We start from the raw sequence: 288,358 nt of genomic DNA on the forward strand, positions 1-288,358 counted from the left end.
AATCGTACTCAGTACTCTACAAGTGGCCTCACCAACATCCTGTACAACCTCAACATGATGTCCCAACCCCTATACTCAATGGGGTGAACAATGAAGGCAAGCATGCTAAATGCCTTCTTGACCACCCTGTATAGCAGCGATGCAACTTTCAAAGAACTGTGTACCTGAACCCCACCATGTCTCTCTTTTGCAGCACGACACAGGGCCCTAGCATTATCTGTACAAGTCCTGCCCTTCCTTGTTTTAGCAAAACACAAGCCCTCGCTTTTAATAGCTCACTCTAAGACACCCACACATACACGCCCCCAACACTCTCACAGGCTCATACTCCATCACACAGTCACTTTACCAAACATGCACACACTTTACGTGCACTCTCATGCACAAACTCACATGCACGCATTCACACATCACTTTTTGGGCAAACTTGTATTGGCAGAATTATGTTTGCAGATACATTCTACTTTGCTCAAAAAGTGCAGAAACTGTAGGCAGTCAATCTGTGTAATATTTTATAATTTCCTACTTGGGAACTAGAACCAGTCTGATTCAAGATTGGGATACTGACAGACTCGAACCTCACACTTTTAATGCATTGGCTGGGCTGAGATGTCACTTTTTTAAAAAAAACCTTAAGTCATCTCGAGAATGTGAATTAATAGTAGTTCTGGGATTTACAGATTAATGAACTGAAACCTGCAACTCATTCTAAAAGGTGAAAGACTTAACAGCAATCATGGTTTGTTCAATATGTCATTTCAGTTGCATGACACTGTGATCTTTTGCTATAAAATCTGTGTCTTATGATCCTGTTCCACAGTTACCCGATGAAGGAGCAGTGCTCCAAAAGCTCATACTTCCAAGTAAACCTGTTAGACTATAACCTGGTGTTGTGTGATTTTTAACTTTATCCAGCCCAGTCCAACATCGGCTCCTCCATATAATTTCTCGCGAACGCAGCCCACACCTCCTGATGCTGCCAGGAAACTTTACAACGCCGATAAAATGACACACTCTGCACTCCTGAAAATTTGACAAGTTCTCATGATACTGGCTGCTCATTCACGACTCCATCTGATACGCGACATTGGAAGGTTAGTGCAGGAGGCTGAAAGAAATGACAGCTTTAAAACAAAAACTCTTGGAGCTCAAAACTTTCAATGAGAGTCTGAGCCCGGCAGCAAGTCCAAGTAACCTTTATTGCGACCCAACTTTGTTACAGCTTCAGATCTGCTCAGCAAAATGGCAGAGAAAAAAGTAGCTGCTTTTTAAACAGCTCAAAGTCAAAGCGCACACACTCCCCCCAACCCCCCATCACTTTCTTTACTATTGGTCAGCACCAAGATGTCCCTTTGTAATTGGATCCTTGGTACAGCCTTAACCTGGAGGAAGTATTGACTCACTCAGCAATTTCAACCCATACCCTGTATAGCGCCATCTGCTGCAGTGGGATTCAAACCCGGGACCCCCTGGAACTGGGTTAATAGTCCAGTCGATAATGGCACTCAGCCGTCATTCCTTCAATCACCCTATGTGAACTCGCTGGTGCCTCTGGAGGAGGGAGGAGCGCGTGAAGTCCTTTCCGCACTCGGGGCAGCTGAAGGGCCTCTCCCCTGTGTGGACCCGCCGGTGGGTCAGCAGGTTGAAGGAATTGCTGAAGGCCTTCCCACACTTGGGGCAGCTGAAGGGCCTCTCCCCCGTGTGCACCCGCCGGTGCCTCAGCAGGTTGGGGGAACTGCTGAAGGCCTTCCCGCACTCAGGGCAGCTGAAAGGCTTCTCTCCATTGTGGACTCGACGGTGCCTCAGCAGGTTGGGGGAATGGCGGAAGGCCTTCCCACACTCGGGGCAGCTGAAGGGCCTCTCCCCCGTGTGGATCCGCTGGTGAATCAGCAGAGAAGAGGAATTGTTGAAGGCCTTCCCACACTCGGGGCAGCTGAAGGGCCTCTCCCCAGTGTGGACCCGCCGATGGGTCAGCAGGGAAGAGAAATCGCTGAAGGCCTTCCCACACTCAGAGCAGCTGAAGGGCCTCTCCCCCGTGTGCACCCGCCGGTGCCTCAGCAGGTTGGGGGAACTGCTGAAGGCCTTCCCACACTCTGGGCAGCTGAAGGGCCTCTCCCCGGTGTGGGTCCGGCGGTGGGTCAGCAGGTTGGAGGCCTGGGCAAATCTCTTCCCACACTCAGGGCAGGAGAACGGCCTCTCCCCTGTGTGGGCCCGCAGGTGCCTCAGCAGGTGGGAGGCCCGGGTAAATCTCTTCCCGCACTTGGGGCAGTTGAAGGGCCTCTCCCCGTGTGGGACCGCTGGTGCCTCAGCAGGTCGGAGCATTTGCTGAAGGCCTTCCCACACTCTGGACAGGAGAATGGCCTCTCCCCTGTGTGGATGCGCCGATGAGTCTCCAGGGCAGACGGGAAATGGAAGCTTTTTCCGCCATCACCACACTTCCACCATTTCTCTACGGGGTGGGATTCCTCAGGTTTCTCCATGGCCGAAGCTTCAGCTGCACACACACACACACTTCCAGCCCCTCCCTGTCATCAATTCCCCTTTCCAGGCTGTAGATGCTGCTACACGCCCCACACTCAATGCGCTGCAACAGTAGGGTCTCTCATCCAGTCCCACTGATGCTGAAAACGTACTCAAACAGGAACCAAAATGCTTTGCTCCTTCTCACAGAATCATAGTTGAAAATTGTTTCCGGTCCCGAAGGATTGAGTGACTGTCAGACATTGTCATCAAAGTGAGGACTGCAGACGCTGGAGAGTCAGTGTCGAAATGTGTGGTACTGGAAAAGCGCAGCAGGTCAGGCAGCATCCGAGGAGCAGGAGAGTCAATGTTTCGGGCATAAGAACTTCATGCGTTGATTTTGAAGCTTCTATCTTCAAATCCACTGTTTAAAAGAGATTACAAAAGTCATCACTGTCAGTGCAGGGTAAAAATTCAAAACAAGCAATTCTACTTTCTGCGGAATATTCTGGTCTTTTGTTACTCCACAAAATTGAAAGCACCATCCCACTCTGTTCTCACTCTGATATAACTAATTCCCCTGAAGGTGCTGATTCAGGATCTTACAGGGGCAGAAAAGAAAAAACATCAAGACTAATGTCAAGATAAATCCACCTGAAAGTGAATATCTTTCACAACACTGGGATACTGCTGAGAGTGAGCAGGTCTGCTTTTGGGAAGCAAACAAAAAAGTGCAAATTCACCCTGAACCTATGACCCTCCAGTTCGGGACTCCCCCATCCCAAGGGAAAGACCTTGTCCATTTATCCTATCCATGCTCATGATTTTATAAAAGTCTATAATGTCACCTCTCAGGCTGTGGCGCAATGGGGAAAACAGCCCCTCCCCACACGGGTAATTAAGACACATACCTGAGTTTGCAGCGTCTGCTCCCTCCCTGGATTCACTCCAGTTGCCACAAGTGAATAGATTTCCCCCCTCCCCTCTCTGTCCCTCCCAGGATGAAGAGTTGCCCAAAGAGAAGGAGCTTCACTCAAACTGACAGGGCCACTGCTGCATTGTGATGCCATCAATGGGAGGGGGAGGGAAAAGGGATGAAACAAAAGGGGAGGGGCGAGGTGCACAGTTTTCAGGAATCCCTTCCCTTCAAATAACCCCCACAGCGTGGAAGCAGGCCACTTGGCCGAACGAGTCCAAACCAACCCTCGAAGGGTAACCCACCCACACCCATTCCCCTCGACCAGTTGCTCTACTCCCTGACTATCACACCTAATCTGCACGTCCCTGGGTACAATGGATAACTTAGCATAGCCAATCCCCCCTAAATTGGACAAAGTTAAAAATCACAACACCATATTATAGCCCAACAGGTTTATTTAGAAGCTCTAGCTTTTGGAACGCGGTTCCTTCATCAGGTGATTGTGGAGAATAAGATCATACGACACAGAATTTATAGAAAAACATGACAGTGTCCTGCCACTGAAATGATACATTTAACAAACCTGGATTGTTAAGTCTTTCATCTTTTCAAGTGGGTTGCAGGTATCATTAATATGCACACCCCAGTCTTCCTGGAAGGCACCTTCTCCATATAATTTTAATAACAAAGTGACATTTCTGCTCAGCTCTGCAAATATAATTCTGCAAATATACACTCACTCCTGTGGACTTGTGTGTGTGCACACATGAGAGAGAAAATGTCTATTTCCATCCTGTTTATCTCTGTCTATTTGAGAACAGATGCCTTACTTCTGTTGGTGTAAATATTGTTGTAAATCATAGCTGGGTTCTCATAGATAGATGTAAGAGAGAGAGAATTCCTCAAGTAGGACAGAATCAGAATCCTGGGAGACCCCCATTTCTGGTTTACTTCCGAATGAACAAACATTAAACACGAGCACCTATTTGTTTCAAATTTGGTTTCATTTTTCGTGTGATTCCCTGCTATGTGTCTGGATGGTTGACAGGCTGGGAAATTGTGGATTGGGGCTTGATTGGCTGAATGCTGTATTGTTCCGGAAAGTGAAAAAAAGAAGCGGCGGGGAGGGGAAATCTTCAGCAAAAATCCAGCAAAACGGAGAACAGACCGACATCTTACGCTGTGGGAACTGGGAGATCAGCACAGGACCAAGAAATCAGGACCTGAAATCCGAGCTGACACCCTGTGATCAGTGCTTTCATTAGCAGCACCAACCCTCTACCTTTACCTCGCTTCCCATTTGACCAAACCCTCGATATTCAGGATCCAATCCTTGCCATCCTGAAGCCATGTCTCTGTAAGGAGTCTCGGATCATAATTATTCTCTTCAATGTGTGCAGTCAACTCATTCACTTTTGTTACAATGCAGCACACATTCAAATACCGTTTCTGGTTTCAATTTTTGTGATCTTTAGAATCCAGTTTTGATTGCTGGTATATTTACTCTCCTTGTCCCCATTATTCTCTAAAGTTCATTTCCCACATCACTAGACTGCTCACTGGCCTTGATTTGGATTGTTCATGCTAAATTGCCCATAATGTCGAGGTTAGGTGGGTTAGCCATGGGAAATGCAGGGTTGTAGTTTCATATCCAGCCTGCTCTGCCATTCATTAAGATCATGGCTGATCTATCCATTGTCTCAGATCCTCCCCTCCCTGCATTGTCCCAACTACCCTTAATTCCCCTATCATTGCAAAAACCCATCCAACTGCGTCTTGAACATACTTAACGAAGCTGCCTCTACTGCTTCCTTGGGCAGAGAATTCCATAGATTCACTACACTCCAGGAAAAGCAGTTCCTCCTCATCTGTGTCCTGAATCTCCTCCTAATCTTGAGACCTGGTTTCATTCACCAGCAGAAATGACTCAATAGGTAGGGCTTCATCCCCACAGTGCAATGAATTCCCACTTTCCACCAAAATCCCGGATGTACTCACTCACTCAGTTGCTGTCTCACAAATGCAGGATTTCATTGTAACTTATTCTGCTCCCATTAAGGGCAAAGTATCTTTGAAAGCTGCTCTGAAACTCCAGCCTTCACAATCACACTTCTGCTTTCACCAAAGAAAATTAGAGTCATACAGCATGGAAATAGACCCTTTGGTCCAAATTGCCCAGCCAAACAAATATCCTAAATTAATCTAGTCCAATTTGCCTGCAGGTGGCCCATATCCCTCTAAACCCTTCCTATTCATGTACCCATCCAGATGCCTTTAAAAATTCTCAAACATATGCCTTCTAGTTTTGAACTCTCCTACCTTGGGGAAAAGACCTTGGATATTCACCCTATCCATGCCTCTTATGAACGTCTATAAGGTCACCCCTCAGCCTCCAATGCTCTCGGGAAAATATCCCCGGCCGAATGAGCCTCTCCCTGTAGCTCGAACCCTCCAACTCTGACAGCACCCTTGTAAATCTTTTCCGACACCTTTCAAAGTTTCACAACATCTTTCCCGTAAAAGGGTGACCAGAAATGAATGCAGTCTTCCAAACGTGGACTAACAAATGTCCTACACAGCCATAACATGACCTCCCAACTCCTATACTCAATGCACTGACCAATAAAGGAAATGCCTCCTTCACTATCCTGTCTACTGGTAACTCCACTTTCAAGGAACTATGAACCTGCATTCCAAGGTCTCTTTGTTCTGCAACACTCCCCTTAACGGTGTCAGTCCTGCCTGGATTGCTTGACCAAAATGCAAACCACATATTTCTCTGAATTAAACTCCATCTACCACACTTTGGCCAATCAGCCCACCTGATCAGTTCTAATTTATAGTGAACTCTCTTTCCTTGCTTATTCTTTAGAAGTTGAAAATCTCTATCCCACACACTCTCCCTCCATTCTCAGTTTGCTGAACCTAATCCCTGCTGTAACTCATCCTGAAGGATGCAGTTGATGCTGGTTAATAGGCCCACAAGCAGGGGGGTTCTAACTGAAACAAAGAATACTGAACGGCCTGGAAAGAGTGGAAGTTAGGAAGATGTTTCCATTGGTTGGAGGGATTAGAACCAGTGGGCACAGCCTTAGAGTAAAGGGAAGACCTTTCAGAATGGAGGTAAGGAGAAACTTCTTCAGCCAGAGAGTGGTGAATCTATGGAATTCACTGCCACAGAACGCTGTGGAGGCCAGGTCACTGAGGATAATTAGAATGTAGAACAGTACAGCACAGCACAGAACAGGCCCTTCAGCCCACAATGTTGTGCCGACCATTGATCCTCATGTGAGGTAAACCTAATATACAAACCCTCAAATTTCTGTGACCATATGCATGTCCAGCAGTCTCTTAAATATCCCCAATGACCTTGCTTCCACAACTGCTGCTGGCAATGCATTCCAAGCTCTCAACTCTCTGCGTAAAGAACCCACCTCGGACATCCCCTCTATACTTTCCACCAAACAGCTTAAAACTATGACGCCTCGTGTTAACAATTTCTGCCCTGGGAAAAAGATTATGGCTATCAACTCTATCTATGCCTCTCATTATCCTGTACACCTCAATTAGGTCCCCTCCCTTCCTTCCCTTTTCCAATGAAAAAGGTCCGAGCTCAGTCAATCTCTCTTCGTAAGATAAGCCCTCCATTCCAGGCAGCATCCTGGTAAACCTCCTCTGAACCCTCTCCAAAGCATCCACATCTTTCCTATAATAGGGCGACCAGACCTGGACACAGTATTCCAAGTGCTGTCTAACCAAAGTTTTATAGAGCTGCAACAAGATCTCACGGCTCTTAAACTCAATCCCCCTGTTAATGGGAGCCAAAACACCATATGCTTTCTTAACAACCCTGTCCACCTGGGTGGCAATTTTAAGGGATCTACGTACCTGCACACCAAGATCCCACTGTTCCTCCACACTGCCAAGAATCCTGTCTTTAATCCTGTACTCAACTTTCAAGTTCGACCTTCCAAAATGCATCACTTCGCATTTATCCAGGTTGAACCCCATCTCCCACCTCTCAGCCCATCTCTGCATCCTGTCAATGTCACGCTGCAGCCTACAACAGTCCTCTATACTGTCAACGACACCTCCAACCGTTGTGTCGTCTGCAAACTTGCGAACCCATCCTTCAATCTCCTCATCCAAGTCATTAATAAAAATTACAACGAGTAGAGGCCCAAGAACAGAGCCCTGTGGAACACCACTCACCACTGACGTCCAGGTAGAATATTTTCCTTCCGCTACCACTCGCTGTCTTCGTCGACCAGCCAATTCTGTATCCAGACAGCTAAATTTCCCTGTATCCCATTCCTCCTGACCTGCTGAACGAGCCTACCATGGGGAACCTTATCAAGTGCCTTACTGAAGTCCATATACACCACATCCACCGCTCGACCCTCATCAACTTGTCAAGTAACATCCTCAAAGAACTCAATAAGATTTGTGAGGCATGACCTGCCCCTCACAAAGTCGTGCTGACTGCCTTTAATCAAGCCATGCTCTTCCAGATGGTCATAAATCCTATCCCTCAGAATCCTTTCTAACACCTTGCAGACAACAGACGGGAGACTGACTGGTCTGTAATTGCCAGGGATTTTCCTATTTCCTTTCTTGAAGAGAGGAATTACATTTGCCTCCCCCAGTCCTCAGGTATGACTCCGGTGGAGAGCGAGGATGCAAAGATCTTCGCAAGCGGTGAAGCAATCACATTTCTCGCTTCCCAAAGCAGCAGAGGACAAATCTGGTCTGGCCCTGGCGACTTGTCAATCTTAATGTTTGTCAAAATTTTCAATACATCGGCTTCCTCAATCTCTATCTGTTCCAGCATGCTTAACTGCTCCTCAATGGTTTCATTCACTACAAGGTCCTTTCCTTTAGTAAAGACAGAAGCAAAAAACTCATTTAGGGCTTCCCCTACCTCCTCAGACTCTATACACAAGTTCCCTATGCTATCCCTGATCGACTCTACTCTTTCTTTGATCATTCTGAGATAGAGACGTTCTTGAGCATCAAGGGGATCGAGGATTATGGGGACAAAGTGGGAGAACAGGTTTGAGAAACTTATCAGCCATAATTGAATGGCGGAGCAGACCCGATGGGCTAAATGGCCTTAATTTCTGCTCCTGTGTCTTACGGTCTCTTGCTATCCTGGACAGAGGGGGCGAGAATTGGAAGCAGGAGTAGGCCATCTGGCTGGTCAAGCCTGCACCAGCATTCAAAAAGATCATATATGCTGTTATGTGCTGTATAACTCTACAACTGTTCCGTACTGGTCTTAAAATCATTTTCATGCCAACCCCCATAAACATCCACTTCATTGTTGTTCAAAAATCAGATGAACTCAGCCTTGAATATATTCAATGACCCCCTAACCGCAGGAAGGCATCCCCACTTCTGAGCTCAATTCCAAATATACCACTTGTCTTGCTAATTGCTGGCTGCACCTGTCTGACAACTGGCAGTGACTGGTGTAGAAGGATGCTGAGACCCCTTCCTACATCCACCATCATTCGAGATGAAACGTCAACTCTCCTGCTCCTCGGATGCTGCCTAACCTGGTGCTTTTCCAGTGCCAGAGAGAGTGAGAGAGCCCGAGAGAGAGCGAGATACAGGGCTCCCTATTGGTCTATCAAAATAAAGTTGCGCGCCTTTTCTACGGAATGATTTGGAGATGCTGGTGTTGGACTGGGATGTACAAAGTTAAAAATCACAACACCAGGTTACAGCCCAACAGGTTTAATTGGAAGCACTAGCTAGTGCTATAACCTGATTCTGGATTAGTGGTGCTGGAAGAGCACAACAGTTCAGGCAGCATCCAAGGAGCTTCGAAATCAATGTTTCAGGCAAAAGCCCTTCATCAGGAATAAAGGCAGTGAGCCTGAAGCGTGGAGAGATAAGCTAGGGAAGGGTGGGGGAGTTGAAATGCTGGCCTACGGGGCAGTGATCCACACGGGCCCCCGATCCACACCCACTCCCCTATCCCCATTGCTCTACATTTAACCCTGAGTCATGCACCTTACCTGCACACCATGAGGAATTTAGCATAGCCAATCCACCCTAACCTGCACATCCCTGGGCACTATAGGGAATTTAGCATAGCCAATCCACCTTAACTTGGATAAAGGTTAAAATTACAACTCCAGGTTGTAGTCCAACAGGCTTCTCTGGAAGCAGTAACCTTTGGAGTGATATGAGACATAAGCATGGAAACAGACCCTTCGGTCCAACCTGTCCATGCCGAACAGATATCCCAACCCAATCCCACCTGCCAGCACCCGGCCCATATCCCTCCAAACCCTTCCTATTCATATACTCGTCCAAATGCCTCTTAAGTGTTGCAATTGTACCAGCCTCCGCCACTTCCTCTGGTAGCTCATTCCATACACGTACCACCCTCTGCATGAAAAAGTTGCCCCTTAAGTCTCTTTTATATCTTTCCCCTCTCACCCTAAACCTATGCCCTCTAGTTCTGGACTCCCCGATCCCAGGGAAAAGACTTTGTCTATTGTTGGAAGCAGTAACTTTTGGAGTGATTTGGGTCAATCCCCGCTTCGGACAACTGTCTGTGTGGCATTTGCACATTCTCCCAGTGTCTGAGCGGGTTTCCTCCCACAGTCCAAAGATGTGTAGGTTAGGTGAATGTGCCATGCTTAATTGCCCCATAGTGTTAGGTGCATTCGTCAGGGGTGAATATAGGGGAATGGGTCTGGGTGGGTTGCTCTTTGCAGCGTCGGTGTGGACTTTTTGGGCTGAAGGGCCCGTTTCCGCACCGGAGGGAATAATTATTTATATAAAATGCCCCCGATCCATTAGAGTGCCCAACATTAGTTTTAATTGGGTAGTAGAAATCTGAAGTATAATTGCTCGCTTCAGGACATCCAGACGTGAATGAATTTGACACAGGACACATTGGGCAACCATTAAAGAATCCGTTGTATTTCACCGGGTTGTGGACTCATGCAGAGACACGAACAACTTACTTTGATAACAGTGTTTGATTTGCAAATGGAACGGCTGACAGATATTGACAGTTTGCACACTTGGTTAAGCAGCTACATGACATAGCCAGAATTTAGGAGGCTCAAATCCCTAATTTGGACTGTTCTGGAAAGTGTGTGCTTCGTTAGCCTTGGAAGGAAGGAAGGAATAAACAAAAGCTGACAAACAGATATGAGGAAAGTTGGAAAATGTTACAGAGAGATACACACAGGCAGAAGTTTGCAGGAAAGTTAACACTTCATAATCTGGTTTCAATGCACATTAGCCTGGGTATGGTACTGATATCACAGGGGCCTCAAAAAGGGTACTCCCTCAATACTCAAACCAAAATGTGGGTGACCCCTGCTGGACTGATTTGTGTTCATTCTTTGTTGCTGCCTATTTCAGTTGCTAATGTACATTATTGTTAACACTCAAATCTGGTGGCACCCAGATTTTGGGAAAGCAGCTAGGAAAAGATCTGAAGCGTGTTTAATTTGTAAACAAACAAGATGCATACTCGAAGAGGGATGCCCTGTGTTTGTTAACCACTTCCTTGCCTGGTCGGCCTTTTTTACTGGTTTACAACTTGCGTATATAGTATCACCTCGCGTACTTCGTCATGAATATTGTCTAATAAGAGTAGATGTATTTAGTAGATGAATCAAAACCATCTCAATGACTGAAACAGCTGACACTGGATTGTTGGACAAGTGGGAAATATTTGCATCAGTTAACCAAAACCCTTCAAAGTTTACAGTCATGGGTACGGCAAGCTGAAGAATTAGGACCGGGGCATTTTGCAGCCTGCTTCCTTGGGCAGAGAATTCCACAGATACACTACTCTCTGGGAAAACCAGCAGCCCTCACTTCCTCCTCCTCAACTCTGTCCTAAACCTACTCCCCCAAAGCTTGAGGCCTAGTCTCATCCACCAGCAGAAATGTCTGGATAGGGTAGGGCTTCATCTGCAAATTGCAACAAATTCCCACTTTCTCCCAAATTCCCAGATGTACTCACTTAATTGCTTGCTGTCTCACAAATGAAAGATTTCATTGTACCTTCTTCCGGTCCCAGTAAGGGCAAAACATCTTTGAAAGCTGCTCTGAAAGCCCTGTCTTTGCAACCACACTTCTGCTTTCACCGAAAACAGTTAGTCATACACCACAGAAACAGATCCTTCCGCCAACACGTCTATGCCAACCATATATCCAAAATCAATCTATTCCATTTGCCAGCATGTAGCCCATAGTCCTCAAAACCTTTCCTATTCATGTACCCATCCAGATGTTGTAATTGTACCAGCCTCCACCACTTCCTGTCAGCTCGTTCCATACATGCAGTACCCTCTGAGAAAAAGTGGCCCCTCAGGTCCCTTTTAAATCTTTGCCCTCTCAGCTCAAACCACTGCCTTCTAATTTTGGACTCCCCTACCCAGAGGAAAAGACCTTGGCTATTCAACCTATCCATGCCCCTTATAAACTTCTATAATGTCACCCCTCAGTGTCCGACACTACAGGGAAAACAGCCTTAGCCTATTCAGCCTCTCCCTCTCACTCAAACCTTCCAACTCTGACACCAGCCTTATAAACCTTTTCCAAACCCTTTCAAGTTTCACAACATCCTTCCATAGGATGGAGACCAGAATTACACACAATATTCCAAAAGTGGCCTAACCATTGTCCAGTGCAGCCGCAACATGACCTCCCAACTCCTTCACTCAATGCTCTGACCAATAGAGAAAAGCATACCAAACATCATCTTCACTATCCTGTCTACCTGCGACTCCACTTACAAGGAACTATGAACATGCACTCCAAGGTCTCTTTCTTCTGCAACACTCCCCCTGTGTAAGTCCTGCCTGCATTGCTGGACCAAAATGCAACACATCACATTTCTCCAAGTTCAACTCCATCTGCCCCTCCTTAGCCTATCACCCCATCCAATCAATTCTAATTTATAGTGAACTCTCTTTCCTCTCTTATTCCTTAGAAGCTGAAGATCTCCATCCCACACTCTCTCCATTTTCAATTTGCTGAACCTAATCCCTGCTGTACCTCATCCTGAAGGGTCTGGTTCATGCTGATTAGCAGGGCCATACTCAGGGGAGATCTAATTGAAACATACAGAATACGGAATGGCCTGGACAGAGTGGATGTTGGGAAGATGTTTCCATTGACCCGAGGGCACAGCTTTAGAGTAAAGGGAAGACATTCTAGAATGGAGATAAGGAGAAACCTCTTCAGTCAGAGTGGTGAATCTATGGAATACATTGGCATAGAAGACTGCAGAGGCCAGGTCCCTGAGGATATTTAGACTTAGATAGCTCGGTTCTTGAGTATTGAGGGGGTCGAGGGTGACAGGGAGAAAGCAGCAGAATGGCGCTCAGAAACTGATCAGCCATGATTGAATGGTATGAGCAGACCTAATGGGCTGAATAGCCTACTTTCTGCTCCGATGTCTTATAGCCTCTTGCTGTCCAGGACACTGAGAATTGGGAGCAGGAGTCGGCCATTTGGTCTTTTAAGTCTGCACCAGCATTGAACAGATCACAAATGGATATGGATCTCCCTACATCGAGATGCAGAGGCTGGGACTTTTTTCACTGGAGCATCGGAGGTTAAGAGGTGTCCTTAGAGAGGTTTAAAAAATCATGAGGGGTATAGGTGAGGTGAATGGCAGGTGTCATTTCAAGATTAGGGAGCAAACTTTTAAAGCGAGAGTAGAACGAGTCTAAAGACATGAGGAGCACACGTTTTTTTTTAAACAAAAGAGTGGTTTGTGTGTGGAATGAATGTCTAGAGGAAGTGGTGGGTGCAGGTACAGTTACAATGCTTAAAATATATTTTGATAAGTACGTGAATAGGAAAGGTTCGGAGGGATTATGGGCCAAACACAGGCAGATGGGATTAGTTTGTGAATATAGTCAGCATGGATTAGTTGACCTGAAGGATGTGTTTCTACGCTGTATGACTGTCACTGTTCTGTACTAGCCTTAAAACTATTTTCTTGCCTTCCCCAAGAACCATCCACTTCTCTGTTCAAAAATGATATGAACTCAGGGGGTCATGGAATATATTCAAGGCTAACTGCAGGAAGGCATTCCTACTTCTTAACTCAATTCCTCTTGCTCATATACCACTTGCCTTGCTGATCGCTTGCTGCACCTGTCTGACAACTGGCATTGACTGGTGTAGGAGGACGCTGAGGCTCCTTTGTCAATCCACACATCATTCCTGATGAAGGGCTCTTACCAGAAACGTCAACTTTCCTACTCCTCGGATGCTGTCTGACCTACTGTGCTTTTCCAGCGCCACACATTTTGACTCTGATCTCCAGCATCTGCAGTCCTCACTTTCTCCACTTCCCAATATATCACCATTTAAACAATACACCTCATTTCTGCTTTTTTTTTCCCCACAGCAAAATTTACAACCCAGGAACCCTGTGGTACTGCATTTGCCATGTGTTTTAGGCACAGACCTGGACCAGCTTTTCCAGAGTCTGTCCTCTTTCTGGATTCACTCCCTTTCTTTTCAGTTGCTGCAAGTCAACAATTGGATCCCAGCATGAAAATAAAAGAAATAGAAAAGGGAGTGAGAGAAGAGACTGCTGTTGGACAGAGGAAGGAAATTACAGTCTTGGATGAATCTCAATCTTCATTCAGAGAGAGAGAGAGAGAGAGAGAGAGAAGCAGCAGCAGCTTCAGAAGCTCATGGGTCAAGATTAGAAAAGCACACGTCAGGCAGCATCAGAGGAGCAGGAAAATCGACGTCTCCGATTCAGACAATAGGGCTGTTCTGAATGGTAGGAGGACCAGGCTCCTCATTGGGCCGGCAAATGTAAGTCATGCACCATTTTTACAGACAGATAGAAGCATGTGCAGTTTTTTTGCAGACACCGGCGAACATGCGCAGTGCTTGCTGACACCGAGGAGCACGCGCAGTAGGCTCTGTAGATATGCTGGTGTAACTGACAGATTCAACTGGCCAAATGTCAATAGGAGGAAAAAAGATAGAGCCACAATTTTGTTTCACCTTCCCAGCCCCGGCTCTACATAACCGCGCGTGTTCCTTGCTTTTCTCCTTACCCTCACCCCTCATGATTTTTCAAATCTCAATAAGGTCATTCCTCAACCTCCTCCATTCCAGTGAAAAAGTCCCAGCCTCTCCCTATAACTCAAACCCTCCAGTCCTGGCAAAGTCCAAGTAAATCCCTCTCTAATAGTATTCTTCCTATTACAGGATGACCAGAACTGTACTCCGTACTCTAAACAAAATGGCCTCACCAACATCCTGTACAACCTCAACATAGAACAAAAAAAATTTACAACCCAGGAACAGGCCCTTCAAGCCTAAGCCAATCCAAATCCCCTGTCTAAACCTATCGCGTAATTCCTGAATCTGTATCCCTCTGCTCTCCCCCTACTCATGCATCTGTACAGATGCTGAAAATGTGTTGCTGGAACAGCGCAGCAGTTCAGGCAGCATCCAGGGAACAGGAGAATCGACGTTTCGGGCACAAGCCCTTCTTCAGGCCCGAAACGTCGATTCTCCTGTTCCCTGGATGCTGCCTGACCTGCTGCGCTGTTCCAGCATGAACCAAGGACAAACACTAATATACAATTAAATCTTAAATAAATAGCCAAAACCTGTCAAACAAAAAGAGAAGAAAAAGACAAAACTCAACTACTAATCTAACCTATAACTAACCAGAGTGTATGATCAAATATCTTACATTATTCAAAAGAAAAAAGGATAACATAGTAATGAAGTAGTGAAGTACATGCTCGGAATGAATTAACATCAAGTTGTAATAAAGCCCGAGCCAGAACTGTTACCTCAACTAGATGAAAACCCTTGAAAGAATGGCCGAAATATCTGTATCTATGAAATTCAAAAAGGGCTGCCATATTTTATAGAATAATTCAGTTTTTTGGTGCACCATATTTGTAAGGAAGTCAAGGGGAATACACTTCATGATTAATCTGTGCCAATTCAGATGTCCTAGAGGGCCCTCAGCCACCCAGTTTACTAAGATATTTCTCCTTGCAGAGAAGGAGAGAATGGAAAATAATTTCCTCCCGTGCACATCCAGAGAAGGTAAGCTCGAGAAGCCCAGAAGAGGAGATACTGGATCTACTGTAATTTCCGTTCCCAAGATGTCTGTCAGGGCGTTTACTACTTTGCTCCAGTATTTGAGGATCTTATGGCATGTCCATAAGCGGTGTGTAGGAATGCCCACCTCTGTTTTACATTTGGGACACATTGCAGATGCTCCTGCCCTAAATTTTGCCAATCTTTCCGGTGCCATATGGGCCCTATGAAGTATCTTTAACTGAATGGTCTGGGTTCTGTTACAAATGGAGATTTTATTTGGCATTTTCCCAGATGTAATTCCACATTTCTGTAGAAATTTCCAGCCCCAAATCCTGATCCTATGTTCTAAGCAGACGGTCCATATCTTCCGACGCTTCATCACGTAATAAATGATAAAGAGTGCTGACTGAGGGTACACCCACTGGCCACAACACTCTACGTTCTCTATCTGATTTATAGAGAACATCTAAGAACGCAGTGGTCTTCTGTATGTAGTCTCGAATGTAGAATTATCGAAAGAGGTCTCCATTAGGTAATCCAAATTCCTGATGCATTTGTTCAAAAGTCATCAGGACCCCCTTCTCAAACAGATCCCCTAAACAGGAGATACCCTTGGATCTCCAGGATTTGAATGTGGCATCTGTAAGCCCCGGCTGAAAACCCCATGCCCCCACTATAGGAGTATAGGGGGATGTTTTATGTGAATTACCCTCGTTTTGCCGCATTATATTCCAAGCTTTAATTGTGTTTAGTACTATAGGGTTTCTATAGTGGTCCGTAATGATTTTCATTTTATCGAAAAATAAGAGGTTAATCAGAGGGCACTGTACTTGAGAAGTCTCGATGTCCATCCAGATCGATTGCGGGCCTGACGTGACCCAATCGGCTATGTAGCTTAACTGATACTTCCTAAAGTCTGGAAAATCCAGTCCTCCCCTTGCCAGTGGAACTTGTAGCTTCCTTAGCTTAATGAGGAGCTGTCTATGGTTCCAGATGAAAGAACCCAGCCAACCATACAATTTGCACAGTGCCAGCCTCGGCAGCATCACCGGAAGCATTCTCATAGAGTATAAGAGACGGGGCAAGACATTCATTTTAATTAGGGCTATTCTACCTAGTCAGGAAATTGGAAGGTCTCCCCAGCGTGAAGGTCCTGTCTTACCCTTTCCAATAGATGCACAAAATTGGCCTTGTATAGCTGGCCAAATACTGGGGTGATAAAAATGCCTAAGTATAGGAAACCCTCCAGAGACCACCGAAAGGGGAAGTGGGACATACTAGTGAGGCCACCCATCTGCATGGCCTCCGATGTAGCCTGAAAATGCACTACAAATGCATTAATAGCTTGGATTAAGCGAGGCACGGACATCAGAGGATTACTAAGAAAAAGGAGATCATCATCTACTTATAGGGTAATTTTATGTTTACCTGTACCAACCCTCGGGGCTGTTATATTAGAGTCAGCCCATATAGCTTCCGCCATTTGCTCAATTATTCGCGTGAATAGCAACGGTGAGAGACGACATCCCTGACGGCAGCCCCTACCCACACTGAAGCTATCCAAACCTAATTCATTGGTGATCACAACTGCTTTGGGATCATTATACAGTGTTGAGACCCATTTGGCAAATACGTTTCCAACGCCAAACCTTTCCAATGTATAGAACAGGTATGACCATTCAACCCTGTCAAATGCCTTCTCCGCATCCAATGAGACTACTATTTCTGGTATTTTTTCCTGATGACAGACTTGATTCACATTCAAGACCCTTCTAATATTATCAGATGATCTACGGCCCCTAATAAACCCAGTCTGCTCCTCTTTTATGATATATGGCAGTATCCCCTCTAGCCTCAATGCTAATGTTTTACAGAGAATGTTAAAATCTACAGTTAGCAAGGATATTGGTCTGTATGATGCACAATCTTCTGGATCCTTTCCTTGTTTGAGAATTCAGTGAAGGTGGGAAGCAGCCCTGACTTATATGAGTGGTTGTACATGTCCATAAGTGGGCCAGCTAATACTCCTGTGAACTCTTTGTAAAATTAAACCTGAAAGCCCTCTTGGCCAGGTGCCTCACTGCTCTGAAGTTGCCTGATTACGTCAAGTATTTCCTGCGTTGTTGGTGGAGCATTCAGGAATGATACCTGTACTGGGATTAAGTCCGGAAAGGCCAGGCTTTTAAAAAAGGACTGCATCCTCCTGGCTCTATCTTCACAATCCTGCGATCAGAATAGAACTTTCTGAAGATTGTGTTGATCCTTTTAGGATCGTGAGTCAGAGTACCAGCACTTTCCCTGATAGCTTGAGGGGCCCCGTTTTATCCTTGCGAGAAATGCGAAGCATCTACGAAGTTTATCGCCAAATTCATATAATCTTTGTTTTGCAAATAATATTTCCCCCTTTGCCGTTAGGTGAAGGCGGTATTCAGAGCAGTCCAAAGGGTCATAATCCTTTAGTAATTTGGCAATAGAAGGTCTGTCAGCGTATGCTATTTCAGCTGCTTTTGAGCGAACCTCAAGTAGACTCTGTTGTTTTCCCTTTAATTTTTTCTGGGTCACCGAGTATGAAATGATCACAACTCTCGCATAAGCTTCAATAGTCTCCCACATCATTGACGGGTTACTAGCCGTACCTGAATTAATTTCCAAGAAAGCTTTAAATTCTTGAGCAAAATATTTTGTAAATTTACTATCCTTCATTAAGAAGGAATCCATACGCCAATGTCAGGGGGATGCCTCATTGTTCCTAGACTTGATTTCCATGTACACAGCAGCGTGTTCAGAAATTATTATATCTATTTTACAGGATGATAAGGAATTTTAAAAAGTCGAGGGGGCAAAAAACATGTCAATTCTAGTGTGACATTTATGTGGATTAGAGTAAAAAGAGAAATCTCTGCCTTGTGGGTGGAGGCACCTCCACACATGTATTAATCCTAATTCTTGATTCAAATCCGACAATTGTCTAGATCTGGGGGATACACCCGCAGTACTCTTGGGTATCCTGTCTATTTCCGGCTCCATAATGCAATTCGAGTCTCTCCCTATAATTGTATGACGAGCACCGAGAGCCATCAGTTTGGAGAAGGCTTCCGTTATAAATTTGAAAGGATGCACCGGGGGACAATACTGGTTTAAAATCCCATATTCCTCTCCATTTATAAGGGCTTTAATTAGTATATATTGTCCAGATTCATCTTTTATCTGACTTAGGATTTTGAAAGGGAGATTCTTCCAAATAAGAATGACTACCCCCCTACTTTGAGCTGGAGGAAGAAAAGAAGGCCTGATCAAAGCCACCCTGTTGTAATTTCAAATATCCTTTATCCAATAAATGCGTCTCCTGCAGAAGAGCTATATCAATCCATTCTTTCGAGGTTTGATAATATTTTCTTCGTAGGTTTGATAATATTTTCTTCCTTCTGATTGGAGAATTACTCCCCTTGATATTCCAGGTGCACCATTTAATCGAATGACTAACCATAACCATCCAGGCAAGTCCGAGACCCCCTGGGAGGAGAAACACCATCCAAAACACCTCGAGCATAGACCATAGTAAATTCACAAAAAGTGATTCTTTATTACACTCACACTATTATAATAAAAAACTATTTCTAAATAAAAAAAACAAAAAGATATTTAAACTGAGATTTTCCCCCTGGTTTCCAGGGGAATCACTTCCTTTCCGAAAACCCATCATATCCTCTCCCGACCAGTGCCCCACCCTTGACCCAGGCACCCCATAAGAGTGAATAAAATTCAAGTGTACGACCAAGCTAAAGTTAACAGTGAGTACCCTCCCTCCTCCCCACCCACCCCAACACCTAGATATATTTGGTGATGTTAATACACACTTATAACAGCACACAAACCAATAGCCACTCTCAGACAACAACTCACCAAAACGAAGGACCCGATACCCAGCATGAGCAAAACTAACATAGTGTACAAAATCCCATGCAAGGACTGCACAAAACACTATATAGGACAAACAGGAAGACAACTAACGATCCGCATCCACGAACATCAACTAGCCACGAAATGACACGACCAGCTATCCCTAGTAGCCACACACGCAGACGACAAGCAACATGAATTTGACTGGGACAACACTACCATTATAGGGCAAGCGAAACAAAGAACAGCCAGGGAATTCCTAGAAGTTTGGCACTCATCCACAAACTCCATCAACAAACACATAGACCTGGACCCAATATACCGGCCACTACAGCGGACAGCTGAAACTGACAACCGGAAGCGGCAGGGACAGGCCACTATAAATGTCGGAGGAAACACCACAGAAGCGCTTCACAGGAAGCTCCCAAGCACGGAGGATGTCACCTCGACAGGGGACGAAATGTTTGCAACAAAAACTTCCAGCTCGGCGAACAGAACCACAGCAGAGCACTACAGACTCAGACTTGCTGGGTTGCCGCCATCTTGGATTTCCCCCGCCCAGATGCACCTTCAATAAATCTACCGTCCCTGCCTCTACTTCTGCTGGCAATGCATTCCAGACATCTATCACCCTCTGAGTAAAGTACTTTCTGTGTGCATCTCCAACATGATGTCCCAACTCCTGTACTCAGTATGTGAACAATGAAGGCAAGCGTGCAAAACACCTTCGTCACCCCCGTCTACCAGTGATGGAACTTTCAAGAACAATGAACCCGAACACCCCCAGGTCTCTGTTCTACAACACGACCCTGGCCCAAATATTACCTGTACAAGTCTTGCCCTCTAATTTAGCAAAATGCAACCCCGCACATATCCATACCTCTCTCATACACACGCTCTCTCTCAGACACACACATACACCACTCTCTCAACACACACACCCTCGCGCAGGCTCATTCTCCATCACAATCACACTTTATCAAGCATGCACACATGCAAATACACACTCACCGACGCACACAGTCTTATACACAAACACACTACACACACTTTCCTGATGAAGGGCTTTTCCCCGAAACGTTGATTTTCCTGCTCCGCGGATGCTGCCTGACTTGCTGCAATACCACATTCTTGATCCTAAACTTGTTACCCTCTAGTTCTGGGCTCCCCCATCCAAAGGAAAATACCATGTCTATTTACCTTATCCATGTCCCTCATGACGATATAAAAGCGTATAAGGTCACTCATCAGACTCTGGCACGCTACGGAAAACAGTCCCAGCCTGTCCTTATGTCTCTCCTCACCCGGGTAACCAAGACGCATACCTGAGGTCACAAAGTCTGCTCCCTCCCTGGATTCACTCCAGTTGCTACAAGTGAGCCTGCTCCACAATCATTAAGATCATGGCTGATCTATCCATCGTCTCATCTCCTCCTCCCTGCACTGTCACGAGGAACCCCTTCATTCCCCTATCAGGCAAAAACCCACCTAACTGTGTCTTGAAAAAACTTAATGAAGCTGCCTCTATTGCTTCCTTGGCCAGAGAGTATTCCATAGATTTTGATGAAGGCCTTTTGCCCAAAACATCTATTTTCCTGCTCCTCGGATGCTGCATGACTAGCTGTGCTTTTCCAGCACCACTCTAATCTAGACTATTCCATAGATTCACGACTCTCTGGGAAAAGCAGTTCCTCCTCAACTCTGTCTGAAAGCTACTCCCTCTAACCTTGAGGCCCAGTCTCACCTACCAGCAGAAATTACTGGACAGGGTAGGGCTTCATCCCCAATTGCAATGACATTGGAAAGATGTTTCCATTGGTAGGAGACTAGGACCACAGGGGAAAGCTTTAAGAATAAAGGGAAGATCTCTAGGAACAGAGATAAGCGATGTCGCTTTTTCTGCTGACAGTGAGGAGCATGGATAATGTGTTGGTGACACCAGCGAGCAGGTGCACTGTTGTTCACACCACAGAACAGACAATGTGCTCTGTGGCGATGCTGGTGTTATTGACAGATTTTAAGTGTTCAAATGCCAAGAGGAGAAACAAAGGGTAGAGCCACAGTTCTTTTTACCCATGTGGCTCAACATTTTATAGCTTTTGCATTTTGTCTGGCTGCTCACTTTTTTTTTAAATGTCTTTTCATCAGTATAGGGATGAGGTTCACAACAAGAGGGCATAGGTTTAGGGTGAGAGGAGAAAGATATTAAAGGTACCTAAGGGGCAACTTTTCCATGCAGAGGGTGGTGCACATATGAAATGAACTGCCAGAGGAAGTAGTGGAGGCCGGTACAATTACAGCATTTAAAACACATCTGAATGGATATATGAACAGGAAGGGATTAGTAGGATATGAGCCAAGTGCTGGCAAATGGGACTAGATTAATTTAGGATATCTGGTTGGCATGGACAGGTTGGACCGAATGGGTCTGTTTCCGTACTGCACATCTATGACTCTAAATAAAAAGTATATTTTTCCAAATAACAAACTATATCCATGTTAACAAGGCTTAGTGCACCATATGCTTTACTAACCATTCTCAACAGGTCCTGCCCTCTGAATGACTGAGGAACATATACATGCTGGTGCATAGTATCCTTCACTAGTATTTACACACTACCCTCAGCAATTGCACAAGTAACAGCAAAGAGCAAACAGCACAAGGATTAAAAAACAGTGAGGGGAAACAGGACAAGGATGAAACAAACAGAGGGGTAAACAGCACAAGGATTAAACACACAGTGAGGGGGAAACAGCACAAGGATTAAACAAACAGTGAGGGGTAAACAGCACAGGCGCCAGTAAAAGCAGCTGGAAAGTGAGTGTAAAATGTCACTATGACAGGACAGGCCCCACATTCCTTCCCCTCCATCCCCTCCCCAACCTGCCTCACCTTTCACCTCCCGGGCCCAGTACCTTCCAGGTGGCCCCATAGTTGACACAGGGGCCGTCCCACGACCAGTAGAACTCCACCACCCAGGCGGCCGACGAGTTCCCAAGCAGGCCCTTAACCCCATCCGCCTCCAGAATGCTCACCGGCTCCTGCCTGCTGTACAGCCGGCCGGTGTGGCCGTGACACAGCAGCTGCGCCAGGAAGGCAGCGGTGCCCAGTGACGGGTGTCTGCCCCGGGCCGCGCGGCGCCATTTTCCTAACGGCCGCCCTCCCGCCGCTTCCCCGCTCGAGCGCCTTCTCCTCCCAACCGCCTTCGCCCCCGCGTGACGTCTGCACGGGGGATGGGCGGGGCCGGGGGAGCCTCACCGTCACCAAGCAACAGCCACCTCGCGCTACAACTGCTCATTCACAAAAACAAACTCTCCTGTCTCGCTCTGCAGCTGCAGGGGGGACACTGCCACGTTTCCAGGAGTCCTGTCTACATTGGGAAAGCTCACGGCTCAATTTAAACAGATATTCCGACATCTAACGGAACGGCGTCATATCTAAAGGGGGAAATCTGCATTTTAAAGGGACATGGACATTTTAACGGGCTATTTCTGCAAATAAAGAGATGTAGATGGACGAGATTATATTTCAAAGGGATGTGGTCACATTCAAAGGGAAATCTTAATATGTAAAGTGACGCAGTTATATCTAAATGAATCTACATTTCGAAGAGACGTTGCCCTATTTATAAGTAGAGACAATAGGTGTGAATTCTGTCTGCGTCCCAATGTTGAGTCAGACTGACATTTTTCTTAGGAGAAAGTGAGGACTGCAGATGCTGGAGATCAGAGCTGAACACGTGTTGCTGGAAAAGCGCAGGTCAGGCAGCATCCAGGGAACAGGAGAATCGACAACCCTTCTTCGCTCGTGCCCGAAACGTCGATTCTCCTGCTCCTTGGATGCTGCTTGACCTGCTGCACTTTTCCAGCAACACATTTTCAGCAGCTGACATTTTTCTTAGAAAAGCTCTGCATTTAAATTACATTCTTGAGAAGGTAAGTTATAGATTCGGGTGTAGGTTAGGGAGAATTGGCCGTGCTAAGTTACCCATAGTAACCAGGGATGTACAGGTTGTATTGGGAAATACGGAGGAAGGGGTTGGGTATGGATGGGATACTGTTCAGAGGGCCAGAGTGAAATCGATGGGCTGAATGGTCTGCTTCCACATTGTCGGACTTCGATGACCCTCCCCACAAAGGAGCATTTTATCTGCATCTATCCTGTCAAGCCCCTTTCAGAATTCTACTGGTTTCAATAGAGGTATACAGCACAGAAACAGACCATTCGGTCCAATTCGTCCATGCCGACCAGGATTCCAAACTAAACCAGTCCCACTTGCCTGCATTTGGCCCATATCCCTCTAAACCTTTCTATTCATGTACCCATCCAAATGCTGTTTCAATGTTGTCACTGTACCTGCATCTACCACATCCTCAGCAAGGTCATTCCACATGCAAATCACCCTCTTTCAAAATGCCCCTCCGGTTCCTTTTAAATCTCTCTCCTTACATTTACAAAAAAATGCCCCCCTAGTTTTGAGTTCCCCTATGCTAAGCAAGAGCTATTTGCTATTCACCTTACCTCCAATCCTCATGATTTTATCAATCGCAATGAGGTCACCCCCCCCCAACCTCCTGTGCTCCAGTGAATAAAGTCTCAGTCCTTACAATATCCTGGTAAATCTTTATAAAACCCTCTCTAATAGTATTCTTCCAATTACAGGGCCACCAGAACTGTACTCCATACTCTGAAAGTGGCCTCACCAACATCCTGTACAACCTCAACATGATGTCCCAACCCCTATACTCAATGGTGTGAACAATGAAGGGAATGTTGCGAAATGCCACCTTAACCACCCTGTTTACCAGTGACGCAACGTCCAAAGAACTATTTTCTATAACACGAGTCATGGCCCGACCATCATCTGTACAACCCCTTGCTTTTATTAAGACACACGCACGCACGCACACACACACACACTTTTCCAAGCATGCACACACACACTTCTGCGCACTCTCACGCACAAACTCTCACTCTCTCATGCACACACACACACGCACACAACTCTATAGGGTGAAATTGTATTGGCAGAATTATATTTGCAGATACATTCAATTTTGTTCAAAAAGTACACAATCTGCAGGCAGTCAATGCATCTAATATTTTACAAATTACGACTTTGGAAACAGAACCAGTCTGATTCAAGATTGGAATACCAACAGACTCAAATCTCACACCTTTAATGCATTGTCTGAGTGGAGATCTTTTTTATATAAAACTTTAAGTCATCTCAAGAACATTGTTACATATTAATGAACCAAAGCCCGCACCCATTCTAAGAGATGAAGACTAAGTTTGTTCAATATATTCTAATCAGTTGCATGACACTGATCTTTTGATATAAAATTTCTGTGTCTTATGATGCTGTTCCATGAGGCTTATGTATTGATGAGGCAAGATGGTACAGATGAGGCGATGGAGAATTACAGATCACCTCGGAAGGATTTAAAGAGGGAGTCAAGAAGAACAAAGAGAGGACACGAGCAGTCTTTAGCAAATAGAATAAAGGAGAACCCTAAAGCTTTCTGTAGGTATGTGAGGAATAAAGGATGATTAGGGTAGGAATAGAGCCAGACATGCGAGTTGTGCAAGGTTACTTTATGAACTCTCCAATTAGCTCAGACTGGTATCTCTTTATGATAGGAGTTTATCTCGCTAGCAAGCTGGGTAGGTTTTTACCACCTGATGGATAGTTCAAAGTCTGTAGGAGCGATCAGTCAAGCGCACACAGATCTATCAATTAACCTTTCTTCCTTACAAATTATTGTCTTTCACTGTTATCTGTCTAATTAAAAATATGCAATGTTTTTGCAAACTTTTGTATGAAGGGAGCCACTTTGTATCAGTACATCAGAGTAGCCTGCTGGGGCACTGGAAGAGCTGGTACTCGATTCTCCGAGTTATTAGAACCTGGTTAGTTCAGCTTATAGGTGTCAGTGTTATGCTGCAACAGTGGTGCTATCAGTAAATAAAGGGGATGACTAAAATTAAACTAAACTGTAAGAGGGTTTTATTCCAGGCTTCCAAAGAGTACGATCTCCAGGACAAACCAAGAGAGAGGCTTTACAGGTCTGAATCCATGAGGGATTCCCTGGGCCGCCTCAAATCTCCACTTTTACATGAGAGGTAGGACAAAATGGCTTCTGCTTGGCTAACTCGGTCGGAACTGAGTCAGGCAGATACTTGTGACTCAAAACAAACAAGGATCCACAGACTGACATAAATCCGGTGAAAAAAATTGCAAATGCAGAAGTAACAATGTGAACCTAACCATTGATCACAGAAGTAACAGTTTGACCCTAACCACCAGACAGGACAAATACGATTCCAAGAACAGGTTGTCTACAAGAAATTATGATAGACTAAGTCAAAAATGCACGAGGACCTTGCGGGATCTGATTGGTTGTTACTATGTGATCTTGCTCAATGTCTGACTCTAAACAATGTACATAAGTTCTATCCAAACTCTGTATAAGTCGGTGGATTCTTTTGGTACTCTAGGAGTACTCATCAGTGGCCCAGTGGTTTGCACTGCTGCCTCACAGCACCAGGGGTCCCAGGTTCGATTCCAGCCTCCGGGGGCTGTCTGTGTGGAGTTTGCATATTCTCCCCGTGTCTGTGTGGGTTTTCTCCCACAATCCAAAGATGTGCAGGTTTGGTGTATTGGACATGCTAAACTGCCCATAATATTAGGTGCATTAGTTAGAGGGAGATGGGTCTGGGTGGGCTACTATTCAGAAGAGAAAGTGAGGTCTGCAGATGCTGGAGATCAGAGCTGAAAATGTGTTGCTGGAAAAGCGCAGCAGGTCAGGCAGCATCCAGGGAACAGGAGAATCGACGTTTCGGGCATAGGCCCTTCTTCAGGAATCAACTTCAGAGGATCGGTGTGGACTGGTTGGGCCGAAGGGCCCATTTCCACATTGTTGGGAATCTAATCGAATCGAATCCTTCTGGGCTGATCAGAGTCTAGCGACCCGGCTGTATCAAAGAATAAACTATTGCTTGTGTGATTGACAAAGAGTCAATTCCAGGTGTGATTATTGACCAATCCTAGAAATCCGAAGATCCGGACTCCGAAATGGTTAATGTCCCCAGGATGTGGGGAGCAAATAAGACACCAAGGCATTAACACCAAGGCATTTACCAGGGAGAAACTGAACATACAGACGTGACAAACATTAGTGGCAAGCCAGAATCACAGATGTACAGCACAGAAACAGTCCCTTCAGTCCAAGCTGACCAGATATCCTAAATCAATCTAGTCCCATTTGCCAGCACTTGGCCCATGTCCCTCTAAATGCTTCCCAACATATACCCATCCAGATACCTTTTAAAGGTTGTAATTGTACCAGCAGCCACCACTTCCTCTGGCAGCTCATTCTTTACACACACCACCCTCTGTATATAGGAGTTGCCCCTTAGATTTCTTTAAAATCTCACCCTCACCATAAGCCTATGAGCAGTCCCAGATCAAAGATCTTGTCTGTTTACCCTCGCCATGCCCCACATTATTTTATACAAGGTTGTAGGGTCACCCCTGTGGGATATCGGTAAAGCAGTGTTACTTCTGCAACCATAATTGCTACTGCAAGGTAAATGAACGCCAGTGTATAATTGTTTCAGCCAAGAGTGGAGTTAACAAGAATGAAAGCTATGTGAAGGAAATATATAATTGCTTTTGTATTAGCTAAAATGTGCATCCATTGTTTGCAGGCACATTTCATGTAAGATGTTACAGACAAACAGATAAGGTGCTGTGAGGGGAGGGGGTGTGGGTTAAGCTAGATATGCTCGTACAAACAGTTATAAGCATCTGTTTCCTGCTTCTGCAAAAACAAAAAAAAAACACAATCAAGGAGTTCAGAAGGCTCAGTGTCGGCGAAAAAATGGGAGGAAATGTTGCTTTCGCAAACACGGAAGCAGCTTGCAGTGAAAGGGGACATACGCTAACACTTTGTTCACGCACATGGCCGGATAAGGCAAGAGTAATGGGCGCCACCGGGAAAGAATGGAGGGACAAACCGATCTTTTGAGGGTCAGCTTGGAACATCAGGGCGGGGGATGTGAATGAGGGTAAGAAGCTGAATGTGCTGGAGCCAAAGTGGAGGAAGAACAGAGGATGCAAAACCCGTTTGAAGCTGCAATGAGGAATATTGCATGTGCTGTACTTGTACCTGTGGCAGTTAATGGTGGGAATCGGGTGCATTTTAAACATCAAAACAGAAAAGATAACCAGCCCTCCCCCTTCCCAATCTCTATCCTTCAGTCCCTCCTCACCCGGCTAACTAAGACACATACCTGAGTTTGCGGAGGCTGCTCCCTCCCTGCATTCACTCCAGTTGCTACAAGTGACCAATTTCCCCTCCTCCCATCTCTGTCTCCCTCACAGGATGAAGAGTCGTCCAGAGGGCGGGAGATTCACTTTGAAACTGACAGGGCCACTTCCGCGTTGTGGCGTCACAAAGGAACCACGGGCGGGGCGAGGAAAAGTGACGGTACAGAGCACGGGGCGTGTCCATCAGCGGGCCGCATGCGCTGCCCCAGCAGCAGACGGGGAGGACAACTCACTTTCCAAAACCCCTCCCTTCAGAGAATCCTCAGAGTGTGGAAGCAGGCCACTCGGCCTCACCGACCCTCCCAAGGGTCACCCACCCCCCTACATTTAACCCTGAGTAATGCACCTTACCTGCATATTATGCCTAATTTAGCATGGCCGATCCACCCTAACCTGCACATCCCTGGGCACTATGGGTAGTTTAGCATGGCCAATTCACCCTAACCTGCACATCCGTGGACACTATGGGTAATTCAGCATGGCCAATCGACTTTAGATTAGGTACTGGAAAAGCACAGCAGTTCAGGCAGCATCCGAGGAGCAGGAAAATCGACGTTTCGGGCAAAAGCCCTTCATCAGCAATAGAGACAGTGTGCCTGCAGGGTGGTGAGATAAATGAGAGGGAGAGGGGGGTGGGGAGAAAGTAATATAGAGTACAATAGGTGAATAGGGGTGGGGATGAAGGTGATAGGTCAGACAGGAGGGTGGAGTGGCTTGTTCGGATCCGAACTCCGCTTGGTTAAAGGTGGTCCGGAATCCGTGTAGGATGAGTTGGTTACGGAGGCAGGCACTGAGGAAGCAAATGTGGCTGTGGTAGCGAGTCTGTTTCTGGTCATGGTTGAAAAGCTTCAGGGCAGAGGAAATGACCTGGGAGTTGCAGTGGGAGAGGGACTCCCTGAGATTCCTGTAGAGAGAGGATGAAAACTTCTTCAAGGCAGGCATCCTTGCAAGAGGATTCGCAGTAGGGTTAAAATCAACTCGGTAAAAACAAGGACTGCAGATACTAGAAACCAGATTCTAGAATCACACAACTCCAGGTTGTAGTCCAACAAGCTTCTTTGGAAGCAGTAACTTTTGGAGTGCTGCCTCTTCATCAGGTGGTTGTGGAGGATAAGATCCTAAGACACAATTTAGAGCAAAACATTCCAGCGTCCTGCCACTGAAATGGTATATTGAACAAACCTGGATTGTTAAGTCTTCCACCTTTTCAAATAGGTTGCAGGTCTCATTACAATGTAAATCCCAGAATTTCTTGTTGTCACCTTTGAGATAACAAGGTTTTATAGCAAAAGCTCACATCTCAGCTCAGACAATGCATTAAAGGTGTGAGGTCAGAGTCTGCCTGTATCCCAAACTTGAGTCAGACTGGTTCTAATTCCAAAGTCAAATTTACAAACTATTACATGTATTGACTGCCTGCAGATTTTTGCTTTAAAAAATGCACATAGAATGTATCTGCAAATATACATCCACACACACACACAAACAAGTTTGTTGGTGAATTTGTCCATGCAGAATTATCTTACTTTGCTCAAAAACTGCATGAATCCATGTAAGATTCTGTAAATCAGTTTAACCATTGTGGCACAGACAGTCTCACACAGGGGAGCTCACACCAATTGGTAAAGTTCACTTGAGGATTTAACTATTTTAAAAGGTTTTGTGATTTACATTTGAAAGAACTGAAACTATCATGGTCATTCGAACAGATGAGAGACTTAACAAACAATCCAGGTCTTTTTCAATGTATAGTTTCAGTTACATCAACTATAAACTGTTGCTATAAATTCTGTGTCTTACAATCTTATATTCCACAATCCCCTGATGAAGGAGCTGCACTCTGAAAGTTAGTGCTTCCAATTAAACTTGTTGGACAGACTTCCTCAAGTAGGGCACCATAAGAATCATGGGAGACCCCTATTTCTTGTTTACTTCATAATGAACAAACATTAAGCACGATCCCCTATTTATTTCTAATTTTGTTTCATTTTTCTTGTTTAATTCCCTGCGATGATGTGGGAAAATTGTTAGATTTGGGTCAGCCATTTTGTCACATATTAAAGCCTGGAAACCATTTTGAATCTCAGCTTAGTGCCTGCTTGCTAAAGCTTGTGTTTCCCAGGCTCAGCGGCGACGGTTGGCCTTGCAGCTGTGCTGCTTCCCGATAAACAAATTCTTTCCTGACATGGGGCTTTATTTCCATCCCCCACAGTTGGCGAGTCAGGCAGTTAATTCCCTGGTCCTCTCAGGTCACCGGCCAATATCCTTTGAGAGATGAAATATAGAGGGTGGTTGCTGCTTTTGTTGTGTCCAAAATAAAGAGGAAAGCTGGCCAGGGACAAAAGTGCTATTAGAAATGTTGATACAATTCTCCCTACTCAGCCACAAGATACTAGTGAGAGACTCAACAGGGTCCTGGCGTCTGGATGTAATACTGCTGAGAGCACTTGTGCTTTACAAAGTTAATAAAAATCAATTTGCTTACCCCAGGGTTTTGAGAGGTGAAACCCTATTTGATAAGCCCTGGACCCACACTGAGGTCCGTGGCATGCTTCAAGATGCCCCCAATCTGTTCGAGTGCCCAACATTAGTTTTAATTGGCGAGTAGAAATCTGAAGTATAATTGCTCGCTTCAGGATGTCCAGACTTGAGTGAATTCGACATACAGGACACATTGGGCAACCATTAAAGACTCCGTTGTATTTCCCCGGGTTGTGGACTCATGCAGAGACACAAACAACTTGTGTTGAAAACAGTGTTTGATTTGCAAATGGAACAGCTGAGAGGGATTTAGAGTTTGCACACTTGGTTAAGCAGCAATGTGTCACAGCCAGGATTTATGAGGCTCAACTCCCGAACTTGGGCTGCTCTGGAATGTGAGTGCCTCATTAGCCTTGGAAGGAAGGAAGGAATAAACAAAAGCTGACAAACTGAGATATGAAGAAAGTTGGAAAATGTCACAGAGAGACACACACAGGCAGAAGTTTGCAGGAAAGTTAACACTTCATAATCTGGTTTCAATGCACATTAGCCTGGGTATGGTACTGATATCACAGGGGCCTCAAAAAGGGTACTCCCTCAATACTCAAACCAAAATGTGGGTGACCCCTGCTGGACTGGTTTGTGTTCATTCTTGCTGCTGCCTATTTCAGTTGATGATGGTCATTATTGTTAACACTCACAAATCTGGTGGCACCCAGATTTTCAGAAAGCAGCTAGGAAAAGATCTGAAGCGTGTTTAATTTGTAAACAAACAAGATGCATACTCTCAGAGGGATGCCCTGTGTTTGTTCACCACCTCCTTGCTTGAACGGCCTTTTTAAATTGTCTATAGAATCACCTCGTGTACATTGTTATGAATATTGTCTAATAAGAGTAGATGTATTTAATAGATGAATCAAAACCATCTCAATGACTGAAACAGCTGACACTGGATTGTTGGACAAGTGGGAAATATTTGCATCAGTTCACCAAAACACTTCAAAGTTTACAGTCACGGGTACGGCAAGTCGAAGAATTCAGAGCGGGGCATATTGGAGCCTGCTTCCTCGGGCAGAGAATTCCACAGATACACTACTCTCTGGGAAAAGCAGCAGCCCTCACTTCCTCCTCCTCATCTCTGTCCTGAACCTACTCCCCCAAAGCTTGAGGCCTAGTCTCAGCCACCAGCAGAAATGACTGGATAGGGTAGGGCTTCATCCTCTCAGTGCAATGATTTCCCACTTTCCACCAAAATCCCGGATGTACTCACTTAGTTGCTTGCTGTCTCACAAATGAAAGATTTCATTGTAACTTCTTCCGGTCCCAGTAAGGGCAAAACATCTTTGAAAGCTGCTCTGAAAACCCAGTCTTCACAACCACATTTCTGTTTTCACCGAAGACAGTTAGAGTCATACACCACACAAACAGATCCTACAGCCCAACTCGTCTATGCCAACCACATATCTGAAATCAATCTATTCCATTTGCCAGCATGTGGCCCATATTCCTTAAAACCCTTCCTATTCATATACCCATCTAGATGCAGAGGGATGTGGGCCAAATGTTAGCAAATGGGACAAGATTAATTTTGAATTTCTGGTCGGCATGGACGAGTTGTACCAAAGGGTCTGTTTCCGTGCTATATGACTCTAATCTTCTTCGGTGAAAGCAGAGGTGTGATTGTGAAGGCTGGAGTTTCAGAGCAGCTTTCAAAGATGTTTTGCCCTTAATGGGAGCAGAAGAAGTTACAATGAAGTATTGCATTTGTGAGAAAGCAACTGAGTGAGTAACTACATCCGGGATTTTGATGGAAGGTGGGAATTTGTTGCACAGTGGGGATGAAGCCCTACCCTATTCAGTCATTTCTGCTGCTGGATGAGACCAGGCCTCAAGATTAGGAGGAGCAGATTTAGGACCGAGATGAGGAGGAACTGCTTTTCCCAGAGAGTAGTGAATTTATGGAATTCTCTGCCCATAGAAGCAGTAGAGGCATTTTCACTCAGAGAGACCTTGGAGTGCAGGTTCATAGCTCCTTGAAAGTGTAGTCACATGTCAATAGGATAGTGAAGATGGCGTTTGGTATGCTTTCTTTTATTGGTCAGAGTATTGAGTACAGGAGTCATGTTGTGGCTGCACAGGACATTGGTTAGGCCACTGTTGGAATACTGCGTGCAATTCTGGTCTCCTTCATATCGGAAAGATGTTGTGAAACTTGAAAGGGTTCAGAAAAGATCTATAAGGATGTTGCCAGGGTTGGAAGATTTGAGCTATAAGGAGACACTGAACACGCTGGGGCTGTTTTCCCTGGAGTGTCAGAGGCTGAAGGGTGACCGTATAGTGGTTTATAAAATCATAAAGGGGCATGGATAGTATAAATAGACAAAATCTTTTCCCTGGGGTGGGGGAGTCCAGAACTAGAGGGCATAGGTTTAGGGTGAGAAAGGAAAGGTATGTAAGAGACCAAAGGGGCAACTTTTTCACAGAGGCTGGTGTGTATATGGAATGACCTGCCAGAGGAAGTTGTGGAGATTGGTGCAATTGCAACATTTAAGAGGCATTTGGATGGGTATATGAATAGGAAGGGTTTGGAGAAATATCATTTGGGTGCTGGCAAGTGGGACAAGATTGGGTTGGGATATCTGGTCGGTATGGGACGGGTTGGACCAAAGGGTCTGTTTCCATGCTGTACATCGCTATGACTCTAAACTCAAATACACAGTTGAATGGGTATTTGCAATGGTAGGGGAATGAAGGGTAGTTGGGACAATGCAGGGAGGAGGAGCTGAGTTGATGGATAGATCAGCCATGATCTTAATGAATGGTGGAGCAGGCTGGAAGGGCCAAATGGCCGACTCCTGCTTCTATTACTGTGAAACTATAACCCTGCATTTCCCATGGCTAACCCACCTAACCTGCACATCACTGGACATTCTGGGCAATTTAGCCTGGCCAATCCAAATCAAGGCCAGTGAGTAACGTAGTGCTGTGGAAAATGAACATCAGAGAATGATAGAAAGGGACAAGGGGAGTAAATATACCAGCAATCAAAACTGGATTTTAACGGTCACAAAAATTGAAACTAAAAACAGTGTGTCTGAATGTGTGCTGCATTGTAACAAAAGTGAATGAATTGACTGCACACATTGAAGAGAATAATTATGATCTGAGACTCCTTACAGAGACATGGCTTCAGGATGACAAGGATTGGATCCTGAATATGGAGGGGATAGTCAGATGGGAAGCGAGGTAAAGGTAGAGGGTTGGCACTGCTCATCAAAGCACTGATCACACGGTAGTCTGGTGTCAGGTCGGGTTTCAGGTCCTGATTCCTCTGTCCTCTGTTGATCTCCCTGTTCCCTATTACACCTTCTGGAACAATAAAACATTCAGTAATCAAGCTCCAACCCACAATCTCCCAGCCGGTCAACCATCCAGGCACAGAGTGTAGTCATAACAGGGAATTAAACAAGAAAAATGAAACAAAATTAGAAATAAATAGGTGCTTATGCTTAATGTTTGTTCATTCGGAAGTAAACCAGAAATAGGGCTCTCCCAGGATTCTCGTGGTGCCCTACTTGGGGAATTTTGTCTCCCTTCCAACTAACTATTAGCACCCAGCTATGATTTACAACAATATTTACACCAACAGAAATAAAGCATCTGTTATCAAATAGGCAGAGGGATACTGATGTAGATTTTTTATTCTCTTTCATGCAAATACACACACACGTCCATGGGAGTGAATTTGTATGTGCAGGTTCGGGGGGGGGGGGGGGGGTTGGCTAGGCCAAATTACCCATAGTGCCCAGGGATGTGCAGGTTGTGGAGGGGGGAGGGGGGGGGAGGGTTAGCCTTGCCAAATTACCCATAGTGCCCTGGGATGTGCAGGTTAGTCGGGGTAAATGTACAGCAACAGGGTGTAGGGGAATGGGTGTGGGTGGGTTAACCTTCAGAGGGTCGGTATGGAGTCTTTGGGCCCAGTGGCCTGCTTCCACACTGTGAGGATTCTCTGAAGGGAAGGGGTTTTGCAAACTGTGACACGCCTCTTGATATGTTGATGTCACAGCAGGGAAGTGGCCCTGTCCGTTTGAGTGAATCTCACTGTCTGGGCAACTCTTCATCCTGGGAGGGAGACAGAGATGGGAGGAGGGGAAATCTATTCACTTGTAGCAACTGGAATGAATCCAGGGAGGGAGCAGACTCCGCAAACTCAGGTATGCGTCTTAGTTACCCGGGTGAGAAGGGACGGAAGGATCGACGTTGGGAAGGCGGGAAGAATAGATATCTTTTCTGTTTTGATGTTTAAAATGCACCCAATTCCCACAAGTAAGTGCAACAGGTACAAGTACAGCACATTCAATATTCCTCATTGCAGCTTCAAGCCGGTTATGCATCCTCTGTTCTTCCTGCGCCTTGGCTCCAGCACATTCAGCTTCCTTCCCTCATTCCCATACCCCCACCCTGATGTTCCAAGCTGACCCGCAAAAGTTCGGTTTGTACCTCCATTCTTTCGCGGTTGTCTTTTGTGGGTTTTGAAAACTTTCCCAGTTCTCTGAGTATTGGAGCTGGAAGGTTACGTTGTGCACTCTCCAGGACATTTGTTTGGCTACTTTTGGAGTATCGTGTGCAGTTTTTGTCTCTCTGCTAGAGGAAGGATATTGTAAAACCTGAAAGGATTCAGATAAGATTGACAAGGATGTTGTCAGGGTTTGAGCTGAACAGAGTGGAGCTGTTTTCTGTCGAGCGCCAAAGGCTGAGGGTGACCCTACAAATGTTTATAAAATCATGAGAGGCATGGATAGGGTAAATAGACAAGGTCTTTTCTCTGGCTGGGTTATAGGTTCAGGGTGAGGGTGAGATTTAAAAGGAACCTAAGGGGCAACTCCTATATTCAGAGAGTGCTGTATGTAAGGAATGAGCTGCCAGAGGAAATGGTGATGGATGGTACAATTACAGCAATTAAATGGCATCTGGATGGGTATATGAATAGAAAGGGTTTAGAGGACATAGGCCAAGTGCTGACAAATGGGACTGGATTAATTTAGAATACCTGGTTGGTACTGATGAGTTGGACCAAAGGGTCTGTTTCTGTGCTGTACATCTCTATGACTCTGGCTTTCCACTAATATTTGCCACGTCAATAGGTTCACTTTCTCTCTAATGTCGGTGTGAATGCCTTGATGTCTCATTTTGCTCGCACCTTCCTGGGGACGTTAACCATCTCGTGTCTGGTTCTTCCTCAAGAAGCTGCATTCCCGATTCACCCTGAATTGACACACTTTTTTTTGCTTCCCAAAATCAGACCTGCTCACTCTCAGCAGTATCCCAGTGTTGTGAAAGACATTCACTTCCAGGTGGAATTATCCAAAATGCAGAGAGATGTCAGTCTTGATGTTTTTGCTTTTCTGCCCCTGTAAGATCCTGAATCAGCACCTCCAGGAGAATTAGTTAGAGCGGAGTGAGAACAGAGGGGGAAGAGAATGTGGGAGTGCTTTCAATTTTGTGGAATAACAGAACACAAGAATATTCCATAGAAAGTAAAATTGCCTATTCAGAATTTCTACCCTGCACTGACAGTGATGAGCTTTGTAATCTGTCTTCACAGGGTATTTGAAGATCCGAAGACGGAAGTTTCAAAATCAACAGATAAAGGCCTTATGCCTGAAACGTTGACTCTCCTGCTCCTCGGATGCTGCCTGACCTGCTGTGCTTTTCCAGCGCCACACTTTTCGACTCTGACTCTCCAGCGTCTGCAGTCCTTATTTTGACGTCAATGCCTGACAGTCACTCAATCTATTGGGACCGCAACAATTTTCAACTACGAGTCTGTGAGAAGGAGCAAAGCTTTTTGGTTCCTGTTCGAGTATGTTTTCGCATCAGTGGGACTGGATGAGAGACCCTACTGTTGCAGCGCACTGAGTGTGGAGCCTGAAACAGTTATATGGACTGGGAAGAGGAATTCAGGGTGGGGAGGGGCTCCACACGCGTTTGTGAGCGGCTGAAGCTTCAGCCATGGAGAAACCCGTGGAATCCCGCCCCGTGGAGAAACCATGGAAGTGTGGCACCTGTAGGAAAGGCTTCCGTTTCCTATCTGCCTCGGGCGGATTCCTCGGATTGGGATTTTTGCAAATGGTGCAGGGACTGCATGCGGCTTGGCCCCACCCCATTACCCAGACACCTTACCCCACCCCCTCGTTCCATTGTTGATGTCACTGCGCAGAACTGGTCTTGTGAGGTTCAGAGTGAAACCTCCTGCCTCTGGGCAACTCTTTATCCTGGGGGGGGGGGGGGGGGGGGGGGGGAGTAAATGAACTTTTGTATCTCTTTTCCCCAGGTTTGGGGTTCGGGGGGAGTCCAGAACTAGAGGGCATAGATTTAGGGTGGGGGGGAGTGGAAGATTTGTGAGGGACCTAAGGGGCAACCTTTTCACGCAGAGGGTGGTGAGTTCATGGAATGAGCTGCCAGAGGAAGTGGTGAAGGCCGATATTATTACAGCATTTAAAAGGCATCTGGATGGGGAATATGAATAGGAAGGGTTTAGAGGGACATTGGCCAAATTCTGGCAAATGGGTCACTAGGTTAAGTTAGAATATCTGGTTGGCGTGGACTGAAGGGTTTGTTTCCATGCTGTACAACTCTATGACTTCATTTCTACATAGTCAGAACCAATTTCACAAGACTATGAACAGGCCATTCACCCTTTCCAACCTGTCCTGAGCTGTGGTTAAACTGCATATAATTCAGTGCAAGTTTCAGAAAGGTTTCAACAGCTCTTTTAAAAAATTTAACATGCTTTCAGACTTCAACTATGTTTCTGAATATATCATTTTAGGTATTCTTAATTGTAAAGATACACGTATCTAGTGAACACAACCCACACCTCCGGGTGCTGCCAGTAAACTTTACAATGCTGATGAAACGATGCAGTACCTGCACTCACGGAAAATTTACAATTTCTAACGATACTAGTTCCTCATTCACTGCTCCATCTGATACACGACATTGGAAACTCAGTGCAGGAGGCTGCAAAAAATGCAGGAGGCTGCTTTAAAACAAAAACCTCTTGGAGCTCAAAACTTTCAATGAGAGTCTGAGCCTGGCAGTAAGTAAGTTCAGGTAACCTTTATTGTGACCCAACTTTGTTACAGCTTCAGATTCCACCCCCGCACCCCCCTCACCAAAAAGGGGTCGAAAAAGTTGCTGTTTTTTTTTAAATAAGCAGCTCAAGGTCAAAACGCACACACTGCCACCCCCCCTCCACCTCTCTCCTTTACTATTGGTCAGCACAGAGTTATCCCTTTGTAATTGGGTCCTTGCTACAGCCGTAACCCATAGGAAATACTGCCACACTCACCAATTTCAACCCATACCTTGTCTCCAAGTAAGTTTCTCTCCACGCATTTGCCAGTGGGGGGAGGGGGGGGTGGGGGGAGGGGGAGGGCAGTGGAGAGTCAACCACACTGTTGTGGGTCTGGAGTCACGTGTAGGCCAGACCGGGTAAAAGGAGATAGCTGGAACGACTGAGTGAATCCTCTCCCACAACGACAGTTTCCTTCCCTAAAAAGGATGTGAGTCAATCAGATGGGGGTTTCACCACCCCCAACCCCCGAAAATGGTTTCACCGTTAGATTCTGAACTCCAGATTTCTGACCAAATTCCAATTCCACCATCTGTCGCGGTGGAATTCAAACCCGGGAGCCCCCGGAACTGGGTTGATAGTCCAGTCGATAATGGCACTTGGCCGTCACTCCTTCAATCCCCCTGCGGTGGCACGTGAACTCGCTGGTGCCTCCGCAGGTGGGAGGAGCAGATGAAGCCTTTCCAGCACTCGGGGCAGCTGAAGGGCCTTTCGTCTGTGTGGACTCGCTGGTGAGTCAGCAAGTTGGAGGCCTGGGTAAATCTCTTCCCACACTCAGGACAGCTGAAGGGCTTCTGCCCCGTGTGGACCCGCTGGTGGGTCAGGAGGTGGGAGGCCCGGACAAAGGCCTTCCCGCACTCGGGGCAGCTGAAGGGCCTTTCCCCAGTGTGGAGCCGCTGGTGCCTGAGCAGGTTCGAGGAATTCCTGAAGGCTTTCCCACACTCGGGGCAGTTGAATGGCCGCTCCCCTGTGTGGATACGCCAGTGGGTCAGCATGGTAGAGTCCTGGCTAAAGCCCTTACCGCATTCGGGGCAGGAGAACGGCCTCTCCCCCGTATGGATGTGCCGATGAACCTCCAGGGCAGACGGAGCACGGAAGCTTTTCCCGCAGTCGCCACACTTCCACCGTTTCTCCACAGGGCGGGATTCCTTGGGTTTCTCCATGGCCGAAGCTTTAGCTGCACATGTGTGGAGACTGTCCCCAACTTGAATTCCTCTTCCCAGGCCGTATAGCTATTACACGCTCCTCACTGAGTGCACTGCAACGGTAGGGTCTCTCATCCAGTCCCACTGATGCTGAAAACGTACTCAAACAGAAACCAAAACGCTTTGCTCCTTCTCACAGAATCAGAGTTGAAAACCGTTGCGTTCCCGATGGATTGAGTGACTGTCAGACATTGATGTCAAAGTGAGGACTGCAGACACTGGAGAGTCAGTGTTGAAAAGTGCAGCGCTGGAAAAGCGCAGAGGTCAGGCAGCATCCGAGGAGCAGGAGAGTCAACGTTTTGGGCATAAGCCCTTCATTTGTTGATTTTGAAACTTCCGTCTTCAGATCCTCAAATGTAAAAAGAGATTACAAAAGCCATCACTGTCAGTGCAGGTTAAAAATTCTGAACAAGGAATTCTACTTTCTGTGGAATATTCTTTTCTTTTGTTATTCCACAAAATTGAAAGCACCATCCCACTCTCCCTCCCCCTCTGTTTTCACTCCACTCTAATTTTCCTGAAGGTACTGATTCAGGATCTTACAGGGGCAGAAAAGCAAAAACGTCAAAACCGACATCTCTCTGAATTTTGGATACCTCCACCTGAAAGTTAATATCTGTGGGATACTGCTAAGAGTGAGTAGGTCTGATTTGGGAAGAGTGTCAATTCAGTGTGAACCTGCAATGCAGCTTCTTGAAGAAGAACTAGACACAAAATGGTTTACGTCCCCGGGAAGCGGGGGAGCAAAGTGAGACATCAAGGTATTAACATAGACACCAGAGAGAAACTGAATGTAAAGATGTGGCAAATGTTTGTGGAAAGCCAGAGTCACAGATATACAGCACAGAAACAGACACTTGGATCAAACTCTTTGGTGCTGACCAGATATCCGAAATTAATCTAGTCCCATTTGCCAGCACTTGGCCCATATCCCTCTGAGCCCTTTCTATTCATATCCCCAACCAGATGACTTTTAAAATACTGCAATTGTACCAGCCTGAGCCACTTCCTCTGGCAGCTCATTCCATACATGCACCACCCTCTGCATGAAAACAATACCCCTTTAGGTTGCTTAAATCACCACCGCCCCCACTCCCGTCCTCAACCTTAACTTATTAACCTCCAGTTCTGGACTCCCCCATCCCAAGGAAAAGACCTTGTCTAATTACCCTCTCTCCCCTCACCTCACCTCTTCATTTTATAAAAGTCTTTCAGGTCACCCCCCCTCGCCCCATCTATCCGTCTCTCCTCACCTTGAGTTTGCAGAGTCTGCTCCCTCCCTGGATTCACTTTAGTTGCTACAAGTGAACATATTCCCCTCCTCCCTGGATGAAGGGTTCCCCTGACATGGCACGTCCGCGTTGTGACGTCACCAACGGAGCGAGGCCGGCAGCGGGGACCCCCACACTGCGCCTGCTCCGGACAGCGGCCGTCTGGTCCGCAGTGCGCCTGCGCCGTTTGCAAAACAGCTTTCCTTCGGAGAAGCTCCATAGTGTGGAAGCAGGCCACTCGGCCCAGGGAGTCCACACCGACCCTCCGAAGGGTAACCCACCCACACCCATTCCCCCCCGCCATTGCTCTGCATTTAACCCTTACGAATGCACCTAACCTGCACATCCTATGGCTAATCCACCCTAACCTAGACAGACATCCTAAATTAATGTAGTTCCATTTGCCAGATGCCTTTTATATTGTGTCATTATTCCAGCCTCCACGACTTCCTCTGGCAGCAGGTTCCATATATCCACCACCCTCTGCGTGAAAAAGTTTCTACTCACTTCCCTTTCCCCATTCGCCTTAAACCTATGTTCTTCTAGTTCTGGACTCCCCTACCCTGGGGAAAAGACCTTGCTCTGATCCATGCCCCTTATATACTTTTATAAGGTCACCCCTCAGCCTCTGATGCTCCAGGGAAAATATCCCTGGCCTATCAGCCTCTCCCTGTACCTCAAATATTCCAACTCTACCAACAAGCCTTATAAAAGTTTTCCCACCCCTTTCAAAGTTTCACAACATCTTTCCTATTGCAGGGAGACCAGAACTGAATGTAGTATTCCAAAAGTGGACTAACCACATGTCCTGCACAGCCACAACAGTACTTGCCAAATCCTGTACTCAATGCTCTGACCAATAAAGGAAAGCATACCAAGGTCTCTTTGTTCTGCAACACTCCCCTTAACTGTTTAGGTCCTGCCTGGATTGCTTGACCAAAATGCAAACCTCACATTTCTCTAAATTAAACTCCACCTGCCACTCTTTGGCCGATCAGCCCATCCGATCAATTCTGATTTATATCTCTTTCCTCCCTTATTCCAGAGAAGCTGAAAATCTCCACCCCACACACTCTCCCTCCATTCTCAGTTTGCTGAACCTAATCCCTGCTGTACCTCATCCTAAAGGTCTGGTTCATGCTGATTAACAGGCCCACACTCACCGGGGGGGGGAGAGAGATCTAATTGAAACATACATAATACAGAACGACCTGGACATTGGGAAGATGTTTCAATTGGGAAGAGAGACTAGGAACAGAGGACCTTTTAGAATGGAGAAAAGGAAAAACTTCAGCCAGAGAGTGGTGAATCTATGGAATTCCTTGACACAGAAGGCTGTGGAGGCCAGGTCACTGAGGATATTTAAAACTGAAATAGATAGGTTCTTGAGTATCAAGGGGATCGAGAGGTATTGGGAGAAAGCAGGTGAATGGGGTTGACAAACTGATCAGCCACAATTGAATGGTATGAACAGACCTGATGTGTGAATGGCCAAATGTCTGCTCCTGTCTTATGGTCTCTTACTGTCCTGGACATAGTGAGAGTTGGGAGCAGGAGTAGGTCAGTTGGTCTTTCGAGCCTGCACCAGCTTTGAACAGATCATAACTGGATATTAATCTACCTAGGCTGGGATGTTTTCAACGGAACACAGGAGGTTGAGATGCGACATTATAGAGAATTATAAAATCATGAGGGGCATAGATGAGGTGAATGGCAGGTGTTGTTTCAAGATTAGGAGCAAATTTTTAAGGTGCGAGGAGAAAGATTTTAAAAAAGATATGAGGAGCACCTTTTTCCTTTGAGAGAGTGGTTTGTGTGTGGAATGAATGTCCAGAGGAAATGGTGGATGCAGGTACAGTAACAACGTTTAAAAGATGTTTGGATAAGGACATGAATAGGAAAGGTTCTAAGAGATATGGGCCAAACACAGGCAGGTGGAATGAGTTTAGTTTGTGAACATAGTCAGCACGGACTAGTTGGGCTGAAGGGTCTGTTTCTTGCCTTCCCCCAGAAACATCCACCTCTTTGTTGTTCAAAAATCAGATGAACTCAGCCTTGAATATATTCAATGACCCCCTAACTGCAGGAAGGCATCCCCACTTCTGAACTCAATTCCTCTAGCTTCGACTCTCCTGCTCCTTGGAAGCTGCCTGACTTGCTGTGCTTTTCCAGTGCCATACTTTTTGACTCTGATCTTCAACACCTGCAGTCCTCACTTTCCCCACATCCCAATATATCACCATTTAAACAATGCACTTCCTTTCTGCTGTTTTTTCCCCCCACAGCAAAGGCTATAACTTCACACTGTGGGACTGTTTTTGCCAATTGAGACACCGATCTGGATCAACATTTCCTGAGTCTGCTCCTCCCTGGATTCAGTCTTTACATTCAGTTACTGCGAGTCAACAATTAAAGCCCACAATGAAATAAAGAAATGGAAAAGAGAGTGCCGTACTCACAATGTCAAACAGAGGAAGGAAGTTGCATCATGGAGTGAAGCTCAATCTTCATTCAGAGAGAGAGAGGTGCAGGATCAGCTTCAGAAGCTCATGGGACAACTTCCGCATTCAGACAATAGTGGATGTTCTCATTGGCAGGAGGACTTCCTACTTCCGGTCCTCCAAGGCTCCCCATTAGCTTCTAAAGAAGATCGCGCCCCATTGCAGCGGACAGCTAGGAGCATGCGCTGTTCTTGCTGACACCGAGGAGCATGCGCTGTACACTCTGTGGCAATATTGCGATTACTGACAAATTTAAGTGTCCAAATGCCAATAGGAGAAAAAGAAACGGTTGAGCCAATATTTATTTTTCCCCGTGACTCGACATAACCAAACATACTCCTCACTATTTTTGCTAGTCACCTTGCCTACACCCCTCATGATTTTACAAATCTCAATAAGATCACCCCTCAACCTCCACTCCAGTGAATAAAGTCTCAGCCTCTCCTTATAACTCAAACCCTTCAGTCCCGACAACATCCTGGTAAATCTTTACCGAACCTTCTCTAATAGTATTCTTCCTATAACAGGGCGACCAGAACTGTACTCAATGTTCTAAAAGTGGCCTCACCAACATCCTGTACAATTTCAAAATGATGTCCCAACTCCAACATTCAACAGTGTGAACAATGAAGGCAAGTGGGCTAAACAACTCTTAACCACTTTGACTACCAGTGATGCAAATTTCAAAGACCTATGTACCTGAACCACACCCCCATGTCTCTGTCCTACAACATAACCCAGGGCCCTGCCAGTAACTGCTACAAGTCCTCCCCTTTTTTTAAGCAAAATGCAATTCCTCACTTTTATCTATACCTCTCTCGTACACACGCTCTGTCTCAGACACAGATACACACCACCCAACACTCTCACAGGCTTATACTCCATCACACTCATACATTACCAAGCATGCACACAGGCAAACATATACTCTTAGGCAAACTCTCACGCACGCGCGCGCGCGCGCACACACACACACACACAGGTTTATGGGGTGAATTTGCATTTGCAGATACATTCAATTTTGATCAAAAAAGCACACAATCAGCAGACAGTCAATCCATGTAATATTTTATAAATTCCTACTTTGGAAATGGAACCAGTCTGATTCAAGATTGGGATACAGACAGAGTCAAACCTCACATCCTTCATGTACTGAGCTGAGATGTCACTGATTTCTATAAAACCTTAAGTCATCTCAAGAATGCGACTCAAAAGTACTTCTGAGCTTTACATATTAATGAACCAAAACCCGCAACCCATTCTAGAAGATGAAAGACTAAACCACAATCTTGATTTGTTCTATATATCCTATCAGTAGTATGACACTTTGATCGGTTGCTATATGTTCCTGCTCCATAGCTACCCGATGAAGGAGCAGCACTCCGAAAGCTAGTGCTTCCAAATAAATCTGTTGGATGATAACCTGGTGCTGTGATTTTTTTCACTTTATCCATTCCAGTCCAACACCGGCACTTCCACATCGTTTCCAGTGAACACAGCCCACAGCTCCTGGTGCTGCCAGGAAACTTTACAATGCCGATGACATGGCGCACTCTGCACTCCTGAAAAAATTCTAACGATACTAGCTACTCATTCACTGCTCCATCTGATACACGACATTGGAAACTTAGTGCAGAAGGCTGAAAGAAATGAGCAGCTTTAAACAAAAACCTCTTGGAGCTCAAAGCCTTCAATGAGAGTCTGAGCCGGGGGTAAGTTTAAGTAACCTTTATTGTGACCCAACTTTGTTACTGCTTCAGATTCTCCCCAGCAAACAAGCAGAGAAAACATAGCAGATTTTTTTAAAAAACACCTCAAGGTCAAAGTGCACACAGACACCACATCCCCCGCCCCCCTTCTTTAATATTGGTCAGCACGGAGTCATCTCTTTGTAATTGGATCCTTGGTACAACCGTAACCCAGAGGGAGTATTGCCTCACTCAGCAATTTCAACCCGTACTCTGTATCCAAGTAAGTTCCTCCTCACCCATTTGGCAGGGGCTTTTTGAGTGGGGGGGGGGGGGGGGATGGAAATCAGCCACACTGCTGTGCGTCTGGAGTCACGTACAGGCCAGACCGGATAAAGGATGCAGCTGGGACGACTGAGTGAATCAAATGGGGGTTTCTTCCACCCCCACACCCCTAAAATGGTTTCACCGTTAGATTCTGAACTCCAGATTTCTGACCAAATTCAAATTCCACCATCCGTCGCGGAGGGAAATGAACCCGGGACTCCCTGCAACTCCGTTGATAGTCCAGTCGATAATGGCACTCGGCCGTCACTCCTTCAATTCCCCCTGAGATGGCACGTGAACTCGCTGGTGGCTCAGGAGGTGGGAGGAGTGGGTGAAGCCCTTCGCGCATTCGGGGCAGCTGAAGGGCCTCTCCCCCTTGTGGGCTCGTCGGTGCTTCACCAGGGCAGAGGGATCGCTGAAGGCCTTCCCACACTCGGGGCAGCTGAAGGGCCTCTCCCCGGTGTGGACCCGCTGATGCTTCAGCAGGTTGGAGGAATTGCTGAAGGCCTTCCCGCACTCGGGGCAGCTGAAGGGCCTCTCCCCGGTGTGGACCCGCTGATGCTTCAGCAGGTCCGAGGAATAGCTGAAGGCCTTCCCACATTCAGGGCAGCTGAAGGGCTTCTCCCCCGTGTGGACCCGCCGGTGGGTCAGCAGGATGGAGGAATTGCTAAAGATCTTCCCGCACTCAGTGCAGGGGAACGGCCTATCCCCTGTGTGGACCTGCTGGTGGGCCTGCAGGGCGGAGAAATTGCTGAAGGCCTTCCTGCACTCAGGGCAGGAGAACGGCCTCTCTCCGGTGTGACTGCGCCGATGAATCTCCAGGGCAGATGGAGCACGGAAGCCTTTCCCACAGTCACCACACTTCCATGGTTTCTCCACGGGGCAGGATTCCTCGGCTTTCTCCATGGCCGAAGCTTCAGTCGCGCACAAACACGTGTAGACGCTCTCCACGTCGTGAATTCCTCTTTCCAGGCTGTATAGCTGCTACACGCTCCTCATTCAGTGCGCTGCAACAGTTGGGTCTCTCATCCAGTCCCACTGATGCTGAAAATGTTCTCAAACGGGAACCAAAAAGCTTTCCTCCTTCTCATAGACTCATAGTTGAAAACTGTTGCGTTCCCGATGGACTGAGTTACTGTCAGACATTGACATCAAAGTGAAGACTGTAGACGCTGGAGAGTCAGAATCGAGAAGTGCGGCGCTGAAAAAGCACAGCAGGTCAGGCAGCATCCGAGGTACAGGAAAGTCAACGTTTTGGGCATAAGCCCTTCATCTGTTGATCTTGAAACTTCCGTCTTCAGATCTTCAAATACTCTGTAAAAAGAGATTACAAAGGTCATCACTGTCAGTCCAGGGTGGAAATTCTGAACAAGGAATGCTACTTTCTACGGAATACTTTTCTTTATTCCATAAAACTAAAAGCACCATCTCACTCCGCTCTAACTAATTCTCCTGAAGGATCTTCCAGGGGCTGAAAAACATCAAGACTGACATCTCTGTGCATTTTGGATAATTCCACCTGGAAGTGAATAGCTTTCACAACACTGGGATCCTGCTGAGAGTGAGCAGGTCTGATTTTGGGAAGCAAAAAAAGAAAAGTGCCAATTCAGGGTGAACCTGCAATCAGCTTCTTGAGGAAGAACCAGACGCAAAATGGTTAACGACCCGGGAAGGGGGGAGCAAAATGAGACATCGAGGCATTAACACCGACACCAGAGAAAAACTGAACATACAGACATGGCAAACATCGTTGGAAAGCCAGGGTCATAGAGACATACAGCACAGAAACACCCTTTGGTCCAACACGCTTGTACCAAACAGTACAAAGAGATCTTGGTGTTCTTGTACACCAGCTAATGAAGGTAAGCATGCAGGTACAGCAGGTAGTGAAGAATGCTAATAGCATGCTGGCCTTCATAACAAGAGGGATTGAGTATAGACGCAAAGAGGTCCTTTTGCAGCTGAAAAGGGCCCTGGTGAGACCACACCTGGAGTATTGTGTGCAGTTCTGGTCTCCAAATTTGAGAAAAGACATTCTGGCTATTGAGGGCGTGCAGCGTAGGTTCATGAGGTCAATTCCTGGAATGTCAGGACTACCTTACGCTGAAAGACTGGAGCGACTGGGCTTGTATACCCTTGAGTTTAGAAGACTGAGAGGGGATCTGATTGAGACATAAGATTATTAAAGGATTGGACACTCTGGAAGCAGGAAACATGTTTCCGCTGATGGATGAGTGCCGAACCAGAGGACACAGCTTAAAAATACGGGTAGACCATTTAGGACAGAGATGAGGAGAAACTTCTTCACCAAGAGAGTGGTGGCTGTGTGGAATGCTCTGCCCCAGAGGGCAGTGGAGGTCCAGTCTCTGGATTCATTTAAGTAAGAGTTGGATAGAGCTCTCAGTGACAGTGGAATCAAGGGTTATGGAGATAAGGCAGGAACAGGATACTGATTAAGGATGATCAGCAATGATCATAATGAATGGCGGTGCAGGCTCGAAGGGCAGAATGGCCTACTCCTGCACCTATTGTCGATATTCCAATCAAATCCCATTTGCCAGCATTAGCCCATATTCTTTTAAACCCTTCCTATTCATATATATCCATTCAGATGCCTTTTTAAATGTTGTAATTGTACCAGCCTCCACCACTTCCTCTGGAAGCTAATTCCTTACACGTACCATCCTCTGGGTGAATACATTGCCCTTTTGGTCAGTTTTACACCTGCCCCTCTCCCCCACCCTGAACCAATTACCCACCCATTCTGGACTTCCCCACCCCAGGGAAAAGACCTTGCCTATTTACCCTATCCATGCTCTTCATGATTTTATAAACCTCTATAAGGTCACACTTCAGCCTCCGATTCTCCGCGGAAAACAGCCCCAGCCTGTTCAGCCTCTTTCTATAGCAGTGGATCCAAAGAAGTGGCGTACAAATTGACTAAAACTAAAGCAGCAGATCTGAAGACTGGGAGCAGTTCAGGTTTCAACAAAAGGATTGATGAAAAGGGGAAATGGGGTATGTGAAGAGGCAAAAAAAGCATTAGTGAAAACAATTACACTTAGAAACAGGCAAAGGTCTCATGTGGAAAAAAGAGATGGCAGACCAATTCACCACATACGTTGCTTTGATCCTCACAAAGGAGGACACAAGAAACATCCCCAAAATGTTGGGGAACACATGGTCCATTCAGGACAGAACTGAAGGAAATGAGCAGTTGTGTAGAAATGATGTTGGCGAAATTGATGGGATGAAAAGTTTACAAATCCCCAGCACCTGGTGATCCAAACCCCAGCCCAAGTCATCCAATTGTCAAATCTTGAGCTGACCTTAGCAGGACTTATACAGTTAATGGTAAGGTCCCAGGGAGTGTTGCTGAACAAAGTGACCTTGGAGTGCAGGTGCATAGCTCGTTGAAAGTGATGTTACAGGTAGATAGGACAGTGAAGGTGTTTGGTATGCTTTCCTTTATTAGTCGGAGTATTAATTAATGGAGTTAGGACGTCATGTTGTGGCTGTACAGGACATTGGTTAGGCCACTTTTGGAATATTGCATGCAATTCTGGTCTCCTTCCTATCGGAAGGATGTTGTGAAACTTGAAAGGGTTCAGAAAAGATTTACAAGGATGTTGCCAGGGTTGGAGGATTTGAGCTATAGGGAGAAGTTGAATAGGCTGGGGCTGTTTTCCCTGAAGCGTTGGAGGCTGACCTTATAGAGATTTATAAAATCATAATCATGGATAGGATAAATAGACAAAAGTCTTTTCCCTGGGCTGGGGGACATCCAGAACTGAAGGGCATAGGCTTAGGGTGAGAGGGGAAAGATATAAAAGAGACCCAAAGAACAACTTTTTCACTCAAAGGATGGTGCGTGTGTGGAATGAGCTGCCAGAGAAAGTGGTACAGGCTAGTACAATTGCAACATGTAAAAGGCATCTGGATGGGCATATGAATAGGAAGGGTTCAGAGGGATATGGGCTAGCTGCTGGCAAGTGGATTTAGATTTGGTTGGGATATCTGGTCAGCATGGATGAGTTGGACTGAAGGGTCTGTTTCCATGCTATGATGTTTGTCTTGAGTTTCCCATCTGAAACTTGCATCATCCTGAAAAGAAACGTTCAAAAGACATCACTGTGAGCACAGATTTTAAAAAATTAGGGGACAGTTCGACTTTCTACAGAACACTTTTCCTATCTACTCGCTGAATGTATTAAGTTTGAATCCTACACATGATCCCTCCCCCTGCATTGAAGTTCAAATCCATCCTCATGTCTTTCCTCCACTCCTGGTGTTCGCCCTTTTCTCTTGTCTACAAACTGAAACTAACATCAACACGTCAATGCTTTCCTGGTCACTGCCATCTTGGAAGCACCCACATTCTGTTCCAGTGCCACAGATTATCACATTATTTCATCTCAAATTCACAGCCCATCTAAGTGTTTTTTTTTCTGGACCTCTCTCCCATTCCCTTTTCCTGTTTTAAGGCCACACAGACCAAGCTCAGGGCCAGGTCTCTCAGAGTGAAATGAGGAAATTCTAATTGACACAAAGGCTGCCCCGAAGTTGGAATTCTCTCCCGGAAATGACAGCGGACGGTGCCTTCACCAAGATGGCCGCCCGCGATGACGGCCCAAAGACAACCTCCGCCCGATCTTCACAAAGATGGCCGCCGGGCGCTCCAGGCCCAAAGACAACTTCCGCCTGACCCTCACAAAGATGGCCGCCGGTTGCCCGGGCAACCCGAATGCTCCTTCGCCGGTGAAGTAAGCACTGAGCCTGCGGGGCTTCTATTGGAGGCCTGAGGCCTCCCCCTAGGAGTTTATAAACTCCCAGTCTCCCTCCTCCCGCGGTTCCCAATCCTACCCTGTCTCACTGTCTCCTCTCCCCGGGGGCAGGTGCCAGGTCTTGGCGATCGGGGCTGGCGACCTCCTCCGGGATGTTTCTGAGACCTGTCCGTGTTCGGAAGAAGGATCCCCGGAGCCGAAACGCGCTGCTGGACCTGCTCAGCCTTTCCCAGCGGTTTTTGTCCTGGTCCCTTAGGCCCCTGGCGCCATCAGCAACACTGCCGCCGTCCCGCTGCGGGAGCTACACTGCGCACGCGCCAGCTCGTATAGGGGCGGGGACATGATGAGTGATGTCATCCTCCGTTCAGGGGGCGTGGTTGGGAGAGTCCTCCGCGAATTCGGAAACAATGGGGGCGGGGCGATAGTTTTGCTCGCCCCAGCCCCCTGAAGGTTGGGTTTCTTTTGGGTTCGAACGTAGTTTTTTTATTCAATGTTCAGAAGTGAGCTGAATGGGTTCTTTCTTGATTATAATGTTTTATTAAAATGTCTCTTGATTAAATTTTAAAAGTATAAGTGATAAATGCTAACTTAGCCTGGAGCACTTCTTTTTAAGAGCAAAAAGACATTGTTATCTTCTGGGTGTGTAGATTTTGGATGAGTAAAGATGGCCTTTAGTATAGTGATATGCCCTTCCTGTCGGAAATGGGAGATTAGGGAGAATTTCCACGTTACTGACGATTGCCTGCAGCAAGTGTCCTTGGTCACGAATCCTATCAGATCGACTGGATCTGTTGGAGCGACAGTTCGAGGCAATGAGGAATTTACAAGAGCTAGGGGGAGTGATAGATAGTTATAGGAAGGGAGAAAAGCTGCAGATACAGTCAGATAGATGAAGTAACACCAGGAAAGGTAGGAGAGGTAAACAGATAGTGCAGAAATCTTCTGTGGCTATCCCCGTTTCAAACAAATATGCAGTTTTGGAAAATTTAGGGGGTAATGGACTGGGGAATGTAGCATGAACAGCCAAGTTTCTGGTACTGAGACAGGGTCTAATGAAATGAGGGGTATGCTGGGGTCCAAGCGATGATTGTGACAGGGGACATCATCACAGAGAGACATTTCTGCAGCCAGCAGCGAATAATCAGAATGATGTGTTGCCTCCCTGGTGCCAGGATCAAGGATGTCTCAGAGAGGGTGGAGAATGTTCTGAAAGGGGAGGGGGACAAGCAGATGGTCATTGTACACACTGGAACCAATGACAGCGGAAGGGAAAAGGATGAGATTCTGAAGGGTCAAAGAAAATTAGGCAGGAATTTAAATAAGAAGGTCCTAGAGGGTCGTAATATCTGGGTTACTCTCAGTGCTATGAGCTAGTGAGGGTAGGAATAGGAGGATAGAAAAGATGAATGTATGAGTGAGGAGCTTGTGCAGGGGAGAAGGGCTCACATTTTTGGATTGTTGGAATCTCTTCTGGGGTAGAAGTGACCTGTACAAGAAGGACGGATTGCACCTAAATTGGAAGGGGACTAATATACTGACAGGGAGATTTGCGAGAGCTGCTCAGGAGGCTTTAAACTAGTAAGGTGGGAATAGTGAGGAAAGAGATCAATCTGAGACTGGTACAATTGGGAAAAGGAGTGAGTCAAGCAGTCAGGGTAGGCAAGGACAAAGCAGAGAACAAGTTAGGATTGATAAATTAAATTGTATTTACTTCAATGCAAGAGGCCTAACATGGAATGCAGATGAAGTCAGGGCATGGGATATCATAGTAATCACAGAAACGTGGCTCAGGGATGGACAGGACTGGCAGCTTAATGTTCCACACTACAAATGCTATAGGAAGGATAGAAAAGGGGGCAAGCGAGGTGGGGAGTGGTTTTTGATAAGGGTTGGTATTACAGCTGTATTTAAGTAGGATATTCTTGGGAATACATCCAGGAAAGTTATTTGGGTGGAACTGAGAAATAAGAAAGGGATAATCACCCCCCTCCCAAGAGGCAGCAGGAAATTGAGAAACAGATTTGTAAGGAGATTTCAGTTATCAGTAAGAATAATATGGTGGTTATGGTGGGGGACTTTACATCTTTGCCCCCTCACACTAAACTAATGTCCTCTAGTTCTCGACTCCCCCGCCCCAGGAAAAGACTTTGTCTAATTTACCCTGTCCATGATTTTATAAACTTCTACAAAGTTACCCCTTAGCCTCTGATGCTCCAGAGAAGACAGCTCTATCCTCTTCAGCCTCTCCCTATAACTCAAACTCTCCAACTCTGGCAACATCCTTGTTCATCTTTTCTGAACCCTTTCATGTTTCACAACATCCTTCCAAAAGGAAGGAGACCAGAATTGCACGCAATATTCCACAAGTGTGATACAGCTGAAACATGACCTCCCAACTCCTGTACTCAATGCTCTGACCAATAAAGGAAAGGATACCTTCTTCACTATCCTATCTACCTGCAACTCCACTTTTAAAGGAGCTATGAACCTGCACTCCAAGGTCTCTTTGTTCAGCAACACTCCCCTGGACCTTACCATTAAATCTATAAATCCTGCTCTGATTTGCTTTTCCAGAATGCAGCCCCTCACATTTATCTAAATTGAACTCCATCTGCCACTCCTCAGCCATTGGCCCATCTGATCAAGATCCCGTTGTAAATCTGAGGTAACCTTGCTCGCTGTCCACTACACCTCCAATTTGGTGTCATCTGCAAACTCACTAACTATACCTCCTATGTTCACATCAAAATAATTTACATAAATTATGAAAAGTAGTGAACCCAGCACCGATCCTTGTGGCACTCCACTGGTCACAGTCCTCAAGTCTGAAAATCTACCTTCCACCACCATCTATCTTTGAGCAAGTCCTCCTTGTGTTCCATGAGATCTAAACTCGAACACCTTACTGAAGTCCACATAAATCACGCCCACTGCTCTATCCTCATCAATCCTCTTTGTTACTTCTTCAAAAAACTCAATCAAGTTTGTGAGACATGATTTCCCATGCGCAAAGCCATGTTGACTATCCCTAATCAGTCCTTGCCTTTCCAAATGTATAAATACTGTCCCTCAGGATTCCTTCCAACAACTTGCCCACCACCGACATCAGGTCTATAGTTCCCTGGCTTGTCCTTACTGCCCTTCTTAAACAGTGGCACCACGTTAGCCAACCTCAGTCACAGGTGAGGTGCCAGAAGACTATCAATGATACAAGTATCTCAGCAACTTCCCTCGCTTCCCACAGAGTTCTAGGGTACACATGATCAGGTCCTGGGGATTTATGCATTTCAAGACATCCAGCACCACATTCTCTGTAATATGAACATTTTTCAAGATGTCACCATCTATTTGACTACATTCTATATCTTCCATGTCCTTCTCCATAGTAAACACGGATGCAAAATACTTGTTTAGTATCTCCCCCATCTCCTGCGGATCCACAGAAAGGCCACCTTGCTCATCTTGGAGGGGCCCTATTCTCCCCCTAGTTACCGTTTTGCCCTTAATGTATTTGTAAAAACCCTTTGGATTCTCCTTAACTCTAGTCGCCAAAGCCATGTCTTTTTGCCCTCCAGGAGTACAGGAGTTGGGAGGTTGTGTTTCTGCTCCTCCATCTGATGGTCTCTTGCTGTCCTGGACACAGAGTGAGAATTGGGAGCAGGAGTAGACTATTTGGTCTTTCGTGCCTGCACCAGCATTGAACAGATCATAAATGGATATGGTTCTCCCTACATAGCGATGCAGAGGCTGGGACTACTTTCATTTGAGCACGGGTGACCTTACAGAGGTTTATAAAATCATGAGGGGTATAGGTGAGGTGAAGATTTAAAATACATTTGGAGATGTACATGAATAGGAAAGGTTTGGAGGGATACGGGCCAAACACAGGCAGGTGGGACTAGTTTAGTTTGCAAACATAGTCAGCATGGACTAGTTGGGCTGAAGGGTCTGTTTCTGTGCTCGGCGAAAGTGAGAACTGCAGATGCTGGAGATCAGAGCCACGATTAGTGTGGTGCTGGAAAAGCACAGCAGGTCAGGCAGCATCCAAGGAGCAGGAAAATCAACATTTCGGGCAGGAGGGGCTCCTGCCCAAAGCGTCGATTTTCCTGCTCCTCGGATGCTGCTTGACCTGCTGTGCTTTTCCAGCACCACTCTAATCGTGTTCCTGTGCTGTCTGACTTGAACAGTTCTGTTCTCGTCTTAAAACCATTTTCTTGCCTTCCCCCATAACCATCCACTTCAGAGACCCGGGTTCAATTCCCGCCTCAGGTGACTCTGTGTGGAGTTTGCATGTTCTCCCGGTGTCTGCGTGGGTTTCCTCCCACAATCCAAAAATGTGCTGGTTAGGTGAATTGGCCATGCTAAATTGCCCATAGTGTTAGGTGAAGGGGTAAATGTAGGGGAATGGGTCTGGGTGGGTTGCGCTTCAGCGGGTCAGTGTGGACTTATTGGGCTGAAGGGCCTGTTTCCACACTGTAAGTAATCTAATCTAACTGCAGGAAGGCATCCCCACTTCTGAACTCAATTCCACTTGCTAATATACCACGATTCATTCATTCCTGAAGAAGGGCTTATGCCCGAAACGTCGATTCTCCTGTTCCCTGGATGCTGCCTGACCTGCTGCACTTTTCCAGCAACACATTTCCAGCTCTGATCTCCAGCATCTGCAGACCTCACTTTCTCCTCCTAATATACCACTTGCCTTGCTGATCGCTTGCTGCACCCGTCTGACAACTGGCAGTGACTGGTGTAGAAGGACGCTGAGACCCATTTGTCCATCCACACATCATTCTTGAAGAAGGGCTCGTGCCTGAAACATCAACTCTCTTGCTCCTCAGATGCTGCCTGACCTGCTGTGCTTTTCCAGCACCACACTTTTCGACTGATCTGCAGTCCTCACTTTCTCCACATTCCAATGTATCACCATTTAAATAATGCACCTCCTTTGGGCATTTTTTTGTATCACAACAAAGGCTATAACTTCACACGGTGGTACTGCAGTTGCCATATGTTTGCCAATTGAGACACAGACCAACATTGCACAAGTATCCCCTCTCTGAATTCGCTCTTTCCTTTCAGTTTCTGCAAGTCAACAATTGAACCCCAGCATGAAAAAGAAATGGAAGCATTGGGCGAGAAAAAAGGGCCATACTCACAGATATTGAATGGAGGAAAAATGTTGCAGTCTGGGAGTAAAGTTCAATCTTCATTCAGAGAGAGAGAGAGAGGAGCAGAAGCAGAAGCTCAAGGTCCAACTTCCGCATTCAGACAATACGGCGGCTCTGATTGGCAGGAGGACCCGCCCCCTTTCGGTCCTCCAGGGCATCCTATTGGTTCTTCAAAAAAAGGTCGCGTGCCCTTTCAAGCACGTGCAGTGCTTGCTGACACCGAAGGTCATGCTCAGTATTCCCTGTGGAGATGCTACTGTTCCTGACAGATTTTAAGTGTCCAAATGCCAATAGGAGTTCAAAAGTCAATTTTTTATTCCCCCTGTGGTTCAACATTGTATTCTTTTTGCATTTTAATGGCTATTCAACTTTTGTATGTCTTTTCCCCAGGGTAGGGAGAGTTCAGAACTAGAGGGCATAGATTTAGGGTGAGACCAGAAAGATTTATGAGGGACCTCAGGGGCAACCTTTTAACACAGAGAGTGGTGTGTGTATGGAATGAGCTGCCAAAGGAAGTGGTGATGACTGGTACAATTACAACATTTAAAAGGCATCGGGATGGGTATATGAAAAGAAGAATTTATGGGGTATGGGGCAAATGCATCACTACATTAATTTAGGATATCTGGTCGGCATGAACTGAAGGGTTTGTTTCCCGCTCTGTGACTATTTTTACATAGTTGGAACCAATTTCACAAAACAAGGAATAAGCCATACACCCCTTCCAGCCTGTCCTGAGCTGTGGCCTCACTGCACATTTTTTAGTTCAAGTTTCAGAAAGATTTCAGCAGCTCTTGTAAAAAAAATTGAACATGCTTTCAGACTTCAACTATGTTTCTGAATATATCATTGTAGCTATTCTCAAATGTTTAAAATCAGCCCTTTCAGAACGTCATTTAAATACAGAGGTTTTCTGACAATAGGTGTGAATTCTGTCTGGGTCCCAATGTCGAATCAGACTGACACGCTTGTTAGAAAAGCTCTGCAGTTAAATTACATTCTGGGATTAACATATCAAAGAACAGAAGCCAATTCTAAACGATGAAATATTTAATCTAAAATTGTTTAATGAATCACATCTCCATGACACTCGACTGCTTTGACTATAAATTCTATGATCATGATCTTATTCTCCACAACCACCGAATGAAGGAGCAGCACTCTGAAAAACTTGTGCTTCCAAACAAACCTGTTGGACTATAACCTGGTGTTGAAAGATTTTTAACTTTATTCACCCCAGTCCAACACCAGCACTTCCACATCGTTTCTAGTGAACACAGCCCACACCTCCTGGTGCTGTCAGGAAACTTTACAATGCTAATGAAATAATGCAGTACCTGTACTCACAAAAAAATTACCATTTCTAACAATAATAGCTTCTCATTCACTGCTCCGTCTGATACACTACACTGGAAACTTAGTGCAGGAGGCTATAAGAAGTAAGCAGCTTTAAAACAAAAACCTCCTGGAGCTCAATAAGAGTCTTTCATTAAGAGTCTGAGCCCAGCGGTAAGTTACAGCTTCAGATCCCCCCAGCAAAAAGGTGTAGAAAAAGTAGGTTATATTTTTTAAACAGCTCAAGCTCAAAGTGCACACACTCCCTCCTTTACTATTAGTCACCACCAAGTTGTCCCTTTGTAATTGGATCCTTGGTACAGCCTTAACCTGTGGGAAGTGCTGCCTCACTCACCAATTTCAACCCATACCCTGTTTCCAAGTAATTTTCTCCCCACTCATTCTCCAGGAGGTGGGAGTGTTGAGTCAACCAGACTGCTGTGGGTCTGGAGTCATGTGTGGGCCAGACCTGCTCAAGGATGCAGCTGGGATGACTGAGTGAATTCTTTCCCACAATGACAGTTTCCTTCCCAAAAAAAAGGACGTGACTGAATCAGATGGGGGTTTCTCCACCCCCCACCTCCCGAAAGTGGTTTCATTGTTAGATTCTGAATTCCAGATTTCTGACCGAATTCCAATTCCACCATCTGCCACAGCGGGATTCAAACCCGGTAGTCCCTGGAACCGGTTTGATAGTCCAATCCAATATTGCACTCAACCGTTGTTCCTTCAATCACCCTGCGATGGCACGTGAAGCTCTTCCCTCACTCAGGGCAGCTGAAGGGCTTCTCTCTGGTGCAGACCCGCTGGTTTTTCCGCAAGTTGCCCATCTGACTGAATGCTTCCCACATACGGGGCAGGTGAATGGCCTCTCCCCAGTGTGAACCTGCTGCTATGTCAGCAGGTGGGAGGAATTGATGAAGCCCTTCCCGCACTCAGGGCAGGGGAACAGCCTCTCCCCGGTGTGATTGCACCTATGAGTCTCCAGGGCAGATGGGAAACAGAAGCCTTTCCTGCAGTCGCCACACTTCCATGGTTTTTCTACGGGGCGTGATTCCTCGGGTTTCTTCATGGTGGAAGCTTCAGCCACACACAAACATGTGGAGCCCCTCCCCACCCTGACTTCCTCTTCCCAGGCCGTATAACTGTTTCAGGCTCCACTCTCAGTGCACTGCAACGACAGGGTCTATCATCCAGTCCCACTGATGCTGAAAACATACTCAAACAGGAACCAAAAAGCTTTGCTCCTTCTCACAGAATCAGAGTTGAAAACCGTTGCGGTCCCGATGGATTGAGTGACTGTCACATTGACGTCAAAGTGAGAACTTCAGACGCTGGAGAGTCAGAGTCGGAACGTGCAGTGATGGTAAAGCACAGCAGGTCAGGAGCAGGAGAGTCGACGTTTTGGGCAAAAGCCCTTCATCTGTTGATTTTGAAACTTCAGTCTTCAGATCTTCAAATACCCTGTAAAAAGGGATTTTAAAGGTCACCACTATCAGTCCAGGGTAGAAAAGAAAAGATAAAGTAAAACATAAAAGATATCTATCCCACCCATTTCCCAATCTCTATCTTTCCCCCCCCAACCTCACCCGAGTAACTAAGACACAAACCTGAGTTTGCAGAGTCTCCTCCCTCCCTGGATTCACTCCAGTTGCTACAAGTGAACAGATTTCCCCCCCCTTCCCCATCCCTCTCAGGGTGAAGAGCTGCCCAGAGGGAGGGAGTTCCACTCAAACCTGACAGGGACACTTCCCCGTCATGACGTTAAAGGCGCGAGGGGGTGGAGCAAGTCACGGGGGCGTGCAAAGGGGCGGGGCGTGTCAAGGAGGCGTGCGAAGGGGCGGAGCGGGTCAAGGGGGCGTGCAAAGGGGCGGAGCGGGTCAAGGGGGCGTGCGAAGGGGCGGAGCGAAGTCGACAACAGGTCACACCACACTGCGCCTGCTTCGGCCGGCTCTCAGGCCCGCCCGACGCTGCGCCTGCGCTGCACTGCATTGTACAGTTTGGACAAACCCGTTCTCTTCAGAGAATCCCCCAAAGTGTGGAAGCAGGCCACTCGGCCCAACGAGTCCACACCGATCCTCCGAAGGGTAACCCACCCAAACCCATTCCCCTATTGCTCTACATTTAACCCTGAGTAATGCACTTTACCTGCACATTCCTGGGCACTATGGGTAATTTAGCACGGCCAATCCACCCTAACCTGCACATTCCTGGGCACTATGGGTAATTTAGCACGGCCAATCCACCCTAACCTGCACATCCCTGGGCACTATGGGTAATTTAGCACGGCCAATCCACCCTAACCTGCACATCCCTGGGCACTATGGGTAATTTAGCATGGTCAGTCCACCCTAACCTGGACAAAGTTAAACACCACATAACACCAGGTTATAGTCCAACAGATTGATTTGCAAGTACTTGCTTTCGGAGCACTGCTCCATCATCAGGTGATTGCGGAGTATAAGATCAGAACACACAGAATTTATGGAAAAACATGACAATGTCCTGCCACTGAAATGATATATTGAACTAACCTGGCTTGTTAAGGCTTTCATCTTTCAGAATGGGTTGCAGGTATCATTAATATGCAAATCCCAGAACTTCTTGTAAGGCACCTTCTCGAGAGAACTTAAAAGTTTTATAACAAAAGGTGACATCTCCGCTCAGACAATGCATTAAAGGTGTGAGGTCAGGGTCTGTCTGTATCCTAATCTTTAGTCAGACTGGTTCTATTATCAAAGTGGAATTTACAAAATATTACATGGATTGACTGCCTGCAGATTGTGCATTTTTTGAGCAAAATAGAATGTATTTGCAAATATAAATCTGCAAATACAAATTCATCCCCATGGACTCGTTTGTGCATGAGAGAGAGAAAAAGTCTATTTCCATGCTGTATATTTCTATAACTATTTTGTAACAGATGGTTTATTTCTGTTGATGTAAATATTGTTGTAAATCTTAGCTGGGTACTAATAGTTAGATGGAAGGGAGAGAGAATTCCTCAAGTAGGGCACCATAAGAATCCTGGGAGAGTCCTATTTCTGGTTTACTTCCTCATGAACAAACATTAAACACGAGCACCTATTTATTTTGAATTTTGTTTCATTTTTCTTGTTTGATTCCCTGCTATGACTACACTCTGTGTCTGGGTAGTTGACAGGCTGGGAGATTGTGGGTTGGGTAAAACTGAATGTTTTACTCTTCCGGAAGGTGTAAAAGGGGGGTCAAAACTTCAGCAGAGCTGAGAACAGACTGACATCACACTCCGGGGGAACAGGGAGATCAACAGAGGACAGAGAAATCAGGACCTGAAACCTGAGCTGACACCAGACTACCCTATGATTAGTGTTTGGATTAGCAGGGCCAACCCTCTACCTTTACCTAGCTTCCCATTTGATTACCCCCTCGCTATTGAGGATCCAATCCTTGCCATCCTGAAGCCATGTCTCTGTAAGGAGTCTCAGGTCATAATTATTCCCTTCAATGTGTGCAGTCAATTCATTCACTTTTGCTACAATGCAGCAAACATTGAGAAACAATGTTTTTAGTTTCAATTTTTGTGATCTTTAAAATCCAGTTTTGATCGCTGGTATATTTACTCTCCTTGTCCCTTTCTATCATTCTCTAATGTTCATTTTCCACATCACCTCACCGCTCAGCAGGCCTGATTTGGATTGGCCATGCTAAATTGACCAGAGCGTCCAGGGATGTGCAGGTTAGGTGGGTTAGCCATGGGAAATGCAGGGTTATAGTTTCATAGTAATAGAAGCAGGAATAGGCCATTTGGCCCTTCCAGCCTGCTCCACCATTCATTAAGATCATGGTTGATCTATCCATTGTCTGAGCTCCTCCTCCCTGCATTGTCCCAACTACCCTTCATTCCCGTACCATGCAAACACCCATCCAACTGTGTCTTGAATATATTTAATGAAGCTGCCTCTACTGCTTCCTTGACCAGAGAATTCCATAGATTCACTACTCTCCGGGATAAGCAATTTGTTCTCATCTCTGTCCGAAATCCACTCCCCCTAACCTTGAGGCCTAGTCTCACCCACCAGCAGAAATGACTGAATACGGTAGGGCTTCATCCCAACAGTGCAATCAATTCCCACTTTCCAACAAAATCCCAGATGTCCTCACTCACTCAGTTGCTGGGTCACAAATGAAAGATTTCATTTTAACTTCTTCTGATCCCATTAAGGGCAAAATATCCTTGAAAGCTGCTCTGCAAGTCCAGTCTTCACAACCACATTTCTGCTTTCACCGAAGACGATTAGAGTCTTACAGCACAGAAACAGACCAGTCATCTCAACTTGACCAGATATCCTAAATTAATCGCGTCCCATTTGCCAGCATTTGGCCCACATCCCTCTCAACCCTTCCTATTCATGGACCCAGCCAGGTGCCTTTTAAATGATGTCACTGCACCAGCCTCCACCACTTCCTCTGGCAGCTTGTTCCATACATTCACCACCCTTTGTGTGAAGAAGTTGCCCCTCACTTCCCTTTCCCCATTCACCTTAAACCTATGCCCCTCTTAGTTCTGGACTCCCATACCCTGGGGAAAAGACCTTGGGTATTCACCCTATGCATGCCCCTTATAAACATGTTAGGTCACCACTCAGCCTCCGATGCGCCAAGAATATATCCTGGTCTATTCAGACTCTCCCTGTAGCTCAAACCCTCCTACTCTGGCAACACTTCACAAATCTTTACCAATCCTTTTCAAAGTTTGTGGTGAAAGGGTTAAAATTGTGTCCCAATACATGTGTGAATCTAACCGAAAATGGAAGGTGTCGCTTAGTCCCGTGTGAATCTTGTTATACACCTTCCCGTGTGAATCTTCTTATCTGTATGTAACCAGAATGGAATGTGTTTTTTAGCCTTGCTCTGCTGTTCACATGAATGTTTATATCTGGAAAAGGGTATATCAGCTGGAGAAGTCTCCAGTTCGGTAGAGTCTGCTCCGGGGTTACGTTTAACCGCCGAGCGTGGGTTGTTGGCAACCGCTCTACGAGAACTGACGGCTCCCAGTTTTGGTAACATGTAGAGTGAGTATAAGCCAGACCCGTTGTAAGTACGAGACTGGTTGTGGGGACACTGCGGGGAATAAAACTATATTCTAGCAGACTCGCCTCTTGGCTGTTTGTTCTGTGTCAGACTACTTTCCTGCGAGCCTGGTCCTTGACCTTGAGAATTTTTTAAAACATTTTGGCGTAGCCAGCAGGATCAATCGCAATTGAGGAAAGATTTTGATACAGAACAATGTTTTGGAAAAAGGCTAAGAAACCAGAGGAACAAACTGTGGAGGTCCTGACCGTCTCGGGATGGCATGGGCCGTGGCATGGCGTGGCAGTTTGTTTGAGAAATGGTGGGGGGCGACCAGAGGACTGGGAGGCCGAGGGCGTAGGAACCCCAGGGTCGCTGCTGTCCACCCTTGAGAGGATCCCAGTCCTGCCGAAGAACCCATTGCCTGGGGTACAGCGGAGGATGTGGGCCTGTGCGGCGGCTTGTAGACAACAGTCAGACAAGCGCCAAAAAGCTGAAGCAGAATTAGCCCTCCTGAAACATGAGCAGGGACTCAGTTCGGGAGATGCCTCTATGTTGAGGCAGGAAATTATGAAGTTAAAAGCTGAATTGACAGCATTAACTGAACTAGCAGGACGAACTATTATGTATTTGTCTGCTAAGAAACGGAAAGAGAAAAGGAAGGTCCCTCGAACCCCGGACCCGGTACAAGTACGGGCGTTTGTAGCCCAGTTAAATAACGGGGATCGGTGGGATATCGATCATTGGGATGGGAACATTTGGGGAGATTTAGATGATCAGTACGAAGAGGACCCACCCGTACTCCAAGCTAAACCAGTGGTTAGGAGAAAGCAGGTTCAGAGACGTCTCCCAGTGCAACGGGAGGTAATGTTAGATGAGAAAGGAAACCCTATACGGAATGAACAAGGGGAGGCAATTATGCATGAATTACCGCGGGCTCAGCCTCCCGCAGAATTCTCTGAATTAATGGAAGACTTCACTACCGATGAGGTGCTGTTTATCACCCAGAAAACCCGACGTAATCCTGGGGAGCCGTTAGAGCTATGGCTAATTCGGCTCCTCGAGGAAGGGGGGCAACAAGTGCAGGTAGACTATCAGGATGCTCCCAAGTTTGGTGGATTAGCAAAGGATGCTGCCATAGACCTGGGGTACCGCAACCAAGCCAAGGATATGGTAATAGATCGCAGTATGGGGACCCTGTTTGGGATGTATGCCAGGGCAGTGGCCGAACAGTATCCCTTCCCGTCCGATTGGCCCCCCTTGGAAGGAACTTGGACAACGATTAAGGAAGGGGTTCAGAGGCTAACCCGTTTGTGTGTGCGGGATGCCCTGTTGCTGGGAGTGCTGGACGAGGTAGATAACACAAATGTTAGTAGACAGACTAGAGACCATCTAGTGAAGACTGCCCCCCCCCATTATAAACCACTGTTATTAACCATAATGTTGAGTGGACGGGGAGAAACCCTAGGAGATGCCCGTAGTATGATGAGGGAGATGGGTGGTTTGGGGGATTGGGGACCCACAACCCGTGCTTCTCAGGGGGGCACGGAGGGGCGTCGCCCTGAGGCTCGAGCAGGGGGAAAAGTAAACCCTAATCAAGGAAGTAACCAAGGCCCCTCACGGCGTGCTTTGTGGCAAGCTTTGATACGGGCGCAGGTCCCAGCATCGGAGATTGATGGCCTACCTACACCGGAATTAAAAGACTTATGCAGACGAAAGGGACTGAAGGTGTCCCGGGTAGAGACGGAGTCCCGACCCACTATGGAAGACCTAGTGGAATTACTAACACAAAAATGTCAGACACGGGGTCCGGTTGTTAATGAGCCTCGAAGGGGTAGAACTTCCACTTCCCAGCGGTGGGAATCCTCGGAGGACGAGGAGGAGGAGGAGGAGGTACGGCCTCCCCTCCGAGAGTGTTATAAAGTGGATAGGCGTGGCCGGAAACCTAGTAAGAAAGGCAAGAACAAAGAAGGGCGAGGCAAACGTCTTTACCCAGTGCTGTCTGGGGAAGATGAATGGGAGGAACAATAGGAATCGGGCCAAGCCCCAAGGGTTTGCCCACCAACGAGCCAATGGTCAGCAGACGACATTCGACCTCATGTATCATTGACTATCTATTGGCGCAAATCCGTCCAAACCGTTATGGCTCTAGTGGACACAGGGGCGGAGGCCACCTTAATCTATGGGACGCCCCATAAGTTTAAAGGAACCCCAGTCACGCTGGTTGGGCTGGGAGGTAATCTGATTGAAGGAAGAACAGTACAATTGCCCCTAAAGATAGGTACAATGCCCATTAAAACTTATTCAATTATCATTACACCGGTTAGAGAATGGATCCTGGGAATGGACATTCTGGCCGGTTTAACACTTCACCTCCAACAGGGGAAGTTTGAATTTGGAATCACGAAAATGGCTTTGCGCTGTAGGACGGTGTTAGTGGGAAAGGTTAAGATGGACCCCTTCCCCATCCCGATCGCCGATCGCGTAATAAGTCTTAGACAGTATAGGATTCCCGGCGGACATAAAGAAATATCCGCCACAATTAAGGATTATTTGGAAGCGGGAGTGCTTAGGACATGCACCACGGCGTGGAATAACCCCTTATGGCCCGTACATAAAGCCGATGGGTCATGGCGGATGACGGTAGATTATCGGCAACTAAACCGTCACACTCCGGCCTTGACGGCAGCGGTCCCGGATGCCGTCACTATTATAGGACGAATCCAACATCATCCAGGGGTGTGGTACGGGGTAATTGATTTGGCTAATGCCTTCTTCACAATTCCTATTCCCGAAGATAGGCAGGAACAGTTCGCATTCACTTGGGAGGGTAGACAATTCACGTTCACACGACTGCCCCAAGGATATCTGCATAGCCCTACTATCTGCCACCGGATAGTTGCAGAACACTTGGCTGCCTTTAAAGTGCCTGACGAAGTGATGATCTCGCACTATATTGACGATATGATGATACAGGGGACAAGTCAGAAGCAGGTTCAGGAATTGCTGGACCAACTGGTTCAACATATGCGAGGATATGGGTGGGAGATCAACCCAGCCAAAATCCAGGGTCCCTCACAAACGGTAAAATTCTTAGGAATCGTGTGGAACAAGGGGGAAAGGGAAATCACTGCGAAAGCTAAAAATAAGATTCAGGTCTTTGCCGTCCCTCACACCCAGAAGGACGTGCAGCAATTTATTGGGTTATTCGGATTCTGGAGACAGCATATTCCCCATTTAGGACAAATTTTAAAACCTTTGTATCGAGTTACGAGGAAAAAGGCAGCGTTCGAATGGACGGAGGTCCATCAAACTGCATTTGAAATGGCCAAGCAAGCGATACAGCAAGCTGTATCCTTGGGAAAGATACAGTCAGGACCTGTAGAACTGCAAGTCTCAGCACAGGGGGATTATGCCAATTGGAGCTTATGGCAAAAACAGGAAAGGACCCGTAAGCCACTGGGATTTTGGTCCCGAAAATTACCCCCGGCAGGGGAACGGTATACCCCCTTTGAGAAACAGTTATTAGCATGCTACTGGGGCTTGGTGGAAACCGAAGCCCTGACCATTGGACATGAAGTGATCATGAGAACAGCTATCCCTATTCTTCCGTGGGTACTTAGTGACCCCACTACCCACCGAATAGGAACTGCCCAAGAGAGCAGCATCATTAAATGGAAATGGTATGTGTCGGAGAGAGTGCGGACTGGACAGAAAGGAGTGTCAGTCCTACATGAGCAAGTGGCGGAGGCCCCTGAGGAAGGGGAAAAGCGGTTTGAGGTGATTGAATACAAGGAATCACCCGTTAAGATGGGAAAACGGTATGATGAACTGACCCCGGATGAACAAGCCACGGCTTGGTTCGTAGATGGGTCAGCCCAATGGAAAGCGGGACAGCGTAGATGGAAAGCTGCCGCCTTTAACCCAAAACAAGGCACTACCCTAGAAGAATTAGGGGAGGGAAAAAGTAGTCAGTGGGCAGAATTAAAAGCAGTGCATATGGTAGTCATGCAAGCAGGGGTCATGGGAGTTTGTTTGTTCTCTGACTCGTGGTCAGTGGTTAACGGCATGACACAATGGATGCCAACTTGGCAGGCCAATCAGTGGATGATCCAGAATAGGGAAGTGTGGGGTAAACAGTTATGGGAGGATATATGGGAGAAAGCTCAATACCTGGTCATATACATCACCCACGTAGATGCCCATACCTCTCGAAATGATGTGGAAGCTCTACATAACCGATATGTGGATGGTATCGTCCGAACCATGATGGTGCAAAGGGGCACCTCAGTGGACCTAGCTAGATGGGCACACCTTAAGGCTGGGCACTGGGGAGTGCAAGGAACCTTGCACTGGGCTCGAGACCGAGGAATAGATCTTATGGTAGATGATGTTAAGACTGCAGTAAACCAGTGTGAGCAGTGTCAACATCAGCGGCAGGGAGTGCCCCAACACATGATGGGACATATCCATCGGGGGGATGGTCCGGGACAGAGCTGGCAAATGGACTTTGTGGGTCCCTTACCCTCCTCACAAGGATGTAACCACATATGTACAGCTGTGGACACTATGTCTGGGGTTTTGGTAGCCCATCCCTGTCGTCACAACAATCAACAGGCTACCTTGCGATGTTTAGATTTGATTGAACAATTTTATGGATTGCCCATACAGGTCCAGAGTGACAATGGCTCCCATTTCACAGGAAGGGCGGTAAAGCAGTGGTGTCACGATAACCACGTGGAATGGGTTTATCATGTACCCTATCACCCACAAGCTGCAGGACTTATAGAACGAATGAATGGGCTTCTGAAGTCCTCACTATGAAAAGCAGGAGGTTGCAATGACTTAACGGGTTGGAGGAAGCAACTAATTCGGGTGGTGAAACAAATTAATAACCGCCCATTAGGAAATGGGGTAACACCCTTGAATAGGATGATACAAGTATGTGATACCCCAAAGACTCAGCCTATTAAAATGTGGAAGTTCGCTGAGGAAGCTGATATTCCCGTAAGGGCCACGCCGGCTTCGGCTGGACTGGACCTACGAGCACTAACTGCCCAGACTTTGATCCAACAGAAACCTACGGTGATTAAGACCGGGTTAGGGTTGATTTGTCCCCCTGGAACCTATGGGCATATCCTCCCGCGGTCGGGACTGTCACTAAAGGGGATTGATGTGATGGCAGGCGTAATTGACGCAGACTACCAAGGGGAGTTGGGGGTGATCCTGGTCAACATCACCGCTGAACCTTACGTGATACAGAAGGGGGACAGAATAGCGCAATTGGTCATTAAGCCATGTAACCTTACAACGGTGGAAGAGATGGGAGCTCCCGTTACGGTTACTGCGCGTGGGACGGGGGGATTTGGGTCTACTGACACTAAGGGGGCCAAGGTATGGGTGCGCCAGACGACCGGCCCCCCCAGGCCGGCCGAAATCATAGCACAGGGGAAGGACAGTCTGGTCACCATTATGTACCCCGGAGACCCGACCTGGGCAAACGTCCCGGCGAACCAGTGCTACTTACGTGAGACCTAAATAATGTTGTAATTGCTATGCACCCGCAGGCTGACCCTCCGCCTTGAACATGGGGTGGTCATGGGGATTGCGACTCCTATTGGCGATGTTCGCGATCGGATGGCCACTCCAGGGCATCGGTATCACGGCCTGGACGCTGGTACCGGTCGCCCGCCATGAGGTGCGGTGGGAGGCCAGTAGCCAGCGACGGACGCAGGACGACTTTACATGTGAACCCGGTCAGCAGTGCGTTGTTCTGACTCTCACCAGCAACTGTCAATTGTACACGTGTGCACAGTGCTACATGCGCCGGGATGGGGAAAAATATGACATATCGTTCATACCGCCTAATTGCACCCTGGTGGTAAATGCCCAAGTCAAGACGTGTTTGTGGGACCGACGCACCCAGACATGCGGGACAACGGGGACTCATTGGAGCGTCACAGCTCGGGGGGAAGATCTGTGGCTGCGCAATGCCACCGATATTCGGAATCGTCATCGATTCATGTGGTTAATAATGGTACTGCCCTCGACGAACGCCCCGTCTGAGGCGTTATTAAACCCCACGCGGGGCGGGCCAGCACCGAAGAGGGGTGCCACGGGGGGCGTGCGGTCGCATCGAACACAGTTGGCCCCTATTATGTCAACTTGTCAACAGATGGCCCGGGCGGTACTGCACACTGATGTTCATTGGCGGGTACAGTTGCCCCTCATACCCGAGTGTCATACCAAGAGGCGGCGACGAGCGTGGTACGACACCCTGCTGGGAGGCGCAGGAACTGTTATGGGTATCTCGAATGCCATTGACTCTGAGGTAACCCGTACTAAATTATCTAACACGGGACAGGCCACCTCACAAGGACTACATACTATTGGAAGGTGGATGCCATCCGTAATGATGACTCAAGGAGAGACAGCTGAAATAATGATACGATCTCTGCAATGGGAACTGGATGTCTGGGGCGCCACTCAGGAACTGTTTGAGAACATTACGGCTCAGTTAAATTGGACTGCCTGTCATATTCAAATGTTGCATGCTCAAATACAGAAAGAACGCTTTTTGCGTGTGGTAACATCCCCCAATGTACAGGCGTGGAGGGGACTATGGAATGTATCTGAGAAATTGTGGATGATAACCCATCCAGAGTGAACATGGTGTAACGCAACTATGTGTAACGGATACTTTGTTACCATGAATGTAACCCACACTGTTACGGTCTGTCGATATTATGTATTACCAGTGATTACATCTTCTGGATATTATTTTCTGAAGACAAGGGGACAGTGGTTTAGCCCAGATACCAATATTACCTATGATCTGTCCGCTTGTGAACAGACTGATCAGGGGAAAACTTGCCTACTGATGGACAGGTATCGGGACCCTTGCTTGACTAAGGGAACGGCCCTGTGCGAATGGACTGTTGAGACTCCAAGGGACATGATGTGGCAGATTGGGCCACACACGCTCTGTGTGGCTACCAATAATCCACATCCTATGCTTCCCTCAGCACCGTTCTCGGGATGTCTCTCAAATGTCTATCAGTGGCACTGGCAGAATCACACCTATTTGTTGACCACTTATAGCAGTGCTCGCCACTTTACCAAGGTGCAGTGGAAAGTGCTGAGGAATCCCTGGATCGGTTTAAGCGGGCATTGGACCGATCCGAGGAGCTTAAGCAGATATTACGAAAGCATCAAACCAATGTCACCAAGGTTACGGTGTCTACCTTTATACATGGACAGGAGGTAGTACATGCTGCCCGTGTAGTGGACGTGGAGTCAGCTCATCATTGGTGGGACATATTGAGTGGTATGTCCTCCACTGCGGGGACATTCCTGTTCCCACCCTTGTCGATCCTGGTAGCGGTCCTGGTGATTTTAACATGCTGTAATGTCCTGACTTGCTTGTATATTTGGCGTGTACGTAGGCGCTTGTTAGAAAGAATACATATGGGCATAATGTAACACATGTATTGGGTCAAGCAGTGGAATGTGGTGTAAAATTATGTCCCAATACATGTGTGAATCATTATGCAACACATGTATTGGGCCAAGCAGTGGAATGTGGTGAAAGGGTTAAAATTGTGTCCCAATACATGTGTGAATCTAACCGAAAATGGAAGGTGTCGCTTAGTCCCGTGTGAATCTTGTTATACACCTTCCCGTGTGAATCTTCTTATCTGTATGTAACCAGAATGGAATGTGTTTTTTAGCCTTGCTCTGCTGTTCACATGAATGTTTATATCTGGAAAAGGGTATATCAGCTGGAGAAGTCTCCAGTTCGGTAGAGTCTGCTCCGGGGTTACGTTTAACCGCCGAGCGTGGGTTGTTGGCAACCGCTCTACGAGAACTGACGGCTCCCAGTTTTGGTAACATGTAGAGTGAGTATAAGCCAGACCCGTTGTAAGTACGAGACTGGTTGTGGGGACACTGCGGGGAATAAAACTATATTCTAGCAGACTCGCCTCTTGGCTGTTTGTTCTGTGTCAGACTACTTTCCTGCGAGCCTGGTCCTTGACCTTGAGAATTTTTTAAAACAAAGTTTCACAACACATTTCCTGTAGCAGGGTGACCAGAACTGAACGCAGTATTCTAAAGATGGTCCAAACAATGTCCAGTACAGCCGCAACATAACCTCCCAACTCATCTACTCAATGCTTTGACCAATAAAAGAAAGCATCCCAAATGCCTTCTTCATTATCCTGTCTACCTGTGACTCCACTCTCAAGGAACTATGAACCTGCACTCCAAGGTCTCTTTGTTCTGCAACACTTCCCTTAACTATGTCAGTCCTGCCTGGATTACTTGACCAAAATGCAAACCTAACATTTCTCCAAATTCAACTCCATCTGTCATGCATTGGCCCATCAGCCCATCCGGTCAATTCTAATTTATAGTGAATTTTGTTTCCTCTCTTATTCCCTAGATGCTGAAAATCTCCATCCCACACACACTCCGTCTATTCTCACTTTGCTGATCCTAATCCCTGCTGTACCTCATCCTGAAGGGTCTGGTTCATGCTGATTAACAGGCCCATACTCGGGAGGGGGGAGGGTCTAATTGAAACATACAGAATACTGAACAGCCTGAACAGAGTGGACGTTGGGAATGTGTTTCCATTGGTTGGAGGGACTAGAACCAGTGGGAACAGCCTTAGAGTAAAGGGAAGACCTTTCAGAATGGAGGTAAGGAGAAACTTCTTCAGCCAGAGAGTGGTGAAACTTATCAGTCACGATTGAATGATGGAGCAGACCTGATGGGCTGAATGGCCTAAATTTCTGCTCTGATGTCTTATGTTCTCTTGCTGTCCTGGACAGTGAGAGAGAATTGGAAGCAGTAGGCCACCTGGTCTTACAAACCTGCACCAACATTCAATGGATTGGTTGTGATTCTGCTGACATCTAGATGAATAGGTTGGGACTTGTTCAATGGACCACAGGAGGTTGAAAGGTGACCATACAGAGGTTTATAAAATCATGAGGGGGATAGATGAGGTGACTGCCAGGTATTGGTTCAAGATTAGGCAGCAAATTTGAAGGCGAGAGGAGAAAGATTTCAAAAAGGCAGGAGGGGCACCTTTTTTTCAAACACAGAGTAGTTTGTGTGTGGAATAAATGTCCAAAGGAAGTGATGGATGCAGGTACAGTAACAATATTTAAAAGACATTTTGATAAGTACATGAATAGGAAAAGTTCAGACGGAATTGGGCCAATCTAGGTGGGACTAGTTTAGTTTGCGAATATGGTCAGCATGGACTAGTTGGGCTGAAGGGTCTGTTTCTGTGCTGTATGACCCTGTAACTGTTCTGTACTGATCTTAAAATCATTTTCTTGCCTTCCTCCATAAACATCCACTTCTTTGTTGTTCTAAAATCAGATGAGCTCAGCCTTGAACATATTCAATGATCCCCTAACTACAGAGAGACATTCTCAATTCTGAACTCAATTCCTTTTGCTAATATAACACTTGCCTTGCTGATTGCTTGCTGCACCTGTCTGACAACTGGCAGTGACTGGTGTAGGAGGACGCTGAGGCCCCTTAGGATGTTCACACATCATTCCTAATAAAGGGCTCGTGCCCAAAATGTCAACTCTGCCGCTCCTTGAATGCTACCTGACCTACTGTGCTTTTCCAGTACCACACTTTGACTCTGATCTCCACCATCTGCAGTTCTCACTTTCTTCACATCCCAATCCATCGCCATTTAAACAACACACCTCCTTTCTGCTTTTATTGCCACAGAAAGGCTCTAACTTCACATTGTGGTACTGCATTTGCCATGTGTTTACCAATGGTGGTCTTCTCTACATTGGGGAGACCGAGCATAAACTTGGGGAACGGTTCGCCGAGCATCGCAGCTGGGTCCACAGAGGTCAACCGGACCCTCCCAGTCACCATCCATTTTAATTCCCCTTCCCACTCCATTCCTGACATGACCATCTTTGGCCTCCTCCGTTGCCATGCCACACCAAACCACAACTTGGAGGAACAACACCTCATCTCCCGCCTGTGCAGCCTACGGCTCGGAGAACTCAACATTGAGTTCTCCAATTTCAAATAACCTCACTTCCCATCCCCAACTCCCTTCCCAGCCCCGACCCCTCATTTCCACTCCTCCCTGCCACCAACCAGTTTCCTTCCTCCCCTTGACCAACCAGGTCGTACCCTCAGCTTGCCTTCACCTATCCCCACTTCACCACACTGCCCCTTGCACCCCCTTTATCTGCATCTCCCCCTACACTCATTCCCAGTCCTGCAGAAGGGTTACACCCGAAACGTCGACTTCTCCACCTCCTGATGCTGCCTGGCTTGCTGTGTTCTTCCAGCCTCCTGCCTGTCTATTTCGCCAGTTGAGACACAGACTCAGACCAACGTTTCCAGAGTCTGTCTCCTCCCTGGATTCACTCCCTTTGCTTTCAGTTGCTGCAAGTCAACAATTGAACACCAGAGTGAAAAAGAAATGGAAAAGGGGGCAAGAAAAAAAAAGAGTGCCGTACTCACAGATCTTGGACAGAGGAAGGAATTTACCGTCTGGGTGAAGCTCATGGTCCAACTTCCGCATTTAGACAATAGAGTAGCTCTGATTGGTAGGAGGACCTATCTCTTTCCGGTCCTCCAGGTCTCCCTATTGGGCCATCAGGAGAACGGCTTGCGCCTTTTTCTGGCGGACGGATGAACATGCGCAATGTTTTGCTGACACCGACGGGCATGCGCGCTGCGTTGCTGACACCGGCACACATGTGCAATATGCTCTTTGGGGATGTTGGTGTCAGTGACAAATTAAAAATCCAAATGCCAATAGGGGAGAAAAAAGATAAAGGCACAATTTTTTTTCCCCGTGGGTCGACATTTCATTGCTTTTGCATTTTGTCTGCTGCTCAACTTTTGTATGTATTTTCTCCTTGTTGGGAGAGAGTGTGCCCCAATGAGCTGTCTGTGGGAAGGAGCTGTAACCAGTTACACAGATGAAAAAACATTACACTATTCGCAGTAGGGAGTGACTGTCCATGTTTTCCGAATGTGATCACACTTTCAATTGTTCATCAGAAACAGGGAGCCAAAAGGACACCAGAACTGCAGAGAAGTCGTGGAAAAGTGGGGAATGTGGGAAGGGATTCCATTCCCTATCGGTACATGAGATTCATCAGCTCAGTCGCAGTGGGGAGAGGCCGTTCTTCAAAACATTATTTCCTATTGACAAAAACACATCCACGCTGCCTGATTACCTTGAACTTATACAAGTGCCCTGTCATAACATCTTTAATCATAGCTTTGAACATTTTCCCTATGACATATGTTAAGGTAAATGGTCTGCAGTTTCCTGTTCTCAGTCACCCTTTTTGAAGAAAGGAGTTTTCCAATCTAAAGAAATCTTCCCTGAAACTAGTGAGGTTTGGAAAATTAAAACCAATGCATTAACTATTTCACGAGCTAGTTTTTCTTTAAGAGTCCATGATGAAATCTTTTGGGCACCTGAGACTTGTGAACTCATAGTTCCAACAGTTTACTCAGTACGACTTCCCTGGTAATTGTAATTGTCTTCAGTTCCTCCTTCCCTTTCAATTCCTGATTTCCAGCTAAAGTGTTACTTTTATCCTCTCTACTGAAGACAGATTCAAGCTCTTTTCAATTCTCCGACCATCTCTTTATCCTCTGTTATTGAATCCCCAGACTCATTTTCTACAGAACCAACACTTACTTTGTTAACTTTAAAAAAAAAAGCTGATAAAACATTCCAATCTTTTTTTAAAATATTTTTGGCTTACTTTCTAACTCTAATTGCTGTGCTTCTGCCTGTATTATTTCTGATAATTTTCCCCAGCTCTTAACTCTCGCATCAACCTGTCTGCGTATTCTAAAGAACTAACCTTGGTTAAGTGTTGCAAAACAAACAGGGGCAAATTTTTCATCTCCAGAAAGTCTTAGTACTTAACACGATAACATTCACTTTGAAATATTGTTCTTCCAAACTTTATCAAGCACATCTTCCAGATTCAAAATCCCACAATGACACCCAGTTTTGTTATGATCATTAATTTTGAAGAGAAATTTGAATATCCAGTGATTGACTGGAAGAACTGTTCACGAGGTTTCCACATTTCTAAACAAAAAAAATCAACTGGATTAATTTAGCAGAATAGCACGTATGGCTTTAAATTGCAAATCCAGTTTTCTTTTGAGTGACGGATCCACACCAGATGAGGATCTAATACCTGGATTTAGGCTGTTGTCAGGACCTTTTATTAAACACAAAATGGCATCTCAATATAAAGTAATAGAACAACATGGCTTCAGGCTACACATTAACACTGTGTTTAAAATGGCTAAAAGCTGCATTTCTGCATTCCTGAGCTAACTGAATTACAGATTAAGCAAACAATGCCTTCTTCATAGTATGGATCTAATTAAGCTAGATAGGACATTACTGACCATCCTAGCTAACCTTGAAGCACAAGTATGAGGAGATAATGCATGTGAAACAACATTGTTTCCCAGGGTTAACCTGTTGTCCATTATGTAATTTCATGCTGTACTGTCTCCTAAGAAACATATGAAAATTGCTTTTTGTTCCAAGTTAATCACGCAATTTCTCCAAGGAACACAGAATATTTTAATATCTGTGTTGCTGGACAAATCTTTGCCCGGCTGTTACTAATTAAAGTGTGAAACCTTGCTGAACCTCCTAGAGTTCAGTTGATCGATCGCGGAACTGAGACACCCCCTCCTGGGGGTTGAGGTCTTCAACTCTCACTGTGCTTTTGGTGTGACCCATGATTACACAGACTTGTGGGAACATAGAGGATTTTTAACCCCCACGGGGCAGACTAATAGTAATGCCATTTTGTCCCATCAATCTGGCAGCTATCAAGATATTCAGCTCACGCTGAGGCAATGGATACAGTCTCCAAAGGAATGAGCAGATGGATGCTGCTGCCGAGCAGGCAGCCTTCCACCCCAAACTTCTGGTCCCATTGGGTCCCCAGCAAAACCCAGATAGAGACAATATGGGGATAGGAATGCCAGGCCTGGGTATGGGACTGAAATCACAGGGGAGGCCCCCTGCTGAACAGCACAAACTATGGCCTCAAATAGGGTACTCGTTTGATACTCAAACCGAAATGTGGGTGATCCCTGATGGATTGGTTTGTGTTCCTTCTTTGCTGCTGCTTCCTTCAGTTGATTATGTGCATTATTGTACACACTTGGGCAAGAAGGAAATGGTAATACTTATTACAAACTTGGTGACACCCAGATTTCCAGAAAACAGCGAGGAAAAGAGCTGAAGCGTGTTTAATTTGTAAACAAACAAGATGCATGCTGTAAGAGGGATGCCCTGAGGTTGTTAACTACCTCCTTGCCTCGTCAGCCTTTTTACTTGTCTACAACTTGCTTTCATAGAATTATGTCGCGTACATTGTTAACGATATTGTCTAATAATAGCAGATGTATTTTGTAGGTGAATCAAAACCATCCCAATGACTGAAACAGCTGACTGTTGCCCTTCAACTAGTGTTGGACAACTGGGAAATATTTGCATCAGTTAACCAAAACTCTTCAGAGTTTACATTCATGGGTACGCCAAGCCTCAGCATTAGGACCGGGACATATTGGAGCTGAGATGGAAAGGCCTGTTCCTAGTCCTGCTGGGTTACCCGGTCAGCAGTCAAGGTCATGGGGAGGCCGCATGGACACACACAACACAATGCAAACAAGCGCCACCCCCTGGAGGAACATCAGACGTCCCGTCAGAAACACATCTTCAGCCTTCATCCGTGAATGGCTCAGCCTGATCATTCTGCCTTTTACTGAACTCTTTCTTATCTTTCTTTCACTGACTATGTTTGATTGGGACACAATGGATAGCCTGATAATCTGTAGTAAACAGGAATTACAGTGTAATACTTTTCATTACAGGACATTACCTTTATGCAGAAAAGCACAGCCGCTCTAGCTGCTGGGTTTGTGCCCATATTCCCATCCACTCCAAGGGAGGGATCCCCCTGAGATCCATACCTTTTAATGACCCTGCCGAATGGGGGCTGCATCAGGGTCATTCTGCTGCTGTCACAACTTTTCACATCCCCCTGGTTTCCGAAATGGGTGAGCACCCCAAACTCTGACGGGGATAATACCCACCTCCACTGGCAAGTAGTGGGATATACAATGGATACATTCAAGGGTTGGTTCCAGCCTCAATATTACCTCTCCTGTGATCTTCGGGCACCCGGTGCGAAGTGGGGAGGACAGGTCACAGGACCTCCTCATGGGTCTGCTCCTGGGGCTGGCCAAACTGGCTATAAACAGGTCCAGGCAGCAGGCCATGGAGGGGATCATTAGGGCCGACTGCCTGCCCCTCCTCTGTAGGTATGTCAGAGCCGGGGTGTCTCTGGAGAAGGAGCACGCGGTGCCCACCAACACCTTTGTGTATTATTTCCCCCTCCAACTCTATTTTGATTTGATCGCTGCCCTCCCCCTCACTATTTGATCATGCAGCATTGTCCTCTGAGAAGGGCACTGCTTGTCACTGGCCACTCAGGTGTTTCCTTTCTTCCTGGTGGTGGAAGTTGAATAAAGATTTGTGCACTTGTTGTCTTTCACTGTGTCGCACACCTGCACACACAACATAGGTGCAGGGGGAAATATAAGCACTCCTGCAGTAAGGTGGTAGTGTGGGGGTAGAGAAGAGAAAAAAAATACAAACCTGCCCGAACACCCCCGTCCCTGTTCCTCACCAATCTCACAGCCACGACTCCACCTCTAGGAAGTATTTGCATCAAGAATAAGCATCCCTCAGGATGGCAGGCTGGTTTCAGTAAGTGTCTGCACTCCCTACTCCTTACTTCAACTGCTTACCAGCCCACTGCAGACAGGAGCATACTTAACCTCAGGGTTCCCAACAAGACCACCATCAATTCCTCACTTCCCACCTTTTGGATTGGAACCTAATTTGTTGCCCTTCAACGGTTCCGATTTCATTTGTGGCCATACGGCCTACTCCTGGCTGCCTACCTCCTGGACTGGCAGCTGGTATTTAGGTTATGCTGTCTCTTTCCTTTACCACTCCCACACTTTGCCTTTTGAGAATTCCAAACCACACATCGAGAGCATTCACAACTTTTCAGCACCTTTTCTCTACCTTCTCCCCTCCCTATGCTGCCCTGCACCTTGAGGTTGAGGGTTAGTGAATTGCTACCACTCTGGAAGAGATTGCCAATGCCACATCTTCAGCCTTTGATCTGCTCAATGCAGGGATGGTCACTGTCCACACCATTGCTCTCCAAAGTCACATGGCCCTCGACTCCCTGTTAGCCGAGAAAGGAGGCATTTGTGCCCTTATCGGCTCTGACTGCTGTATATACATACCTGACTCCAGTGAGAACATTACTAACATTACCGCCCACATTGGGTAAGGCGGCCTCCTCCCTCCATAACACTACTCCCCATTGGGTGGCTGGCTTGGCTTTTGGGCTTCTGCTCTCTTCCAGGGCCTTGTGCTTCTCATTGCTGATTTTGTTCTGCGAGCACATAGCATTATTTTCCAGAAACAGTTCTGTGCCCATTTCAGCTGCCTTCTGATGCCGAATATCCCAGCATCTTCTCAACTTGTGCCGCTTCTCATTTCTGACATTTCCGCACCAATAGATGGTTTCACTGACACTCTCTCTCCTGATCCTGGTGACCTGGACTATGACAGTTACCTTGGCGACTCTAAACCCCCATCACCAACAAACCCCACTGGGTCCACTACATCCCTCCTTTTGCCGGTTCCTCTGAACTGACCTCCTGATTTGGTAAAAGGAAAGAAGAAAGGAATTGTGGGAGAATTAATATATTCTCGTCTGCCATTTTGCCACGTATTAAAAACCTGGAAACCACTTTCAATCTCAGCTTAGTGCCTGCTTGCCAAAGCTTATGTTTCCCAGACTAACATTGTGTTTCCCAGGCTCAACAGAGACAGTCGGCCTTGCAGCTGTACTGCGACCTGATAAACAAATTATTTTCTTGCATGGGAATATCCTTCTCTTTGCAAGGACCTATTGTATACTTATCAGATTCTAAACAAAACTGTCCAGACACTATGTGACTGGGTAAAGTGCCTCAGTTTGCTCATTATCCTGCAATTAACAGATTGCTAATTGTTATTTGATTGTAACCTATATTATCACACAACTTTTGTTTGTCGTCGGAGTGACTTCTGATTATTAGGTCGTCTTGGCTCTCACTGTGAACTCCCAAATAAACAGTCAATAACTCAAGGTTTGTGTGTCATGATTACTTATCCAATACTTATTGGACTACTACGAGCAAGTCACCCACAGCATAATCCACTGCCATCACCAACATGGATCAAGAGGCCATCCTTTTTTGCCAGACAAGTGAATGTATCAAGCTCAGGAAACAAAGCCTGTCAAACATTAATAGACACAGATCGAAACCAACCTTTTCCAGAGTCTGTCCCTTCACCTCGATTGACTTTCTTTTTCCCTCAGCTCCTACAAACCAACAGCTGAACCCAAAGATGTGAAAAGAAATGGGAAAGAGGGCGAGAAAAGAGAGTGCTGTACTCACACATGTTAAACAGAGGAAAGAAGTTGCAACCTGGGATAAAGGTCAACCTTCATTCAGAGAGAGGTGTAGTAGCAGCTTCAGAAGCTCATGGTCAAAACCATCCGCATTCAGACAATACGAGGGCTCTGATTGGCAGTAGGACCAGGCTCCTTCCGGTCCTTCAGGGTTTCCCAAAGGTTCGTCTCCCCGTCCATCAGAGCGATGAGGGGCGGCCCCAAATCGATTTCACACATGCGCACCATCAGCACTGCTCACGGCCGATAGAACGGTTTATTGATCGCATGGGATTGTGGGTTCTGCAACAGCCATTAAAGAGATGAAATCCAGTGTTCCATATGCTTTCTTAACCGTCTTTTTTTGTATGTTGGTGACGTTTACGTCAGGAACTAATCTTTAATCGATATTAGATTGATACACTGAGTGAAACACTGCAGGCATTCAACTCTAAACACTATTTCCAATTCAGTGTCAGTACATCACTCTTTATTTGTCCTCACATCAGGACAGAATCAAAGCCCGATGTCCGTTCCAACTGAACCTCGATTTTTGTTTAGTTTGCGGGTTCCAGCCCTCTGTTTCAATTATTTATTAAAAATTACTCATGGTACATGTGCAGCATTTAGTTCCCCTTGAGAAAGTGATGGTGACCCGCCTTCTTCAACTTCTGTGATCCATAATGGTACGGTGACCCACAATGTCCTTTGGGTGGGAATTCCAGGATTTAGACCCAGGGACACTGAAGGAACAGCAATATGTTTCCAAGTCAAGATGGGCAGTGGATTGGAGGGGTACTTGCAAGAGGTTGTGTTCCCAAGTATCTGTTGCCCTGGTCCTTCTAAACGGAAGTGGTTTTCTAAGGTATTTTCTAAGGATCTTTGGTGAATTTCTGTGGTACATCTTGTACACCACACACATTCCTGCTTCTTAACAGTGGGCAGAGGAAGTGGATGTATGTGGAGATGGTGCCAATCAAGCAGGCGACTTTGTCCTGGATGGTATCAAGCTTTTTGAATGTTGTTGAAGCTGCACCCATTCAAGCTGGTGGGAGAGTATTCCATTACACTGCTGACCTGTGCCTTGTCGAAGATGGACAGGGTTTGGGGAGTCAGAAGGTGAGTCACTCGCCACAGTATTCCTGACCTGTTGCCTGCTGTTGTTGCCATTGTGTCTGTGATTAGTCTCGTTGAGTTTCTGGTCAATGGTAAACCCCAATGATGTTGATAGTGGGGTGTTTAGTGACAGTAACAATATTGAATATCACGAGGCAGTGGTCAGATTATCTCTTTTGGGGATGAGTCATTGTTTGGCATTGGCATGGCATACATGTTACTTGCCACTCATCAGCCCATTGAATATTGTTAATATCTTGTTGCATTTCAAACTGAACTGCTTCAGTTTATGAGGAGTTGTGAATCGTGCTGAACATTGTGCAATTATTGGTGAATATCACCACCTCTGACCTTATGATGGAGGAAGGTCACTGATGAAGATGGTTGAGCCTAAGACACTACCCTATGAATTCGTGTAGAGTTGTCCTAGAACTGAGATAACTGACCTCCAACAACCATAGCCATCTCTCTATGTGCCAGGTATACCTTCTCACTTAAGATACACAATAATATTTCAAAACTAATTGAAGGAATACATACGAGACACCCCTCTTCTGGGAGCCTCCAGTGCAAGTTTTTCTGTTCCAGGAACAATCTGATAAGTGTTGACTGTCATTAACCCCTTTGATCTTGGCCATACAGAGCACCTCCTGTCCATTTCTCCCCTGCCACCCACAGCACCCCCATCCATTCTCCCCCGCCACTCAAGCGCCCCCTATCCATTATCCCCCGTTACCCCGAGTGCCCCCTGTCCTTTAGCCCCCGCCACTCAAAGTGCCCCCTGTCCATTCACCCCCGCCACTCCAGCACCCTCTATCCATTCTCCCCGCCACTCACAGTGCCCCCTATCCATTCTCCACCGCACTCACAGCCCCCGTCTATTCTGCCCGCCGCCCTGAGCGCTCACTGTCCATTGTCCCTGCCAAGTGCAGCGCCCCCTGTCCATTCTCTCTCCAGTCCCAGCTTCTTGTCCATTCTCTCTCTTTCCTCTGGACACCCTGTCTATTCTCTCTCATGCAACCCTCTGCATCCCTGACGTTTCTTTCCCCGTCCTCTGTCCCCTCCATCTATTCTCTCCCCACCGTCTGCCCCCCACTATTCTCTCTCACCACACCCTCTGTCCCATGTCCATTCTCCCCCATTCTCTGTCTCCCCATTCTCTCTCTCTCCCCATTCTCTCTCCCCTCCCCATTCTCTCCCTCTCCCCATTCTCTCTCCCCTCCCCCATTCTCTCCCCTCCCCATTCTCTCTCCCCTCCCCCATTCTCTCCCCCTCCCCATTCTCTCCCCCTCCCCATTCTCTCTCCCCTCCTCCATTCTCTCTCCCATCCGCCATTCTCTCTCCCCTTTCCCCCATTCTCTCTCTCCACTTCCCCCATTCTCTCTCCCCTTCCCCATTCTCTCTCCCCTTCCCCATTCTCTCTCCCCTCCCCATTCTCTCTCCCCTTCCTCCAATCTCTCTCCCCTTTCTCTCATTCTCTCTCCCCTCCCCATTCTCTCTCACCCACACCCCATTCTCTCTCCCCTCCCCTACACCCCATTCTCTCTCCCCTCCCCAATCCCTCTCCCCCTCCCCCTCCCTCCATTCTCTCTCCCCCACCCCATTCTCTCTCCCCCACCCCCATTCTCTCCCCACCCCCATTTTCTCCCCCCACCCCCATTCTCTCCCCCCACCCCCATTCTCTCCCCCACCTCATTCTCTCCCCCAACCCCATTCTCTCCCCCACCCCCATTCTCTCCCCCACCCCATTCTCTCCCCACCCCCATTCTCTCCCCACCCCCATTCTCTCCCCACCCCCATTCTCTCCCCCACCCCATTCTCTCTCCCCCACCCCCATTCTCTCTCCCCCACCCCATTCTCTCTCTCCCCCACCCCATTCTCTCTCCCCTTCCCCATTCTCTCTCCCCTCCCCATTCTCTCTCCCCTTCCTCCAATCTCTCTCCCCTTTCCCTCATTCTCTCTCCCCTCCCCATTCTCTCTCCCCCACACCCCATTCTCTCTCCCCTCCCCTACACCCCATTCTCTCTCCCCTCCCCAATCCCTCTCCCCCTCCCCCTCCCTCCATTCTCTCTCCCCCACCCCATTCTCTCTCCCCCACCCCCATTCTCTCCCCACCCCCATTTTCTCCCCCCACCCCCATTCTCTCCCCCCACCCCCATTCTCTCCCCCACCCCATTCTCTCCCCCAACCCCATTCTCTCCCCCACCCCCATTCTCTCCCCCACCCCATTCTCTCCCCACCCCCATTCTCTCCCCACCCCCATTCTCTCCCCACCCCCATTCTCTCCCCCACCCCATTCTCTCTCCCCCACCCCCATTCTCTCTCCCCCACCCCATTCTCTCTCCCCCACCCCATTCTCTCTCCCCCACCCCATTCTCTCTCCCCATCCCATTCTCTCTCCCCTCCCCATTCTCTCTCCCCTTTCCCCATTCTCTCTCCCCTTTCCCCCATTCTCTCTCTCCTTTCCCCCTCCCCTTTCCCCCATTCTCTCTCCCCTTTCCCCCATTCTCTCTCCCCCAACCCCCCATTCTCTCTCCCCCAACCCCCCCATTTTCTCTACCCAACCCCCATTCTTTGTTAATTTCCGCACAGTCGTTGTCAGTTTCAGTGCAGACATTGTCCATTTCAATGTCTGCATGGAAATCCATTGTTGTAGTAATGGGCGCTAATTGCTCTTCCTGAGAAGGGGGATTCCTGCAGCCCTTGCTATTAGCATTTGGTATTGAGTCTGTATCAAGCTGTTAGCACTTCTATAATGGGTGTTGGCTGGAGCCAGACACTTCGGCGGGCAGTGTTCATTACTCATGTGTATTCTCTCCCCCACCTTTTTTTATTATTTCAAAATATACTTTATTCATAGAAATAAATCTTTGGTACTTATACAATTCGTCATGTCGTTCATAGATATATACATTGCATGTCTTAACATTACAAAGAACAGATTGAATTAATCGAATTTACAGTTATCCTATTTACAGTTCCCTTCATTAACCATCCAGTCTCTTGGTATTTAGCTGTGGCTTCAGTAGAACCCACCTACTGAGTGGGTGCCCTGTTATACGATAGTAAATGAACCTTCTATAACCCCCAGTTTATGGGGTTACCATTGTCCATTTGACTGTCCTGACTCTGGGGTAGCTGTCTGCATCCCCATGGTGAGCATGAACTGCTGGACCCTCGCTGGGCTGAGGTAGCTATCCAGGCCCTCACTGGGGTCATTTACCTGCTCTGGAGTCATTGAGCCAAGGCAAGGGTCCGCACCGTCCAGTTCTGTGTCTGACAATGGGACTGTCAGAGGATCAAGCTCTCAGTTGCCTGCAGTTTTGGGGCAGTGGGTACCCCTTGGGTCTCACTGGGTGGAGGGTGGACTTCGAGGGGTCCGTTGTTTCCTGGTTGGGAGGAAATGCCCTCCTCTTTATCTACGGCGCTCTCCCCACCCGCCTTAAACTAATCAACTGGGTTGTGAGTCCATTGTGCTGGCATTCTGGTGGCCCAGGCAGTGTCTGTATCAGCTCTGCTGTTTCTCCCCGTATTGAGATCCGGCGGCCATCTTGTATGTCAAGTTGGCCAACTGATGGCTCAGTGACCATCTTGTGTATCTGTGTGCCTAGTGTTACCCTGCCCTGTGCCATCTCCCACTTCTCCGCCACCCCATTCTCTCTCCCCCGCTCAATCTCTCTATCAACCCCACTCATTCTCTGTCTCTTCACCCACCCTCTGACCGCCATTTTCTCTCTCTCTGTCCCCCATCCATTCTGCCTCTTTTCTCCCCAGCCCCCACCACACCGTCCTTTCTCGAGCCTCGAACCAGCTTTGACCGCTGTATCAAACCCTTCAAAGGACAGAGAGAGAAAGATAATGGATAGTAATGACTCTACTTGGGAGTCGGGAGGGGTGAGAAATGGCTGATCTTCAAAATTGAGAATACCGAAAATGATATCTTCGGAAACATCGTTAACGCCAGAAAGCACGTTGACGTTTTTTAAAAGAGCTGCTGAAACCTTTCTGAAACTTTCACTGAAATAAGCGCAGTCAGGCCGTAGCTCAGGAGAGGCTGGGAGGTGTGAATGGGCGTAAGTGAGGATGCTGGAAATTAGATTCAAGATTAGAGTGGTGCTGGAAAAGCACAGCCGCGGGAGGCTGGAAGAACACAGCAAGCCAGGCAGTGTCAGGGGGTGGAGAAGTCAATGTTTCCAGTGTAACCCTTTTTCAGGATTGGGGATGAGCGTAGGGGGCGATGCAAATAAAGGGTGTGCTGGGTGGTGAAGTGGGCATAGGGTTAGACAGGTAGAGGGTTCGACCTAGGCAAAAGTGAGGACTGCAGATGCTGGAAACCAGAGTTTAGATCAGAGTGGTACTGGAAAAGCACAGCAGGTCAGGCAGCATCCGAGGAGCATGAATATCGACGTTTCGGGCAAAAGCCCTTCATCAGGAATTTCCCCAGATTAGGGGAGTCCAAAGCTGGAGGGCGTATGTTTGAGGTGAGAGGGGAATGATTTAAAAGAGACGTGAAGGACAACTTTTTCACATAGACGGTTGTGCATGTATGAAACGAACTGCTAGAAGAGTTGGTGGAGGCTGGTACGATTATGTTTAAAATGCATCTGGCTGGGTACATGAAACGGGATGGTTTGGAGTCGTGTGGGTCACGTGCTGGCAAACGGGACTAGATTCATTTCAGATATGTGGTCGGCACAGACAAGTTGGGCCGTAAAGTCTGTTTCCATGCTGTGAAAGCAGAAGTGTGGCTGTGAAGACTGGACATTCTGAGCAGCTTTCAAAGATGTAAAAACAATGACTACAGATGCTGGAAACCAGATTCTGGATTAGTGGTGCTGGAAGAGCACAGCAGTTCAGGCAGCATCCAAGGAGCAGCGAAATCAACGTTTTGGGCAAAAGCTCTTCAGGAATAAAGGCAGAGAGCCTGAAGCGTGGAGAGATAAGCTAGAGGTGGGTGGGGGTGGGGAGAAAGTAGCATGGAGTACAATGGGTGAGTGGGTGAGTGGGGGAGGGGATGAAGGTGATAGGTCAGGGAGAAGAGGGTGGAGTGGATAGGTGGAAAAGGAGATAGGCAGGTAGGACAAGTCCGGACAAGTCATGGAGACAGTGCTGAGCTGGAAGTTTGGAACTAGGGTGAGGTGGGGGAAGGGGAAATGAGGAAACTGTTGAAGTCCACATTGATGCCCTGGGGTTGAAATGTTCCGAGGCGGAAGATGAGGCGTTCTTCCTCCAGGCGTCTGGTGGTGAGGGAGCGGCGGTGGAGGAGGCCCAGGACCTCCATGTCCTCGGCAGAGTGGGAGGGGGAGTTGAAATGTTGGGCCACGGGGCGGTGTGGTTGATTGGTGCGGGTGTCCCGGAGATGTTCCCTAAAGCGCTCTGCTAGGAGGCGCCCAGTGTTTTGCCCTTACTGGGAGCAGAAGAATACAATGAAGTCTTGCATTTGTGAGAGAGCAACTGAGTAAGGGAGTACATCTGGGATTTTGGTGGAAAATGGGAATTCTTTGCACTGTGGGATGAAGCTCAATCCTATCCAGTTATTTCAGCTCATGGGTGAGACTCGGCAGTTCATGCAGGCAGTCAATCCAGGTAATATTTTATAAATTCCTGCTTTGGAAATAGAACCAGTCTTATTCCAGATTGGGATACAGACAGACTGATCTCACACCTTTAATGCATGGTCTGAGCTGAGATGATACCTTTTGTTATAAAACCTTAAGTTATTTCAATAAAGTGTCTTTCAGGAAGTTCTGGGATTTAAATATTAATGATACCTGCAGACCACTCTTAAAGCTGAAAGGCTTAACGATCCAAGTTTGTTCAATATATCATTTCAGTGGCAGGACACTAATGTTTTTCTATAAATTCTATGCCTTATGATGTTATTCTCCACAACCACCTGATGAAGGAGCAGCACTCCAAATGCTGGTCCTTCCAAATAAACCTGTTGGACGATAACCTGGATGTGTGTAATTTTTTTTTAACTTTGTACAGGTTAGGGTGGATTGACCATGCTAAAGTGCTCACTGTGACCAGGGAGGTGCGGGTTTGTGTGAATTGGCTGTGCTAAATTACACATCGTGTCCAGGAATGGATTGGTCATGCTAAATTACCTGTCGTGCCCAGGAATGTGCAGGTTAGGGTTAATTGGCCAGGCTAACTTATCCAGAGTGACGATCTAGACCCCTCTTAAGGGGCCTTTTGTTTCGAGATTGGTCTAAAGAATCAATGGAATGCGGTCTGTACAAAGCAAGGTTATCAGTTTAATAAGGCAGCTTGACACAATTCTGTCCAGCAACACAGCGGTTAAAGCTTCTGTGTTCCATGGTGAAGTTGTACAAGTACATTCAAAAATTACACATTATTTATTTAAGTTTTTTAAGACACAGTACAGCCTTAATAACAAGAAAATACCAATCAAATATAATAAGGTGACATGATTTACAGCAGGTTAATCCAATGATATTTCCTGGGAAAGGAGTCTTAATTATGTAAATCATCATGCCATGGTAGCAGCTCAAGGTTAGTTCAAATGGTCAATTAATGTGTCAGTATTCATTTTAAGCAGACTCCATTGTCCTCTTATCTTTGGATTTTAGCTTAATTCTGCAAAACAGCAGGACAAGTTCAGAGTTCAATCATTATTCTCAGCCATTTTGTTGTATTGTTTTAAATTGAAAAGACATTTTGTGGTTAGTAAAAATCTGCATATACTTGTTGTCTGACAACCTAAATTCAAATTTTCGATCTTCACCTGAAGCATCAGAGTCTGAGGGGTGACCTTATAGACGTTTGTAAGAGGCATGGATATGGTGAAGACCCAAGGTCTTTTCCCCAGGGTAGGGGAGTCCTACCCTGTTTGAGGTGAGAGGGGAATGATTTCAAAGGGATCTGAGGGGCAACTTCATGCAGAGAGTGATGCATGTATGGAATGAGCTGCCAGAGGGAGTGGTTGTGGCTGGTACAATTACAACATTTTAAAAAGCATCTGGATGGGAATATGAATGGGAAGGGTTCAGAGGGATATGGGCCATATGCAGACAAATGAGGCTAGATTAGTTTTGGAGATCTGATCAGATGAATTGGACCAAAGGGTCTGTTTCTGTGCTGTATGACACTAATCATCTTTGGTGAAAGCAGAAGTGTAGTTGTGAAGACTGGACTTTCAGAGCAGCTTTCAAAGATGCTTTGTCCTTACTGGGAGCAGAAGTTGTAACAATGAAATCTTGCATTTGTGAGACAGCGACTGAGTAAAGGAAGTACATCTGCGATTTTGGCAAAAAATGGGACTTCATTGCACTGTGGGGATGAAGCCGAACCCTATCCAGTCACTTCTGCTGGTGGGTGAGACCAGACCTCAAGACTAGGGGGAGTAGATTTAGGACAGAGATGAGGAGGAGACAGTGAGGACTACTGCTTTTCCTGGAGTGTAGTGAATCTATGGAATTCTCTTCATTAAGTATATTCAAAATGGGTTTTTGCATGGTTGGGGAATTAAGGGTAGTTGGGGCAATGCTGCTAGAAGGAGCTGAGACGATGGATAGATCGGCCGTGATCGCAATGAAGAATGGGGCAGGCTAGATAGGCAAAATGGCTGACTCCTGCTTTTATTACTGTGAAACTATTTCCCATAGCTAACCCACCTCATCTGCACATCACTGAGCACTGTGGGTAATTTAGCATAGCGAATCCACTCTAACCTGCACCTACCTGCACACCATGGGTAATTTAGCACAGCCAATCCAACCGAAATTACGCAACACTGAACACTGGGTAATTTAACATGGTCAATCCACCCGAACCTGGACAAAGTTAAACATCACAACACCAGATTATAGCCCAATGGGTTTATTTGGAAGTACTAGCTTTCGGAGCACTGCTCCATCATCAGGTGGTTGTGGCGTATAAGGTCATAAGGCACAGAATTTATGGAAGAAGATTAAAGTGTCCTGCCACTGAAATGATATATTGAACAAACCTGGATTGTTACCTCTTTCATCTTTTACAGTGGGTTGCAACTATCATTCATATGTAAATCTCGATAACATAAGGTTTTATAACAAAAGGTAACAACATCTGGGTGGCATGGTGGCTCAGTGGTTCTTAATTCTGCCTCACAGCGCTTGGGACCCAGGTTCAATTCCAGCCACTGGCCACAGTCAGTGTGGAGTTTGCACATTCTCCCCGTGTCTGCATGAGATTTCTCCAGGTGCTCCGGTTTCCTCCCACAATCCAAAAGTATGCAGATTAGGTGAATTGGCCGTGCTTAAATTGCCCAGTGTGTTATATGCACTGGTCAGGGGTAAATATGGGGAATGGGGCCTGGTGGGTTACTGTTTGGAGGGTTGGTGTGGACCTGTTGGGCCTGTTTCCGTACTGTAGGGAATTGAATCCAATCTCAGCTCAGACATTGCGTTAAAAGTCAGAATCTGTCTTTATCCCCACTTGAATCTGACTAGTTCTGTTTCTAAAGTAGGAATTTATAAAATACAACGTTCTGACAGCTTGCAGATTGTGCATTTTTGAGCAAAATAGAATTTATCTGAAAATATAATTCTGCAAATGCAAATTCACCCCCATGGACTTGTGTGCTTACAGCTAAAAAGTTTATTTCCGTGCTGTGTATCTTTGTCTATTTGGTAACAGATGCTTTATTTCTGTTGGCATAAATATTGTTGTAAGTCATAGTTGGGTACTAATAGTTAGATATAAAGCAAAGAGAATTCCTCAAATAGGGCACTATCAGAATCCTGGGAGACCCCTATTTCTGGTTTACTTCCTATTGACAAACATTAAGCATGAGCACCTATTTATTTCTATTTTTTTGTTTCACCTTTTCTTGTTTGATTCCCTGGTACGACTGTACTCTGTGTCTGGTCGGTTGTCAGGCTGGGAGATAGTGGATAGGGTTTCGATTGACTGAATGTTGTATTGTTCTGGAAGGTGTGGGGGGGGGGGGAGTGTTGGGGAATCAAAACTTCAGCAGAGCTGAGAACAGATCAACATCTTACTCTGTGGGAACAGGGAGATCAACAGAGGACAGAGAAACCAGGACCTGAAATCCGACCTGACACCGGATTACTGTGATCAGTGTTTTCATTAGCAATGCCAATCCTCTACCTTCACCTAGCTTCCCGTTTGACTATCCCCTCGATATTCAAGATCCAATCCTTGTCGTCCTGAAGCCATGTCTCGGTAGGGAGTCTCAGAATATAATTATTCTCTTCAATGTGTGCAGTCAGTTCATTCACTTTTGTAACAGTGCAGCACACATGCAGACACACTGTTTTCGGTTTACATTTTTTATGATCTTTGCAATCCAGTTTTAATTGCTGGTACATTTACTCTCCTTGTCTCCATCATTCTGTGAGGTTCATTTCCCACATCACTACATTGCTCACTGGCCTTGATTGGGATTGGCCATAGTGCCCAGGGATGTGCAGGTTAGGTGTATTTGTCAGGGTAATGTAGAGCGGTAGGGGAATGGGTCTGGGTGGGTTCCCCTTCAGAGGGTCGGTGTGGACTCGTTGGGCCGAGTGGCCTGCTCCCACACTGTGGGGATTCTCTGAAGCGATGGAATATTTACAAACGGTGCAGGACAGCGCAGGCGCAGTGCGTGCGCCCGCTTGGCCCCGCCCATCCGCTCCTTTCGTGACGTCACAACGCGGAAGTGACACTGAATGAATGAAAATCCCTCCGTCTGGGCTAATCCTGGGGCGGGAAAATCTGTTCACTTGTAGCAACGGGAGTGATTCCAGGGAGGGAGCAGACCCTGTCAACTCAGGTATGGGAGTTAGTTACCAGGTGAGGAGGACAGAGATTGGGAGGAGTAGATATCTTTTCTGTTTTCCTTTTCAAAATGCACCCGATTTCCACAAGTAAATGCAACAGGTAAAAGTACAGCACATGCAGCTTCAAGCCGGCTGTGCATCCTCTGTTCTTCCTCTGCCTTGGCTCCAGCACTTTTTTGGCTTTCTATCCCTCCCCCCTCCCCCCCCCTCCACCTGCCCGGTGTTCATACCTCAATGTTTTCCCGGTTGTCTTTTGTGGGCTTTGAAAACTTTCCCAATCGTCTGGGTACAGGATTTGGGAGATTGTGTTGTAGCTGTCCAGGACATTGGTTAGGCCACATTTGGAATATTGTGTGCAGTACTGGTCTCTCTGCTGTAGGAAGGATGTCATAGAGTCATGGATGTTGTGAAACTTGAAAGGGTTCAGAAAAGATTGGCAAGGATGTTGTCAGGGTTTGAGCTGAACAGGATGGGGCTGTTTTCCCTTGAGTACCAGAGGCTGAGGGGTGACCCTACAGATTTCTATAAAATCATGAGGGGCAGAGATAGGATAAATAGACAAGGTGTTTCCCTGGAATGGGAATCCAGAACTAGAGGGTAATAGGTTTAGGGTTGGGGGGAGATTTAAAAGGGCCCTAAGGGGCTACTCTTATATTCAGAGGGCGGTGCATTTAAGGAATGAGCTGCCGGAGGAAGTGGTGAAGGCTGGTACAATTCCAGCATTTAAAAGGCATCTCGCTGAGTATATGAATAGAAAGGGTTTGAAGGGATATGGGCCAAGTGCTGTCAAATGGGACTAGTGATTGAGGATATCTGATCGGCATGGATGAGTTGGACCGAAGGGACTATTTCTGTGCTGTACATCTGGTAGACAATGGTCCTCAGAATTCTGTTCCCATTAGGCTCACTCTTAACTCTATTGCACATGGTCTTGGCGACAGTATCACATTCTGAAATGAGAAAAGACCTATAAATGCGCAAGGGAATAGTTCCGTTCTGGGTGTGTACATGGAGATGAGTATAGTTACTGAAGTGTGTCGGTGTTAATGCCTTGATGTCTCATTTTGCTCCCACCTTCCCGGGGTCGTTAACCATTTTGTGTCTGGTCCTACCTCAAGAAGCTGCGTTGCAGGTTCGCCCTGAATTGACACACTTTTTTTTGCTTCCCAAAATCAGATCTGCTCACTCTCAGCAGGATCCCAGTGTTGTGAAAGATATTAACTTTCAGGTGGAGGTATCCAAAATTCAGAGAGATGTCAGTCTTGATGTTTTTGCTCATCTGCCCCTGTAAGATCCTGAATCAGCACCTTCAGGGGAATTAGTTAGAGCAGAGGGGGAGAGAAAGTGGGATGGTACTTTCAATTTTGTGGAACAACAAAAGAATATTCCACAGAAAGTAGAATTGCTTGTTCTAAATTTCTACCATGCGCTGATAATCCCTTTTGTAATCCCTTTTTGCAGAGTATTTGAAAATCTGAAGACTGAGGTTTCAAAATCAACGAATGAAGGGCTTACGCCCAAAACATTGACTCTCCTGCTCCCCGGATGCTGCCTGACCTGCTGTGCTTTTCGACTGTCTGTCCAGCGTCTGCAGTCCTTACTTTGCTGTCAATGTCTGACAGTCACTCAATCCATCGGGACCACAACCTTGTTTGACTGTGATTTCTGTGAGAGGGATCAACGCTTTTTCGTTCCTGTTTGAGGACGTTTTCAGCATCAGTGGGACTGGATGAGAGACCCAATTGTGACAGCGCCCTGTGTGTGGAGCCTGAAACAGTTATACGGCCTGGAAAGGGGATTTCACAGCAGGGAGGGGCTCCCCACGCGTTTGTGAGCAGCTGAAGCTGTGGCCATGGAGAAACCTGAGGAATCCCACCCCGTGGAGAAACCGTGGAAGTGTGGCGACTGTGGGAAAGGCTTCTGTGTCCCGTCTGCCCTGGAGACCCATCGGCGCAGTCACACCGGGGAGAGGCTATTCCCTTGCACCGACTGCGGGAAGGCCTTCAAACATTCCTCGCATCTGCTGAGACACCAGCGTGTCCACACAGGGCAGAGGCCCTTCAGCTGCCCAGATTGTGGGAACGCCTACAGGTATTCCTCCACCCTGCTGAGACACCAGCATGTCCACACAGGGCAGAGGCCCTTCAGCTGCCCCGAGTGCGGGAAGGCCTTTGCCGACGTCTCCTCCCTGATGAGACACCAGCGGATCCACACGGGGGAGAGGCCCTTCAGCTGCCCCGAGTGCGGGAAGGCTTTTACCGATGTCTCCACCCTGATGAGACACCAGCGGATCCACACCGGGGAGAGGCCGTTCATCTGCTCTCAGTGCGGGAAGGGCTTCTCCCGCTCCTCCCACCTGCGGAGCCACCAGCGAGTTCACGTGCCATCGCAGGGGGATTGAAGGAGTGACGGCTGAGTGCCAATATCAATTGGGCCATCAACCCACTTCCAGGGACTCCCTGGTTCGAATTCCACCACGACAGATGGCAGAATTGGTATTCGGTCAGAAATGTGGAGTTCGGAATCTAACGATGAGACCGTTTCAGGGAGGGGGTGGTGCAGGGGAGAAAGTCCCCATCTGATTCACTCTCTCCCTTGTTAGGGAAGGGAACCGCCATTGTGGGAAAGGATTCACTCAGTCGTTCCAGCTGCACCCTTTACCCGGTCTGGCCTACACATGACTCCAGACCCACAGCAGTCTGGTTGACTCGACACTGCCCCTTCCTGACAAATGAGCGGGGAGAAACTTACTTGGAGACAGGGTCTGGGTTAAAATTGCTGAGTGAGGCAATACTTCCTCCGGGTTATGGCTGTACCAAGGATCCGATTACAAAGGGACAACTTGCTGCTGGCCAACAGTAAAGACAGTGAAGGGGGTGGGACAGGGGGTGTGTGGTGTGTGCACTTTGACCTTGAGGTGCTCACAAAGCAACTGCTTTTTCTCTGCCTTTTTGCTGGGGGGATCTGAAGCTGTAACAAAGTTGTGTTGCAATAAAGGTTACCTGAACTTACTACCGGGCTCAGACTTTCATTGAAAGCTTTGAGCTCCAAGAGGTTTTTGTTTTAAAGCTGCTCATTTCTTTCAGCCTCCTGCACTAAGTTTAGAACATAGAACAATCCAGCGCAGAACAGGCCGTTCGGCCCTCGATGTTGCGTCGACCTGTGAACTATTCTCAGCTCGTTCCCTGATACTATCCCAAAATCATCCATGCACTTATCTAAGGATTGTTTAAATCTCCCTAATGTGGCTGAGTTGACTACCTTAGCAGGTAGGGCATTCCGCTCCCTTACCACTCTGTGTAAAGAACTTGTCTCTGACATCTGTCTTAAAGCTGTCACCCCTCAATTTGTAGTTATGCCCCCTCGTACACGTTGACGTGATCATCCTAGGAAAAAGTCTTTCTCTGTCTACCCTATCTAATCCTCTGATCATCTTGTATGTCCCTATCAAATCCTCCCCCCTTAGCCACCTTCTTTCCAATGAGAAAAGGCCCAAGTCTCTCAGCCTTTCATCATAAGACCTTCCCTCCAGACCAGGCAACATACTGGTAAATCTCCTCTGCTTTTCCAATGCTTCCACATCCTTTCTGTAATTGGGTGACCAGAACTGTACACAATATTCCAAGTGTGGCTGCACCAGCGTTTTGTATAGTTGCAGCATGATATTGCGGTTCCGGAACTCGATCCCTCTACCAATGAAACCTAACACACTGTATGCCTTCTTCACAGCACTATCCACCTGGGTGGCAACTTTCAGGGATCTACGCACATGGACTCCAAGATCCCTCTGTACATCCACACTACCAAGAATCTTTACATTGACCAAGTACTCTGCCATCCTGTTATTCTTCCCAAAGTGCTTCACCTCGCATTTAGCTGTATTGAACTCCATTTGCCACCTCTCAGCCCAATTCTGCAGTTTATCCAAATCCCCCTGCAACCTGTAACATTCTTCCAAACTGTCCAGTACTCCACCGACTTTAGTGTCGTCTGCAAATTTACTAATCCATCCACCTATGCCTGTGTCTAAGTCAGTTATAAAAATGACTAACAGTAGTGGTCCCGAAACTAGTAATCGGACTCCAGGCTGAGTATTTTCCATCAACCACCACTCGCTGCCTTCTTCCAGTTTCTAATCCAAACTACTAAATCACCCTCAATTCAATGCCTCTGCATTTTCTCCATCAGCCTCCCATGTGGAACCTTTTCAAAGGCTTTACTGAAGTCCAAGTATACCATATCAACTGTCCTACCCTCATCTACATGCTTGGTCACCTTCTCAAAGAACTCAATGAGGTTTGTGAGACGCGACCTGCCCTGGACGAAACCATGTTGACTATCTGAAATCAAATTGTTGCTTACTAGATGATTTTAAATCTTCTCTTATAATCCTTTCCAAAATCTGTTCTACAATAGATGTAAGGCTCACTGGTCTATAATTACCTGGGTCATCTCTGCTGCCCTACTTGAACAAGGGCACAATATTTGCAATCCTCCAGTCCTCGGGTATTAAACCCGTAGACAATGACGACTCAAAGATCAAAGCCAAAGGCTCTGCTATCTCCTCCCTAGCTTCCCAGAGAATCCTCGGATAAATCCCATCCTGCCCAGGGGACTTGTCTACTTTCACTCCTTCTCAAATTGATAACACCTGTGTGTAACTAACCTCGATCCTTTCGAGTCTAATATCTCGTACCTCATTCTTTTCTTGAGTGAACTCCGATAAGAAATGTTAATTTTGCACCTCTCCGAACTCTACAGGGTCCATGCTCAACTTCTCACTTCTGTCTTTGACTGGCCCTATTCCTACCCTAATCATCCTTTTATTCCTCACATACCTATAGAAAGCTTGAGCGTTCTCCTTTATTCTATTTGCTAAAGACTGCTCGTGTCCTCTCTTTGCTCTTCTTAACTCTCTCTTTAAATCCTTCCTCGGTGATCTGTAATTCTCCATCGCCTCATCTGTACCATCTTGCCTCATCAACACATAAGCCTCATGGAACAGCATCATAAGACACAGAACTTATATCAAAAGATCAGTGTCATGCAACTGATAGAATATATTGATCAAACTTAGATAGTCTTCATCTCTTAGAATGGGTGCGGGCTTTGGTTCAGTAATACGTAACAATGTTCTTGAGATGACTGAAGGTTTTATTAAAAAAAGACACCTCTGCTCATACAATGAATTAAAGGTGTGAGATTTGAGTCTGTTGGTATTCCAATCTTGAATCAGACAGGTTCTGTTTCCAAAGTCGGAATTTGTAAAATATTAGATGCATTGACTGCCTGTAGATTGTGTGCTTTTTGAACAAAATTGAATGTATCTGCAAATATAATTCTGCCAATACAATTTCACCCCAAAGAGTTGTGTGTGTGTATCTGTGTGCATGTGAGTTTGTGCATGTGTGTGTGTGTGCATGCTTGGGAAAGTGAGAGTGTGATGGAGTATGAGCCTGTGAGTGTGATAGAGTGTTGAGGGGTGTGTCTGAGAGATCGAGTATGTGTGAGAGAGAGAGGCTTAATAAAAGCAAGGGGTTGTACAAATAATGGTCGGGCCATGAGTCGTGCTATAGAACAGGCAGACATGGGGGAGGTGGTGTTCAGGTACATAGTTCTTTGGAAGTTGCATCACTGCTAGACAGGGTGGTTAAGGTGGCATTTCGCAACATTGCCTTCATTGTTCACACCATTGAGTAAAGGGGTTGGGACATCATGTTGAGGTTGTACAGGATGTTGGTGAGGCCACTTTCAGAGTACTCAGTACAGTTCTGTTGGCCCTGTAATAGGAAGAATACTATTAGAGAGAGTTTAATAAAGATTTACCAGGATGTTGTAAGGACTGGAGGGTTTGAGTTATAAGGAGAGGCTGGGTCTTTATTCACTGGAGCACAGGACGTTGGGGGGGGGGGTGACCTCATTGAGATTGATAAAATCATGAGGATTGGAGGTAAGGTGAATAACAAAGGGCTCTTGCTTAGCATCGGCGTGCTCAAAACTAGGGGCCATTTTGTTTTAATGTGAGGAGAGAGATTTAAAAGGAACCGGAGGGGCAAAAGTTTGAAAGAGGGTGATTTGCATGTGGAATGAACTTGCTGAGGATATGGTAGCTGCAGGTACAGTGACAACATTGAAAAAGCATTTGGATGGGTACATGAATAGAAAGGTTTAGAGGGATATGGGCCAAATGTAGGCAAGTGGGACTGGTTTAGTTTGGAATCCTGGTCGGCATGGACGAATTGGACCGAAGTGTCTGTTTCTGTGCTGTATACCTTTATTGAAACCAGTAGAATTCTGAAAGGGGCTTGACAGGATAGATGCAGATAAAATGCTCCTTTGGTGGGCAGGGTCATCGAATTCCGACAATGTGGAAGCAGACCGTTCAGCCCATCTGTTTCACTCTGGCCCTCTGAACAGTACCCCAACCATACCCAACCCCTTACTGCGTATTTCCCATGACCAAGCCACCCTAACCGGTACATCCCTGGTCACTATGGGTAACTTAGCACGGCCAATTCTCCCTAACCTCTACACCCTAATCTATAACTTACCTTCTCAAGAATGTAATTTAAATGCAGAGCTTTTCTAAGAAAAATGTCAGTCTGACTCAACATTGGGACACAGACAGAATTCACACCTATTGTCTCTACTTATAAATAGGGCAACGTCTCTTCGAAATGTAGATTCACTTCGATATAACTGCGTCACTTTACATATTAAGGTATCCCTTTGAATGTGCCCACATCCCTTTGAAATGTAATCTTGTCAATTTAAACCTCTTTATTTGCAGAAATACCCGTTAAAATGTCCACGTCCCTTTTAAAATGCAGATTGCCCCTTTAGATATGACGCCGTTCCGTTAGATGTCGGAATATCTGTTTAAATTGAGCCGTGAGCTTTCCCAATGTAGACAGGGCTCCTGGAAACGTGGCAGTGTCCCCCCTGCAGCTGCAGAGCGAGACAGGAGAGTTTGTTTTTGTGAATGAGCAGTTGTAGCGCGAGGTGTCTGTTGCTTGGTGACGGTGAGGCTCCCCCGGCCCCGCCCATCCCCCCGTGCAGACGTCACGCGGGGGCGAAGGCGGTTGGGAGGAGAAGGCGCTCGAGCGGGGAAGCGGCGGGAGGGCGGCCGTTAGGAAAATGGCGCCGTGCGGCCCGGGGCAGACACCCGTCACTGGGCACCGCCGCCTTCCTGGCGCAGCTGCTGTGTCACGGCCACACCGGCCGGCTGTACAGCAGGCAGGAGCCGGTGAGCATTCTGGAGGCGGATGGGGTTAAGGGCCTGCTTGGGAACTCGTCGGCCGCCTGGGTGGTGGAGTTCTACTGGTCGTGGGGCGGCCCCTGTGTCAACTATGGGGCCACCTGGAAGGTACTGGGCCCGGGAGGTGAAAGGTGAGGCAGGTTGTGGGGGGGACGGAGGGGAAGGAATGTGGGGCCTGTCCTGTCATAGTGACATTTTACACTCACTTTCCATCTGCTTTTACTGGCGCTTGTGCTGTTTCCCCCTCACTCTTTGTTTAATCCTTGTGCTGTTTCCCCCTCACTGAAGGGGCAGGACCTGTTGAGAATGGTTAATAAAGTATGTGGTGCACTAAGCCTTGTTAACATGGAGATAGTTTGTTATTTGGAAAAATATACTTTTTAATATTTAGAGTCATAGAGATGTACAGCACGGAAACAGACCCATTCGGTCCAACCTGTCTATGCCAACTAGATATCCTAAATTAATCTAGTCCCATTTGTCAGCACTTGGTTCATATCCCACGAAACCCTTCCTATTCATATTCCCATCCAGATGCCTTTTAAATGCTGTAATTATACCAGCCTCCACTACTTCCTCTCGCAGCTCATTCCATACGTGCACCACCCTCTGCATGGAAAAGTTGCCCCTTCGGTACCTTTTATATCTTTCTGCTCTCACCCTAAACCTATGCCCTCTTGTTGTGAACCTCACCCCTATTCTGGGGAAAAGACACTTAAAAAAAAAAGTTGAGCAACCAGACAAAATGCGAAAGCTATAAAATGTTGAGCCTCATGGGGGGAGGGAGAAAAAAATGTGGCTCGACTCCATATTTCTTTTCTTGGCATTTGAACACTTAACATCTGTCAATAACACCAGCATCGCCACAGAGCATATTGTGTCTGCTCCTCGGTGTGAACAACAGCACGCCTGCTCGCTGGTGTCACCAACACATTGTCCATGCTCCTCACTGTCGGTAGAAAAGGACACATCGCTTATCTCTGTTCCTAAAGGTCTTCCCTTTATTCTTAAAGCTATGTCCTCTGCTCCTAGTCTCTCCTACCAATGGAAACATCTTCCCAATGTCATTGCACTGTGGGGATGAAGCCCTACCCTATCCGGTCATTTCTGGTGGTCGGTGAGACGAGGCCTCAAGGTTAGAGGAAGTAGCTTTTAGACCGAGATGAGGAGGAACTGCTTTTCCCAGAGGGTCGTGAATGTATGGAATAGTCTAGATTACAGTGGTGCTGGAAAAGCACAGCAGGTCAGGCAGCATCCGGAGAGCAGGAAAATCGATGTTTTGGGCAAAAGCCATTCATGAAAATCTGTGGAATACTCTGGCCAAGGAAGCAATAGAGGCAACTTCATTAAGTATATTCAAGACACAGTTAGGTGGGATTTGGCCTGATTGGGGAATTAAGGGGTTGCTTGTGACCGTGCAGGGAGGAGGAGATGAGACAATGGATAGATCAGCCATGATCTTAATGAATGACGGAACAGGCTCACTTGTAGCAACTGGAGTGAATCCAGAGAGGGAGCAGACTTTACGACCTCAGGTATGTGTCTTGGTGAGGAAAGACAGAAGTTCTGGTTGCGACTGTTTTCCATAGCTTGCCAGAGTCTGAGGAGTGACCTTATACACTTTTATATCATCATGAGGGGCATGGATAGGATAAATAGACATGGTATTTTCCTTTGGATGGAGCAGTCCAGAACTAGAGGGTAATAGGTTTAGGATCGAGAATGTGGTGCTGCAGCAAGTCAGGCAGCATCCGAGGAGCAGGAAAATCGACGTTTCGGGGAAAGGCCCTTCATCAGAGAAGTGTGTCTGAGAGTTTGTGTGTAAGACTGCACGTAGGAGAGTGTGTATTTGCATGAGTGCCTGCTTGATAAAGTGTGATTGTGATGGAGTATGAGCCTGCGAGAGGGTGAGAGTTTTGAGGGGGTGGTGTATGAATATGTCTGAGAGAGGTATGGATATAAGTGAGGGTTTGCATTTTGCTAAAATAGAGGGCAGCAAGACTTGAACAGGTAATGGTAGGGCCCTGGGTCGTGTTGTAGAACAGAGACCTGGTGGTGTTCAGGTTCATTGTTCTTGAAAACTACATCACTGGTAAATAGGGGAGTGAAGAAGATGTTCAGCACACTTGCCTTCATTGTTCACTTGCTGAGTACAGGAGTTGGGACATCATGTTGGAGATGCACACAGAAAGTACTTTACTCAGAGGGTGATAGGTGCCTGGAACACATTACCAGTAGAGGCAGGGACGGTAGATTCATTTAAAGTGCACCTGGACAGATGCATGTGTCGTTGGAGAACTGAGGGATACAGATTCAGGAATTGGGCGATTAGGTTTAGACAGGGGATTTGGATCAGCTTAGACTTGGAGGGCTGTCGGGCCTGTTCCTGGGTTGTAAATTTTCTTTGTTCTACATTGAGGTTGTACAGGTTGTTGGTGAGGCCATTTTTCTGGAGTACTGAGTACAGTTCTGGTCGCCCTGTAATAGGAAGAAGACTATTAGAGGCTGGACCAATGAGGAGCACTGGAACTCCGGAAGGAGTCTGGTCCTCTTGCCATTGAGAGCAGCCCTATTGTCTGAATCCGAGACATCGATTTTCCTGCTCCTCGGATGCTGCCTGACCTGCTGTGCTTTTCTAATCTTGACCCATGAACTTCTGAAGCTGCTGTTGCTCTTCTCTCTCTGAATGAAGACTGAGATTCATCCAAGACTGTAATTTCCTTCCTCTGTCCAACAGCGCACTCTTCTCTCACTTCCTTTTCTATTTCTTTTATTTTCATGCTGGGATCCAATTGTTGACTTGCAGCAACTGAAAAGAAACGGAGTGAATCCAGAAAGAGGACAGACTCGGGAAAAGCTAGTCCAGGTCTGTGCCTCAAACACATGGCAAGTGCAATATCACAGTGTGAAGTTATAGTCTTTGCTGTGAAAAACAAAGCAGAAATGAGGTGTATTGTTTAAATGGTGATATATTGGGAAGTAGAGAAAGCGAGGACTGCAAATGCTGGAGATCAGAGTCAAAAAGTGCCGTGCTAGAAAAGCACAGCAAGTCAGGCAGCATCCAAGGAGTAGGAAAGTTGACGTATCGGGCACAAGCCCTTCATCTGGAATGATGTGGTTTAGGGTGAGAGGGGAAAGATATAAAAGAGACCTAAGGGGCAACCTTTTCATGCAGAGGGAGCTGCCAGAGGAAGTGGTGGAGGCTGGTACAATTGCAACATTTAAGAGGCATTTGGATGGGTATATGAATAGGAAGGGTTTGGAGGGATATGGGCTGGGTGGTGGCAGGTGGGACTAGATTGGGTTGGGATATCTAGTCGACATGGACGGGTTGGACTGAAGGGTCTGTTTCCATGCTGTACATCTCTATGACTCGAAGACTCTGTGGATGTCCAAAGGGGCCTCAGTGTCTTCCTACACCAGTCACTGCCAGTTGTCAGACAGGTGCAGCAAGCAATCAGCAAGGCAAGTGGAATATTAGCAAGAGGAATTGAGTTCAGAAGTGGGGATTTCTTCCTTCAGTTCGGGGGTCATTGAATATATTCAAGGCTGAGTTCATCTGAGTTTTGACCAACAGAGAAGTGGATGGTTAGTGGGGAAGGCAAGAAAATAGTTTTAACACCAGTATAGAACAGTGACAGTCATACAGCATAGAAACAGACCCTTCAGTCCAACTAGTCCATGCTGACTATATTCACAAATTAAACTAATTGGATCAGCTTAGGCTTGAAGGGTCGAAGGGCCTGTTCCTGGGTTGTAAATTTTCTTTGTTCTATGTTGAGGTTGTACAGGATGTTGGTGAGGCCATTTTGTTTTTGGAGTACTGAGTACAGTTCTGTTCCCCCTGTAATAGGAAGAATACTATTGGAGAGGGTTCAGCAAAGATTTACCTGGATGTTGCCAGGACTGGAGGGTTTGAGTTATAGGGAGAGGACGGGACTTTTTCACTGGAGTGGAGGAGGTTGAGGGATGACCTTATTGAGATTTGAAAAATCATAAGGGGTGAGGAGAATAGCGAGGAGCATGTGTGGTTATGTCGAGCCAGGGATGGGGAGGTGAAACAAAATTGTGGCTCTACCCTTTTTTCCTTCTATTGACATTTGGACAGTTGAATCTGTCAGTTACGCCAGCATATCTACACAGCCAACTGCACGTGCCCCTCGGTGTCAGCAAGCACTGCGCATGTTCGCCGGTGTCTGCAAAAAACTGCACGTTTCTATCTGTCAGTACAAATGATACATGAATTTCATTTGCCAGCCCAATGAGGAGCACTGGAACACCGGAAGGAGGAGCCTCGTCCGCCTGCCATTCAGGAGAAAGTGAGGTCTGCAGATGCTGGAGATCAAAGTTGAAACTTTATTGCTGGAACAGCACAGCAGGTCAGGCAGCATCCAGGGAACAGGAGATTCGACGTTTCGGGCACAGGCCCTTCTTCAGGAATGAGCAGAGAGTGTTCAGCAGGAGAAGATAAAAGGTAGGGAGGAGGGACTTGGAGGAGGGGCGTTGGAAATGTGATAGGTGGAAAGAGGTCAAGGTGAGGGTGATAGGTCGGTGTAGGATGGAGGCGGAGAGGTCAAGAAGAAGACTGCAGGTCAGAAAGGCGGTGCCGGGCTGGAGGGATCCGGCTGAGACAAGGTGGGGGGAGGCGGGATGAAGAAACTGGTGAAGTCCAAGTTCATCCCCTACGGTTGGAGGGTTCCCAGTCGGAAGATAAGACGCTCCTCCTCCGACCGTCGGGTTGTTGTGGTTTGGCGGTGGATGAGTCCAATGACCTGCATATCCTCGGTGGAGTGGGAGGGGGAGTTGAAATGCTGTGCTACAGGTTGGTTGGGTTGGTTCGTCCGGGTGGCCCAGAGGTGCTCTCTGAATCGCTCCGCAAGTAGGCGGCCTGTCTCCTGTTGGGGAGATTTCACTGCGGTGTTTAATGTAGGGCTAGGGAGGGTGACACTTCCAGCCCTGAAATGGTTAACAACAGCCAAGCGAGCTGCTGCAGGCGATTGCATGACTGCTGGAGCTTGTAAGGGATATGCATAATGTTAATTAAATCTTGGAGCCTGTAAATACCAGCCAGTATCAATTGCCCCATCGAAACTTGGGATTAATAAAGAAACTGATCGGAATCTGTAACTGTTAGACAAGTGTGAATTGCTCTATCGGAACCTGTAACTAGTGAGTGTGAATGGCTCTATTTAAGTCTAAAGTTGATAAGTGTAATTGACAATTTAGTTAAACTAAAACTATTGAAAATGGCTAGCCTGTCAGACGCATAGTAATTCCTTGACACAATGGACTATTGAATACGGGATCGGAACCGCTCCCAGGGATGGCTGAGCCATTGTCAAGCACAGCAGGAGCTGGACAGGCACTTCGATGCGGCCAATAGGAGGACGGATCCCCAGCGCGCGCAGATGAATGGACCAATGGGGAAGGCGAACTGACCGGGGACTCCAGGCAGCGCGAAGTATAATTGTGTCAACTTTGAACGGGAAGGGAGAACGCCTTCTCCAACGAATGCATGCTTGTAGATTCGTTGTATCAGTTAAGATTCTGTGAATAAACTGCTGTCTGCGTCTAATCACAGTTGCCAGTGTGAGTCTCTCCTTCCAAAAGAACACGCAAAGACGGGACCCTCCGGGTCCGTCTTAACACTCCCCAATATAGAGGAGGCCACACCGGCTGCAGCGGATGCAGTAGATGATGTGGGTGGAGGTGCAGGTGAATCTGTGGCGGATATGGAAGTTTCCTTTGGGACCTTGGAGAGAAGTGAGGGGGGAGGTGTGGGCGCAAGTGTTGCACCTCCTGCGGTTGCAAGGGAAGGTGCCGGGATATTTCCCTCCCCTCCCCTATCAGCTTTCCGTAGAGACCACTCCCTCCGCGACTCCCTTGTCAGATCCACACCCCCCACCGACCCAACCTCCACCCCCGGCACCTTCCCTTGCAACCACAGGAGGTGCAACACTTGCGCCCACACCTCCCCCCTCACTTCTCTCCAAGGCCCCAAAGGAAACTTCCATATCCGCCACAGATTCACCTGCACCTCCACCCACATCATCTACTGCATCCGCTGCAGCCGGTGTGGCCTCCTCTATATTGGGGAGACAGGCCGCCTACTTGCGGAGCGATTCAGAGAGCACCTCTGGGCCACCCGGACGAACCAACCCAACCACCCTGTAGCACAGCATTTCAACTCCCCCTCCCACTCCACCGAGGATATGCAGGTCATTGGACTCATCCACCGCCAAACCACAACAACCCGACGGTCGGAGGAGGAGGGTCTTATCTTCCGACTGGGAACCCTCCAACCGCAGGGGATGAACTTGGACTTCACCAGTTTCTTCATCCCGCCTCCCCCCACCTTGTCTCAGCCGGATCCCTCCAGCCCGGCACCGCCTTCCTGACCTGCAGTCTTCTTCTTGACCTCTCCGCCTCCATCCTACTCCGACCTATCACCCTCACCTTGACCTCTTTCCACCTATCACATTTCCAACGCCCCTCCTCCAAGTCCCTCCTCCCTACCTTTTATCTTCTCCTGCTGAACACTCTCTGCTCATTCCTGAAGAAGGGCCTGTGCCCGAAACGTCGAATCTCCTGTTCCCTGGATGCTGCCTGACCTGCTGTGCTGTTCCAGCAATAAAGTTTCAACTCCTGCCATTCAGAACAGCCCTATTGTCTGAATCCGAGACGTCGATTTTCCTGCTCCTCGGATGCTGCCTGACCTGCTGTGCTTTTCCAGCACCACTCTAATCTTGACCCATGAGCTTCTGAAGCTGCTGCTGCTTCTCTCTCTCTTTCTCTCTCTCTCTCTCTCTGAATGAAGACTGAGATTCATCCAAGACTGTAATTTCCTTCCTCTGTCCAACAGCACTCTCTTCTCTCACTGCCTTTTCTATTTCTTTTATTTTCATGCTGGGATCCAATTGTTGACTTGCAGCAACTGAAAAGAAAGGGAGTGAATCCAGAAAGAGGACAGACTCGGGAAAAACTGGTCCAGGTCTGTGCCTCAAACACCTAAAAACTGAAGTACCACCGTGTGAAGTTATCGCCTTTGCTGTGGAAACAACAAAGCAGAAATGAGGTGTATTGTTTAAATGGTGATATATTGGGAAGTGGAGAAAGTGAGGACTGCAAATGCTGGAGATCAGAGTCAAAATGTGTGGTGCTGGAAAAGCACAGCAGGTCAGACAGCATCCGAGGAGTAGGATAGTTGACGTTTCGGGTAAGAGCCCTTCATCAGGAACGATGTGTGGATGGACAAAGGAGCCTCAGCGTCCTGCTACACCAGTCAATGACAGTTGTCAGACAGGTGCAGCAAGCGATCAGCAAGGCAAGTGGTATATGAGCAAGAGGAATTGAATTTAGAAGTGGGGGTGTCTTCCTGCAGTTCGGGGGTCATGGAATATATTCAAGGCTGAGTTCATATCATTTTTGAACAACAGAGAAGTGGATGGTTATTGGGGAAGGCAAGAAAATAGTTTTAAGGCTAGTACAGAACAGTGACAGTCATACAGCATAGAAACACACCCTTCTATTCATGCTGACTATATTCACAAATTAAACTAATCCCACCTGTCTGTGTTTGGCCCACATCCCTCCGTACCTTTCCTATTCATGTACTTATCCAAACATCTTTTAAATGTTACTGTACCTGCATCTTCCACTTCCTCTAGACATTCATTCCACACACAAACTACTCTTTTTTTTAAAAAAAAAAGGTGCTCCTCAGGTCTTTAAAATCGTTCTACTCTCTCCTTAAACGTTTGCTCCCCAATCTTGAAATGACACCTGCCATTCACCTCCCCTATACCCCTCATGATCTTTTAAACCTCTCTAAGGTCACCTTTTAACGTCCAATGCTCCAGTGAACAAAGTCCCAGCCTCTGCTCGATTGTAGGGAGATCCATATCCATTTGTGATCTGTTTAATGGTGGTGCAGGCTTAAAAGACCAAATGGTCGACTCCTGTTCCCAATTCTCTGTGTCCTGGACATAAGACATAGGAGCAGAAAGTAGGCTATCAGGTCTGCTCATACAATTCAATCGTGGCTGATAAGTTTCTGAGCCTCATTCTGCTACTTTCTCCATGTAACCCTTGATCCCCTTGATACTCAAGAACCTAACTATCTCGGTCTTAGATATCCTCCGTGACCTGGCCTTTGCAGCCTTCTGTGCCAATGAATTCCATAGATTCACCACTCTCTGACTGAAGAGGTTTCTCCTTATCTCCATTCTGAAAGGTCATCCCTTTACTCTAAAGCTGTGCCCTCAGGTTTTAGTTTCTCCTACCAATGGAAACATCTATCCAACATCCACTCTATCCAGGCTGTTCAGTATTATGTATGTTTAGATCTCCCCTGTGTGTGGGCCTATTAATCAGCATAAGCCAGACCCTTCAGGATGAGGTACAGCAAGGATTAGGTTCAGCAAATTGAAAATGGAGGGAGAGCGTGTAGGATGGAGATATTCAGTTTCTAGAGAATGAGAGAGGAATTAAATTAGAATTGATCGGGTGGGCTGAAGGGCAGTGGCAGATAGAGTTGAATTTGCAGAAATGTGATGTGTTGTATTTTGGTCAAGAAATGCAGGCAGGACTTAACACAGTGAAGGGGAGTGTTGCAGAACAAAGAGACCTTGAAGTACAGGTAAGTGGAGACGCAGGTAGACAGGATAGTGAAGATGATGTTTGGTATGCTTTCCTCTATTGGTCAGAGCATTGAGTGAACGAGTTGGGAGGTCATGTTGCGGCTGCACAGGACCTTGGTTAGGCCACTTTTGGAATATTGTGTGTAATTCTGGTCTCCATCCTATGGAAGGATGTTGTGAAACTTAAAAGGGTTTGGAAAAGGTTTATAAAGCTGGTGCCAGAGTTGGAGGGTTTGAGGGAGATACTGAATAGGCTGGGGCTGTTTTCCCTGTAGTGTCGGAGGCTCAGGGGTGACATTTTATAAGGGGCATGGATAGGGGTGAATAGCCAAGGTCGTTTCCTTAGGGTAGGGGAGTCCTAACCTAAGGTAGGACTCCCCTACCCTAGAGGGCAGATGTTTGAAGTGAGAGGGCAAAGATTTAAAAGGGACCTGAGGGGTCACTTTTTCACGTAGAGCGTTTTGCATGTATGGAACGAGCTGCCAGAGGAAGTGGTGGAGCCTGGTACCATTACAATATTTAACAAGCATCTGGATGGGTACATGAAGAGGCAGCGTTTCGAGGGATATGGGCCAAATGCTGGCAAATGGAAATAGATTAATTTTGGATATATGGTTTGCATGGACAAGTTGGGTGGAAGGGTCTGTTTCTGTGGTGTCTGACTATAGTTGTTTTCGGTGAAAGCAGAAGAGTGGTTGTGAAGACGGGACTTTCAGAGCAGCTTTCAAAAATGTTTGGCCCTTACTGGGACCGGAAGAAGTTACAATGAAATCTTTCATTTGGGAGACAGCAAGCAACTAAGTGAGTACATCTGGGATTTTGGTGAAAACTGGGAATTTGTTGCACTGTGGGGATGAAGAATGTCCATTTTCTCTCTCTCTCTCTCTCTCTCTCTCACCACCCCACCTCTGACCCCTGTCCAGTCCATCACCCCACCCTCTCGCTATTCATTCTCTCTCTCACCCCCCCCCCCCCCCACCTTCTGCTTCTTGTCCTTTCTCTTCCCACCAATTGCCCCCATCCATTCTCTCTCTCTCCCCATACTCTGCAGTCCCCCATTCGGTCTCTGCTCATACTCTGGACCCCACTCCATTCTCACTCACTCCTCCACAACACACTATCCCCCCATTCTCTCCCCCGGCCCCCATCACATTCTGTCCCTGTTCCACCAGTCTTTCTCTACCCCACACCCTCTGCCCCCTGTCCATTTTCTCTCTCTCTTTCACTCTCTCTCTCCCTACCCCCCAACATTCTCTTTTTTTCTCCTGTCCAATCTCCTCCATCAGCCCCTGTCCATTCCTCCAACCAGCCTCAATGCCCCCTGTCCAATTCCTCCTGCGACCCTCAGTGTCTCTTGTCCATTTCCTCCGGCCACCCACAGTGCCCCCTGACCATGCAGTTTGCCCCCTGTCCATTCCCCCCACCACCCACAGTGCCCCCCGACACCAACAGCACCCCTTGTCCATCCCCTCCATCACCCACATCAGCCCCTGTCCATTCCTCCAACCAGCCACAGAACCCCCTATCCATTCTCTCCCCCCACCCCCCCCCCCACCACCTACAGTGTCTGTTGTCAATTTCCTCTGGCCACCCACAGTGCTCCCTGTGCATTCCACACCGGCCACCCACAGTGCCCCGTCCACTCCTTCTCTCCCCCCCCCCCCCCCCCAATCCACAGTACCCCTGTCCATTCTCCCCGCCACACACTGCACGCCCTGCCCAGTCCCCCTCGCCACCCACAGCACCGGCTGTCAAACCCACACCGCCACCCATAGTACCCCCTGTCCATTCCCCCCATCATCCATAGCTTCACCCCATCCATTCACCCCGCCAACCACAAGTCCCCCATCCATTCCCCCTGCCACCCAGAGCGCCCCCTGTCCATTCCTCCAGACAGCCTCAGTGCCCCCTGTCCATTCTCCCCGCCACCCACTGTGCCCCCGTCCATTCTCCCATGGACTATAACCTGGTGTTGTGTGATTTAAAACCATATTCAGAAACATCTGAAAGCACGTACTACTTTTTTTAAAAAGAGCTGCTGAAATCTTTCTGAAACTTTCATTGAAGTCTGCGCAGTTCGGCTATAGCCCCTATAAGGGTTGAATGGCCTTTACGTAGTCTCGTGAAATTGGTTCCAACTATGTAGAAATAGAGTTGTCGAGCACGTACACAAAGACTTTCAGTCCAGGCTGACCAGATATCCTAATTTAATCTAGTGACCCATTTGCAAGCATTTGGCCCATATCCTTCTAAACCCTTCCTTTTCATATGCTGGAGATCAGAGCTTAAAAATGTGTTGCTGGAAAAGCGCAGCAGGTCAGGCAGCATCAAAGGAACAGGAGAATCGACGTTTCGGGCATAAGCCCTTCTTCAGGAATCCTCATTCCAAACACACACCACCCTCTGTTTAAAAAGTTGCCCCTTAGCTCCCTAATAAATCTTTTCCCACTCATCCTAAATCTATGCCCTCAAGTTCTGGACTCGCTCCCACTACCCTGGGGAAAAGGCATAAAAAAGTTGAATAGCCAGACAATGCAAAAGGAATAAAATCTTAAGCCACAGGAAAAAATGTGATTCTACCCTTTTTTTTCGATTTGCATTTGGACCCTTAAAAGCTGTCAGTAATAACGGCATCTCCCCAGAGCATACTGCGCATGCTCATCGGTGTCAGTAAGGCGCATCGCATATTTGCCGGTGTCAGCAAATCACAGCGCATGTTCTTTGCTGTCCGCCGAAAAGGCGCGCGACCTACTTTGACGAACCAATAGAATGCCAAGGAGGACCGGAAGAAGACCGGTACTCCTGCCAATCAGAGCCCCCATGTTATCTGAATGCGGAAGGTGCACCATGAATTTCAGGACCTGCTGCTGATTCTCTGCCTCTGAATGAAGATTCACCTTCACGCCGGTCTGCAACTTCTTTCCTCTGTCCAACTTCTGTGAGTGCGGCACTCTCTTTTCCCACCACCGTTTTCCACTTATTTTTAACATTGGGGTCAAGGGCTCTCCCCAAGGGGGTGCTGCGGAGAGCCCTTGACCCCAACATTAGTGACGTGGGGATAGTGAAGTGGGGATAGGTGAAGACAGGTAGAGGGTAGGACCTGGTTGATCAATGGGAGGAAGGAATCTGGTTGGCAGGGAGGGGGAGGAGCTGGGACAGGAAGGGAGGTTACTTGAAATTGGAGAACTCAATGTTGAGTCCTCTGAGCTGTAGGCTACCCAGGCAGAAGATGAGGAGGTGTTCCTCCAATTTGCGGTTTGCTTCATTGTGGTAATGGTGAAGGCCTAAGATGGTCATGTCAGAAAGGGCGTGGGAAAGGAAATTGAAATGGACGGTGACTGGGAGGTCCAGTCGGCCTCTGCAGACCCAGCTGTGATGCTCAGCGAACCATTTCCCAAGTTTACACTCGGTCTCCCCGATGTAGAGAAGACTACAGTTGGCAAACACATGGCAAGTGCAGTACCATAATATGAAGTTATAGCCTTTGCTTTGGGGGGAAAAAGCAGAAAAGGTGTGGTGTTTAAATGGTGATATATTGGGATGTGGAGAAAGTGAGAACTGGAGATCAGAGTCGGAAAGTCTGGCAATGAAAAGCACAGCAGGTCAAGCAGCATCCGAGCAGTAGGACAGTCGAAGTTTCGGGCATGAGCCCTTCAGGAATGATGCGTGGATGTTCAGAGGGGCATCAGCATCCTTCTGTGCCAGTTGTCAGACAGGTGCAGCAGGCAATGAGCAAGGCGAGTGGCGTGTTAGCAAGAGGAATTGAGTTCAGAAGTGGGGATGTCTTCCTGCAGTTAGGGTATCATTTAATAAATTCAAGGCTGAGTTAATCTGATGTTTGAACAAGAAAGAAGTGGGCGTTTATGGAGGAAGGCAAGAAAATGGTTTTAAGACCAGTTTAGAACAGTTCCAGAGTCAGACAACACAGAAACAGACCCTTCAGTCCAACTACACCATGCTGACTGTGTTCACAAACAAAACTAGTCCCACCTGTGTGTGTTTGGCCCATATCCCTCTGAACCTTTCCTATTCATGTACTTATCCAAATGTCTTTTAAACATTGTAACTGTACCTGCATCCACCACCGTGTCTGGACATTGATTCCATGCACAAACTACTCTCAAAAGAAAAGGTGCTACTCCAGTTTTTTGAAAATCTTTCTCCACTCATCTTCCTCATTTGCTCTCTAATCTTGAAATCCCCATCCTAGGAAAAGGACACCTGGGGTTCACCTCATCTACCCTACTCATGATTTTATGAACCTCTTTTAAGGTCACCTGTCAACCTCATGTGTTCCAGTGAAGAAAGTCCCAGCCTATCCACCTAGATGTAGGTATAATCATATCCAGTTATGAATTGTTCAATGCTGGTGCAGACTCGAAAGACCGAATGGCCTAGTCCTGCTCCCAACTCTCTCACTCTGTCCAGGACAGCAAGAGGCCCTAAGTCATAGGAGCAGAAATTAGGCCATTCAGCCCATCAGGTCTAATCACCCCATTCAATCGTGGCTGCTAGGTTTCTCAACCCCATTCTCCCTGTAACCCTCGATCCCCTTGATACTCAAGAACCTATCTGTCTCAGTTTTAAATATCCTCAGTGACCTGGCCTCCACAGCCTTCTGTGGAAATAGATTCCACAGATTCACCGCTCTCTGGCTGAAGAAGTTTGTCCGTTCTAAAAGGTCTTCCCTTTACTCTAAGGCTGTGCCCTCTGGCCCGAGTCTGTCCTACCAATGGAACCATCTTCGCAACGTCCACTCTGTCCGGGCTGTTCAAGATTACACCCACCCCCCCCCCCCCCCCCCCCCCCCCCCCGAGTGCGGGCCTGTTAATCAGCATGAACCAGACCCTTCAGGATGAGGTACAGCAGGGATTAGGGTCAGCAAAGTGAGAATGGAGGGAGTGTGTGTGGGGTGGAGATTTTCAGCTTCTAGGGAATGAGAGAGAAAAGTGAGTTCGCTATAAATTAGAATTAGGATGGGCCAAAGAGTGGTAAATGGAATTTAATTTGGAGAAATGTGAGTTGTTGCATTTTGGTCAAGCAATCCAGGCAGGACTGACACAGTTAAGGGGAATGTTGCAGAACAAAGAGTCCTTGGAGTGCAGGTTCCATAGTTCTCAGGTAGACAGGATAGCCTTTGTTGGTCAGAGCATTGAGTAGATGAGTTGGGAGGTCATGTTGTGGCTGTCCAGGATGTTGGTTAAGCCAATTTTGGAATACTGCATTCAGTTCTGATCTCCCTGCTGCAGGAAAGATGTTATGAAACTTTGAAAGGGGTCAGAAAAGATATAAGCTATAGGGAGAGGCTGAATAGTCCAGGGACATTTTCCATGGAGCATCAGAGGCTGAGGGGTAAACATATAGGCCTTTGTAATGGGCATGGTGAGGAGGGAAAACCTAAGGTCTTTTCCCCCAGGGTAGGGGAGTTCAAGAAAACTAGAAGGCATATGTTTGAGGTGAGAGCAGAATGATTTAACAGGGGTCTGAGGGGCAACCTTTTCACACAGAGGGTGGTGCATGTATGGCACGAACTGCCGGAGGAAGTGGTGGAGATTGACACAATTACAACATTTAAAAGGCATGTGGACGTCTGTCTGTTCTCAGCTCTGCTGGATTTCTGTTGAAGCTTTGACCCCGTCCCCCCCCCCCCTCCCCGCCTTTTACACCTTCTGGGACAATAAAAAATTCAGTCAATCAACACCCAACCCACAATCTCCCAGCCTGTCAACCATCCAGGGACTGTGTAGTCACAGCAGGGAATCAAACAAGAAAAATGAAACAACATTAGAAACAAATTGGTGCTCGTGTTTAATGTTTATTCATTAGAAAGTAAACCAGAAATGGGGCTCTCCCAGGATTCGTGTGGTGCCCTACTTGAGGAATTCTTTCTCTCTTACATCGAACTGTTAGTATGCAGCTCTGATTTACAACAATAGTTACATCAACAGGACTAAAGCATCTGTTATCAAATTGGCAGTGATGTACAGCACGGAAATAGAGTTTTTCTCTCTCATGCACACACGCACATACAAGTCCATCGGGGTGAATTTATATTTGCAGAATGATATTTGCAGATACATTCTATTTTGCTCAAAAAATACACAATCTGCAGGCAGTCAATCCATGTAATATATTGTAAATTCCTGTTTGGAAATAGAACCAGTCTGACTCAAGATTGGGGTACAGACAGACTCTGACCTCACACCTTTAATGCATTGTCTGAGCTGAGATGTCACCTCTTGTTATAAAACCTTGTTATCTTGATAAGGTGCCTTGCAGGAAGTTCTGGGATTTACATGTTAATGATGGCTGCAACCCATTCTAGAAGATGAAAGACTTAACAATCCAGGTTTGTTCAATATATCATTTCAGTGGCAGGACACTTTTTTTTTCTATGTGTCTTATGATTTTATTTTCCGCAACCACCTGATGAAGGATCAGTGCTCCGAAAGCTAGTCCTTCCAAATAAATGTGTTGGACTATAACCTGGTGGTGTGTGTTTTTTCAACTTTGACCAGATGCGGGTGGATTGACCATGCTAAATTACCCACGGTGCCCAGGGATGTGCAGGTTAGGTGTATTAGTCAGGGTTAAATGTAGAGCAATAGGGGTAAGGGAATGGCTGTGGGTGGGTTACCCTTCAGAGGATCGGTTTGGACTTGTTGGGCCGAGTGGCCTGCTTCCACACTGTGGGGATTCTCTGAAGGGAAGGGATTTTTGCAAACACACTTTTCTTTTGCTTTACAAAATCAGACCTGCTCACTCTCAGCAGTATCCCAGTGTTAGGAAAGATATTAACTTTTAGGTGGAGTTATCCAAAATTCAGAGAGATGTCTGTCTTGATGTTTTTGCTTTTCTGCCCTTGTAAGGTCCTGAATCAGCACCTTCAGGAGAATTAGTAGAGGAGAGGGAGAGATGGTGCTTTCAATTTTGTGGAACAACAAAAGAAAGGAATATTCCACAAAGTAGAATTGCTTGTTCTGAATTTCTACCCTGCACTGACAGTGATGACCTTTGTAATTTGTTTTTAACAGTGTATTTGAAGATCTGAAGCTTCAAAATCAACAGATGAAGGGCTTATGCCCGAAACGTTGACTCTCCTGCTCCTCGGATGCTGCCTGACCTGTTGTGCTTTTCCAGTGCCACACTTTTCGACTCTGACTGTCCAGCGTCTGCAGTTCTCACTTTGACGTCAATGTCTGACAGTCACTCAATCTATCAGGACTGCAACGGTTTTCAACCATGATTCTGTGAGAAGGAGCAAAGCTTTTTGGTTCCTGTTTAGTACGTTTTCAGCATCAGTGGGATTGGATGAGAGACCCTACTGTTGCTGCGCTCTGAGTGTGGAGCATGAAACAGTTGTACGGCCTGGGAAGAGGAATTCACGGTGGGGAGGGGCTCCACACGTATTTGTGTGTAACTGAAGCTCCGTCATGGAGAAACCAGAGGAATCCAGCCCCGTGGAGAAACCATGGAAGTGTGGCGACTGCGGGAAAAGCTTCCGTGTCCTGAGTGTCCTGGAGACTCATCAGCGCAGTCACACTGGGGAAAGCCCGTTCCCCTGTCCCGTCTGCGGGAAGGGCTTCAGCACTTCCTCCACTCTGCTAACCCACCAGCGGATCCACACGGGGGAGAGGCCCTTCAGCTGCCCCGAGTGTGGGAAGGCCTTCAGCAATTCCTCCAACAGGCTGAAACACCAGCGGGTCCACACGGGGGAGAGGCCCTTCAGCTGCCCAGTGTGCAGGAAGGCCTTCAGCGATTCCTCCACCCTACTGAGGCACCAGCGGGTCCACACGGGGGCGAGGCCCTTCAGCTGTTCCGAGTGCAGGAAGAGATTTACCCAGGCCTCCAATTTGCTGACCCATCTGCGGGGACACACGGGGGAGAGGCCCTTCAGCTGCCCCCTGTGCGGGAAGGGCTACACACGCTCTACCAACCTCCGGAGGCACCAGCGAGTTGACATACCATCGCAGGGGGATTGAAGGAGCGACGGCTGAGTGCCGTTATCGACTGGACTGTCAACCCAGTTCCGGGGGCTCCCGGGTTTGAATCCCACTGCAGCAGATGGTGCGATACGGGGTATGGGTTGAAATTGCCGAGTGAGGCAATACTTCCTCCAAGTTAAGGCTGTACCAAGGATCCAATTACAAAGGGATAACTTGGTGGTGACCAATAGTAAAAAAAGTGAGGTGGGTTGGGGGGTGGTGGGGTAGCGTGTGCGTTTTGACCTTGAGCTGTTTAAAAAGCAGCTACGTTTTCTCTGCCTTTTTGCTGAGGGGGTTTGAAGCTGTAACAAAGTTGGATCTCAATAAAGGTTACCTGAATTTACCCCTTGGCTCAGACTCTTATTGAAAGCTTTGAGCTCCAAGAGGTTTTTGTTTTAAAGCTGCTCATTTCTTTCAGCCTCCTGCACTAAGCTTCCAATGTCGTGTATCAGGTGGAGTGGTGAATGAGCAGCCTGTTTTGTTAGAAATTGTAAATTTTTCCAGGAGTGCAGAGTGTGTCATTTCATCGGCGTCGTAAAGTTTACTGGCAGCATCGGGAGGTGTGGGCTGTGTTCACTAGAAATGATGTGGAGGAGCCGGTGGTGGACTGGCCTGGATGAAGTTAAAAATCACACAACACCAGGTTATAGTCCAACAGGTTTATTTGGAAGCACTAGCTTTCAGAGCACTGCTCCTTCATCGGGTAGCTGTGGCGCATGATCATTAGATTCAGATTTTATAGCAGAAGATCACAGTGTCATGCAACTGATAGGGTGTATTGAACGAACCAAGATTGCTGTTAAGTCTTTCACCTTTTAGAATGTGTTGCAGGTTTCAGTTCATTAACATGTAAATCCCAGAACATCTTATAATTCACGTACTCAAGATGACTTAAGCTTTTTTTAAAAAAAAAGTGACAACTCAGCCTCGATAAAGGTGTGAGGTTCAAGTCTGTCAATGTCCCAATTTTGAATCAAACTGGTTCTATTTCCAAAGTAGGAATTTATAAAATATTACATGGATTGACTGCCTACAGACTGTGCACTTTTTGAGCTAAATTGAATGTATCTGCAAACATAATTCTGCCAATACAAATTTGCCCAAGAGGTGATCTGTGGATGTGAGTTTGTGCTTGAGAGTGCACGTAAGAGTGTATGCATGCTTGGTAAAGTGAGAGTGTGATGGCGCATATGCCTGAGAGTCTGTTGGGGGGGGCGTATGTGTAGGTGTCTGAGAGAACACGTGTGTATGAGTGAGGTATGAATAAAAGTGAGGGCTTGCGTTTTGCTAAAACAAGGAAGGGCGGGACTTGTACAGTTAATGGTAGGGCCCTGTGTCATGCTGTAAAAGAGAGACATGGTGGGGTTCAGGTACACAGTTCTTTGAAAGTTGCATCGCTGCTAGACAGGGTGGTCAAGAAGGCATTAAGCATACTTGCCTTCATTGTTCCCCCCACTGTGTATAGGGGTTGGGGCATCATGTTGAGGTTGTACAGGGATGTTGGTGAGGCCACTTTCAGAGTACTGAGTATGGTTCTGGTGGCCCTGTAATAGGAAGAATAAGATTTACCAGGATGTTGCCAGGACTGGAGGGTTTGAGTTATAATGAGAGGCTGGGACTTTTTTAACTGGAGCACAGGAGGTTGGGGGGTGACATTATTGAGATTGATAAAATCATGAGGAGTGGAGGCTCTTCCTTAGCGTAGGGGAGCTCAAGACTCGGGGGCATACTTCTTTAAAGTGAGAGGAGAGAGATTTAAAAGGAACCTGAGGGTCAAGGTTTTGGCAGGGTGATTTGTGTGGGGAATGAACTTGCTGAGGATGTGGTAGATGCAGGTATATTTAAAAAGTTTAAATAACATTTGGATGGGTACATGAATAGAAAGGTTTAGAGGGATATGGGCCAAACGCAGGCAAGTGGGACTAACTTAGTTTGGGAACTCTGGTTGCCATGGATGAGTTAGACCGAAGGGTCTGTTTCTGTGCAGTATACCTCTCTGAACCAGAAGTGATCTTATTGAAACCAGTAGAATTCTTAAAAGGGGCTTGACAGGATAGATGCCGATAAAATGCTCCTTTGTGGTGGGAGTCATAGAATCCTGACAATGTGGAAACAGGCCATTCAGCCCATCTATTCCACACTGGCCCTCTGAAGAGCATCCCACCCATACCCACCCCCTTACTCCGTATTTCCCATGGCCAATCCACCCTAAGTTCCACATCCCTGGTTACTATGGGTAATTTAGGACAGCCTATCCACCCTAACCTCTACACCCTAATCTGTAAATTACCTTCTCAAAAATGTAATTTAAATGTAGAGTTTTTCTCTAAGAAAAATGTTCGTCTGACTCCACATTCGGGCACAGACAGAATTCTCAATTATTGTTAGACAAGCTCTGCATTTGAATGACATTCTTGAGAAGGTAACAAAAAAGTAGTTCTGGGATTAACAAACCAAAGAGCAGAAACCTATTCTAAAAGATGAAGGATTTAATCTAAAATTGTTTGAGTCACATTTCCATGACACTGGATTCCATTGGATATAAATTGTCATCGTGCTCTCATTCTCCACAACCACCTGATGAAGGAGCAGCGCTCCGAAAGCTAGTGCTTCCAAACAAACCTGCTGGATTATAACCTGGTGGTGTGTGATTTTTAACTTTATCCATGGGAAACACATGAGTTGTGGGACCGGTAATAGTTCTTATTTTGTGATCTATTCCAAGTGAAATTTCTCCTCTGCGCAGGCACGGGTGAACAGTTTGTATTCTGTGCGAGATCAGGCTAGCAGCTTTTAAATCTTATGTCAAGCAGCAGAAACAAACTGTCGAACAGCAATTGTATTCCGAGAGTGGTACTTCCAGCTCTGGTAATCCTGTTGCATCAACAGAGAGAGGGAGAGGATGTCACATCTAAAGAACAGACTAAAAGTTATTTTGCTTGTTGAGTCGGCTCTGCACTCAGATGAGACTGGATACTGCTTATAATGGATCATAATTAAATGCTACAATGGAACACCTTAAATTCAAGGAATTTTGAAAGGGCAAATGAACAGGAACTTTGAATAGAGATGTTCTTTCATTTCTAACCTTGGTTGACCCGTATGAGGCATTTTTATTGAGAGCTCCATAATCATCTTCCTGCTGGATTTTTTTTCGGGGCAAACAATTTCTGGTTAAAGAAATTCTGTATCCTGGGAAGGCAGGGAAATAAAAATACAAACGGGCTGTTAAAAGCATTTGAATTGTGGGCCGACGAGCTCTCGTGGGAGCAGTGCATTTGCCAAAAACATTTCTGAGGAATTCTGTTAACAGTTGCACTGAAAATAGTTTTCCTCACTGAACTTTAAACAGGTATTGAGAACGTTCCGCATTATAGATTGTATTCTTGAGGACTGGAGGAGGATTGAACTTGCCAACGTGAACCACACTTTGCAGAGAGAGGAAATTTCTCCGGATGAAAGAGGTTGATGGAAGTCCACAATTGTCAGATTATTTCATGAAAATAACAGCTGGTATGGGGATCCCAGAAGAGGGGTGTCTGTAATGAGCACACAGAAACAAACCTTTCAGTTCAGGCCAGCCAGATATCCTAAATTAATCTAGTGACCCATTTGCCAGCATTTGGCCCATTTCCCTCTGAATCCTTCCTATTCATGTCCCTATCCAGATGAATTTTTTTCTTCGCAGAGTACTTGGGTGATAGCCAAGATATGCTATTACTCAGCCTTTCCCCACTGTGCTTAACCTTTCCTTCATGCTAATTGTAGCTGGAGACGCCTGAAATCTGAAAAGGATTTCCTGAAAAAAAAAGGTTAATTCAAGATTGGGCTCAGTGATGGATTTTCTAAAGCTTGGCTATTGCAGTTTTCAAGCTGACAGAAAAAACTTTCAGTTGTTGTTGTCCAAGGCAGAGCAGATATTCTTTTAAGGTATAATTGAGGTATCTACATTCTTTACAGTGTTTTTCCATCATTACCAGTGATTGTCCATCATTTGGTATATTGAGCATCATCTTTTTGTGATTCAACAGATATGACTTGAGTGAATTATGTAAGATGCTTTTGTATTTTATTTAACTTTACTTGGTTCTTTGCCGTAAAGATTTACTTTTAATGTCATTGGTATTAAAATATTTCAATGTATAATAATGAAACAGCTCAGTTATTCTGAAATTATTTCAATTCGTTGGTCAATTGCAAAATAGCTGCATAACTGTTGTCAAAATTGATACCCCGGAAGCTATTTTGTTTAGTATATTTCCTTTGTAAAGATCTTATCCAAATTATAAAATGATTGTATTTTCATATGAAATAAAATTTGCAGTGTTTTATTAAATGGTTGAAAGTAACTTTGTACTTAATTGCCCCGTTTGGGATTAAACATTGTGACTTTGATAAAAGTGATCTTTCACAATTTATGGTGAATCTATTAACAAACAAATGTTGCCATTTGCTGTTGAATTACCACAAATTCAATTTGAAATTCTTGAATGAGTTGAATAAGGGGTAAAACGTAAATATTTATTGCACTTTTCAGAAATTCTCTGCACTGCCATTGTATTTGGTTAAACAAGATATGTGTCTCTCTTTATAACTTTGTTTCTTTGATATTTTATTTATCAGTGGTATTGCCCAAATAGCCTTAAAACATTTTTGGCATTTGGCGAAGATGTGAGTTTTCAGTCGGGCAACGTCATTCAATTGTGAAACAATCTGATGATTAAATTAAATACATATACGAACATCAACATGTAGAATTACCAATGAAATGTGAAATGTAAACTGTGGCTGCTCTTAATTTGGTGCAGACTGAATATCAATTGAAATGGTAAGAATAAATAGCAATAATGGCACTGTGCACAAACTGTATGTAGCGTGAGGTCAGAATTTTTCTGATCATTTAATTCCGACACATGCAGTGACGGCAGCACCATGATCTGTTTTGTTTGTTTATGGAATGTGAGCATCACTTGCAGAGCCAGTATTTGACTGCAAGGAACACAGATATGAATATTGGGTGAGGACAAGATGAGGTTGAGTTGCAAGGTCTACTGTAGCGTAACAAATTGTACTGGCTTCCACTGTACCCTGACAAGACAGAGACTTTGGGAGGAGAACAAAATAGGAATTTCTACTTAAATATTGATGCTCCCATTTAGATCTCTCAGAAGGAGATTGTTTGGTCCATCTATTCTGCAATGGCTCTTTTGAATTATTTCCCTGCATCCACATATATCTGGAATCGGTTTATTTTCAAGAATTTTGCAATTACCTTTGCCATTTACTGGTTCCATCACCCCTTCAAGATCATTCCAAATCGTAACAACTTGCTTATTTTCTTAAAAATTAAACCATCTCACGGCCACCCCCACCCCCTTTTGAAAAATGGCTGCACTATTTCCAATATGGTCATGCTTTCTAAATATTACCATGGACTTCTTTTTATGAACAAGTCTCTTCAGATTTCAACGTATCTTTTTAAACATAAAAATGCCCCTTTACATGTAGCTCAGCCCTTTAAATGTGTTATGTTCCTCTCAGCGCAATCTTGCCCCTCGATAATGTATATTTACTCCTTTAGATATGAATATGTCTCTGAAAGGGATATTTCTGCTTAGAAATAGGGCAACGTCTCTTCAAAATGTAGAATCATTTAGATATAACTGCGTCACTTTACATATTAAGATATCCCTTTGAAATATAATCTTCTCCATTTAAATCTGTTTATTTGCAGAAATAGCCCGTTAAAATGTCCACGTCCCTTTAAAATGCAGATTTCCCCCTTTCGATATCGGAATATCTGTTAAAATTGAGCCGTGAGCTTTCCCAATGTAGACAGGGCTCCTGGAAACGTGGCAGTGTCCCCCCTGCAGCTGCAGAGCGAGACAGGAGAGTTTGTTTTTGTGAATGAGCAGTTGTAGCGCGAGGTGGCTGTTGCTTGGTGACGGTGAGGCTCCCCCGGCCCCGCCCATCCCCCCGTGCAGACGTCACGCGGGGGCGAAGGCGGTTGGGAGGAGAAGTCGCTCGAGCAGGGAAGCGGCGGCCGTTAGGAAAATGGCGCCGTGCGGCCCGGGGCAGACACCCGTCACTGGGCACCGCCGCCTTCCTGGCGCAGCTGCTGTGTCACGGCCACACCGGCCGGCTGTACAGCAGGCAGGAGCCGGTGAGCATTCTGAAGGCGGATGGGGTTAAGGGCCTGCTTGGGAACTCGTCGGCCGCCTGGGTGGTGGAGTTCTACTGGTCGTGGGGCGGCCCCTGTGTCAACTATGGGGCCACCTGGAAGGTACTGGGCCCGGGAGGTGAAAGGTGAGGCAGGTTGTGGGGGGGACGGAGGGGAAGGAATGTGGGGCCTGTCCTGTCATAGTGACATTTTACACTCACTTTCCATCTGCTTTTACTGGCGCTTGTGCTGTTTACCCCTCACTGTGTGTTCAATCCTTGTGCTGTTTACCCTCACTGTTTGTTTAATCCTTGTGCTGTTTGCTCTTTGCTGTTACTTGTGCAATTGCTGAGGTTTGTGTGTAAATACTAGTGAAGGAGATTATGCACCAGCATGTATATGTTCCTCAGTTATTGAAGGGGCAGGACCTGTTGAGAATGGTTAGTAAAGTATGTGGTGTACTAAGCCTTGTCAACATGGATATAGTTAGTTATTTGTGAAAGTATACTCTTTATTATTTAGATTCGGAGATGTACAGCACAGAAACAGACCTTTTTGGACCTCCCCATCCATGCTGACCAGATATCCGAAATTAATCTAGTCCCATTTGCCAGCACGTGGCTCACATCCATCTAATCCTTCCTATTCAGATGCCTTTTAAATGCTGTAATTGCACCAGCCTCCACCACTTTGCCAATTGAGACACAGGCATGGTCCAACTTTTTCAGCGTCTGTCTTCTCCCTGGATTCACTCCCATTCTTTTCAGTTGCTCCAAGTCAACAATTGAACCCCAGAATGAAACGTAAATGGAAAAGGGGGATCATTCCAAACATGCACCAACCCATGCTCTGATTGGAAAAGTTGCCCCTTCAATACCTTTTGTATCTTCCTGCTTTCACCCTAAATCTATGCCCTCTAGTTCTGAATTTTACCCCAACACTGGGGAAAAGACATAAAAACATTGAGCAACCAGACAAATGCAAAAGCTATAAAACATCGAGCCACATGGGGGGGGGGGGGGAATTATGGCTCTACCCTTTTTGTTCTCTGATTAGCATTTGTACACCTAATATCTGTCAAGAACACCAGCATCGCCACAGAGCATATTGTGTACACTCCTCAGTGTCAAAACACAGGGCGCATGTTTGCCGGCGTCACCAAAACATTGGGCATGTTCCTCGCTGTCGGCAGATAAAGGGCGAGACCTACTTTTGATGGACAAATAAGGAGCACTGGAGGACCGGAAGGAGACTTGTCCTCCTGACGTTCAGATCTCCCCTATCGGTGAATGCGGAAGGTGGACCATGAGCTTCTGAAGCTCCTGCTCTTCTCTCTGAATGAAGAGCTTCACCCCAGACTGCAACTTCCTTCCTCTGTCCAATATCTGTGAGTATGGCACTCTCTTCTCACCCCCTTTTCCATTTATTGACTTGGAGCAACTGAAAGGAATGGGAGTGAATCGAGGGAGAAGACAGACTCTGGAAAGGTTGGTCCAGGCCTGTGTCTCAATTGGCAAAATAGACAGACAGGAGATTGGAAGAACGCAGCAAGCCAGGCAGTAACAGGAAGTGGAGAAGTCAACATTTTGGGTGTAACCCTTGTTAAGGACTGGGGGTGGATACAGGGAGAACTGCAGAACAAGGGTGTGCTGGGGGCAGGGTGATGAAGTGGGGATAGGTGGAGACAGGTAGAGTGTACGACCTGGTTGGTGAATGGGAGGAAGGAATCTAGTTGGTGGCAGGCTGGGAAGGGAGTTGTGGGATGAGTAGGCAGGTTATTTGAAATTGGAAAATTCAATGTTGAATCCTCCGGGCTGTGGACTGCTCAGGCAGAAGATGAGGTGTTCCTCCAATTTGCGGTTTGGTTCGTTGTGGCAATGGAGGAAGCTAAAGATGGTCATGTCAGAAAGGGAATGAGAAGGCAAATTAAAATGGGTGGTGACTGGGAGGTCCGGTCGGCCTTTGCAGACGTGGCTGTGATGCAAGTTTAAACCCAGTCTCCCCGATGGAGGGAAGACCACAGTTGGCAAACACATGGCAAATACAGTACCCCAATGTAAAGTTACAGCCTTTGCTGTGAAAATAAACAGAAAGGTGTATTGTTTAAATGGTGATATATTGGGATATGGAGAAAGTGAGGACTGGAGATTAGAGTCAAAAAGTGTGGTGCTGGAAAAGCACAGCAGGTCAAGCAGCATCCGAGCAGTAGGACAGTCGAAGTTTTGGGCACAAGCCCTTCATCAGGAATGACGCGTGGATGTTCAGAGGGGCATCAGTGTCCTTCTGTGCCAGTTGTCAGACAGGTGCAGCAGGCAATGAGCAAGGCGAGTGGCGTGTTAGCAAGAGGAATTGAGTTCAGAAGTGGGAATGTCTTCCTACAGTCAGGGGGTCATTGAATATATTCAAGGCTGAGTTCATCTGATTTTTATGTGGATGTTTATGGGGATGGCAAGAAAATGGTTTTAAGACAAGTATAGAACAGTTTGAGTCAGACAGCACAGAAACAGACCCTTCAGTCCAACTAGTCCATGTTGACTGTTCTCAAACTAAACCAGTCCCACCTGCCTGTGTTTTGGCCCATATCCCTCTGAACATTTCCTAATCATGTACTTATCCAAATGTCTTTTAAACATTGTAACTGTACCTGCATCCACCACTTCCTCTAGACATTCAGTCCACACAAAATTGTGCCCTTCAAGTCTTTTTAAAATCTCTTTCTCCTCTCACCTTCAAAATTTGCTCCCTTGAAATCCCTACCCCGGGGAAGGACATCCATCGTTCATCTCCTCAGTCCCCTCATGATTTTATAAACCTCGATAAGGTCACCTCTCCACCTCCTATGCTCCGGTGAAAAAGTCCCAGCCTATCCACCTAGATGTAGATAGATCCATATCCTGTCATGATCTGTTCAATGCTGCTACCAATTCTCACGGAGTGTCCACGACAGCAAGAGTCCACAAGACAAAGGAAGAAATTAGGCCACCAGGTCTGCTCATTCCATTCAATTATGGTTGATCAGTTTCTCAATCCCTTTCTTCCACTTTTAGCAAAGTGAAAATGGAGAGAGTGAATGTGGGGTGGAGATTTTCAGCTTAGAGGGAATGAGAGAGGAAAGAGAGTTCACTATAAATTAGAATTTATGGGATCGGTAGGTGAGCCGAAGAGTTGCAGTTGGAGTTTAATTTGGAGAAATCGGAGGTTTACATTTTGGTCAAGCAATCCAGGAAGGACTGACATTTAAGGGGAGTGTTGCAGAATAAAGAAACCTTGGAGTGCAGGTTCATAGTTCCTTGAAAGTGGAGTCTCACGTGGAGAGAATAATGAATTTAGTTTGCTTCATTGTTCAGGGCATTGAGTATAGGAGTTGGAAGGTCATGTTATACATCCTTCCCTCTTGAACGTGTGGTATCTAACTGCTTAATTGTTTCTAGTGAATACAGCCCACATCTCCTGCTGCTGCCATAATATGGTTTGTTTGGAAGCACTAACTTTCAGAGTGCTGCTCCTTCAGGTGGTTGTGGAGACGAAGGTCATGATCACAGAATTTATAGCCAACGGAGTCCAGTTCATGGAGATGTGATACATTAAACAATTTAGATTAAATCTTCCATCTTTTAGAATGGGGCTCTGTTCTTTGGTATGTTAATCCCAGAACTTGTTTTCAGTAACTTTCTCAAGAACGTAATTTAAATGCAGAGCTTTTCTATCAAAAATGTCAGGCTGACGCGACATTGGGACCCAGACAGAATTCACACCTATTGGTGGGTCGGCTGGGACTTTTTTCACTGGAGCACAGGAGGTTGAAAGGTGAAGGTATCGGGTGCCTCATTAGCAAGTTTGCACATGGTACTCAGATTGATGGAATATCAGATAGTGAAGGGGACTGTCAGATGATACAGTAGAATATAGATTGGAGAGTTGGGAAGAGAAATGGCAGATGGAGTTCAATCCAGACACACGTGAGGTGATGCATTTTGGAAGATGCAATTCAAGAGCGAGCTATACAGTAAATGGAAAGGTCTTGGGGGAAATTGATGTACAGAGAGGTCTGGGTGTTCAGGTCTATTGTTCTCTGAAGGTGGCAACGCATGTCAGTAGAGTGGTCAAGGCAGCATACAACACGCGTTCCATCATCGGACGGATTGAGTAAGAGAGTTGGCAGGTCATGTTAAAGTTATAAGATTTTGGTTCGGCCACATTTGGAATACTGCGTACAATTCCAGTCGCCAGATTTCCAAAAGGATGTGGATGCTTTGGAGAGGGTGCAGAGGAGGTTCACCAGGATGTTGCCTGTTATGGACAGTGCTAGCTATGAGGAGAGGTTGAGGGGGGGGGGACTTGATTGAGGCCTATAAAACCATGAGAGGTGTAGACAGGGGTAGATAGGAAGAATACTTTTTCCCAGAGGGGGAGACTTAATTACTAGGGGTCACGAGTTCAAAGTAAGAGGGGAAAGGTTTGAGGGAGATAAACATGGAAAGTTCTTTACGTAGAGGGTGGTGGGTGCCTCAAATGCATCGCCAGTGGAGGTGGTAGGGGTGGGATCGATTTCATCATTTAAGATGTATCTAGACAGATATATGAATGGGCAGGGAGCAAAGGGATACAGATCCTTAGAAATTAGGCAGCAGGTTTAAATCGAGGATCTTGATCAGCATAGCCTTGGAGGGCTAAAAGGCCTGTTCCTGTGCTGTAAGGTTCTTTGTTCTCTTTATAGAGGTTGACAAAACCATGAGGGGCATAGATAAGATGAACGGCCTGTGTCGTTTCAAGATTAGAGAGCAAATTAAGGGGAGAGGAGAAAGATTTTAAAAACACATGAGGAGCACCTTTTTATTAACAGCGAGTGGTTTGTGTGGAATGAATGTCCAGAGGAAATGGTGGATGCAGGTTGAGTAACAACGTTTAAAGGACATTTGGATAAGTGCATGAACAGGAAAGGTTCAGAGGAATATGGGCCAGACACAGGCAGGTGGGACTAGTTTAATTTGTGAATATAGTCAGCATGGACTAGTTGGGCTGAAGGGTCTGTTTCTGTGCTGTCTGACTCTATAACTGTTCTATACTGGTCTTAATCATTTTACTTGCCTTCCCCCATTAACATCCACTTCATTGTTGTTCTAAAATCAGATGAACTCAGCCTTGAATATATTCAATGACCCCCTAACTTCCGGAAGACTTCTGAACTCAATTACTCTCGCTAATATACCACTTGCTTTGCTGATTGCTTGCTGCACCCATTTGACAACTGGCAGTGAATTGTGTGGAAGGACACTGAGGCCCCTTTGTATATCCACACAGCATTCCTGATGAAGGGCTCATGTCTGAAATGTCGATTTTCCTGCTCCTCTGATGCTGTCTGACCTGCTGTGCTTTTCCAGTGCCACACTTTTCGACTCTGATCTCCAGCATCTGCTGTCCTCACTTTCGCCACATCCCAATATATCACCATTTAAACAACGCACCTCCTTTCAGCAGTTATTTTTTCATAAGAGGCTATAACTTCACACTGTGGGACTGCATTTGCCGTGCGTTTGCCAATTGAGACTCAGACCTGGACCAACGTTTCCTGACTCTGTTCCCTCCCTGGAATCACACGCTTTCTTTTCAGTTGCTGCAAGTCAACAATTGAACTCCAGAATGAAAAAATGAAATGGAAAAGAGGTTAAGAAAAGAGAGTGCCGTACTCACAGATGGTGGATAGAGGAAGGAAGTTGTAGTCCGAGATGAAGCTCGATCTTCATTCGGAGAGAGAGGAGCAGCTTCAGAAGCTCATGGTCTACCTTCCGTTTTCAGACAATTGGGGAGCTCTGATTGGCAGGAGGACCAGGCTCCTTGCGGTCCTCCCTGGCTTCCCATTAGTCCATTTGAAGAAGGATTTGCGCCGTTTCTGCAGACAGTGAAGACAGTGGTTAACGAATATAAATGAGAGGAATAACCTAAGAGGGTTTGCCAAATATAAGGGTCAGGAGGAAGGGTCCCAGATAGTTGCTCTAACCGGTCCCGTAGCGGTGGAGGAGGTCGAACATGCCATTAAGGCGATGGACGTGAAAACCGCTGCGGGGCCGGATGGAGTGACGATGGGAGATATAATTAAAGTTTTCAATAAGGATAATTCGCTGCTGCCCAGGATATATTCTATTTGGGTTATAAAGGGCAAGATTCCTGACCAACTTAAGGTCAGTAGGACAGTGCTTATTCCGAAAGTTTTGCTGAACCGGCGAACATGCGCAGTATGATCTATGGAGATACTGTTCCTGACGGATTTAAAGTGTCCAAATGTCACATTTTCTCCACCCTCCTCCCCACCTTCGCTCGACATAACTGCGCGCACCCCTTGCTATTTTTGATGTTCATCTTACCTACACCCCTCATGATTTTATAAATTCAATGAGGTCACCCCTCAACCTCCTGTGCTCCAGTGAAAAGAGTCTCAGCCTCTCTTTCTAACTCAAACCCTCCAGTCTTGGTAACATCCTGGTAAGTCTTTACCGAACCCCCTCTAATAGTATTCTTCCTATTACAGGGCCACCAGAAGCGTTCTCAGTACTCTGCAAGTGGCCTCACCAACATCTTGTACAACATCTAAATGATGTCCCAGCTCCTTTATTCAATGGTGTGAACAATTAAGGTAAGTGTGCTGAATGCCTTCTGAACCACCCTTCCAACCAGTGATGCAACTTTCAATGAAGCATGTACCTGAACCCCCCCCCCCCCCAAATCCCTCTGTACAAGCCCTGCCCTTCCTTAATTCCTTGCAAAATGCAACCCCTCACTTTTATCTATACCTCTCTCATACACATGCTGTCTCTCAGACGTACACCCCGCTCCCCCCCCAACACACACACCCTCTCACAGGCTTATACTCCATCACACTCACTTTACCAAGCATGTGCACACATACTCTCTTACATGCACTCTCACACACGCACACGTACCTATAACGATGGGGTGAATTTGCATTTGCAGAGTTATATGTGCAATTTTGCGCAAAAGATGCACAATATGCAGTTGGTCAATCCATGTAATATTTTATAAATTCCTACTTTGGAAATAGAACAAGTCCGATTTAAGATTGGGATACTGACACACCTTTCATGCATTTTCTGGGCTGAGATGTCACCTGTTTTAAAAGAACCTTAAGTGATCTTGAGAATATGACTTAATAGTAGCTCTGGGATGTTCACATTAATGAACTACAACCTACAACCCATTCTAAAAGATGAAAGACTTAACAGCAATCTACATTTGTTCAATACATCATGTCAGTTGCATGATACTCGATCTTTTGCTATAAACTCTGTCTTATGATCCTGCACCACAGCTACCCGATGAAGGAAAGCTAGTGCTTCCAAATAAACCTGTTGGACTATAACCCGGTTTCGTGATTTTTAAACTTTGTCCAACCTAGTCCAATACCCGCATCTCCACCTCGTTTCTAGCGAACATAGCCCATTCCTCCCAGTGCTGCCAGTAATCTGCCGAGGAAACGATGCAGTACCTGCACTCCTGAAAAATGTACAATTTCTAATGATCTTAACTACTAATTCACTGCTCCATCTGATACACGACATTGGAAACTCAGTGCAGGAGGCTGAAAGAATGAGCAGCTTTAAAACAAAAACAGCTTGGAGCTCATAGCTTTCAATGAGAGCCTGAGCCTGGCAGTACGTTAAGGTAACCTTTATTGTGACCCAACATTGTTACAGCTTCAGATTCCCCCAGCAAAAAGGCAGAGAAAGAGTAGCTGATTTTTTTTTAACAGCTCCGGGTCAAAGTGCATATATACCCGCCACCTCACTTTCTTTACTATTGGTCAGCACCGAGTTGTCCCTTTGTAATTGGATCCTTGGTACTTGTTGTGGTTCTGTTCGCCGAGCTGGGAATTTGTGTTGCAGATGTTTCGTCCCCTGTCTAGGTGACATCCTTAGTGCTTGGGAGCCTCCTGTGAAGCGCTTCTGTGATGTTTCCTCCGGCATTTATAGTGATCCTTGGTACAGCCGCAACCCGTAGGAAATATTGCCTCACTCGGCAATTTCAACCCATACATGTCTCCAAGTAAGTTTCTCTTTGCGCATTTGCTGTTGGGGGGGCAGTGTAGAGTCAAAAACACTGCTGTGCGTCTGGAGACATGTGTAGGCCAGACCGGGTAAAGGATGCAGTTGGGATGACTGAGTGAATCCTTTTCCTCCAATGACAGTTTCCTTCCCTAAAAAGGAAGTGAGTGAATCAGATGGAGGTTTTCTCCTCCCACCACACCTCCCCCCACCCCCTGAAAAATGGTTTCACCGTTAAATTCCGAACTCCAGATTTCTGACCAGATTCCAAATCCGCCATCTGTTAACGGGATTCAAACCAGGGAGTCCCCAGAACTGGGTTGATAGTCCAGTTGATTATTGCACTGAGCCGTTGCTCCTTCAATCCCCCTGCGATGGCACGTGAACTCGCTGACGCCTCTGCAGGGGGGAGGAGTGGGTGAAGCTACTCCCGCACTCGGGGCAGCTGAAGGGCCTCTTCCCTGTGTGGACCCGCTGGCCTGTCAGCAGGGCGAAGGCCTGAATACAGCCCTTCCCACACTCAGGGCAGCTAAAGGGCCTCACCCCCGTGTGGACTCACCCGTGGGTCAGCAGGTGAGATGAATTTTTAGATTAGATTTTAGATTAGATTACAGTGTGGAAACAGGCCCTTCGGCCCAACAAGTCCACACCGACCCGCCGAAGCGAAACCCACCCATACATTTACCCCTTACCTAACACTACAGGCAATTTAGTATGGCCAATTCACCTGACCCTGCACATCTTTGGATGGTGGGAGGAAACCGGAGCACCCGGAGGAAACCCACGCAGACACGGGGAGAACGTGCAAACTCCACAATGTCAGTCGCCTGAGTCGGGAATTGAACCCGGGTCTCTGGCGCTGTGAGGCAGCAGTGCTAACCACTGTGCCACCGTGCCGCCCCCTAATTGCTGAAGCCCTTACTGCACTCGGGGCAGTATAATGACCTCTCCCTGGTGTGACAGTGCCGAATAGTCTCCAGGACAGACTGGGCACAGAAGCCTTTCCTGCAGTCGCCACACTTCCACGGTTTCTCCATGGCCGAATCTTCAGTCGCACACACACACGTGTACAGCCCCTCCCTACCGTGAATTCCTCTTTCCAGTCTGTGTAACTGTTTTCGGCTCCACATACACTGTGCTGCAACAGTAGGGAGGCGGCAAGAGGGGGCAGGGCCAGGCCAACAGCAGGCTCCCACACTACACCGGAGTTGCCTTGCACAGTTTGCAAAACTCCCTTCCCCATCAGAGAATCCCCACAGTGTAGAAGACTCCACACCAACCCTCCGAAGGGTAACCCACCCAAACCCATTCCCCGACCCCTACTGCTCAACATTTACCCCCTGATTAATGCACCTAACCTGCACATCCCTGAGCACTCTGCGTAATTTCGTACTGTCAATCTACCTGAACCTGGACAAAGTTAAAAATTACACAACACCAGCAGTTTGTTTGGAAACACTAGCATTCGGAGCACTGCTTCTTCATCAGGTGGTTGTGGAGAATAAGATCATAAGGCACAGAATGTATGAAAAACATTAGTGTCCTGCCACTGAAATGATATATTGAACAATCCTGGATTGTTAAGTCTTTCATATTTTAGAATAGATTGCAGTAATCATTAATCTGTAAATTCCAGAACTTCCTGTCAAGCATCTTCATGATAGCCTAAGGTTTTCATAACAAAAGGTGACATCTCAGCTCAGACAATGCATTAAAGGTGAGGTCAGAGTCTGTCTGTCGTCCAGTTTCAGTCAGACTGGTTATAGAGTCAGCACGGAAACAGACTCTTCGGTCCAACTCTTATATGCCAACTAGATATCCCAACTGAGCTGAAAATGTGTTGCTGGAAAAGCGCAGCAGGTCAGGCAGCATCCAGGGAACAGGAGAATCGACGTTTCGGGCATAAGCCCTTCTTGGATTTCTGAAGAAGGGCTTATGCCCGAAACGTCGATTCTCCTGTTCCCTGGATGCTGCCTGACCTGCTGCGCTTTTCCAGCAACACATTTTCAGCTCTGATCTCCAGCATCTGCAGTCCTCACTTTCTCCTCCAACTAGATATCCCAACCCAATCTAGTCCCACCTGCTAGCACCTGGCCCATATCCCTCCAGTTGCCTCTTAAATGTTGCAATTGTACCACCTCCACCACTTCCTCTGGCAGCTCATTCCATACACGTTCCACCCTCTGAGTGAAAACGTTGCCCCTTAGGTCTCTTTCATATCTTTCCCCTCTCACCGCAACCCTATGCCCTCTAGTTCTGAACTCCCCCACCCCAGGGAAAATACTTTTTCTATCTATCCTATCCATGCCCCTCATGATTTTATAAACCTCTATAAGGTCAACCCCCAGCCTCTGATGCTCCAGAGAAAACAGCCCCACATGTTCAGTTTCTCCCTATAGCTCAAATCCTCCAATCCTGGCAATATCCTTGTAAATCTTTTCTGAACCCTTTCAAGTTTCACAACATCTTTCCATTAGGAAGGAGACCAGAACTGCATGCAATATTCCAAATGTGGCCTAACCAATGTCCTGTACAGCTGCAACATGACCTCCCAACTCCTGTACTCCATACTCTGACCAATAAAGGAAAGCATGCCAAACGCCATCTTCACTATCCTGTTGACCTGCGACTCCACTTTCATGGAGCTATGAACCTGCACTCCAAGGTCTCTTTGTTCAGGAATACTCCCTAGACCTGAAATCCAAGCTGACGCCAGACTACCCTGTGATCAGTGCTTTGATTAGCAGTGCCAACCCTCTGCCTTTACCGAGCTTGCCATATGACTATTCCCTCTAGATTCAGGATCCAATCCTTGTCATCCTGAAGCCATGCCTCTGTAAGGAGTCTCAGATCATAATTATTCTCTTCGATGTGTACAGTCAATTTTGTTACAATGCAATGCACATCAGACATGCCGTTTCCAGTTTCAATTTTTGTGATCTTCAGAATCCAGTTTTGATCGCTGGTACATTTACTCTCCTTGTCCCTTTCTATTGTTCTCTGATCATTTTCCACATCACTACATTGCTCACTGGCCTTGATTTGGATTGGCCATGCTAAATTGCCCAGAATGTCCAGGGATGTATAGGTTAGATGGGTTAGCCATGGGAAATACAGGGTTATAGTTTCATAGTAATAGAAGCAGGAGTAGGCCATTTGGCCTGTCCAGCCTGCTCCACCATTCATTAAGATCATGGCAGATATATCCATCGATTCAGCTCCTCCTCCCTGCATTGTCCTAATTACCCTAATTCCCTGACCATGAAAACCCATCCACCTGTGTCTTGAATGTACTTAATAAAGCTGCCTCTCTTCGTTGGGCAGAGAATTCCATAGATTGACTGCTGTGTGGGAAAAGCAGTTCCTCCTCATCTGTCCTAAATCTACCCTCCCCCACCCCCTCAACTTGAGGCCTGGTCTCATCCACCAGCAGAAATGACTGGATAGGGCACGGCTTCATTCCCACAGTGCAATGAATTCCCACTTTCTACCAAAATCCCAGATGTACTCCCTCACTCAGTTGCTGTCTCACAAACGAAAGACTTCATTGTAACTTCTTTTAATCCCATTAAGGGCACAACATCTTGGAAAGCTACTCTGAAAGTCCAACCACACTTCTGCATTCACCGAAGACAATTACAACATGGAAACAGACCCTTCAGCCCAACTCATCTGTGCCTAACAAGATATCCTAAATTAGTCTTGTTTCATTTGTCTACATGTGGCGCATATCCCTCTAAGCTCTTCCTATTCATGTACCCCTCCAGATGCCTTTTAAATGTTGTGGAAGGCAAGAAAATAGTTTGAAGACCACGACAGAACAATTACAATCAGACAGCACTTCAGCGCAACTATTCCATGCTGACTATGTTCTCAAACTAAACTAGTGCCACTTGCCAGTTTTTGGCCCATATCCATCCGCACCGTGTCTGTTCATGTACTTATGGAAATGTCTGTTGCATCTGTGCGTGCATCCACCACGTCCTCTTTACATTCACTCCATACATGAACCACTGTTTATAAACAAACCTTTTCTGATTCTGTCCACTCCGTGAATTCATTCCCTTTCCTTTTTTTGCTGCAAGTCATAAATTGAAGCCCAGAATGAAAAAAATGGAAAAGGAGTTGAGAGGAGAGTGCCGTACTCTCAGATGGTTGACAGAATAAGGAGGTTGCAGTCTGGAGCAAACTCAATCTTCATGGAGAGAGAGAGAGAGAGAGAGAGCGAGCAGCAGGAGCAGCTTCCAACGTCTGCATTCAGACAATAGGAAGGCTCTGATTGGCAGGAGGACCAGTCACCTTCTGGTCCTCCAAGGCTCCTGACTGGCTCTTTCACCCAATAAAGAAGCTCGTGCTTCCGAATAAACCAGTTGGATGATAACCTGATGTCGTGTGATTTTTAACTTTATGTACCTGAACTCTTCCCCACCCCACCCCACCCTACCCCACCCAGTGTCTCTGTTCTCCAACACGACGCAGGAGCCTATCATTAACTGCACAAGTCCTGCTCTTCCTTGTTTTAGCAAAATAAAACCCCTTGCCTTCATCTGTTGCTCTCTCAGACACGCACACACACTGTCTCACAGGCTTGTACTTCATCAAGCACACACTTCATTAGCATGCATAAGTCTATGGAGTGAATTTGCATTTGCAGATATATTCAATTTTGCTCAAAAAGCACACAAACTGCAGGTAGTCAATCCATATAATATTTTATAAATTCCCAGTTTGGTTAATAGAACCAGTCTGATTCAAGATTGGGATACAGACTCGAACCTCACACCTTTTGTGCAGTATCTTTTTAGATTAGATTAGATTACTTACAGTGTGGAAACAGGCCCTTCGGCCCAACAAGTCCACACCGACCCGCCGAAGCGCAACCCACCCATACCCCTACATTTACCCCTTAAACCTAACACTACGGGCAATTTAGCATAGCCAATTCACCTGACCTGCACATCTTTGGACTGTGGGAGGAAACCGGAGCACCCGGAGGAAACCCACGCAGACACGGGGAGAACGTGCAAACTCCACACAGTCAGTCGCCTGAGTCGGGAATTGAACCCGGGTCTACAGGCGCTGTGAGGCAGCAGTGCTAACCACTGGGCCACCGTGCCGCCTGTTTGCTAAAACAGGATTGGGACAATAAGCTGAGATATCACCTATTTTTATAAAACCTTAACCCATCTCGAGAAAGTAAATTAAAAGTAGTTCTGGAGTTTATATATTAATGAACTGAAACCTGCAACTATGGAAAATAAAGAACAATGAAAGCATGGGAAAGATTAAAGCATGAAGACCACTGGCACTCTGTGGAAGGCAAGATAGGATAAGCATAGTGGAATTTTCTTACACCAATTAGCAGAGTAAGGTTAAGACTGAAAGGTCACTATGGAGAGATGAGATAACACAAGTAATAAAGCAAGATTAGATTAGATTAGATTAGATTAGATTACTTACAGTGTGGAAACAGGCCCTTCGGCCCAGCAAGTCCACACCGACCCGCCGAAGCGTAACCCACCCAGACCCATTCTCTTACATTTACCCCTTCACCTAACACTACGGGCAATTTAGCATAGCCAATTCACCTAACCTGCACATTTTTTGGATTGTGGGAGGAAACCGGAGCACCCGGAGGAAACCCACGCAGACACGGGGAGAATGTGCAAACTCCACACAGAGAGTCGCCTGAGGCGGGAATTGAACCCGGGTCTCTGGCGCTGTGAAGCAGCAGTGCTAACCACTGTGCTACCGTGCTGCCCACTAAGTTTCTCTGTTAAGTTTCTCTGCAAGTGCAAGTTTCTCTGTTAAGTGTTATTATGACAGGATTGGGACAATAAGTATTTGGGACATGACATTAAGATATCTAATTAATAGTTAATAGAGTCAGCTTGAGACAGGAGACTATTGTGACAGATGGAATAGCTAAATATCTCTCATGACAGGTTAGTCTGGAATGCAAAGATCACTGTAGCAGAGTTAGCAATAAATATCTAACCGTGACATTAGAATAACATTAAGTAGAATGTACAACTAAAGAGATAATGGAACTAACATCACTGGTTTATTGTATGGCTAGAGTGAGGTACTTAGCTTATCATGTCCAACTATATTAATCAAACAGAAACATGATAAAAATGATAAAAATCCACGGACCCTGAGGTTCGGGGGAATTCGAGAATCTGCTTTCTCAGTGTCACGGTTTTTTGTTTGCAAATAAAAGACCTACTTCTTGAAGAACTCTCTGCGTCTCCTGGTGGTTCTCTACATTTTCTCCACAACAAATTTGGCGCTGCGAGCAGGGTTGTGCAGAGACCCACCTGGACAGAGGGCGGCAGTAACAGGGTGCTTGTTGGTCCACCAGGGGCATTCCCGAGACTGACAGAATAAGGGTACCCAACAAAAGAACGTTAGCATTTTTGCTGTGAATTTGGACTATATTCTGTTGGCTTCGAGTGGTCCTGGGGGACTCAGAGGTGCAGGAACCTGCCCGAGGGTCTCTCCGATCCAAGATCCAAAGGCGAGGGGTAAATTGCAGCTGATGGAGACGTGGAGAATAGGTCAAGAAAACTGCATAGTGGGGTAAGGGGTGAGTAAGAATGGAACGTAGCAATTGTTGAGTAAAAATTCCACGTGGTGTATATAAGACCCTATAAATAGATAGGGCAGAATAAAGAAGGGGAAATTGTTTTACTGGAAGCACTGATAGACCTGTTTAGAAAATTGGCAGATTGGCAGTGGATGATTAAAAGTAAAATAGCAGAGAATAGTCATAGTGTTATATTGTTACTAGACTGTTAAATGTTTTAGATAAGGCCTGTAGGATAATAGGATTTTTGGAAATGAACAAAGGGTCTGTTTAAGTAAGGCTCTGGGTGACAGCAATTGATTTAAAGCAGCTGTTAGCAGCAAAGCTCTGTGTGTGAGAGAGAGAGCAGGAGCAGCTGTCGCTTGCAGAATGTGTGTGTGTATGTGTCTGTGAGAGAGATAGAGTTTATAGTTTAATCATTGTGATCTGATTTGTATGCATAATTGTTTGTGGTGGTTAAATGTTTATTTTGATTTTATTTTGCACTAAGAATTTAAGAGTTCTTTTTTGAGAGAACTTTCTCAAGAAACATTTAGTGATTGGTGCAGTGTTAGATTGGTTTAGGCTGAATGAATGAGAATAGATTGTTTGTATTAACTAGCTGCAACTGAGGACGTTTAGAAACTGAGATTGGGAAGGGACAATTGCAAGTTATAAAGTTAGGAATTGCTTATACTATTGAACAAAGTACTATCGGACTTGAATGGTATAAGCAAGTGATTTATGAGAGCAAAGACAATACATTAGTTGGACTGAAATATATCGTAGGATGGATAAAGGGACTGCAGTTGAGATACTGAGTGAGAAATTTCCAATGGCAAGAAATGATATTGTAAAAATTTCAGAGAAATGGGAAAAAAGAACTAAGGATTTATTGACTAAATGGCCAAAAGAAGGTACCTTTGATAAACATATGTGCATTGAGATGGAAGGATTAATTAAGAACTATAAGCCGCAAGATAAATCTAAAAATAAAAACCAAAAAAGGGATCAGGAGATGGAAATACTGAAACTTTTCAGGAACGAGGGTGAGGAACTGAAGGTAGCTTGTCAGGCACCTGTGGTGACCAGGAAAGCTGCAAAAGAACAAGCTGAGCAGTTATGGGAAACAGGAAAGCAGGAATCAGCTGCCCCCATCCTCTATACCCAGATGTAAAAGAGTTGAATAGACCTCCTCCCTACTTGAATGAAGAGGTATTGAAGCAGTGTCCAGTAATAAAGGGAACAGTAGAAATAGAGGGATAGTTAGAATGGTATGGAAGTGCGGAAGACAAAAATGAACTGAGGGAAAGAAGAGAAAGAGAAAAAAGGGACAGGCAGGAGCAAATAGAATCTATACAACGAGAGCAAGAAGAGCAGAAACATGAGATTAGTGTGCTGCGTGGGCTAAGGGAACAAAAAGCAATTGAGGAATACTCATTGCGATATGAAAGGAGGGCTGAAGAAAAAAGCTGTGAAAGTGACGTAAAACAAGCAGAAAGGGATGATGAGAGACCAGGAAAGAAAAAGGTCCCAGTATCTAAAGAATGGGAGGAATTAGAAATAGCATCGGACTCAGAGCCCGAGGGAGAATTATTGAGAAGTAGTGTTAGTAAAGGGAAAAAGGGCCAACAAGGAAGGATGCTCCTTATAAAAGAGGGGAGAAACCCAGCCTACATGCCTTGGGGAACTCAGGATCGGAAAGACTGAAGAATGCGCTGCCGGGTTTACATGAGGGAGCAGGAAAGTGGATCAGGGCTTTTGAAGATGAAACCACAGGGCGATTGCTGGCTATAGGAGACTTGAAGGCACTGCTGGTGAGGTTGGTAGGGCTCCCGAAAGTCAAAGGAAATAATGGTCCGAATCCACTTGAAAAATGTGGCAGACAATCCAATGATTGACGGGGTCGGGTTTGATCAAGTGAGACAGAATGTATGGCAGGCCTTAAGAGACTGTTATCCACCCAAAATGGACCCCCAGGCTCAGATGGGATCCACTGGGAGAAAGTGAAAACCTGGCTGCTTACTTGGAGAGACAGTTAAAGAAATGGAGACTGGAAACAGAGCAAGACATAGAGTCTAATCAGTTGCTGAACACAATGTTCCGAAATTCCATCAGAGGCAATGCCCTCCCAAGTCTGGTCAAGGCTGGGGGAGGTGGTGGGTCTGACATCATCAATGAGCCACCAGGAATTGAGAGATCATGTAGCTCATGCAGCTGAAAGGTTTCAAAAAGACAAAGAGAAACTGTTTGAACAGCAGGAGGAGGTGCAAAGGAAGCTGGCGCAAATGCAGCTCGAAGAGCTTAAAAAGAAGAAAATAAGACTAAAATGGTGTTGCCAGTAAGAACCGATACAGCAATCAACATTGGCATGAACCAAGTGCCGGCGCAAGGGGGTTCCTATCAGGTAACCAGACGGGAGCCAGAAAGTCCCATGCCAGCAATTGAGGGTTTTAAGAGAAACTTTCCTGCAGGTGACTTATCCGAGGCAGGGCAGATTTAAACAACAGCCGAAACAGAACTGGAGTTCCCAAGGACAGGGACCTAGGAATGGTATATGATAAATAATCAGGCTCAAGGGGGCCCAGAAATGATGTGCTGGGGATGCCATCAACCAGGCCACTTTAGGAGGAATTGCCCTTATTGGACCGGACCCCCCTCTGCCCTACAGTGGGCCTAGACGGCAGGAATCCCCAGTGCCCACTTCCCAGACACCTACAGGCCCATATGGGATGTGTTAGGGATGCCCTGAGAACCTGGGTGGGAAAGGGCACTACCCTCTAGTAGCATGGGAGGCTGATCAAGAACCATTAATACAAGTTAATATAGAAGGGCGGCAGACACCGGTGATGATAGACACTGGAGCTACGTACACTTGTGTACAAACGCAGTGTGCCCCTTCCCATGTCAAGTAAATTTGTTAAAACTGTAGGGTTCTCAGGGAAATCACAGTTAATCCTATTTACAACTCCAGTACTGCGCAGCAAAAGTAGCAATTTTTTCAAAACAGCTCAAGGTCAAAGTGCAACCCCTCACCTTCTTGATTATTGGTCACCACTGAGTTGTCCCTTTGTAACTGGATCCTTAGTACAGCCTTATCCCGGAGGAGGTATTGCCTCACTCAGCAATTTCAACCTGTATCCAAGTAAGTTGGATGAGTAGCGTAGAGTCAACCAGACTGCTGTGGGTCTGGAGTCACGTGTAGGCCAGACCGGGTAAAGGATGCAGCTGGAACGACGTTCTCTAATAACTGCTCAAGTCTTCCCTAAAAAAGAACTGAGTGAATCAGATGGGGGTTTTCTTCCACCCCGACCTCACCGACAATGGTTTCATCTTTAGATTCTGAACTCCAGATTTCTGACCAAATTCCAATTCCACCATCTGTCGCGGTGGGAATCGAACCCGGGATCCCTGGAACTGGGTTGATAGTCCAGTCAATAATGGCACTCGGCCGTCACTCCTTCAATCCCCCTGCGATGGCACATGAACTCGCTGGTGGCTCCGCAAGTGGGAGGACCGGGTGAAGCCCTTCCCGCACTTGGGGCAGCTGAAGGGCCTCTCCCCCGTGTGGACCCGCTGGTGGGCCAGCAGGTTGGAGACCTGGGCAAAGCTTTTCCCGCACTCGGGGCAGCTGAAGGGCCTCTCCCGGGTGTGGACCCGCCAGTGCCTCAGCAGGTAGAAGGAATCGCTGAAGGCCTTCCTGCACTCAGGGCAGCTGAAGGGCCTCTCCCCCGTGTGGACCCGCTGGTGCCTCAGCAGGGAGGAGGAATCACGGAATGCCTTCCTACACTCAGGGCAACGGAAGGGCCTCTCCCCCGTGTGGACCCGCTGGTGCCTCAGCAGGGTGGAGGAATCGCTGAAGGCCTTCCCGCATTCGGGGCAGCTGAAGGGCCTCTCCCCCGTGTGGACCCGCTGGTGGGTCAGCAGGTGGGCGGAATTGCTGTAGGCCTTCCCACACTCGGGGCAGCTGAAGGGCCTCTCCCCCGTGTGAACCCACTGATGCCTCAGCAGGTAGAAGGAATTGCTGAAGGCTTTCCTGCACTCGGGGCAGCTGAAGGGCCTCTCCCCCATGTGGACCCGCCGGTGCTTCAGCAAGTCAGAGGAATCACGGAATGCCTTCCCACACTCAGGGCAGTGGAACGGCCTCTCCCCCGTGTGGATCCGCTGGTGCCTCAGCAGGGTGGAGGAATCGCTGAAGGCCTTCCCGCACTCGGGGCAGCTGAAGGGCCTCTCCCCTGCGTGGACCCGCTGGTGGGTCAGCAAGCTGGAGGAATTGCTGTAGGCCTTCCCACACTCAGGACAACTGAAGGGCTTCTCCCCTGTGTGGACCCGCTGGTGGGTTAGCAGGTGGAAGGAATTGCTGAAGGCCTTCCCGCACTCAGGGCAGGGAAATGGCCTCACCCCCATGTGGATCCGCTGGTGCCTCAGCAGGTTGGAGGCCTGGGCAAAGGCCTTCCCACACTCTGGGCAGCTGAAGGGCCTCTCCCCCGTGTGGACCCGTCGGTGGGTCAGCAGGTTGGTGGAATTGCTGAAGCCCTTCCCGCAGTCAGGGCAGGGGAATGGCCTCTCCCCGGTGTGGCTGCGCTGATGAATCTCCAGGGCAGATAGAAAATGGAAGCCTTTCCCGCAGTCACCACACTTCCATCGTTTCTCCACGGGGTGGGCATCCTCGGGTTTCTCCATGGCCGAGGTTTCAGCCACACACAAATGTGTGTGGAGCCCCTCTCTACCGTGAATTCCTCTTTCCAGGCTGTATAACTGCTTCAGGCTCCACACTCAGTGCACTGCAATAGTAGGGTCTCTCATCCAGTCCCACGGATGCTGAAAACATGCTCAAACAGGAGCCAAACAGCTTTGCTCCTTCTCACAGAATCATAGTTGAAAACCGTTGTGGTCCCGATGGATTGAGTGACTGTCAGACATTGACATCAAAGTGAGGACTGCAGACGCTGGAGAGTCAGTGTTGAAATGTGCAGCGATGGAAAAGCACAGCAGGTCAGGCAGCATCTGAGGAGCAGGAGAATCGACATTTCGGGCATAAGCCCTTTATCTGTTGATTTTGAAACTTCCGTCTTCAGATCTTCAAATACTCTGTAAAAAGAGATTACAAAGGTCATCACTGCCAGCCCAGGGTAGAAATTCTGAACAAGGAATTCTACTTTCTGTGGAATATTTACTTTTGTTATTCCACAAAATTGAAAGCACCATCCCACTCTCTCTCCCCCTCTGTTCTCACTCCGTTCTAACTAATTCTCCTGAAGGTGCTGATTCAGGATCTTACAGGGGCAGAAAAGCAAAAACGTCAAGACTGACTTCTCTCTGAATTTTGGATAATTCCACCTGAAGGTTAATATCTTTCACAACACTGGGATACTGCTGAGAGATAAGCAGGTCTGCTTTTGGGAAGCAAATAAAAACAAAGAGTTTGTGATAACCCCTTCCCTTCAGAGAATCCCCATAGTCTGGAAGCTGGCCACTCGGCCCAACGAGTCTCCACCCCGACCCTCCGAAGGGTAACCCACCCACACCCATTCCCCTACCCCTATTGATCAACATTCACCTCCTGATTAATGCATCTAACCTGCACATTCCTGGGCACTATGTAATTTAGCACGGTCAATCCATCCTAACCTGGACAAAGTTAAAAATCACACAACATTAGGTGAGTGTTCAATGGGTTTATTTGGAAGCATTTGCTTTCGGAACGCTGATCCTTCATCAGGTTGTTGCGGAGAATAAGATCATAAGACACAGAATTTATAGAAATGCATTATAGTGTCCTGCCATTGAAATGATATATTGAACAAACCTGGATTGTTAAGTCTTTCATCTTTTAGAATGGGTTGCAGTTATCATTACTCTGTAAATCCCAGAAATTCTTGTATAAGAATACAAGACTTATACGTGTTTATGTGCATGAAAGAGAAAAAAAAGTCTATTTCTGTGCTGTATATTTCTAAACTGTTTGATAACAGATGCTTTATTTCTGTTGCTGTCAATGTTGTTGTAAATCATAGCTGGGTACTAATAGTTAGATGTAAGGGAGACAAAATTCCCCAAGTAGGGCACCATATAAATCCCGGGAGATCCTATTTCTGGTTCACTTCATGAACAAACATTAAGCACGAGCCTGTATTCATTTGTAATTTTGTTCCATTATTCTTGTTTTATTCCCTGCAAGGATGTGGGAGAATTGTTAGATTTGGGTCAGCCATTTTGTCACATATTAAAAGTCTGGAAACCATTTTGACTCTCATCTTAGTGCCTGCTTGCTAAAGCTTATGTTTCCCAGGCTAAGCGGAGACGGTTGGCCTGCAGCTTTACTGCTCCCTGATAAACAAATTCTTTCCATCCCCCACAGTTGGCGAGTCAGGCAGGAGATACCCTGGTCCTGCCAGGTCACCGGCCGATATCCTTTGAGAGGGGAAATATAGAAGGTACTTGCTGCTTCTGTTGTGTCCAAAATAAAAGGGAAAGCTGGCCAGGGTCAAAAATGCTGTTAGAAATGCTGATACAATTCTCGCTACTCAGCCACAAGATACTAGTGTGAATACTCAACAGGGTCCTAGCATCTGGACATAATGTTGCTGAGAGCACTTGTGCTTTACAAAGTTAGTAATAATGAATTTGCTTGCCCCAGGGTTTTGAGAGGTGAAACCCTATTTGACAAACCCTGCACTCACACGGAGGTCCATGGCATGCTTCAAGATGCCCCTGATCTGTTCGAGTGCCCAACATTAGTTTTAATTGCCGAGTAGAAATCTGCAGTGAGTATAATTGCTCGCTTCAGGATGTCCAGACTTGAATGAATTCGACATACAGGACACATTGGGCAACTATTAAAGACTCCGTTGTACTTCCCCTGGGTTGTGGACTCATGTAGAGAAACAAATAACTTGATTGAAAACAGTGTTCGATTTGCAAATAGAATGGCTGAGAGGTATTTAGAGTTTGCACACTTGGTTAAGCAGCTATGCGTCACAGCCAGGATTTATGAGGCTCAACTCCCTAACTTGGGCTGTTCTGGAATGTGAGTGCCTCATTACCCTTGGAAAGTAGGAATAAATAAAAGCTGACAAACAGATATGAAGAAAGTTGGAGAATGTTACAGAGAGAGAGAGGTGCGTAGGGAGGGGGGGGTCGTAGGCAGGCAGAGAGAGGGGCGCAGGCAGGCAGAGAGAGGGGCGCAGGCAGGCAGAGAGAGGGGCGCAGGCAGGCAGAGAGAGGGGCGCAGGCAGGCAGAGAGAGAGAGAGAGAAAGAGGCGCAGGCAGGCAGAGAGAGAGGCGAAGGCAGAGAGAGAGGCGCAGGCAGGCAGAGAGAGAGAGAGAGAGGCGCAGGCAGGCAGAGAGAGAGAGAGACGCAGGCAGACAGAGAGAGAGACGCAGGCAGAGAGAGAGAGAGGCGCAGGCAGAGAGAGAGAGAGAGAGAGAGAGGGGCGCAGGCAGGCAGAGAGAGAGAGAGAGAGAGAGAGGCGCAGGCAGGCAGAGAGAGAGAGGGAGAGGCGCAGGCAGGCAGAGAGAGAGAGAGGGAGAGGCGCAGGCAGGCAGAGAGAGAGAGAGGGAGAGGCGCAGGCAGGCAGAGAGAGAGAGGGAGAGGCGCAGGCAGGCAGAAGGAGAGAGAGAGAGAAAGCCATGCAGGCAGAGAGACAGACAGATAGGGAGAGACTGCCTCAGTGCCAACACCCTGCAGCTTGCAGAAAGGTTAACACTTTGTAATCTGGTTTGAATGCACATTCTCCTGGGTCTGGCACTGAAATCACAGGGGAAGCCCCTGCTGAAGAGCACAAACTATGGTCTCAAATAGGGTACTCCCTCCACACCCGAACCAAAATCTGGGTGACCCCTGCTGGACTGGTTTGTATTCCTTCTTTGCTGCTGCTGCCTATTTTAGTTGATTATGTGCATTATTGTACACACTTGGGCAAGGAGGGAATGGTTAATACTCTGTTACAAACTTGTTGGCACCTGGATTTTCAGAAAGCAGCGAGGAAAAGAGCTGAAGCGTGTTTAACTTGTAAATTTTAGTTTGATCGTTCTGCCTTTCACTGCACTCTTTCTTATCTTTCTTTCACTAACTGTGTTTGATTGGGCCTGATAACCTCTAGTAAATGGGAATTACACTTTAATGCTTTTCTGTATACACAGTAGGTCAACCACTCTAGCTGCTGAGTATGTGCCCATATCCCCATCCATCCCAAACTCGTACCAAGCGAGCCCTTATGGAGTTTAAGCAACTTGCAGCTTTCTTTCCCCCTGCCTTTGCAACTGCTCGACTGGAAATCAAAGTCACCCCGCAGACAATCCTGTGCTCGGCTCAGTTCACTGTTGTGGCCCTCCTCTCCAGCGATCTCTCAGATGCCGAGATTTCCCCCTTACTGATAATGATTCCCAATCCCTGGAGCTGTCTGTCCCTATCCTTACTGAACCCGAGGACTATCTGTCTGATCTCCAATCACCACCCCATGACAATCCCCCTTTTGCTGACACCCACAATCTCTTCTTTTTAATAAAAAGGAGGGACTGTGGGAGAATTTGACCAAAATTGCCACAAAACTGTGGCAAAGTCATTTTGTCACAAAGCAATGTTTGCAGTAAAATGTAGCCTGTTAACATAATGCTGTCTGAGCCCTGGCTCAGGAATTCTGTTTTGATAGCCTGACCTTGCAGCTGCAGACTGTCTCTGCTCCTCAGGCCATTAGACTGTGCTGCTTCATAGAATGATGGATTGGTTCTCTCTGTCCCTTATCAGTAATTCGAGCTGAGCTGAACCTGCAGAATAAGATAACATTCTGTTTTATAAACATTAAGAAATGTAGGTCTGGACAATGTATGTGAACCTTACAACTGCCCCTCAGTTGCATAATTAATGGAGAGTGGGCTTGTGTTTTACCATAAAACTTGTAACATTCTGTATTTTATTGGAATATGTCAGACTTTGTTTTGAACTAAGAGGTATTTCCATGGTCTCCTCTCCTGACTACTTTGCTTTAAACAATCTGGCACACGAGTTACTTTGCCCCAACCATACTAATAGTTACATCGAAGGGAGAGAGAATTCCTCAAGTAGGGCACTATCAGAATCTTGGGAGAGCCCTATTTCTGGTTTACTTCCTAATGAATAAACATTAAGAACGAGCACCTATTCATTTCTAATTGTGTTCCATTTTTTCTTCTTTGATTCCCTGCTCTGACTATACTCTGTCCGGTTGATTGACTGGCTGGGAGATTGTGAGTTGGGTTTCAATTGACAATGTTTTATTGTTCTGGAAGGTGTAAAAGGGGCTTGAAAGCTTCAGCAAAAATCCAGCAGAGCCGAGAACAGACTGACATCTTACTCTGTGCAAACAAGGAGATCAACAGAGGACAGAGAAATCAGGCCCTAAAACCCGAGCTGACACCAGACTACCCTGTGATCAGTGCTTTGATTAACAGTGCCAACCCTCTACCTTTACCTCGCTTCCCGTCTGACTACCCCCTCGATATTCAGGATCCAATCCTTGTCATCCTGAAGCCATGTCTTTGTAAGGAGTCTCCGATCATTATTGTTCTTTTCGGTGTGTGCAGTCAATTCATTCACTTTTGTTGCAATGCAGCACACATTCAGAAACATTGTTTTTAGTTTCAATTTTTGTGATCTTTAGAATCCAGTTTTGATTGCTGGAATATTTACTCTCCTTGTCCCTTTCTCTCGTTCTCTGATATTTATTTTCCACATCACTACATTGCTCACCGGCCTGGATTTGGATTGGCTATGCTAAATTGCCTATAGTGTCCAGGGATGTGCAGGTTAGGTGGGTTAGCCATGGGAAATGAAGGGTTATAGTTTCATTGTAATAGAAGCAGGAGTAGGTCATTTGGCCCATCCAGCCTGCTCCGCCATTCATTTAGATCAGAGCTGATCTATCCATAGACTCAGCTCCTCCTCCCTGCAATGTCGCAACTACCCTTCATTCCTCTATCATTGCAAATACCCATTCAACTGTGATTTGAATATACTTAACGAAGCTGCCTGTACTGCTTCCTTGGGCTTCCTTCACTACTCACCAGGAAAAGGAGCTCCTCTTCATCTTCACACCGAACGCCACCTTCACTATCCTATCCAACTGAGACTGCATTTTCACGGAACTATGAACCTGCACTCCAAGGTCTCTTTGTTCTACAACACTCCCCTTAACTGTGTCAGTCCTGTCTGGATTGCTTGACCAAAATATAACACCTCAACCTCTCAAAATTAAACTCCATCTACCAGTCCTCAGCTAATTCTAATTTATAGCAAATCTCTTTCCTCTCTTATTCCCTCCAAGCTGAAAATCTCTATCCCACACACTCTCCCTCCATTCTCAATTTGCTGAACCTAATCCCTGCTGTACATCATCCTGAAGGGTCTGGTTCATGCTGGTTAACAGGCCTACACATTGAAACATACAGAATCCTGAACGGCCTGGACAGAGTGGTGTTGGAAGAATGTTTCCATTGATAGGAGAGACTAGAACCTAAGGGCCCAGCCTTAATGTGAAGGGAAAACCTTTGAGAACAGAGATAAGGAGAAACCTGTTCAGCCAGAGAGTAGTGAATCTATGGAACTCACTGCCACAGAAGGCTGTGGAGGATCCAGGTCACTAAGGATATTTAAGACTGAGATAGATAGGTTTGAGAATAAAGGGGGAATCAAGGGTTATGGGGAGACACAGGAAAATGGGGTTGAGAAACCGAGCAGCCATGATTAAATGGCGGAGCACACCCGATGGGCTGAATGGCCTCATTTCTGCTCCTGTGTCTTATGGTCTCTTGCTGTCCTGGACACAGAGAATTGGGAGCAGGAGTAGGCCATTTGGTCTTCTGATCTTGCACCAGCATTGAACAGATCATAACTGGATATGAATCTCCCAACATCTTGGTGCATAGGCAGGGACTTTTTTTCACTGGAGCACAGGAGGTTGAGCGTTGACATTCGAGAGATTTATAAAATCATGAGGGACATAGATGAGGTGAACGGCGGGTATCCTTTCCAGAGGGTGGGGGGTTTCAAGATTAGGCAGCAAATGTGAAGGTGAGAGGAGACAGATTTTAAAAAGGCAGGTGGGGCATCTTTTTGTACATGGAGAGTGGTTTGTGTGTGGAATGAATGTCCAGAGGAAATGGTGGATGTAGGTACAGTTACAACATTTAAAAGACATTTGAATAAGTACATGAATACAAAAGGTTCAGAGGAATATGGGCCAAACACAGGCAGGTGGAACTAGTTTAAGTTTGTGAATATAGTCAGCATGAACTTGTTGGACTGGAGGGTCTGCTTCTGTGCTGTATGACTCGAACTGTTCTGTACTGGTCTTAAAACCATGTTCTTGCCTTCCCTTCCCCTATAACCGTCCACTTTGTTGTTCAAAAATCAGATGAACTCAGCCTTGAATATATTCAATGACCCCCTAACTGCAGGAAGATATCCCCACTTCCGATCCGAATTCCTTTTGCTGATTGCTTGCTGCACCTGTCTGACAACTGGCAGTGACTGGTGTAGGAGGACACTGAGGCCCCTTTGTCCATCCACACATCATTCCTGAAGAAGGGCTCGGGCCAGAAACATCAACTCTCCTGCTGCTTGGATGCTCTCTGACCTGCTGTGCTTTTCCAGCGCCACACTTTTCAACTCCGATCTCCAACATCTGCAGTCCTCACTTTCTCCACATCCCAATAAATCGCCATTTAAACAATACACCTCCTTTATGCTTTTTTTCCCCACAGCGAAGGCTATAACTTCACATTGTGGTACTGTATTTGTCATGTGTTTGACAGTTGTGGTCTTCTCTACACCAGGAAGACCGAGCATAAACTCGGGGAATGGTTCACAGAGCATCGCAGCCAGGTCCACAGAGGCCGTCCGGACTTCCCAGTCACCACCCATTTTAATTCCCCTTCCCATTGTGTTCTTCCAGCCTCCTGTCTGTTTTCCAGTGTCTCTCCTCCCTGGATTCAATCCCGTTCCTTTCAGTTGCTGCAAGTCAACAACTGAACCCGAGAATGAAAAAAAAAATGAAAAAGGGAGTGCTGTACTCACAGATGTTGGACAGAGGAACGAAGTTGCAGTCTGGACTGAAGCTCAGGGAGACAGAAACAGCAGCAGCACCAGCTTCAGAAGCTCATGGTCTACCTTCCGCTTTCAGACAATGGAGGGGGGGGGGGGGGGGGGGAGGGAGAGAGGACTGGGCTTTGATTGGCAGGAGGACCACGCTCCTTCCTGTATTCCAGGGCTCACTATTGGTCCGTCAAAACAAGGTCGCCCGCCTTTTCAGCAAACAGCAATGAGCATGCGCAATGTTTTGCTGACACTAGCAAACCTGCGTACTATTTGCTAACACCGATGAGCATGCGTAGTGTGCCCTGTGGACAGATTGTAAGTGTTCAAATGCCAACAAAAGAAATAAAGAGTGGAGCCGCAATTTTTTTTATTCTATGTGGCTCGACATTTTTATCCCCTTTGTGTTTTTATGTCTCTTCCCCATTGTGGGGGGAGGTGGGAGTCCAAAACTAGAGGGCAGAGGTTCAGGATGAGAGGGGAGAGATTTATGAGGGACCTCAGGGCAACATTTTCACACAGAGGGTGATGTGTGTGTATAGAACGAGCTGCCGGAAGAAGTGGTGGAGGCTGTTACAATTCCAACATTTAAAAGGCATTTGGATGGTGGTATGAATAGGAAAGGTTTAGAGGGAATATGGGGCATAAACTGGCAAATGGGTCACTAGATGAATTGAGGATATCTGGTTGGCCTGGACTGAAGGATTTGTGGCTGTGCTCTGTAACTCAATTTCAACACAGTCAGAACCAATTTCACAAGACGAGGAATAGGCCATTCACCCCCTACAGCCAGTCCTGAGCTGTGGCCTAACTCCACATATTTGAATGCAAGTTTCAAAGATTTTACAGCTCTTAAAAAATTGAACATGCTTTCAGACTTTAATGATGTTTCTGAATGAGAATAGCTAAAATGATACAAATGTAAAAGATCAGTAATTTCAGAATGTAATTGAAATGCAGAGCTTTTCTAACAGTAGGTGTGACTTCTGTCTGTGTCCCAATGTCAAGTCAGCCTGATGTTTAAATTACTTTCTCGAATGTAATTGAAAACAAATTCTGGGATTAACATACCAAAGAACAGAAACCCATTCTAAAAGATGAAAGATTTAATCTAAACTTCTTTAATGCATCACATCTCCGTGACACTCAATTCCTTTGGCTATACGTTCTGTGCTCATGATCTCATTCTCCACAACCACCTGACGAAGGAGTGGTGCTCTAAAAGCATGTGCTTCCAAATAAACCTGTTGGACTATAACCTGGTGTTGTGTAACTTTTAATTTTGTCCACCCCATTCCAACGCCGACATGTCCACATCGTGAACGCAGCCCAAACATCCCGATGCTGCCAATAAACTTTACAACGCCGATGAAACGACAGACTCTACACTCCTGAAAAATGTACAATTTCAAACAATACTGGCTACTCACTCACTGCTCCATCTGATTTGCGACATTGGAAACTTAGTGCAGGAGGCTGAAAGAAATGAGCAGCTTTAAAACAAAAACCTCTTGGAGCTCAAAGCTTTCAGTGAGAGTCTGAGCCCGGTGGTTAAGTTCAGGTAACTTTTATTGTGACCCAACTTTGTTACAGCTTCAGATTCCCCAGCAAAAAGGCAGAGAAAAGGTAGCTGCTTTTTAAACAGCTCAAGGTCAAAGCCCACATATCTCCCCTACCCCACCTCACTGTCTTTATTATTGGACAGCACGAAGTTGTCCCTTTGTAATTGGATCCTCAATACAGCCTTAACCCGGAGGAAGTATTGCCTCACTCAGCAATTTCAACCCAAACCCTGTCTCCAAGTTTCTCCCCGCTCCTTTGCCAGGAAGGGGCAGTGTAGAGTCAACTGCACTGCTGTGGGTCTGGAGTCACGTGTAGGCCAGACCGGGTAAAGGGTGCAGCTGGGACAACTGAGTGAATCCTTTCCCACAACAGCAGTTTGCTTCCCTAAAAGGATGTGAGTGAATCAGATGAGGGTCCTACCCCACCCCCGAAAATGGTTTCATCGTTAGATTCGGAACTCCAGATTTCTGACCGAATTCCAAATCCGCCATCTGCTGCCGTGGGATTCGAACCCGGGATCCCCGGAACTGGTTGATCATCCGGTCAATAACAGTACTCGGCAGTCACTCCTTCAATCCATGTGAACTCACTGGTGCCTCCGCAGGTGGGAGGAGAGGGTGATGGCCTTCCCTCACTCAGGGCAGCTGAAGGGCTTCTCTCTGGTGTGGACCCGCTGGTGCCTCCGCAAGTTGCCCACCTGACTGAATCCCTTCCCACACTCGGGGCAACTGAATGGCCTCTCCCCCATGTGGAGCCGCCGGTGGGTCTGGAGGTTGAAGGTATTGTTGAAGCCCTTCCCACACTCGGGGCAACTGAATGGCCTCTTCCCCCATGTGGAGCCGCCGGTGGGTCTGGAGGTTGAAGGTATTGTTGAAGCCCTTCCTGCACTCGGGGCAGCTGAAGGGCCTCTCCCCGGTGTGGATCCGCCGGTGAGTGAATAGGGTCAAGGCCTGGGCAAAGCCCTTCCCGCACTCAGGGCAGGAGAATGGCCTCTCCCCGGTGTGACTGCGTCAATGAATCTCCAGGGCAGATGGGACACAGAAGCCTTTTCTGCAGTCGCCACACTTCCACGGTTTCTCCACGGGGCAGAATTCCTCAGGTTTCTCCATGACGAAGCTTCAGCTGAACACAAACGCATGCGGGAGCAAAATGAGACATCAAGGCATTAATACAGACACCAGAGAGAAACTGAACTGATAGACATGGCAAATGTTGGTGGCAAGCCAGAGTCACAACGATATACAACACATAAACAGACACTTTGGTCAAACTCTTCTATACTGGCCAGATATCCTAAATAAATGTGGTCACATTTGCCAGCACTTGGCCCATATCCCTTCCTATTCATATAACCATCCAGATGCCTTTTAAGTGGTGTAATTGTACCAGCCTCCACCACTTTCTCTGCCAGCTCATTTCTTACACGCACCACACTGTGAAAAAGTTGTCCCTTAAGTCTTTTAATTCTCCATCTGCCTTGCCCTCACCCTAAACATACTACCCTCTAGTTGTGGACTCCCCTATCCCAAAGAAAAGGCCTGGTCTAGTTACCCTATCCATGCCCATCATGATTTTATAAAAGTTTATAAGGTCACCCTTCAGACTCTGGCACGCTAGGGAAAACAAACCCACTCCATCCTTCTGTCCCTCCTCACCCGGGTAATTAAGTCCCATACCTGAGATTGCAGAGTCTGCTCCCTCTCTGGATTCACTCCAGTTGCTACAAGTGAACAGATTCCCAACCTCCCAATGTGAAGAGTTGCCTAACGGAGGGGTCTCAACTTCTGCCCCACCACCAAAATGGACCCGTTGGTTCTGGCAGCAGACACAGAGGAGTTCATCAGACGAATAAGACTCCGGGAATTCTTTCAAGGTGCCGGCAGTGATCCTACTGATGAACTGGAACAGTCATCACAGGGATCTGTAGAGGAGCGACCAAAGAAAGTGTCAACGTGGACCCCACCGGAGGGCCGCTGCCCTGGGCTTGACATGTATGCTCAAACTGTCAGGAAATATATAAATGCCAGATTCATCAGCCGTACCCACAAGGTAGAGCAAAACATCACCCGTTCACAGCGCAATGCCATCAACACTCTCAAAACCAATCACAATATTGGCTCCACCTTTATCTGCTGGTTTGATGACATTGTCATTCAGAATAGAACAGATTACTGAAAGGAAGTGTACCGACAACTGAACAACTAGGAACACTACAGGCAACTACCAGCTGATCCGACCAAAGAACACACCCGAGAATCAAACACACTGATCAGAACTTTGGATCCAATCCTTCAGAGTTCCCTACGCGCCCTCATCCCACGTACTCCTCATGAAGGCGACTTCTACTGTCTTCCAAAGGTACACAAAGCCAACACACTGGGACGTCCCATCGTGTCGGGCAATGGGACCCTATGTGAGAATCTCTCCAGCTATGTGGAAGGCATCTTGAAACCTATTGTACAGGGGATCTCCAGCTTCTGTCGCGACACTACAGATTTCTTACAGAAACTCAGCACCCATGGACCAGTCGAACCGGGAACATTCCTCGTCACAATGGACGTTTCCGCACTCTACACCAGCATCCCCCACAAGGATGGCATCACGGCAACAGCCTCAGTACTCAACACCAACAACTGCCAGTCTCCAAACACCATCCTACAACTCATCTGCTTTATCCTCGATCACAACGTCTTCACCTTTGACAACCAGTTCTTTTCCCAGACACACGGAACAGCTATGGGGACCAAATTTGCACCCCAATATGCCAACATTTTTATGCACAGGTTCGAACTCGACTTCTTCTCTATGCAGGATCACCAACCAACATTGTACACAAGATACATTGACGATATTTTCTTCCTCTGGACCCATGGCGAGGAGTCACTGATAAAACTACACAGTAACATCAACAAGTTTCATCCCACCATCAAACTCACCATGGACTACTCTCGACTGTCTGTCTCATTCTTGGACACGTGCGTCTCCATCAAGGATGGACACCTCAGCACCACACTCTACCGCAAACCCACAGACAACCTCACAATGCTACACTTCTCCAGCTTCCACCCAAAACATATTAAAATAGCCATGCTCTATGGACAACCCTACGCATACGCCGGATCTGCTCAGATGAGAAGGAACGTGACGGACACCTGGAAGTACTCAAGGATGCCCTCACAAGAACGGGGTACGATGCTCAACTCATCGACCACCAGTTCCGACGTGCCACAGCAAGGAACCGTAATGACCTCCTCAGGAGACAGATACGTGCTGCAACTGACAGGGTCCCCTTCGTTGTTCAGTACTTCCCAGGAGCTGAAAAATTACGCCATGTTCTTCGTGACCTGCAACACATTATCAATGAGGATGAGCACATCATCAAGACCTTCCCCACACCTCCACTACTTGCCTTTAGACAATCACCAAACCTCAAACAGATCATTGTTCGTAGCAAACTGCCCGGCTCTCAGGACAACTCCATACAACCCTGTCATGGTGGATGCTGCAGGACGTGTCAGATTGTGGACATAGATACCACTATTACGTGTGGGGACACCTCCCACCTTGTACATGGCAGGTACTCATGTGACTCAGCCAACGTTGTCTATCTTACACAATGCAGGCAAGGATGCCCGGAGGCATGGTACATTGGGGAAACTGAGCAAAGGATACGACAACGGATGAATGGGCACCACACAACAATCAACAGACAGGAGGGTTCCCTCCCAGTTGGGGAACACTTCAGTGGTCCAGGACATTCAGCCACGGACCTTCGGGTGACCATTCTCCAAGGTGGACTTCGGGACAGGCAGCAGAGAAAAGTGGTCAAGCAGAGGCTGATAGCTAAATTCGGTACCCATAGGGGGGGCCTCAACCGGGACCTTGGGTTCATGTCACATTACAAGTGATCACCATTGCACTACACACACACACACACACACACAGATATTCCTACACACACACACACTCTCACATACACACGGACACAGGTACACACAGACACCCACACAAACCCTTATAGACACACACACTCACACAAGCACCCCTTCACACACTTAAGACACTCTGCACTCACTACATACACACATACACTTTCTCAGACTCACAACCCCCACCCCAGACAGACAGACACACACACACTCACAGACAGACAAAGACCCACATGCACACATATATTTTGTGGGGTGAATTTGTATTTGCAGGGTTACATTGTACTTTGCTCAAAACCTGCATGCATTCATGTAGAACTCTGAGCTCAGAAACTGCATGAATTTATGTAAAACTCCGTGATCTTACTTTTTAGATTAGAATCAATCTAAACATCATAGGATAGACAGAGAACACAGGGGAGAAAGTGAGGACTGCTGATGCTGGAGATCAGAGCTGAAAATGCGTTGCTGGAAAAGCGCAGCAGGTCAGGCAGCATCCAAGAAGCAGGAGAATCGACGTTTCGGGCATGAGCCCTTCTTCAGGAATGAGGAAAGTGTGCCAAGCAGGCTAAAAAAAAGTGGTAGGGAGATGGGACTTGGGGGAGGGGCGTTGGAAATGTGATAGGTGGAAGGAGGTTAAGGTGAGGGTGATCGGCTGGAGTGGGGGTGGGGGCGGAGAGGTCAGGAAGAAGATTGCAGGTGAGGAAGGTGCTGCTGAGTTCGAGGGTTGGGACTGAGACAAGGTGGGTGGATGGGAAATGAGGAAACTGGAGAAATCTGAGTTCATCCCTTGTGGTTGGAGGGTTTCTAGCCGGAAGATGAGGCGCTCTTCCTCCAGCCGTCGTGTTGCCATGGTCTGGCGATGGAGGAGTCCAAGGACCTGCATGTCCTTGATGGAGTGGGAGGGGGAATTGAAGTGTTGAGCCACGGGGTGGTTGGGTTGGTTGGTCCGGGTGTCCCAGAGGTGTTCTCTGAAACGTTCCACAAGTAGGCGGCCTGTCTCCCCAATATAGAGGAGGCCACACAGGGTGCAGCGGATGCAGTAAATGATGTGTGTGGAGGTGCAGGTGAATTTGTGGTGGATATGGAAGGATCCCTTGGGGCCTTGGAGGGAAGTAAGGGGGGGGGGGGGGGGGAAGGTGTGGGCGTAAGTTTTGCATTTCTTGCGGTTGCAGGGGAAGGTGCCGGGAGTGGAGGTTGGGTTGGCGGGGGTTGTGGACCTGACGAAGGAGTCACTGAGGGAGTGGTATTTTCGGAACGTTGATAGTGGAGGGGAGGGAAATATATCCCTGGTGGTGGGGTCCGTTTGGAAGTGGCGGAAATGTCGACGGATGATAGGATGGGGGCCAACACCTTCAACATATTGTCTAGCTATCACCATTGTTAACAGCTAACCCGAGAATGCAACTTCAAAAAAAAAGTTTTTGTGATTTACACATGAAAGAAGTGAAACTATCACTGATATAGATGAAAGGCTTAACAGACAATCAATGTTTCAATATATAATTTCAGTTACATCACACTAAATTTTTGCTATAATTTCTGTGTTACGATCGAGCCCTTCACTATCACCTGATGAAGGAGCGTCGCTCCGAAAGCTAGTGTGCTTCCAATTAAACCTGCTGGACTGTAACATTGTTTAAGGGAGGGAATATCGCTCTGAAACTGATCGGGCCACTTCCGCGTTGTGACGTCATCAACAGGATGAATGGGAGGAGCGAGAGCCGAGGACAGGGGGCGGGGTGATGACGACGGCGGGTTCCCGCACTGCGCCTGCTCCGGACAGCCCGCCGACCGGCCGGCCCGCACTGTTTGCAAAAAATCCCTTCCCATCAGAGAATCACCCCGCAGTGTGGAAGCAGGACACTCGCCCAACGAGTCCACATCGACTCTCCGAGGAGTAACTCACCCACACTCATTGCTCTACATTTGCCCCTGACTCGTGCACCTAACCTGCACATCCCTGGATGTTATGGGTAATTTAGCATGGTCAAGCCACCCTAATCTGCATATCCCTGGGCACTATGGGTAATTTAGCATGGTCAATCTACCCTAACCTGGACAAATTTAAAAATCACAACACCAGTTTAGTGTCCAACAAGTTTATTTGAAAGGACTCATGTTCAGAGCACTGCTCCTTCATCAGGTGGTTGTGGAGAATAAGATCATAACGCACAGAATTTATGGAAAAACATTAGTGTCCTGCCACTGCAATTATATATTGAACGTATCTGGATTATTAAGTCTTTCATCTTTGAGAATGGTTTGCAGTTATCATTAATATGTAAATCACAGATCTTCAGGTAAGGCCCATTTTCGACATAACTTAAGGTTTTATAACAAAAGGTGACATCTCAGCTCAAACACTGCATTAAAGGTGTGAGGTCAGAGTCTGTCTGTATCCCAATCTTCAGTCAGACTGGTTCTGTTTCCACAGCGGAATTTACAAAATATTACTTGTATTGACTGCCTGCAGGTTGTGCATTTTTTGAGCAAAATAGAACAAATCTGCAAATATAATGCCACAAACATAAATTCACCCCCATGAAGGTATCTGTGTGTGTGTGTGTGTGTGTGAATGAGAGAGAGAAAAGTCTATTTCCGTGCTGTAAATTCTATGTCTATTTGACAACAGATGCTTTATTCCCATCGGTGTAAATATTGCAGCTGGGTACAAATACTTAGATGCAAGGGAGAGATGTGGGGCACTTGAAGAATCCTGGGAGAGCCCTATTTCTAGTTTACTTCCTCACGAACAAACATTAAGCATGAGCACCTATTCATTTCTAATTTTATTTCATTTTTCTTGTTTGATTCCCTGCTATGACTACACTATGTGTCTGGATGGTTGACAGGTTGGGAGATTGTGGGTTGGGTTGCGACTAACTGAATGTTTTATTGTTCCAGAAAGAATAAAAGCGGGTCAAAGCTTCAGCAGAAATCCAGCAGAGCTGAGAACAGACCTACATCTTACTCTGTGGGAACAGGCAGATCAACAGAGGAAAAGAGAAATCAGGACCTGAAATTCAAGCTGACACCAGACTACCCTGTGATCAGTGCTTTGATTAGCAGTGCCAACCCTTTACCTAGCTTCCCATTTGATTACTCCTCCATATTCAGAATCCAATCCTTGTCACCCTTAAGCCATGTAAGGAGTCTCAGATCATAATTATTCTCTTCGATGTGTGCTGTCAATTCATTCACTTTGTTACAATACAGCGCACATTCAGACACACCATTTTTAATTTCAATTTTTGTCATCTTTAGAATCCAGTTTTGATTGCTGGTAAATTTATTCTCCTTGTCCCTTTCTATCTTTCTCTGGTGTTCACTTTCCACATCACGACATTGCTTACTGGCCTTGATTTAGATTTGCCATGCTAAGTTGCCCATAGTGTCCAAACGCAGTATTCCAAAAGTGTCCTAAACAACATACTGTACAGCAGGAACATGACCTCAACTCCTGTACTCAATGTTCTGACCAATAAAGAAAAGCATACCAAACACCATCTTCATTCTCCTATATAGCTGCAACTCCACTTTCAAAGAACCACGAACCCGCACCCCAAGGTCTCTTTGTTCCGCAACACTCCCCTTACATGTGTCAGTCCTGCCGGGATTTCCTTACCAAAATGTAAACATCACATTTCTCAAAATTAAACTCCATCCGCCACTCCTCGGCCCATTGGCTCATCCGATCAATTCTAATTTAGAGTGAACTCTCTTTCCTCTCATATTCCCTAAAAGCTGAAAACTTCCATTCCACAGCCCTCCATTCTCACTTTGTTGAATCTAAACCCTGCTGTACCTCATTCTGAAGGGTCTGGTTCATGCTAATTAACTCAGGGGATATCTAATTGAGACATACAGAATACTAAACAGCATGGACAGAGTGCAAGTTGGGAAGATGTTTCCATTGGTCGGAGAGACTAAGACTCGAGAGCATAGCCTGAGAGTAAAGAGAAGGCCTTTTAGAATGGAGATAAGGAGAAACTTCTTCAGCCATACAGCGGTGAATCTATGGAGGCCAGGTCACTGAGGATATTTAAGACAGAGCAAGGTAACTTCTTGAGTGCCAAAGGGATTGAGGGTTACGGGGAGAAAGCGAGAGTATGGGGTTGATAAACTTATTAGCCACGATTGAGTGGTATGAGCAGACCTGATGGGCTGAATGGCCTAATTTCTGCTCCTGTCTTATGGTCTCTTGTTATCCTGGACACAGCGAGAGAATTGGGAGCAGGAGTCGACCATTTGGTCTTTCGAGCATGCACCACACTGAACAGATCATAACTGGATACGAATCTACCTATTTTAGAGGGAGGAGGAGAGCTTCTTCAAGGTAGGCAACCTTGCAAGAGGATTTGCAGTAGGTTAAGATCAACTAGGAAAAGTGAGGACTGCAGATGCTGGAGACCAGAGTTGAGAAGTGTGGTACTGGAAAAACACAGCAGGCCAGGCAGCATCCGAGGAGTAGGAGAATCAACGTTTCGGGCATAAAACCTTCTTCAGGAATGAAGCCACACATCATTCCTGATGAAGAGCTCATACCCGAAACATTAACTCTCCTGCTCCTCAGATGCTGCCTGGCCTGCTGTGTTTTTCCAGCACCACACTACTCAACTCTGGTCTCCAGTATCTGCAGTCCTCACTTTCTCCTACGAATCTAGCTATATCTAATTGGATAGGCTGGGACTTTTTCACTGGAGCATACGAGGTTGATAGGTGACCTTAAAGAGATGTATAAAATCATGAGGGGTAAGGATGAGGTGATTGGCAGGTGCCCTTCCCGAAGATGGCTGTTTCAAGATCAGAGAGCAAATTTTGAAGGTGAGAGGAGAAACATTTTTAAAAAACATAAGGGGCACCATTTTCTTTTCACACGTAGTTCAAGTGTGGAAAGAATGTTCAGAGGAAGTGGTGGATACAGTTTGACATTTAAAAGACATTTGGATAAGTACATGAATACAAAAGTATTGGAGGAATATGGGCCAAACACAGGCAGGTAGGACGAGTTTAGTTTGTGAATATAGACAGCATGAACTAGTTGGACTGAAGGGTCTGTTTCTGTGCTGTATGACTCTGGAACTGTTCTGTACTGGTCTTAAAACCATTTTCTTGTCTTCCTCCACTTCATTGTTTTTCTAAAATCAGATGAGTTCAGCCTTGAATATATTCAATGACCCCCTAACTGCAGTAAGACACCCCCACTTCTGAACTCAATTCCTCTTGCTCATATACCACTTGCCTTGCTGATTGCTTGCTGCACCTGTCTGACAACTGGCATTGACTGATGTAGAAGGACGCTGAGGCCCCTTGGTGTGTCCAGACATCATTCCTGATGAGCTTATGCCCGAAACATTAACTCTCATGCTCCTCAGATGCTGCCTGACCTGCTGTGCTTTTTCCAGCACCATACTTTTCAACTCTGATCTCCAGCATCTGCCGCTCTCACTTTCTTCACGACCCAATACATCTTTTAAACAATACACCTCCTTTCTGTTTTTTTCCCCCACAGCAAAGGCTATAACTTTGCATTATGGTACTGCATTTGCCATGTGTTTGCAAATTGTGGTATTCTCTACATTGGGGAGACCAAGCAGAAACTTGGGGAAAGGTTTGCCGAGCATCACAGCTGGGTCCGCAGAGGCCGACCGGACCTCCCAGTCACCACCCATTTTATTTCCCCTTCCTACTCCCTTTCTGACAAGAACATCTTTGGCCTCCTCCATTGCCACAACGAACCAAACTGCACATTGGAGGAACAACACCCTATCTTCCTACAGCTCAGAGGACTCAACATTCAGTTCTCCAATTTCAAATATCCACCCTTCCCATCACCCCACTCCCTTCCCAGCCCCGACCCCTCATTTCCACTGCTCCCTGCTACCAAGCAGATTCCTTTCTCCCATTGACCAACCACGTCGTACCCTCAGCCTGTTTACCTATCCCCACTTCACCACCCTGCCCCCAGCAAGTCCTTTATCTGCATCCATCCCCAGTCTTGAAAAAATATTACACCCAAAACGTTGACTTCTCCACCTCCTGATTCTACCTGGCTTGCTGTGTTCTTCCAGCCTCCTGCCTATTAATCTTGCCAATTGAGACACACACCTGGACCAATGTTTCCAGAGTCTCTCCCTTCCCCGATTCATTCGCTTTCCTTTCAGTTGTTGCAAGTCAACCCCAGAATGAGAAAGAAGCGGAAAGACGAGGGCGAGAAAAGAGAGAACCATACTCACAGATCTTGGACAGAGGAAGGAATTTGCAGTCTGGGTGAAGCTCAATCTTCATTCAGAGAGGGAGGAACACGAGTAGCAGCTTCAGTAGCTCATGATCGAACTTCCGCATTCAGACAATAGTAGCTCCGAACGGTAGCCACTGTCTTCTTCCGGTCCTCCAGTGCTCTCTATTGGTCAATTAAAAGAAGGTCGCGCGCCCCATTTTGCGGACAGCGACAAGCATGCTCATGTTTTGCTGACACTGGTGGGCATGCGCACTGAGTTTCTGACACCGGCAAACATGCGCAGTATGCTCTGCGTGGATGCTGGTGTTCCCAATAGATATTAAGTTTCCAAATGCCAATAGGAAGAGATCGAGTCACAATTTTTTTCCCCCTGTGGCTCGACATTTTATTACTTTTGCATCTTGTCTTGCTGCATAACTTTCGTATGCCTTTTCCCCTTGTTGAGAGAGAGTGTGTCCCAGTGAGCTGTCTGTGAGAAGGAGCTGTAACCAGTTACACAGATGAAGAAACATTACACTATTCGCAGCAAGGGGGTGACTGTACACGTTTCCTGAGTGTGATCACAGTTTCAGTTGTTCATCAGAAACAGAAAGCCAAAAGGATACCAAACTGCGGAGAAGCCCTGGAAATGTGGGGACTGTGGGAAGGGATTCCATTCCCTATCGGCACTGGAGATTTATCAGCTCAGTCGCAGTGGGGAATGGTCGTTCTTCAAAACATTATTACAACATTATCCCCCATTGACTAAAACACATTCACGCTGCCCGATTACCTTGAACTTATATAAGTTCTGTCATAGCATCTTTAATAATAGCTTTGAATATTTTCCCTTTGACATATGTTAAGGTAAATGGTCTGCAGTTTCTTGTTCTCGGCCTCCTTTTTTGAAGAAAAGAGTTTTCCAATCTAAAGGAACCTTCCCTGAAACTAATGGGGTTTGGAAAATTAAAACCAATGCATTAACTATTTCACCGGCAGTTTTTCTTTAAGGGTCTTGGATGAAATCCTTCGAGTACCTGGGACTTGTCAGCTCATAGTTCCACCACTTTACTCAGTACTACTTCCCTGGTAATTGTTACTGTCTTCAGTGCCTCCTTCCCTTTCAGTTCCTGATTTCTAGCTGGTTCTGGGCTATTACTTGTATCCTCTCTAGTGAAGATAGATTCAAATTCTTTTCAATTCATCTGCCATCTCTTTATCCTCTGTTATTGAATCCCCAGACATTTTCTACAGAACCAACATTTACTTTGTTAACTTTTTTTAAGAAAAGCTGATGAAACTTTCCTTCCTGTTTTTATATTTTTGGCTAACTTTCTAACTCTAATTGCTGTGCTCCTGCCTGCATTATTTCTGATGTTTTGTCCCAGCTCTCAACTCTCGCATCAATCTGTCTGCTTATTCTATAGAACTGACCTTGGTTAAGTGTTGCAAAACACACAAAGGTAAGTCTTTCCTCTCCAGAAAGTCTTAGTACTTAACACAATAACATTCACTTTGAAATATTGTTCATTCCAACTTTACCAAGCATATCCTCCAGATTCAAAATCCCACAATGACACCTAATTTTGTTATAGTCTCTAATTTTGAAGAGACATTTGAATACCCAGTGATTAACTGGAAAAACTGCTCATTAACTTCTCACATTTTAAACAAAATAAATTACCAATTAACAGGAGTAACTTAGCAGAATAACATGTATGGCCTTAAATGGTAAATCTAGTTTTCTTTCAATTGACGGAGCATGTCCACACCAGGGAGAAGTCGTTCACCTGCTCCATGTGCAGCAAGGGGTTCAACCAATCATCCACCCTGGTGACCCACCAGTGGGTCCACACAGGGGAGAAGCCATTTACCTGCTCTGTGTGCGGGAAAAGATTCGTTCAGTCCTCCAACCTGCAGAGTCATCAGCGGGTCCACGCTGGGGAGAGCCGTTCACCTGCTCAGTGTCCAGGAAGGGATTCATTGATTGGTCTTCCCTGTTGAGACACCAGCCTGTCCACAGTGGGGAGAGACCATTCACCTGCTCCATTGGCAGAAAGGTGTTCAATCAGTCATCCCATCTAATCAGACACCAATCCAGCCACACCGAGTAGAGAACGTTTGGATGCTTGTTGGTGTGACTTGTATTAGTATTCAAGAGGGCATACTTTCCCTGGTGAGTTGAGCACATATTAAGATACATTTACTGATTTGGAACATGCAGTGGAATTGGGAGGTGTATACATGTCATGTTTGACTCTGTGAAGAAATCTACCCTGTAGATTGGCTCAGGTTTCTCCCACCCCCACAAGGCTGTTAGGACGATAACATGGCGTGAGATGTTGTATAATAGGTCTCCTTACTAACCCACTCACAAACACTTTCTATTTACTCATTCATAAGTCTTTACTAACCTGCTCACAAGAGCCCTATATCTAATAATACCACATTCCCATTTCATTCATTTATAATTCCTTGCTATAATGCGGCTTCATTCATTCATTCATTCATAAAACCGTGGTTTTGCAGTATATTTTGAGATTACAAGATAGACTAAATTAAAACACCCCTTTCAACTCATTCCTGCTTTTTCACACCTTCAACCCTTATCAGCTCTTGCTACAAGCAGTGTTTAGGCCTATTTCTACATCAAAAGCTCCCTCTGAATCACTGTCAAAATAGTAATGTATTCAGAACAATACCAGTCCCCCGCCATCTTCTCTCCATGAAAGTCTTGTCTTATGAAAGATTATAATATTAATCAACCCTTGTCAACCATCTCTCAGGACCTGAATAGATACAGAACATCAAACAGTTTCCCTGACTCACAGCCACTGTCCCCTTTAAGAAACTGACTGTCGAGACTTCGCTTCTGTGAAATTGCATGAATGAATGAAACTCACGCCGGCAAATACTCAACAAATCTCACAACCCAGCTACGGTAAGCAGTTTAATATTCTTTTATTCGGGGCAGGTACCATGTCTAACTTATTTAGAGCATACAGTCCTAGTATTTTTTACTAACATTTACTAACTTAAAAGACTAAAGGACTGACACCTCTTAATAATGCAGGCCTAGTATTTTTACTAACATTTACGAACTTAAAAGACAAAAGGACTGATACCGCTTAATTCTGCAAGCAGACCATACAGACAATCTCAATCCTATCGGGGTAGCAGCCAGCATTTGTGTACAATAGATAAAACGCTGGAAAACCATAGTAACGGAATGTTAGTATATGTAAGAACTGTGTGTAAAGGGGCTGCTGTAAGGACGGTCTTTCAGGATTCCATCACCACCTCAAACTTGTACAACTTGCAGTTGCTGAATAAAGAGGCTATTTTGACCACTCACTGATTTTGGTTGCTATTTGAACACGATCCCATAACAGGAACAGAGAATGCTCGCCAGTGCTGAAGGCTGGACAAAAAGGAAATCTAAAGTTTCTGACGGTGGCTTTTGTGAGAAATACCCGGAGCCATTTGGAAATTGTCAGGGTCCGGGTGACCCAGTGATGTTCCCGGGCTCTAAGCCACACAACAAGTGACCTTTCCATCCAACTTGGCCACACTGACCAGGTATCCGAAATTAATCTCATCCCATTTGCCAGCAGTTGACCCATACCTCTCTCAACTCATGTATCCACCCAGATGCCTTTGAAATGTTGTAACTGTACCAGTCTCCACCACTTCCTCTGGCAGTTAATGCCATACACACATCACCTCCTGTGTGAAAAGGTTGCCCCTTAGATCCCCTTCTCTCTCACCTTAAACCTATGTCCTCTAGTTTTGGACATCAAAGTGTCTGGTTCCATGCTGTACAGCTCGATGAATCTTGTGGAAATGATAATATATTGGTGGGACACACTTGATGGGCCAAAGGGCCTTATTTGTCCTGTCTGATTCTGTGATCAGAAAACTCCAATAGGGTTCCCCAAAAAGCATGCCTCCCTGTGACTTTCAGAAACAGACACCATTTATAACAGGTTAATGCAATATTAAACTTTACGTGGAGTTTAAGAACAGACATTGTTCCATTAGAGCATGTTCCTTCTGTGCTGAAACCATTCTATTGTTTGTGGGAGATCAGGCTGAGGAGCTTTAACTATTTAGGTTTAGATGTTACGCATGTAAGTCTGGAATAACTGTGGATTAGGAATCATGTTTAGGGAGAATGGTATTCCCAACCTCTGTAATCCTGTTGGGTTAGAGAGAGAGAGAGAATGTCACACCTACAGAGCACACAGAAGAATTGTGCAGCTTGTCCAGTCTGTTGAGTTGGTTCTGCTCTCAGACAAGACTGGATGTAGCTTTTGATGGATCCCTATTAAACACTACATTAGAACACTCCAAATCCAAGGAATGTATCATGGGCAAATCAAACAGGACATTTGGAGAAACAGGTGCTGACATTTCTATCCTTGTGTGGACTGGGGGGCGCGGGGTGGTGGTGAAGTCTTCAGGTCAGGAAACGTGTGGAGAGAGAAACAGTTAATGTCTCGAGTCTGATTTCACGCTTGTTCAAAACTGAAAGGGGCTGGGAAATGCTGGTTCTTATGTCGTAGACAGAGAAGGGACTAAGAGCGAGGGGAACACATGGTGAGAGTACCCAGAGCCAAATGCATAGATTGCTAACAATGGTGAACAAGTAATTGAGATCATTTGGGTGTTAATGAAGGTATGAAAGGAAGAAAGCTTCCACACTGCTCAGAACAAAGTCAACAAGACACGCCTGTGTGAGCAAATGGAACAAAACTGGAGAAGACTAAGCAGGGCAGACTCATACAGTGAATGGTAGAGCCCTGGGAAGTGTTGCTGAATAAATAGTACCAGGAGTGTGGGCACATAATTCTTTGAAAGTGGAAGGGTGGTCAAGAAAGTGCTTGCTTTCATGGGTCACAGCATTGAGTATAGGAGTTGGGACATTATTTTGTGGCTGTACAGGACATTGGTGAGACCACTTTTAGAACACAGCATGGAAGTCTAGTGGCCATTCATGTGGAAGGACCCTGTTAAACTTGAGAGGCTGCAGAAAAGAGTTGCAGGGATGTTGCTGGGACTGGAGGTTGAGTTATAGGGAGAGACTGGGGAGTTTTAACCCTGGAGCATCAGCACCTGAGGAGTGACCATACAGAGGTTTATACAATTATGATGGGCCTGGAGAGGGTGAATACGAAGGTCTTTTATCCTCAGGGTACAGAGTCCAGAACTAGAGGGCATAGAACATAGAACAATACAGCACGATGTTATGCCAAATATTTGTCCTAGCTTCGGCACCTATCCATGTACCTATCCAATTGCTACTTAAAGGTCACCAATGCTTCTGACTCTGCCACTCCCACAGGCAGCGCATTCCATGCCCCCACCACTCTCTGTGTAGAGAACCTACCCCTGACAGCCCCCTATACCGTCCATCCTTCAACTTAAATTTATGTATCCTTGTAACACTCTGTTGTACCCGGGGAAAACGTCTCTGACTGTCTACTCTATCCATTCCCCTGATCATCTTATAAACCTGTATCAAGTCACCCCTCATCCTTCGCCGTTCCAATGAGAAAAGGCCTAGCACTCTCAACCTATCCTCGTACGACCTATTCTCCATTCCAGGCAACATTCTGGTAAATCTCCTCTGCACCCTCTCCAAAGCTTTCACATCTTGCCTAAAGTGAGGTGACCAGAACTGCACGCAGTACTCCAAATGTGGCCTTACCAAGGTCCTACACAGCTGCAACATCACCTCATGACTCTTGAATTCAATCCCTCTACTAATGAATGCTAATACACCATAGGCCTTCTTACAAGCTTTATCCACCTGAGTGGTAACTTTCAAAAAGCTATGAACATAGACCCCAAGATCCCTCTGCTCCTCCACCTTACTAAGAACCCTACCGTTAACCCTGTATTCTGCATTCTTATTTGTCTTTCCAAAATGGACAACCTCACACTTGACAGGGTTGAACTCCATCTGCCACTCCTCAGCCCAGCTCTGCATCATATCTAAGTCCCTTTGCAGCTGACAACAGCTCTCCTCACTATCCACAAATCCACTAATCTTCGTATCATCTGCAAATTTACTGACCCACCCTTCGACTCCCTCTTCCAAGTCATTAATAAAAATTACAAACAGCAGAGGACCCAGAACTGATCCCTGCTGAACTCCACTTGTAACTGAAGCTCCAGGCTGAATATTTACCATCTACCACCACTCTCTGACTTCGACCAGTTAGCCAGTTCTCCATCCAACTGGCCAATTTTCCCACGATCCCATGCCTCCTGACTTTCCGCATAAGCCTACCATGGGGAACCTTATCAAATGCCTTACTAAAATCCATGTACACTACATCCACTGCTCTACCCTCATCCACATGCTTGGTCACCTCCTCAAAGAATTCAATAAGACTTGTAAGGCAAGATCGACCCGTCACAAATCCGTGCTGGCTGTCCCTAATCAAGCAGTGTGTTTCCAGATACTCATAAATCCTATCCCTCAGTATCCTTTCCATTACTTTGCCTACCACCAAAGTAAGACATAGGTTTAAGCATAGGTTTAAGGTGAGAGGGGGAAAGATTTATAAAGGACCTAAGGGGCACCTTGTTCATGCTTAGGATGGTGTATGTATGGAATGAGCTGCCAGAGGAAGTGGTGGAGGTGGGAACAATTACAACATTTGAAAGGTGTCTGGATGAAGGGTTTGGGTTTAGAGGGATAGCAGCCAAATGCCTGAAATTGGGACTGGGTCAGATTGTTGAACCAAAAGCTCTGTTTCCGTGTCATGTAAGTCTATGACTGAAACCAGAACCTTTTGCTGATAATCTTCCAGCTGAATGTTTTTAGTGCACCCAATTTCAGGAGAATCCTGGTTGGTGAAATTGACATAAGTCCTGTTTCCTGGAAATTCTGGGAAAATAAATGTTAATAATCCTCCAGTGAGAAAAACCCTAGCTCCCTCAACCTTTCTTCATAAGACGTGCCCTCCAGTCCAGGCAGCGACCTGATAAAACTCCTCTGCACCCGCTCTAGGCTTCCATATCTTTCGTAATAATGAGGTGACCAGAACTGAACACAATATTCCAAGTGTGGTCTAACCAGGATGCTATAAAGCTGCAGGACAACCTCACAGCTCTTAAACTCAATCCCCCTAATAATGAAAACCAACACACCATAAGTCTCATTAACAACACTATCAACTTGCGTGGCAATTTTGAGGGATCTGTGGACATGGACCCCAACATTCCTCTGTTCTCCACACTGCCAAGAATCCTGCCTTTAACCCTGTGTTCTGCATTCCGATTCAACCTTCCAAAGTGGATAACGTCACACTTTTCCACGTTGAACTCCATCTGCCACTTATCAGCCCAGATCTGCATCTTGTCAATGTCTCGTTGTGGCAATAAATCAAATCAAATCAAATCAAATCTCTCACAAAGCCTGTCGATGGTTTTAATAGACACAGATCGAGAGCAACCTTATCCAGACTCTGTGCCCTCCCCTGGATTGACTTGCTTTCTCTCCAGTTGATACAAACCAACAGCTGAACTCCAGGATGAGAAAAGGAGGGGAGGGTGAGAAAAGAGGGTGTTGTGCTCACAGATGTTAGATAGAGAAAGGAAGTTGCCGTCTGGGGTAAAGCTCAGTCTTCTCTGAGTGAGAGAGGGCAGCAGAGGCTCATGGCCCACCTTCCGCATTCAGCCAATACGGGGGTGGCTCTGATTGACTGGAGGACGCGTCTCCTTCCGGTCCTCCAGAGTTTCCCAAAGGTTGGTCTGCCCGTCCATCAGAACGATGAAGGGCGGGGTCCCTTCCCGATCTCACACATGCGCACCAGCACATCCCTCACAGCATGTATGCGCTCTGCACGCGGCCAAATAGAGAGGTTTCTGCACCGCCTTGGATTGTGGGAGCTATAGCTGCCATTAATGAAATCAAGTGTCCCAAATGCCTTCTTAACCGACCCATTCACGTGGTAGTGAAATACGCGTGAGGAGCCAATCTTTAATCGATTTTAAATTTATTCACTGAGCGAAACCCTGCAGGTGTTTAACTCTAAACTCTATTTCTAACTCAGTGTCAGTATGTCGCTCTTTATCTGTCTTCAAATAAGGACGGAATCAATGCCATTCATCTGTCCCTCCTTAACATTATTTTTTTTCGTTTGTAGATTCCAACCCTCTGTTTCGATAATTTATTAAAAGTTACTTGTGCTACATGGAAGTTGCCAGCATTTAGTTTCCCTGGAGAAGGGGGTGGTCAATATGCTGCACGGTGACCCACAATGCCCTTCGGCAGGGAATTCCAGGATTTAGACCCAGCGACACTGAAGGAATGGCAATATGTTTCCATGTCAAGATGGTGAGTGGCTTGGAGGGTTACTTGCAAGAGGTTGTGGTCCCAAGTATCTGTTGTCCTGGTCCTTCTAGGTGGAAGTGGTTGTTGGTTTGGAAGATATTTTCTCAGGATTAGATTAGATTAGATTACAGTGTGGAAACAGGCCCTTCGGCCCAACAAGTCCACACCGACCCGCCGAAGCGAAACCCACCCATACCCCTACATTTACCCCTTACCTAACACTACGGGCAATTTAGCATGGCCAATTCACCTGACCCTGCACATCTTTTTGGACCTTTGGTGAATTTCTGCAGTGCGTCTTCTAAATAGTACACACTACGGCTTCTGAATGTGGATGTATGTGGAAATGGTGCCAATCAAGCAGGCGACTTTTTCCTGAATGGTACCAATCTTTTTGAATGCTGTTGAGGCTGCATCCATCCAAGCTGGTGGGTGAGTATTCTATTTCACTGCAGACTTGTGCCTTGTAGAAGATAGAATACAGTTTGGGGAGTCAGGAGGTGAGTTACTTGTCTGAAGTATTCCTGGCCTATGATCTGCTCTTGTAGCCACTGTGTGTATGTGGTTCTTCGAGTTGAGTTTCTGCTCAATGTTCAACCCCAAGGATATTGATCATGGGGCATTTAGTGACAGTAACATTGTTGATATCACAGGTCAGTGGTCAGATTATCTCTTTTGTGGATGAGTCACTCCTTGGCATTTTGCAAGGCATGCATGTTACTTGCTACTCATCAGCCCATTGGATGTGGTTTAGATCTTGTTGCATTTCAAACTGAACTGTTCAGTTTGTGAGGAGTTGTGAATAGTGCTAAACATTGTGCAATTAGTGGCGAACATCTCCACCTTATGATGGACGAAGGTCATTGATGAAGATGGTTGGGCCTAGAACACTACCCTATGAACTCCTGCAGAGACGTCCTGGAGATGACTGACCTCCAACAGCCATAGCCATCTTTCCATATGCCAGGTATGACTTAACAATTAAGACACACAAACACTATTTCACAACTAATTGAAAGAATAGGTATGAGACACCCCTCTTCTGGGTGTCTCCAGTGAAAGTGTTTCTAGAACTGAAAAAATCTGATAAGTGTTGACTTTCATCAACTTTTTTGATCTTGGCAGTTTCCTTTCTCTCCAACATTTGCATCATGTTAGCAAGTTGAATAATTCTTCTTTTTTCAGCAAAATGTTTTACAGAAGGTAACATTCTTAATATCTGTGTAACATTCCGTGGGAAAACTTTCAGTCTGCCAGTTGTAGCAAATTTCTCTGAAAATATTTGACAAATGCACTTACAAGATGCAGTGTTCCCAAAGTTAAAGTACTTTTAACAGCCCCTTTATATTTTCCAAAATTCCCAAGAAAGGGGACATGAGCCACTTTTACCCACCACAAATCTGCTGAAACTGGAATAGACTTAGAGAGTCACACTGCATGGAAACAGGCTCTTCGGTTCAACTCATCCATGCTGAGCAAATTTCCCAATATGACTCAGTCCCAAGTTCCAGTATTTGCCCTATATCCTTCTAAACCCAAAATATTTATCTGGGCACATTTTAATTTTGTAATTGTCCCACCTCCAACACTTCGTCTGGCAGTTCATTTCATACATGCACCACCCTCTGCATGAAAATTTGTCCCTTAGGTCTCTTTTAAATCTTTCTATTCTCACCTAAAACTTATGCCTTCTAGTTTGCGACTCACCCACCCTGGGGAAATAGACCTAGGCTATTCGCCGTATCTATGCCCCTCATGATTTTATAAACCTCTATAAGGTCACACCTCAGGCTCTGATACTCCAGGGTAAACAAAAACATGCCCCAGCCCCTCTCTCTTTCAGTCTGTGTAACTGATTAAAGCTCCTTCCCACAGTCAGCTCACTGGGACACACTCACTCTCAGTCTGTGTAACCAGTTAAAACTCAGTTCACTGGTGTGTTCCTGCCTGAGTGCTTCTCTGGTCACACTGATGTCCAGTACCTTTTGAAGCATGTAGAATGGATTTCTCCTTCCAAATTCAAACCCCCAATGATATTGAGTGACCCTGTCAGATCTTGTTATGGAATTTCTTCCGAGATTTGTATCTGCAGATCTTCCCCTTCTGATACCCTGTAAATAAAGTTGAAAAAGTCATTACTGTCCATACCAAATAGAAATTCTGATTATATTGTATGTGTCTGTGTGTTTAAAGTACAAAACCAGTAACATACAATCGGTATTACATAGAACATAGAACATTACAGTGCAGTACAGGCCCTTCGGCCCTCGATGTTGCGCCAACCTGTCATACCAATCTGAAGCCCATCTAACCTACACTATTCCATGTACGTCCATAAGCTTGTCCAATATGATTAAATGTACATAAAATTGGCAAATCTACTATCATTGTAGGCAAAGCATTCCATACCCTTACTACTCTCTGAGTAAATAAACTACCTCTGACATCTGTCCTATATCTATCACCCCTCAATTTAAAGCTATGCCCCCTTGTGCTCGTCGTCACCATTCTTGGAAAAAGGCTCTCCCTGTCCACCCTATCTAACTCTCTGATTATCTTATATGTCTCTATTAAGTCACCTCTCAACCTTCTTCTCTCTAACGAAAACAGCCTCAAGTCCCTCAGCCTTTCCTCGTAAGACCTTCCCTCCATACCAGACAACATCCTAGTAAATCTCCTCTGCACCCTTTCCAAAGCTTCCACATCCTTCTTATAATGTGGTGACCAGAACTGTACACAAGACTCCAAGTGCGGCCGCACCAGAGTCTTGTACAGCTGTAGCATAACCTCATGGTTCCAGAACTCGATCCCTCTATTAATAAAAGCTAAAACACTGTATGCCTTCTTAACAGCCCTGTCAACCTGGGTGGCAACTTTCAAGGATCTGTGTACCTGGACACCGAGATCTCTCTGCTCATCTACACTACCAAGAATCTTACCATTAGCCCAGTACTTTGCATTCTGGTTACTCCGACCAAAGCGAATCACCTCACACTTGTCCGCATTAAACTCCATTTGCCACCTCTCAGCCCAGCTCTGCAGCTTATCTATGTCTCTCTGTAACCGACAACATCCTTCATCACTATCCACAATTCTACCGACCTTAGTGTCATCTGCAAATTTACTAACCCACCCTTCTACGCCCTCATTCAGGTCATTTATAAAAATGATGAACAGCAGTGGACCCAACACCGACCCTTGTGGTACACCACTGGTAACCGGACTTCAGGATGAACACTTCCTGACAACCATCACCCTCTGTCTTCTTTCAGCAAGCCAATTACTGATCCAAATTGCTATATCTCCCATAATCCCACTCCTCCGCATTTTGTACAATAGCCTACTGTGGGGAACCTTATCGAATGCCTTGCTGAAATCCATATACACCACATCAACTGGTTTACTCTCATCTGCCTGTTTGGTCACCTTCTCAAAGAACTCAATAAGGTTTGTGAGGCACAACCTACCCTTCACAAAACTGTGCTGACTATCCCTAATCAAATTATTCTTTTCTAGATGCTTATAAATCCTATCTCTTATAACCTTTTCCAACACTTTACCAACAACTGAAGTAAGGCTCACTGGTCTATAATTACCAGGATTGTCTCCCCTTCTTGAACAGGGGATCCACATTTGCTATCCTCCAGTCTTCTGGCACTATTCCTGTAGACAATGACAATTTAAAGATCAATGCCAAAGGCTCGGCAATCTCCTCCCTGGCTTCCCAGAGGATCCTAGGATAACTCCCATTCGGCCCAGGGGACTTATCTATTTTCGCACTCTGTAGAATTTCTAATACCTCTTCCTTGTGAACCTCAATCACACTTAGTCTAGTAGACTGTATCTCAGTAATCTCCTCGACAACATTGTCATTTTCCAGAGTGAATACTGTTGACAAATATTCATTTAGTGCTTCCCCTATCTCCTCTGACTCCACACACAACTTCCCACTACTATCCTTGATTGGCCCTAATCTTACTCTCATCATTCTTTTATTCCTTAAATACCAATAGAAAGCCTTAGGGTTTACCCTGATCCTATCCGCCAACAACTTCTCATGTCTTATCCTGGTTCTTCTGAGCTCTCTCTTTAGGTCTTTCCTGGCTACCTTGTAACCCTCAAGCGCCCTAACTGAGCCTTCACATCTCATCCTAACATAAGCCTTCTTCTTCCTTTTGACCAGAGATTCCACTTCTTTCGCAAACCATGGCTCGCGTGCTCTACAGCTTCCTCCCTGCCTGACAGGTATATACTTTTCTAGGACACACAGTAACTTTTCCTTGAATAAGCTCCACATTTCTAATATGTCTATCCCCTGCAGTTTCCTTCCCCATCCTATGCTTCCTAAATCTTGCAGAATTGATTTAAAATACACAGGAGACGTGAGGAAGGAGGTTTCAGGACATGGCACTCTCTGAACCCTAACAGGGTGTTGCAAGGGGCAATGAAAAGATTTCAAAATGAAGTGGGTGGTCAGAGGGTTGTACAGTACAGAAACTCGACCCTTCAATCCGTCTCATCCATGCTGACCAGATATCCTAAATTAATCTATCGCATTTGCCAGCATTTGGCCAATATCCGTCTAAACCCTACCCATTCAAGTACCCATCCAGATGCCTTTTAAATGTTGCATTGGGACCAGCCTCCACCATTTCCTCTAGCAGCTCATTGCACGCACGCACCACCCTCTGTGTGAAAAAGTATAAACCTATGCCTTCCTCACCAAACCACGCCCCCTCCCCCGTTTTATCTGCACTTTGGGAATCTCTGGACTTGGACAGTAAAGTCCTCTTGTAGGGACCCACTATTTATTGCATACTTCCTTCCCTTATTAAATTTCTCAGAATGCCTGAAGATTGAATTCCATCGCTCTACCCCATTTACCAGCTGATCGATATCAGAGTGTAGCCGGAGACCATCCTCCTGACTATCAACACTATCACCTTTCCAACGTTTACTCCTAGACTGAGGGGATGGGGGCAGCACAGTCTCTGGCTGAGCAGTGGGAATTGTGTGTGTATGTGTGTATGTCACTTGCAGGGAGGACACTTTCTGAGCTCCCTTTTCTTCATTTTTTTATTCTCCCCAAGTCGATGCAGTTTGAGTTTCTTAAAACAAAAAAAAAGCAGGGTTTAATTTTAACTTCCCACTGGTTGAAACTTTGTCCTCCCCTCCAATGTCTGAGAGTGAGACACTTTCCTTCCCCTCCCTCCATGGGTAACACAGAATTGTGGGACTGGTATCTGACTGGTACTGGGGAGAGAGAGAGAGAGAGAGAGAGAAAGAAAGAAAGAAAGAATGTCACATCTAAAGAGCAGACAGAAGAATTGTTACGCTTGTTCAGTCAGTTGAGGTGGTTCTGCACACAGATGAGACTAGATGCTGCTTTTTCTGTATCATAATTAAACCCTACAATGGAACACCCTAAATTCAAGGAATGTTGAAAGGGCAAATCGAGTGAACGCATGGAAAACTGCTTAAAGATTGGCTAGCCTTTAACTTCACCAATTAGAAGTTGCTGGTTTGACAGCTCTCGTAATCATAGGATCCCTACAGTGTGGGAGCAGGCCATTCCACCCATTGAGTCCACACTGACCCTCTGAACAACATCCCACCCAGACTCAAAAATCTACACTGCATGTGTGCAGAGAAGGGGATGTTGGAAGTGAGTGGGATGCTTTTACCACCAGCCCCCCTCTCCAAGACACAAAAATTCACACAGTGTCCCCGTCAATTCCTCCTGCCACCCACACGACCTACTGTCCATTCTCTCTCTCTCCCCCCACCCTGTGCACCCGTTATCCCACCCACTTCCCACTGTCTGCCTCCCCATGCATTCTCTCTCTTCCCCTCATCCTCTGCTCTCCATCTCTCCCATCTATATTCTCTCTCCACCCACCCTCTGCCCCCTATCCATTCTTCCATCGCCCTCCACCGTCTGTTGTCCAGTCATTCTCTCCTGCCCACCCCACCCACTACCCCTGTCCATTCTCTCTCTGTCCCCATACTCTAAACGCCGACTATTCTCTCCCCCTCCCCATTCTCTGACGCCCCATTCTTTGGTCCGCCACCCTCTGCCCTGCAGGTCTTTCTCTTCTCCCCAGCCTTTGCCCCCCTCAGTCTTTCTCTAACCCCACCCTCTGTCCCCCCAGTCTTTCTCTTCTCCCCAACCTCTGCCCCCCTCAGTCTTTCTCTAACCCCACCCTCTGTCCCCCCCAGTCTTTCTCTTCTCCCCAACCTCTGCCCCCCCTCAGTGTTTCTCTAACCTCACCCTCTGGCCCCACAGTCTTTCTCTTCTCCCCAACCTCTGCCCCCCTCAGGCTTTCTCTAACCTCACCCTGTGGCCTGCCAGTCTTGCTGTAGCCACATCCTCTGCCCCCGTCCATATTCTGTATCTCTACCCCACATCCATTCTCTGCCCTGCATGCATTCTCTCTCTTTTCTCCCCAGTGCCCCCTCCCCACCCTGGTCTTTCTCATGCCTCCAGACGTCTTTGATCACTGTATCAAGCCCTTCTCAGAAGAGAGAGAGAGAATGGATGGTGATGACTCAACTGGGAGTCGGGGTAACAAATGTCTGATCTTTAAAAATGAAAATAGCTAAAATGATATATTTGGAAACATAATTAAAGTTTGAAAGCACGTTCAACTTTTAAAAAGAGCTGCTGAAATCTTTCTGATTCTTGCGCAGTTCGACCACAGCTCAGGACAGGCTGGAAGGGGTGAATGGCCAATTCCTAGTCTCATGAAACTGGTTCCAACTATTCGTGTGGAGAAAATGTAGAGAATCACCAGGAGACACAGAGAGTTCTTCAAGAAGTGAGTCTTTTATTTGAAAACACAAAACCGTGACACTGAGAATGCAGATTCTTGAATGCCCACGAACCTCAGGGTCCGTGGTTTTTTATATTTATTTTTCATGTTCCTCTTAGCTTATCAGCACGTCCAACTATATTAATCAAAAGTACCTCACTCGAGCTACACAATGAACCAGTGGTGTTAGTTCCCATTATCTCTTTAGTTGTGCCCTTATAGTTTTTTCCTACATTCTACTTAATGTTATTCTAATGTCACAGTTAGATATTTATTGTCAACTTTTGCAATAATAGTCTTTCATTCCAGACCCTACTTAATATTTTCCTAATGTCATGATTAGATATTTATTGTCAATAGTCTCAAGCAGGCTGACTCTACTAATTATTAATTAGATATTTAATGTCATGTCCCAAATATTTATTGTCCCAATCCTGTCAATCATATTTAGTAGGTGAGGCTAACTTTACCGACTGTTATCTCATCTTGCCATAGTGACCTTTCAGCCTCAACCTTACTCTGCTAATTAGAGTAAGAGCTTTCCACTATCCTTTGCAACAAATTGGCAGTGGTCTCCAGGCTCTAACCCTTCCCATGCTTTCATGCTCTTTTTTTTCCATACTATCTAAAGATAGAGTCACAGAGTTGTAGAGCACAGAAACAAACCCTTCGGTCCACACTGACCAGATTTCCTAAATTAATCTAGTGACCCATATGCCAGCATTTTGCCCCTTATCCCTCTGAATCTTTCCTATTCATATCCCCATACAGATGCATTTTAAATAATGTAATTGTACCAGCCTCCACCACTTCCTCTGGCAGCTCATTCCATAAACATACCACCCTCTGTGCGAAAAGATTGCCCCTAAGGACCCTCAGAAATCTTTCCCCTCTCACCCTAAATCTATGCCCTCCAGTTCTGGTCTCAGCGCCTTGTCCCCACAACAAAGGGAAAAGACATACAAAAATTGAGCAGCCAGACAAAATGCAAAAGGAATAAAATATCGAGCCACAGGGATAAAAATTGTGGCTCTATCTTTTTCCCCTATTGGCATTTGGACACAAAATCTGTCAGTAACACCAACATCCCCGTAGAGCATACTGCGCATGTTTACCGGTTGTAGCAACGCAGTGCGCATGCTGGCCAGTGTAAGCAAAACACTGAGCATGCTCATCACCATGCGCAAAAAAAGGCGCGAGACCTACTTTTGATTGACCAATAGGCAGCATTGGAGGACTGGAAGAAGACTGGTCCTCCTACCAATCAGAGCCAGCCCATTGTCTGAATGCGGAAGTTGGACCATGAACTTCTCAAGCTGTGACTCCTGATCCTCTCTGAATAAAGATTGAGCTTTACCCAGACTGCAAATTCCTTCCTGTGTCCCAGATATGTGACTACGGTACTCTCTTATCTCGCTCCCTTTTCCATTTCTTTTTCATTCTGGGGTTCAATTGTTGACTTGCAGCAATTGAAAGGAAAGAGACTGAATCCGGGAGGGACAGACTCTGGAAACGTTGATCCAGGTCTGTGTCTCAATTCGCAAAATAGACAGGCAGGAGGTGGAAAAGTCGACGTTTCACAACCACTTACTGATAGGAAGGAAATCCTAATTGCACACAATGGTTAGGCCACATTTGGAACAATGTCCTGTACAGCTCCAACATAACTTCCCAAGTCCTATACTCAGAAGATTGGGAAAGTTTTCAAAACTTACAAAAGACTGCTGGGAAAGAATGTAGGGACAAACCGAACCTTTGAGGGTCAGCTTGGAGGCATCAAGGTCTCAGGACAAGGGGGTGGGGATGACCCCAGCTATGGGCCACGTGTGAGCAAACGGTTCCAGATTGATTTACGATATCTGGTCATTACAGACGAGTTGGACCGAAGGGTCTGTTTCTGTACTGTATATCTCTATGACTCTGGCTTTCCACTAACGTTTGCCATGTCAGTATATTCAATTTCTCTCTGGTGTCAGTGTTAAGACCTTGACGTCTCATTTTGCTTCCCCTTCCCAGGGATGTTAACCATCTTGTTTCTGGTTGTTCCTCAAGAAGCTGCGTGGCAGCTTCATCCTGAATTGACACACATTTTATTTGCTTCCCAAAGTCAGACCTGCTCACTCTCAGCAGGATCCCAGTGTTGTGAAAGATATTAACTTTCAGGTGGAGGTATCCAAAATGCAGAGAGATGTCAGTCTTAATGTTTTTGCTTTTCTGTCCCTGTAAGATCCTGAATCAGCACCTTCAGGAGAATTAGTTAGAGCGGAGTGAGAACAGAGGGGGAGAGAGAGTGGGATGGTGCTTTCAATTTTGTGGAATAATAAAAGAAAAGAATATTCTGCAGAAAGTAGAATTCCTTGTTCTGAATTTCTACCCTGGTCTGATAGTGATGACTTTTGTAATCTCTTTTTACAGCGTATTTGAAGATCTGAAGGCGGAAGTTTCTCAATCAACTTATGAAGACCTTATGCCCGAAACATTGACCCTCCTGCTCCTCGGATGCTGTCTGACATCCCTGTGCTTTTCCAGTGCCACATTTTTCGACTGACTCTCCAGCATTTGCGGTCCTCACTTCAACATCAATGTCTGACAGTCACTCAGTCCACCAGGACCGCAACGATTTTCGACTGTGATTTCTGTGAGAGGGATCAAAGCTTTTTGGTTCCTGTCTGAGTATGTTTTCAGCATCAGTGGGACTGGATGAGAGACCCCACTGTTGCAGCTCACTGAGTGTGGAGCCTGAAACAGTTATACGGCCTGGGAAGAGGAATTCACAGCAGGGAGGGGCTGGAAATGCTTTTATGTGCAGCTGAAGCTTCGGCCGTGGAGAAACCGTGGAAGTGTGGCGACTGTGGGAAAGGCTTCCGTTTCCCATCTGCCCTGGAGACTCATTGGCGCAGTCACACCGGGGAGAGGCCATTCCCCTGCACCGACTGCGGGAAGGCTTTCAGACATTCCTCCCACCTGCTGGCCCACCAACAGGACCACACAGGGGAAAAGCCCTTCAGCTGTCCCGATTGTGGGAAGGCCTTCATGTTTTTCTCTGCCCTGTTGGCCCACCGGTGGGTCCACGCGGGGGAGAGGCCCTTCAGCTGCCCCGAGTGTAGGAAGGCCTTTACCTCGGTCTCCACCCTGCTGAGGCACCAGCAGATCCACACCGGGGAGAGGCCGTTCACCTGCTCTCAGTGCGGGAAGGGCTTCACCTATTCCTCCCACCTGAACAAGCACCAGCGAGTTCACAGGGGGATTGAAGGAGTGACGGCCGAGTGCCATTATCGATTGGACCATCAACCCAGTTCCGGGGACTCCCGGATTCGAATCCCGCCACAACAGAAGGCAGAATTGGTATTTCGTCAGAAATGTGGAGTTCGGAATCTAACGATGAGACCGTTTCAGGGAGGAGGTGGTGGGGAGAAAGCCCCCATCTGATTCACTCTCTCCCTTGTTAGGGAAGGCAACCGCCATTGTGGGAAAGGATTCACTCAGTCATTCCAGCTGCATCCTTCACCCAGTCTGGTTGACTCTACACTGCCCTCTCCCCACTGGCAAATGAGCAGGGAGAAACTTACCAGGATACAGGGTATGGGTTGAAATTGCTGAGTGAGGCAATATTTCCTCCAGGTTATGGCTGTAACAGGGATCCAATTACAACCTGGTGCTGCCCAATAGTAAAGACAGTGGGGTGTGTGTGGGCTTTGATCTTGAGCTGTTTAAAAAGCAGCTACTTTGTCTATGCCTTTTTGCAGGGGGGGATCTGAAGCTGTAACAAAGTTGAGTCACAATAAAGGTTACCTGAACTTACTGCCGGGCTCAGACTCTCAATGAAGGCTTTGAGCTCCAAGAGGTTTTTTGTTTAAAGCTGCTCCTCTCTTTCAGCTTCCTGCAGAGTTTCCAATGTCGTGTATCAGATGGAGCAGTGAATGAGTAGCTAGTATTGTTAGAAATTGTAAATCTTTCAGGTACTGCGTTGTTTCATCAGCATTGTAAAGTTTACTGGCAGCACCAGGAGGTGTGGGCTGTGTTCACTAGAAATGATGTGGAGATGTTGGTATTAGACTGGGTTGATAAAGTTAAAAAATCACACAATACCAGGTTATTGTCCAACAGGTTTATTTGGAAGCACTAGTTTTCTGAGTGCTGCTCCTTCATCGGGTAGCTGTGGAGCAGCATCGTAAGACACAGAACGTATATCAAAAGATCAGTATCATGCAACTAATAGAATATATTGAACAAGCCTAGATTGCTGTCAAGTCTTTCATCTCTTAGAATGGGTGTAGGTTTTGGTTCATTAACGTGTAACTGCCAGAACATCTTTTAAGTCACATTCTTGAGATGACTTAAGGTTTTATCAAAAAGGTGACACCTCAGCTCAGACAATGCATTTCAAGGTGTGAGATTTGAGTCTGTCAGTATTCCAATCTTGAATCAGACTGGTTCTGTTTCCAAAGGAGCAATTCATAAAATATTACATGGATTGACTGCCTGGAAATTGTATACTTTTTGAGCAAAATTGAATGTATCTGCAAATATAATTCTGCCAGTACAAATTCACCCCAAAGAATTGTGTGTGCAAGCATGTGAGAGTGTGTACATGCTTGGTAAAGTGTGAGTGTGATGGAGTATAAGCCTGTGAGAGTATTTGGGGGTATACATGTGTGTGTGTGTGTCTGAGGGGGAGCATGTGTGTGAGAGGTATTAATACAAGCAAGGGGTTGCATTTTGCTAAAACAAGGAAGGGCAGGACTTGTACAGATAATGGTAGAGCCCTGGGTCATGTTATCGAACATTCAGGCATGGGAGGGGGGGGGTGGTGTTCAGGTACATAGTTCTTTGGAAGTTGCATCACAGGTAGACAGGGCAGTTAAGAAGGCATTTAGCAGCATAGCATTCATTGTTCACACCATTGAGTATAGGAGTTGGGACATCATGTTGAGGTTGTACAGGATGTTGGTGAGGCCACTTTCAGAGTACTGTGTACAGTTCTGGTGGCCCTGTAATCAGAAGAAACTTATAAGAGAGGGTTCGGTAAAGATTTACCAGGAAGTTGCCAGGACTGGAGGGTTTGAGTTATAAGGAGAGGCTGGGACTTTATTCACTGGAGTGCAGGAGGTTGGGGGGGGGGGGGTGACATCATTGAGATTGATAAAATCATGAGGAGTGGAGGTAAGGTGAATAGCAAAGGGCTCTTGCTTAGCATCAGGGAGCTCAAATCTTGGGGGCATATTACTTAAGGTGAGGAGAGAGATTTAAAGGTAACCTGAGGGGCAACATTTTGAAAGAGGGTGATTTGTATGTGGAATGAACTTGCTGAGGATGTGGTAGATGCAGGTACATTTACAACATTTAAACGACTTTTGGATGAGTAGATGAATAAAAAGGTTAGAGGAATATGGGCCAAATGCAGGCAAGTGGGACTGGTTTAGTTTGGAATCCTGGTCGGCATGGACGAATTGGACCGAAGGGTCTGTTTCTGTGCAGTACACCTTTATTAAAACCAGTAGAATTCTGAAAGGGGCTTGACAGGATAGATGCAGATAAAATGTTCCTTTGTGGGGAGGGTCATAGAATTCCGACAATGTGGAAGCAGGCCATTCAGCCCATCTATTTCACTCTGGCCCTCTGAACAGTATCCCACCCATACTCAACCCCTTACTCCATATTTCCATGGCCAAGCCACCCTAACTTGTATATCCCTGGTCACTATGGGTAACTTAGCACAGCCAATCCTCCCTAACCTCTACACCTTAATCTATAAATTATCTTCTCAAGAATGTAATTTAAATGCAGAGCTTTTCTAAGAAAAATGTCAGTCTGACTCAACATTGGGACACAGACAGAATTCACACCTATTGTCTCTTAAAGGGATATTTCTGCTTATAAATAGGGCAACGTATCTTCGAAATGTAGATTCATTTAGATATAACTGCGTCACTTTACATATTAAGATATCCCTTTGAATGTGCCCACATCCCTTTGAAATGTAATCTCGTCAATTTAAACCTCTTTATTTGCAGAAGTAGCCCGTTAAAAAGTCCATGTCCCTTTAAAATGCAGATTGCCCCCTTTAGATATGACGCCGTTCCGTTAGATGTCGGAATATCTGTTTAAATTGAGCCGTGAGCTTTCCCAATGTAGACAGGGCTCCTGGAAACGTGGCAGTGTCCCCCCTGCAGCTGCAGAGCGAGACAGGAGAGTTTGTTTTTGTGAATGAGCAGTTGTAGCGCGAGGTGGCTGTTGCTTGGTGACGGTGAGGCTCCCCCGGCCCCGCCCATCCCCCCGTGCAGACGTCACGCGGGGGCGAAGGCGGTTGGGAGGAGAAGTCGCTCGAGCAGGGAAGCGGCGGGAGGGCGGCCGTTAGGAAAATGGCGCCGTGCGGCCCGGGGCAGACACCCGTCACTGGGCACCGCCGCCTTCCTGGCGCAGCTGCTGTGTCACGGCCACACCGGCCGGCTATACAGCAGGCAGGAGCCGGTGAGCATTCTGGAGGCGGATGGGGTTAAAGGCCTGCTTGGGAACTCGTCGGCCGCCTGGGTGGTGGAGTTCTACTGGTCGTGGGGCGGCCCCTGTGTCAACTATGGGGCCACCTGGAAGGTACTGGGCCCGGGAGGTGAAAGGTGAGGCAGGTTGTGGGGGGATGGAGGGGAAGGAATGTGGGGCCTGTCCTGTCATAGTGACATTTTACACTCACTTTCCATCTGCTTTTACTTGCGCCTGTGCTGTTTACCCCTCACTTTGTTTAATCCTTGTGATGTTTCCCCCTCACTGTGTGTTTAATCCTTGTGTTGTTTCCCCCTCACTGTTTGTTTAATCCTTGTGCTGTTTGCCCTTTGCTGTTACTTGTGCAATTGCTGAGGGTAGTGTGTAAATACTAGTGAAGGAGATTATGCACCAGCATGTATATGTTCCTCAGGCATTGAAGGGGCAGGATCTATTGAGAATGGTTGGTCAAGTGTGTGGTGTACTAAACCTTGTTAATATGGGTATAGTTATGATTTGGAGATGCCAGTGTTGGACAGGGATGTACAAAGTTAAAACTCACACAACAGCAGGTTATAGTCCAACAGGTTTAATCAGCTGATGAAGTAGCATCGCTCCGAAAGCTAGTGTGCTTCCAATTAAACCTGTTGGACTATAACCTGGTGTTGTGTGATTTTTAACTGGGTATAGTTTGATACTTGGAAAATATACTTTTTATTATTTAGTCATAGAGATGTACAGCACGGAAACAGACCCATTTGGTCTAACCTGTCCATGCTAGCCAAATATCCTAAATTAATCTAGTCACATTTGTCAGCACTTGGCTCATATCCCTCTAAGCCCTTCCTATTCATATACCCATCCAGATGCCTTTTAAATGCTGTAATTATACCGGCTTCCACTACTTCCTCTGGCAGTTCATTCCATACATGCACCACCCTCTGCACGGAAACGTTGCCCCTTAGGTACCTTTTATATCTTTCTGCTCTCACCCTAAACCTATGCCCTCTAGTTGTGAACTTCACCCCAACACTGAGGAAAAGACAAAAACATTGAGCAGCCAGACAAATGCAAAAGCAATAAAATATCGAGACACATGGTGTAAAACAAATTATGGCTCTAACCCTTTTTGTTCTCTGAGGCATATGGACACTTAAAATCTGTCAATAACATCAGCATTGCTACAGAGCATATTGTGTACACTCCTCAGTGTCAACAAGCAGGGCACATGTTTGCCGGTGTCACCAAAACATTGGGCATGTTCCTCGCTGTCGGCAGAAAAGGGGCGAGACCTACTTTTGATGGACAAATAAGGAGCACTGGAGGACCAGAAGGAGACTTGTCCTTATGCCAATTGGAGCTCCCCTATTGTCTGAATACGGAAGGTGGACCATGAGCTTCTTAAGGTCCTGCTCCTCCTCTCACACTGAATGAAGATTGAGCTTCACCTCAGACTGCAACTTCCTTCCTCTGTCCATCATCTGTGAGTACAGCACTCTCTTTTCTCACCCCCTTTTCCATTTACGTTTCATTCTGGGGTTCAATTGTTGACTTGGATCAACTGAAAGGAATGGGAATGAATCCAGCGAGGGGATAGACTCTGGAAAAGTTAGTCCATGTCTGTGTCTAAATTGGCAAAACAGACAGGCAGGAGTCTGGCAGAATGCAGCAAGCCAGGCAGTATCAGGAGGTGGAGAAGTCGACGTTTCGGGTGTAACCCTTGTTCAGGACTGCGGGTGAGTATAGGGAGAGCTGCAGAACAAGGGTATGCTGAGGGCAGGGTGATGAAGTGGGGATAGGTGTAGATAGGTAGAGGGTACGACCTGGTTGGTGAATGCGAGGAAGGAACCTAGTTGGTGGCAGGGAGGTGGAGGGGCAGGGGCTCAGAAGGGAGTTTGGGATGGGAAGGGAGGTTATTTGAAATTGGAGAACTCACTGTTGAGTCCTTAGGGCTGTGGACTGCTCAGGTGGAAGATGAGGTGTTGTTCCTCCAATTTGCACTTTGGTTTGTGTGGCAATGGATGGGGCCAAAAATGGTCATGTCAGAAAGGGAGTGGGAAGGGGAATGAAAATGGGTGGTGACTGGGAGGTCCGATCGGCCTCTGCAGACCTGGCTGCGATGCTCGGCAAGTTTACGCTCAGGCTCCCCGACGTAGAGAAGGCCACAATTGGCAAATACAGTACCCCAATGTAAAGTTACAGCCTTTGCTGTGAAAAAAAGTAGAAAGGTATATTGTTTAAATGGTGATATATTGGGATGTGAAGAAAGTGAGGACTGGAGATGCTGGAGATTAGAGTCAAAAAGTGTGGTGCTGGAAAAGCACAGTAGGTCAAGCAGCATCCGAGCAGTAGGACAGTCAAGGTTTTGGGCGCAAGCCCTTCATCAAGAATGATGCGTGGATGTTCAGAGGGGCATCAGTGTCCATCTGTGCCAGTTGTCAGACAGGTGCAGCAGACAATGAGCAAGGCAAGTGGTGTATTAGCAAGAGGAATTGAGTTCAGAAGCGGGGATGTCTTCCTGCAGTTCGGGGGTCATTGAATATACGAGGAGAAAGTGAGGTCTGCCGATGCTGGAGATCGGAGCTGAAAATATGTTGCTGGAACAGCGCAGCAGGTCAGGCAGCATCCAGGGAACAGGAGAATCGACGTTTGATTCCTAAAGAAGAGCTTATGCCCGAAACGTCGATTCTCCTGTTCCCAGGATGCTGCCTGACCTGCTGCGCTGTTCCAGCAACACATTTTCAGGTCATTGAATATATTCAAGGCTGAGTTCATCTGATTTTTATGTGGATGTTTATGGGGAAGGCAAGAAAATGGTCTTGAGACAAGTGCAGAACCGAGTTACAGAACCATACAGCACAGAAACAGACCCTTCAGTCCAACTAGTCCATGCTGACTATGTTCACCAGCTAAACCAGTCCCACATGCCAGTGTTTTGGTCCATACCCTTCTGAACATTTCCTAATCATGTAATTATCAAAATGTCTTTTAAACCTTGTAACTGTACCTGCAAACACCACTTCCTCTGGACATTCAGTCCACACGTGAACCACTCTCAGTATATTAAAAAAAATTGTGCCCTTTAAGTCTTTTTAAAATCTCTTTGTCCTCTCTCATTCAAAATTTGCTCCCTCATCTTGAAACCCCCAGCCTCGGGGAAGGACACCTGTCATTCACCTCATCTCTCCCCTCATGATTTTATAAACCTTGATAAGGTCACATCTCCACCTCCTATGCTCCAGTGAAAAAGTCCCAGCCCATCCACCTAGATGCAGGTAGATCCATATCCAGTCATGATCGGTTCAATGCTGGTCCCAATTCTCTCTCACGGTGTCCAGGACAGCAAGAGACCACAAGACATAGGAGCAGAAATTAGACCACCAGGTCTGCTCATTCCATTCAATCATCGCTGATCAGTTTCTCAATCCCATTCTTCCACTTTCAACAAAGTGAAAACGGACGGAGAGAGTGTGGGATGGAGATTTTCCGCTTCTAGGGAATAATAGAGGAAAGAGAGTTCAGTATAAATTAGAAGTTTTGGGATCGGCTGATGAGCCGAGGAGTGTCAGTTGGAGTTTAATTTAGAGAAGTCTGAGGTTTGCATTTTGGTCAAGCAATCCAGGCAGGACTGATGCAGTTAGGGGAATGTTGCAAAATAAAGAGACCTTGGAGTGCAGGTTCATAGTTCCTTGAGTTTCAGGTGGATAGAATAGTGAAGAAGGCGTTTGGTTTGCTTTCCTTCATTGCTCAGAGCATTCAGTATAGGAGTTGGGAGGTCATGTAATACACCCTTCCCCCTCAAATGTGTGGTATCCAACTGCTTCATTGTTTCTCGTGAATACAGCCCACACCTCCCGCTACTGCCATAACATGAAAGCACTAGCTTTTGGAGTTCTGCTCTTTTATCAGGTGGTTGTGGAGAATAAGATCATGATCACAGAATTTATAGCCAAAGGAGTCCAGTGTCATGGAGATGTGATACATTAAACAATTTAGATTAAATCTTCCATCTTTTAGAATGGGGTTCTGTTCTTTGGTATGTTAATCCCAGAACCTGTTTTCAGTAACTTTCTCAAGAACATAATTTAAATGCAGAGCTTTTCTATCCAAAATGTCAGGCTGACTCGACATTGGGACCCAGGCAGAATTCACACCGATTGAAGGTGAGGCTGGGACTTTTTTCACTGGAGCACAGGAGGTTGAAAGGTGAAGGTGTCGGGTGCCTCATTAGCAAGTTTGCAGATGACATTCAGATTGATGGAATATCAGATAGTGAAGGGGACTGTCAGATGATACTGCAGAATATAGATTGGAGAGTTGGGAAGAGAAATGGAGTTTAATCCAGACAAATGCGAGGTGATGCATTTTGGAAGGTGCAATTCGAGAGCAAACTATACATTAAATGGGAAGGTCCTGGGGGAAATTGATGTACAGAGAGATCTGGGTGTTCAGATCTATTGTTCTCTGAAGATGGCAATGCCTGTCAGTAGAGTGGTTAAGGCAGCATACAACATGCTTTCCATCATCGGACGGAGTATTGAGTACAAGAGCTGGCAGGTCATGTTAAAGTTATATAAGATTTTGGTTCGGCCACATTTGGAATACTGCTGCACAATTCCGGTCGCCAGATTTCCCAAAGGATGTGGATGCTTTGGAGAAGGTGCAGAGGAGGTTCACCAGGATGTTGCCTGTTATGGAGAGCGCTAACTATGAGGAGAAGTTGAGTAGATTAGGAGTATTTTCATTGGAAATAAGGAGGTTGAGGAGGGGTCTTGATTGAGGCCTATAAAACCATGAGGCATGTAGACAGGGGTGGATAGGAAGAATTTTTTTTCCCCCATAGGGGAAGACTTAATTATAGGAGTCACGAGTTCAAAGTGAGAGGGGAAAAGTTTGAGGGAGATCTACATGGAAAGTTCTTTACACAGAGGGTGGTGGGTGCCTCATGCAGTGGAGGCAGTAGGGCTGGGATCGATAGCGTCATTTAAGATGTATCTAGACAGATACATGAATCGGCAGGGAGCAAAGGGATACAGATCCTCAGAAAGTAGGCGGCAGGTTTAGATAGAGAATCTCGATCAGCATAGCCTTGGAGGGCTGAAGGGCCTGTTCCTGTGCTGTAGGGTTCTTTGTTCTCTTTATAGAGGTTTCCAAAACCATGAGGGGCATAGATAAGGTGAACGGCATGTGTCATTTCAAGATTAGGCCGCAAATTAAGGTGAGAGGAGAAAGATTTTAATAAGAGATGAGGAGCACCTTTTTTGTAAACAGAGTGGTTTGTGTGTGGAATAAATGTCCAGAGGAAATAGTGGATGCTGGTTGTGTAACAACATTTAAAAGACATTTGGTTAAGTACATGAATAGGAAAGGTTCAGGGGGATATGGTCCAAACACAGGCAGGTGGGACTAGTTTAGTTTGTGAATATAGTCAGCATGGACTAGTTGGGCTGAAGGGTCTGTTTCTGTGCTGTATGACCCTTTAACTGTTCTGTACTGGTCTTAAAATCATTTTACTTGCCTTCCCCCAGAAACATCCACTTCTTTCTTGTTCTAAAATCAGACGAACTCAGCCTTGAATATATTCAATGACCCCCTAACTGCAGAGACTTCTGAACTCATTTCCTCTTGCTAATATACCACTTGCCTTGCTGATTGCTTGCTGCACCTGTCTGACAACTGGCAGTGACTGGTGTGGAAGGACGCTGAGGCCACTTTTTACATTCACACATCATTCCTGAGGAAGGGCTCATGCCTGAAACGTTGATTCTCCTGCTTCTCGGATGCTGTCTGATCTGTGCTTTTCCAGTGCCACACTTTTCAACTGTCATCTCCAGCATCTGCAGTCCTCACTTTCTCCACATCCCAATATGTCACCATTTCAACAACGCACCTCCTTTCAGCAGTTATTTGTTCGTAACTGAGGCTATAACTTCACACTGTGGGACTGCATTTGCCATGTGTTTGCCAATTGAGATACAGACCTGGACCAACGTTTCCCGACTTTGTCCCCTCCCTGGATTCACTCACTTTCTTCAGTTGCTGCAAGTCAACAATTGGCTTCTCATTGGTCCATTTGAAGAAGGATTTGCGCCATTTTTGCAAGTAAAGAGGATTGAGGAGGGCAGAGCGGTAGATGTGATGCATATAGACTTCAGTAAGGCTTTCGACAAGGTTCCCCATGGGAGACTGATTAGCAAGATTAGATCTCATGGAATACAGGGAGAACTGGCTGAAAGGTAGAAGACAGAGGGTGGTGATGGAGGGTTGTTTTTCAGACTGGAGGCCTGTGACCAGTGGAGTGCCAGAAGGATCGGTGCTGGGCCCTCAAGCGAAGAGCATGAATGGCTTTTGTTGAACCAGCATGGAAACAGACCCTTTGGTCCAACCTGTCCATGCCGACCAGATATCCCATCCCAATCTAGTCCCACCTGCCAGCATTTGGCCCATATCCCTCCAAACCCTTCCTATTCATGTACCCATCCAAATGCCTCTTAAATGTTACAATTGTACCAGCCTCCACCACTTCCTCTGGCAGCTCATTCCATACACGTACCACTTTCTGTGTGAAAAAGTTTCCCAGTAGGTCTCTTTTATATCTTTCCCCTCTCACCCTAAACCTATACCCTTGACTTCTGGACTCCCCCACCCCAGGGAAAAGACTTTGTCTATCTATCCTATCCATGCCCCTTTGTAGACCTCAGCTTCCGACGCTCCAGGGAAAATAGCCCCAACCTGTTTAGCCTCTCCCTATACCTCAAATCCTCCAACCCTGGCAACATCCTTGTGAATCTTTTCTGAATTCTTTCAAGTTTCACAAAATCTTTCCAATAGGAAGGAGACCAGAATTGCACACAATATTGCAACAGTGGCCTAACCAATGTCCTGTACAACCGCCACATGACCTCCCAACTTCTGTACTCAATACTCTGACCAATCAAGGAAAGCATACCAAACACCACCTTTACAGTTCTATCTATCTGCGACGCCAGTTTCAAGGAGATATGAACCTGCACTCTGAGGTGTCTTCGTTCAGCAACACTCCCTAGGACCTTACCATTAAGTGTATAAGTCCTGCTAAGATTTGCTTTCCCAAAATGCAGCACTTCACATTTATCTGAATTAAACTCCATCTGCCACTTCTCAGCCCATTGGCCAATCTGGTCAAGATCCTGTTGTAATCTGAGGTAACCCTCTTCACTGTCCACTGCACCTCCAATTTTGGTATCATCTGCAAACTTACCAACTGTACCTCTTATGCTCGCATCCAAATCATTAATGTAAATGACAAAATGTAGAGGGCCCAGCACCGATCCTTCTGGCACTCCACTGGTCACAGGCCTCCAGTCTGAAAAACAACCCTCCATCACCACCCTCTGTCTTCTACCTTTCAGCCAGTTCTGTATCCAAATGGCTAGTTCTCCCTGTATTCCATGAGATCTAATCTTGCTAATCAGTCTCCCATGGGGAACCTTGTCGAAAGCCTGACTGAAGTCTATATGGATCACATCTACCGCTCTGCCCTCCTCAATCCTCTTTACTTCCTCAAAAAACTCCAAATTTGAGACATGAGTTCCCACACAAAAAGCCATGTTGACTATCCCTAATCAGTCCTTGCCTTTCCAAACACATGTACCACCTGTCCCTCAGGACTCCCTCCAACAACGTGCCCGCCACCGATGTCAGGCTCACTGGTCTATAGTTCCCTGGATTGTCCTTACCACCCTTCTTAAACAGTGGCACCACGTTAGCCAACCTCCAGTCTTCTGGCACCTCACCTGACATGTGCAGTGTGCTGTATGGAGATGCTGTTCCTGATGGATTTAAAGTGTCCAAATGCCACAATTTCTTCCCCTGTCACTCGACATAACCACGCACGCTGCTCGCTGTGTTTGATGTTCATCTTCCCTATAACCCTCATGATTTTATAAATCTCAAATGAGGTCACCCCTCAACCTCCTGTGCTCCAGTGAAGAGTGTCTCAGCCTCTCCTTACAACTCAAACCCTCCAGTCCTGGCAACATCCTGGTAAATCTTTACTGAACCCTTTCTAATAGAATTCTTCCTATTACAGGGCCACCAGAAGCGTTCTCAGTACTCTACAAGTGGCTTCACCAACATCCTGTACAACTTCAACATTATGTCCCAGCTCCTTTATTCAATGGTGTGAACAATTAAGGTAAGTGTGCTGAATGCCTTCTGAAGCTTCCTTCCAACCAGTGATGCAACTTTCAAAGAAGTATATATCTGAACCCCCCCCCGCCCCCCCACCATATCCCTCTGTACAAGCCCTGCCCTTCCTTATTTTGGCAAAATGCAACCCCTCACCTTTTATCTATACACATGTTCTCTCTCAGACATACACACATACACGCCCCCCCAACACACACACCCTTTCACAGGCTTCTCCTCCATCACACTCACTTTACCAAGCATGTGCACACATACTCTCTTACACGCACTCTCATGCTGCACACATACATATAACAATGTGGTGCATTTGCAGAATTATATTTGCAGATATATTCAATTTTGCACAAAACGCACAATATGCAGGTAGTCAATCCATGTAATATTTTATAAATTCCTAGTTTGGAAATAGAACCAGTCCAATTTAAGATTGGGATACTCTCACACCTTTCATGCATTGTCTGGACTGAGATGTCACCTGTTTTTTAAAAAGACCTTAAGTGATCTTGAGAATATGACTTAATAGTAGTACTGCGATGTACACATTAATGAACTAAAACCTGCAACCCATTCTAAAAGATGAAAGATTTAACAGCAATCTACGTTTGTCAATATATCAACAGTTGCATGACACTGATCTTGTGTTCTTAACTCTGTGTCTTATGATCCTGCTCCACAGTTACCCGATGAAGGAACAGCACTCCGAAAGCTGGTGCTTCCAAATAAATCTGTTGGACTATAACCTGGTGTTGTGATTTTTAAACCGTGTCCAACCTAGTCCAACAGCAGCACCTCCACCTCGTTTCTAGTGAACACAGCCCATACTTCCCAGTGCTGCCAGTAAACTGCCGATGAAACGATGCACTCCTGAAAAATTTATAGTATCTAACGAAACCAGCTACTCATTCACTGCTCCATCTAATACACAACATTGGAAACTTAGTGCAGAAGGCTGCAAGAAATGAGCAGCTTTAAAACAAAAACCGCTTGGAGCTTTCGATGAGAGCCTGAGCCCAGCAGTATGTTCTGGTTACCTTTTATTTTGTGTCCCAACATGGTTACAGCTTCAGATCCCCCACCCCTCCCCCAGCAAAAAGGGCAGAGAAAGAGTAGCTGTTTTTTAGACAACTCCACAACAGGGGAGAGGAGCAAAGGGCGGGGCAAGGCCAACAGCAGGCCCCCACACTATGCCTGCTTTGCCTTGCACAGTTTACAAAAATCCCTTCCCCTTCAGAGACTCCCCACAGTGTGGGAGCAGGCCAACTGGCCCAAAGACTACACACCGATCCTCCGAAAGGTAACCCACCCACACAATTCCCCTATTGCTCAACATTTACCCCTGACTAATGCACCTAACCTGCACATCCCTGGGCACTATCTGAACCTGGACAAAGTTAAAAATCTCACAACACCAGGCTAAGTCCGACAGTTTATTTGGAAACACGAGCTTCGGAGCACTGCTTCTTCATCAGGTGATTGTGGACAATAAGATCATATGGCACAGAATTGATAGGAAAACATTACAGTGCCCTGCCACTGAACTGATATATTGAACAAACCTGGATTGTTAAGTCTTTCATATTTTAGAATAGGTTGCAGCAATCATTAATAAGATTACTTACAATGTGGAAACAGACCCTTCGGTCCAACAAGTCCACACCGCCCCGCCGAAGCGCAACCCACCCATACCCCCTACGTTTACCCTTTACCTAACACTACGGGCAATTTAGCATGGCCAATTCACCTGACCTGCACATCTTTGGACTGTGGGAGGAAACCGGAGCACCCGGAGGAAACCCACGCAGACACGGGGAGAACGTGCAAACTCCACACAGTCAGTCGCCTGAGGCGGGAATTGAACCCAGGTCTCTGGAGCTGTGAGGCAGCAGTGCTAACCACTGTGCCACCGTGCCGCCCACTAAACAAAAACAAACATTGCATAGGGCTTTCTGATAGAAAGGAAACCAGAATTGCATGCAATATTCCAACTGTACAGCTGTAACATGACCTCCCAACTCCTGTACTCAATACTCTGACCAATAAAGGAAAGCATACTAAATGCCATCTGCACTATCCTATTGACCTGCGACTCCACTTTCATAGAGCTGTGAACCTGCACTCTAAGGTCTTTTTGTTCAGCAACACTCCCTCGGACTTTACCATTAAGTGTACAAGTCCTTCTAAGATTTGCTTTCCCAAAATGCAGCACCTCACATTTACCTAAATTAGATTCCACTTGCCACTTCTCAGTCCATTGGCCCATCTGATCAAGATCCCATTGTAATCTGAGGTAACCTCCTTCGTTGTCCACTACACCTCCAATTTTGGTGTCATCAGCAAACTTACTTACTATACCACGTATGCTCACATCCAAAAGGTAGTGGGCCCATTATCTATTTTCAAAGTGGAATTTACAATATATTACATGTATTGACTGCCTGCAGACTGTGCAGTCTTTGAGCAAAGTAGAATGTATTTGCAAACATCATGCTACAAAGACAAACTCCCCCCATGGATGATCTATCTCATGTGTGCATGAGATAGAGAAAAAGTCTATGTCCGTGCTGTATATCTCTGTCTATTTGATAACAGATGCTTTATTCCTGTTGGTGTAAATGTTGTTGTAATTCATAGCTGGGTACTAATAGATGTAAGGGTGACAGAATTCCTCAAGTAGGGCACTGTAAGATTCCTGGGAGACCCCTATTCCTGGTTTACTTCCTCATGAACAAACATTAAGCACGTGCGCCTATTTATGATTTTTGTTTCATTTTTTCTTGTTTGATTCCCTGCTATGACTGCACCTTGTATCAGGATGGTTGACAGGCTGGGAGATTGTGGGTTGGGTCTTGATTGAATATTTTATCGTTCCAGAAGTTATAAAATGCGGGGTCAAAGCTTTAACAGAAATCCAGCAAAGTTGAGAACAGACCGACATCTTAGTCTGTGGGAACAGGAGGATCAACACAGGACAGAAATCAGGGCCTGAAATCTGAGCTGACACCAGACCACCGTGTGATCAGTGCTTTGATTAGCAGCATCCTTCTACATCAGTCAATGCCAGTTGTCAGACAGGTGCAGCAAGGCAAGTGGTATATTAGCAAGCTGAACTGAGATTAGAAGTGGGGATGTCTTCCTGCAGTTAGGGGGTCATTGAATATATTCAAGGCTGAGTTCATCTGATTTTTGAACAATAAAGTGTGGATTTCTTTGTGCGCAAGAGGTTTTTTTTTATTTTGAATGGTTTATGTGTTGGATGCAGGTACAGTATCCACGTTGAAGGTGGAAGGCAAGAAAATGGTTTTAAGACCACGACAGAACAGTTACGTGAGACAGCACAGAAACGGACCCTTCAGTCCAACTATTCCATGCTGTCTATGTTCTCAAACTAAACTGGTGCCACTTGCCAGTGTTTGGCCCATATCCGTCCGCACCGTGCCTCTTCATATACTTATCCAAATGTCTTTTAAACGTTGCATCTGAATGTGCATCCACCACTTCCTCTTTACATTCACTCCACACGTGAAACACTCTGTTTATAAACAAACTTTTCCTGATTCTGTCCGCTCCGTGAATTCATTCCCTTTCCTTTCGGTTGCTGCAAGTCGTAAATTGAAGCCTAGAATGAAAAACATGGAAAAGGAGTTGTGAAGAGAGTACCATACACTCAGATGGTTGACAGAATAAGGAGGTTACAGTCTGGAGCAAACTCAATCTTCATTCAGAGAGAGCAGCAGCAGCTTCCGAAGCTCATGTTCCAACGTCTGCATTCAGACAATAGGAAGGCTCTGATTGGCAGGAGGACCAGTCACCTTCCGGTCCTCCAGGGCTCCTGACTGGCCTCTTTCACTACCCTGTCTCCCAATGATGCAACTTTCAAAGAACTATGTACCTGATTTGGAGATGCCGGTGTTGGACTGGGGTGTGCGAAGTTAAATTTCACACAATACCAGGTGATACTCTAACAGGCTCATTTGTAAGCACTAGCATTTGGAGCACTGCTCTTTCATCAGGTGGTTGTGTCTTATGATTCTGTTCCACAAACACCCAATGAAGAAGCTCGTGCTTCCAAATAAGCCAGTTGGACGATAACCTGGTGTTGAGTTTTAACTTTATCCACCCCAGTCCAATACCAGCACCTCCACATCATGTCTAGTGAACCAAGCACACACTTCTCAGTGCTGCCAGGAAACTACAATGCTGATGACATTGCACTCCTGAAAATTTTACAATTTCTAACAATGCTGGCTACTCATTCACTGCTGCAACCGATACACAACGTTGGAAACATAGTACAGGAGACTGTCAGAAATGAGCACAGCAGGTCAGGCAGCATCTGAGGAGCAGGAACATCAACGTTTCTGGCAAAAACCTGAGGAAGGGCTTTTGCCCGAAATGTCAATGTCCCTGGTCCTCGCATGCTGCCTGACCTGCAGTGCTTTGCTAGCACCACTCTAATCTTGAATCTGATCTCCAGCATCAGCAGTTCTCACTTTCACATGTAAAATGAGCAGTTTTAAAACAAAAACCTGTTGCAGTTTAAAGCTCTCAGTGAGAGTCTGAGCTCAGTGTGAAGTTCAGGTAATCTTTATTGTGACCCAACTTTGTTACAGCTTCAGAATCTCCCAGCAGAAAGGCATAGAAAAAGTAGCAATTTTTAAAAAATCGCTCAAGGTCAAAGTGCAACCCCTCACTTTCTTCATTATTGGTCACCACTGAGTCGTCCCTTTGTAACTGCATCCTTGGTACAGCCTTAACCTAGAGGAAGTATTGCCTCACTCAGCAATTTCAACCTGTATTCCAATCAAGTTGGATGAGCAGCGTAGAGTCCACCAGACTGTTGTGGGGCTGGAGTCACGTGTAGGCCAGACCGGGTAAAGGATGCAGCTGGGACGACTGCTCTAATAACTGCTCAAGTCTTCCCTAAAAAAGAACTGAGTGAATCAGATGGGGGTTTTCTTCCACCCCCACCCCACCGACAATGGTTTCACCGTTAGATTCTGAACTCCAGATTTCTGACCAAATTCGAATTCCACCATCTGTCACGGTGGGAATCGAACTCGGGAGCCACTGGAACTGGGTTGATAGTCCAGTTAATAAAGGCACTCGGCCGTCATTCTTTCAATCCCCTGCAATGCCACATGATCCCGCTGGTGGCTCCGCAGGTGGGAGGAGCAGTTGAAGGCCTCTCCCCTACGTGGACTCACGGTGCCTCAGCAGGGCAGAGGCCTGGAAAAAGGCCTACCCCCACACTGTGTAGGGGAACGGCCTCTTCCCCCGTGTGGACCCACTGGTGGATCAGCAAGAAGGAAGCCTGGGTAAAGGCCTACCCGCACTCTGGGCAGCTGAAGGGCCTCTTCCCCTGTGTGGACCCGTTGGTGCCTCAACAGGTTGGAGGATTCGCGGAATGTCTTTCTGCACTCGGGGCAGCTGAAGGGCCTCTCCCCCGTGTGGACCCACCGGTGCCTCAGCAGGGCAGAGGCCTGGGTAAAGGCCTTCCCGCACTCAGGGCAGCTGATTCCCTGCTGTGACTACACTGTGCCTGGATTGTTGACTGGCTGGGAGATTGTGGATTGAGGCTTGATTGACTGAATGTTTGTTTAATCCAGAAGGTGTAGAAGGGGGGGTTCAGAGCTTCAACAGACATCCAGCAGAGCTGAGAACAGACAGACATCCACATGCCTTTTAAATGTTGTAATTGTGCCAGCCTCTACCACTTCCTCTGGCAGTTCGTTCCATACATGCACCACCCTCTGAAGTGGTTGCCCCTCCAATCTCTTAAATCATTCCACTCTCACCTCAAACATATGCCTTCTAGTTTTGGACTGCCCTACCCTGGGGAAAAGACCTTAGGGTTTCCCCTCTATCCATGGCCCTTACAAAGGTCTATAAGTTTACCCCTCAGCCTCGGATTCTCCATGGAAAATGCCCCTGGCCTATTCTTTTCTGACCCCTTTCAAAGTTTCATAACATCTTTCCTACAGCAGGGAGACCAGAACTAACTGCAGTATTCCAAAAGTGGCTTAACCAACATCCTGGACAGCCACAACATGACCTCCCAACTCATCTACTCAATGCTCTGACCAACAAAGGCTATCCTGTCTACCTGAGAACTATGGAACCTGCACTCCAAGGACTCTTTGTTCTGCAACATTCCCCCTAACTGTGTCAGTCCTGCCTGGATTACTTGACCAAAATGCAACAACTCTCATTTCTCCAAATTAAATTCCATTTACCACTCTTTGGCCCATCCGATCAATTCTAATTTATAGCGAACTCACTTTTCTCTCTCATTCCCTAGAAGCTGAAAATCTCCATCCCACACACACTCCCTCCATTCTCACTTTGCTGACCCTAATCCCTACTGTACCTCATCCTGAAGGGTCTGGTTCATGCTGATTAACAGGCCCACACCCGGGGGGAGGGGGGGCGTCTAATTGAAACATACATAATCTTCAAAGCCCGGACAGAGTGGACATTGCGAAGATGTTTCCATTGGTAGGACAGACTTGGGCCAGAGGGCACAGCCTTAGAGTACAGGGAAGACCTTTTAGAACGGAGAAACTTCTTCAGCCAGAGAGCGGTGAATCTGTGGAATCTATTTCCACAGAAGGCTGTGCAGGCCAGGTCACTGAGGATATTTAAAACTGAGACAGACAGGTTCTTGAGTATCAAGGGGATCAAAGGTTACGGGGAGAATGGGGCAGGTGGGACTAGTTTAGTTTGTGAACACAGTCAGCATGGTCTAGTTGGATTGAAGGGTCTGTTTGTGCTCTCTGGCTCTGTAACTGTTCTAAACTGGTCTTGAAACCATTTTCATGCCTTCCTCTTGTTGAAAAATCCAATTAAGATCATGGCTAATCTATTCACCATCTGAGATCCTCCTCCCTGCATTGTCCCAACTACCCTTAATTCCCCTACCATTGCAAAAACCCATCCAATTGTGTCTTGAATATACTTAATGAAGGTGCCTCTACTGCTTCCTGGGGCAGAGAATTCCATAGATACACTACACTCCAGGAAAAGCAGTTCCTCCTCATCTCTGTCCTAAATTTACTCCTCCTAATCTTGAGCCTGGTTTCATTCACCAGCAGAAATGACTCAATAAGTAGAGTTTCATCCTCACAGTGCAATGAATTCCCACTTTGCACCAAAACCTCGGATTTACTCACTCACTCAGTTGCTGTCTCACAAATGCAAGATTTCATTGTACCTTCTACTCCCATTAAGGGCAAAACATCTTTGAAAAGTCCTCAGAAACACTTCTGCTCTCACCGAAGATGATTAGAGTCATACAGCACAGAAACAGACCCTTTGTCCATCCACATTAAGGGCAAAGCATCTTTGAAAGCTGCTCTGAAACTCCAGCCTTCACAATCACACTTCTGCTCTCACTGAAGATGATTAGAGTTATATAGAACCGAATCAGACCCTTTGTCCATCCACACATCATTCCTGATGAAGTGCTCGGGACCGAAATGTCGACTCTCCTGGTCCTCAGATGCTGCCTGACTTACCACCTTTTTCAGCACCACACTTTGACTCTCATCTCCAACATCTGCAGTTCTCACTTTCTCCACATCCCAAAGTATCACCATTTAAACAATACATCTCCTTCCTGCTTTTTTGTTTCATAGCAAAGACTATAACTTCACATTGAGATACTGCATTTGCCACGTGTTTGTAAATTGTGGTCTTCTCGACTTCCGGGAGTCTGAGCATAAACTTGGGGAACGGATTGGCGAGCATCACAGCTGGGTCCGCAGAGGCTGACCAGACCTCCCAGTCACCATCGATTTTAATTCCCCTTCCCACTCCCTTTCTGACAAGAACATCATAGCCTTCCTCTATTGCCACAACGAACCAAACCGCAAATTAGGGAACAACACCCCATCGTCCGCCCGGGCAGACTACAGCCTGCAGGACCCAACATCGAGTTCTCCAATTTCAAATAACCTCCCTTTCCATCACCCGACTCCCTTCTCAGCCCCATGCCCCTCACTACCATTCCTTCCTGCCACCAACCTGATTTCTTCCACCCAATGATTAATGACTGATTCTTCACCTATCCCCACTTTAGCCCCCGGTCCTGGCACCCATCCCCAGTCCTGAAGAAGGGTTACACCCGAAATATCGACTTCTACACCTCGTGATGCTGCCTGATTTGCTGTGTCCTTCCAGCCTCCTGTCTGTCTATTTTGCCAATTGAGACACAGACCTCGATCACTTTTCCATAGTCCGTCCCCTCCCTGGGTTCAATCCCTTTCCTTTCAGTTGCTGTAAGTCAACAATTGAACTCCGGAAAGAAATAGAAATGGCAAAGGGGGCGAGAAAAGAGAGTGCTGTACTCACAGATCTTAGACAGAGGAAAGAATTTGCAGTCTGGGTGAAGCTCAATGTTGATTCAGAAAGAGAGGAGCAGGAGTAGCAGCTTCAGAAATTCATGGTCCAACTTCCGCATTCAGACAATGGGGTGGCTCTGATTGGCAGGAGGACCAGTTTTGTTTTGGTCCTCCACGGTTCCCTATTGGACCATCAAAGGAAGGTCGCGCGCCATTTTTTGCGGAAAGCGATGAGCATGCCCAGTGTTTAGCTGACACCGGTGGGCATGTGCACTGCGTTACTGACACCGGGAAACATGCAGTATGCTCACTAGGGATGCTGGTGTTCCTGTCAGATTTTAAGAGTCCGAATGCCAATACGACAAAAAAGGGGTCGAGCTACAATTTGTTTTTCCCTGTGATTCGACATTGTATTGTTTTTGCATTCTGTCTGGCTGCTCAACTTTTGTATGTCTTTTCCCCACGTTGCGCGAGTCCAGAACTGGAGGGCATGGGTTTAGGGTGAGAGGGGAAAGATTTCTGAGGGGCAACCTTTTTGCACAGAATGCTGGTGGGGATCAGCCAGAGGAAGTGGTGGAGGCCAGTACAATGATAATATTTAAAATGCATCTGGATGGGGATATGAATAGGACAGATTCAGAGGGATAAGGGGCCAAATGCTGGCAAATGGGTCACTAGATTAATTTAGGATATCTGGTCGGCATAGACCGAAGGGTATGTTTCTGTGCTCTGTGACGCTATTTCTAGATAGTTGGAACCAACTTCACAAGACTAGGACTAGGCCATTCACCCCTTACAGTCAAGATCAGAGTGGTGTTGGAAATCACAGCAGGTCAGGCAGCATCCAAGGAGCAGGAAAATCGATGTTTCAGGCAAAAGCCTCGAATGCTGCTTGACCGGCTGTGCTTTTCCAGCACCACTCTAATCTTGACTCTAATCTCCTGCATCTGCAGTGCTCATTTTCGCCCATTCACCCCTTCCAGCCTGTCCTGAGCGGTGGCCTGACTGCGTTTATTTCAGTGAAAGAATCAGACAGATTTCAGCAGCTCTTTTAAAAAACTTGAACACGCTTTCTGGCTTTAACGATGTTTCTGAAGATATCATTTTAGGTTTAGGGTGTAGGTTTGATATCCAGACGTTTCATCACCTGGCTAGGTAACATCTTCAGTGGCGACGCCAAGTGAAGCAAAGCTGTTGTCTCCTGCTTTATATTTATATCTTTCTCCTGGATGGGGTTCCTGGGGTTTGTGGTGATGTCATTTCCTGTTCGTTTTCTGAGAGGCTGATAGATGGTATCTCAGTCTATGTGTTTGTTTATGGCGTTGAGGTTGGAGTGCCAGGCCTCTAGGAATTCTCTGGCAAGTCTTTGCTTAGCCTGCCCCAGGATAGATGTGTTGTCCCAGTCGAAATGATGTTTTTTTTCATCCATGTGTAGGGCTACGAGGCCTGGCACTCCAAGCACAACACCATAAACAAACACATTGATCTACATGCCATCTATCAACCCCTCAGAAAATGAACAGGAAATGACATCACCACATACCCCAGGAACCCCATCCAGGTGAAAGATATAAATAGAAAGCAGGAGACACAGCTTCGCTTCACTTGGAGTTCGCCACTGATGATGTTACCTAGCCAGGTGATGAAACGTCTGGATATCAAACCTACAGCCCAGCGAGCAAACCTCCACCCTAAACCTCCAACCTGAGCTACAAACCTTGCAAAAATCATTTTAGGTATTCTCAATTTTGAAGATCAGCCATTTATCACCCCTCCCAACTCCCAGGTAGAGTCATTACTATCCATTATCTCTCTCTCTCTCTGTTCTTTGAAGGGCTTGATACAGCGGTCAAAGATGGTTCGAGGCTTGAGAAAGGACGGGTGTGGTGGGGGCTGGGGAGAATAGAGACCAAAAGGATGGGGGACAGAGAGAGAGAGAAAATGGCAGTCAGAGGGTGGGGGTAGAGAGAGAGAATGAGTGGGGTTGATAGAGAGATTGAGTGGGGAAGAGAGAGTGGGCGTGGCGGAGAGGTGGGGAAGGGCAGGGTGTTACTAGGCACACAGAAACACAAGATGGCTACTGAGCCATCAGTTGGCCAACTTGACACACAAGATGGCCGCTGGATCATAATATGGAGAGAAACAGCAGAGCAGATACAGACACTGCCTGGGGCCACCAGAATGCCAGCACAATCGACTCACAACCCAGGTGATTAGTTTAAGGCGGGTGGGGGAGAGAATACACATGAGTAATGAACACTGCCCGCTGAAGTGTCTGGTTCCAGCCAACACCTCTTATAGAAGTGTCAGCGGAGCAGGTAAGGGCTGTTTGGCAGGGGCTGCTTGAAGGCTCGGTGACGTTTGTTTAACTGTTTAAATTTGAAAGTTTTTTTTTTAAAAAGCGCGAAGCGGATCTGGAAGTTGGTGTAGCGTAAGCTTACCTGGGTAGGTTTCTTTCCCTATAAAAGCACGCAGGAGAGGAACCCGAGGCACTGCAGAGGTGCCTAACCTAATAATAAGAACCGTTGTGGTAAGTAGGTAAGTGCTGCATTTTGCTTGTTCTATTCTTGGACCTAGTTTGTTTTTAAAAGGTTACTTTTAGAGGGATGGCAGTGAAGGCAGTGCAATGTTCCTCTTGCAACATGTTTGAGGTGAGGGATGCCATGGTCATCCCTGCTGATTACTCTTGCAGGAAGTGCACCCATCTCCAGCTCCTCCAAGACCATGTTAGGGAACTGGAGTTGGATGAACTTAGGATCATTCGGGAGGCAGAGGGGGTCATAGATCGGAGCTTTAGGGAAGTAGTAACTCCAAAGATTGCAAACAGATGGATGACAGTGAGGGGGACTGGGAAGAAGCAGCCAGTGCAGGGACCCCTGCGGCCGTTACCCTCAAGAACAAGTATACCATTTTGGATACTTGTGGGGGGGACGACTTACCAGGGGTAAGCAATGGGGTTCAGGCCTCTGGCATGGAGCCTGTCCCCGTTGCTCAGAAGGAAAGGGTGGAGAAGAGCAGAGCAATAGTTCGGGGCACAGATAGGCGGTTCTGTGGGGGCGAGAGAGACTCACGTTTGGTATGTTGCCTCCCAGGTGCAAGGGTACGTGACGTCTCTGATCGTGTTTTCCGGATCCTTAAGGGGGAGGGGGAGCAGCCTGAAGTCGTGGTCCACATTGGCACAAACGACATAGGTAGGAAGAGGGTTGAGGATGTTAGGCAGGCTTTCAGGGAGCTAGGTTGGAAGCTCAGAGTTAGAACAAACAGAGTTGTTGTCTCTGGTTTGTTACCCGTGCCACGTGATAGAGAGTCGAGGAATAAGGAGAGAGAACAGTTAAATGCGTGGCTACAGGGATGGTGCAGGAGGGAGGGATTCCGGTATCTGGATAACTGGGGTTCTTTCTGGGGAAGGTGGGACCTCTATAAACAGGATGGTCTACACCTGAACCTGAGGGGCACCAGTATCCTTGGGGGAAGGTTTGCTAGTGCTCTTCAGGGGGGTTTAAACTAATTCTACAGGGGCATGGGAACCTAGACTGTAGCTTTAGGGTGCAGGACCTGGAGTGTAGGGAGGTTAGGAACATGGCATCAATCTCAAAGGAGGGTGCCTGTAAACAGGAAAGTGGCTTGAAGTGTGTCTCCTTCAATGCAAGAAGTATATGAAATAAAGTAGGTGAACTTGCAGCATGGATTGGTATCTGGGATTTCGATGTTGTGGCTATTACGGAGACATGGGTAGAACAGGGACAGGATTGGCTGTTACAGGTTCCAGGGTTTAAATGTTTTAGTAGGGTCAGAGGTGGGGGTAAAAGAGGGGGAGGTGTGGCATTGCTTGTCAAAGATAGTATTACAGCGGTGGAAAGGACGATGGATGAAGACTCGCCATCTGAGGTAGTTTGGGCTGAGGTTAGGAATAGGAAAGGTGAGGTCACCCTGTTAGGAGTTTTCTACAGGCCTCCTAATAGTCCTAGAGACATAGAAGAAAGGATTGATTCAGGAGAAGAGTGAAAGTAATAGGGTGATTGTTATGGGGGACTTTAACTTTCCAGATATTGACTGGGAAAGCTATAGCTCGAGTTCGTTAGATGGGTCGGTGTTTGTCCAATGTGTGCAGGAGGGTTTCCTGACACAATATGTAGACAGGCCAACAAGAGGTGAGGCCATACTGGATTTGGTTCTGGGTAACGAACCAGGCCAGGTGTTAGAATTGGAGGTAGGTGAGCACTTTGGGGACAGTGACCACAATTCGGTGACTTTTACTCTAGTGATGGAGAGGGATAAGTATGCACTGCAGGGCAAGAGTTATAGCTGAGGGCAGAGAAATTATGATATGGTGAGGCACGACTTAGGATGCGTGGCTTGGAAAAGTAGGCTTCAAGGGAAGGGCGCAATTGATATGTGGATCTTGTTCAAGGAGCAACTATTGAGTGTTCTTGATAAGTATGTACCTGTCAGGCAGAGAGGAAAGGGTCGTGTGAGGGAACCGTGGTTTAATAAGGAATTGGAATCCCTTGTTAAAGGGAAGAGGGCAGCCTATGTAAAGATGAGGTGTGAAGGTTCAATTGGGGCGATTGATAGTTATAAGGTAGCCAGGAAGGATCTGAAGAGAGAGCTAAAAGCAGCAAGGAGGGGACATGAAAAGTTCTCAGTTGGTAGGATTAGGGAAAACCCAAAGGCTTTCTATAGGTATGTCGGGAATAAAAGAATGACTAGAGTAGGAATAGGTCCAGTCAAGGATAGTAGTGGGAAGTTGCGTGTGGAGGCTGAAGAGATTGGGGAAGACACTGAATGAATATTTTCGTCAGTATTCACTCAGGAACAGGACATTATTGCCGATGTGAATACTGCGTCACAATTTATTAGAATGGATGGCTTTGAGGTATGTAGGAAAGAGGTGTTGGAAATCCTGGAAAGGGTGAAAATAGATAAGTCCCCTGGGCCTGATGGCATTTATCCTAGGATTCTCTGGGAAGCAAGGGAGGAGATTGCAGAGCCATTGGCCTTGATTTTTATGTCCTCAGTGTCTACAGGAATAGTGCCAGAAGACTGGAGGATAGCAAATGTGGTTCCCTTGTTCAAGAAGGGGAGTAGGGATAACCCTAGTAACTATAGGCCGGCGAGTCTCACTTCTGTCGGGGCAAAAGTCTTAGAGAGAATTGTAAGGGATAGGATTTATGAACATCTGGAAGTGTAGGTCGTGCCTCACAAACCTTATTGAATTCTTTGAGAAGGTGAATAAGGAGGTGGACGAGGCTAAAGCGGTAGATGTGGTGTATATGGATTTTAGTAAGGCGTTTGATAAGGTTCCCCATGCTAGGCTACTGCAAAAAATACGGAGGTATGGCATTGAGGGTGAGTTGGAGGTTTGGATTAGGAATTGGTTGGCTGGAAGAAGACAGAGGGTAGTAGTTGATGGAAAAGGTTCATCTTGGAGTGCAGTTACTAGCGGTGTTCCGCAAGGATCTGTTTTGGGACCATTGCTGTTTGTCATTTTTATAAATGACCTGGAGGAGGGGCTAGAAGGTTGGGTGAGCAAGTTTGCGGATGATACGAAAGTCGGTGGAGTTGTTGACAGTGAGGAAGGCTGTAGCAGGTTACAGCGGGATATCGATAAGCTGCAGAGCTGGGAAGAAAAGTGGCAAATGGAGTTCAATGTAGGTAAGTGTGAAGTGATTCACTTTGGTAAGAGTAACAAGAAGATGGGGTACTGGGCTAATGGTTGGATACTTGGTAGTGTGGATGAGCAGAGGGATCTTGGTGTCCATGTACACAGATCTCTGAAAGTTGCCATCCAGGTAAATAGTGCTGTGAAGAAGGCATATGGCGTACTGGCTTTTATTGGTAGAGGAATTGAGTTCCGGAGTCCTGAGGTCATGTTGCAGATGTATAAGACTCTGGTGCGGCCGCATCTGGAGTATTGTGTGCAGTTTTGGTCGCCATACTATAGGAAGGATGTGGAGGCACTGGAACGGGTGCAAAGGAGGTTTACCAGGATGTTGCCTGGTATGGTAGAAAGTTCGTATGAGGAAAGGCCGAGGCACTTGGGGCTGTTTTCATTGGAGAAAAGAAGGTTTAGGAGTGACTTGATAGAGGTGTACAAGATGTTTAGGGGTTTAGATAGGGTTGACCATGAGAACCTTTTTCCACGTATGGAGTCAGCTATTACGAGGGGGCATAGCTTTAAATTAAGGGGTGGTAGGTATAGGACAGATGTTAGGGGTAGACTCTTTACTCAGCGAGTCGTGAGTTCATGGAATGCCCTGCCAGTAGCAGTGGTGGACTCTCCCTCTTTATGGGCATTTAAACGGGCATTGGATAGGCATATGGAGGATAGTGGGCTAGTGTAGGTTAGGTGGGCTTGGTTCGGCGCAACATCGAGGGCCCAAGGGCCTGTACTGCACTGTATTTTTCTATGTTCAATGTCTTTGGGATGGATCCAAAACTTACTTCGTTAATGATTGAAAATACTTTGACCTCTGGAACTGCCTGCCAGAGAGTGTGTTGGAGTCAGATTCAATTATGGATCATTAAACTGAAAAGGAAAGCAAGGTACTGTAGTGGATGTCAGAATATGAGTTTCCTGATTGGGATTGTTCACTTGCTCCTGTTACCATTTCAGGTTGCTAACTTTTCGTTAGCATCCTGCACATGTTGGGAATTCTTCTCCTTTCTAGTATCTCAGTGACAAATCTAGTTTATGAATTGTTCCTATGATATCTCATGAGCGGGTTTATGATATTCACAGTGTTGTGGGTCACAGTGTGTCCAAGTGAGGAAAAACAAACTGTTCATCTTAAATATTTGATTTTAAACAATGGAAATAAAATTAATGTTTGGTAAACACAACTTGCTGTGTAGTAAGATCATCAGAAATAGGAATGGGAGTAAGTAATTGACCGTTGAGATGCTCTGTCTTTCATTTATCTAAATTCTCTTTCCTGCACTTGTTTTTTCATGACTTCATCTGCTGAAGTGACTACACTCCAAAAGCTTGTGATTTCAACATAAGAGCATAAGAACTAGGAGCAAGAGTCAGCCTCCCGGCCCTTCGAGTCTGCTCCACCACTCAATAAGATCATGACTAATCTTTTTGTGGACTATGCTGCACTTACCTGCGTTTTCACCATATCCTTAATTCTTTTATTTTTCAAAAACGTATCTCCTGCTTCTAGTGATTGCTGAAGTAATGTCAAATCCTTCCCTGGGCAAGGAATTCCATAGATTAACAACCCTCTGGGTGAAGAAGTTTCTTCTCAGTTCAGTTTTAAACCTGCTTCCTCTAATCTTGAGGCCATGTGCTCTTATCCTAGTCTCACCTACCAATGCAACATCATACTTCTATTTCTTTCATAATTTAATATATTTCTGTAAGATCCCCTCCAAACAAACCTGCTGGACTATAACCTGGTGTCATGTGACTTATGACTAAAAAATTTGTTATTACGCATCCTCATAGCAGTGGGATTTCAGGGCTCGAAGATAGGGACACTACCGCTGCGCCTGAAAAAAAACCTCTGCAGCAAATAGGCCCTCTTCTATTGAATGAATGGGGAGAGGTTTCTTCTCAACATGGGATACAAATATTATACCCTCAGAGCCCTTTACACTAAATTGAGCCCTCTTCAGTTGAATGAATGGATGTGGAGGTGCCACAGTTGAATTGGTTGATAACGTTAAAAATCACATCTTCCCCCTGAATATGTGACATTACCACAATAGCCCCACAGCCCGTTGCAGTAAATTGGGTCATCTGCTGTTGAATGAATGAACGGAAATGAAAAGGGTGGATACACTGACGTGATTGTGAAATTCTCCACCAATCCCAAAGCTTGTGGTCGGTACCGACTAATCGGAGAGAGATATTGCAGAGGGTGGGACCAACACGACGCACAAAGCCAGCCGCCATTGGTCAGGTGGAGTAAGGTGCGCTCTGATTGGAGGGGCCGCGAATGACGCGCGTCACTGAAGGAGGAGATGGAATGAAGAAGAAAAACAAAGATGGCGGCGCGAGGCTGCGGTTTTCTCATCGACTCAGCGGGCGGTTTCTGACGGAGGGAGGGGGGCAGACAGGCATCGTTTACCTCAGAAAATACCTTTAAAATACATTTCAAATTAAAGCCAGAACTTTTCAAACAAAAGTTGTGAAGAAAAGGAGACAGTCCCCGGTGGGGTTTATTGTTTATTTTTGTATAATTCCCGGGGCCCGGGAAGGGGGAGGTGACAGTTATCGGGTGAACGAGAAAACAAATTAAAAATGTCGGCGGTGGAGGAGAGAGAGCCGGCGCCCGCGGCTTCTTCGGCGGCGGCCGGAGCCCAGGAGCTCAACAACCCCCCGGAGCTGGAGGAAGGTCCGAGCTCCAAGAAGCGGGGGGTCCGGCTGGAGGCTGGATTTGCTCAAGGCTTGTATCTATTAACTTATTTAAATGGTACCTACTGTATGGGGCTATGGTTTACATTAAAACCGGAGGATCATGTCAGAGTGTTTGTTTATATTGAGCAGTTGTAGTTGGTAAAATACACTCCCTGGAGGAGCACCTTCTATGATGTTGCATTTCTTGCCTTCTGCCCTTCCCCCATTTGTTATCTCTCATCTTGATTTTACTTTTTTTTTGGTCAAATTTAATTTCATATTAATGAGACTTGGTGTTCACTGTGTGTTATTAATTTGTTTGTTGAATTACTGTAAAAAAAAATTAATGGTGTCATGTCATTTCTGATGTCAGAGTTTGACATTGAATGTGCAGATGTGAATACCAATAAGTTGTGCAAATAAATCAAGAACTTGTGGTTCTAAAAAAAAAAGCAGTTCACTGATATTAATGGCATTGTCTCATTTGAGGATGATGATTTGAGTCTGACCAACAAACCGTTTCATGTCGTCACCCAATTTAATTAAAATTTTCTTTAACTTAATTAAAGAAAATAACCCTGGCAGGCTAAAATTTGTACAATTTGTTTATAAGATTTATTTATATGTCCCTTGCGCTCGATGTGGTCTCTGCCACATTGGGGAGACTGGACGCCAACTTGCAGAACATTTCAGGGAACAGCTCTGGGACGCCAAAACGAAACGACCCCACCGCCTTGTGGCTGAACGCTTTAACTCCCCCTCCCAATCCGTCAAGGACACGCAAGTACTCTGGTGCCTTCCCCTCCAAGCTCTAGCTACCTGACGCTTGGAGGAAGAACATCTTGTCTTCTGCCTTGGGACCCACCAACTACATAGGATCAATGTAGATTTCACCAGTTTCCTTATTTCCCCTCCCCTCCCCCCACACCACACACCTTGTCCCAGATCCAGAGTTGAAAAATGTGGTGCTGGAAAAATGCCTCGAGGCCATGCCTCTAGGAATTCCCTGGCTGTTCTCTGGCATGGCACTCATCCACAGATTCTATCAACAAACACATTGACCTGGACCCAATATACCGGCCACTGCAGCAGACAGTTGCAACTGACAACCGGAAGCGGCAGAGACAAACCACTATAAATGCTGGAGGAAACATCACAGAAGCGCTTCACAAGAGGCTCCCAAGCACTGAGGATATCACCTGGACAGGAGATGAAACGTCTGCAACAAACATTCCCAGCTCGGCGAACAGAACCACAACAATGAGCACCCGAGCTACAAATCTTCTCTCAAACTTTGAATTGAGCATAGGAGTTGGGACATCCTGTTGCAACTGTCACACGAGCCACACAACACAAGGCGTGGTCCTTCTCTGACTTACCATCCCTTGAAATATCGGGGGGAAGACACCCCTTTAATTGTAACATTCAGGAAATATGCCTTATTTCAACAAAAATGTGCTGTGCTCACAGATGTTTGGACAGAGAAAGGGAGTTGCAGTCTGGAGTGAAGCTCAACCTTCATTCAGAAAGAGAGGAGCAGCAGTAGCTTCAGAAGCTCACCGTCCAACTTGCGCATTCAGACAAAAGGGGGGCTCTTCTGGGCAAAATCTGGGAATGAAGCAATGTCTCCCCCTTTCCATTCCTTATCCTGGGAGGGAGAGAGAAAGGGGGAAGCACTGTTCACTTGCAACAACGGGAGGCAGTATGAATACAAGCAGGGAGCAGACTCTGCAAAAGTCAGTTTCAGTCGGCTTCTTCTGAAATATTGTGTGCAATCCTGGTCTCCCTCCTATAGGCAGGATGTTGTGAAACTTGAAAGGATTCAGAGAAGAGTCACAAGGCTGTTGCCAGGGTAGGAGGGTTTGAACCACAAGGAGAGGCTGAATAAGATGGGGCTGTTTTCCCTCGAGCATCGCAGGCTGAATGTGTGTTTTTTAAAGAGGTTTATAAAAACTTGAGTGTGGATGGGGTGAATAATCAAGGTCTTTTCCCTGGGATAGGGGGAGTGCGGAACTAGAGGGCATAGGTTAAGGGCGAGAGGGGGAAAATTTAAAAGGGACCTTGCAGTCAACCTTTTTTTTGCAGAGGGTGAAGCGTGTATGGAATGAGCTGCGGAGGAAGTGGTGGAGGCATCTGGATGGTTATATGCAAAGGAAGGGTTTAGAGGGATATGGACCAAGTGATGGCAAATGGAACTAGACTAATTTTGGATATCCGGTCGGCATGGACAAGTTAGATTGAAGGATCTGTTTCTGTGCTTTATGTCTCTGACTGTACGACTGGTGAAAAGTGTTGGCATTCGTCGAAACATTTATGCAACAGAAAATTATAAGAAGGTAAAGATAAACCTCACGTCATCGATCAATGAATCCTGGTGTAGTATGGATGTATTTCCAGTAATAGAGTCAGTATGGCATGGAAGGAGTCCAAAACGACGGCTTCTTTTACAAAAAGTCACACTTAAAACTTAAATCTGAGTCTTCTGGAATTGTAAGACAACCGTGCGTTAATATAAGACAGATAAGTCTGGGGTATATGTTACATATTTGATGGAATGTTTATGGCTCTAAAAGCCTGATTTGCAGTTGTTTCTGGGCTCATAATATTGCACTGCAGCATATTGTATATCTTCAGTAAGAACGTCAACACCGCATGATAGATGTCCATTCAGCAATTTGAGTGAACTCTTCCTGGAGTATGCAATCCACCACATTACCCTGCTGTATACATTTACGTATAGATCAGCACAAAGATCTTGGGTATTAAGAGAGGAAACAATGATCCACAGAAACTAGAAATGTGTGTTCTGATTTTCTATTGTGGACTGACAGCGATGACCTTTGCAATCTCTTTCCACAGGAATATTACAAGAGAAGAATTTGGAGGCAGAAATCTCAGACCAAACATCACATCGAAGTCTGACAATCGCTTGATTCACCAGGACTTGGATATAGATGGCCTTGAAAACAAAGGGGAGAAGGTCTGTCTGCTTTGTTAGGTTTTAAATGTCAGTGTGACTGGAAACTCACAGAGTCTTACATACCCACACACCAGAGTAGTGACTGGAACATGTTTTACAGAGTTCTCCAATTATCAGAGGGTTCACCAGTAACACCACACCTATGCTGTAAGTGTGAGCGAGTTTCAACTGATTGTTGAACCTGGAGAAATACGAGGACACCTGCACCATGGAGAAATCATGAAAATGCAGGGAGTGTTGGAACGGTTTCCCTTCCCCGCCTGCCCGATATTCATCAGCATTTATATACCGGGCAGCGGCCATTCACCTACATTCAGCACAGGAAAGGCTTCACTCAGTCGCATCACCTCCTGGTCCACATTGGGGAGAAACTGCTCATCTGCCCTGTATGCTGAAGCAGATGAAGGACATTTTTTTTTTATCCTGGATGGAGCATACTGCAGGTATATCTGAAATAGATACATTTGTCTCTATCCCATTGAGTCTCCAGCACAGGGCCAGTCTGGGCTGCTCAATTGGTGTCTCAGTGTTTATTATTCTGCACCTGAGCCTACATCCACCCCTCTTCATTGCCCCCCCATCTCCCCTCCATCAGCATAAAGATATCCCCCACTTTTCGAAAGTTCACTTTACACTACTTCACTTTAACAAAAGACCTACATTAATACCTGTTCTCACAAACCGAAAGAAATCCGAAGAGGATTGTCGCTTTTACAAAGAAAGGCATAATATAAATTAATTCATGGTAATTGCTTCTTCGCTTTAGGCCATTTCGGCTTATGAAAGGAACACTCTACTTTCAAATAGTGGGGGAAAGCTGTATCAATACAATACAGCACAGTCACAGGCCCTTCTCACTTGCTTTAGGCACACACACCCCCTCAAGCCTGTGCTACTTCTTAATTCTTACTTAGACCTGCTATTTATTGCCCATGTGTGGCTTCTGTTCCTCTATTCACCTCCCCTTCATGCATCTATCAAGATACACCTTAAACGTTGTTAAGGTGCCTGCTTCCATTACCTCCACTGGCAGTGCGTTCCAGAAACCCACCACCCCTCTGTGTAAATTCCCCACCCCCACCACTTTCCCCCCAAACAGTCCTTGAACCTCTTTTAGTTGAACTTTCTACTTTGGTGGGAAAAAAACACCTCTGACTATCAGAGAATCCCTCCAGTGTGGAAACAGACCATTTAGCCCAACAAGTCAACACTGGCCCTCTAAAGATTAACACATAGAGACTCGTTTTCTTACCCCCATTATCTACATTTACTCCTGACTAATGCACCGAACTTACACATCCCTGAACATTGGGGCAATTTACACACAGACAATCCAACTTATCCTGCCTCTCCCTGGACGCTATGGGTAATTTAGCATCGCTAATCCACCCTAACCTATACAAGTTTGGATTGTAGGAGGAAGCCCGAGCACCCGGAGGAAGCCCACACAGACACGGGAGGTGGGGTGCAGGGACAATGTGCCAACTCCACACAGATAGTTGCCTGAGACTAAAATCGAACGCAGATCTCTGGCACTGTGAGGCGTCAGTGCGAACCACTGAGCTACCATGCCACCCCTGTCCAGCCAATCTGTGTATCTCAGCATTTTGTCGAGGTCTCCTCTCAGCCTCTGTTTTTCCAAAGAAAATAATCCAGGTTTATGCCTCCTCTGCTCATAACGAGAGCCCTCCAGACTAGGCAATGTCCTGGTGAACCTTGTCTGTACCCTCTACCAGAGCACCCACATCCTTCCAGTAGCACCGTGACCAGAACTACACACTATATTCTGAATGTGGCCATAATAAACAGCTGTAACGTAACTCTTACACTCAAGGAAGTGTGCTGTGTGCTTTCTTGACCACGGTGCCCACCTGCATTACCACTTCCACGGATCTATATGCCCAGATCTCACTGTATGCCAGTGCTCCTATGTGTTCTGCCATTTATCATACAATTCTTATATTTCCTTCATCTCTATCGAGCTTCACCTTAACTGTCTTTCTCTCTTCATCTCTTTTTCCCCCCCTTCTCATCCCTCCACACATCAGCATATCATAAGACCATAGGAGCAGAAATTAGGCCATTCAGCCCATTGAGTCTGCTTCGCCACTCAACCCCATTCTCTCCCTTAACCCTTGATCCTCACGAACCTATCTATCTCCGTCTTAAATATATTCAGTAACCTGGCCTCCGCAGCCTTCTGTGGCAGTGAATTCCACAGACTCACCACACTCTGGCTGAAGGAGCCTCTCTTCCCTCTGTTCTAAAGGGTCTTCCCTTGACGCGAAGGCTGAGCCCTCAGGTTCTAGTCTGTCCTACCAATGGAAACACCTTCCCAACATCCACACCGTTCATTATTTTGTAGGTTTCAATTAGATCCCCTCTCATCCTTCTGAACTCCATGAAGTATAAACCTAGAGTCCTCTAATGTTCTTCATATGTTAAATTTTTCATTCCTGGACCATTCTTGTGAACCTCCTCTGAACATGTTCTAGGGCCAGTACATCCTTCCTGAGATATGGGGCCCACATCTACATACAGTACTCTAATTGTGGGCTGATCGGAGCCTTACAGAGCCTCAGAAGTACATCCCTGCATTTATATTCAAGTCTGATCAAAATAAATGCCATCATTGCATTTGCCTCCCCAACTACTGACTCAACCTGTAAGTTTACCTTGAGAGAATCCTGGAGTAGAACTCCATAGTCCCTTTTCACATCAGATTTCTGAATTTTCTCCCCATAATCCTTCTGTTCCAGAGTAGCAGCAGAGATTTCCAGACACCTCGATTGTTTTCAGGGATACCAAGGGATCTTTGGAATTGCCAGTATCTCAGGAGGAGGCAGAGGGGAATGTGGTGTGGTCCTGTAAACTGCAGAACTTTGCAACTCCCTGAATCAGCAGGAACTCTTTCTGGACCAAGAAACAAAAGGGCCACTGAGAAACTGCTACATCAGGAGGCAGAAATTAGGCCATTCAGCCCATTGAATGGTGGAGCAGACTCAATCATTCTTAAGTATCAAGGGTTACAGGGAGAATTGGGTTGAGAAACGTATCAGCCACGATTGAATAGTGGAGCAGACTCAATAGGCTGAATGGCCTAATTTCTGGTAGTTAACCATCCCTGGGAAGAAGGACGCAAAACAACAAGATGTTTCCTGGGACAGATGAGCGAAGTGTTTAATAAGCTCATGATAAAAGGACAATTAAGTTTGTCTGTGGAAGGAAGGCCCTGACGTAAAGGGTTTTTTTGCAGGAAACGCTGTATCAAACAAACCACTAAACCTCGAGGATAAGAAGGTAAGCTACAGACCGGAGATCTCCAGAAGTATGGGAAGGTGGTGTTAGAATCTAAAGAAGCATCACATCACAGATTTGAAAGCGAGGAATCTCCACCAGAATTCAACCAGAATGATGTAGCAGCAGTACTTGGAAGAAGAATGCTGCACTGAATCCCTGGACACTTCCAGAGACAGATACTGTTGGGGGAAACTCAGTTAAATTCTGCCATCAATTGGGTGATAGCCAAGTTGTGAGTGAGGTTGAACTTGGTTACATAGAAGAATACAGCGCAGTACAGGCCCTTTGGCCCTCGATGTTGCGCCGATCCAAGCCCACCTAACCTACACTAACCCACTATCCTCCATATGCCTATCCAATGCCTGCTTAAATGCCCATAAAGAGGGAGCATCCACCACTGCTACTGGCAGGGCATTCCATGAACTCACTACTCGCTGAGTAAAGAATCTACCCCTAACATCTGTCCTATACCGACCACCCCTTAATTTAAAGCTATGCCCCCTTGTAATAGCTGACTCCATACGTGGAAAAAGGTTCTCATGGTCAACCCTATCTAAACCTCTAATCATCTTGTACACCTCTATCAAGTCACCCCTAAACCTTCTTTTCTCCAATGAAAACTTGAGGAGTTTTATTTTTGGTTGCTCCATACAATAAAGTGTTAATCATTGTTTCAGCAGTTAATTGTGTGCAGTTTCTGAGTTAAGAGCCAAATTAAGACGATTCACCCACAACCACAGTGAGAGGCTGGGATTCATGTTGACTCCATTGCATTCAGCACTACATTACGTCAATACTTTTATAAAGCAAAGGCTGACAGCCACACCTATCTCAAAGAGAAACACCCAGAGGAGCGTGTCGCCCAATAATCTGTAAAATTAGCATGAAAAGTGGTGTAACCTGCTCTAGTGAAAAGAATAAATCCCCAACACTTTAAAATCAACAATCAGCAATTTATTTATCCAACTCTCACGGTGAACAAATGAACAAAAGTATTAACATACTGGATACAGGCCAGGAGCAGATGGGTGGCACTAGTTTAGTTGGGGATCATGGACTGGTTGGTCTGAAGGGTCTGTTTCCAGGCTGCATGACTCCATAGCACGGAATGAATGAGGATCCATCCCAAAGATGATAAAGGTTTCAAGCACCACCTTAGGCAAATGTGTGGACTCCCTCCAGATAACTGAGGGCAGTGGGACACTGTGAGGGTCAGTAGATCAGTCAGCCAGCCAGTTCTCTCCAGGAGACTTGTCTCTCAAGAAAGGAAGTGGTTTCCTGCCCCATCAGCCAGATTACCCAGTTTGGATTAGTTCCTATATTTCCAACAAAATAGGTAGACAGGGCAGTGTCTATAACAAATATGTTATTAAACTTGGAAGCATGCTGATGACATATACAAGGATGTTACCAGGATTCAAGGGTCTGTGTAAAAGGGAGAGGTTGGACAAGCTAAGATATTTTTATTTAGAGCATTAAGAGTCTGAGAGGGGCCCTTCAAGAAGTGAAGAGATCGTGAGAGGGTGAATGCACTCAGACTTTTATCCCGGGGTTGGGGAAGTGAGGGCTGGAGGGCATCAGTTTAAAGTTAGAGGAAAAAGAATAAAAGGAAATGTGAGGGGCAACGTTTCTTTTCACGCAGACGGTGGTACACATATGGAATGAGATGCCAGCGGAAGTGGTTGAGGTGGGTACATTAACAACATTTAAAAGGCATTGGGGCAAATACGTGGATAGGAAAGGTATGGAAGGAAATGGGCCAAGTGCAGGGAAATGGGCTTAGTGTTGATGGACAGTTTGGTCGGTGTGGACCATGTTGGGCCGAAGGGCCTGTCTCCTGCTGTAGGACTCTATGATTTGCATCTCTTTGTTGGTCAGACAGTTTTGAGTTTCCAAATGGAACATCTCACAATCAGGCCGAATAAAATCCAATCTCATTCGTCAACTCTGATGCGGAGGTGCAGGTGTTGAATTGGGGTGGACAAGGTCAGAAGTCACATGGCACCAGATGAAGTGATGAGGGGGCAGTACTCATGAAAGAGCAATGCTCCTAAAGCTTGTGATTTCAAATAAACTTGTTGCACTATAACATGGTGTCGTGTGACTTCAGACTTCTTCAACTCAAACTTGATGGGATACTTTGTCCAACTCGGCATATTTTATCAAGATTGCTTGGAGGAATTCTTTTTTTTAAAGATTAGATTCCCTACAGTATGGAAACAGGTCCTTTGGCCCAACAAGTCCACACTGGCCCTCCGCAGAGTAACCCAGCCATTCCCCTATCCCTATTCCTCTACATTTACCCCAACTAATGCACCACACCGACACATCCCTGAACACTATGGGACAATTTAGATGGGCCAATTCATCCTAACCTGCACACCTTTAGACCAGGGGAAGGAAACCAGAGCACTCAGAGGTAACCCATACAGACGTGGGGCGTGCAACGTGAAAGCTACACACAGACTGTCTCCCCAAGGGTGGAATTGAACCCAGGTCAGCATCGTGAGGCAGTGATACTAATCACTGAGTCACCATGCCACCCCTGAGCCATGTAGGTGGGCTTGGTGGGGGTGAGTCCAGCACAAAACACAAAAGCTCACCACACCCACTGTCAGAATGGGCAGGAGGTTCAGCCCTGGGGGTGACCCACTGCAGTGTCACTGGTGGAATCTGATTGTTGGATGCACTGGTGCCTCCGCAAGTTGCAGGACAATGAGAACCTCCGCCTGCAGTCAGGGCAGGCAAACGGCCTCTCCCCAGTGTGGACCCATTGATGGGCCAGCAGTTTGGAGGAGTGGGTGAACCCCTTCCCGCACTCGGGGCAGCTGAATGGCTTTTCCCTGGTGTGGACCCGCTGGTGGGACAGCAGGTCAGAGGAATTGCTGAAGACCTTACCACACTCAGAGCAAGCGAAAGGCCTCTCCCTCATGTGGATTTGCCGGTGTCTCAGCAGGTCCGAGGAATTGCTGAAGGCCTTCCCGCACACTGGACAGCTGAAGGGCCTCTCCCCCGTGTGGACCCGCTGATGGGCCAGCAGGTTGGAGGATTTACTGAAGGCCTTCCCGCATTCTGGGCAGCTGAAGGGCCTCTCCCCCGTGTGGATCCGCTGATGGGCCAGCAGGTTGGAGGAATTGCTGAAGGCCTTCCCACACTCTAGGCAGCTGAAGGGCCTCTCCCCCGTGTGGACCCGCTGGTGGCTCCGCAGGTGGGAGGTTTTGCTGAAGGCCTTCCCACACTCTGGGCAGCTGAAGGGCCTTTCCCCCGTGTGGATTCGCCGGTGGGTCAGCAGAGAGGAGGAATTGCTGAAGGCCTTCCCGCACTCTGGGCAGCTAAAGGGCCGCTCCCCCGTGTGGACCCGCTGATGGACCAGCAGGGAGGAGGAATTGCTGAAGGCCTTCCCGCACTCTGGGCAGCTGAAGGGCCTCACCCCCGTGTGGACCCGCCGGTGCCTCAGCAGGTTGGAGGAATCGCTGAAGGCCTTCCCACATTCGGGGCAGCTGAATGGCCTCTCCCCCGTGTGGACCCGCCGGTGCGTCAGCAGGTTGGAGGAATTGCTGAAGGCTTTCCCGCACTCGTGGCAACTGAAGAGCCTCTCCCCTGCATGGATTCGCTGGTGGGTCTGGAGGTTGTCCACCCAAGTGAATCCTTTCCCGCACATGGAGCAGTAAAACTTCCTCTCACCAGTGTGTATATGCTGGTGGGGCAGCAGGACACAGGAGCAAGTAAAGCCCTTTGCCCGCTCGGGGCAGGAGAACGGCCTCTTCCCAGTGTGATTGCACTGATGAGCCGCCAGGACAGGTGGGACATGGAAGCCCTTCCTGCAGTCGCCACAATTCCATGGTTTCTCAACAGGGCGTGTTTCCTCAGGTTTCTCCATGGCCGAAGCTTCAGCTGCACACACACGTGTACAACCCTGCCATGAATTCTTCTTTCCAGGCAGTAGAGTTGTTTCAGGCTCCACACTCAGTGCGCTGCAACAGTAGGGTCTTTCAACCGTACTCAAACTGGAACCAAAAAGAACGCTTTGCTCCTTCTCACAGAATCATAGTTGAAAATTGTTGCGGTCCTGATGGATTGAGTAACTATCAGACATTGATGTGAAAGTGAGGACTGGAGACGCTGGAGAGTCAGAGTCAAAAACTGCATCGCTGGAAAAGCACAGCACAGCAAGCAGCATCAGAGAAGCAGGAGAATCAACATTTTGGACATAAGCCCTTTATCTGTTAACTTGAAACTTCTGTCTTCAGATAGTCTGTAAGAAAAGATTACAAAAGTCATCACTGCCAATCCAGTTTTTTTTATAGATATTTTTATTAGAAATTTAACATTTTAACAAGTTTACAAAAATAAACAAAACCCTCAGATATAAACATTGATATACAATTAACTCAAATATACAATAGCCAAAATTTAACAAAAAACAGAAAAAAAACGAAAAAGAAAAAAATCAAACAAAACTCAACTATCTACTAATCTAACCTACAACTAACCAGAGTGTATATTTAAGTCTCTTACATGCTCGGGATGTGTTAGCATCAGATATAATAAAACCCGTATTCGTGCGGGATTCGTCCCCCGAGGGGCCCCGGACCAGCCAGGTTTGTAATCTCAATTAAATAAAAGCCCTTGTTAGGATAGCCAAAATATCTGTATTTATGTAATTCAAGAAGGGCTGCCATATTTTATAAAATAATTCGGTCTTTCGGTGCACAATATTTGTAAGGAAGTCAAGGGGAATACATTCCATAATTAATCTGTGCCAATTTGAAAGTCCAGGGTGGCCCTCAGCCGCCCAGTTCACCAAAATATTTTTCCTTGCACGAAAGAAAGAATAGAAAATAGTCTCTTCCCGTACGTGTCCAGGGAGGGAAGGTTTGAAAAGCCAAAGAGGAGAGATACAGGGTCCACTTTAATTTCCGTTCCTAAAATTTCTGTCAGGGTACTTGCTACTTTAGTCCAATATCTACGGATCTTATGACAGGTCTATAGGCAATGTACATGAGTGCCCACTTCTATTTTGCATTTAGGACACATTGGAGATGCTCCTGCCTTAAATTTTGCCAATCGAACCGGTGCTATATGGGCCCTATGAAGTATCTTCAGCTGGATAGCCTGGGTTCTGTTACAGATAGTAATTCTTCTAGCATTTTCCCAAATATCATTCCACGTTTCTATAGATTTCTAGTCCCAAATCCTGATCTCATGTTTTAAGCAGATTATACATATCTCCCGATACTTTATCATGTAGTAAATGATAAATCGTACTGACGGAAAATACCCCCACTGGTCGTAGGACACTACATTCTCTATCTGATTTATAAAGACTATCTGATAACGTGGTCTTCTTCTGTATATAATCTCGAATTTGGAAGTATCGAAAGAGGTCTTCATTAGGTAATCCGAATTTCTGACGCAGCTGTTCAAAAGACATCAGGACCCCATCTTTAAATAGATCCCCTAAACATGAGATACCCCTGGATCTCCAGAGTTTAAAAGTGGCATCTGTAAACCCCGGTTGGAATCCCCATTCTCCCACTATCGGTGCATAAGGGGATGTTTTATGTGAATTGCCCTCATTTTGCCGCATTCTATTCCAAGCACTGCCAGTCCAGTTAAGAATGAGATATCAAGGCATTGACACTGACACCAGACAGAAACTGTACATATAGATGTGGCAAATGTTAGTGGCAAGCCAGAGTGATAGCACGGAAACAGACCCTTCGGTCTAATTCATGCGTGCCAACGAGATAACCTAACCTAATCTCGGCCAATTTGCCAGCATTTGGCCCATATCGTCTAAACCCTTCCTAATCGTATACCCATCCAGATGCCTTTTAATGGCATAATTGTACCAGCACCCACCACTTTCTCTGACAGCTCTTTCCTTAAACACGCCACTTTCTGCATGAAAGACTTATCCCTGAGGTTCCTTTGTTAAGTTCTTTTGCTTGAGCTTCTTACACTGCAATACGCCAACTTCTGTGAACAACCAAACTTTATGAAGTACAGTACAAGCTGTGGAGAAACTCTTAACACTCTTCGCAATGCTGGTACACAACAGTACCAAAAAAAAACCCTTAAACAAAGTAAAACTGAAACAGAGGCTTACAGTTGAAGTTAGAAGGGCAGAAGGAGACAGTGTTAGCAGCCTTTCTCCACATAGTCCACTGCTTCACTCACCCAAACGAGACGTCAGCTTTCAGGACTGACCACTCCCCTTTCATTGTACAGGTCACTTCTAAAACATAAAAGCTTTGGCCTCAAGTCTCATCTGTTCACATATAACCAAAAATGCCTCCCAATGCTGTTTTTCATCTCTGTACTAAACCAGTCACTTCGGAGCCCGGGTTTTTTTTACCACCCCTCTGGAAAAAAAAACCAAGGACACAGCATCCTTGAGAAGAATGACCAGCTTTTAGTAAAAGGACCAGCTTTTAGTAAAAAGGACCAGCTTTTAGTAAAAAGGACCAGCTTTGTGACTGAGGGATATAGGCCAAACACTGGCAGATGGGATTAGATTAGTTTGAGAACATAGCATGGAGTAGTTAGACTGAAGGGACTGTTTCTGTGCTGTTTGACTCGGTAATTGTTCTGCAATGGTCTGAAAACTATTTCCTTGCCTTCCCGCATAAACATCCACTTCTTTGTTGTTCCAAAATCAGATGAACTCAGCCTTGAATATATTCAATGATCCCATAACTGCAGGAAGACATCCCCACTTCTGATCTCAATTCCTCTTCCTAAGATAACACCTGCTTTGCTCATTGCTTGCTGCACCTATCTCACAACTGGCATTGACTGGTATGGAAGGACGCTGAGGCCCCTTTATACACATTCCTGATGAAGAGCTCGTGCCTGTAACGCTGACTCTCCTGCTCCTCGGATGCTGCCTCATCTGCTGTACTTTTCGAGCACCACACTTTTTGACTCTGATCTCCAACATTTGCGGTCCTCACTTTCTCCACATCCCAATATATCACCATTTAAACAATGCATCTCCTTTCTGCTTCCCCGCCCACAGGGAATGCTATCACTTCACATCGTGGTACTGCATTTTCCATGAGTTTGACAACTGAGACACAGACCTGGCCCAACTTTTCCAGAATCTCTCCCCTCCATAAATTGAGATTAAGAGAGAGAGACACACACACAATAGGGGTGTCTCTGATTAGGAGGACCACGCTCCTTCCGGTCCTCCAGGGCTTCCGATTGGCCCAACAAAAGAAGATCACGCGCAGTTTCCGCGGACAACCAGGAGCACGCACAGGTTTTGCTGACACCGGCGACCATTCGCAGTGTGTGTTGTCACCGAGGAGCATGCGCAAGATGCTCTGTGATGTTGCTGGTGTTACCGACAGGTTTTGTGCCCAAATGACACTCGGAGACAAGAAAGGCTGGAGCAACATTTTATATTTATCCTGCAGCTCCACATTTTATTTGACGACTCATCTTTTCCTCAGGGTAGGGGACTCCCAAACTGGAGGGCAAAGGTTGAAGGTGAGAGGGGAAAGATTTAAAAGGGACCTAAGGAGTAGAAAAAAAGTGTGAAAGTTAATTCCCCTTAAGTGCCCTCTCCAAACCTGCACATCTTTGGATTGTGGGGAGAAACCGGAGCACCAAAGGAATCCCACGCAGACATGGGGAGAAGGTGCAAACTCCACTCAGACAGTTGCCCGAAACTGGGATCAAACCTGGGTCCCCAGCGCTATAAGGCAGCAATGCCAGCCACTGAGCCTGTTCAGAAAAAGCAGCAATTGATTTATATTAGGGTGAGAGGGGAAAGGACTAAAAGGGACCTAAAGGGCAACTATTTTACGCAGCGGGTGGTGCGTGGATTGAATGAGCTCCCAGAGGAAGTGGTGGAGGCTGGTACAATTACAATATTCAAAAGGCATCTGGATGGGTATATGAACAGGAAGGTTTGGAGGGATATGGGCCAGGAGCTGGCAAATGGGCCTAGATTAATTTAGGATATTCGACAGGCACGGAACAAACAGTTTGTTTCCACGCTCCACTACTGTTTCTACATAGTCAGAATTGTTATGACACGGACTGCACCCCCCCCCCCAACTAATTTAAACCCAAAAAAGATTTACCCCATGTGGTAATGTGAAAATTCAAGAGGTAAGGAACTGTTTCTAAAAGTCACTATTTAAAGTTTTATTTAATGATCTAGGACACTAACTTGCAAGTGTTTAAATCTGCTGGGATTTTTCGTACCGCCAAATCTATTCAAATCTGTCTAAACCAGTTCAAATCTCGGACGAAAGCCCTCAAATTTTAAAACATTGGGTGCAACCTCCCCTACCTAATTTAAACCAGCAACATAGAGAAGGTTTAACCCATGCAGTCATCTGAAAATTCAAGAACCAAGAAACTATTCCCAAAGGTCAGTATTTAAAGTAAAAATTAACAACTTTATTTATTAAAGTCTAACGGAGAATAATTAATTAACAACTATTTACAACTCCTGTCTCTAACCTATCTTCTACCTTCCCCTATATGATACCAGTCCAATAAAAACCCCTGATTAAGATTTACCGAAAGATTCAAACTTCAAACCCAGCCAGCTGTTAAATCTTCTCTTTGTACCTTCCTCTGTAGATTTGCTCTCCAGGTCGGTGTCGATGTTTTTTCTCTGTGCAGACTCCTTCTCTGGACAGGTACTCTCAGAGTTCTCACTAGCAGCCTACATTTGTTGGTCTTTTGGCAGTTCTCCTGTAACTGTTCAACTTTTTGTTTTGATTTTGTACTCCAAAGCATCAAATCGTTTCATTGGTGTTACTATTAGATTGGATTAAATTCCCTTCAGTGCGGAACCAGGCCCTTCGGTCCAACCAGTCCACACTGACACTCCAAACAGTAACCCACCCAGACCCATTCCCCTCTGACGAATGCACCTAACACTATGGGCAATATAGCATAGTCACTTCACCTGACCTGCACATCTTTGGACTGTGGGAGGAAACTGGAGCACCCAGAGGAAACCCAAGCAGACACGGGGAGAATGTGCAAACTCCACACAGTCAGTCACCCAAGGCTGGAATCGACCCTGGTGGTGTGAGGCAGCAGTGCTAACCAATATTCTCAAAATACTAAATTCAAACTTGATTGGAATTCAGTATTTTGGGGCAAGATTTAAATCGATTGGCCAAAATTGAGTATGTTTTTGTCTCCAGGCAACCCAGCTACTGAGCTGTTCGACCAAATGTTAAATTGTTACCTTGTTCAGAACGCTTGGTGCTACGTCAAGTGGTTCTGCTCGCTTTTCAACTCTCTTGAAGGTAGAATACACCTCGACACCTTCTAACAGAACCAATTTTTCAAGACTAGGAATCGGCCATTCACCCCTAACAGGAGAAAGTGAGTACTGCAGATGCTGGAGATTTGAGTCAAGAATGTGGTGCTGGAAAAGCACAGCAGGTCAGGCAACATCTGAGGAGCAGGAAAATTGACATTTCGGGAAAATTGACATTTCGAGCAAAAGCCTCATTCACCCCGAACAGCCTGTCCTCAACTGCACATAGTTCAAAGCAAGTTTGAGAAAGATGGCTGCAGCTTTGTCTTCATATAAAATTGAACATGCGTTCAAACTTTAATGCTGTTTCTGAATATATTATTTCAGTTACTCTCAATTTGAAAGATCAGCCATTTCTCGTGCACCCCCATCTCCCAGGCAGTTTCCTCACCAACCATTCTCTCTCTCTCTCTCTTCTAAGAGCTTGATACAGCGATCAAACAGAGCTCGAGACATGAGAAAGTTTAATGGGAGTTGAAAGAGATACAGAATGGATAGGGTGACAGAGTGTGGGGGCCATTGAGAGACTGGGGGGAGCAGACGGTGGTGGAGGCGGAAAGGAAAGACTCGGGGGTCAAAGGGTGGAGGAAGAGAATGAGGGGGAGAGAGAGAAAATGGGGGGCAGAGAGTTGCGGGGTGAGAGAGAATGGATGGGGGCGGTGGGTGGGGAGAGAGACAGCACAATTCCCACCTTCCCCAGGACTGGGGCAGTGTCCCATGAACTGGAGCCTACTCCTCCCACAGCAGGTCATTTCTCAATACACATATGGCAAAAGGAGAAGACTTATATAATCCCTGCAGGCCATTTCACCTATCAAATTCACACCGACCTTCCACACAGCATCCCACCCAGACTCATCAACTTACTCTACAGCCCTGCAGTTCCCCATGGCTAACCCACTCTAACCTGCACATCCCTGGACACTTTAGCACAGCCGATCCATCCGAAACTGCAGATCCTTGGACTGTGGAAGGAAACCGGAGCACCCAGAGGTAACCTGCGCAGACAGAAGGGGGAGAACATACCAAAGTTCACACAGACAGTCACGAGAAGGTGGAATCAAATCGCTTCTTACAATTCTCCCACACCTGCAAAACCCTGAGCACCATGGGTAATTTAGCAGGGCCAATCCACCCTAACCTGGGCAAAGCTAAAAATCACATGACGCCAGTCCAACAGGTTTATTTGGAAGCACTAGCTTTCGGAGCACTGCTCCTTCATCAGGTGGTTGTGGAGTATAAGATCATAAGACACTGAGTTTACAGCAAAACATGACAGAGTCATGCCACTGAAATGATACATTGAAGAAACCTGGATTGTAAAGTCTTTCATCTTTAGAATGAGTTGCTGGTGTCATTAATATGTAAACCCCAGAACTTCTTATAAGACACCTACTCGAGATAACTTAAGGCTTTATAAGAAAAGATGACAACTTAGCTCAGACAATGCATTAAAGGTGTGAGGCCAGAGTCTGTCTGTATCCCAGGTTTTGAGTCAGACGCGTTCTATTTCCAAAGTGGAATTTATACAATATTCCATGTATTATCTGCCTGCAGATTGTGCATTTTTTGAGCAAAATAGATGGTATCTGAAAATACAAATTCCACCCCATAGACCTCGGACACACACACGCGCGCGCACACACACACACACAAGAGAGAGTAAAAGTCTAGTTCCATACTGTATATCTCTATGTCTATTGCATAACAGATGCTTTATTTCTGTTGATGTAAATATTGTTATAAATCGTAGCTGGGTACTAATACTTAGATGTAAGGGAGAGACAATTTTTCAATAGGGCACTATAAGAATCCTGGCAGACCCCTATTTCTAGGTTACTTGCCAATGAACAGACACAAGCACCTATTTAATTCTAACTTTTCGCCTTTTTTGTTATATTTTCTGGTATGATACTCTGTGTCTGGATGGTTGACAGGCTGGGAGATTGTGGGTTGGACTTTGATTGTTCCGGAAGGTGTCAAAGGAGGTTAAAGCTTCAGCAGAAATGAAGCAGAGCTGAGAACGGACAACAACTGTGTGGGAACAGGGAGATCAATAGAGGACAAAGAAACCAGGACCTGAAATCCGAGCTGACACCAGACTACCCTGTGATCAGTGCTTTGATTAGCAGCGTCAAACCGCTACTTTTACCTAGCTTCTCATTCGACTTGCATGCCACATCTCCCCTCAATATTTAGGATCCAATCCTTGTCATCCTGAAGCTATGTCTCTGTAAGGAGTCCCAGATCATAATTATTCTCTTCAATGTGTGCAGTCAATTTATTCACTTTTGTTACGTTGCAGCGCTATTACGACACGGAGTAACCCCCTCTGCTAAATTAAACCAGCAACACAGAAATGATTCACCCCACGCAGTAATATGTAAAAGTTTGAGAGGCAAAGTACTATCCCAGAGGTAAATATTTAAAGTAAGAATTAACAACTTTACTCTTTATGTCCAACACAGAGTATTAAAACTCACAAAAATGCCTGGTTTTATAATCCAAAACATTGGATCATTTTATTGGTGTTAATATTATCAAAATACATAATTCAAACTTGATTGGACTTTGGTATTTTGGGGCAAAATTTAAACTGATTGGCCAAATTTGAATTTGTTTGTGCCTCATGGCAACCCAGTTGCTCTATTTGTGTTGACCAAATATTACATTCTCATCTTGTTTAGAACACTTTGTTCTGCTCAGCTTTTTAACTCCCTTCAAGGTACAGTACCTCTACCCCTTCAAGGTACAGTACCTCTACCCCTTCAAGGTACAGTACCTCTAACCCTTCATAACAAGCACACATTCAGATACTGAGCTTTTAGTTTTATTGTTTGTAATCTTTTGAATCCAGTTTTAATTGCTGGTACGTTTATTCTCCTTGTTCCTTTCTATTTTTCTCTGATGTCCATTTTCCACATCACTACATTGCTTACCAACCTTGATTTGGATTGGCCATGCTAAATTGCCCATAGTGCCCAGGGATGTACAGGTTAGGTGGGTTAGCCAATGGGAAATGCAGGGTTATTGTTTCATAGTAATAGAAGTAGGAGTAGGCCGTTTGGCCTGTTGAGCCTGCATCACCATTTATTAAGATCGTGGCTGATCTATCCATCATCTCAGCTCTTCTTACTTGTGTTATCTCAAACTCTTGATTCCCTAAGGGGTGGAGGCGCGAGGGGTGTATGAGCAGGATGCTCTTCGGAGGGGTCAGAATGGACTTAATGGAATGAATAGCCAGCTTCCACACTGTAGGGCTTCTATGATTTACCACAGTTGTGTTTGCCTCAGATCACAGCTCCCAGAATCTCCCACCTTCTGCAAATCGAAAGACAAATCCCACCCTGCCCTCTCGTATGTACGTTATTTAAATGTTTAATTGTTTCTAGTAAATACAGCCCACACCTCCCTCTGCTGCCAGTAACGTTTACAATGCTGATGAAACAATGCCATTCCTGCAGTACTGAAAATCGTAAGGCTTCTAACAATACCAGTTACTGATTCACCGCTCCTTCTGATGGACAACATTGGAAATACAATGTTGGAGGCTGGCAGAAATGAGCTGTTTAACTCAAACTTCCACCTAACCCTTCACTGGGCACGCCAATCAGCACACCTTCCTTACTGCTGGGAAGCCTTAAAGCACTTCACCCCCACAGTGCAATGAATTCCTACTTTCCACCAAAATCCTAGACGTACTCACGTACTCAGTTGCTGTCTCACCAATGAAATATTTCATTGTCACTTCTTCTGCTTCCAGTAAAGGCAAAACATCTTTGAAAGCTGCTCTGAAAGTCCAATCTTCACAACAACACTTCTGCTTTCACACAAGATGATTAAAGTCATACAGCACAGAAACAGAGCCTTCGGTCCAACTCATCCATGCCGACCAGATATCCTAAACTCATCTAATTCCATTTGCCAGCATTTGGCCTGTACCCTCTAAATCCTTCTTATTTACATATCCATCCAGATGCCTTTTAAATGTAATTGTAGCAACCTCCACCACTTCCTCTGGCAGCTCATTCCAAACATGCACTACTCTCTGTGTGAAAAAGTTGCCCCTCAGGTCCGTTTTAAATCTTTCCCTTTTCACGTGAATCCTATGCCCTCTAGGTTTGAAGTTGCCTACCATGGGGAAAGGATTTTGGCTATCCAACCTATCCATATCCCTTATAAACTTCTGTAAGGTCACCCATCAGCCTCTAATGCTACAGGGAAATTATCCCTGGCGTATTCAGCATCTTCCTATCACTCAAACCCTCCAACACTGTCTACATCTTTGTAAATCTTTTCTGAACCCTTTTAGGTTTCACAACGTTCTTCCAGAGGAGGGCAACTGGAATTGCACACAGTTTTCCAAAAGTGGCCTAACATGACCTCCCAACCCCTGTACTCAATGCTCTGACCAATAAAGAAAAGCGTACCAAATGCCTTCTTCACAATCCTGTCTCCCTGCAATTCCACTTTCAAGGAATTATGAACCTGCAAGGACACTTTGTTTAGCAACACTCCCCATTAACTATGTAAGTCGTGCCCTGATTTGCCTTTCAAAATGTAACACCTCACATTTATCTAAATTAAACTCATGTTGCCATTCCTCGGCCCATCAGCCCATCCGATCAATTCTAATTTATATTGAACTTTATTTCCTCTCTCATCCCCTAAAAGCTGAGAATCTCCATCCCACACACACTCCCTCCGTTCTGACTTTGCTGAACCTAATTCCTGCTGTAACTCATCCTGAAGGGTGTGGTTCATGCTGATTAACAGGCCCACACTCGGGGGAGGTGGAGATCTAATTGAAACAGACAGAATTCTGAATGGCCTGGACAAAGTGCACATGGGGAAGATGTTCCTATTGGTAGGAGAGTCTAGGACCCAAGGGCACAGCATCAGAGTAAAAGGAATATCTTTTAGAACAAAGATAAGGCGAAACATTTTCAGCCGGTGAGTGGTGAATATGTGGAATTCATTGCTACAGAAGGCTGTGGAGGCCAGGTCACTGAGTAGATTTAAGATGGAGATAGATAGGTTCTTGAGTATCAAGGGGATCGAGGGTTACAGGGAGAAAGTGGGAGAATGGGATTGAGAAACTTATCAGCCAGAACTTAATAGTGCAGCACCCCTGATGGGCTCAGAAGCCTAATTTCTGCTCCTGTGTTTTATGGTCTCTTGTTGTTCTGGACTAGGAGTGAGCAAATTGGGAGCAGGAATAGGGCATTTAGCCTGTTCAGCTTGCACCAGCATTGAACAGATCATAAGTAGATCTGAGTATACCGACGTAAAAGGTAAAAACAAGGACTGCAGATGCTGGAAACCAGAGTCTAGATTAGAGTGGTGCTGGAAAAGCACAGCAGATCAGGTAGCTCCTCGGATGCTGCCTGACCTGCCATGAATATACCTACATTCAGGTTAATAAGCTGGAAATTTTTCCACTGGAGCAGAGGAGGATTATAACATCGTGAGGGGTATAGATCAGGTGAATGGCCAAAATCCTCTCTCTAGGCTGGGGGTCAAGATTACGGAGCAAATTTTGAAAGAGAGAGAGGAGAAAGATTTTAAAAGGACATGAGGGTCGCCATTTTCTTCCCCCCCAGAGAGTGGTTTGTGTGTGGAATGAATTTCCAGACAAAGGGTTGTATGCAGATACAGTTAGAACATTTAAAAGACATTTGGATTAGTATATGAATGATGAAGTTTAATTTAAATAAATGTGAAGTGCTGGATTTTGGAAAAGCAAATCAAAGTAGGACTTAGCATGAAGTGTGTAAGGTCCTGGGGAGTGTTGCTGAATAAAGAGACCTTGGAGTGCAGGTTCATAGTTCCTTGAAGGTCGAGTCCCAGGTAGATAGGATAGTGAAGGCAGCATTTGGCATGCTTTCCTTTATCGGTTACAGCACTGAGTAAAGGAGTTGGGAGGTAGGTGATGTTGCAGCTCTACAGGACATTGGTGAGACCACATTTGGAATATTGTGTGCTTGGAATATAGCATGCAACTCTGGTCTCCTGCCTATCAGAAGGACGGTGTGAAACTTGAAAGGGTTCAGAAAAGATTTACCAGCATGTTGCCAGATTTGAAAAAATTAGCTCTCGGGAGAGGCTGAATAGGCTGCGGCTGTTTCCCTGGAGCGTCGGAGGCTGAGGGATGACCTTAGAGGTTAATAAAGTCATGAGAGGCATGGATAGGGTAAATAGACAAAGTCTTCTCCCTGGGGTGGGGTAGTGCAGAACTAAAGGTTTTGGGCGAACGGGGAAAGACATAAAAGAGCTCAAAGGGGAGCCTATTCACACAGAGTAGTGCATATATGAAATGACCAGCCAGAGGAAGTGGTGGAGACTGGTATAATTACAGAATTTAAGAAGCATTTGGATTGGTCTATAATAGAAGGGGTTTGAGGGATATGGCCCAGGGCTGGCAAATAGATTAGATTAGGATAACTGATAGGCATGGACAAATTGGACCGAAGGGTCTGTTTCTGTGCTGTACATCTCTATGACTCCAATATAAAAGGTTCAGAGGGATATAGGTTAAACATAGGCAGGTGGGTCCAGTTTAGTTTGAGAACATAGTCAGCATAGTAAATGATCTGTACTGGTCTTGCCTCCCCCATAATCATCACTTCTTTGTTGTTCAAAAATCAGATAAACTCAGCCTTGGATATATTCAATCACACCCAAACTGCAGGAAGGGGTCCCCACTTCTGAACTCCATTCCTCTTGCTAATATACCACTTGCCTTGCTCACTACTTGCTGCACCTGTCTGACAACTTGCATTGACTGGATTAGAAGGACGCAGAGGCCCCTTTGTTCATCCACACATCATTGCTGATGAAAGGGTCGAGCCTGAAATGTCAATTCTCCTGTATTTGCCATTGAAAAAAAAGACCTGGACTAACTTTCCCAGAGTCTGTCCCTTCCCTGGATTCACTCCGTTTCCCTTCAGTTCCTGCAAGTCAACAGTTCAACCCCGGAAGGGAAAAGGGGGTGAGAAAAGAGTGTGCTGTACTCACAGATGTTGGAGAGAGGAAGGAAGTTGCAGTCTGGGGTGAAGCTCAATCTTCATTCAGAGAGAGAGGAGCAACAGCAACCACCTCAGAAACACATGGTCCTACTTCCGCATCCAGACGATGGGTTTGCTGTGATTGGCAGGAGGACCAGTCTACATCCGGTCCTCCAGAGCTTCTCATTGGTCCATCAAAACAAGGTCACGGAGTGTTTCCGCTTGTTGCGTGAGCATGCGTAATAGTTTGCTGACACCGTGGAACATGCGCACTGCGTTGCTGACACCGAGTAGCATGCGCAGTATGGAGATGTTGGTATTGCTGCAGATTTTCAAGTTAAAAATCACACAATGCCAGGTTATAGCCCAACAGGTTTATTTGGAATCACTAGTTTTCGAAGCGCTGCTCCTTCATCGTTGGTTGTGGAGCAGAATCATAACACACAGACTTTATAGCAACAGGATTGCAGTGTCATGGGATGGAATATTAAACAACTTTAGCTTACCTCTACCATTTTTTAGAATGACCATGTTAGTTTCGATTCCTTCACATTTAAATCCTAAAACTTTTCAAAGGTTACGTTGTCAAGCTAGCTTTTAACAATAGGTGTCATCTCAATCAGATAATGCATTGAAGGTGTTAAGTTAAAGTCTGTCTGTGTCCCAATGTTAGGTCAGACGGATTCTATTTCTATCGTTGTATTACAGAATCTTACGTGTATGAGTTTTTGAGCAAAATAAAATGCGATTCTGCAAGTACAAATTCAACCCACAAACTTTTATGTGTGTGTGTGTGTGTGTGTGCAGGAGAAACCAAGTGATCATGTGTGTCAGAGAGAGTGTAATGGGGAATAAGTCTGAGAGGGTGTGTGTGTGTGAGAGAGAGTGTATAATGGAGTATAAGTCTGCGAGAGGGTGTGTGTGAATGCATGCGCGCGCGCGCGTGTGTGTGTGTATGAGAGAGAGAGAGAATGTATAGTGTAGTGTGACATGAACCCAAGGTCCCGGTTGAGGCCGTCTCAATGGGTATTGAACTTGGCTATCAGCCTCTGCCCAGCCACTTTCCGTTGTTGCCTATCCTGAAGTCTACCTTGAAGGATTGTTACCCGAAGGTCCAAGGCTGAATGTCCCAGACCGCTGTAGTGTTCCCCGACTGGGAGGGAACACTCCTGGCTGGTGATTGTTGTGCAGTGTCTATTCATCTGTTGCTGTAGCCTCTGCTCGGTCTCACCAATATACCAAGACTCAGGGCATCATTGCCTGCAGCATATGAGATAAACAATGTTGGCTGAGTCACATGAGTACCTCCTGCACTCATGGTGGGTGGTGTCCCCACGTGTAATGGTGGTAATCGTGTCAACATTCTGATACGTCTTTCATTATCTGCCGTGACAGAGTTGTATCGTGTTGTGCTGAAGGCCAGGCAGTTTGCTGCGAACAATTATTTGTTTAAAGTTTGGCGGTTGTTTGAAGGCGGGAAGTGGAGGCGTGGGGAAGGTCTTGGTGAGGTGCTCATCCTCATCGATAATGTGCTGCAGGCTGTGAAGAACATTGCGTAGTGTTTCGGCTCCTGAGAAGTATTGGACAACAAAGGGTAGTTTTGGTTGCAGCTCATGTCTGTCTCCCAAAGGAAGTCATTACAGTTTCTTGCTGTGACACATTGGAACTGGCAGTTGATAAGTTGAACATTGTACCCCGTTCTTATGAGAGCATGCTTGTATACTTCCATGTGTCTGTCATGTTCCTCCTCACCTGAACAGATCCGATGTATGCGAAGGGCTTATCCAGAGGGGGTGGCTGTTTTAATATGTTTCACTAGAGAAGTATAGCACTGTCAGGTTATCCATGGGTTTGCGGTACAGAGAAGTGCTATGATATCCATCCTTGATAGAGCTGCATGTGTTCAAAAATGAGACAGATACTAAAGAGTGTGGTGAATGTGATAGTGGGATGAAACTTGTTAATATCACAGTATCGTTGTTTCAGTGACTCCTCACCATGGGTCCACCGGAAGAAATGTCATCAATATATCTGGTGTATAGTGTTGGTTGGAGGTCCTGTGCAGAAAAGAAGCCTTGTTCGAACCTCTGCGTGAAAATGTTGGCATACTGGGGTGCATATTTGGTCCCCATGGCTGTTCCATGTGTCTGGATGAAGAACTGGTTGACAAAGGTGAAAATGTTGTGGTCAAGGATGAAGTGGATGAGTTGTAGGACTGTGCTCAGAGATTGGCAGCTGTTGGTATTGAGTACTGAGGCTGTTACCGTGATACCATCATCGTGAGGAATGCTGGTGTAGAGTACTGACATGTCCACGGATTCAACTAGTCCGTGGATGCTGAGCTTCTGGAAGGATTGGATCAGAAGTCTTGATGAATGCTGTCAGTTCACGGTTGTGCTCTTTGGTCAGATCAGCTGGTAGTTGCCTGTCGTGTTCCTGGTCAGTTGTTTGTACACTTCCTTGCAGAAGTCCATTCTATTCCGAATTACTCAAAAACTGCATAAATCCATGTAAGATTCTGTAGCTCCCGCTTTAGAAATAGAATCAGTCTGACCTAACATTGGGATACAGACAGACTTTATGTCTCACCTTCAATGCATTATCTGAGCTGAGATGACACCTATTGTTAAAAGCTATCTTGAGAATGAAAATTTTAAAAAGTTCTGGGATTTACAAATGAAGGAACCGAAACTAACATGGTCATCCTAAAAGATGCAAGCTCTCCTGCACACTTTAGCACAGCTGATCGACCCTAAAGTGCAGATCTTTGGACTGTGGGAGGAAGCCAGAACACCCAGAGGAAACCAACACAGACACAAGGGGGAGAACATGCCAACTTCACACAGACAGTCACCCAAGGGTGGAATCAAACCCAGGCTCCTGGCGTTATTAAGCAGCATTGCTAACCACTGAGCCACCACCCCACCCAGTGCTTTGAGGTTCTGCTTTGTCTTTGCAGCTTTTAACTTCTCATGCGCCCTCAGCAGAGGCTGTGTCCTGCTGACATCGTTGGACCACACCCATTGCACCTCCCTTTCCCACTTCTCCAGCCCTGAGCACAGCGGTTCTTGAATCCTGGCACCAGATTCCGATACCATCTGTGCTCCTGCTGCCAACTGCAGAGAACGGAGGCAATCCCCGTCACTATTCTGTCCCTTACCTCCCCCTCTCTAACGTTGTTCTTACTCCCACCACCCCACAGTTAGTTCCCCCCACCCCCCAGCCCTCTCTCAGATCCCCTTTACCTGCCTGACCCGGGCTCACACCCTCCTGACCCTGTCCACTGACCCCCATCGGAAGGCTCTGTCCGGAGGGAAAGACCATCTCCCGGAATAAAAAACATCTGACTAACTTTCCGCCTTGCCTTCCCAGTGTGTCTGCAGCCCGGCTTCCAGCTCCACCTCTCTGAGCCGAAGGTCCTCCAAGTTGTGGTTGCCCTGTATCACATCATCCAGACCCTTCCACCTTTTGCAAATCGAAAGACAAGTCTCACCCTGCCCTCTCCAGTGTCTATTGTGTAACTGCTCAATCATTTCTAGTGGCCGAGCAGAGACTGATAGCCAAGTTTGGAACCCATGAGGATGGCCTTCACCAGGACCTTGGGTTCATGTTACATTACAGGTGACCCCACTACACTGTACACATTCTGTCTCTCTGTCTCTCACACACAGCCATACATTCTCACATACTCACGCAGGCACTCTCTCAGATATACGCGCTCTCTCAAATGCACACACATGTACCCACCCACACATACATCCTCTCAAACACTTATACTCCTGCACACTCTCACTTTACCAAGCATGCACACACGCAAACACACACTCTCTCAGCCAGACTCACGTGTATGCACACACTCACTCACTCTCATGCATGCACACATAGATAAGACTATGGGATGAATTTGCAAATGCAGAATTATGTTTGTAGATACATTCTATTTTGCTCAAAAAGTGCACAATCTGCAGACAGTCAATCCATGTAATATTTTATAAATTCCTACTTTGGAAACAGAATCAGTCTGACTCAAGACAGAGTCGAACCTCACATCTTTCATGCATTGTCTGAGCTGAGATGGCACCTCTTTGTAAAACCTGAAGTTATCTCGAGACTGTGACTTAAAAGAAGTTTTGGGATTTACATACTAATGAACTGAAACCTGCAACCCATTCTAAAGATGAAACACTTAAAAGCAGTCGAGGTTTGTTCAATATATCATTTTGCTACAAATTCTGTGTCTTATGATCCTGCTGTACAGCTACCTGAGGAAGGAGCAACACTCCGAAAGCTAGTGCTTCTAAATAAACCTGTTGGACTATAACTGGATTTTTAACTTTGTTTCCAGTGAAAACAGCCCACCCCTCCCACTGCTGCCAGTAAACTTTACAATGCTGAGAAAACAATGAACCATCAGTCCTGAAAAATGTATAATTCTAATAATACGAGCTACACATTGACTGTTCCTTCTGATATATGACATTGGAAACCTCGTGCCAGAGATTGAAAGAAATTAGCAGCTTTAATAGAAAAACCTGCTGGATCTCATAGCCTTCGATGTCTGAGTCCGACGGTAAGTTCAGATAACTTTTGTTGGGACACAACTTTGTTGCAGCTTCAGATCGTCCCAGCAAAAAAGGTGCACAAAAAGTAGCTTTTTTTTTTAAACACACACACACACACACACACACACTCCCCTGCATCCCACTTTCTTCTCTATTGGTCAGCTGAGTTGTCCCTTTGTAATTCGATCCTTGGTGCAGCCTTAGCCTGGTTGGAAGTATTGCTTCGCTCAGCAATTGCAACCCATAGCCTGTATGCAAGTAAGACTCCCCCCGCGCATTTGCAGAGGGGCTGTCAAGAGTCAACCACACTGCTGTGGGTCTGGAGTCACATATAGGCCAGACCAGGGAAAGGATGCAGCTGGGACGACTGAGTGAATCCTTTTCCACAACGGCAGTTTCCTCCCCTAAAGCATGAGTGAATCAGATTGGGGTGTTTGTTCCCCGAAAATGGTTTCATAATGAGATTCTGACCTCCAGATTTCTGACTGAACTCCAAATCCGCCATCTGCTATGGTGAGATTCAAACCCGGGAGTCCACAGAACTGGGTTATTAATGCAGTCGATAATGGCACTCGGCCGAAGCTCCTTCAATCCCCCTGCGATGGAGGTGAACTCACTGATGTCTCTGCAGGTGGGAGAAGCGGGTGAAGCCCTTCCCGCAAGAGAGCAAGTGAACGGTCTCTTTGATCCTCCAAGCTGAGTAAATGGTGTGAAGCCCTGCACTTTTCACAGTCACCGCACTGAATCTCCCTCATTCGGGTGTTACAGTATTCTTCCTGCCACACCAGTGTCCAAGCAGACAAAAGCAAACATTTCTTCTCGACTGGAATGGCTGCTGATATTCAAGTCCAAATGAATCAAGTGGCTCTGTCAGAAGCTGATGTATCTTTTGGTTTCAGATTTCTTTCCCATGTCTTCCTGCAAATAAAACCATGAAATAAGTCACGGTCAGTACAGTCAAATGAACATAACATCGGTGACAATTCCTTAGATTGCCAGATACCTGCTGATCATATATTATCCATGACACAGAAACCTGAAAACCCTCATTCAGCAAGGTAGCATTAGGTATATAAAGAGGAAAACTTCATTGAGGTGACAATGACCTGGAACAACCTTCCTACAAAGTTGCTGGAAATGGAGCTGAATGAAGGATATGAAAATGAAATGTCAAGGCTGCTTCAGGAAAGAAAGCCAGTGAAGTCGCTGAAAGATTTCCTGCTGACCTGTTAAATAAAAATGAATACAGGATGTAATTCCATTACTATATTAGAAGGTGAAAAATCATAGCAATGCAGCGTGTACAACAGCGAATTTCAGATATACACCATATGAAGCAATCATAAAATCCCTGCAGTGCAGAAAGAGGCCATTTGGCCCATCGAGCCTACTCCGCCATTCTTTAAGATCATGGCTGAGGTATCCATAATCTCAGCTCCTCTTTCCAGCATTATCCTGACTACCCTAAATTCATCTACCATCCAAAATCCCATCGAACTGTGTCTTGAATATGCCTGCTTCTATTGCTTCCTTGGGCAAAGAATTCCATAGAGTCACCACTCTCCAGGAAATGTAGTCCCTCCTCCTCTGCCTTAAACCTACCCCTAATCTTGTTACCTCGTCTAACCCACCAGCAGAAACGACGAGATAGGGTGAGTCTGGGTGGCAAGCTGTTCGATGGGTCAGTGTGGACTTGATGGGTTGAATGGCCTCCTTCCACACTGTAGGGCTTCTATGATTTACTGCAGTTGTGTTTGCCCAGAACCACAGCTCCCAGAACCTCCCAACTTCGGCAAATTGAAAGACAAGTCCCACCCTGCCCTCTTATATGTGTGTTATCTAACTGCTTCATCGCTTCCAGTGAATACAGCCCACACCTCCCACTGCTGCCGATAATCTTTACAATGCTGATGCAACAATGCAATACCTGCAGTAGTGAAAACCGTAAGGCTTCTGATGATACCAGTTACTGATTCACCGCTCCTTCTGATGCACAGCATTGGAAGTACATTGTTGGGGGCTGAAAGAAATGAGCAGTTTAAAACAAAAACCCACCGAAACCCTTCACTAGGCTTCCCACTCAGGACACTTTACTTAATACACTTCAACCCCACATTGCAACAAATTCCCACATTCCATCAAAATTCTGGATATCCTCACTTACTCAGTTGCTGTCTCTGAAATGAAAGATTTCATTGTAGCTTCTGCTCCCAGTAAGGACAAAACATCTTTGAAAGCTGCTCTGAAAGTCCAGTCTTCACAATGACACTTCTGCTTTCCTTCAGTCCAAATTGTCTGTGCTGACCAGATATCCCAAATTAACATAGTCCCATTTGTCAGCACTTAGCCTATATCCCTCTCAATTCACCCTGTTACCAGATGCCATTTAAAATGCTGTAATTATACCAGCCTCCACCACTTCCTCTGGCAGCTCATTCCATGCTTGCATCACTCTCTGTGTGAGAAAGTTGTCCATAAGGTTCCTTTTAAATCTTTCCCCTCTCACCTCAAATCTATGCCCTCCAGTTTTGGACTTCCCTACTATGTGGAAATGTTTTTGGCTATTCACCCTATCCATACTCCTTATGAACTTCTATAAAGTCAGCCCTCAGCCTCCAATGCTCCAGGGAAAACAGCCCAGGTCTATTCAGCCTGTCCCTATAGCTCAAACCCTCCAACCTTGTAAATCATTGCCAAACCCTGTCAAAGGTTCACAACACCTTCCCTGTAGCAGGGTAACCAGAACTGAACGCAGTATTCCAAAAGTGGCTGAATCAATGTCCAGTACAGGGGCAACATGGCCTCCCAACATCTGTACTGAAATGCACTGACCTATAAAGGCAAGCACACCAAACACCTCCTTCACTATCCTGTCTACCTGTGACTCCACTTTCAAGAAACTATGAACCGGCACTCCAAGGTATTTTTGGTCAACAACACTCCCCATTAACTTTGCAGATCGTGCCCTGATCTGCCTTTCCAAAATCAAAATTTCAAAATGGGGTTGAGAAACGTATCAGTTGGATTGAATGGTGGAGTAGATCTGATGGGCTGAATAGCATAATTTCTGCACTTATGTCATATGGTCTCTTGCTGTCCTGGACACAGAGTGAGAGAATTGGGAGCAGGAATAGGTCATTTGGTCTTTCCAGTCGGCATCAGCATTGAATAGTTCATAACTGGATATAAATATACCGACATCTAGGTGAACAGGGTGGGATTTTTTTCACTGCAGCATTGGAGATCGAGAGATGACCTTAGAGAGGATTATAAAATCTTCAGGGTTATCGAAGAGGTGAACAGCTGATATTCTTTCCCTGGGATGGGTGTTTCAAGGTTAGGGAGCAAACTTTGAAGATGAGAGGAGAAATATTTTAAAAAGACACGAGGGGCACCTTTTTATTTTAAGACAGACAATGGTTCTCATGTGATATTAATGACGAGAGGAGGTGGTGGATGCAGGTACAGTTACAGTGTTTAAAAGAAATTTGGATAAGTACATAGAGATGTACAGCATGGAAACAGACCCTTCCGTCCAACCCGTCCATGCCGACCAGATATCCCACCCCAATCTAATCCCACCTGCCAGCACCCGGCCCATATCCCTCCAAACCCTTCCTATTCATATACCCATCCAAATGCCTCTTAAATGATGCAATTGTAATAAGAAAGGTTCAGAGAGTCTGGGCCAAACACTGGCAGGTGGGACTAGTTTAGTTCCAGAACACAGTCAGCATGGACCAGTTGGACTTCATGGTCTGTTTCTGTGCTGTATGACTCTGTAACTGTTCTATACTGGTCTTAAAACCATTTTCTTACCATCCCCCAATACCCATCCACTTCTTTGTTCTTCAAAGTCAAATGAACACAGTCTTGAATACATTCAATGACTGACCTAACTGCAGGAAGACATCCCCACTTCTGAACTCAATTCCTTTTGCTCATATACCACTTGCCTTGCTGATTGCTTGCTGCTCCTGTCTGACAACTGGCAGTGACTGGTGTAGGAGGACGCTGAGGCCCCTTTGTCCATCCTCACATCATTCCTGATGAAGGGCTCATGCCCAAAACATTGACTTTCCTCCTCCTCAATTGTTGACTGACTTGCTGTGGTTTTCCAGCGCCACACGTTTCAACTCTGATCTCCATCATCTCACTTTCACCACATCTCAACATATCACTATCTAAACAATGCGCCTCCTCTCTGTGTTTTGTTTTTAACATCAAAGGCTATAGATTTTGTCACTGCATTTGCCATGTGTTTGCAAATTGAGACACAGACCTGGATCAACGTTTCCAGAGTCTGTCCCCCCGCCGACCACCTCCCCCCCCCCCCCGCCACCACCGATTCACTCTTTCCTTTCAGTTGCTGCAAATTAACAATTGAACCTCAGAATGAAACAAAAAATGGAAAAAGTGGTGAGAAACAGACTGTTGTACTCACAAAAGTTAGACAGAGGAAGGAAGTTACAGTCTGGATTCTGAAGTTCACAGATTCTGGATTAGTGGTGCTGGAAGAGCACAGCAGTTCAGGCAGCATCCAAGGAGCAGCAAAATCGACGTTTCGGGCAAAAGGCCTTCATCAGGAATAAAGGCAGAGAGCCTGAAGCGTGGAGGGATAAGCTAGAGGAGGGTCGGGGTGGGGAGAAAGTAGCACAGAGTACAATAGGTGAGTGGGGGAGGAGATGAAGGTGATAGGTCAGGGAGGAGAGCGTGGAGTGGATAGATGGAAAAGGAGCTCGGCAGGTAGGACAAGTCCGGACAAGTCATGGGTACAGTGCTGAGCTGGACGTTTGGAACTAGGGTGAGGTGGGGGAAGGGGAAATGAGGAAACATTGTGCAGATAAGAAGGCGAGGTGCAGAACAGAGCGCTGTTATACCGGAAAGCTGCTAAAGACGACATTGAGTGAATAGGAGAGAATGCTTTCTCAGCTGGGTTATGGTCCCAACACGCACCCGTTGTGCCCGGGGTTCCACCTCGGTTCCACTCGTCCTTCACTCGCAACACCCCACACCCACCTCCCATAGTGCCAAGGCACTTTCCCCTGCAACCGCCGAATGTGTAACACCTGCCCATTTACCTGCTCCCTCCTGAATATCCAAGGGCTCAAACATACCTGCCAGGTGAAGCAGCACTTTTGCCACAACCTAGTCCGCTGCATTCGCTGCTCACAGTGTCATTTCCCCAATGTAGCATGAAGCATAAACTGGGTGACTGCTTCGCAGAACATCCCGGTTCTGCCCGCAGGAAAAAGGCCCTGGCCTTGCGGTTGCCTGCCACTTTAACACATCACCCTGTTCCCTGGCCAACATTTCTGTCTCAGGCTTGCAGCAGTGTTCTAGCTCCAGATGAAAGAACAACACCTCATTTTCCACTTGGAGACCTTACAGCCCTCCGGTCTTCAATATCGAGTTCCATAACTTTAGGGCCTGAACTCCCCCATGTCCTTGACCCCTACCACACAAACGACTCCTTGTTATCACCTCGTCTGCTATGACACACTACGTATTGTTAGCCGCTAACAGTCTCCATTAACAGTTATTCGCCCTCTCACGCGGATCGTTATTCACTCCCACGTCCTTCCTATTGTTCTCTCTCTGAGCTGGCGGCAAACACAGCAATGTACATCGGAGACACTGAGCCAGCTGAAACTTGCTCAGTATGAAGTACATACCACGTTGCTGCAAGAATTGCAAGCAGCAAAGCGTTTCCAGAACATCTGCTTGTCATTCTGTCCCCGGGGCGCTGATATTTGTCTCACCCCCAGGAACTGGACTACCTCCACTAGTGGATAATTAAACCATTTCATTTCTACTGGCACGTTGTTCTGGGGGGTGGGACGGGGTGTAGGGTGGGGGCGGGTAGAGTCCATTCGCTCTTCTGCTCTCTCTCTCTCTCTCTGAAACCCTTGGGGTGAGAGGTGTCAGTTACATTAATGCGGGGAACATGAACAACCTTGATTGTGAACTTTCTCCAAGGGTCTGTTATCGGAGAGATAGAAAGATGCTGTGCTGGCAGGACAGAAAGAAATGGACACCGAGGACTCTTCGCTCAGGTAAATTCACATTGTTGTGCAGCCTTCTTGGTGTTCAGAAATCGTCTTCACCCAGCAATCTTACGGAAAGTCTATTGCAAAGTGGGCATTGCTTTCTTTGCTGCGACCGCGCAGCAGTTAACATCTGAGCCCCAAGTGTCCCAGATGAAGAGAATCCGAGTGAAACCTTCACTCACTGAGAGTCATCCCCACGACCCTGAGCTGAGGGACTGCAGGCAGTCCAACACGGAAGGGACGGTTAAAAATGAACCAGTTTTGCCCCCTCAGCCTCTCTGTCCCAGAGACAGGCAGTGGGACGGCATAAACACGGAGCATCATTCTCGCGCAGACAGAAGCCGTTCAGCCCATCGCGTCCACGGCGACTGCCTGTCACTTGTCTCTCTCTCTCTCTCTCTGAGGTTATTCACAATCGGTGGTATCCGTCCTCATAGGAGGGGACGATGTCTGAGTCGTGATGCGGTTTCTGACATGCTTGTCATTCTCGTCTGAACCAGGGTGGCGAATTACTGCAAGGAATGGACGAAACCACAAGGCATGTGTTTCAACTTTACCAGCTGATTGGCATCGCAGAGAACTGGGTTTGCGATTCGGTTCAAGAGGAAACCGGCGAAGACCAGAATACCGCTGAGACCTCTAAAACCATGCCACCTGATTTGGCGAGTGCATCGATATCCGACATTTTGGTAAATCGATGCAAAGGCAGCTGGCAGAAGAGAGCACCGATCTTAAGGAAAGCAGCTCGAGGAGACATTGAATAATAGCAGAGGATGGTTTCGATCCATCGACCTCTGGGTTATGGGCCCAGCATGCTCCCGCTGCGCCACTCTGCTGCCACACGCAACGGCCCTTCCACAGAACACTTCAGGTTTCCGTCTGGCACGCGGCAGGCACGTTCGAGCCTGATGTCAAAGACCTCCACTGCTGTCGTGTAATATGCTGTTTCGCGGACGTATGGAGGCTGTGTAAATATAAACTTATTTCTAAATTCCCACATTCTGTTGGTCGAACTGTGATTTCACACTGAATCACAACATGTGTCACAGCGCAGACGGTGGCCATGCGGCCCACCTTCGCTCTGCTGGTTCTACACTTAAGTAAACGTGTGTCTCTATTCGTTTCATTCTCTCGCCTTCTCAGCGTAAATCTGCACATCTGAACGTGACCACCGAATTCCCTTTTGTGTCCATTGAATCTTCCTCTTTGTCAGTGTCAGACAGGACTTACTGACCCTAACCACTCCCTGTACGTAAACGTTCTTCCTAATGTCACTTTTACTTCTTTTCCTCGTGACTTTAAAATTCTGCCGAATCGTTGAGGATCCTTTCAGGTGTGGGAGCATTTTCACAACATTATTTCCTGTTTCTAGGTCCCTCATGACTTGGAAAAGTTCGGTTCTCCGAGGAGAGCTGTTCCAATTTTCCAATCTCCCTTGATTGTTGACATTCCTCAAACACCGCACCACTCACGTCAACCTGTTGAACACTATCTCCAACCATTTCACTTCCCTGTCTTCTGCCTCATTCGTACTCCAAACAGCCCAACCTCGTTTCACGAAGGCGTTTTTTGAGAAAATTAATCAGAGAGTTTTGCACAAGTCAAGTTAAAAAACGCGGGCTCGTCCGGGATTTGAACCCGGGACCTCTCGCATCTCGGTGCAGTAAAGGACCCTAAGCGAGAATCATACGCATAGACCAACGAGCCAGAGGGCTGAGGCGCTACCATCCCCCCACGCCGCTTGCGCGACCTGAGACTTGCTCAGTATGAAATACATTTGAGATTGCTCTGAGAATTGCAAACGGCAAAGAGTTTCCCGAACAGCTGCTTCTCATTCAGTCTCCCTGCTGCTGTTTGTCCCGTCCCCGGGAACCGGGCTCTCTCCACTGGCAGATAATTCAACCATTTTGTTTCGAAACTTTTCTCTGACACCCGAGTGGCCAGTGACAAGCATTGCCCTCCTCAACATAGGATACAGAGAACAGGAGAAGACCACGCAGACCTCCACGAGTGTATCAACGCGACTGTGCACATTGGGCCAGTATATCACTGGGAAATATTTATGTCCAAGCTTTTTTTCGGCAGCAGATGAGAAGGCGAGGTGCAGAACAGAGCGCTGTTATACCGGAAAGCTGCTAAAGACGACATTGAGTGAATAGGAGAGAATGCTTTCTCAGCTGGGTTATGGTCCCAACACGCTCCCGTTGTGCCAGGGGTTCCACCTCGGTTCCACTCTTCCTTCACTCGCAACACCCCACACCCACCTCCCATCGTGACAAGGCACTTTCCCCTGCAACCGCCGAATGTGTAACACCTGCCCATTTACCTGCTCCCTCCTGAATATCCAAGGGCTCAAACATACCTGCCAGGTGAAGCAGCACTTTTGCCACAACCTAGTTCACTGCATTCGCTGCTCACAGTGTCATTTCCCCAATGTAGCATGAAGCATAAACTGGGTGACTGCTTCGGAGAACATCCCGGTTCTGCCCGCGGAAAAAAAGGCCCTGACCTTGCGGTTGCCTGCCACTTTAACACATCACCCTGTTCCCTGGCCAACATTTCTGTCTCAGGCTTGCAGCAGTGTTCTAGCTCCAGATGAAAGAACAACACCTCATTTTCCACTTGGAGACCTTACAGCCCTCCGGTCTTCAATATCGAGTTCCATAACTTTAGGGCCTGAACTCCCCCATGTCCTTGACCCCTACCACACAAACGACTCCTTGTTATCACCTCGTCTGCTATGACACACTACGTATTGTTAGCCGCTAACAGTCTCCATTAACAGTTATTCGCCCTCTCACGCGGATCGTTATTCACTCCTACGTCCTTCCTATTGTTCTCTCTGTGAGCTGGCGGCAAACACAGCAATGTACATCGGAGACTCTGAGCCAGCTGAAACTTGCTCAGTGTGAAGTACCTTCCACATTGCTCCAAGAATTGCAAGCAGCAAAGCGTTTCCAGAACATCTGCTTGTCATTCTGTCCCCGGGGCGCTGATATTTGTCTCATCCCCAGGAACTGGACTACCTCCACTGGTGGAAAATTAAACCATTTCATTTCTACTTGCACGTTGTTCTGCGGGGTGGGACGGGGTGTAGGGTGGGGTGCGGGTAGAGTCCATTCGCTCTTCTGCTCTCTCTCTCTCTCTCTCTCTGAAACCCTTGGGGTGAGAGGTGTCAGTTACATTAATGCGGGGAACATGAACAACTTTGATTGTGAACTTTCTCCAAGGGTCTGTTATCGGAGAGATAGAAAGATGCTGTGCTGGCAGGACAGAAAGAAATGGACACCGAGGACTCTTCGCTCAGGTAAATTCACATTGTTGTGCAGTCTTCTTGGTGTTCAGAAATCGTCTTCACGCAGCAATCTTACGGAAAGTGTATTGCAAAGTGGGCATCGCTTTCTTTGCTGCGACCGCGCAGCAGTTAACATCTGAGCCCCAAGTGCCCCAGATGAAGAGAATCCGAGTGAAACCTGAGCTGAGGGACTGCAGGCAGTCCAACACGGAAGGGACGGTTAAAAATGAACCAGTTTTGCCCCCTCAGCCTCTCTGTCCCAGAGACAGGCAGTGGGACGGCATAAACACGTAGCATCATTCTCGCCCAGACAGAAGCCGTTCAGCCCATCGAGTCCACGACGACTGTCTGTCACTTGTCTCTCTCTCTCTCTCTGAGGTTATTCACAATCGGTGGTATCCGTCCTAATAGTAGGGGACTATGTCTGAGTCGTGATGCGGTTTCTGACATGCTTGTCATGCTCGTCTGAACCAGGGTGGCGAATTACTGCAAGGAATGGACAAAACAGCAAGGCATGTGTTTCAACTTTACCAGCTGATTGGCATCGCAGAGAACTGGGTTTGCGATTCGGTTCAGAGGAAACCGACGAAGACCAGAATACCTCTGAGACCTCTAAAATCTTGCCACTTGATTTGACGAGTGCATCGATATGCTAACATGCCATTTGGACATTCGGTCAGGAGATGCAAAGGCAGCTTGCAGAAGAGAGAGCACCCATCCAAAGGAAAGCAGCTCGAGGTGACATTGAACAATAGCAGAGGATGGTTTCGATCCATCGACCTCTGGGTTATGGGCCCAGCACGCTCCCGCTGCGCCACTCTGCTGCCGCACGCGGCGCCCTTTCCACAGAACACTTCAGGTTTCCGTCTGGCACGCGGCAGGCACGTTCGAGCCTGATGTCAAAGACCTCCACTGCTGTCGTGTAATATGCTGTTTCGCGGACGTATGGAGGCTGTGTAAATATAAACTTATTTCTAAATTCCCACATTCTGTTGGTCGAACTGTGATTTCACACTGAATCACAACATGTGTCACAGCGCAGACGGAGGCCATGCGGCCCACCTTCGCTCTGTTGGTTCTACACTTAAGTAAACGTGTGTCTCTATTCGTTTCATTCTCTCGCCTTCTCAGCGTAAATCTGCACATCTGAACGTGACCACCGAATTCCCTTTTGTGTCCATTGAATCTTCCTCTTTGTCAGTGTCAGACAGGGACTTACTGACCCTAACCAGTCCCTGTACGAAAACGTTCTTCCTAATGTCACTTTTACTTCTTTTCCTCGTGACTTTAAAATTCTGCCGAATCGTTGAGGATCCTTTCAGGTGTGGGAGCATTTTACAACATTATTTCCTGTTTCTAGGTCCCTCATGACTTGGAAAAGTTCGGTTCTCCGAGGAGAGCTGTTCCAATTTTCCAATCTCCCTTGATTGTTGACATTCCTCAAACACCGCACCACTCACGTCAACCTGTTGAACACTATCTCCAACCATTTCACTTCCCTGTCTTCTGCCTCATTCGTACTCCAAACAGCCCAACCTCGTTTCACGAAGGCGTTTTTTGAGAAAATTAATCAGAGAGTTTTGCACAAGTCAAGTTAAAAAACGCGGGCTCGTCCGGGATTTGAACCCGGGACCTCTCGCATCTCGGTGCAGTAAAGGACCCTAAGCGAGAATCATACGCCTAGACCAACGAGCCAGAGGGCTGAGGCGCTACTAACCCCCCACGCCGCTTGCGCGACCTGAGACTTGCTCAGTATGAAATACATTTGAGATTGCTCTGAGAATTGCAAACGGCAAAGAGTTTCCCGAACAGCTGCTTCTCATTCAGTCTCCCTGCTGCTGTTTGTCCCGTCCCCGGGAACCGGGCTCTCTCCACTGGCAGATAATTCAACCATTTTGTTTCGAAACTTTTCTCTGACACCCGAGTGGCCAGTGACAAGCATTGCCCTCCTCAACATAGGATACAGAGAACAGGAGAAGACCACGCAGACCTCCACGAGTGTATCAACGCGACTGTGCACATTGGGCCAGTATATCATTGGGAAATATTTATGTCCAAGCTTTTTTTCGGCAGCAGATGAGAAGGCGAGGTGCAGAACAGAGCGCTGTTATACCGGAAAGCTGCTAAAGACGACATTGAGTGAATAGGAGAGAATGCTTTCCCAGCTGGGTTATGGTCCCAACACGCACCCGTTGTGCCAGGGGTTCCACCTCGGTTCCACTCTTCCTTCACTCGCAACACCCCACACCCACCTCCCATCGTGACAAGGCACTTTCCCCTGCAACCGCCGAATGTGTAACACCTGCCCATTTACCTGCTCCCTCCTGAATATCCAAGGGCTCAAACATACCTGCCAGGTGAAGCAGCACTTTTGCCACAACCTAGTTCACTGCATTCGCTGCTCACAGTGTCATTTCCCCAATGTAGCATGAAGCATAAACTGGGTGACTGCTTCGCAGAACATCCCGGTTCTGCCCGCGGAAAAAAAGGCCCTGACCTTGCGGTTGCCTGCCACTTTAACACATCACCCTGTTCCCTGGCCAACATTTCTGTCTCAGGCTTGCAGCAGTGTTCTCGCTCCAGATGAAAGAACAACACCTCATTTTCCACTTGGAGACCTTACAGCCCTCCGGTCTTCAATATCGAGTTCCAGAACTTTAGGGCCTGAACTCCCCCATGTCCTTGACCCCTACCACACAAACGACTCCTTGTTATCACCTCGTCTGCTATGACACACTACGTATTGTTAGCCGCTAACAGTCTCCATTAACAGTTATTCGCCCTCTCACGCGGATCGTTATTCACTCCTACGTCCTTCCTATTGTTCTCTCTGTGAGCTGGCGGCAAACACAGCAATGTACATCGGAGACACTGAGCCAGCTGAAACTTGCTCAGTGTGAAGTACCTTCCACATTGCTCCAAGAATTGCAAGCAGCAAAGCGTTTCCAGAACATCTGCTTGTCATTCTGTCCCCGGGGCGCTGATATTTGTCTCATCCCCAGGAACTGGACTACCTCCACTGGTGGAAAATTAAACCATTTCATTTCTACTTGCACGTTGTTCTGCGGGGTGGGACGGGGTGTAGGGTGGGGTGCGGGTAGAGTCCATTCGCTCTTCTGCTCTCTCTCTCTCTCTCTCTGAAACCCTTGGGGTGAGAGGTGTCAGTTACATTAATGCGGGGAACATGAACAACTTTGATTGTGAACTTTCTCCAAGGGTCTGTTATCGGAGAGATAGAAAGATGCTGTGCTGGCAGGACAGAAAGAAATGGACACCGAGGACTCTTCGCTCAGGTAAATTCACATTGTTGTGCAGTCTTCTTGGTGTTCAGAAATCGTCTTCACGCAGCAATCTTACGGAAAGTGTATTGCAAAGTGGGCATCGCTTTCTTTGCTGCGACCGCGCAGCAGTTAACATCTGAGCCCCAAGTGCCCCAGATGAAGAGAATCCGAGTGAAACCTTCACTCACTGAGAGTCATCCCCACGGCCCTGAGCTGAGGGACTGCAGGCAGTCCAACACGGAAGGGACGGTTAAAAATGAACCAGTTTTGCCCCCTCAGCCTCTCTGTCCCAGAGACAGGCAGTGGGACGGCATAAACACGTAGCATCATTCTCGCCCAGACAGAAGCCGTTCAGCCCATCGAGTCCACGACGACTGTCTGTCACTTGTCTCTCTCTCTCTGAGGTTATTCACAATCGGTGGTATCCGTCCTAATAGTAGGGGACTATGTCTGAGTCGTGATGCGGTTTCTGACATGCTTGTCATGCTCGTCTGAACCAGGGTGGCGAATTACTGCAAGGAATGGACAAAACAGCAAGGCATGTGTTTCAACTTTACCAGCTGATTGGCATCGCAGAGAACTGGGTTTGCGATTCGGTTCAGAGGAAACCGACGAAGACCAGAATACCTCTGAGACCTCTAAAATCTTGCCACTTGATTTGACGAGTGCATCGATATGCTAGCATGCCATTTGGACATTCGGTAAGGAGATGCAAAGGCAGCTTGCAGAAGAGATAGCACCCATCCAAAGGAAGGCAGCTCGAGGTGACATTGAACAATAGCAGAGGATGGTTTCGATCCGTCGTCCTCTGGGTTATGGGCCCAGCACGCTCCCGCTGTGCCACTCTGCTGCCGCACGCGGCGCCCTTTCCACACAACACTTCAGGTTTCCGTCTGGCACGCGGCAGGCACGTTCGAGCCTGATGTCAAAGACCTCCACTGCTGCCGGGTAATATGCTGTTTCGCGGACGTATGGAGGCTGTGTAAATATAAACTTATTTCTAAATTCCCACATTCTGTTGGTCGAACTGTGATTTCACACTGAATCACAACATGTGTCACAGCGCAGACGGAGGCCATGCGGCCCACCTTCGCTCTGTTGGTTCTACACTTAAGTAAACGTGTGTCTCTATTCGTTTCATTCTCTCGCCTTCTCAGCGTAAATCTGCACATCTGAACGTGACCACCGAATTCCCTTTTGTGTCCATTGAATCTTCCTCTTTGTCAGTGTCAGACAGGGACTTACTGACCCTAACCAGTCCCTGTACGAAAACGTTCTTCCTCATGTCACTTTTACTTCTTTTCCACGTGACTTTAAAATTCTGCCGAATCGTTGAGGATCCTTTCAGGTGTGGGAGCATTTTACAACATTATTTCCTGTTTCTAGGTCCCTCATGACTTGGAAAAGTTCGGTTCTCCGAGGAGAGCTGTTCCAATTTTCCAATCTCCCTTGATTGTTGACATTCCTCAAACACCGCACCACTCACGTCAACCTGTTGAACACTATCTCCAACCATTTCACTTCCCTGTCTTCTGCCTCATTCGTACTCCAAACAGCCCAACCTCGTTTCACGAAGGCGTTTTTTGAGAAAATTAATCAGAGAGTTTTGCACAAGTCAAGTTAAAAAACGCGGGCTCGTCCGGGATTTGAACCCGGGACCTCTCGCATCTCGGTACAGTAAAGGACCCTAAGCGAGAATCATACGCCTAGACCAACGAGCCAGAGGACTGAACCCTCCCCGCCGCTTGCGCGACCTGAGACTTGCTCAGTATGAAATACATTTGAGATTGCTCTGAGAATTGCAAACGGCAAAGAGTTTCCCGAACAGCTGCTTCTCATTCAGTCTCCCTGCTGCTGTTTGTCCCGTCCCCGGGAACCGGGCTCTCTCCACTGGCAGATAATTCAACCATTTTGTTTCGAAACTTTTCTCTGACACCCGAGTGGCCAGTGACAAGCATTGCCCTCCTCAACATAGGATACAGAGAACAGGAGAAGACCACGCAGACCTCCACGAGTGTATCAACGCGACTGTGCACATTGGGCCAGTATATCACTGGGAAATATTTATGTCCAAGCTTTTTTTCGGCAGCAGATGAGAAGGCGAGGTGCAGAACAGAGCGCTGTTATACCGGAAAGCTGCTAAAGACGACATTGAGTGAATAGGAGAGAATGCTTTCTCAGCTGGGTTATGGTCCCAACACGCACCCGTTGTGCCAGGGGTTCCACCTCGGTTCCACTCTTCCTTCACTCGCAACACCCCACACCCACCTCCCATCGTGACAAGGCACTTTCCCCTGCAACCGCCGAATGTGTAACACCTGCCCATTTACCTGCTCCCTCCTGAATATCCAAGGGCTCAAACATACCTGCCAGGTGAAGCAGCACTTTTGCCACAACCTAGTTCACTGCATTCGCTGCTCACAGTGTCATTTCCCCAATGTAGCATGAAGCATAAACTGGGTGACTGCTTCGCAGAACATCCCGGTTCTGCCCGCGGAAAAAAAGGCCCTGACCTTGCGGTTGCCTGCCACTTTAACACATCACCCTGTTCCCTGGCCAACATTTCTGTCTCAGGCTTGCAGCAGTGTTCTAGCTCCAGATGAAAGAACAACACCTCATTTTCCACTTGGAGACCTTACAGCCCTCCGGTCTTCAATATCGAGTTCCATAACTTTAGGGCCTGAACTCCCCCATGTCCTTGACCCCTACCACACAAACGACTCCTTGTTATCACCTCGTCTGCTATGACACACTACGTATTGTTAGCCGCTAACAGTCTCCATTAACAGTTATTCGCCCTCTCACGCGGATCGTTATTCACTCCTCCGTCCTTCCTATTGTTCTCTCTGTGAGCTGGCGGCAAACACAGCAATGTACATCGGAGACACTGAGCCAGCTGAAACTTGCTCAGTGTGAAGTACCTTCCACATTGCTCCAAGAATTGCAAGCAGCAAAGCGTTTCCAGAACATCTGCTTGTCATTCTGCCCCCGGGGCGCTGATATTTGTCTCATCCCCAGGAACTGGACTACCTCCACTGGTGGAAAATTAAACCATTTCATTTCTACTTGCACGTTGTTCTGCGGGGTGGGACGGGGTGTAGGGTGGGGTGCGGGTAGAGTCCATTCGCTCTTCTGCTCTCTCTCTCTCTCTCTGAAACCCTTGGGGTGAGAGGTGTCAGTTACATTAATGCGGGGAACATGAACAACTTTGATTGTGAACTTTCTCCAAGGGTCTGTTATCGGAGAGATAGAAAGATGCTGTGCTGGCAGGACAGAAAGAAATGGACACCGAGGACTCTTCGCTCAGGTAAATTCACATTGTTGTGCAGTCTTCTTGGTGTTCAGAAATCGTCTTCACGCAGCAATCTTACGGAAAGTGTATTGCAAAGTGGGCATCGCTTTCTTTGCTGCGACCGCGCAGCAGTTAACATCTGAGCCCCAAGTGCCCCAGATGAAGAGAATCCGAGTGAAACCTTCACTCACTGAGAGTCATCCCCACGGCCCTGAGCTGAGGGACTGCAGGCAGTCCAACACGGAAGGGACGGTTAAAAATGAACCAGTTTTGCCCCCTCAGCCTCTCTGTCCCAGAGACAGGCAGTGGGACGGCATAAACACGTAGCATCATTCTCGCCCAGACAGAAGCCGTTCAGCCCATCGAGTCCACGACGACTGTCTGTCACTTGTCTCTCTCTCTCTCTCTGAGGTTATTCACAATCGGTGGTATCCGTCCTAATAGTAGGGGACTATGTCTGAGTCGTGATGCGGTTTCTGACATGCTTGTCATGCTCGTCTGAACCAGGGTGGCGAATTACTGCAAGGAATGGACAAAACAGCAAGGCATGTGTTTCAACTTTACCAGCTGATTGGCATCGCAGAGAACTGGGTTTGCGATTCGGTTCAGAGGAAACCGACGAAGACCAGAATACCTCTGAGACCTCTAAAATCGTGCCACTTGATTTGACGAGTGCATCGATATGCTAGCATGCCATTTGGACATTCGGTAAGGAGATGCAAAGGCAGCTTGCAGAAGAGAGAGCACCCATCCAAAGGAAAGCAGCTCGAGGTGACATTGAACAATAGCAGAGGATGGTTTCGATCCATCGACCTCTGGGTTATGGGCCCAGCACGCTCCCGCTGCGCCACTCTGCTGCCGCACGCGGCGCCCTTTCCACAGAACACTTCAGGTTTCCGTCTGGCACGCGGCAGGCACGTTCGAGCCTGATGTCAAAGACCTCCACTGCTGCCGGGTAATATGCTGTTTCGCGGACGTATGGAGGCTGTGTAAATATAAACTTATTTCTAAATTCCCACATTCTGTTGGTCGAACTGTGATTTCACACTGAATCACAACATGTGTCACAGCGCAGACGGAGGCCATGCGGCCCACCTTCGCTCTGTTGGTTCTACACTTAAGTAAACGTGTGTCTCTATTCGTTTCATTCTCTCGCCTTCTCAGCGTAAATCTGCACATCTGAACGTGACCACCGAATTCCCTTTTGTGTCCATTGAATCTTCCTCTTTGTCAGTGTCAGACAGGGACTTACTGACCCTAACCAGTCCCTGTACGAAAACGTTCTTCCTAATGTCACTTTTACTTCTTTTCCTCGTGACTTTAAAATTCTGCCGAATCGTTGAGGATCCTTTCAGGTGTGGGAGCATTTTACAACATTATTTCCTGTTTCTAGGTCCCTCATGACTTGGAAAAGTTCGGTTCTCCGAGGAGAGCTGTTCCAATTTTCCAATCTCCCTTGATTGTTGACATTCCTCAAACACCGCACCACTCACGTCAACCTGTTGAACACTATCTCCAACCATTTCACTTCCCTGTCTTCTGCCTCATTCGTACTCCAAACAGCCCAACCTCGTTTCACGAAGGCGTTTTTTGAGAAAATTAATCAGAGAGTTTTGCACAAGTCAAGTTAAAAAACGCGGGCTCGTCCGGGATTTCAACCCGGGACCTCTCGCATCTCGGTGCAGTAAAGGACCCTAAGCGAGAATCATACGCCTAGACCAACGAGCCAGAGGGCTGAAGCGCTACTAACCCCCCACGCCGCTTGCGCGACCTGAGACTTGCTCAATATGAAATACATTTGAGATTGCTCTGAGAATTGCAAACGGCAAAGAGTTTCCCGAACAGCTGCTTCTCATTCAGTCTCCCTGCTGCTGTTTGTCCCGTCCCCGGGAACCGGGCTCTCTCCACTGGCAGATAATTCAACCATTTTGTTTCGAAACTTTTCTCTGACACCCGAGTGGCCAGTGACAAGCATTGCCCTCCTCAACATAGGATACAGAGAACAGGAGAAGACCACGCAGACCTCCACGAGTGTATCAACGCGACTGTGCACATTGGGCCAGTATATCACTGGGAAATATTTATGTCCAAGCTTTTTTTCGGCAGCAGATGAGAAGGCGAGGTGCAGAACAGAGCGCTGTTATACCGGAAAGCTGCTAAAGACGACATTGAGTGAATAGGAGAGAATGCTTTCCCAGCTGGGTTATGGTCCCAACACGCACCCGTTGTGCCAGGGGTTCCACCTCGGTTCCACTCTTCCTTCACTCGCAACACCCCACACCCACCTCCCATCGTGACAAGGCACTTTCCCCTGCAACCGCCGAATGTGTAACACCTGCCCATTTACCTGCTCTCTCCTGAATATCCAAGGGCTCAAACATACCTGCCAGGTGAAGCAGCACTTTTGCCACAACCTAGTTCACTGCATTCGCTGCTCACAGTGTCATTTCCCCAATGTAGCATGAAGCATAAACTGGGTGACTGCTTCGCAGAACATCCCGGTTCTGCCCGCGGAAAAAAAGGCCCTGGCCTTGCGGTTGCCTGCCACTTTAACACATCACCCTGTTCCCTGGCCAACATTTCTGTCTCAGGCTTGCAGCAGTGTTCTAGCTCCAGATGAAAGAACAACACCTCATTTTCCACTTGGAGACCTTACAGCCCTCCGGTCTTCAATATCGAGTTCCATAACTTTAGGGCCTGAACTCCCCCATGTCCTTGACCCCTACCACACAAACGACTCCTTGTTATCACCTCGTCTGCTATGACACACTACGTATTGTTAGCCGCTAACAGTCTCCATTAACAGTTATTCGCCCTCTCACGCGGATCGTTATTCACTCCTACGTCCTTCCTATTGTTCTCTCTGTGAGCTGGCGGCAAACACAGCAATGTACATCGGAGACACTGAGCCAGCTGAAACTTGCTCAGTGTGAAGTACCTTCCACATTGCTCCAAGAATTGCAAGCAGCAAAGCGTTTCCAGAACATCTGCTTGTCATTCTGTCCCCGGGGCGCTGATATTTGTCTCATCCCCAGGAACTGGACTACCTCCACTGGTGGAAAATTAAACCATTTCATTTCTACTTGCACGTTGTTCTGCGGGGTGGGACGGGGTGTAGGGTGGGGTGCGGGTAGAGTCCATTCGCTCTTCTGCTCTCTCTCTCTCTCTCTGAAACCCTTGGGGTGAGAGGTGTCAGTTACATTAATGCGGGGAACATGAACAACTTTGATTGTGAACTTTCTCCAAGGGTCTGTTATCGGAGAGATAGAAAGATGCTGTGCTGGCAGGACAGAAAGAAATGGACACCGAGGACTATTCGCTCAGGTAAATTCACATTGTTGTGCAGTCTTCTTGGTGTTCAGAAATCGTCTTCACGCAGCAATCTTACGGAAAGTGTATTGCAAAGTGGGCATCGCTTTCTTTGCTGCGACCGCGCAGCAGTTAACATCTGAGCCCCAAGTGCCCCAGATGAAGAGAATCCGAGTGAAACCTTCACTCACTGAGAGTCATCCCCACGGCCCTGAGCTGAGGGACTGCAGGCAGTCCAACACGGAAGGGACGGTTAAAAATGAACCAGTTTTGCCCCCTCAGCCTCTCTGTCCCAGAGACAGGCAGTGGGACGGCATAAACACGTAGCATCATTCTCGCCCAGACAGAAGCCGTTCAGCCCATCGAGTCCACGACGACTGTCTGTCACTTGTCTCTCTCTCTCTCTCTGAGGTTATTCACAATCGGTGGTATCCGTCCTAATAGTAGGGGACTATGTCTGAGTCGTGATGCGGTTTCTGACATGCTTGTCATGCTCGTCTGAACCAGGGTGGCGAATTACTGCAAGGAATGGACAAAACAGCAAGGCATGTGTTTCAACTTTACCAGCTGATTGGCATCGCAGAGAACTGGGTTTGCGATTCGGTTCAGAGGAAACCGACGAAGACCAGAATACCTCTGAGACCTCTAAAATCGTGCCACTTGATTTGACGAGTGCATCGATATGCTAGCATGCCATTTGGACATTCGGTAAGGAGATGCAAAGGCAGCTTGCAGAAGAGAGAGCACCCATCCAAAGGAAAGCAGCTCGAGGTGACATCGAACAAGAGCAGAGGATGGTCTCGATCCATCGACCTCGGGGTTATGGGCCCAGCACGCTCCCGCTGCGCCACTCTGCTACCGCACGCGGAGCCCTTTCCACACAACACTTCAGGTTTCCGTCTGGCACGCGGCAGGCACGTTCGAGCCTGATGTCAAAGACCTCCACTGCTGTCGTGTAATATGCTGTTTCGCGGACGTATGGAGGCTGTGTAAATATAAACTTATTTCTAAATTCCCACATTCTGTTGGTCGAACTGTGATTTCACACTGAATCACAACATGTGTCACAGCGCAGACGGAGGCCATGCGGCCCACCTTCGCTCTGTTGGTTCTACACTTAAGTAAACGTGTGTCTCTATTCGTTTCATTCTCTCGCCTTCTCAGCGTAAATCTGCACATCTGAACGTGACCACCGAATTCCCTTTTGTGTCCATTGAATCTTCCTCTTTGTCAGTGTCAGACAGGGACTTACTGACCCTAACCAGTCCCTGTACGAAAACGTTCTTCCTAATGTCACTTTTACTTCTTTTCCTCGTGACTTTAAAATTCTGCCGAATCGTTGAGGATCCTTTCAGGTGTGGGAGCATTTTACAACATTATTTCCTGTTTCTAGGTCCCTCATGACTTGGAAAAGTTCGGTTCTCCGAGGAGAGCTGTTCCAATTTTCCAATCTCCCTTGATTGTTGACATTCCTCAAACACCGCACCACTCACGTCAACCTGTTGAACACTATCTCCAACCATTTCACTTCCCTGTCTTCTGCCTCATTCGTACTCCAAACAGCCCAACCTCGTTTCACGAAGGCGTTTTTTGAGAAAATTAATCAGAGAGTTTTGCACAAGTCAAGTTAAAAAACGCGGGCTCGTCCGGGATTTGAACCCGGGACCTCTCGCATCTCGGTGCAGTAAAGGACCCTAAGCGAGAATCATACGCCTAGACCAACGAGCCAGAGGGCTGAGGCGCTACTAACCCCCCACGCCGCTTGCGCGACCTGAGACTTGCTCAGTATGAAATACATTTGAGATTGCTCTGAGAATTGCAAACGGCAAAGAGTTTCCCGAACAGCTGCTTCTCATTCAGTCTCCCTGCTGCTGTTTGTCCCGTCCCCGGGAACCGGGCTCTCTCCACTGGCAGATAATTCAACCATTTTGTTTCGAAACTTTTCTCTGACACCCGAGTGGCCAGTGACAAGCATTGCCCTCCTCAACATAGGATACAGAGAACAGGAGAAGACCACGCAGACCTCCACGAGTGTATCAACGCGACTGTGCACATTGGGCCAGTATATCATTGGGAAATATTTATGTCCAAGCTTTTTTTCGGCAGCAGATGAGAAGGCGAGGTGCAGAACAGAGCGCTGTTATACCGGAAAGCTGCTAAAGACGACATTGAGTGAATAGGAGAGAATGCTTTCCCAGCTGGGTTATGGTCCCAACACGCACCCGTTGTGCCAGGGGTTCCACCTCGGTTCCACTCTTCCTTCACTCGCAACACCCCACACCCACCTCCCATCGTGACAAGGCACTTTCCCCTGCAACCGCCGAATGTGTAACACCTGCCCATTTACCTGCTCCCTCCTGAATATCCAAGGGCTCAAACATACCTGCCAGGTGAAGCAGCACTTTTGCCACAACCTAGTTCACTGCATTCGCTGCTCACAGTGTCATTTCCCCAATGTAGCATGAAGCATAAACTGGGTGACTGCTTCGCAGAACATCCCGGTTCTGCCCGCGGAAAAAAAGGCCCTGACCTTGCGGTTGCCTGCCACTTTAACACATCACCCTGTTCCCTGGCCAACATCTATGTCTTAGGCTTGCAGCAGTGTTCTCGCTCCAGATGAAAGAACAACACCTCATTTTCCACTTGGAGACCTTACAGCCCTCCGGTCTTCAATATCGAGTTCCATCACTTTAGGGCCTGAACTCCCCCATGTCCTTGACCCCTACCACACAAACGACTCCTTGTTATCACCTCGTCTGCTATGACACACTACGTATTGTTAGCCGCTAACAGTCTCCATTAACAGTTATTCGCCCTCTCACGCGGATCGTTATTCACTCCTACGTCCTTCCTATTGTTCTCTCTGTGAGCTGGCGGCAAACACAGCAATGTACATCGGAGACACTGAGCCAGCTGAAACTTGCTCAGTGTGAAGTACCTTCCACATTGCTCCAAGAATTGCAAGCAGCAAAGCGTTTCCAGAACATCTGCTTGTCATTCTGTCCCCGGGGCGCTGATATTTGTCTCATCCCCAGGAACTGGACTACCTCCACTGGTGGAAAATTAAACCATTTCATTTCTACTTGCACGTTGTTCTGCGGGGTGGGACGGGGTGTAGGGTGGGGTGCGGGTAGAGTCCATTCGCTCTTCTGCTCTCTCTCTCTCTCTCTGAAACCCTTGGGGTGAGAGGTGTCAGTTACATTAATGCGGGGAACATGAACAACTTTGATTGTGAACTTTCTCCAAGGGTCTGTTATCGGAGAGATAGAAAGATGCTGTGCTGGCAGGACAGAAAGAAATGGACACCGAGGACTATTCGCTCAGGTAAATTCACATTGTTGTGCAGTCTTCTTGGTGTTCAGAAATCGTCTTCACGCAGCAATCTTACGGAAAGTGTATTGCAAAGTGGGCATCGCTTTCTTTGCTGCGACCGCGCAGCAGTTAACATCTGAGCCCCAAGTGCCCCAGATGAAGAGAATCCGAGTGAAACCTTCACTCACTGAGAGTCATCCCCACGGCCCTGAGCTGAGGGACTGCAGGCAGTCCAACACGGAAGGGACGGTTAAAAATGAACCAGTTTTGCCCCCTCAGCCTCTCTGTCCCAGAGACAGGCAGTGGGACGGCATAAACACGTAGCATCATTCTCGCCCAGACAGAAGCCGTTCAGCCCATCGAGTCCACGACGACTGTCTGTCACTTGTCTCTCTCTCTCTCTCTGAGGTTATTCACAATCGGTGGTATCCGTCCTAATAGTAGGGGACTATGTCTGAGTCGTGATGCGGTTTCTGACATGCTTGTCATGCTCGTCTGAACCAGGGTGGCGAATTACTGCAAGGAATGGACAAAACAGCAAGGCATGTGTTTCAACTTTACCAGCTGATTGGCATCGCAGAGAACTGGGTTTGCGATTCGGTTCAGAGGAAACCGACGAAGACCAGAATACCTCTGAGACCTCTAAAATCGTGCCACTTGATTTGACGAGTGCATCGATATGCTAGCATGCCATTTGGACATTCGGTAAGGAGATGCAAAGGCAGCTTGCAGAAGAGAGAGCACCCATCCAAAGGAAAGCAGCTCGAGGTGACATCGAACAAGAGCAGAGGATGGTCTCGATCCATCGACCTCGGGGTTATGGGCCCAGCATGCTCCCGCTGCGCCACTCTGCTACCGCACGCGGAGCCCTTTCCACACAACACTTCAGGTTTCCGTCTGGCACGCGGCAGGCACGTTCGAGCCTGATGTCAAAGACCTCCACTGCTGTCGTGTAATATGCTGTTTCGCGGACGTATGGAGGCTGTGTAAATATAAACTTATTTCTAAATTCCCACATTCTGTTGGTCGAACTGTGATTTCACACTGAATCACAACATGTGTCACAGCGCAGACGGAGGCCATGCGGCCCACCTTCGCTCTGTTGGTTCTACACTTAAGTAAACGTGTGTCTCTATTCGTTTCATTCTCTCGCCTTCTCAGCGTAAATCTGCACATCTGAACGTGACCACCGAATTCCCTTTTGTGTCCATTGAATCTTCCTCTTTGTCAGTGTCAGACAGGGACTTACTGACCCTAACCAGTCCCTGTACGAAAACGTTCTTCCTAATGTCACTTTTACTTCTTTTCCTCGTGACTTTAAAATTCTGCCGAATCGTTGAGGATCCTTTCAGGTGTGGGAGCATTTTACAACATTATTTCCTGTTTCTAGGTCCCTCATGACTTGGAAAAGTTCGGTTCTCCGAGGAGAGCTGTTCCAATTTTCCAATCTCCCTTGATTGTTGACATTCCTCAAACACCGCACCACTCACGTCAACCTGTTGAACACTATCTCCAACCATTTCACTTCCCTGTCTTCTGCCTCATTCGTACTCCAAACAGCCCAACCTCGTTTCACGAAGGCGTTTTTTGAGAAAATTAATCAGAGAGTTTTGCACAAGTCAAGTTAAAAAACGCGGGCTCGTCCGGGATTTGAACCCGGGACCTCTCGCATCTCGGTGCAGTAACGGACCCTAAGCGAGAATCATACGCCTAGACCAACGAGCCAGAGGGCTGAGGCGCTACTAACCCCCCACGCCGCTTGCGCGACCTGAGACTTGCTCAGTATGAAATACATTTGAGATTGCTCTGAGAATTGCAAACGGCAAAGAGTTTCCCGAACAGCTGCTTCTCATTCAGTCTCCCTGCTGCTGTTTGTCCCGTCCCCGGGAACCGGGCTCTCTCCACTGGCAGATAATTCAACCATTTTGTTTCGAAACTTTTCTCTGACACCCGAGTGGCCAGTGACAAGCATTGCCCTCCTCAACATAGGATACAGAGAACAGGAGAAGACCACGCAGACCTCCACGAGTGTATCAACGCGACTGTGCACATTGGGCCAGTATATCATTGGGAAATATTTATGTCCAAGCTTTTTTTCGGCAGCAGATGAGAAGGCGAGGTGCAGAACAGAGCGCTGTTATACCGGAAAGCTGCTAAAGACGACATTGAGTGAATAGGAGAGAATGCTTTCCCAGCTGGGTTATGGTCCCAACACGCACCCGTTGTGCCAGGGGTTCCACCTCGGTTCCACTCTTCCTTCACTCGCAACACCCCACACCCACCTCCCATCGTGACAAGGCACTTTCCCCTGCAACCGCCGAATGTGTAACACCTGCCCATTTACCTGCTCCCTCCTGAATATCCAAGGGCTCAAACATACCTGCCAGGTGAAGCAGCACTTTTGCCACAACCTAGTTCACTGCATTCGCTGCTCACAGTGTCATTTCCCCAATGTAGCATGAAGCATAAACTGGGTGACTGCTTCGCAGAACATCCCGGTTCTGCCCGCGGAAAAAAAGGCCCTGACCTTGCGGTTGCCTGCCACTTTAACACATCACCCTGTTCCCTGGCCAACATCTCTGTCTCAGGCTTGCAGCAGTGTTCTAGCTCCAGATGAAAGAACAACACCTCATTTTCCACTTGGAGACCTTACAGCCCTCCGGTCTTCAATATCGAGTTCCATCACTTTAGGGCCTGAACTCCCCCATGTCCTTGACCCCTACCACACAAACGACTCCTTGTTATCACCTCGTCTGCTATGACACACTACGTATTGTTAGCCGCTAACAGTCTCCATTAACAGTTATTCGCCCTCTCACGCGGATCGTTATTCACTCCTACGTCCTTCCTATTGTTCTCTCTCTGAGCTGGCGGCAAACACAGCAATGTACATCGGAGACACTGAGCCAGCTGAAACTTGCTCAGTGTGAAGTACCTTCCACATTGCTCCAAGAATTGCAAGCAGCAAAGCGTTTCCAGAACATCTGCTTGTCATTCTGTCCCCGGGGCGCTGATATTTGTCTCATCCCCAGGAACTGGACTACCTCCACTGGTGGAAAATTAAACCATTTCATTTCTACTTGCACGTTGTTCTGCGGGGTGGGACGGGGTGTAGGGTGGGGTGCGGGTAGAGTCCATTCGCTCTTCTGCTCTCTCTCTCTCTCTCTGAAACCCTTGGGGTGAGAGGTGTCAGTTACATTAATGCGGGGAACATGAACAACTTTGATTGTGAACTTTCTCCAAGGGTCTGTTATCGGAGAGATAGAAAGATGCTGTGCTGGCAGGACAGAAAGAAATGGACACCGAGGACTCTTCGCTCAGGTAAATTCACATTGTTGTGCAGTCTTCTTGGTGTTCAGAAATCGTCTTCACGCAGCAATCTTACGGAAAGTGTATTGCAAAGTGGGCATCGCTTTCTTTGCTGCGACCGCGCAGCAGTTAACATCTGAGCCCCAAGTGCCCCAGATGAAGAGAATCCGAGTGAAACCTTCACTCACTGAGAGTCATCCCCACGGCCCTGAGCTGAGGGACTGCAGGCAGTCCAACACGGAAGGGACGGTTAAAAATGAACCAGTTTTGCCCCCTCAGCCTCTCTGTCCCAGAGACAGGCAGTGGGACGGCATAAACACGTAGCATCATTCTCGCCCAGACAGAAGCCGTTCAGCCCATCGAGTCCACGACGACTGTCTGTCACTTGTCTCTCTCTCTCTCTCTGAGGTTATTCACAATCGGTGGTATCCGTCCTAATAGTAGGGGACTATGTCTGAGTCGTGATGCGGTTTCTGACATGCTTGTCATGCTCGTCTGAACCAGGGTGGCGAATTACTGCAAGGAATGGACAAAACCGCAAGGCATGTGTTTCAACTTTACCAGCTGATTGGCATCGCAGAGAACTGGGTTTGCGATTCGGTTCAGAGGAAACCGACGACGACCAGAATACCTCTGAGACCTCTAAAATCGTGCCACTTGATTTGACGAGTGCATCGATATGCTAACATGCCATTTGGACATTCGGTAAGGAGATGCAAAGGCAGCTTGCAGAAGAGAGAGCACCCATCCAAAGGAAAGCAGCTCGAGGTGACATTGAACAATAGCAGAGGATGGTTTCGATCCATCGACCTCTGGGTTATGGGCCCAGCACGCTCCCGCTGCGCCACTCTGCTGCCGCACGCGGCGCCCTTTCCACAGAACACTTCAGGTTTCCGTCTGGCACGCGGCAGGCACGTTCGAGCCTGATGTCAAAGACCTCCACTGCTGTCGTGTAATATGCTGTTTCGCGGACGTATGGAGGCTGTGTAAATATAAACTTATTTCTAAATTCCCACATTCTGTTGGTCGAACTGTGATTTCACACTGAATCACAACATGTGTCACAGCGCAGACGGAGGCCATGCGGCCCACCTTCGCTCTGTTGGTTCTACACTTAAGTAAACGTGTGTCTCTATTCGTTTCATTCTCTCGCCTTCTCAGCGTAAATCTGCACATCTGAACGTGACCACCGAATTCCCTTTTGTGTCCATTGAATCTTCCTCTTTGTCAGTGTCAGACAGGGACTTACTGACCCTAACCAGTCCCTGTACGAAAACGTTCTTCCTAATGTCACTTTTACTTCTTTTCCTCGTGACTTTAAAATTCTGCCGAATCGTTGAGGATCCTTTCAGGTGTGGGAGCATTTTACAACATTATTTCCTGTTTCTAGGTCCCTCATGACTTGGAAAAGTTCGGTTCTCCGAGGAGAGCTGTTCCAATTTTCCAATCTCCCTTGATTGTTGACATTCCTCAAACACCGCACCACTCACGTCAACCTGTTGAACACTATCTCCAACCATTTCACTTCCCTGTCTTCTGCCTCATTCGTACTCCAAACAGCCCAACCTCGTTTCACGAAGGCGTTTTTTGAGAAAATTAATCAGAGAGTTTTGCACAAGTCAAGTTAAAAAACGCGGGCTCGTCCGGGATTTGAACCCGGGACCTCTCGCATCTCGGTGCAGTAAAGGACCCTAAGCGAGAATCATACGCCTAGACCAACGAGCCAGAGGGCTGAGGCGCTACTAACCCCCCACGCCGCTTGCGCGACCTGAGACTTGCTCAGTATGAAATACATTTGAGATTGCTCTGAGAATTGCAAACGGCAAAGAGTTTCCCGAACAGCTGCTTCTCATTCAGTCTCCCTGCTGCTGTTTGTCCCGTCCCCGGGAATCGGGCTCTCTCCACTGGCAGATAATTCAACCATTTTGTTTCGAAACTTTTCTCTGACACCCGAGTGGCCAGTGACAAGCATTGCCCTCCTCAACATAGGATACAGAGAACAGGAGAAGACCACGCAGACCTCCACGAGTGTATCAACGCGACTGTGCACATTGGGCCAGTATATCACTGGGAAATATTTATGTCCAAGCTTTTTTTCGGCAGCAGATGAGAAGGCGAGGTGCAGAACAGAGCGCTGTTATACCGGAAAGCTGCTAAAGACGACATTGAGTGAATAGGAGAGAATGCTTTCTCAGCTGGGTTATGGTCCCAACACGCTCCCGTTGTGCCAGGGGTTCCACCTCGGTTCCACTCTTCCTTCACTCGCAACACCCCACACCCACCTCCCATCGTGACAAGGCACTTTCCCCTGCAACCGCCGAATGTGTAACACCTGCCCATTTACCTGCTCCCTCCTGAATATCCAAGGGCTCAAACATACCTGCCAGGTGAAGCAGCACTTTTGCCACAACCTAGTTCACTGCATTCGCTGCTCACAGTGTCATTTCCCCAATGTAGCATGAAGCATAAACTGGGTGACTGCTTCGCAGAACATCCCGGTTCTGCCCGCGTAAAAAAAGGCCCTGACCTTGCGGTTGCCTGCCACTTTAACACATCACCCTGTTCCCTGGCCAACATCTCTGTCTCAGGCTTGCAGCAGTGTTCTAGCTCCAGATGAAAGAACAACACCTCATTTTCCACTTGGAGACCTTACAGCCCTCCGGTCTTCAATATCGAGTTCCATAACTTTAGGGCCTGAACTCCCCCATGTCCTTGACCCCTACCACACAAACGACTCCTTGTTATCACCTCGTCTGCTATGACACACTACGTATTGTTAGCCGCTAACAGTCTCCATTAACAGTTATTCGCCCTCTCACGCGGATCGTTATTCACTCCTACGTCCTTCCTATTGTTCTCTCTGTGAGCTGGCGGCAAACACAGCAATGTACATCGGAGACACTGAGCCAGCTGAAACTTGCTCAGTGTGAAGTACCTTCCACATTGCTCCAAGAATTGCAAGCAGCAAAGCGTTTCCAGAACATCTGCTTGTCATTCTGTCCCCGGGGCGCTGATATTTGTCTCATCCCCAGGAACTGGACTACCTCCACTGGTGGAAAATTAAACCATTTCATTTCTACTTGCACGTTGTTCTGCGGGGTGGGACGGGGTGTAGGGTGGGGTGCGGGTAGAGTCCATTCGCTCTTCTGCTCTCTCTCTCTCTCTCTCTCTGAAACCCTTGGGGTGAGAGGTGTCAGTTACATTAATGCGGGGAACATGAACAACTTTGATTGTGAACTTTCTCCAAGGGTCTGTTATCGGAGAGATAGAAAGATGCTGTGCTGGCAGGACAGAAAGAAATGGACACCGAGGACTCTTCGCTCAGGTAAATTCACATTGTTGTGCAGTCTTCTTGGTGTTCAGAAATCGTCTTCACGCAGCAATCTTACGGAAAGTGTATTGCAAAGTGGGCATCGCTTTCTTTGCTGCGACCGCGCAGCAGTTAACATCTGAGCCCCAAGTGCCCCAGATGAAGAGAATCCGAGTGAAACCTTCACTCACTGAGAGTCATCCCCACGGCCCTGAGCTGAGGGACTGCAGGCAGTCCAACACGGAAGGGACGGTTAAAAATGAACCAGTTTTGCCCCCTCAGCCTCTCTGTCCCAGAGACAGGCAGTGGGACGGCATAAACACGTAGCATCATTCTCGCCCAGACAGAAGCCGTTCAGCCCATCGAGTCCACGACGACTGTCTGTCACTTGTCTCTCTCTCTCTGAGGTTATTCACAATCGGTGGTATCCGTCCTAATAGTAGGGGACTATGTCTGAGTCGTGATGCGGTTTCTGACATGCTTGTCATGCTCGTCTGAACCAGGGTGGCGAATTACTGCAAGGAATGGACAAAACAGCAAGGCATGTGTTTCAACTTTACCAGCTGATTGGCATCGCAGAGAACTGGGTTTGCGATTCGGTTCAGAGGAAACCGACGAAGACCAGAATACCTCTGAGACCTCTAAAATCGAGCCACTTGATTTGACGAGTGCATCGATATGCTAGCATGCCATTTGGACATTCGGTAAGGAGATGCAAAGGCAGCTTGCAGAAGAGAGAGCACCCATCCAAAGGAAAGCAGCTCGAGGTGACATTGAACAAGAGCAGAGGATGGTTTCGATCCATCGACCTCGGGGTTATGGGCCCAGCACGCTCCCGCTGCGCCACTCTGCTACCGCACGCGGAGCCCTTTCCACACAACACTTCAGGTTTCCGTCTGGCACGCGGCAGGCACGTTCGAGCCTGATGTCAAATACCTCCACTGCTGTCGTGTAATATGCTGTTTCGCGGACGTATGGAGGCTGTGTAAATATAAACTTATTTCTAAATTCCCACATTCTGTTGGTCGAACTGTGATTTCACACTGAATCACAACATGTGTCACAGCGCAGACGGAGGCCATGCGGCCCACCTTCGCTCTGTTGGTTCTACACTTAAGTAAACGTGTGTCTCTATTCGTTTCATTCTCTCGCCTTCTCAGCGAAAATCTGCACATCTGAACGTGACCACCGAATTCCCTTTTGTGTCCATTGAATCTTCCTCTTTGTCAGTGTCAGACAGGGACTTACTGACCCTAACCAGTCCCTGTACGAAAACGTTCTTCCTAATGTCACTTTTACTTCTTTTCCTCGTGACTTTAAAATTCTGCCGAATCGTTGAGGATCCTTTCAGGTGTGGGAGCATTTTACAACATTATTTCCTGTTTCTAGGTCCCTCATGACTTGGAAAAGTTCGGTTCTCCGAGGAGAGCTGTTCCAATTTTCCAATCTCCCTTGATTGTTGACATTCCTCAAACACCGCACCACTCACGTCAACCTGTTGAACACTATCTCCAACCATTTCACTTCCCTGTCTTCTGCCTCATTCGTACTCCAAACAGCCCAACCTCGTTTCACGAAGGCGTTTTTTGAGAAAATTAATCAGAGAGTTTTGCACAAGTCAAGTTAAAAAACGCGGGCTCGTCCGGGATTTGAACCCGGGACCTCTCGCATCTCGGTGCAGTAAAGGACCCTAAGCGAGAATCATACGCCTAGACCAACGAGCCAGAGGGCTGAGGCGCTACTAACCCCCCACGCCGCTTGCGCGACCTGAGACTTGCTCAGTATGAAATACATTTGAGATTGCTCTGAGAATTGCAAACGGCAAAGAGTTTCCCGAACAGCTGCTTCTCATTCAGTCTCCCTGCTGCTGTTTGTCCCGTCCCCGGGAACCGGGCTCTCTCCACTGGCAGATAATTCAACCATTTTGTTTCGAAACTTTTCTCTGACACCCGAGTGGCCAGTGACAAGCATTGCCCTCCTCAACATAGGATACAGAGAACAGGAGAAGACCACGCAGACCTCCACGAGTGTATCAACGCGACTGTGCACATTGGGCCAGTATATCACTGGGAAATATTTATGTCCAAGCTTTTTTTCGGCAGCAGATGAGAAGGCGAGGTGCAGAACAGAGCGCTGTTATACCGGAAAGCTGCTAAAGACGACATTGAGTGAATAGGAGAGAATGCTTTCCCAGCTGGGTTATGGTCCCAACACGCACCCGTTGTGCCAGGGGTTCCACCTCGGTTCCACTCTTCCTTCACTCGCAACACCCCACACCCACCTCCCATCGTGACAAGGCACTTTCCCCTGCAACCGCCGAATGTGTAACACCTGCCCATTTACCTGCTCCCTCCTGAATATCCAAGGGCTCAAACATACCTGCCAGGTGAAGCAGCACTTTTGCCACAACCTAGTTCACTGCATTCGCTGCTCACAGTGTCATTTCCCCAATGTAGCATGAAGCATAAACTGGGTGACTGCTTCGCAGAACATCCCGGTTCTGCCCGCGGAAAAAAAGGCCCTGACCTTGCGGTTGCCTGCCACTTTAACACATCACCCTGTTCCCTGGCCAACATCTCTGTCTCAGGCTTGCAGCAGTGTTCTCGCTCCAGATGAAAGAACAACACCTCATTTTCCACTTGGAGACCTTACAGCCCTCCGGTCTTCAATATCGAGTTCCATAACTTTAGGGCCTGAACTCCCCCATGTCCTTGACCCCTACCACACAAACGACTCCTTGTTATCACCTCGTCTGCTATGACACACTACGTATTGTTAGCCGCTAACAGTCTCCATTAACAGTTATTCGCCCTCTCACGCGGATCGTTATTCACTCCTACGTCCTTCCTATTGTTCTCTCTGTGAGCTGGCGGCAAACACAGCAATGTACATCGGAGACACTGAGCCAGCTGAAACTTGCTCAGTGTGAAGTACATTCCACATTGCTCCAAGAATTGCAAGCAGCAAAGCGTTTCCAGAACATCTGCTTGTCATTCTGTCCCCGGGGCGCTGATATTTGTCTCATCCCCAGGAACTGGACTACCTCCACTGGTGGAAAATTAAACCATTTCATTTCTACTTGCACGTTGTTCTGCGGGGTGGGACGGGGTGTAGGGTGGGGTGCGGGTAGAGTCCATTCGCTCTTCTGCTCTCTCTCTCTCTCTCTGAAACCCTTGGGGTGAGAGGTGTCAGTTACATTAATGCGGGGAACATGAACAACTTTGATTGTGAACTTTCTCCAAGGGTCTGTTATCGGAGAGATAGAAAGATGCTGTGCTGGCAGGACAGAAAGAAATGGACACCGAGGACTCTTCGCTCAGGTAAATTCACATTGTTGTGCAGTCTTCTTGGTGTTCAGAAATCGTCTTCACGCAGCAATCTTACGGAAAGTGTATTGCAAAGTGGGCATCGCTTTCTTTGCTGCGACCGCGCAGCAGTTAACATCTGAGCCCCAAGTGCCCCAGATGAAGAGAATCCGAGTGAAACCTTCACTCACTGAGAGTCATCCCCACGGCCCTGAGCTGAGGGACTGCAGGCAGTCCAACACGGAAGGGACGGTTAAAAATGAACCAGTTTTGCCCCCTCAGCCTCTCTGTCCCAGAGACAGGCAGTGGGACGGCATAAACACGTAGCATCATTCTCGCCCAGACAGAAGCCGTTCAGCCCATCGAGTCCACGACGACTGTCTGTCACTTGTCTCTCTCTCTCTCTCTGAGGTTATTCACAATCGGTGGTATCCGTCCTAATAGTAGGGGACTATGTCTGAGTCGTGATGCGGTTTCTGACATGCTTGTCATGCTCGTCTGAACCAGGGTGGCGAATTACTGCAAGGAATGGACAAAACCGCAAGGCATGTGTTTCAACTTTACCAGCTGATTGGCATCGCAGAGAACTGGGTTTGCGATTCGGTTCAGAGGAAACCGACGAAGACCAGAATACCTCTGAGACCTCTAAAATCGTGCCACTTGATTTGACGAGTGCATCGATATGCTAGCATGCCATTTGGACATTCGGTAAGGAGATGCAAAGGCAGCTTGCAGAAGAGAGAGCACCCATCCAAAGGAAAGCAGCTCGAGGTGACATTGAACAATAGCAGAGGATGGTTTCGATCCATCGACCTCTGGGTTATGGGCCCAGCACGCTCCCGCTGCGCCACTCTGCTGCCGCACGCGGCGCCCTTTCCACAGAACACTTCAGGTTTCCGTCTGGCACGCGGCAGGCACGTTCGAGCCTGATGTCAAGACCTCCACTGCTGCCGGGTAATATGCTGTTTCGCGGACGTATGGAGGCTGTGTAAATATAAACTTATTTCTAAATTCCCACATTCTGTTGGTCGAACTGTGATTTCACACTGAATCACAACATGTGTCACAGCGCAGACGGAGGCCATGCGGCCCACCTTCGCTCTGTTGGTTCTACACTTAAGTAAACGTGTGTCTCTATTCGTTTCATTCTCTCGCCTTCTCAGCGTAAATCTGCACATCTGAACGTGACCACCGAATTCCCTTTTGTGTCCATTGAATCTTCCTCTTTGTCAGTGTCAGACAGGGACTTACTGACCCTAACCAGTCCCTGTACGAAAACGTTCTTCCTAATGTCACTTTTACTTCTTTTCCTCGTGACTTTAAAATTCTGCCGAATCGTTGAGGATCCTTTCAGGTGTGGGAGCATTTTACAACATTATTTCCTGTTTCTAGGTCCCTCATGACTTGGAAAAGTTCGGTTCTCCGAGGAGAGCTGTTCCAATTTTCCAATCTCCCTTGATTGTTGACATTCCTCAAACACCGCACCACTCACGTCAACCTGTTGAACACTATCTCCAACCATTTCACTTCCCTGTCTTCTGCCTCATTCGTACTCCAAACAGCCCAACCTCGTTTCACGAAGGCGTTTTTTGAGAAAATTAATCAGAGAGTTTTGCACAAGTCAAGTTAAAAAACGCGGGCTCGTCCGGGATTTGAACTCGGGACCTCTCGCATCTCGGTGCAGTAAAGGACCCTAAACGAGAATCATACGCCTAGACCAACGAGCCAGAGGGCTGAAGCGCTACTAACCCCCCACGCCGCTTGCGCGACCTGAGACTTGCTCAGTATGAAATACATTTGAGATTGCTCTGAGAATTGCAAACGGCAAAGAGTTTCCCGAACAGCTGCTTCTCATTCAGTCTCCCTGCTGCTGTTTGTCCCGTCCCCGGGAATCGGGCTCTCTCCACTGGCAGATAATTCAACCATTTTGTTTCGAAACTTTTCTCTGACACCCGAGTGGCCAGTGACAAGCATTGCCCTCCTCAACATAGGATACAGAGAACAGGAGAAGACCACGCAGACCTCCACGAGTGTATCAACGCGACTGTGCACGTTGGGCCAGTATATCACTGGGAAATATTTATGTCCAAGCTTTTTTTCGGCAGCAGATGAGAAGGCGAGGTGCAGAACAGAGCGCTGTTATACCGGAAAGCTGCTAAAGACGACATTGAGTGAATAGGAGAGAATGCTTTCTCAGCTGGGTTATGGTCCCAACACGCACCCGTTGTGCCAGGGGTTCCACCTCGGTTCCACTCTTCCTTCACTCGCAACACCCCACACCCACCTCCCATCGTGACAAGGCACTTTCCCCTGCAACCGCCGAATGTGTAACACCTGCCCATTTACCTGCTCCCTCCTGAATATCCAAGGGCTCAAACATACCTGCCAGGTGAAGCAGCACTTTTGCCACAACCTAGTTCACTGCATTCGCTGCTCACAGTGTCATTTCCCCAATGTAGCATGAAGCATAAACTGGGTGACTGCTTCGCAGAACATCCCGGTTCTGCCCGCGGAAAAAAAGGCCCTGACCTTGCGGTTGCCTGCCACTTTAACACATCACCCTGTTCCCTGGCCAACATCTCTGTCTCAGGCTTGCAGCAGTGTTCTCGCTCCAGATGAAAGAACAACACCTCATTTTCCACTTGGAGACCTTACAGCCCTCCGGTCTTCAATATCGAGTTCCATAACTTTAGGGCCTGAACTCCCCCATGTCCTTGACCCCTACCACACAAACGACTCCTTGTTATCACCTCGTCTGCTATGACACACTACGTATTGTTAGCCGCTAACAGTCTCCATTAACAGTTATTCGCCCTCTCACGCGGATCGTTATTCACTCCTACGTCCTTCCTATTGTTCTCTCTGTGAGCTGGCGGCAAACACAGCAATGTACATCGGAGACACTGAGCCAGCTGAAACTTGCTCAGTGTGAAGTACATTCCACATTGCTCCAAGAATTGCAAGCAGCAAAGCGTTTCCAGAACATCTGCTTGTCATTCTGTCCCCGGGGCGCTGATATTTGTCTCATCCCCAGGAACTGGACTACCTCCACTGGTGGAAAATTAAACCATTTCATTTCTACTTGCACGTTGTTCTGCGGGGTGGGACGGGGTGTAGGGTGGGGTGCGGGTAGAGTCCATTCGCTCTTCTGCTCTCTCTCTCTCTCTCTCTCTGAAACCCTTGGGGTGAGAGGTGTCAGTTACATTAATGCGGGGAACATGAACAACTTTGATTGTGAACTTTCTCCAAGGGTCTGTTATCGGAGAGATAGAAAGATGCTGTGCTGGCAGGACAGAAAGAAATGGACACCGAGGACTCTTCGCTCAGGTAAATTCACATTGTTGTGCAGTCTTCTTGGTGTTCAGAAATCGTCTTCACGCAGCAATCTTACGGAAAGTGTATTGCAAAGTGGGCATCGCTTTCTTTGCTGCGACCGCGCAGCAGTTAACATCTGAGCCCCAAGTGCCCCAGATGAAGAGAATCCGAGTGAAACCTTCACTCACTGAGAGTCATCCCCACGGCCCTGAGCTGAGGGACTGCAGGCAGTCCAACACGGAAGGGACGGTTAAAAATGAACCAGTTTTGCCCCCTCAGCCTCTCTGTCCCAGAGACAGGCAGTGGGACGGCATAAACACGTAGCATCATTCTCGCCCAGACAGAAGCCGTTCAGCCCATCGAGTCCACGACGACTGTCTGTCACTTGTCTCTCTCTCTCTCTCTGAGGTTATTCACAATCGGTGGTATCCGTCCTAATAGTAGGGGACTATGTCTGAGTCGTGATGCGGTTTCTGACATGCTTGTCATGCTCGTCTGAACCAGGGTGGCGAATTACTGCAAGGAATGGACAAAACCGCAAGGCATGTGTTTCAACTTTACCAGCTGATTGGCATCGCAGAGAACTGGGTTTGCGATTCGGTTCAGAGGAAACCGACGAAGACCAGAATACCTCTGAGACCTCTAAAATCGTGCCACTTGATTTGACGAGTGCATCGATATGCTAGCATGCCATTTGGACATTCGGTAAGGAGATGCAAAGGCAGCTTGCAGAAGAGAGAGCACCCATCCAAAGGAAAGCAGCTCGAGGTGACATTGAACAATAGCAGAGGATGGTTTCGATCCATCGACCTCTGGGTTATGGGCCCAGCACGCTCCCGCTGCGCCACTCTGCTGCCGCACGCGGCGCCCTTTCCACAGAACACTTCAGGTTTCCGTCTGGCACGCGGCAGGCACGTTCGAGCCTGATGTCAAGACCTCCACTGCTGCCGGGTAATATGCTGTTTCGCGGACGTATGGAGGCTGTGTAAATATAAACTTATTTCTAAATTCCCACATTCTGTTGGTCGAACTGTGATTTCACACTGAATCACAACATGTGTCACAGCGCAGACGGAGGCCATGCGGCCCACCTTCGCTCTGTTGGTTCTACACTTAAGTAAACGTGTGTCTCTATTCGTTTCATTCTCTCGCCTTCTCAGCGTAAATCTGCACATCTGAACGTGACCACCGAATTCCCTTTTGTGTCCATTGAATCTTCCTCTTTGTCAGTGTCAGACAGGGACTTACTGACCCTAACCAGTCCCTGTACGAAAACGTTCTTCCTAATGTCACTTTTACTTCTTTTCCTCGTGACTTTAAAATTCTGCCGAATCGTTGAGGATCCTTTCAGGTGTGGGAGCATTTTACAACATTATTTCCTGTTTCTAGGTCCCTCATGACTTGGAAAAGTTCGGTTCTCCGAGGAGAGCTGTTCCAATTTTCCAATCTCCCTTGATTGTTGACATTCCTCAAACACCGCACCACTCACGTCAACCTGTTGAACACTATCTCCAACCATTTCACTTCCCTGTCTTCTGCCTCATTCGTACTCCAAACAGCCCAACCTCGTTTCACGAAGGCGTTTTTTGAGAAAATTAATCAGAGAGTTTTGCACAAGTCAAGTTAAAAAACGCGGGCTCGTCCGGGATTTGAACTCGGGACCTCTCGCATCTCGGTGCAGTAAAGGACCCTAAACGAGAATCATACGCCTAGACCAACGAGCCAGAGGGCTGAAGCGCTACTAACCCCCCACGCCGCTTGCGCGACCTGAGACTTGCTCAGTATGAAATACATTTGAGATTGCTCTGAGAATTGCAAACGGCAAAGAGTTTCCCGAACAGCTGCTTCTCATTCAGTCTCCCTGCTGCTGTTTGTCCCGTCCCCGGGAATCGGGCTCTCTCCACTGGCAGATAATTCAACCATTTTGTTTCGAAACTTTTCTCTGACACCCGAGTGGCCAGTGACAAGCATTGCCCTCCTCAACATAGGATACAGAGAACAGGAGAAGACCACGCAGACCTCCACGAGTGTATCAACGCGACTGTGCACGTTGGGCCAGTATATCACTGGGAAATATTTATGTCCAAGCTTTTTTTCGGCAGCAGATGAGAAGGCGAGGTGCAGAACAGAGCGCTGTTATACCGGAAAGCTGCTAAAGACGACATTGAGTGAATAGGAGAGAATGCTTTCTCAGCTGGGTTATGGTCCCAACACGCACCCGTTGTGCCAGGGGTTCCACCTCGGTTCCACTCTTCCTTCACTCGCAACACCCCACACCCACCTCCCATCGTGACAAGGCACTTTCCCCTGCAACCGCCGAATGTGTAACACCTGCCCATTTACCTGCTCCCTCCTGAATATCCAAGGGCTCAAACATACCTGCCAGGTGAAGCAGCACTTTTGCCACAACCTAGTTCACTGCATTCGCTGCTCACAGTGTCATTTCCCCAATGTAGCATGAAGCATAAACTGGGTGACTGCTTCGCAGAACATCCCGGTTCTGCCCGCGGAAAAAAAGGCCCTGACCTTGCGGTTGCCTGCCACTTTAACACATCACCCTGTTCCCTGGCCAACATCTCTGTCTCAGGCTTGCAGCAGTGTTCTCGCTCCAGATGAAAGAACAACACCTCATTTTCCACTTGGAGACCTTACAGCCCTCCGGTCTTCAATATCGAGTTCCATAACTTTAGGGCCTGAACTCCCCCATGTCCTTGACCCCTACCACACAAACGACTCCTTGTTATCACCTCGTCTGCTATGACACACTACGTATTGTTAGCCGCTAACAGTCTCCATTAACAGTTATTCGCCCTCTCACGCGGATCGTTATTCACTCCTACGTCCTTCCTATTGTTCTCTCTGTGAGCTGGCGGCAAACACAGCAATGTACATCGGAGACACTGAGCCAGCTGAAACTTGCTCAGTGTGAAGTACATTCCACATTGCTCCAAGAATTGCAAGCAGCAAAGCGTTTCCAGAACATCTGCTTGTCATTCTGTCCCCGGGGCGCTGATATTTGTCTCATCCCCAGGAACTGGACTACCTCCACTGGTGGAAAATTAAACCATTTCATTTCTACTTGCACGTTGTTCTGCGGGGTGGGACGGGGTGTAGGGTGGGGTGCGGGTAGAGTCCATTCGCTCTTCTGCTCTCTCTCTCTCTCTCTCTCTGAAACCCTTGGGGTGAGAGGTGTCAGTTACATTAATGCGGGGAACATGAACAACTTTGATTGTGAACTTTCTCCAAGGGTCTGTTATCGGAGAGATAGAAAGATGCTGTGCTGGCAGGACAGAAAGAAATGGACACCGAGGACTCTTCGCTCAGGTAAATTCACATTGTTGTGCAGTCTTCTTGGTGTTCAGAAATCGTCTTCACGCAGCAATCTTACGGAAAGTGTATTGCAAAGTGGGCATCGCTTTCTTTGCTGCGACCGCGCAGCAGTTAACATCTGAGCCCCAAGTGCCCCAGATGAAGAGAATCCGAGTGAAACCTTCACTCACTGAGAGTCATCCCCACGGCCCTGAGCTGAGGGACTGCAGGCAGTCCAACACGGAAGGGACGGTTAAAAATGAACCAGTTTTGCCCCCTCAGCCTCTCTGTCCCAGAGACAGGCAGTGGGACGGCATAAACACGTAGCATCATTCTCGCCCAGACAGAAGCCGTTCAGCCCATCGAGTCCACGACGACTGTCTGTCACTTGTCTCTCTCTCTCTCTCTGAGGTTATTCACAATCGGTGGTATCCGTCCTAATAGTAGGGGACTATGTCTGAGTCGTGATGCGGTTTCTGACATGCTTGTCATGCTCGTCTGAACCAGGGTGGCGAATTACTGCAAGGAATGGACAAAACCGCAAGGCATGTGTTTCAACTTTACCAGCTGATTGGCATCGCAGAGAACTGGGTTTGCGATTCGGTTCAGAGGAAACCGACGAAGACCAGAATACCTCTGAGACCTCTAAAATCGTGCCACTTGATTTGACGAGTGCATCGATATGCTAGCATGCCATTTGGACATTCGGTAAGGAGATGCAAAGGCAGCTTGCAGAAGAGAGAGCACCCATCCAAAGGAAAGCAGCTCGAGGTGACATTGAACAATAGCAGAGGATGGTTTCGATCCATCGACCTCTGGGTTATGGGCCCAGCACGCTCCCGCTGCGCCACTCTGCTGCCGCACGCGGCGCCCTTTCCACAGAACACTTCAGGTTTCCGTCTGGCACGCGGCAGGCACGTTCGAGCCTGATGTCAAAGACCTCCACTGCTGCCGGGTAATATGCTGTTTCGCGGACGTATGGAGGCTGTGTAAATATAAACTTATTTCTAAATTCCCACATTCTGTTGGTCGAACTGTGATTTCACACTGAATCACAACATGTGTCACAGCGCAGACGGAGGCCATGCGGCCCACCTTCGCTCTGTTGGTTCTACACTTAAGTAAACGTGTGTCTCTATTCGTTTCATTCTCTCGCCTTCTCAGCGTAAATCTGCACATCTGAACGTGACCACCGAATTCCCTTTTGTGTCCATTGAATCTTCCTCTTTGTCAGTGTCAGACAGGGACTTACTGACCCTAACCAGTCCCTGTACGAAAACGTTCTTCCTAATGTCACTTTTACTTCTTTTCCTCGTGACTTTAAAATTCTGCCGAATCGTTGAGGATCCTTTCAGGTGTGGGAGCATTTTACAACATTATTTCCTGTTTCTAGGTCCCTCATGACTTGGAAAAGTTCGGTTCTCCGAGGAGAGCTGTTCCAATTTTCCAATCTCCCTTGATTGTTGACATTCCTCAAACACCGCACCACTCACGTCAACCTGTTGAACACTATCTCCAACCATTTCACTTCCCTGTCTTCTGCCTCATTCGTACTCCAAACAGCCCAACCTCGTTTCACGAAGGCGTTTTTTGAGAAAATTAATCAGAGAGTTTTGCACAAGTCAAGTTAAAAAACGCGGGCTCCTCCAGGATTTGAACTCGGGACCTCTCGCATCTCGGTGCAGTAAAGGACCCTAAACGAGAATCATACGCCTAGACCAACGAGCCAGAGGGCTGAAGCGCTACTAACCCCCCACGCCGCTTGCGCGACCTGAGACTTGCTCAGTATGAAATACATTTGAGATTGCTCTGAGAATTGCAAACGGCAAAGAGTTTCCCGAACAGCTGCTTCTCATTCAGTCTCCCTGCTGCTGTTTGTCCCGTCCCCGGGAATCGGGCTCTCTCCACTGGCAGATAATTCAACCATTTTGTTTCGAAACTTTTCTCTGACACCCGAGTGGCCAGTGACAAGCATTGCCCTCCTCAACATAGGATACAGAGAACAGGAGAAGGCCACGCAGACCTCCACGAGTGTATCAACGCGACTGTGCACGTTGGGCCAGTATATCACTGGGAAATATTTATGTCCAAGCTTTTTTTCGGCAGCAGATGAGAAGGCGAGGTGCAGAACAGAGCGCTGTTATACCGGAAAGCTGCTAAAGACGACATTGAGTGAATAGGAGAGAATGCTTTCTCAGTTGGGTTATGGTCCCAACACGCACCCGTTGTGCCAGGGGTTCCACCTCGGTTCCACTCTTCCTTCACTCGCAACACCCCACACCCACCTCCCATCGTGACAAGGCACTTTCCCCTGCAACCGCCGAATGTGTAACACCTGCCCATTTACCTGCTCCCTCCTGAATATCCAAGGGCTCAAACATACCTGCCAGGTGAAGCAGCACTTTTGCCACAACCTAGTTCACTGCATTCGCTGCTCACAGTGTCATTTCCCCAATGTAGCATGAAGCATAAACTGGGTGACTGCTTCGCAGAACATCCCGGTTCTGCCCGCGGAAAAAAAGGCCCTGACCTTGCGGTTGCCTGCCACTTTAACACATCACCCTGTTCCCTGGCCAACATCTCTGTCTCAGGCTTGCAGCAGTGTTCTCGCTCCAGATGAAAGAACAACACCTCATTTTCCACTTGGAGACCTTACAGCCCTCCGGTCTTCAATATCGAGTTCCATAACTTTAGGGCCTGAACTCCCCCATGTCCTTGACCCCTACCACACAAACGACTCCTTGTTATCACCTCGTCTGCTATGACACACTACGTATTGTTAGCCGCTAACAGTCTCCATTAACAGTTATTCGCCCTCTCACGCGGATCGTTATTCACTCCTACGTCCTTCCTATTGTTCTCTCTCTGAGCTGGCGGCAAACACAGCAATGTACATCGGAGACACTGAGCCAGCTGAAACTTGCTCAGTGTGAAGTACATTCCACATTGCTCCAAGAATTGCAAGCAGCAAAGCGTTTCCAGAACATCTGCTTGTCATTCTGTCCCCGGGGCGCTGATATTTGTCTCATCCCCAGGAACTGGACTACCTCCACTGGTGGAAAATTAAACCATTTCATTTCTACTTGCACGTTGTTCTGCGGGGTGGGACGGGGTGTAGGGTGGGGTGCGGGTAGAGTCCATTCGCTCTTCTGCTCTCTCTCTCTCTCTCTCTGAAACCCTTGGGGTGAGAGGTGTCAGTTACATTAATGCGGGGAACATGAACAACTTTGATTGTGAACTTTCTCCAAGGGTCTGTTATCGGAGAGATAGAAAGATGCTGTGCTGGCAGGACAGAAAGAAATGGACACCGAGGACTCTTCGCTCAGGTAAATTCACATTGTTGTGCAGTCTTCTTGGTGTTCAGAAATCGTCTTCACGCAGCAATCTTACGGAAAGTGTATTGCAAAGTGGGCATCGCTTTCTTTGCTGCGACCGCGCAGCAGTTAACATCTGAGCCCCAAGTGCCCCAGATGAAGAGAATCCGAGTGAAACCTTCACTCACTGAGAGTCATCCCCACGGCCCTGAGCTGAGGGACTGCAGGCAGTCCAACACGGAAGGGACGGTTAAAAATGAACCAGTTTTGCCCCCTCAGCCTCTCTGTCCCAGAGACAGGCAGTGGGACGGCATAAACAAGTAGCATCATTCTCGCCCAGACAGAAGCCGTTCAGCCCATCGAGTCCACGACGACTGTCTGTCACTTGTCTCTCTCTCTGAGGTTATTCACAATCGGTGGTATCCGTCCTAATAGTAGGGGACTATGTCTGAGTCGTGATGCGGTTTCTGACATGCTTGTCATGCTCGTCTGAACCAGGGTGGCGAATTACTGCAAGGAATGGACAAAACCGCAAGGCATGTGTTTCAACTTTACCAGCTGATTGGCATCGCAGAGAACTGGGTTTGCGATTCGGTTCAGAGGAAACCGACGAAGACCAGAATACCTCTGAGACCTCTAAAATCGTGCCACTTGATTTGACGAGTGCATCGATATGCTAGCATGCCATTTGGACATTCGGTAAGGAGATGCAAAGGCAGCTTGCAGAAGAGATAGCACCCATCCAAAGGAAAGCAGCTCGAGGTGACATTGAACAATAGCAGATGATGGTTTCGATCCATCGACCTCTGGGTTATGGGCCCAGCACGCTCCCGCTGCGCCACTCTGCTGCCGCACGCGGCGCCCTTTCCACAGAACACTTCAGGTTTCCGTCTGGCACGCGGCAGGCACGTTCGAGCCTGATGTCAAAGACCTCCACTGCTGCCGGGTAATATGCTGTTTCGCGGACGTATGGAGGCTGTGTAAATATAAACTTATTTCTAAATTCCCACATTCTGTTGGTCGAACTGTGATTTCACACTGAATCACAACATGTGTCACAGCGCAGACGGAGGCCATGCGGCCCACCTTCGCTCTGTTGGTTCTACACTTAAGTAAACGTGTGTCTCTATTCGTTTCATTCTCTCGCCTTCTCAGCGTAAATCTGCACATCTGAACGTGACCACCGAATTCCCTTTTGTGTCCATTGAATCTTCCTCTTTGTCAGTGTCAGACAGGGACTTACTGACCCTAACCAGTCCCTGTACGAAAACGTTCTTCCTAATGTCACTTTTACTTCTTTTCCTCGTGACTTTAAAATTCTGCCGAATCGTTGAGGATCCTTTCAGGTGTGGGAGCATTTTACAACATTATTTCCTGTTTCTAGGTCCCTCATGACTTGGAAAAGTTCGGTTCTCCGAGGAGAGCTGTTCCAATTTTCCAATCTCCCTTGATTGTTGACATTCCTCAAACACCGCACCACTCACGTCAACCTGTTGAACACTATCTCCAACCATTTCACTTCCCTGTCTTCTGCCTCATTCGTACTCCAAACAGCCCAACCTCGTTTCACGAAGGCGTTTTTTGAGAAAATTAATCAGAGAGTTTTGCACAAGTCAAGTTAAAAAACGCGGGCTCCTCCGGGATTTGAACTCGGGACCTCTCGCATCTCGGTGCAGTAAAGGACCCTAAACGAGAATCATACGCCTAGACCAACGAGCCAGAGGGCTGAAGCGCTACTAACCCCCCACGCCGCTTGCGCGACCTGAGACTTGCTCAGTATGAAATACATTTGAGATTGCTCTGAGAATTGCAAACGGCAAAGAGTTTCCCGAACAGCTGCTTCTCATTCAGTCTCCCTGCTGCTGTTTGTCCCGTCCCCGGGAATCGGGCTCTCTCCACTGGCAGATAATTCAACCATTTTGTTTCGAAACTTTTCTCTGACACCCGAGTGGCCAGTGACAAGCATTGCCCTCCTCAACATAGGATACAGAGAACAGGAGAAGACCACGCAGACCTCCACGAGTGTATCAACGCGACTGTGCACGTTGGGCCAGTATATCACTGGGAAATATTTATGTCCAAGCTTTTTTTCGGCAGCAGATGAGAAGGCGAGGTGCAGAACAGAGCGCTGTTATACCGGAAAGCTGCTAAAGACGACATTGAGTGAATAGGAGAGAATGCTTTCTCAGCTGGGTTATGGTCCCAACACGCACCCGTTGTGCCAGGGGTTCCACCTCGGTTCCACTCTTCCTTCACTCGCAACACCCCACACCCACCTCCCATCGTGACAAGGCACTTTCCCCTGCAACCGCCGAATGTGTAACACCTGCCCATTTACCTGCTCCCTCCTGAATATCCAAGGGCTCAAACATACCTGCCAGGTGAAGCAGCACTTTTGCCACAACCTAGTTCACTGCATTCGCTGCTCACAGTGTCATTTCCCCAATGTAGCATGAAGCATAAACTGGGTGACTGCTTCGCAGAACATCCCGGTTCTGCCCGCGGAAAAAAAGGCCCTGACCTTGCGGTTGCCTGCCACTTTAACACATCACCCTGTTCCCTGGCCAACATCTCTGTCTCAGGCTTGCAGCAGTGTTCTAGCTCCAGATGAAAGAACAACACCTCATTTTCCACTTGGAGACCTTACAGCCCTCCGGTCTTCAATATCGAGTTCCATAACTTTAGGGCCTGAACTCCCCCATGTCCTTGACCCCTACCACACAAACGACTCCTTGTTATCACCTCGTCTGCTATGACACACTACGTATTGTTAGCCGCTAACAGTCTCCATTAACAGTTATTCGCCCTCTCACGCGGATCGTTATTCACTCCTACGTCCTTCCTATTGTTCTCTCTGTGAGCTGGCGGCAAACACAGCAATGTACATCGGAGACTCTGAGCCAGCTGAAACTTGCTCAGTGTGAAGTACATTCCACATTGCTCCAAGAATTGCAAGCAGCAAAGCGTTTCCAGAACATCTGCTTGTCATTCTGTCCCCGGGGCGCTGATATTTGTCTCATCCCCAGGAACTGGACTACCTCCACTGGTGGAAAATTAAACCATTTCATTTCTACTTGCACGTTGTTCTGCGGGGTGGGACGGGGTGTAGGGTGGGGTGCGGGTAGAGTCCATTCGCTCTTCTGCTCTCTCTCTCTCTCTCTGAAACCCTTGGGGTGAGAGGTGTCAGTTACATTAATGCGGGGAACATGAACAACTTTGATTGTGAACTTTCTCCAAGGGTCTGTTATCGGAGAGATAGAAAGATGCTGTGCTGGCAGGACAGAAAGAAATGGACACCGAGGACTCTTCGCTCAGGTAAATTCACATGGTTGTGCAGTCTTCTTGGTGTTCAGAAATCGTCTTCACGCAGCAATCTTACGGAAAGTCTATTGCAAAGTGGGCATTGCTTTCTTTGCTGCGACCGCGCAGCAGTTAACATCTGAGCCCCAAGTGCCCCAGATGAAGAGAATCCGAGTGAAACCTTCACTCACTGAGAGTCATCCCCACGGCCCTGAGCTGAGGGACTGCAGGCAGTCCAACACGGAAGGGACGGTTAAAAATGAACCAGTTTTGCCCCCTCAGCCTCTCTGTCCCAGAGACAGGCAGTGGGACGGCATAAACACGTAGCATCATTCTCGCGCAGACAGAAGCCGTTCAGCCCATCGCGTCCACGGCGACTGTCTGTCACTTGTCTCTCTCTCTCTCTCTCTCTGAGGTTATTCACAATCGGTGGTATCCGTCCTAATAGTAGGGGACTATGTCTGAGTCGTGATGCGGTTTCTGACATGCTTGTCATGCTCGTCTGGACCAGGGTGGCGAATTACTGCAAGGAATGGACAAAACCGCAAGGCATGTGTTTCAACTTTACCAGCTGATTGGCATCGCAGAGAACTGGGTTTGCGATTCGGTTCAGAGGAAACCGACGAAGACCAGAATACCTCTGAGACCTCTAAAATCGTGCCTGTTGATTTGACGAGTGCATCGATATGCTAACATGCCATTTGGCAATTCGGTAAGGAGATGCAAAGGCAGCTTGCAGAAGAGAGAGCACCCATCCAAAGGAAAGCAGCTCGAGGTGACATTGAACAATAGTAGAGGATGGTTTCGATCCATCGACCTCTGGGTTATGGGCCCAGCACGCTCCCGCTGCGCCACTCTGCTGCCGCACGCGGCACCCTTTCCACAGAACACTTCAGGTTTCCGTCTGGCACGCGGCAGGCACGTTCGAGCCTGATGTCAAAGACCTCCACTGCTGCCGTGTAATATACTGTTTCGCAGACGTATGGAGGCTGTGTAAATATAAACTTATTTCTAAATTCCCACATTCTGTTGGTCGAACTGTGATTTCACACTGAATCACAACATGTGTCACAGCGCAGACGGTGGCCATGCGGCCCACCTTCGCTCTGCTGGTTCTACACTTAAGTAAACGTGTGTCTCTGTTCGTTTCATTCTCTCGCCTTCTCAGCGTAAATCTGCACATCTGAACGTGACCACCGAATTCCCTTTTGTGCCCATTGAATCTTCCTCTTTGTCAGTGTCAGACAGGGACTTACTGACCCTAACCAGTCCCTGTACGAAAACGTTCTTCCTAATGTCACTTTTACTTCTTTTCCTCGTGACTTTCAAATTCTGCCGAATCGTTGAGGATCCTTTCAGGTGTGGGAGCATTTTACAACATTATTTCCTGTTTCTAGGTCCCTCATGACTTGGAAAAGTTCGGTTCTCCGAGGAGAGCTGTTCCAATTTTCCAATCTCCCTTGATTGTTGACATTCCTCAAACACCGCACCACTCACGTCAACCTGTTGAACATTATCTCCAACCATTTCACTTCCCTGTCTTCTGCCTCATTCGTACTCCAAACAGCCCAACCTTGTTTCACGAAGGCGTTTTTTGAGAAAATTAATCAGAGAGTTTTGCACAAGTCAAGTGAAAAAACGCGGGCTCGTCCGGGATTTGAACCCGGGACCTCTCGCAATTTGGTACAGTAAAGGACCCTAAGCGAGAATCATACGCCTAGACCAACGAGCCAGAGGGCTGAAGCGCTACTAACCCCCCACACCGCTTGCGCGACCTGAGACTTGCTCAGTATGAAATACATTTGAGATTGCTCTGAGAATTGCAAACGGCAAAGAGTTTCCCGAACAGCTGCTTCTCATTCAGTCTCCCTGCTGCTGTTTGTCCCGTCCCCGGGAACCGGGCTCTCTCCACTGGCAGATAATTCAACCATTTTGTTTCGAAACTTTTCTCTGACACCCGAGTGGCCAGTGACAAGCATTGCCCTCCTCAACATAGGATACAGAGAACAGGAGAAGACCACGCAGACCTCCACGAGTGTATCAACGCGACTGTGCACATTGGGCCAGTATATCACTGGGAAATATTTATGTCCAAGCTTTTTTTCGTCAGCAGATGAGAAGGCGAGGTGCAGAACAGAGCGCTGTTATACCGGAAAGCTGCTAAAGACGACATTGAGTGAATAGGAGAGAATGCTTTCTCAGCGGGGTTATGGTCCCAACACGCACCCGTTGTGCCAGGGGTTCCACCTCGGTTCCACTCTTCCTTCACTCGCAACACCCCACACCCACCTCCCATCGTGACAAGGCACTTTCCCCTGCAACCGCCGAATGTGTAACACCTGCCCATTTACCTGCTCCCTCCTGAATATCCAAGGGCTCAAACATACCTGCCAGGTGAAGCAGCACTTTTGCCACAACCTAGTTCACTGCATTCGCTGCTCACAGTGTCATTTCCCCAATGTAGCATGAAGCATAAACTGGGTGACTGCTTCGCAGAACATCCCGGTTCTGCCCGCGGAAAAAAAGGCCCTGACCTTGCGGTTGCCTGCCACTTTAACACATCACCCTGTTCCCTGGCCAACATCTCTGTCTCAGGCTTGCAGCAGTGTTCTAGCTCCAGATGAAAGAACAACACCTCATTTTCCACTTGGAGACCTTACAGCCCTCCGGTCTTCAATATCGAGTTCCATAACTTTAGGGCCTGAACTCCCCCATGTCCTTGACCCCTCCCACACAAACGACTCCTTGTTATCACCTCGTCTGCTATGACACACTACGTATTGTTAGCCGCTAACAGTCTCCATTAACAGTTATTCGCCCTCTCACGCGGATCGTTATTCACTCCTACGTCCTTCCTATTGTTCTCTCTGTGAGCTGGCGGCAAACACAGCAATGTACATCGGAGACTCTGAGCCAGCTGAAACTTGCTCAGTGTGAAGTACATTCCACATTGCTCCAAGAATTGCAAGCAGCAAAGCGTTTCCAGAACATCTGCTTGTCATTCTGTCCCCGGGGCGCTGATATTTGTCTCATCCCCAGGAACTGGACTACCTCCACTGGTGGAAAATTAAACCATTTCATTTCTACTTGCACGTTGTTCTGCGGGGTGGGACGGGGTGTAGGGTGGGGTGCGGGTAGAGTCCATTCGCTCTTCTGCTCTCTCTCTCTCTCTCTGAAACCCTTGGGGTGAGAGGTGTCAGTTACATTAATGCGGGGAACATGAACAACTTTGATTGTGAACTTTCTCCAAGGGTCTGTTATCGGAGAGATAGAAAGATGCTGTGCTGGCAGGACAGAAAGAAATGGACACCGAGGACTCTTCGCTCAGGTAAATTCACATGGTTGTGCAGTCTTCTTGGTGTTCAGAAATCGTCTTCACGCAGCAATCTTACGGAAAGTCTATTGCAAAGTGGGCATTGCTTTCTTTGCTGCGACCGCGCAGCAGTTAACATCTGAGCCCCAAGTGCCCCAGATGAAGAGAATCCGAGTGAAACCTTCACTCACTGAGAGTCATCCCCACGGCCCTGAGCTGAGGGACTGCAGGCAGTCCAACACGGAAGGGACGGTTAAAAATGAACCAGTTTTGCCCCCTCAGCCTCTCTGTCCCAGAGACAGGCAGTGGGACGGCATAAACACGTAGCATCATTCTCGCGCAGACAGAAGCCGTTCAGCCCATCGCGTCCACGGCGACTGTCTGTCACTTGTCTCTCTCTCTCTCTCTCTGAGGTTATTCACAATCGGTGGTATCCGTCCTAATAGTAGGGGACTATGTCTGAGTCGTGATGCGGTTTCTGACATGCTTGTCATGCTCGTCTGGACCAGGGTGGCGAATTACTGCAAGGAATGGACAAAACCGCAAGGCATGTGTTTCAACTTTACCAGCTGATTGGCATCGCAGAGAACTGGGTTTGCGATTCGGTTCAGAGGAAACCGACGAAGACCAGAATACCTCTGAGACCTCTAAAATCGTGCCTCTTGATTTGACGAGTGCATCGATATGCTAACATGCCATTTGGCAATTCGGTAAGGAGATGCAAAGGCAGCTTGCAGAAGAGAGAGCACCCATCCAAAGGAAAGCAGCTCGAGGTGACATTGAACAATAGCAGAGGATGGTTTCGATCCATCGACCTCTGGGTTATGGGCCCAGCACGCTCCCGCTGCGCCACTCTGCTGCCGCACGCGGCACCCTTTCCACAGAACACTTCAGGTTTCCGTCTGGCACGCGGCAGGCACGTTCGAGCCTGATGTCAAAGACCTCCACTGCTGCCGTGTAATATACTGTTTCGCGGACGTATGGAGGCTGTGTAAATATAAACTTATTTCTAAATTCCCACATTCTGTTGGTCGAACTGTGATTTCACACCGAATCACAACATGTGTCACAGCGCAGACGGAGGCCATGCGGCCCACCTTCGCTCTGCTGGTTCTACACTTAAGTAAACGTGTGTCTCTATTCGTTTCATTCTCTCGCCTTCTCAGCGTAAATCTGCACATCTGAACGTGACCACCGAATTCCCTTTTGTGTCCATTGAATCTTCCTCTTTGTCAGTGTCAGACAGGGACTTACTGACCCTAACCAGTCCCTGTACGAAAACGTTCTTCCAAAAGTCACTTTTACTTCTTTTCCTCGTGATTTTAAAATTCTGCCGAATCGTTGAGGATCTTGATTTGACGAGTGCATCGATATGCTTACATGCCATTTGGACATTCGGTAAGGAGATGCAAAGGCAGCTTGCAGAAGAGAGCACCGATCCAAAGGAAAGCAGTTCGAGGTGACATTGAACAATAGCAGAGGATGGTTTCGATCCATCGACCTCTGGGTTATGGGCCCCTGGTGACCCACCAGCAGGTTCACACCGGGGAGAGGTCATTCACTTGGTCCGAGTGTGGGAAGGGATCCATGAACTCCTCTGACCTGCAGACAAACCTGCACATTCACACCAGGGAGAGGCTGTTCACCTGCTTCGTCTGCAGGAAAGGGTTTAGCCATTCATCCATCCTGCTGGTGCACAGGCGCATCCACACTGAGGATAGACCGTTCTCCTGGTCTGTGTATGGTAAGGGATTCACAGATTATTCCAGCTGCACAGACACCAGCGGGTTCACACTGGGGAAAGGCCTTTCACCTGCTCCGTGTGTGGAAAGGGATTTAGTCAGTCATCCCATCTGCTCAGACACCAATCCAGTCACACCAAGTAGAGCACGTTTGGATTCTTTGTGGGTGTGACTTGTATTAGTATTCAAGAGGAAAGGTAGTATTGCTGAGGCAGGACTGACTGCAGGTAGAGTAGGTGGCGGTGCATGGCTAATAGCATGGAGCAGAGGATCCGGAAAGAGAATTGTTGCTGAAGGTTTCGAATTTGTAGTGTGTACTGGGTATCCTGTCCAGGTTCAAACGGTGTTGGGCTGAATGTAGTCCGGGGTCCATCTGAGATCAGATGGTTCCATAGGCAGTTCTGAGGAATAGCTGATTTTGATGAAGGGCTTCTGCCTGAACATCGATCCTGATGAAGGGCTTATGCCCAAAACATCGATTCTCCTGCTCCTGGGATGCTGCCTGACCTGCTGTCCTTTTCCAGCAACGCACTCTCGACTATTAGTACTCAAGAGCGCTTACATTCACTGGTCAGTTGAGCAGCTATTAAGACACACTTACTGATTTGGAACATGCAGTGGAGTCGGGAGATGTATACCTGTCATGTTTTATTCTGTGAAAAAGTCTATCCCATGGAAAGATTGGCTCCAGTTTGTCCCTTCCCCTGGAGGCTGTCAGGACGATAACATGGGAAACAGAGAATGCTTGTCCGGTACTGAAGGTTGGACAAATTGGAAAAATGAGAGTTTCTGATAATGTCTTACAATTCTGGTGGCTTTTGGAGGTATTTTTGAAATTGTCATGGTCTGTGTGACCCACTGATGTTCCCAGAGTCTGAGCCACACCACAAATAGCAGGATGGAGAAGGGTATGCAGACATGGGTTATATCCCTACCATAGAGTCAGAGAACCTGACCGCATGGAAACAAACCTTTCCGTCCAACTCATCCATGCTGACCAGTTATCCCAAATTGGTGAGGCCACTTCTGAAAAATTGTGTTCTGTTCTGGCCTTCTTGCTATCAGAGGATGTTAAAGTTGAAAGGGCTCAGAAAAGATGTACAAGGATGTTGCCAGGCTTGGAGGGTTTGAGCTCTAGGGAGAGTCATAGAGTCGTAGAATCATGGAGATGTACATATGGAAACAGACCATTCATTCCAAATTGTCTATGCTGACTAGACATCCAAACCTAAACTAGTCCCATTTGCCAGCACTTGGCCCATATCCCTCAAACCGTTCCTATTCATATACCCACCCAGATGCCTTTTTGAATGTTGTCACTGTAGCAGCCTCCACCACTTCCTTTAATAGCGCATTCCATACACATGCCACCCTCTGCGTGAAAAAGTTGTCCCTTAGGTCCCTTTTCTCACCGTAACCTTATGCCTGCTAGTTCTGGACTCCCCCACTCCAGGAAAATAACCTTGTCTATTTCCCTTATCCATGCTCCTCATGATTTTATAAACCTGTATAATGTCACCCCTCACCCTCTGACACTCCAGAGAAAGTAGCCCTATATTGGTCAGAGCATTGAGTATATGAATTGGGAGGTCTCTGTCCAATGGTCACTTACTGTTCCATTCAATAATTCTATAATTGGAAGTATATGACATAGCTAAAGGACAAAAATACAACATATAATTGTATTTGAATCTCGGAGACTAGCATATTGAATATATAACCATTTAATAACACTAGATAGATCTCTGTCCCTTCTCAAGTTCCAGTCCTGATAAATGCCTTGCGGACCTGAAAGCCTTGAGAGACAGAGAGAATCTGAAACCCCTTCCATTTGATTCACTTCCTCTTTTTCCAGCTGCTATAACTGAATGGTTTTACCCCTCCCCCTCTCACTCCCCATCTCCAACCCAGGGTGAGGAATGGAAAGGGGAGACATTGATTTGCTCCCAGATGTTGCCCAGAGGGAGGGAGTTTCCCTCTGAAACTGGCCTCGTCCCGCGTTGTGACGTTCACGATGGAGGGCGGGGCGTCGTGAAGGAGCCAATAGAAATCGCAGCGCCGACCGGTGATGTCGCTGTGTTCCAAGTCCTTTTGGCCAACGCACAAAGGGAGGGGTCCTTTGTCCGTCGCACAAAGAATGAACCATACTTGGCGACTGACCAATTGCAAACCCGGAGGACCCGAAAGGAATCTGGTCCTCCTGCCAATCAGAGCTCACCTATTGTCTAAATGAGCTCGGGAAGCTGCTACTACTTGTCTGAATGAGATAGAGCTTCACCCCAGACTGCAACTTCCTTCCTCTGTCCAGCATCTGTGAGTACGGCACTTTCTTTCTGCACCCTTCCCATCCTTTTCAATTTCTTTTCTCGTTCTGGGGTTAAACTGATATCCCTGCCCTACCTCAGCTCCTCAGACCACATCTCTGTTATGCTAATCCCAGTATACAGGCGTATCAGACTGGTTCTGAAGCAGGTGAAAACCTGGCCAGGTGGAGCCATTTCTGCTCTTCAAGACAGTTTTGAGCGCACTGACTGGTGGGTGTTCAGGGAGACGACAAATGATAGCGATTCCATAAATTTAAAGGAGTACATGATGTCGGTGATTTCCGACATTAGCAAGTGTATTGACGGTGTCATTGTGTCCAAGACCATCACTTCTTGCCATGAATGACTGCAAAGGTGTGTGCAGTGCTGAGGATCTGTGATTCTACCTTCATAGCAGATGATAAGGCGGGCCTAACAACAGTGAGGGCCAACCTGACCCGGGCATCAAAGAGTCAAAATGTGCATACACAGAAAATACACAGCCACTTTCAGGACAGCAGTGATAAACTGAGCGTGTGGAAGGGCATCCAAGCCATCACTAACCATCGAACAGCATTGCCTGGTTGTGCTGGTGGTGCCTCCCCACTGCTGGATGAGTTGAACAACTTTTTATGCATAGTTTGAGGCACAAAATGATGTGGCAGCGAGGAACTCCAAGCCCCCACCCACCTCCCAATTCAGTCTCTCACGACCAGACTGTGCAACAATTTCTTCCCCCAAGCCATCAGACTCCTTAACACTATATGATTTGACTCTTTTTCTATCTAAAATTTTTTGCACAACTTTGAATTGCTGCTAGAAAAATGTCTATTATTTATCATTCTTTTATTATGCCATAACTTGCGTGTTTTGTACTTCTGGTCCCTCGAAGTAGAGGAGATGACAGAAACATTGGAAGCTGGTGAGAGAACGTTCACAAAATTAATCCTGGGAATTGATGTGTTTGCTAATGATGCAAGGTTGAGTAGCTTAGTTAAGCATTCATTTGAGTTTGGAAAAATGAGAGGAGATCTTAATGAATAAATATCAGAATCTTAGTGGGCCTGAAAGGTTAGTTGCCAAAAAGGTAGTGATCATTTGTGGGAGAGTCTCAGACCAGAAGGAATAGCCTCTAATCTTAAGTGTTTGCATATTTATGATGGAGATGAGGTGGATATCTTCTCTCAGAGGGTAATGAATGACAGGGCTATTGAAGTTCAATCACTAAGTACAGTCAAGGCAGATGGTGGGCAGAATTTGAGTCAAGGGAATCAATAATAAGGTATGAATGTGGATGTTTGGATTATAATATTAGACATTATGGTAATAAATGGTGGAGCAGATTCAATGGGCTGAATGGATTATTTTGGTCGAAGGTTTTGTAAACATCCTGTGGGATCTTGACAGGGCAGATATGGATAAAATGCTTCAACCTATGCATGATATTCAGACCTCGGGTTCCACAGGAACCAGAATTGTCTGTTTTGAATTTCTATCCTGTGTAGATGGTGATGCTTCCTGTAATCTCCTTTTACAGGGTATGAGAAAGGGAAGGAATTGCAGGCAGAAATATCAAAACAAGATCTGATAGAGACAATCATCATCAGCCTTTGAATCTCTCAGGATTTATTATTTCTCTGCTGCCCTGTCTGCTTCGAAACGTTTCAATCATCAGTGAGACTGAGTCACACAGACCTGAGTGAGAGTGTCCCAGTGAACTGACTGTGGGAAGAGCTCTAAGCGGATACACAGCCTGAAATAGCAACATCCCATTTGCAGTGGCAAGAGACAGAACACATTCCGTGTGAGTGGTCTTTCAACTGATTGTCAAACCTGGAGAGAGATCAGGATTTCCATGTGATGGAGAAACCGTGGAAATGCGAGGATTGCAGGAAAGAATTCAAATTCCTTTGTCTGCTTGATTCCCATCATTGTGGTCACACCGGGGAGAGGCCATTCACCTGCTCAGTGTGCAGGAAGGCATTCGTTCACCTATCCACCCTGGTGACTCACCAGTGGGTTCACACCGGGGAGATGCCATTAATTTGCTCAGTTTGTGGGAAGGACTTCACCCATTCGACTTCCCTGCTAACTCACCAGCACATTCACGCCAGCGAGAAGCCGTTCTCCTGCTCCACCTGCAGGGAGCACAGATTCCTCCACCTTGCGGGTACACCAGTGTGTGCACACCGGAGAAAGGCCATTTACCTGCTCTGTGTGTGGGAAGGCCTTCAGTCGGTCGTCCCATCTGCTGAGACACCTCTTCAGCCACACCAAGTAGAGAGTTTTTAAATTCTTTGTGTAGGTGTGACTTGTATTAGTATTCAAGATAGCACACATTCATTGGTCAGTTGAGCATCTATTAAGAGGCTCTTAACGATTTGGAACATGCGGTGACATCAGGAGGTATATACCTGAAATGTTTGACTCTTTGGAGAAATCTGAGTTGGAAAGTGTGGCACTATAAGAAGTACAGCAGGTCAGGCAGCATCCGAGGGGCAGGAGAGTTGATGTTTCGAGGATAAGCCCTTCATCACATTCCAGTGCCATACTTTTTGACACTGACTTTCTAGTATCTGCAGTCCTTGCCTCTGAGTCTGTGACGAAATCTGCCCGTGTAAAGATTGGCTCCACTTTCTCCCTTCCCAGTGAGGCTGTCAGGATGATTACATGGGTAAAAGAGAGAGCTCTTCCAGTGCTGAAGGTTGGACAATTAAAATCAGGAAAAATAAAGTTTCTTACTGCGGCTACAATCCTGGTAGCTTATGAGAAATGCCTCAGGGTATTTGGACATTGTCAGAGTCTGATGACCAACTGAGATCCACGGTTTGAACCACACAACAAGTGGCAGGATGGAGGGGGGAATGTAGACATGGGTTATATCCCTACCATAGAGCCATAAAACTCCACTGCACAGAAACAGATCTTTCAGTCCAACACGTCCTTACCAACCAGATATCCCAAATTGATGAGGCCATTTCTGGAATACTATGTTCAGCTCCAGTCTCTCTGCTTTGGGAAGGATTTAACACTTAAACGATTCAGAAAAAGTTTACAAGGCTGTTGCCAGGGTTGAAGCGTTTGAGGTAAAGAGAGAGGATGAATAGGCAAGGACTGGTTTTCTCTGAAGCATCAAAGGTTGAGGGGTGACCTTTATAGAGGTTACAAAATCATGAGTGTTATGGATAGGGTGAATACTGATACTGTTTCCCCAGTGTGGGCGAATCCAAACCCCCCCCCCCTCCCCCCAGGATAAGGAATGGAAAGAGGGAGACATTGCTTTGTTCCCAGATGTTGCCCAGAGGGAGGGAGTCTCCCTTTGAAACAGGTAGATAAGATAGTGAAGAACATGTTTGGTATGCCTTCCTTTTTTGGTCAGAGCATTCAGTATAGGAGTTGGGAGGTCGTGTTGCGGCTGTACAGGATGTTGGTTAGGCCACTTTTTGAATATTGCATGCAATTCTGGTCTCCTTCCTATTGGAAGAATGTTGTAAAACTTGAAAGGATTCAGAAAAGATTTACAAGGATGTAACCAAGGTTGGAGGATTTGAGCTATATTGAGAGGCTGAAAAGTCTGGGGCTGTTTTCTCTGGAGCATTGGAGGCTGAGGGGTGACCTTATAGGGAATTATAAAATCATGAAGGGCATGGGTAGCATAGAAATATTGGGACACAGACTTTAACCTCATACTTTCAATGCATTATCTGAGCTGAGATGGCACCTATTGTTCAAGCTATCTTGAGAATGTAACTTCTAAAAAGATGAAAGATTTAAGCTAAATTTGTTTAATATTACATTCCTGAACAATAGTCTTGTGTGACTCCAGGCAGCTGGCCAATGACAGACAAGCTGTTTGGAGCATGGGATGTCAGTACCTGTCACCGTAGCTCCTATTAGCTCCTTTAGGAAGTCCTCCATATACACTTAGGGCTATCTGGCTGCATGAGGGTTTTCAGGTTCGTGTCCTGGAAAATATGTGATCATCTGGCAATCTACAAGAATTGCCACCAATGTTATGTTTCTTTAACTGTACTGACCATGATCACTTATTTTGCAATTTGTTTTTTTTTGCAGGAAGACATACGGAAAGAAATCTGAAAGCAAATGATACATCAACTTTTGACATAGCCACTTGATTCATTGGGACTAGAATATCAGCACCCATACCAATCGAGAAGAAATTTGTTTTTGTCTGCATGAGAGATTTTGGATACTGGTGTGGCAGGAAGAACATTGAGACACAGATACGCAAGTGAGGAAGATTCAGGGCACTGACTGTGAAAGGCACTTTTATGATTTACTCAGTTTGGGGGATCAAAACTACACCACCACAGACTGTTCACCTGCTGTGTGTGCAGGAAGAATTTGTCGATTCTTCCACCTTACTAACGCACCAGCAGGTCCATACTGGGGAGAGACCATTCACCTGCCCGGAGTGTGGGAATGGATTCAGTCAGATGTGCAACCCTGTGGACACGCCAGCGAATCCACACCAAGGAGAGGCCATTCACCTGCTGCCAGTGCAAGAAGGGCTTCACCAGTTCCTCCCACCTGCAGGGGCACCAGTGAGTTCATGTGCCATCTCGGGGGAATTGAAGGAGAGATGGCTAAATGCCATTATCAACTGGACGATCAACCCAGTTCTGGGGACTCATTGGTTCAAATCCCGCCACGACAGATGGCGGAATTGGAATTCGGTCAGAAGTCTTGAGTTCAGAATTGGTGGTGGGGCGGGGGGGAGATATCTGATTCACTCATAACCTTTTTAGGGAAAGAAATTGCCATTGTGGGAAAGGATTCACTCAGTTGTCCTAGCTGCATTCTTTACCCAGTCTGGCCTACATGTGACTTCAGACCAACAGCAGTATGGTTGACTCTTGACTGTCCCTCCTCCCCCCTGGGGAGAAATTTACTTGAATGACGGCACGGTGGCTCAGTAGTTAGCACTGCTGCTTCACAGCAGCAAAGTTCCAGGTTCGATTCCAGCCTCGGGTTACTGTCAGTGTGGAATTTGCATGTTCTCCGTGTCTGCGTGTGTTTCCTCAGAGTGCTCCG

General features: G+C 46.8%; 2 protein-coding genes and 4 long non-coding RNA genes across 7 annotated transcripts; 3 read left to right on the forward strand and 3 right to left on the reverse strand.

Moving 5' to 3' along the window:
- Positions 1–1,180: 1,180 nt before the first annotated feature.
- On the reverse strand, positions 1,181–49,370 carry LOC148143841 (uncharacterized). Its single transcript, XM_087975272.1, has 4 exons — positions 49,168–49,370; positions 44,573–45,618; positions 37,948–38,410; positions 1,181–2,427 (listed from the first exon to the last, which is right to left on the reverse strand). The coding sequence occupies exons 2-4, from the start codon at positions 45,208–45,210 to the stop codon at positions 1,525–1,527; spliced, it is 2,004 nt and encodes a 667-aa protein (XP_087831398.1). The 5' UTR covers positions 45,211–45,618; positions 49,168–49,370; the 3' UTR covers positions 1,181–1,524.
- A 45,861-nt stretch (positions 49,371–95,231) lies between these two features.
- LOC148143842 (uncharacterized) lies at positions 95,232–100,965 on the forward strand. 2 transcript variants are annotated; one of them, XR_015751324.1, is made up of 3 exons: positions 95,232–95,373; positions 99,643–99,859; positions 100,640–100,965. It is a non-coding gene; the product is annotated as an uncharacterized LOC148143842 (long non-coding RNA). The 2 variants fall into 2 exon arrangements; XR_015751323.1 differs by lacking the exon at positions 95,232–95,373 and adding an exon at positions 95,388–95,516.
- A 13,546-nt stretch (positions 100,966–114,511) lies between these two features.
- On the reverse strand, positions 114,512–213,626 carry LOC148143843 (uncharacterized). The gene is made up of 4 exons (XM_087975273.1): positions 212,010–213,626; positions 135,831–137,558; positions 123,861–124,059; positions 114,512–115,548 (listed from the first exon to the last, which is right to left on the reverse strand). The coding sequence occupies exons 1-2, from the start codon at positions 213,252–213,254 to the stop codon at positions 136,257–136,259; spliced, it is 2,547 nt and encodes an 848-aa protein (XP_087831399.1). The 5' UTR covers positions 213,255–213,626; the 3' UTR covers positions 114,512–115,548; positions 123,861–124,059; positions 135,831–136,256.
- Positions 146,047–157,071, reverse strand: LOC148143844 (uncharacterized). The gene is made up of 3 exons (XR_015751330.1): positions 156,599–157,071; positions 149,583–149,774; positions 146,047–147,552 (listed from the first exon to the last, which is right to left on the reverse strand). It is a non-coding gene; the product is annotated as an uncharacterized LOC148143844 (long non-coding RNA).
- Positions 158,085–175,059, forward strand: LOC148143845 (uncharacterized). Its single transcript, XR_015751328.1, has 4 exons — positions 158,085–159,523; positions 164,742–164,932; positions 171,620–171,747; positions 174,157–175,059. It is a non-coding gene; the product is annotated as an uncharacterized LOC148143845 (long non-coding RNA).
- Positions 178,237–189,620, forward strand: LOC148143846 (uncharacterized). The gene is made up of 3 exons (XR_015751329.1): positions 178,237–178,355; positions 186,290–186,394; positions 189,280–189,620. It is a non-coding gene; the product is annotated as an uncharacterized LOC148143846 (long non-coding RNA).
- Positions 213,627–288,358: the final 74,732 nt, after the last annotated feature.

The sequence above is a fragment of the Chiloscyllium plagiosum genome, unplaced genomic scaffold, assembly GCF_037043375.1.
Source record: "Chiloscyllium plagiosum isolate Xiang-an unplaced genomic scaffold, Cpla_swu_hap1 HiC_scaffold_27, whole genome shotgun sequence".
Lineage (NCBI taxonomy): Eukaryota > Metazoa > Chordata > Chondrichthyes > Orectolobiformes > Hemiscylliidae > Chiloscyllium > Chiloscyllium plagiosum.

What these genes read in the sequence shown, in the direction of transcription:
- LOC148143843 (XM_087975273.1), bottom strand. Translation starts at nt 213,254, where the DNA reads ATGGAGAAACCTGAGGAAACACGCCCTGTTGAGAAACCATGGAATTGT. An exon ending in CAGTGGGTCACCCCCAGGGC is followed by an intron (nt 137,559 to 212,009) that starts TGAACCTCCTGC and finishes GTGTGGAGCCTG; the next exon opens with AAGCAGTTATACAGCCTGGA.
- LOC148143841 (XM_087975272.1), bottom strand. Translation starts at nt 45,210, where the DNA reads ATGGAGAAAGCCGAGGAATCCTGCCCCGTGGAGAAACCATGGAAGTGT. An exon ending in TCTCAGGGGGAATTGAAGGA is followed by an intron (nt 38,411 to 44,572) that starts GTGACGGCCGAG and finishes CTGCGGGAAAAG; the next exon opens with CTTCCGTGCTCCGTCTGCCC. An exon ending in GGAGGCACCAGCGAGTTCAC is followed by an intron (nt 2,428 to 37,947) that starts GTGCCACCGCAG and finishes GAAGTGTGGTGA; the next exon opens with TGGCGGAAAAAGCTTCCATT.